The sequence below is a fragment of the Lepus europaeus genome, chromosome 22 (genome assembly GCF_033115175.1).
Source record: "Lepus europaeus isolate LE1 chromosome 22, mLepTim1.pri, whole genome shotgun sequence".
Lineage (NCBI taxonomy): Eukaryota > Metazoa > Chordata > Mammalia > Lagomorpha > Leporidae > Lepus > Lepus europaeus.
Genome location: NC_084848.1, coordinates 4,396,098 through 4,659,462, shown reverse-complemented (window position 1 = coordinate 4,659,462; position 263,365 = coordinate 4,396,098). Strand labels below are relative to the sequence as shown.

The following is a 263,365-nucleotide window of genomic DNA, read 5'->3' as shown; positions in this document are numbered from 1 at the left end:
GCTGGGTTCTGTGCCCTCAGCAAACAGACAGAATTGTGAACAAATAGTGGGCTCTAGCTGGAGGCTTCCTTTTTGCAGAGGAATGGGTCAGCAAGAATGAAAACTACACCCCGTCCACTCCAGGACTAAACACGCACAAGGATGTACTGTGATCATGGCAGCTAGCTTGTTCTCTGTTGAGTAGAGTTATGGAAGGGGCCGGACATGTGGCCTCTACCTGCCCTGCCAGCATTCTATGTGGGTGCTGGTTTGTGCCCAGCTGCTTCTCTGTTGATCCAGCTCTCTGCTGTGACCTGGGAAAGCAGGAGAAGATGGCCCAAGTGCTTAAGCCCCTGCACCCGCGTGGGAGACCCAGAAGAAGCTCCTGGCTCCTGGCTTCAGCCTGGCCCAGCCCTGATCACTACAACCATTGGGGGAGTGACCCAGTGGATGGAAGGCTTTTCTTTCTGTCTCTCCCTCTCTCTGTCTGTAACTCTACCTCTCAAATAAATAAATTTTTAAAATATGTAGCAAGAGTGATGGAGAAAAGAGAGCATGAGCTGTGAGATATTTGGAGTTGGATCTACCAGTGTGAATCTGCAGCTGGAGAAGAGCTACATAGAGGGTGGATGGATGACAGAGCCAGACTGGTAGATGTGCAGATACGCACCTGTGTGTGTGCGTAAAACTCGTCAGCCCTGAGCATGGAGAACCACGAGTGTGCGTGCAGACAGGTCTGGTCTCTAAGCTCCAATCTCCAGGCAGAGGAAACAAGGGCTGATTCCAGGATCAGAGCAAGAAAGTACAAGATGAGCTTAGAACATCTTCATGTGGCAAAAAGTAGGAGGTACCCAAAGAACTGGGGGAGGCACGTCCAGGCACAGGAGCCAGACGGCAGGAGCTTCCCGTGGCCACTGCAGAGACAACTTGAGCATCTAAATAAATGATGGCAGTAAATGATTACAGCTCATAGAATAAAGCAAGAATCCATGGGTCCGTAATGATGTAAATAAATGAGAAGCATTCTTCCTTAGGGTAGAAAGCCAACTAGTAAAAGTGGAAGGAATGATCCAATTTAAAAATCACTGTTTGGCAACCATAATAAAAATAATTCTCAATTCAGGCAAGCGTCATCAAGTAGGTAAAACTCTGAAGAATGACAGGGTATTTACGCAGCCCCCAAGCCTGTTCCCACACGGTGCTTTTCCATTACAAAGGGCGATGCAGTCACTGCACCGAGAAAGCGGGCAGACACCGCGCTGCCTGAGAGTTCACAGCGATCACCCCTCACAACAGGACTAACTGTGGTGCGAGCCTCCTGACACGGTGCTGAGAGGGGCGCCCCGCCTCTGTGGTCCTCCTGTCCAGGGCGCCTGGCCCAGGAGCAGGTGCTCAGCCAAGACACCACGTCCCACGTCAGAGAGCCTGGGTTCAAGTCCACACTCCACTCCCGCTTCTCGCTTCCTGCCCGTGCAGACCCTGGGAGGCTGCAGGTGTTGGCTCAATACCTGGTTCCCTCCAGCCATGTGGGATTCCTGCATGGAGTTCCCAGCCCACAGCTTCAGCCCTAGCCATTGCACTCTGTTCCTCTACATCGAAAATAAATGTTAAAATGATTTTAAAAGAAAATAAAAAGGAATAGTACTCTTTTTTTAAAGAGATTTATTTTATTTATTTGAAAGACAGCATTACAGAGAGAGGCAGAGACAGAAAGAGAGGTCTTCCATCTGCTGGTTCACTCCCCAGATGGCCACAACGGCCGGAGCTGCACTGATCCGAAGCCAAGAGCCAAGAACTTCTTCCAGGTCTCCCACGTGGGTGCAGGGGTCCAAGGACTTGGGCTATCCTCTACTGCTTTCCCAGGCCATAGCAGAGAGCTAGATCGGAAAAGGAGCAGTGAGGACTAGAACCGACACCCAAAGGGATGCCGGCGCTTTAGGCCAGGGCTTTAACCCACTGCGCCACAGGGCTGGCCCCAGAATAATACTCTTTAAAAGTGTCTGACCTGTTTCTAAATATGAGAAGCCACCAACAAGCTCATTCCACAAAATCACCCACTGTGCATCCCAACGTGTTGTGAAACAGGAGCCTACAGGGACACAAGAACTGAGCACAGCACATGCCTTGGGCTTTCCTAGCAAGTAAAAGACATTATTGGAACCATCAGTAAACCCCCAACAAGGTGTGCGATTTAGATGATAGCTTGGTTTCAATGTCAATTGCCTGATTTTCGACATTAGATGGTGGTGACATAGAGAAATCTTGGGTTTTAAGGAGGATCCACACTGAAATGTTTAGGGGTAGAGAGGTCCTTTACTCTGAAATGGTTCAAGGAAGAACATAAATGTAATGAAATATTGGCATCTGCGGAGTTTGGGTGAAAGGTGTCTGAAAATTCTATGTTCTATTCTTGCAACTTTTCTGCAAGTCTGAAATGATGCCCAGAAAGGAATTGATCCATGAAACACCCTTGCAGCACCATTCCTGGCCCGTCCTGTCTCCTGTGCCTCACCCTTCTCTGTAGCCGTTATCATCCTATAAATTCAATACTTTGTTTGCTGTCTGTCTTCATGCACCAGAATGTAAGCTCCAAAAAGGCAGAGTTGTGTCTACTTTATTCCCAGCTGCGTCCCTAGCAACCAGAACAATTATTGCCACACCAATTTAGTAGTATTTGTTAAATAAATGGTTTTCCCAGAGCTGTGCACAAGACGCATCTGTTGAATGAACGAGTGAGTGAGCCGGGAAGAGATGAGTGTTAAGCTGGGTCTGCAAGATGAGCTCTCCTCTAGTCAGAGACACATCCGTGTGGATGTCGCAGGAGGCGCCTGGTGGGGTGCACAGAGCATCCAGAGCCATTCTTGAGGCTAGCTTTGCTGTGATGCCTCTGAGAAGTTTGCTCCCTCTCCCAGGAGGGGGCTGCTCATGGCCTGACTCCAAGATAAATACCTGGCCCCTGGTCCTCCTCAGCCCCAAGTTCTCCAGCAGCCGCCAGTAGCCACCCAGATCCGGTCAGCATCCCGTGCCTGGGAGTCAGTCCTGCCCGAGGATTATCTCTGCAGATTCAGCTCCTCTCCTCACAGGCCAGACCGAGGGCAAAGGAAGATTCAAAATGCTTGGTTCGGCCGGCGCCACGGCTCACTAGGCTAATCCTCCACCTTGCAGCGCCGGCACACCGGGTTCTAGTCCTGGTCGGGGGCACCAGATTCTGTCCCGGTTGCCCCTCTTCCAGGCCAGCTCTCTGCTATGGCCCGGGAAGGCAGTGGAGGATGGCCCAAGTGCTTGGGCCCTGCACCCGCATGGGAGACCAGGAGAAGCACCTGGCTCCTGGCTTCAGATCAGCACGGTGCACGGGCCGCAGCGGCCATTGGAGGGTGAACCAACGGCAAAAAGGAAGACCTTTCTCTCTGTCTCTCTCTCTCACTGTCCACTCTGCCTGTCAAAAAAAAAAAAAAAAGCTTGGTTCTGCAAAGGAACCCCAGGGCTTTATGCTGAGGGGACCGGTGCTGCGGTGCAGTGGATAGAGCCACCACCTGGGGACACTGGCATACAGATGGGCACCAGTTTGTGTCCTGGCTGCTCCACTTCCGATCCAGCTCCCTGCTGATAGCCTGAGAAAAGCAGTAGAAAATGGTACAAGCACTTGTACCCCTCGCCACTCACACAGAGACTCAGATGAAGCTCCTGGCTCCTGGCTTTGGCCTGCCCCATCTCTGGCCACTGTGGCCTTTTGGGGAGGGGACCAGCAAATGAAAGATCTCTTGCTCTCTCTGTTTCTCCCTCTCTCTCTCCGTAACTCTGACTTTCAAATAAATAAAATCTTAAAAAAAAAAAAAAGCAACAGAGAAAATGCCTGTTCCCCTCCTCCTCCCTCCACGGCCTCCCAGAAACTTCGCGATCAGCCGTAGCATTACAGCAACGCTGGTCCCTGTCTCCTGATCATCCTATGCCTCACTTTAGAGCAGTAGTTCCCCAGCCTGTAAGATCATAAAACTCAACTGAGAAACGGACTCAGCACATCTGAGGTTCTGCACTTTTAACAAGGTTCCAATCCAGGAAGCTTGCTGGGGACCACGCCCTGAGCCCCTAGACTACACATTTGCTTAATCACACAAGTACACAAGAAGCAGCCACAGAGAGGCCCCACATCTCAAGGCCGAAGGGGGGCTTCATGTCTGTCGATGTTGTTAGATTTTGATGGTGGGAAACTCATGCCTTCAGCTCTTATGGAGTAGCTTATAGGACACCGGTATGCTGTTAACAAACTCGAAGATCCAGACACAGCGTTTGAAAGTGTTTTTGAAAACATTAAGGCCAGAGTCTGGGCTATCAAGTGATTCACAACAAATCTGAAAAGACTGAAACTTCAGAAACTGTTCTGGGACCCTGAGGTAATTAAGACAAAAATTAACCAAAGGGGGAAAAAAAAATCCACGAATGTTTGTAAAGGAATCAGAACACCTCCAGACAACCAACTGGCCAAAGAGCAAATCAAAACAGAAAAGATTCTGAATGAAATGAAACTAAAAATTCAGCATACAAAAACCTGGTCTAGAGCCACGGCTATGATCAGACAGAGACACATCCATCGCCTTGAAAGACAAAAGACTGAAATTAACAACCCAGGGCGCATCACGTTCAAGAAAAATGAAAGCAACAAGACAGGAAGATAAAAACAGGAAACAGTAGCGCAGAGACCAGAAATGAGGGACGAGGGCAGAAAACACACAAGCAACAGAGAAGAACAGCACAAACACCATTCCTGGGGAAAAGAGAATCAAGTTGATAAACACCCAGCAAAGCCAACCAAGAAAAAGAGAGGCGCACATGGCCAACGGGAGAAACAAAACATGAACATCACTGCCCATGTGGCTGCGTCGCGGACCGCTGCCTCCCGGACCTCGTGCAGAGTCCCAGGAAAACACAACTTTTCCAAACTGACACAAGAAGATCAGGAAGACATGACGAGCATATAAATACTTAAAAATTAGTACATAATTTAAAATCTTCCCCCAAAAAAGAACTGCCGAGGCAGCTGCCCCGGGGAGTCTTTCAAGCATTGATGGCAGAAGCGATGGCAAAATACTGCACGAACTCCCAGAAAACAGAAGAGGAGCGACTACTTGTCTGCTAGCGTTAGGACCAGCACAACCTTGATGTTAAAATTCTAATAATGACATCAAAAAACGGAAAACTCCAGATCTGTCTCTCTCCTAAACATAAATGCTAAAATCCTAAGCAAAATAGAAGCAAATTGAATTCAGTGATTTTAAAAAAAGAATCAAACATCGTGACTACAACTGATGAGTTTCCGAAACACAAGTCTCTTTTAATATTTGAAAATCAACCGATTTAATTCCCAACATTCTCAGAAAATCATATTATCATCTCAACAGACACAGAAGCATTTGATGAAATTCAACATCTCTTCCTAATTAAAAAAAAACTGCTGTAAGCAGTCAGCAGAGAGACGAGCTCCCCTGCTCTGGTGTGGAGCAGCTCCTGAAAATCCCATAGTGGTCGTCATCCTTGTGTTTTCTCCTTGGTATGGAAAAGAAGACGAGGTTTCCCTCCACCTCCGCTTATATCAACATGGTTCTAAAGTTCCTAGACAGTGCAATAAAGAAAAATAAATAAATAAAAGAAAGGTGTAAGAACTGGAAATGATTTAATGAAACCGTCATTTTCTCAAACAATATAGCAACATGTGTAAAAAGCCCAGAGTATTAGAATTAGTAGGTGAGTTTGGCCAAAAAGCTAGATAGGACATCAATAGCAAAAGTCACTCGTATTTTTCTAGAATCAGAAAGTGAGTTGTCGAAAGTAATACCGTTTAGAATTCTGGCTGGCTCTAACGGCAGCATCGGCCAGGGAAATACACTCAAAGAGGACAGTCGTCAAATCTGGAGAGAATTTATCACAGGAAATACTAGCTGAGGTCGTTGTAAAATAATCGGAAGAAAGCAAAAACCCGAGGGGACTGGTGCCACACGATTCCCCTGCAAACATGTGGCTTTCTCCCATGCGGTGCCTGGTGGTGACCTCAGCTCCTCAGGAGTCCTTTGGCGAAAATCCATCTGTAGACATGTGAGGAGGTAGAAGAGAGAGGTTGGGCTAGGGGAGTCGCTGGCATTTTAAAAAGTATTTATTTATTTATTTATTTGAAAGTCATAGTACAAGACAGAAGGACAGACAAAAAAAGTCAGAGAGAGAGACAGAGACAGAGAGATCTTCCGTCTGCTGGTTCACTCCCCAAATGGCCACAACAGCCAGGGCTGAGCTAGGCTGGGTCGGAAGCAGAGCAGCCAGGACCTGAATCAGTGCCCAACTAGGATGCAGGCAGTGGCTGAAGGTTCAAAACCCTGATTCCCAAACCCGGGGGTATCCTGAGCTGGTTGCTAATTCGCACGTGCTTGGGACAGAGCCCAGGGAGCCCAGTGACCAGCAGCCAGGATCAGAGCAGCATCTGTCCTGGGAGACGCTGTGAACTCGCTGTGCGTTTCGCTCAGGGCGTTCTCCCGCACCCAGGCCTCAGGCAGCGGCAGGCTGGGTCCTTGCTGGCTTGAGGTGTTACAGGTCAGAGTTCACGACTGGCGGAGAGGCTAAAAATTTAAGAGAGAGGGGCCAACACTGCGTGGCCGCTGCAGTGCCGGCATCCCATATGGGCACTGGTTCAAGTCCCAGCTGCTCCACTTCCCATCCAGCTCCCTGCTAATGTGCCTGGGAGAGCAGCGGAAGATGGCCAAGTGCTTGGGGCTCTGCACCCATCTGGGAAACCCAGAAGAAGCTCCTGGCTCCTGGCTTCGGATCAGCCCTGCTCTGGTCCTCGCGTCAATTTTGGGGAGTGATCCAGCGGATGGAAGATACCACTTTCTCTCTCTGTCTCTGCCTCTGCCTCTCTGTAACTCTGCCTTTCAAATAAATAAATAAATCTTTTAAAAATTTTAAGAGAGAATTCACAGGCTCAGGAAAGCCACAGAAAGGAGAAATGGGGCTGAAACCCCTGCCCAAATCCTTGGCTGACACCAGCCCAGTGCTGTGGCAGGGCAGCCTCCAGGGAGCCAAGCTGACCACAGAGCAGCCAAAAGTTGAAAAACCTGAACATGGAAAAGAAAAGGCGGTGTTTGGAGATTAAATCCTGGCAAATGAACCTCCCACTGGGACAAAACCCAATAGTCCTTAGAAGAACAGGACGGACTCTAGAGTCACCGCAGTATCTTATCCACAATGTCTAGTTTTCAACAAAAAATCCTAGACATGCAAATAGACAGGAAAATGGGACGGATACATAAGGCAAACGCAGCCAGAAGAAGCCGACCCCCAATAGCATAGAAGCAGAGTTGGCTAACAGACTTCAAGGCAGCTCTTAGAAGCATTTAAAAGATTAAATGAAAATGTGTTCCTAATGAGTGAGCTAATAGGAAATTCTAACAGAGGAAATAAAAGTGAGAAAAAAAGCTAAAGAATCTGCTGCTGAAACGTACACACCTTTGCCCATTTGAAATGCAAAGTGAGAAGTGTGCTACCTGTGTCTCCACACGGGCTGGAGAAGGCGGAGGGAGAACAGCGCCGCCCTGGAAGACATGGACGTTCCCCAGCCATGGCAGAGAGAAAGACCGAAGGAAAACGAACATCAGAGAACTGTGGGAAGTGCCAGGGGCTCCCACACAGGTGCAACTGGAGTTCGAGAATGAGAGCAAACAGAAAAGAACCAAAAAAAATACTTGAGGAAATAATGGCCTAAAATTCTTATTTTTGGTGAAAAATGTGAACTTACAGATCAAGAAGCTGGAACCCCCTGAGCAGGTATAAATACAAAGAATATGATAGCTGGGAACCCCATAGTCAAAAGGCTAAAACTAGAGAGAAATCTTTGAAAGAAGCCAAAAATAATAAGAGAACACAAAGTAAAATGATTAAGCGACTTCTCATCAGAATACAATGAAACTGCACATTCTCAGACTCTGAGAGTCTTATTGACCAAAAATTCCGTATGTGGCAAAAATAGTTCAAAAATGAAAGTGGGGGCCGGTACTGTGGCGAAGCAGGTAAAGCCGCCACCTGCAGTGCCGGCATCCCAAATGGGTGCCGGTTCTAGTCCTGGCTGCTCCACTTCCGATCCAGCTCTCTACTTTGTATGGGAAAGTGGTGGAACATGGCCCAAGTCCTTGGGCCCCTGCACCCGCATGGGAGACCTGGAAGAAGCTCCTGGCTCCTGGCTTCGGATCGGCACAGCTCCGGCCATTGCGGTCGTCTGGGGGTGAACCAACGGATGGAAGATATCCCCCCCTCCTCTCTCTCTCTGCCTCTCCTTCTCTCTGTGTGTAACTCTGACTGTCAAATAAATAAATAAATCTTTTTAACAAATGAAAGTGAAGTGGAGACCCCAGAAAGGAGACAGGGAGTCGGACGTCACGGGAAACGCTGCAGGGCCGGCTGAAGGAGGATGACATCGAATGACAACTTGGATCCGCGGGAAAGAGTCAAGATCACCAGCAATGGCAGCCACAGGGATGCGCGCTGCAGGCACACATTCCCCTCTTCGTGTCTGCAAAGGACAGGTGATTGCTTACAGCAAAACTGACAACTCTGCTGACTGGGCTTCCATGAATATACATGGGAATGTGTGATGATGGCATTAAATGAAATCATTGCTGCAACGTTTTTAACTTTTATCTGAAGTATTTCAAGATAAACATATATACTATAGGTGCTGTGGCATAGCAGGTAAAGCCGCCGCCTGCAGTGCCGGCATCCCATATGGGCGCCGGTTCAAGACCTAGCTGTTCCACTTCTGATCCAGCTCTCTGCAATGGCCTGGGAAAGCAGTGGAAGATGGCCCAAGTCCTTTGTCCCCTACACCCGTGTGGGAGACCTGGAAGAAGTTCCTGGCTCCTGGCTTTGGATCAACACAGCTCTGGCATTGGAGCCAATTGGGGAGTGAACTGGCGGATGGAAGATCTCTCTCTCTCTCTCTCTCTCTCTCTCTCTCTGCCTCTCCTTCTCTCTTTGTGTAACTCTGATTTTCAAATAAATAAATATTTTAAAATATATATACTATAAATGCAGTGTTTCAGTATGAAAATAGACTGTGATAACTAGAAGATGTCTATTACAATCTCTAGACAATTAAATAATGACAATGTCTACAGCTACAAAGCCAAGAATGGAATTGAAGTAGAACACCAAGAAAGAAGAGAGACAGCAGAACCAATTCAAAGAGAGAGAGAGAGAGAGAGAGAGAGAGAGAGAGAGAGAGAAGCGTAAAGAAAAATAGCAAACTGATAGACCTAAATCCTAAAAAACCGATATGTAGGTGAAAAATCGGTGGCTCGCACACTGAACCCCAAAGGCAGAGCAGCTAAAAGCATAAACCCAGCCAACTGCTCTCTCCAGGAGAAACCCTGCAACCCAAAGACACGGCGATTGGAAAGTAAGATGATACAGAAGCCCTAAGAAAGGTGGAGCAGCTGGACTGATCCTCGACAAACGGACTTCAGCAAAGAAGTGCTACGCAGAGAGAGAGGAGAGAATGAGTCAAGCAGGAAGAAAGCTAACATGATAAATTCCTGTGCCCGTAACAACAAAAAGTGGTCGAGTTAAAGGCACAAAGAGCCAAATCAGCAATCACTGTTGGAGATTTAAAAAAAAAATCATTGACAGCACAAATAGGAAAAAAATCCTTCAGGGTGTGGAAGATGTGCGACCACTCCCACGCGTGTTAACTACCTGACCGTGGGGGTGCAGCGCGCCCCACGCTGCAGGCTGCACACCCTTTCCAAGTGGCTGTGGACTGTTCTTCCCGACCTTGAAGCAGGCTTCAGTCGTTTTTAAAGGGGTACATCTTCTGGCCAAAGTGTGGCTACTTAGGGAATTAAATCAGTTATCAATAATATTGGGGGTGCACAGATAATCTCAAGCATTGGGAAATTGAACCACGTTCTTGTAAATCACCCACGGGTCCAAGAAAATTGCAATCAAAATCAAAAACATTGTAACCGAGTGACAGCAAAAACCCAGGAAACGTGAGCTGCGTGTAGAGTGAGGTTAAGAGGAAAAGTTCCAGTTTTAAAAGGGTCTGTGAGAAAGAAGAGAGACCTAAAACCCATCTGTAAGCTAAACGTGCAAAACAAACAAAAATAAGCAGAAGAAAAGAGATAACAGAGACAGAAGTTAATGAAACAAAAAATAAACAACAGAGAAAATAAGTGACCACAACCTGGCTCTTGGGAAAAAGTCAATAAAACTGGTGAATTTCCGGCTAGAATAACTGAGAAAGAAATGACAGCTTCAGGAACAGAAGAGCAGGTGCAGCCTCCGGTCCCACAGCGCCCAGGGCCACCACACAGGATACACGTGGCACGGGAAAGCTCTGATTGACACGCCAAGCTGTCACTCCTGTGACCTCACTGAGCACCAGGTTAGGAGACCTCATCCTGACCCCTGGGAGACGGTGATCTGGCTTTGACACCAAAATCCTCACAAATACCATCCATAACTTCACGCCAATCACTCTAACAACGTGGTGAGACAAACATTCTGAAAGTCGAGTCTGCGTCAGCTCGGTCTGCCCCGGCAGAGCGCTGTGGACGGAGGAGCAGGTGCCGCGGCAGTGGACGTCTGCCTCTCGGCTCCGGAGGCCGTGAGGTCCAAGGCCAAAGAGGCAGCCGGCTGGGGGCTGGGTCCTGCTGAGGCCTCTTTCCCACCTGCCCACCAGGTACACGTGGTGGAGAGCGAACTATGGTCTGACTCCCCCTTCCCGTAAGGACAAGAATCCCATCTCGGGGTCCCTGCTCATGACCTCCACTGGAGGTGAGGGCCCCGCCCATGAACATGGGAGACACAGGCATTCAGGCTGTGAAAACAGGGATTCAGGAAACCAGCTCAGTGAGACATACGCTACAAGTACCCCCCATCTGCGAGGGAATTGCATTTCTAACGTGAAAACCTTGAACAAAAAAACTAATGCACAACTCAAGGGGACTTCGCTGTTGATTTTCATCAAACTTTTTTTTTTAAGTTACTCTTCCTGTCTTTCTGTTTTTAAGATTTATTTGATAGGTAGAGTGGCAGAGGGGGAGGGCAGAAAGAGGTCTTCCATCCACTGGTTCACTCCTCAAACGGCCACAATGGCTGGGGCTGAGCCGGGCAGAAGCCAGGAGCCTGGGGCTCCATCTGGGTCTCCGACGTGGGTGGCAGGGGCCCGGTACTTGAGCCCATCTTCTGCTGCTGTTCCAGGGGCGTTAGCAGGGAGCTGGATAGGAAACAGAGCAGCCAGGACTTGGACTGGTGTTTGCATAGGATGCCCGTGTCACAGGCGGCAGCTTCACCCGCTGTGCCACAATGCCAGCCCCCCCATCAAACATGTAAGCAACGAGCATCACCAGGCCTACACACTTTTTGGAAAATACAGAAGGAGGAAACCTCCTGACTGATCTTCTGAGGCCTTGAGGCCAACATCAGATAATTAATCACATTTTTTAAAGAAAAGCTATAAACCAAATTCCTTAGAAAAACACATAAAATTCTGAATACATATTAGCTAATCAAATCTGGCAATTCATAAAAGTAATAACATATCGTAACCGAATGGGGTTTATTCCAGAAATGATGGGTTGGTTTCAGATTTGAAAATAAACCAATGGAGTTTATTATATCAAGAGAACGCAGACAGTCCACTAGATCCATCTCGACAGGTACAGAGCAGGTAGTGGGATCAAATACCCATCACGAGTCAAGACTCGGCAAATCAGAAATGGAAGAAACCTTCCTCGTCCTCCTGAGCTAACACACAAAACACTGTTAGCTCCACACATGCCGGGGAGACTGCTTTCCCCCAAGGGGAGGAGCGAGCAAGAATGCTGACCCACACTGACCACGCACGTTCGGCCCCTGTCGCTCACTGCTCCCCTGCAGAAGTGTGGGTAAGTGGGCACCAGAAAGCCCACAGAAGGCGGTGCATGGCCATTACTCCTGATACCGAGACAAGCCAAATGTCTGTCCATGATAAAACAGGTGCAGAAACAGAGGTGTGGTCACTCCGAGCGACACAATGGAGGGAGGAGAAGAAATGTGCCACTTGGAGGGCAGCCACGTGGTGAAGCCCACGACACCTACAGACTGCACGAGGCCCTGAACACAGTCAGAGGCGAGCACAACAAGCCACGGGGGCAGAAGTCCCCAGAGAGGAGATGTGGACCGGAGAGCGGTGCCCGGCGGGCCTGATAGCTTCTTGCTCGTTGAGAGGTGTGGCGGTTTCGCCAGCGTGTGGTCTCTCCAGAAATCCTGTAAGTCGCACTCCGTGGTTCTGTGTGTTTTCTATATGTGTTACATTTCAATTTTTATGCTGCTTTTAAAAAATGATACATTTGCATTATAAAAGACCATATGACTATTTTAATATGATAACTCTGCCCACATGTACTAATTTGAACATCTCTTTAAACCATTTTGAGGGAAAAAAAAACAAAAAATCCTATAACGTGATATTAAAATTTAAAATGGTCTATTTATAACACAGTTAAGAGAGAAGATAGCATACATTTGAGATAGATGGATGCACAGATAGAAAGATAGATATTAAGTTAATAGCTTTGAATGAAGCACCAAGATATAACCAATTGGAAATTCAAAACTGAGAGTTCTGAACAAGATGAAAATTTTTAAGGATCTAAGCTGTGGGTATCTGGCAGGCCCTGGAGAAGGGTTCATCCTGTGAGCATGAAATTGTGTGTGGATAGTTTTTTTAAGATTTATTTATTTGAAAGGCACAGTGACAGAGAGAGAGAGAGAGAGAGAGAGAGAGAGAGATCTTCATTAGCTTGGTCCACTCCCCAAGTACCCACAACAGCCAGGGCTGGGCCAGGCCAAAGCCAGGAGCATGGAGCTCCATCTGGGTCTCCTACATGGGTTGCAGGGGCCCAAGCGCATGAACCATGCTCTGTTGCCTTCCCGGGCGCCTTAGGCAGGGAGTTGGATCAGAAGCAAGGCCACCAGGACTGGAACCAGGGCTCCAATCTGGGATGCCGAGTCGCAAGCCGCAGCTTAACTCACCTTGCCACAACACTGGTTCCAAACAGGTGATTTTTGAACCATAAAACCAACTGAAAGGTGATCCACATCTTATTAATGCCAGGAGTTGGCAGTTCTAAATGATGCCAGTGATAAAACACTCTTTCCAGACCAAAATCTTTTGTTGGGCATAGTTGTAAATAGTTGTTGTTATCACTGTTGTATTTTTTCTAACTCATTTATTTACTTGAAAAGCAGAGTTACAGAGAGAGGTATTTTAATAATATACATGTAAGCTTCAAATTAACATGTTTTTATTTCTTACCTTTTGCTAAGTACTGTATCCTGTATGGAGGTTAATCCAAAGAACTTCCAACACACGTGAACTCCGTTACAGGTGTCCGTTCAGCGAGGAAGTTCACAACGGCTGGAAATCCTGCAAGGGTACAACCTGAGGAGAGCAGTGTGATTGTCTGGAAAGCGAAAATTCTACTTCGTAAATAAAGGATTTTACTGAATGTAAATAGTTTCAACGTTGCAATTTATTTTTAATTAACTTTTAGAGCTACAAAGCCAATAAAATAATGATTACTACTGATTATTGCATGATTGTTGTGGAAAATAATTTTGTTTTATTCCGAAGGGAAAGCCTTAAAAATGATCTACTTCAGGTGCTGAATACACTAGGCATGGCACTGCCTAATTCACAGAGATCTCGTAAGAATTAAACAAGGAAATAAATATAGATTTCACAGCTTAGTGCCTCACATATACTAGATACTCAGTGCACCGTACCCTTTGTTATTAGTGTTTGCTCGCTCTCTCTCTCTCTCTCTCTCTGCCTCTCCTTCTCTGTGTGTAACTCTAACTTGCAAATAAATAAATACATCTTTTTTAAAAAATGTTATCTAGGGGCCGGCACTGTGGCGCAGTGGGTGAAGCTGCCGCTTGCAGTGCCGGCATCCCATATGGGTGCCGGTTTGAGATCCAGCTGCTCCTCTTCCTATCCAGCTCTCTGCCGTGGCCTGGGAAAGCAGCAGAAAATGGCCCAAGTGCTTGGACCCCTGCACCGGCATGGGAGACCTGGAGGAAGCTCCTGGCTCCTGGCTTCGGATCAGTGCAGCTCTGCCCATTGCGGCCATCTCGGGAGTGAACCATCGGATGGAAGACCTCACTCTCTCTCTCTCTCTACCTCTCCTTCTCTCTCTGTGTAACTCTGACTTTCAAATAAATAAATAAATCTTTTAAAAATGTTATCTAAGTTATCACTCTCAAAACCCTATGAGCACTATTTTTATCCCCACTTACCATATCATAAAACTACATTCAGAGAGTTTAAGCTATATTCTCCAACTCAGTTAGCTAATACGTAGAAGGTCAGATTTACAGAGTGAGAGGGAGAGACAGAGAGAGATCTTCCATCTGCTCGTTTGTGCTGCCGTGGCTGAAATGGCAAGGGCTGGTCAAGGCTAAAGCCAGGAGCTTCCCCCAGCTCTCCCAGACACTTGGGCCGTCTTCTGCTGCTTTCCCAAGCCATCAGCGGAGAGTTAAACTGAAAGTGGAGCAACTGAGACAAACTTTACAAACTGGTGCCCACGTGGGACGCTGGCATTGCATGAGGCAGCTTTACCCCTTCCGCCACAACGCTGGCCCCAATAAGGAGCTTTAGGATCAAATTTGCGTTTGTTTGATGTTAATATTTTTTTTAACTTTTATTTAATGAATATAAATTTCCAAAGTACAGCTTATGGATTACAATGGCTTCCCCCCCATAACTTCCCTCCCACCCGCAACCCTCCCCTTTCCTGCTCCCTCTCCCCTTCCATTCATGATGTTAATCTTGCACTCTTTCCATGTCACTTGCCTGCAAGACCATCATTTGTGGACATCTTTGTCATCATCCAACATCACCATCATCATCATCACTGAGCCCCAATCTGCTCAGTATGTGTGGCAAGCAATCACACACTTGGCTTTATATAATTAATATAAAATGATTTTACCCATATATTTACCAATTATTTTTTTAAATGACTTATTTTATTTATTTGAAAGAAGAGTTACAGAAAGAGAGGGAGTGGGGCCGGCACTGTGACACAGAGGGCTAACACCCTGGCCTGAAGTGCTGGCATCCCATATGGGCGCCAGTTCTAGTCCCAGCTGCTACACTTCCAATCCAGCTCTCTGCTATGGCCTGGGAAAGCAGTAGAAGATGGCCCAAGTCCCTGGGCCCTGCACCCACTTGGGAGACCTGGAAGAAGCTCCTGGCTCCTGGTTTTGGATAGGCGCAATTCCAGCCGTTGCAGCCAATTGGGGAGCAAACCAGTGGATGGAAGACCTATCTCTCTCTCTCTCTCTCTCTCTCTCTCTCTCTCTCCCTCTCTCCCTCTCTCCCTCTCTCCCTCTCTCCCTCTCTCCCTCTCCTCTTTCTGTGTAACTCTGACTCTCAAGTAAAAAATAAATAAATCTTAAAAAAAAAAGAAAGGGAGAGACAGAGAGAGAGGCCTTCCATCCACTGGTTCATTACTCAAATGGCTGCAATGACCAGAGCTGGGCCACACCGAAGCCATGAACCAGGAGCTTCTTCCAGATCTCCTATGTGGGTTCAGGGGCCCAAGCACCTGGGCCATCCTCCACTGCTTTTCCAGGTGCATTAGCAGGAAACTGGATCAGAAGTGGAGCAGCCAGGACTCAAACTAGTGCCCATATGGGATGCAGGCACTGTAGGCAGCAGCTTACCCAGCTACACCACAATGCCAGCCACCTGCAGCTTTCTTAATTCATTTGTTCCTACACCTCAGATCGTTCATCTAAGTCATTTTCCATCTGCCCAAAATATGTTTATAAGAATTCCTCTAGTGGGGGTCTATTGGTGAGAAATTTTGTTTATATAAAATGACTGTATTTAATCTTTGCTGTTGAAAGATATTTTCACTGAGTATGGAATCCAGAATTACAATTATTTTTTTCTCAGCACATTAAGGATATCTTTCCACCGTCTTCTGGCTCTGATTGTTTCTGGTGAGAAGTCAGCTGTCTCTCCTTTGGGTATTGCAATCTCTTTTCTCTCTTGCTCACATGATATTTTCTTTGTTTTCTGGTTCCTACAGTCTCATTGTGTTTTTCTTTTCATTTAACTTGCTTGTGATTCTGAGGATTTTTCTGCCCCTAATTCTGGAGAGTTCTTGGCCATTGTGCGTTCACAGTGGTGACACCGCCCTAGCATCTCTCTCTCTCTCTCTCTGTGTCTCCACTCCATCTCCCCCTCCCTCTCATCTCTGCTTCTCTCCTCTCGCCTCCCTCTGGAGCTTTGAGTAAACAGCACTTGAACCTCCACTCTATCCTTAGGTCTCTTCTTTTCCGTACCTTCGTCTCTGCAGGCTGATTTTCAATAATTTCCTTATTCTTACCTTCAAATTCACTAATTCTCTCTTAACTTGTTCTAAATGTCCTATGTCCTAAACTCCAATTATTACATTTTTTTCACTTACAGGATTTCATAATCCACTTGCACCTTATCCATTTTAAACCTTCTCTTGTTTCTTAAGCATATTAAACACTTTTTGCATTCTGTGTGTAGAAATCCTAATATCTGAAGTTTTTGGAAGTCTGATTATGTAGCGTTCTCATTCTGCTCCCTGCCCCCAACCCACCCGATGTCCTTGTTTGTCTGGTGGTGTTTACATAGGAATTTGTCATTTTCCATGAAGCTTAACTGAGGAAAGTTTTTGAAGCTTCAAGTGGAAGTGGCTTCCGACAGAGAGAATCTGTGTTCTTTACTGTCAGGTACCTGGAGCTACATGGGAGCCCCAGAAGGTTGTGGGTGTGAGAGGGACACAATCAGCAAGCCGAGGCAGAGACCACGTCTGCTTCACTCACACCCAACCCCGAGCTCATTGGAAGTACTCAGCCAACACTGAATGAATGAATGAATGAATGAAGCCTACTGGCCTGGCCCCTTTAAATGCAGGCACCCAGACACTATGTCCAGGCCAGCTTGTAAGGACAAGACATTTAGTGATCACATTATTATATACAATTATATAATATGATTTAATTTATTGGCAATTTTAATTCTAAAACTCCAGGCATTCATTTGGAGAGTCCCTGAGTCACCCATGCAGTTGCTGGCCACTCACTGGCGTTCCCAGAGGCCCTTCTTGTCCTGAGCACTTCCACAGATGCTCCGGGCTTTCACAAGGACGTCCAGCCACCGTCCGGATCAGGCCCAGCACAGCCTGCCCAGCAGGACTGCTGAGCTCATGATTCACACTGAGCCTTCTGGTCATGGTCATGGTCAGACTCGGCCATGGGACTGAGTCAGCCAGCAGGTCCTTCCCAAGGTGTTTTTTGGATGGAGCCAGTGGAGAAGAGCCATCTTCCCTCTCAAGTCACCGAGCTCCACGCTGAGATTCTGGAATCACCAGTGGCCATCGATTCCTGCCCGCCTACAGCACACATGAAGGAAGCGTGCAGAAAGGAACAGGCATAGAGGGAGGGAGGGGGGCGGAGAGGAAGAGAAGGGGGAGGGAGAGAGGGGAAGGGAGAGGGAGAGAGAGGGAGAGAAGGGGAGGGAGAGGGAGAGGGGGGAGGGGGAGGGAGAGAGGGGGAGGGAGAGGGAGGGAGACAAAGGTGCAGTGTTGTCCAAGGCCCCATGTCCATGTGTCCTGAGAACAACCCTGCCCCTGCCCCCAGAGGATGTCCTATGACCTGAGCCAAGTCAAACTCTTTCCCCACGAAAGCCCAGTTAACTTGGGATCCTATCGTTTGCCATCAAGAGGGTTTTAGCTCATTCAGAAAACTGTGCAGGGTGTTACCGTGCACGTGTTTGTCCATGCGTTCATTTGTTTTCCAAACAGTGGTAGAGGAAATGCAGACTCTTTCCTGCCAATTTCCTGGCACAGAACTTTGGCAGAAACCGTCTCCACCTGCCCCTTCCCCAGCCGCCTGTGGTTCTCTGGACCCCTGGGGAGGGGCTCTGGACACCAAGCAGATAATGTGAGACGATGGGGAAGCGGAATCTGTCCAAAGGCACCACATGAGTGTGTGAGGAGCTGCCCAGCTGTGTTGACGCTGGGTCTACACACACACAGACATGTACACACACACATGCACACACGTGTACACACATGCATGCACACATCCACACATGTACATACATGTATACACATACCCACGAGCATACATGTACACACGTGTGTGCACACATGCACACACGAGTGTCCATGCACACATTCATGGGCACACATGTACACACACAGATACACATGTACACACATGTGTGCGCACATGCGTGCACACACACTCTGCCAGGGCAGAAGCCCCTCACCCAGCAGAAACACCGGGAGCTCCACCACTAGTGAGAGACCAGTCTTCCCCACCTGGAATGCATTTCCTGCAGGTGGGCACATCACCCTGCTCCTCACGGAGACCCTCGTCTTACAGGGGCAGACACCAACGTCCGAGTGGCTCAGCACATGACCCACCCACACAGGTGACAACACCGGAAGCCGAGCCCTCCTTCCTGACACACCTGGGATGGCTTCTCCTGGAGACCGTGAGGTCCGTGGGTGAGAGAGAACAGACGTGGTGCTGTCCATTCTGCCAGTGACTGCCGGGGGACCGCAGGGATTCCTCAACTTCCCTGCACCCAGTTTTTACCTCTTTGGAGCATGGGGCAGTGTTTTGTTGGTGCCGAATGCCGGTTCACTGTGGCTATGTGCATGGGGTGGAGAGCAGCTCAGAGGTCGGGGGAGGTGAGGAGCAGGCGGTGCCACTGCACGGGGAGCTCCAGGCAGCTCCTTGTGCTGCCGGACGAGCTCTGCCTCTCTCTCGCGGTGGGTTCTCGGCGCCTGTGTGTGATCAGGAGACGCCACAGGAAGTGTGTGGACACGCAGGTAGGGTCTGCAGCCTGCTGCATTGCATTGTGCCAGCCAGTGTCCTGGTTTCAAAATGTACACAGCTGGTACGATGCCACTGCCTGGGAAAGCTGGTGATGGATAAATGGGACAGCTCCACTTTTGTAATTTCTTGTGAGTCTATAATTATTTCAACTAAAAATTTTTTAGAAAATAAATACAGTAAAAAAAAAAAAAAAAAACCAGGGGGGCCTGTGACCTTGCTGCTTCCCTCACTACATTGAAGTTGTAGTGGTTTTTACTGCACTTATAAAGAGGCACACGTATCAGCACACGTTGGTGCTTAAATATTTTGATAACCATGTTCCTCTGTAATGTCCTGGTCTTTTCTGCAGTAAGATCACATCCATCCCAGAAGGAGGTCCTTGGGCTTCCCTGGGGCCTAGGACAACGCGAAGACTTCGTCCCTGGATCACGGAACAGAAGCAAACCGCCCCAGCCCGGACGGGACCCTCAGCTCCAGGGAGGTCTGCAGCAACAACACCTGCGGGTCTCCGAGTCCCAGACCCACCCAGAGGGAAATTCTCTCTTCCAGGAGAGCAGCAAAGCTCCTCCCCCCTGCACTGGCCACCTCAGGGTGGGTGTTTACTCTTGCAGGTGGAGTCCATCCCGGGTCCACTCTGGGGCCGCCCGGTGGCCTTTGAGACGGAGAACAATGCCACATTGTGGCCCTGGCTTCAGATAAAAGAGAAACTTGGCCCAAGGGCCCAGGCGAGAGCCACTGTCCTCTTAATATTAATACAAGGAGGGCGCGCCGGGCGCACACCCTCGCCTCCCTCCCCATGGTGGCGGTTGTGCAGAACGCGACCCCACTGCCTTCTGATGGGCGGTCAAAGGCCAGCGCGCCGGGCACTTTTATTGTCAGCTGCCTCAGTAATCTTTAACCTCCACTGGCCAAAGGGCTGAAAGCTCAGAAAGACAAAGCAAACATGGGCTGGGCACCAGAGAAGAGTGACTCAAGGGAGCCGGTTTTCCCTCCACCCCTGCTGTGCCCTCCCACCCGAGGTGCACCCAAGAAAGGGGCCTCACGGCGCCCACCGGGCAAACAGGAAGAAGTGGACCTGCCCACAATGCCGTGATGTGCGGCCAAGTACCCATGACTGCAAAGCCGTCATCTTTCCAGTCGGCTGCGTATGGAGAGCCCCTCTGCATGCAGGTGCCCGTTTCACCCCCCGCAGCCGTGAGGCAGGGATCGTGGCTCCACCGGGCAGACGACAACGCCGAGGCTCAGCCGCTGTGAGGCTGGAGCACGCCGGCCAGAGCCCAAGTCATTTGATCCCAGGACCCACATCTTGCTGCCTCTCGACCTGATGTGCATGACCATGGGGTGCCTAAGCGTGGCACCAGCATGAGAAGGTTGCAACACGGAATCCATCCTACGGTGCAGACATAGAGGTCCCCGGTGACTGTCAGCCCTGTCCACGTCAGCTGCTTCCCTCGCTCTTTGATGGGAGGGGTTGTCACCATGCAGAGGAGTAACAGACCAGGAGAAATGGACCAGAGGCACCCCCACGCCCACCTTCTGTGGGGCAGGGGCTTGCGGGTGGGGGCGGAGCTGGAGGCCAAGAAGGATGTCGTCGGTTGGATCCAGCTGGCTCCGTCCCAGGCCTCTCCTCCACAGAGCCGGGCAGCTCCAGGTCTCCGCCATGGCGGCAGGACTCCCCCCACCTCCGCCTTCTTTCTGGCCACCCAGGGCTGGGGCCCCAGCCAAACCCTTGCCAGCCCTGCTGATAAAGTTACCTCCGTGCCTGGGGCAGAAGGTCAGGAAAAGCCTACAGCCGTTGGAAGGAGGTTATGGTCTTGGGGATCTGCACCAGGGTGGGGCGTGGGGAGGGAGGAAGATAAGAGTGGACAATAAAAGATAGGCAGAAAGGGAGAGTGGGGGTGCCGGGATGGGAGCACAGCCCCTGGTGGTGCCATCTCATCAGGACCACAGAGGGCACGCAAACAGGCAGTGGCGAGAGCCTAATCTCGCTCCCCACATCTGTAAATGATCATCCAGAGTGCACGCTGCCCTCAGAAACGACAGCTATGCTGGCCCCAGTGGGAACCATGCCACGGGGCGCTGCGGCCTGGGGTGCAGAGACGGGCAGGCTGGGCGCCCGGCTGGGCTCTGCCAGTGCAGGCCGGGCGGGGGGAGGCAACAGGAACGGGGTGTCTCCTGGGGAGTGAAGCCCCTTGCAGGCCAGCACGGCCTCTGTCCGGGTGCAGGGCGTGGGGTGATGGTCCAGGCCAGGGCAGGCTGTCAGGGGTTCTTCTTTGTGGCATAAAACATCTCTGGGAAGGGGAGCACCCACGTGCAATGTGACGGGTGCCCTGGGCCTCTTTATAAAGAACTTATAAAAAAAAAATATTTAGCGTCCGAAATAGCCTGTGGCACACAGTAGGTGCACAATAAGTGGTAACTGTTGTGACTGCTCATTCCAGTCTTTGCAACAGGCCTGCGAGCTGTCTCGCCACCTAGGGCCCCGAGGATGCCTGGAGCCCCCAGGGGCCCTGTGACCTATGGCCCGCCCCCTGCTGTGCTCGCAAATCCATCACTGCACTCCTGACAAGGCCAAGGCCTGGCCTCCTGGGGGCTGCTCCCAGCCACGGGCTGAGCCCCTCGGGGTCCTCACGTCTGCTTCTGGTACACGCAGGAATGTCAGGGGCTCTTCCTGAGGCCCTGGGAGCAGCGGCCGGGGCTGACGCCACCTGGGGCTTGCTCTGCCCCTCCACCTGTGCCCAGCAATCCCCTCTCTGTCCTCCTCTGTCCTGCTCCCGGCCTGGCCTCACTGGGCTCTGCCTTCTGTCCTCCGGCTGGGTCCAGCCAGTAGGAAGCCCAGACTGCAGACAGATAAGTCGAGGTCTGGGTGTTTCCTCTTCGGCCCTGCCATGATCCAAACCTTGGCCAGGCGGCTCCCTCGGCAGCTCCTGCTCCTGCCAGAGCTCCTGCCTCCTCCAGCTGGGGGCTCACGGCTTCCCACTGTGGTGGCCCCTGGCTGCAGCAACACCTGTCGGCGCCTCTAACTCTGTTCACACTTCCAGATACAGTCCCTGAGCTGCACTCCCCTCTTGCATGGGGTTCCATGAACTGCAGGACCCTGACACCGTAGTGAGGGCCAGAGCCCTCCCCAGGGAGGCCCAGAGACGGGGGACAGTCCAGTTCCTTTGGCCCCAGCCTCCCACCGCCCTGCAGGCAGCAGCAGGCATTACTGGGATCTGCTCACAGGCCCGGGAGTGGGCTGCCCTCTCCCCTGGTCCTCTCTCTAGAAAGTGGACTTTGTGATGTGCCCCAGATGGGCGTCTCTAGGGAGGGGGCAACGGAACAAGAGAAGGCACAGACAGTGGCAGACAGGAGAACGCAGCACAGGGCTACGGGGTCTCAGTGCCCCTGCCGCCTCCCTGCCCAGGACAGCTGCCCGGAGGAGAGGGGACGCTGGCCGGCAGCCAGAGGCTGCAGCATGACCTGCTGCCAGGGCCAGCTGCCGGGCCGGACAAGGCTGAACAAAGCCGGCTGTGCCCTGCCAGGCAGCTGTGCACGGGGTGGGGCGTGCGGGCACACACACCCCATGGGAGTCATGACAGCACCTGCCGCCCAGGGGACATCAAGTCCTCCGCGGAAGGGAGGCCATGATCTGGGCGTAAGACGGGAACTTCAGCTGCCCTGGGTTTGCCCAAGGGGCCACAGGGTGAAATGAGCTATGAGAGGTTGGACACAGGGCAGGTGGGGGCAGCGAGGGGGGAGGTAGAGCTGTTGAGTCTGGGGCCGCCCCCCTGGGACTGCTCGGCAACCCCACGTAACTGCTGCCGAGGGCCAGGTCCCCTGGATCTAGACTGCAGGGTGTGAAAATCACAGAGAACAGTGTCCCAGTCCAGCCAGCAGAGCTCTGAACAGAGGAAGGGCAGGTGGACGCTCTGCCTGCCCTGCACCTGCCCCCCCGACTCGGTCCTGTCTTCCTCTTCGCAGGGGTTTCTGGGTTCCTGTCCCGTGCTGGTTGAAACTTGGTGCCAGAAACAGGCTTTGCTCCCCATGCTGCAGACGCACGACGCAGCCCAGACCGAAGGCACGGGGTGCGGAGTGGTTCTGTGCCTGCCTCCGAGGTCTGAGCACCGCGTCAAACACTGCACCGCACTGCGACACGCATTGTCTCGTTTCATCCTCTCCACACCCCTGTGCATCTCTCTGGACCTCAATCTCCCCCATGAACAGCAGCTCATACAATCCCTGACTGTCCCAGAGGGAGGACTTGGGGGCAGGGTCGGTGTCCGGGACAATTGGGACACAGAGCATCTGGGATGTGGCTCCCCACCCCCCAGACGAAGCCTGCATAGCAGGAGACCCTGGGAAGCATTTTTGGGGGCAATGAATTCAGCTGCTGTGCTCTACACGTGTGTGCATGTGTGAGTGTGTGTGTGTGTGTGTGAGAGAGAGAGAGAGAGAGAGAGAGACTATAACCCGGGGCTTGTGGTTTCTAAGCACAAGGTCACACACTTTGTGCTGCAGTGGGAATGCAGGCCCAGGGAGCACGCCTTCCTGAAGCAGCGCGGCCAACTGCGTCCCAGCTCTTGCCACAAGGGGGCACCACCTTGGCTGGTAAACCTTGGACCCTCGTCCACATAGGGGGCCTGCTGCTCCGGGGCACCCAGGGCTGTGTGTGCCGAGAGCAGGTGGGCGGTCCCGGCCCCAGGATGGGTGTGGAGGCCGCCAGGAGGGCTCACGGCCGCCATCCCCATCAACTGAGCTGAAGGACCAAGGTGGCAGACGGGTCGAAAAAGGTCACTCCCAGAGGGCCAGGAGGCTTCTCAGGGAGGCCACAGGCCCGGCCAGAACAGCCGTGGGCGTGGCCTGCTGAGCCCGGCAGAAGGAGTGCCCCTCCCCTAGGGCTGGGGGCTGGGTGACCACAGAGGTCAGAGCCTGCCCAGCTGGCTGACCACGCAGGCGGGGCTGCCAGGGACAGGGCCCTAGCAGAGGAGGTGAGAAAGTGCCCAGGGGCTGAGCCTCAGCTGGCTCGCTCTCACCTCCGCCCACTCATGGGGGCCGCTGCGTCCACTTCCTCCCTGGCCTGTCCTCAGTCAGTGCCCCTAGGAGCGGACTCGGCGGGGGTTGTGGGTGAGGGGGACAAGCCTGCACTGACCACATGCACCAGAGGCCGGGGGTTCTTCCCTGGGCCCATAGCCCTCCCCCCCAAGCCCCTCCAGCAGAGCTGAGGCACCTGCTACACTCTGGCAGGGTTCACCAGGAGGTCACGGTCACACTCGGCTCTGAGAACAGGCTCCAAGCACCATCCCCCAGACCCTCTCTTGCCAAGACCCCAGGCCCCTTGCTCAGTGCTGCAGTTCTGCCCCTGCCCCTCTTCTCAGGACCCCACAGTCAGCCAGCCAGAGACGCTGGCTCTTCCACACCACAGATGTCCACCTGCCAGCCTCACCTGCCCATGGGTACTCAGCAGGGGGCTGGGCAAAACCACAGCCAAGACCTGGACACAGGACAAGCTGCCTGGACACAGGACTGGCTGCCTGGACACAGGACATGCTGCCTGGACACAGGACTGGCTGCCTGGACACAGGACTGGCTGCCTGGACACAGGACTGGCTGCCTGGACACAGGACAAGCTGCCTGGACACAGGACTAGCTGCCTGGACACAGGACAAGCTGCCTGGACACAGGACTAGCTGCCTGGACACAGGACTGGCTGCCTGGCGGAACCTGCAGACTGTGCCCAAATGTACCTGGGCGCCATGGACGCTGGTCTGAGGACCTTGGCCTTCAGGTATTTGGTTACTCACCTGGGGTTTATTGAGGGGGTGTGCACACGTACACGCACACACGGGATACAATGTTCACACACAGCCATGCACATGTACACACGTGTGCGAGCACAGACAGGCACATGCTCCACTCACACACAGCGGCACACATGTCCACACTCACAGCTGTGCCCTCTTTCAACCCCAAGACCCCTGCCCAGCCCGTGTGCAGGGTGAGTGAAACGCACTTCTTCCCAGCAACCACGCTTGTCACCCTGACCTTGTTGCTAGGGAAGGCTTGTCGGGGTCACAGTGGTTCCACGGGCCCCTGACAGTGGGCTGATCCCTTGGGCGCTAACCCCTGCCCTGTCTGCCTATGCTGCCTGCGACGTCGGGACAAAGCTCACCCAACACGTCTGAGGGTCAATTTCTTTGTGTTCACACCTCACCTCTTCCATTCCAGTTTCTGATTTCCGTTTACTTCAACAGCCACTTCTTCCTGGAAGCCCTCCCTGGCTTCTTCTCGGGTCGCCTTGTCCCTGTCACCCACTGGTTCTGTTTCCCCTCCTCGCTGTGACTTCCTGAGTGACCACAGCGCCCAGTGCCGGAGGTCCCCCCGGAGCCAGGCATCAATTCCCCAGGCACCCATGAAGGCGCAGGGAATGGGGGGCGGCACTTCTGCCTAGCACTGGGCCCCCTGCCTCTCCCATCTGTTTGGCTCTCTCCTGCCACATTCGCCTGAGGAGCGAACTCTGTGTCTGGCAGCGACCCCAGGACTCCGTGCCTGCCTGTTCCTTCCAGCTCAGGAAGCATCTCGCTACAGGAGCTTGGATCCTGGGGGGCGCTTCCTGGGGACGCTGGGAAGGGGGCTCCCCCTCCAGGCGCTTCTCCCTCCCTGTTCCTGCCTCCAGCTCTCTGCAGGGAGGGGGCATTCAAACGAGGGTCTGGGAGGAGGCAGGAGCCTGAGCAAGAGCCCACTGGCCTGGCCTGGCCCTGGGAGCCAGTTCACGGGGCGGCACTGCTGACCTGGCTCTGTCCGGCAGGTGTCCCCTGCCTGCCTCCTCCCTCTGACTTGCACATGAGCCCACTCCTGACCTCCTCCTGCAGACCACACAGCACCTGGACCCCTCCAAGCTCCTGCCTGCCACGACTCTGACCCTGCCATGTGCCCTGTGGCCTATGTGAGTGGCATCTCAGGCTGATCCAGGCCCCCACGTGCCCATTGGTGCTGCCGGGCTGCTCTGGCCCTGCAAACAAGGGCGGGACCCGCTCCTCCCTGGCAGAGGCTAAGGCCCCAGCACCTGGAAAATCGGTCTGGGCAAGGTTGGTTTCCAGTCCTGTCACTGCGACTGAGCGTGGCCTTCCTGCCATGTCACAGGACCTGGGATTCGAGACCAGCAAGGGCCAGCGCAGCTCGGAGCCCCAGCTCCCTGGCCCTCACTCCCTGCGACCCAAGGGCCCTGGCTGGGGAGCCCTGGCTGTGAAGGCAGCCCTTGCCCGGTCTCCTGCTTTGCTGCGTCCCAGGCTCACGGCAGGATGACGAGGGACACAGGTTTGTTCAGACCCCGACTTGAGTCCCAACTCCCCACATGTGCACTTTGTGACCCAAGCCAGTGACTCAACTCCTCGGAGCCTCCATTACCACCAGCTGCAAAACGGCGGTCACCACGAGGATTCCAGCAAACCACGTGCACCGTGTGCTTGCCAGAGACTAAAGCATCATTGTGGCTCTGATCCATCTGGGAGCCGGGGGTACTGGGAGGGGTTCCCTGAGGAAGCTGATCAAGGGCAGGGCTTGGCCCACCACCCTGGAGAGATGAGCACAGACTCTCACCTGGGGACACATGGCTGCACCCAAGAGGGAGCTAAGCCCCCCTGGCCACGCCTTCCTCACCCCTCTGCTGGGTGCTGGGGCCAACAGTTGACCTCTGGGACCCAGCCCCAGCAGCCCCAGGAGTCATGGCTCGAGGCGCTGGGGCCAGGGCCGGGGAGGAGGACAGGGGCAGGCCCCAGGGCCCTGGAGCCCACAGGATGGTCAGCTTCCAGCAGCAGCAGGGAGAGCTGCACCCCGAGACACGGCCTTGCTGTGCCCCTAACACTGGGATGGGAGTCAGGTGAAAAGCAAAGTCCACTGGGAAAGCAGACCCCGGCTCTTTGGAGGGCCCCTCTGGCCTGACTGTGCCCAGGGACGGCCACTCCTTGTCTTCTTAGACCAGACTTACAGGGGGGACACTTGTCCACTCAACATATGCTTTACTCCACTTTTAGTTGACACTGAATAGCTGAGTGTTTCTTTTTTAAAAAGATTTTTTTTATTTCAAAAGCAGAGTTACAGTGAGGGAGAGGCAGATCTTCCGTCCACTGGGTTCACTCCCCAAATGGCCACAGTGGCCAGGGCTGGGCCAGCCTGAAGCCAGGAGCCTGGAGCTCCATCTGGGTCTCCCACGTGGGTGCAGGGCCCCAGCACTCAGGCCACTTTCCATTCCCTTTCCAGGTGCATTAGCAGGGAGCTGGGTTGGAAGTGGAGCAGCGGGGACTTGAGCCAGCGCTCATTTGGGATGCCAGCATTTCAGGCAGCGGCTTAACCCACCACACCACAAGGCCGGCCCCAAGGCTTCCCCCTCCACTCACCAAACCTCCACTGAGTGTTTGCCACGTGTGAGATGAGCTGCCCACTCTCGGGAACACTGTCTTCAGGGTCAGGTCCTACCCGCGGCTCAGGCACACATGGAACACCTGCCCACGGAGAGGGAGACACACCCGTACACACAGCAGACCAGTCACGAGCACGGAGAACTAACCACGGACCCCCAGGACCGATCCGGCTTCCCGGGGTCCCCATGAGAGCTCCACGGCCAAGTGGGACTGACAGCTGGGGGAGGAGGCGCGTGTAAACGCCTCCACCCACCTCACTTCCTGGAACCTGACATTTCCTCGCTTTTAAGGAGCAGATCTGTGCCCCCCAGGGCCAGAAGACGTAAGAACACGGCACTTCCTCCCGAAAGCTCAGTCTGCTCCCTCCTGACACGGATCCAAGAGCCCTCAGCACCACCGGCAGGTGAGGAGCCCCCGGGGGCGGGGCCTCCCTGCACCGTGGGGCTGCGAACTCCTGGTCAACCCCGGGTCTGCGAACTCCTGGTCAACCACAGGGCTACAAACTCCTGGTCAACCCTGGGGCTTGTTGCAGGGACAGTGGCTGCAGGATCAGCTCTCGCGGTGGAGACTCAGCAGGCTGGACACCCCGGGGGACTTCAGTCTGAGGGCCACAGGCACAGAGGATTCTCTCTCTCATGGGAGAAGTGGGGTCACTCCGGAGTGGGGTTTCCCACCCAATCCTGCGACAGCACACGCGGATGGTGTTGAGCTGAGAGAGAGAGAGAGAGAGAGAGAGAGAGGAGAGAGAGAGAGGAGAGAGAGAGACAGACAGAGAGAGGAGAGAGAGAGAGAGAGAGAGAGAGAGAGAGAGAGAGAGAGAGAGGCTCCGCTAGGAGTCCAGTCTGTGCCAGAACCGAGTACTCACCCATTCATTCAACAAACAGTGAAGGCCGCTTTGGGATGGAGCTCACAGCGACCTTACGCACACACTGGAAACGCTTCCAAATGCCGACCTTCGGGGGTGCCAGTTCAGGGGTGCTGACAGTGGAGTAGACATTAGCCATGCCTCCCCCCGTGAGTGCCAAGGAGCCGTTGAACTTGGCCTTGGCTGAGGTGCACACGCTGTCGTTTTGTTTGTGTTGTGAGGCAGAAGAATGCAGGGTGGAGATGGGGCGCCACCTGGCCCGCCTCTGTCTCCTGCCTGGATGTCCAGGACCCAAAGCAGGACGGGCGGAGGACGGGCACAAGACCCCCTCGCTGACGGGCTCAGCCCCATCCGCTGGCTGCCGTGTTCGCCTCCAGGTGACAGACAACAGTCACCCCCCCCCCTCCTTAGACTCTCCACAGCTATCAAATGCACCCAGGCCCCGAGTCTCAAACTGGGAGAGCGCCAAGCAACGGCCTTGGCTCCATGTCCCAGCCTGTGTTTCTCAAAGGGGCAGAATGAGGCTCGGGGCGGACCGCGACTTGCAGGGTTCATGGTGGGCGGAGCTCTGCTCTCACCACCAAGCCAGCAGGAGGCTCTGGCAAGAGACCCCTGCCCAGGAACGGTGCAGGAAACCTGTGATCCACGCACGGGGTGTTCCTAATGCACGTTTTCCGTGAGGTTCCTGGAGGTCCGTCGGGCACGGCTTTCTAAAGGTGCATGCCCCAAAACAGACACAACTTCTCATTCCACGTCCCACTAACTGCTTACAGTGCCCTCATGTGAACGGCACTGCTCTGCAACACCGGTCATCAGCTTCAAAGGGGTTTCGAGACAAGGACACAGGGGCCAGTGTTGTGGCAAAGCCGGTAAAGCCATCGCCTGCGATAGCATCACCTCAAATGGGCATTGGTTCGAGTCCGGCTGCTCCAATTCCGTTCCAGCTCCCTGTTGATGGCCTGGGAAAGCAGGGAGCCCAGGATGCCATGCATTCTGGGGTGACCAGAGGTGGTGGTGGTGGAAACCAGGCAGGCCTCAAGAACGGAGAGCCACCGACGCATGGAGCTGGTCCAGGCTGGGGGGTGGGAGATGCTCCAGCTGGTCTCCCATGCAGGTGCAGGGGCCCAAGCACTTGGGCCATCCTCCACTGCACTCCCGGGCCACAGCAGAGAGCTGGACTGGAAGAGGAGCGATTGGGACTAGAACAAGTGCCCATATGGGATGCTGGTGCCACAGGTGGAGGATTAGCCAAGTGAGCCACGGCGCCGGCCCCCTTCTAATCTATTCTTCACCCTCCCACCAACAAGAGGTTGTGACACCTGCTGCGTGCCAGGCTGCTGGCCACTGGGGCCCAGCACTGGACATGGCCCTGTGCCCCTCTCCCCATGGTACACACTGTGAGTGCTCGGGGCAGAGGCTCAGGGAGAATGAAGTGAACGCAAAATGATGGGACTAAGATGGGGAGCTCAGGGAGGCCCTGATGCAGTAGAACTGGCCCTTATAAAAGGGGACATTTGGGCACAGCCCACAGGGACAGTGTCCACAGAGGCCAAGGTGGACATCAGAGAGAAGTGACCACAAGCCAAGCAGTAGCAACAGCCCAAGCCCACAGCCCGCCAGAAGCCAGGAGAGAGCCCCGGACTTATTGGTTCCCGAAAGCCTCGGGAAGAGCCGGCCCTGCCCGGCCCTGCGTCCCAGACTTCAGCCCCCAGAGCAGCCAAACTGTCTGTCTATGGTTCTCTTTCCAGCAGCGTGGGCAAGTGAGTCCTGACTTGGGGAGGACTCGGCAGGAGCGCGTGCCCGTGCGACCCTGTGCCACCCAGAGCTCCGCCAGTGCCTGGCCTCTGGGGAGGAGGGCTCCCTGGATCGTGACCTGGTTTGTGGAGCCTCCCAGGTCTCCTTGCCTGTGCCCTCGGGCCACAGCGTGCTAGGTGCTCCAAGTCCCCCAGCACCTCCCTGCCTCATCCGGGGACTTGGCAGCAGGGGAGGGTGGGGGTGAGGAAGGGGGACAAGCAGGTATAAAGGCTCCCTCCCTTCAGATCTCCAGAGCCCCTCCCCACCTCCTGCCTCCCTGTCAGGGACCTAGGCCCTGGCACAGGCCTGCTGGGGGAGAAAGGCTTTGCTGCTGTCCACCTGGAGAGACCCCTCTGTGCCTGGGGCCGTCCTCCCCATTGTACCGCAGCCAGAGTGCCCCCCACCCCCCAGCCTGGACTGGCTCCATGCGTCGGTGGCTCTCCATTCTTGAGGCCTGCCTGGTTTCCACCGCCTCCACCTCTGGTCACCCCAGAACACGTGGCATCCCGGGCTCCCTGACTTCAAACCATGCTTTCTTCTGCCCAGAAGCCTCCTCCTGGCCCTGGCACTTGCCGGAGCCCGGCTTTGCTGCCTGTGCTCTCTGTGTACCTGGCTGCTGGGAAGGCTCCCGGGGCCTGGAGCCATCTCCTCAGCCTCCGTCTCACCCGCTCCGCTCTGCACCACGTGGGTCAGGTTCAGCTCCCTGGCACATGCCACAGAGCGTGCCCGTCTCTTGCTGGAGCACCACCGTGGCTCACACGGCTGATGGGAAAACCATCTCCTTACGCGGCCGTCCACCGGGTCCTTACTCGCTGCCCCTGCCGGTTCAGCACCCTCTCTGGCTCCAAGTTGCCACTCTTGGGCGACCACGCATGAGCCACTTCTCCATCTCTGAGCAGGAAGGGATAACTTGCAGGGTGTAGTTGTCTGCCCGGAGCTGTGAGCCTCTCTTCATCGGGCTGCCTGGCCACCCTGGAGTTTCCGACTCGGCCAAGCGCCTCTAGCGAGCACGTCTGTGGGGCCCGTGTGCGTGACTCTGGGGTTTGATCTGCACGAACTGTTAACCTTAGGTGTCTCAGAGAGGACTAAAATAGCAGCCGCCTCCGCCTCCCACGCGGGGCAGACGGTTTTCACAGTTCACAGCGCTATGGCTCGGAGAACGCGGCTGCCGCTCCAGCGTCCCCAGACGTGATGGTCGAGACTCACAAGTCAGGAAAAAGGAGAGCTGAACGGTGACGCCAGCAGCTTGTCCGGTTACCAAAGCCTTCACCTGCCCACCAGGACGTCTCCTCCTGCTTCTGAGCTGGGTCACTCACGCGCACACGGACTCCCAGCTGGGTTTTCTAGGAAGCCGGCGGAGCTCAAGCCTGGGGGCCCCTACTCCCAATCCCTCCTAAAGGGTGGGAGGAGAGAACTGGGTGGACACGGTGGGGAGCAGCCAAAGTCAAAGTCAGGAAGCAAGGAGAAGTGAGCAAGGCCATGGTAAGGTGGTTCCCAGCACCCCCACCCCCAGGCAGGAGAAGGGGGAGTCGGAGGCTTGGCATTTGCGCCCAGAACTCATCCTGGGAGAGACCCTAGCAGTCACCCGCCCCCTGCAGGTCTGCACAGGAACTGCACGGCCATCGACCTGCAGCAGTCCTGTCTGGGCCAGCCCAGGGTCCCGCCTCTGCCTCCTGTACATGGACAACCCTTCTCCCAGCCACCAGCAGACAGAGCACAGAACGGCTTGCTGAGCTCTGAAGCATCATTTGCTCTTGGAAAATTCTGGGGCTACTTCCAAAAAAGATGAAATCCGTGCATACGAGGGGTCGTCCAAACGGGCATGGCAAATGTGCATTACGAAAAAACTGTGTGGATTTCAAAATGTCTGGTACCAATACACCTCTTTCAACTCCACTTCCCCACGAACTTGGTGAAGTCCCCTTGCGGATCTGTCCTGGCTCCTGCCCCTCCCCCATGCCAGGCTGCCGGCCAGGTCCTGGGGACCCCATGACACGATGCCCACTCTTGAGGCTCTCAGGATCTGGGGGAAGCAGGCTGACTGGAGACGGCTGCCCTGGCCGTGGAAGAGGGGGACGCGGGAGGAGAGAGTGACAGCCTCCGACAGCTTCCGGGAGCTACAGGTGGTTGCAGCCAGCTGGGGCCCTGGGGGCAGGGCGGGGCTGGCGCTTTTGCAGGCTTGCCTTCGAGCCTGGCGGCTGCTGGCACCAAAGTCATTTCTTCTGGAGCTCCTCCTGGCTCCAAGAGCCCAGACGAGGAACCTCCCTCGGTTCCTCTAACAGTTTGCTTTCTGGGCAACCTTTAGCAGCTCCGAGTTCCATGCTCGGAGGAGATTCAGGGTGTCGCGCTGACATTTCCACTGCTCCAAGCTGCTCGGCACCCCCGTGTTTTATTTCTACGCTGCAGGCAAGAGGGTGGTATCTGGCCGGCGAGGAGCCCCGGGAACAGGTCTGGCCTTTTCCTGGGGAACATTTGAAAGGTTCTTGGCAGGACCCTGAAAGTATACCAGAGGGGGCTGCCGGGCCCACTGGAAAAGCTCCAGGAAAAAGGAAGAGAATTCCAGAAACCAAGGGAACTTTCTGAGCCTCCGAGCTAAGGAGAGCACCTGCTGGCAGGCTCCCCCGCCACGGTCACAGGAAGTGGCGTCAGGAACCTGGGAAAGAGAGGCCAGCCGAGTCCAGGCGTCCATCAGAAGCAGCGCGGGTCAGTCTCAGGCCCTGGAGCTGGGGGACCCACCACCCAGGCCCGCTCCCTTCTCCCCAGCTGTGTGAGGCCGCGCTGCCTGAGGAGAACATCTGAGCTCCTGTCTTGTTCTCGAGACAAGTGGGAAAACAGCAGCCAGCTCCCAGAGGCCTGTGCTCTGTGAGACGGAAACCCCTCTGGACAGGAGGGGCCGTGATGAGGAAGAACCTGGGCCCCTGAGTCACCACCAGGAACAGAAGCTCAGTCAGGCCATCTTTGCCGAGCCACGGGAGCTGGGGGCAACTTGCTGGGTGCAGCTCAGCCTACCCCAAACTAAACGTGCCCCTCGCACACCTCCCTCCCGGGTCAGTGCACGAGCCCTGGAGAGAGTTTCCTGAGCGATGCAGCTGATAAATGACAACAGGGCTGTGCCACAAGCGGGTCCCCAGACTGCTGGCAGAATCTCTACAGGAACAGAAAGTCTTCAGGCCAACTGTAAAGGGGAGGAGACAGACAGGGGACTCTCAAGGTCAAGGGAGAGAACTTTTTTAAGTTCTTAAGTTCACTTGAGGAGGCTGCTTGGTGTAGCAGCTAAGTCACCGTATATGACACTCGCATCCCATACCAGACTGCCTGAGTTCAAGTCCAGCTTCATTTTCGATCCAGTGTCCTGCTAATGTGCACCCTGGGAAGAGCGGGTGACGGCTCAAGTGCTTGGATCCCTGCCACCCGTGTGGGAGACCCAGATGGAGTTCCGGGCTCCTGGCCTCAGCCTGGCTCAGCCCTGACCATTGTGGGCATTTGGGGAGTGAACCAGCGGATGGAAGGCTCTGGCTGGCTGGCTCTGCCTTTCAGATACAGTACATGAATGAATATTAGTGGGAAGGACCCGGATGCGGGAGGCAGGAGAAGGCGAGTCCTCGGGGGTGCTGTGGTCTCTGAGACGGGAGGAGATGGATGCTGAAGCACACAAGGACGCCTGACACTCCCAGGGCAGAAGCCCCTGCTCAGGTTGCACTGTGAATGTTCACTCACCTAACGCGTCTCTCAAGTCCTCAGTGTGGCGTCTGGCACACCGTGAAACCTGTCCTATGTCAGTAATGCCTTCTAAGATCGGGATGCGTGGTCACTGTGGCCAAATGGACACACTGACTTATCTACTGAGATAATCATGTATTTTTTTTCTTATGTAAACTACTGATGTGATTTGCTATACTAACAGATTTTCCTTAGCATTAAACCGTTCTTACATTCCTGGGACAAAGTCCACTGGACTTTGATGAATCATTAATGTGCTATTGAATTTGATTTGTATTTTATTTAGAATTTTTACATCTGTGTTCCTTAAGTGAGATGAGTCAGTCATTTTATCTTGAAGTTAACTTTCATAGATTTTTTGGTGATGAGATTATTTTGATTTTTCATTTGGGTAGTTTTTGGTTTCTTTTTTTTTTTTTTTTTTTGGACTGATTTTTTTTTTTTTTTTTTAGGATTTATGATTTTTTTTATTTGAAAAAGAGAGAGAAGGAGTGAGAAGAAGAGGTGGGGGGGCAGGGAGAGAGAGAGAGAGAGAGAGAGTCTTCCATCTGCTGGTTCACTCTCCAATTGGCCGCAATGGCCAGAAATACAGCGATCTGAAGCCAGGAGCCAGGAGCTTCTTTCAGGTCTCCCACTCGGGTGCAGGGGCCCAAGGACTTGAGTCATCCTCTACTGCTTTCCCAGGCCATGGCAGAGAGCTGGATCGGAAGTGGAGCAGCCGGGTCTCGAACCAGTGCCCCTATGGGATGCCAGCACTGCAGGCAGCGGCTTTACTCCAAAATTGGGTGCAGGCATCTGAGCTGGCATCTTAACTGCTAGGCCATACATCTGCTCCTTTCATATTCCAAATAACTCAGTGGCTTTTAGCCCAGTGGTAGAGACTCCAGTTAAGATAGCCAAGTCCTACAGATCATTGGGTTCAATTCCTGGTTCCTGCTCCAGGCTCGAGTTCTCTGCCAGTGTGTACCCTGGGAGGCAGTGGCGATGGCCCGGGCAATCAGGTTCCTGCCACCTGGTGGGAGATCTGAACTGAACTCCCACCTCCCAACCTGGCCAGCCCCAGTCTCAGCTGCTGCAGGCATTCGGGGAGTGAACCGGCATACGGGTGAGCTGCTTCTCACTCTCCCTCGCTCGCTCTCTCTCTCTTGTTCTTGTTTTCACTTTGTTTTTCAAATTAAAATGAAAATACAGAAATTGTTTAAACCCCCCTGCCCTGCAATGGCCATGTGAGTGCTTTGATGAAACGTCAGCGTGTTCTACAATCATTGACTTTCTTACGTCTTCCCAAGCCCTTCGGTCCGCACGGCCGTCCAGACGTTCACCACGGTCATTCGGGTCAGCAGGCAGCACGCGTACACGCACAGACATATTTCACCTTTCACAAACCGTCTCGGCACTGCATTCCCTCCGTGGTCATGTTAACGTTTTGCATTTTTTATCTCATTACAGTCACCAGACGACTTGAAGTTTCTTAATGTTTCAAACCAACTCACACACACTTGTTAGCTGTTTTCTGTTGCACTGAGCTTGGCTTGATCTGTTTAATGTTCTGGGGGCTGCTTTTTCCTCCTTTTCTAAGTTGTTGAGTTCAGTGCTTAAACCCTGCGCGTCCTAACTTATCGCTGCGAGCCTGCCTTGGCCATAGCGGTGCTCTTAGCAGGTCAGGCGTCTTTATTGTCACGACTTTACAAATATTGTGCAGACCATATCTCATCCCTTTATGTTCCAACAGCTAAGGAGACTTTTTAAACATTTCACAGTTTCTTATGGTTTAATCTTTTATCAGCGAATTTGACCTGTGAAGTTCATTATTTTTCTCCAGACCTGGCGCATCCTCGACCTGGGCAGGGCCCGCAGAAGCTTGGGAACAAAGTGCCCTCCTCGCTTATGTGCGCAGGAGACGCGTGTGGGCTCCGCACTGAAAATCCCCACCCGCCACTCCGCCAGCTGACTTCTCGCTGCTTACAAAGACATCTTCAAGTGCCCCTTCCCGGCTCACTCTCCTCTCTCTCTCTCTCTCATTTCTCAGTTTTTCCTTATAAAACTTGAAGCTGGATATCATCCACACATTGCGGGTTACACTTTTCTCCCATTCAGATGGTCCTGTCCGCCTGGATGTGCCAGTGACACTGACAATCTCATCGGCCTAACATCTACTCACCTCCTCCAGGAAGCCCTCCCCCACTCCCTCCGTCCTGAGGAAGGCAATGATCTTAAGAAACATTTTCCCAATGACGGACACATTTTCCAACCTAAACTCGGCTGTGGGATCTGCCCATCACAAGTGAGCTTTGAGAGGGGGCAAAAGACCGACTCGATGACCTCGGGTTGATGAACTCCGAAATTTGGGAGTTTTTCCGGAGAGTCTTGGACATGCAGTCGCTAGGCTGCTCTTCCACGAGGAGCGAGAACAAATCAGAGCGGGCCCCCCACCGCGCCAGGCCACCCCGCAAACTCAAGTCTGGCGTCGCCATTCAACAACGTCCCTGGGAGGAGAATGCGCAGCAGCAGTTGATGGGGCTCTGAGAGATGAAGTGGGTTTGAGAGCAACCAGTTCCGTCAGTGCTAGATGGCAGACCCTTGTGGGCAGGTTCCTCTGCGTCCCCTCTCTCAAACGTCCCTGGTGTGGGAGAGTCACAGCATTTCTGTCATCACCATGTAACTACTTTTTCTTCTTATGGGGAACAGATGGCACTCACAGATTGTGACTATTGTCTCGTGTTCTTAAGCAAGGTACACGAGGATCTTGTGTCCCTGCCGGAAGCTGGGCTCCATGGCTGCCACAGGAGAGGGCACTCCAAAGTCTGCAAACTCTCGGAGTTCCTCCTCGGGTAGGAATCAAGCCTTGCTGATGTGTCAGTTAGGATCATGTGACAGTGCCTCTAACACAGGAGAAACGTCTTTCTCTCCACGAAGATCTAGAAGCAGGAAATACAACCCTGATGCAAGGGCCATCAGGAGCCTGGGCTCTGACTTCCAGCACCATCACTCAGGTGTGACCTCATTATGGAAAGTAGCTGCTACAGTTCCAGCCATCACATTCGCGTTCCAGGCGGCAGAAGTGAGAAAGGGCTGAAAGAAGAGCATGTTCTTTCTTTTTAGAGATGAACTCCCCCCGACCCCAGCCCCGAAGTCTCACAGGACATCCTTGCCCATGCTCCCTTGGTCAGAAACCAGCCGGTTCGCTGCTAGGGGAATGAGAAAGGTAGTCTTGTTTAACTGCAAGCTGAAAGCAAGGAGCTGACGAAGCCCTCGAGGTGGTCACCCGGCAGGAGCCCACCCCGGGGACCTCTGGGGCGGAAACACGTGCTGGACTCTCGCCGGGTGGCTCGGGTTTCCGGAACAGCCTCTGATTCCGACACCCAGGCCCAGAAAGGGTGGCCGGAAACTGCCAGGAGTGGCAGCCGCCTGTCGCGGGGTCATCCGTCCCTCGGGGCCGTCGTGAAGACCTCCGGCCGCCAGGGGGCGCGCCCGCGTCACCCGCCGCAGGGCCGGGTCCGCGCGGAGCGCTAAGGGCGGGCGGCCGTGTCTGCCCCGCGGGGATGCAGGCCCCAGCCCAGGGCACGCGCGGCCACCGCTGTCCTGGGCGCCTGGATGTCACGGCGTCGGCGCACGCGGAGGCGTCGTCCGTGGGGCCCGCTCGGCCCTCGGCCTTGCGGACCAGGCGTGAGGCCGGGCAGGGGCCCACCCGCGCGCCGCCCTCGGAGTCCGGCCCGCGCCGCGGACGGCGGCTGTGCACGCGGGGCCTCAGCGGCGGGCGAGCCCGGCGCCCTCGGGGGCCGACGCCGCCTCAGCCCTGCGAGGCCGGCCCGGGGCAGGTGGGCTTCACCCGGGTACGGGCCGGGCGCCATCGTGGGGGCGCTCGGCGTCTCGTGAGCCCGGCGGGAGGGCGGCGCGCGCTGCTGCTCCTCGCAGGGAGCGGCCCCTCGGCCCCCGTCAGCCCCTCGGCCCCTCGGCCCCCTCAGCCCCCCCCCTCCGGCCCCCTCGGCCGCCCCTTCCCCCTCAGGCACCGTCAGCCCCTCGCGCACTGTCAGCCCCCTCGGCCCCTTCCCCCTCGGCCGCCCCTCGTCCCCTCAGGCACCGTCAGCCCCTCAGCCCCCTCGGCCGTCCCTTCCCCCCTCCCCCCCCCCCGGCCCCTCAGCCTCCCCGGCCCCTCGGCCGCCCCTTCCCCGTAAGCCCCCTCGGCCCCTCAGCCCCTCGGGCACCGTCAGCCCCTTCCCCCCCGGCCCCCTCGGCCCCTTCCCCCTCAGCCGCCCGTCGGCCCCCTCGGCCCCCTCGGCCCCTCAGCCACTCGGGCACCATCAGCCCCTTCCCCCCCGGCCCCCTCGGCCCCTTCCCCCTCAGCCGTCCCTCGCCCCCCTCGGCCCCTCAGCCACTCGGCTCCCTCGGCCGCCCCTTCCCCCTCAGCCGCCCGTCGCCCCCCTCGGCCCCTCAGCCACTCGGGCACCATCAGCCCCTTCCCCCCCGGCCCCCTCGGCCCCTTCCCCCTCAGCCGTCCCTCGCCCCCCTCGGCCCCTCAGCCACTCGGCTCCCTCGGCCGCCCCTTCCCCCTCAGCCGCCCGTCGCCCCCCTCGGCCCCTCAGCCACTCGGGCACCATCAGCCCCTTCCCCCCCGGCCCCCTCGGCCCCTTCCCCCTCAGCCGTCCCTCGCCCCCCTCGGCCCCTCAGCCACTCGGCTCCCTCGGCCGCCCCTTCCCCCTCAGCCGCCCGTCGCCCCCCTCGGCCCCTCAGCCACTCGGGCACCATCAGCCCCTTCCCCCCCGGCCCCCTCGGCCCCTTCCCCCTCAGCCGTCCCTCGCCCCCCTTGGCCCCTCAGCCACTCGGCTCCCTCGGCCGCCCCTTCCCCCTCAGCCGCCGGCGCGGGTGGGGGAGGGGCGGCTCCGGAGCGCGCGCCGGGCAGGCCCCGCCCCCAGGCCCGCGGCCCCGCCCCCAGGCCCCGCCCTCGCGTTCGCGGCCGCGTGCGGTCCCCGCAGCGCGCGGGCGGCCCCTGGCTCGCCGACCTCGGCTGGGAGCGAAGCCGGGAGCCCCGAGCCGCGTGGCCGCCCGCGAAGGCAGGGCCGCGTCCCCGAGCCGCGTCCCCGGGCGGGCCCTCAGCGTGGCGGGACTGGCCCGCGCGGGAGATCGGTGCGTTTTCCTCCAAGGGGCAGCCGAGGACTGTGCGCGGGTCCCGGCCTCCACGCGCGGGTTCCGGCCACCATGCGCGGGTCTCGGTCACCATGGGCGGGTCCCGGCCACCATGCGCGGGTCTCGGTCACCATGCGCGGGTCCCGGCGTGTTCACCTTGCATCCTCTCGTGGAATTTGGTTCTGGGGGCGTGAGGGGGCTCCAGGGCTCCGGCCGCCGCCAATCGTTTCTCACGTGGGGAGGGGGCGGCTGGGTCTCGGGTGGGAACCGTTGCAGGAGACCGAGGAAGACCCGGTTTGGGAATGCGAACGTTTGAAAAATAGAAGCCGGCTTTGTGGCATAGCCATGGCCGCCCATGTGGCCGCAGGTTCGAGTCCGGCTGCTCCACTTCCGATCCAGCTCCCTGCTGTGGCCTGGGGAAGCAGTGGACGATGGCCCAAGTCCTTGGACCCCCGCACCTGCCTGGGATACCGGAGGAAGCTCCCGACCCCTGGCCTCAGCCTGGCGCAGCCCTGGCTGTTGGGGCCATTTGGGGAGTGAACCAGCGGATGCAAGATCTTACTGGCTCGCTCCCCTCCACTCTGTAATGCTCTCAAACATTTTTTTTAAATGTAGCGTAGGTTTTTTTTTTTTTAAATAATGTGTATTCCCATGAATTTTTGAAGGTCCTTCATATGTGTGGATTTCAAAAACATGTGCACCAATATGGTTAACTTTTAAAAGATTGGGTTTTTTTTCATCATTTGAGAGGCAGAGAGAGACAGGAAAAGAGTGCTCCCATGTGCTGGTTCACTCCCCAAATGGCCACAACAGCTGAGGCTGGGCGGGGACAATGCTGGTCTCCCACGTGGGTGGCATCCACTGCCTCCCAGGCGCACATCGGCAGGGAGCTGGAGTCCGGTGTTCAGCCAGGACTGGATGCAGGCACTCCCGCTTGGGACATGTGCATCTTAAGCGCTAGGCCAAGTGCCTGCCCTATACCTTTGTCTTCTAATTCCACGTCCCACGAACTTTCTGAAGTCCCAGGTGGGGTGGATACGAAGGGCTTGGCATGCCAGCTGCCATGTTGGCAGAACCGAGATGAGACTGGGCGCTGAGGCAGGTGCAGGGGGCGGGGGCTCTGAGCAGAGATGGTAGGAGGCAAGGAGGGAGGGAGAGGCTACAGCCGCCCAGCGCAGGCACAGGAAAGCAGGTCCCCGGTTCCGGTGGGAAGAGCTGGCGAGTGTTCATCCCCAGAGGGAGTGGGGACCGCAGCAGGGAGCAACATTCAGAACACGGACTCGGATCTGGATCCTGAGCTGCACAATGGTCACATGCCTTACACGTGGGCTCCTTCCAGGCGTCCTGTCCAGCTCTCAGCCCCTCCCCCTGCTACCTGTCCTGCTCTTGACAGTGGCTGTGTGAGTCAGGCTGACAATACCAGGCCCCTAGAAGGTCACAGTGGGGCCTGGACGTTATTCCATATTCCATGGGGCTGAGAGAGAATTCTGCACCAGTGTCGGGAGCCAGAGGACCGGAAGGCCACCAGCAGCGAACTTCAAATTTTACTGTTTAGCTATTGGACTTTCTCAAACCATGTGGCTCCTGGTAGGGGTGGGGATGCGCCAAGCCAAAAGGAGCCACCAACCACCCTGCCGGGATGTGGGGTCAAGAAAGCAGGGAGGGGGCCGGCGCCACGGCTCACTAGGCTAATCCTCCGCATGTGGCGCCGGCACCCCGGGTTCTAGTCCCTGTCGGGGCACTGGGTTCTGTCCCGGTTGCTGCTCTTCCAGTCCAGCTCTCTGCTGTGGCCCGGGAGTGCAGTGGAGGATGGCCCAAGTGCTTGGGCCCTGCACCCCATGGGAGACCAGGAGAAGCACCTGGCTCCTGCCTTCGGATAGGCACAGCTCCAGCCGTTGCAGCCATTTGGAGAGTGAACCAACGGACGGAAGACCTTTCTCTCTGTCTCTCTCTCTCTCTCTCTCACTAACTCTGCCTGTCAAAAAAAAAACACACACACAATAGGGAGCTCCCACTTCCTCACTGCACCCCAAAACTCCTCACACAAGACCTTGAAATCCGTTATGAGTAACACTGGTAATCACTTAACAAACGGAAGTGCGGCCTGTGTTCTGCCAAGCTTGCATTTATCGCCTGATGTGGGTCCCTGGCCCCCTGGAAGGTCACCCTGCCACTCACACATACACAGAAGCCCAGCTCAGGGACTCCGCTGTGGTGGCTCATGCGGGCTCACGCACAGAACAACTGTGCAGCAGCCATGGGGGTCCCCACTCCCCCCTTCATGTTCCAGGCCTTTCTGCCACATGCAGCCATCGGCCTGACATCAGCCCCCGAGAGAGACCCCCAAGCACCTGGCCGCTGCCATTGTCCATGCAGGTCAGCCCCGTGTCCCCTGGTGACACCGTCTGCTACTCTGAGGGGCGAGGACCCTGCAGTGTTCTGGAGGCTTCTTGGAACCCTGCATGGGGGAGACAGGAAGGGCTTGCTCCACCTCACTGCTGCCTTTCCCACCTGGGGAGGCTGGAGCTCGCCACAGCTGCATGGACGAAGCCTGCATTCGTGTGTGACCGCTCACCACCAACGCACTTGGCAAAAACAGCCCCCTGAGCAGGATTCAGAACCATTCTCTGTTTGGACTGACACTGTGCCAGGTGCCTTGTGTGGAAGCATAGATGGGGCTGGTGTTACGATGCAGTGGGTTGAGCTGCCCAGCAGTGACACTGGCAGAAAAGTGCATTTTCAGCTTTGAGGGTCATGTGGTGTCGGTCACAGCAGCCACGTGTGGGGAAATTAGGCACCAGAGGCAATTCAAAGATGGCGCCTGCAGGGAAATTAGGCACACGTGGCAATTCAAAGATGGCGCCCAAAGGAAGTAACGTGGGCAGTACCCAAAGTTGTTTACCACGAAAGCTGATTGGCCGCACAGCATCAGGGGAGGTGACAGCTGATGACGAGTGTACAGACATGTGGCTGGTCCTGTAAAAAGTCACCCTGTAAAATGACCTTTTAAGTAATTGGTTGGTCCTTATGCCCTGCCCCAGTAATCCTGTGGTCTTGTGCTTTAAAAGGCTTTGCTATGTGCGTAATAAACCGAGTTCTTGCTTGCTTGACTTGACTCCCCGCTGCGTCTGACTGTCTCTGGGATCGGGAGGCTGGGGAAAGGGCGAGCGGTGCACTTACCTTTCCTCGGACCCAGTCCATCCTCGTGCGGGTGGACTAAGACCCAGCAGCCTCGGACAGAAATGGGCTCCAGCTGCTCTGCTTCCGATCCAGCTCCCTGCTGATACTGCTGGGAAAGCAGCAGAAGATGCCCAGGTCCTTGGGCCCCTGCACCCACGTGGGAGACCTGGGTAGAGTTTCAGGCCATTGTTTCCGGCGTGGCCCAGTGGCCCAGCTTGGGCTGTTGGGGCCACTTGGAGAATGAACCAGCAGATTGAAGATATTTCTCCAAGTCTCCCCATCTGTCTCTTTTGTTCTGCCTTTCAAATAAAGGAAATAAATCTTAGAGCAAAAAAGAAAGAAGGGGCCAGCGCCATGGCTCACTAGGCTAATCCTCCACCTGCGCGCCAGCACACCAGGTTCTAGTCCCAGTCGGAGCGCCGGATTCTGTCCTGGTCGCTCCTCTTCCAGTCCAGCTCTCTGCTGTGGCCCGGGAGTGCAGTGGAGGATGGCCCAAGTGCTTGAGCCCTGCACCCACATGGGAGACCAGGAGGGAGTGCCTGGTTCCTGGCTTCAGATCAGCGCAGCGCGCTGGCCATGGTGGCCATTTAGAGGGTGAACCAACAGAAGGAAGACTTTTCTCTCTCTCTCTCTCACCGTCTAACTCTGCCTGTCAAAAAAAAAAAAGAAGAAGAAGAAGAAGAAGAAGAAGAAGAAGAAGAAGAAGAAGAAGAAGAAGAAGAAGGAAGGAAAGGAGAAAGAAATGGGCGTATGTTGCAACAAAACTTGCAACAAGTAGGTGGAGGGCCAGGTGCGGCCATGGGCCGTGATTTGTCTGTGTTTGAGGGTAGCATCAGCTTCCGCTTTAAACAAAGGCAGCAGTGTGCCGCTTGAAGCTCATCGTCCGCTCATGGGAAGCCCCACACAGGCATCTGTGGTCAGTGGACAGCTCACCCTCAAGTCTGGATTCAGACGCCCAGACCCTGCCCCCCCCGGGCTCCAAGGCAGTGGGGTCGTCCAAGGCAATGGGCAGGCTGGGCCAGTTGGCCGCTGGCTCCTTGCCTGGAAATGCGCACCTGCAGCATCCCACTGGAAGGCCAGGGTCACGGGCGCCACGGGAAGCAGAGGGAGTGGAAGTCTCGGGCGTGGCCCATGCGGAAGCAGAGGGGCAGGCCCTGCGGTCAACACCTCGCCGTCCCTGATACAGACAGGACATAGAAGAAAGCCCGACTGCCTTTGGAAAGCCAAGGTTCTGGAGAAGCTGCAGAAGGCTCTCAGAGAGCAGAGGGGGTGCTCCTGAACCCTACCTGAGCCCTCACAGCGGGAGCCAGCAGCCACGTGGGGTGTGAGGGACTCTCAGGAGCCAGGCAGAGCCGGGGAGGCTGGCCCGAGCCCGAGGGCCACGCACAGCGGCTCAGGAACCCTGGCTTCAGCTCAAAGACAGAGGAAGCCACAAGGGAAGAGCGACGATTCTTTCGTGCCAAAGAGGATTCTCTCAGGGGCTGGAGCGTGGCTCAGCGAGGACCAAGGCTGGGGGCAGGGGGACACCAGGACCCTTCCAGCTACAAGCAGGGGTTGGACATGCAAACCAGAGCGGGATTGCGATTGGTTTCAGGCGGTGAGTCCACAGCAGGAAGCCCAGAGGAGCAGGTTTGTGGGATGGGGTCAGCTGAATCGAAGGTGGCTACAGGACCCCCAGGTACGGGAGCCTGCTGGGGAACCACAGGCCCACTGCACAGCGCTGGTCCCCGCGGGCAGCCAGAGGTCCGGAAATCATTCTGCAGACCGAGCTGACGTCCGCTGACCACACTTGCACGATGGAGCTGCCTGGAGCAAAACGGCACAGCGACCAGACGTGTCACCGGTTACACGGGACAATATTGATTTCCAACAGGTGGCGAAGGGGAGAGCCCGTGAGGGCACACAGGAAAGAGACCTCGACACCCATTCATCAGGTGCTGCCAGCCCAAGACCAGATGTTGCTGGAAAAAAAAAAAAAAAAAAAGCCAGGAATCTCATCATTTATCCCAGACGAGAAGAGCCCCTGGCCTGGAGCTTCAGGGCGAACAGGAACCGTCAGGCAGGGGGGTTTCACATGACTGCCTGTCACCCGTTACCAATTGATGCCGGCGGTGTCCGACACGCGCCAGCACACGTCTGCTAGGAAGGCAGGAGCCCGGCCCTGGGGAACGTGCGCCACCTGCATCCGAAGGCTGCAGGCAGGGCTTCCGGGGGGCTGCAGACCCGGACATTCTGAGCACGCCCACCTGGGGTGCTTGAGACCTGGAAACCCACAGTCAAGGCAGGCCAGGGCCCAGGCCTCGTCCTCCCTCCTGGCCAGGTCTGGGTGACCCTCCCAGGCTGTGTCGAGTGTGCCACACCAGGCGTGAAGGCTCTGACCACGACAGGCCAGGGCAAGTGCCATCACCCCGCCGGCAGGGCCAGGTCTCCTGGGGCAACCCCCCCAGGCTGTGTCATCTGCACCACAGCCAGGCCTGAGCATGGCCTGCAGTGTGAAGGGAGGGGTGTGCTCACCGCCTCTCTGGACCCTCCTCGGCACAGGCTTTGGCCTTCACACTGCAGACCAGCCCTCGCTGTTCCAGTGTGAAAGCCCAGTCGGGACCTCCAAGTCCCGGTCAGTGGGTCCCTGAGGCCCACGAGTGGTTGGGTAGAGGGGCCCGGCTGTTTTGCATAAGCAGCACCACCTGTTGTTTCCTTCGGAGCTCCGCAGACCCTAGGATGGCCGCGTTTGCCATCACGGTGTGCAGCGAAGACCCCCAGTGTGTGGGGCCTGGGTCCACAATGACCCTGTGACACCCTCGAGTAGGCACCAAGGAGTGCAAGCCACGGATCCCAACAGACCCAAATTGCTCCCTGAAAGACCCTATTCAAAGACCCCAACCTAGGGGCCCCTGCAGCCAGGGGCACTGCTGTAGAGCAGGCGTCAACAACCGAGAGCCCCAGGGGGACGGCTGTGGACCGCACTGCCCACACGAGGAGAGCAGGCAGCAGTGGGGTCCGCATTTGGTCCCCAAGGCAGCCAGGGGCCAAGGAGAGAGATGTGCAAGGGACGACCTGCAAGGCAAGAAGGGACACACTCCTGGAGGGAAGGACCGTGCCCACCAGGGCCTGGCAGACGCGGGTGCTCAGTGGGCTTGTGTGGAAGTGGGGAGGAGGGAAGAGGAGGAGAAAGAGTTCTGGGGGGAGGGGGAGGAAGGACTCCCAGGACCAAAGATCGGATTCCAGGCAGAGACCAGCCCTCTGGGGTGGGAGGGCTCCGGGGGGCTACCCCACAGTCCTTAGCAAGCGCAGGCCCTGCCAGAATCCCCGTGGACTCTTGCCCACTTTCTGCCCCACCTGCCAGGCTGGCACCTCCATGGGCACAGGGGCTGTGCCCCCCCCCTCACCCAGCACTGGGCCGGACACATGGAAGAGCCAGAGAAGGAGGGCACAGGCCCTGTCACTCTTCAGAGGCAGGGGGTGGGGGGTGCCATGGGGCAGACGGAGGAGGGGGAGGCGGTGGCCAGGCTGCCTCCTCCGCACCCCACGGGCCCCTCAGTCCCGAGTGCCTGGGCCGGCGAGGGAGCCAGCAGCCCAGCAGCGTCCTGACTGCCGGGAGCGGTGACTCAGCGGCCATCTGTTGTTTAACGAGACGATGACAAGCCAATGGAGTGTTCTCCCCCTTCTCTTTAATATGGCAAATCGAAAAATGTGACTTTCTTGATCCATATTTTAATGAGTGAGTCGCTCCCTCTTACTGAATGCTGCAGTAAACAAAGCTGTGATTTGCCTAGGAATTCCTGCTGGGGATTCTTCAGCGCTGGTTTTGGGGGCTGGGGTCCTTTTTTATAGGGGAGGGGGCACTAGGCCAAGGTCACACCTCCCTGCCTCTGCTGGGGGAAGGGGTCTGTCATAGGCAGGATTTGTTCCTTGAATTTCAAAAGAACAGGGCAAGCCCAGCACGAGTCAGAGAGGACAGGCTACAGGGCAGGGACCAGGGCCCCTAGGATGCTGCAGCCGACCCTGGGTGACCGAGGGGCCCCTCCCCTCCCCAGGCCCCCACTTCTCTGTCTGTAGAAGCTAGGGAGGCCTGGCTTACCCTGAGGTCCTGGGTGTCGGCCCTGCAGCTCAAGGTTTTTCTGGAGAGACTTTGGCAGTTTGCACAGGCACCGTGCTCCTGTGGGCAGAATGGCGGTGTTGAGGAGGGGATCTTGCACACCCTGTGTGACTGGCCCTGGGGGAGTCGCTGCAAGCCCTGAGCAGGCCCTCAGATCCGGTTGTGCCACAGAGAAGGCGACAGCACCACCTGCCCACGGCACCCCCTCCCTTGGTGCTCATCCTGCTGCCTGGGAGAGGAAACTCCGTGGGGCATGATCCTGTCTCTTCGTGTGCAGGGGGGTCTGCCCTAGGAGCAGGGAGCCATGTGTGCAGCTCAACCAGAGACGGGGCAAGGCCCTGCCACCCGGAGGGCCCAGTCTCCCTGACTGTGAGGTGCCACGGGCACAAGCCCCTGGCCGTGCAAGGGGACGTGTTTGTAGTAGCCTCACGACCAGGAGGCCACACAAGGTGGCGTGAGAACATGGCTTTGGGATCCTACAAGTCAGGCTCTGAATCCGTTCATCAGCGTGGGCGAGGGAGCCCCTCTGAGACTCAGTTTCCCCGTCTGTTAGCAGGGCTGAGAAGCCCACCAGAGCGGGGTGGGGGGTTGAGCCAGCGTGAAGAAGCTGGGGCCTGCAGGTGTCTCCTCGGGATGCCCAGGTGCTGTGCCGCGTGCTTCCCACACCGGGCCCCCACCCCCACCCCTCAGGCTGGCCACCAGCCCCCTCCCCCATGCGTGGACACAGGGCCTGTTGGGGGGGGGCTAAGATCTGGCCACGTGCTCTGCCTCCGTCCAAAAGCCACGTTCACGTGACCATCGACAGAGGATTGATGAAATTAAGCACAGATGGCTACTTTGTTGTTGTTCTTTGAACTGACAGCTGCTGGTATAAAAATAAATTAAATTAAATTTCACATAAGTCAGACTTTTTTTGTATTTTTTTCAAATGATCTAAGTTTTTCTGTGTTGTTGTCGTTAAATTGTTTTCTTTCTTTCGAACATACGGAGGCAGAGAAAACGCCAGGGCAGGAGAAACAAGAATTGCGAGGGGGCTGCTCCAAGGCGACCTCAGGATTCGGAGAAAGTCCCACCCAGCTCCCCCGGCCCTGACCCCTCGGAGCCGAGAAGGCCGCGGGGCCGCCAGGGTCAGCCCTTGGCTCCGCTGTGTTTTGGGCTTAGGCCAGGATGTCAGACTGTCCTAGGTTCCAGTCCAGACCTGGCCCTGTTAACCGCGTACCTTGGGCCAGTCATTTTCACTTCTGGGTCCCGACTTCCTGATGCACACCGTGTTTACTCCCGAGGGTCGGCCGCCTGCGCCCCCGTGCTCGGCAATGCTCGGCTCATTCTCGTGAGCTCCGTGACCTTGAGCAAGCAGAGCGTCTCCGCTGCTCCTGAAGATTCCGCACAGGAGCTCACAGACAGGCGTCCCGACCTGTCCCACAGCAAGGTCGAGAGACTGCTCCCCCACCCGCCCTCCCCTCTGTTCACACCTGTGCCTTGTGCATTCGGTGGAGAAGCCGGAGGCTCGGCCAGGCGAGGAGCAGGTCCGGAGCCGGCATCTGTTACCTGGCCAGCCCTGCGCCCGCTCCCTTCCCTGGGAACTTTCTCTCCTGTCCGTGGCTACCTCTGCTCTTGAGTAACCTGCTCCTGGCCACAGCGCTCTGGTCCACAGGTGGACAGCTAGCCAGGGAGGCCAAGCAGAGCCCTGCCCTGGGATTTTCCAAAGGGAGGGAGGGAGGGAGAGGGAGAGAGAGAGAGAGAGGTGAGTCCACGGCTTGTTCCTGCTCTTGGAAGAGGGTGATCAGCAGAGACAGTGAGGCGGGGATCAAGGATGGAGGGAAAGCCAGGGGCCCTTCCGTCCCCACTTCCACCCCTTCCCCCATCCCTACCTCATCGCCACTCTTCCTGCCATCCGGCCATTCTGCGTGGCTGTGGGTCTCTGCCTAGTGACAGGTGACTGTCACTGCACCCGACTGCCCAGTCCTCGGTGGGTGGGGGAGAGATGACAAAAGGGCAGCAGAGCCGGCCAAGGGTTCGGGTAGGGAGAGCTGCAGATAAGAGTGGTGGGCTCTCCAAAGGGGAGAGACCGGTTCTACAACGTTGCCTGGAGGAGGCGGCCCTGGATGTGTGGAGGAGAGAGGCTTCCGTGCAGGAGGAGCAGTGGGGTGGGAAAGCCAGGGAAGCCGTTCTCGGGGGGAGAGGGGGACAGCGGGGAGGAAGGGGCCGACCGAGAGAGGCCTCGGTGCCGCGTTGGGAATACTCGCTTGGCTGCAGGCTGGGAAGGGCAAGAGCCCCCCTCACCATTCTTCCCTCCGGGGCCAGGCAGACACTTCTAGCTGGCCTGAGGAGTGGGACCGGGCTCCAGCCTCCTGACCCATTTAGTCTCCCGTGCCGTGCTCAAGCAGCCATGCCAACAGGTTGGAGTTGGCGTGTGGGGTGGAACCTGCCTGCCAGCCTGTCACCCATGACGGCGGAGCTCCTGTGGGCTCCCATGGACACCAGGGCTGCCGGGAGGGAGCACGGGCGCAGGAGGGGAGCCTGTCAGACCTTTGGGTTGCAATGAACCAAGAGCTCTCGGCGGCACTGAAGGCCCACACGGCCTGTCGAGGGGACTTGGCTGCTTGTCAGGAAAGTGATGGACACGCCGTGCCTGCGCTCGGTCTGGGGAGCAGTTCTTACCAGTTTTGTACAGCACTGGCAATGGGAGTGACTCTTGAAGCAGACAGACGCCCTCTCTCCGCCCCTGCCTTCAGCCGGGTGCCCCAGGCCTATGCATGCAGAGGGAAAGCCCTGGATCTGCAGCTCTCAGCGCTGCACCGAGCCTGCTCCCCACTCCAAATCCCATCCTCAGTGGGCCCTGGGAGCCCCCAGGACGAGGGGTCAGAGATCATGGCTCCTGCTAACTGGCAGGCAGCCTCCCATCCGTCACTCCACACCAGCGACATTCCAGAACCTTCTGCAGACTGGACATCCAACATGGCAGCCACACACGTCTTGTAGCACTTGCAATGAGGTTAACACAAGTGTGGAAATGAAAAACTGTGATTTAAATTGTATTTCGTTGTATTTCATTGTATTCAGCTTTAGTCAAGTGTCTATGAGTGGCTGCAAGCTACCGTCCTGGCAACACAGCTTCCAATTCTGAGCCTCAACTTTCGAATCTGTAAAGTGGGCCTGTGAATCCTTACCTTGCAGGGGATTTGTAGGATGAAGTTATAACAGCAGTGAGAACCACACACACGATGCAGCTTCGTAAACTAAAAGCTGGCAAAGCGATGCGAAGGGCGCCACCCAGCGCTCTTCCATCCCTTGCTTTCATTCTGTCAAGTCCCAGGGAAGTATGGGGCTCTGGGGTGGGGGTGGGGGTGGGGGCAGCAGCAGGAAGCCAGCCCTGCCTTCACGGAGCGTGCAGTGCAGCAGGAGAAACGGCTTCTGCAGACACCCCAACATACGTTAGGGAGGAGGAGGACAGGGGGTCATCTGAGTGGCCATGAGCAGTGGGCGTGGGTTGGGTAGGCGGCAGGGAGGCAGGCCCGTGTGGCCCTGAGCAGTGGCCGTGGGTCAGGTGGGCGGCAGGGTGGCAGGTCCGTGTGGCCCTGAGTGGTGGCCGTGGGTCAGGTGGGCGGCAGGGTGGCAGGTCCGTGTGACCCTGAGCAGTGGCCGTGGGTCAGGTGGGCAGCAGGGTGGCAGGTCTGTGTGGCCCTGAGTGGTGGCCATGGGTCAGGTTGGTGGCAGGGAGGCAGGTCTGTGTGGCCCTGAGCAGTGGCTGTGGCCCCTGACACTGTCTTTGGCAGGGTGGCAGGTCCATGTGGCCCTGAGCGGTGGGCGTGGGTCAGGTGGGCAGCAAGGAGGCAGGTCCATGTGGCCCTGAGCAGTGGCCGTGGGTCAGGTGGGTGGCAGGGTGGCAGGTCCATGTGGCCATGAGCCACACAGATCAGGGGATCACAGGGCGTGATCCCCTGACGCTGTCTTTGGCAGGGAGGCAGGTCCGTGTGGCCCTGAGCAGTGGCTGTGGCCCCCTGACGCTGTCTTTGGCAGGGAGGCAGGTCCGTGTGGCCCTGAGCAGTGGCTGTGGCCCCCTGACGCTGTCTTTGGCAGGGAGGCAGGTCCGTGTGGCCCTGAGCAGTGGCTGTGGCCCCCTGACGCTGTCTTTGGCAGGGAGGCAGGTCCGTGTGGCCCTGAGCAGTGGCCGTGGCCCCCTGACGCTGTCTTTGGCAGGGAGGCAGGTCCGTGTGGCCCTGAGCAGTGGCTGTGGCCCCCTGACGCTGTCTTTGGCAGGGAGGCAGATCCGTGTGGCCCTGAGCAGTGGCTGTGGCCCCCTGACGCTGTCTTTGGCAGGGAGGCAGGCCCGTGTGGCCCTGAGCAGTGGCCGTGGGTCAGGTGGGTGGCAGGGAGGCAGGTCCGTGTGGCCCTGAGCAGTGGCTGTGGCCCCCTGACGCTGTCTTTGGCAGGGAGGCAGGTCCGTGTGGCCCTGAGCAGTGGCTGTGGCCCCCTGACGCTGTCTTTGGCAGGGAGGCAGGCCCGTGTGGCCCTGAGCAGTGGCTGTGGCCCCCTGACGCTGTCTTTGGCAGGGAGGAAGGTCCGTGTGGCCCTGAGCAGTGGCTGTGGCCCCCTGACGCTGTCTTTGGCAGGGAGGCAGGCCCGTGTGGCCCTGAGCAGTGGCTGTGGCCCCCTGACGCTGTCTTTGGCAGGGAGGCAGGCCCGTGTGGCCCTGAGCAGTGGCCGTGGCCCCCTGACGCTGTCTTTGGCAGGGAGGCAGGCCCGTGTGGCCCTGAGCGGTGGCTGTGGCCCCCTGACGCTGTCTTTGGCAGGGAGGCAGGTCCGTGTGGCCCTGAGCAGTGGCCGTGGCCCCCTGACGCTGTCTTTGGCAGGGCCTTGGCTCACCCTGTGACATCAGCTCCCAGCCAGAGCTCCGAGATGCAGAGCCACTAGAACCCAACTTTGGGGGCCTCTGCCGCTGCCCAGGCCTTTGGTCACCTCGGCTGAGGACCTGGCTCCGGATCTGAAGTCAACTCAGGACTCAACAGGGGCCGCCCACCGGAGCCGCCCGCGGCGGGAGCCAAGGAGTCTGTGCAGGTGCTCTTTGTCCAACAAGAAGAAAACGTAGGGGAGAGGCGGGAGGGGTAAAGGAGGAGGCAGCGGGGGCTGTGGGCTCTGGTCTCAGTACTGCTGGGTCTCCGAGGGCCCCGTGGGAGCAGGGCACTGCCCTTATCCAGACCTCGGCTGCCCGAACCGTAAACAACAGTTCACCCAGCTGAATCTTTTGGTCCATAACAGCTGTGGCCTCCAATTCTAGAAAAATCTGTACAATGACAGCACAGCTGATGATGACAGCATAGCAACTACCCCTCTAGGAAGGTCAGTGTCAGGGCTAAGGGCTCCTCTTTCAGCCCCCAGCAGCGCGGGAGACATTGTCCCTTCATTTCCCAGGGGCTGATGCGGAGGCTCAGAGAGGGGAGGGCTGTGCCCACCAGGGACAGCTCCAAACCACGCCACTTGCAGGCCCTGTGTTCTCTCCCTCACTGGGTTGGGGGCCCTGGACTCCCATGCCAGACCTGCAGCCCCACCCACTCCTGCCCCTCCTTGGGGAGCTAGCCATGCCCCTGGGGACTGATGGAACCCGCTTAGGGCCCAGCTTGCAGAATGGAGAAAGGTTTCTGTGGTCTGTGGCAGGTTCCTCACCAACCTGGGCAGCCCTGAGGAATGGACAGGCCTCTGGGGCAGGACAGACAGACAGACAGGGTCTCTGGACAAGACAGACTCCCGCCTTGCTGCTGCTATCTGTGTGTGCAGCCTTGGCCATGGTCCCTCCAGCCTCCAAGTCTGTATCCCCGCCTGGAAGTGGGGGTGACGGCCGCTCCTGCTACCGACGGGATGGTGGAGGCACAGCTCTGGGCGGGCAGCACCACCCAGGAGCCCTGACCAGGAGAGGGCTCCCTGTTGTCAAGGTCAGGCCTGGAAAGGCCTGGAGGCGTGGACCAGGCTCTCCATCCACAGGGCTGGTCCTCAGCGCCCGAGCCTGGCTGCAGCCTGTCCCAGTAGCAGCAGGAGCAGAGGATCTCAAATGAATTAAAAGCAAGCATGTGTGTTTGTCTTCGGCCCATCTGTGGCAGTTTCTCGAAGCACCCGCTCTTGGAGCGGGGGCTGGGGGACAAGACGGAAGTAGAATGGCTCTTGGAGAAGCTGGAAAAATTAGCAATTAGGAGGGAAAATTGTAATGAGAAAATGAGCCTTAATAAGGCAAACACAATACTGCTGCAGCTTTTTTCCTGCTCTCTCGCCGCAAACAAGCGGTGACTTCACGTCTGGATGTCTTTGCTCTCCTGCAGCAGAGCCAACTGGGAAAGGGCTGGAGAGAAATGTCTCCATTGTCTTCACAGTCCTGGCCTCCGGGAGGAGAAGGCCTCTTACGTGATGGGCAGGAGAACCTCACTGGCTGCCCCTTGTGCTCGGGTGACACCCACACTCGTCACTTGTCAGGGTGGGCTTGGTGGTGCTACAGTGACAACCCCAGACCCTCCATGCATCGCTCCCCAACTGTGTCTTCAACCCAGGGGACAGGGACGTGGGGTGCCCAGAGAGGCCACGGGGTGCTGTGGTGGTGGGAGGAAGACGGCCACTCCTCTCCCACTGGCTCTCCAAGCCTTAACCTGGAAGGGACCTCAGCACTTGCACTCACTTTCATTAACCAAAGACAGGGCAGGGAGCTGCCTGCCAGCTGTGCACCCAGAAGGGGGGCTGGGGGCCGTGTGACCAGCCCGGCGGCCTCTGTACGCTCGTGGGACCCAGCACAGGAAGCAGCTGGCAGCCGCTGGTGGCACTGTCCCACTTTACAAACGAGAGCCTGAGGCTCTGCCGCGTCATTCGCTCACTCAGCACTGGTGGCTTCCACACTCACCCAACAGTAAGTGAACCTGCACTTCTTCATTTCCGGGAGTTCATTCCACGATCGGCAGCCTTTGTTGCGGGCCAGCATTGTGCTAGCCTCTGGAAACACTGCAGGGGATGGAACACGGTCCCTGCCTTCACGGACCTCATGGCCCAGGGAAATACAGAAACAAGAAATAATGAGAAGTAAAATAATGAGAAATAAAATAATGAGAAATAAAAATAATGAGAAAATCCTGAGGATGAGGAGGACTGAGAGGGAAGTGACCAGCGCTGGGTGAACGAATGAGTGAGGACTGTGTCAATGAATGAATGAGGACCGTGTGAATGAATGAGTGAGGACCAGGTGAATGAGTGAGTGAGGACCAGGAGATTGAATGAGTGAGGACCAGGTTGATGGATGAGTGAGGACCGGGTGAATGGATGAGTGAGGACACACGCGGTGAAGGTCGTCTTCCGGCCTTAGCCCCAGACCGGCAGCCCAGAGCCGGGGAATGGGCTGAGCTGCAGGCTGCTGTCCCACCGCGTTCTGGAGCTGTGGTTTGGGTAAAACTCTGCCATTGAAGATGAGGAGGAGACTCACTGCTCCAACTCTGCCCACTTTAAAGAGCATTCCTCTAGCGGGTACCGGCACCTGGTGCACACTTGCTACGTGCTGGCCGGCACCCTGACAATGCTTCCCATGGCAACGTGATTGGGTGAAGGAGCGGGCCCTGAGTCCAGTCTGATGCCAGGGGAACAGCACACGAAGGGTGGAAGCTGGGCTCTGCTCCGGCCTGGGCGTGCCCTCCGGTCCAGGAAGGGGGCCGTTTGTATTTCCAGGGCCCTCAGCGCTGACACCCTTAGGGGCACCCGATACCAGAGAGCCGCCTCTCCATGAATATCAACGCCAATCAGTGGTGCTGGGACTCGCAGGACAGGTGGGAATGGCTGAAAGCCGACCTTGGTCCTGGCTCAGGGCCTCCTGCATTGTCACCTGGGGGACTCAGCGCCATCTGGGAGTTCAGGCCCAAGGCATTGACTGGGGACCAGAAGCTGCCAGGGAGGGCACGGGGTTGCTCCCAGGCTTGGCAGGATTCTGCCTGGCAACCCCACCAAGCAACCTTCCCCGAGCTTTTAGGTTTCCCTCATGAAAGGCTGATTGGCTCAGATTGCCACGCTCCTGTATCGGGTGTTCCTATTGGGCAGAGTTCACACCCACCCATGATCGTCTTTGGCTCCGCCCCCAAGCTCTGGGCCAGTCAGCAGGTGGGCCGCTGGTGTGTATGGCACTGTCACTGGCAGGTGGCCCAGGTTGGGGGAACTCCGTCTCTCAGCTGCCGTGATGAGCAACTCCGCAGTGATCTTGGGTGAGTCACCTCCTTTCTCATCTGGAAAATGGGTCCATGGTGGCCCTGCTGGGACCACCGTACTCACACCCTCAGGGACTCGTTCCTGGCTCATGCAGAAAGGACAGCCAGTCTCCACATGCATGGGGCTTCGAGGACAGGAGTGGAGGCGGAGAGGGCAGGGTGGAGAGGAAGGGCCCCGCCATGGAGGCGGCCGGTCCCCAGCTGCACGGAGACGCGGTGCCTGCTGTGGACAGAAGGCTTCTCTCTGCCAAGGAGTGACAAGGCACTGAGCATCCAGGCCCTGAGAAGCCGAGGATTTCACAGCCCCCCCACGGCCAAGCCCGTCCCCGCCAGCCCGGGAGAAACAGCTGGGCTGACAGCGCAGCCTCGGTTAATGGGAGCTGTAATTTCTCCTGCGCCTCCGTCTAGAAACGGCGGTGATGTGCATAATTCATGGGGGTCTGAGTCTGTGCAGCCAGGCTGTTCGCCCGCGCACAGTTGGGCGGATGCGAGGGTGGAAAAGCAGCCCAGGGCGGCCGGCAGGGGCTTGGGAAGCTGACATCCAGCCGTGGAGCAGAGGCCCACAGCTGCCACTCCCGTGGGCTCCCGGCAGGGCCACAGGTGAACAGAGATTCTGCTGTTGGGTGGCTCTTGTCACTGAATCCCCAGCCCAGCCTGGAGGGGGCTTTTGTGCAGCCTTGGGACAGGGTTCTCGTATTGGCCTTCCACCCCGACCCCAAGCTGGGGGTTTGTCGCCTGACACCTACCCCCCGACACAGGCCTCCCTGCTTGAACAGGGGCTCCCTGGCCAGGGCCCCCGTCTGTCTTCACAGCCATCTCTCAGCGCTCAGAATAGTATGATCTCAATAAATACTCGCTGAGGGGCCCAGGGGGTCCAGGATCTCAGCCTGCAGGAGGGAGGCTGCTGGTAGAGTCGAGAGACAGGAGCCTGAATCCTAGTTCTACCACTGACTTGTGGGTGGTCCCGCACAGCTCAAACCTCTTAAAACTCTCTGAGCCTCTGTTTGCTTTTCTGTAAAACAGGGGTAAGTGGGTGCCACCGCCTGCCACGCCAGCGTCCCATTTGGGCACCAGTTCAGGCCCCGACTGTTCCACTCCCAATCCAGCTCCCTGCTAATGGCCTGGGAAGGCAGTGGAGGACGGCCCAACTGCTTGGGCCCCTGCTACCCACATGGGAGACCCAGGGGAAGCTCCTGGCTCCTGACTTCAGCCTGGCCCAACCCTGGCCGTTGCAGCCACTGGGGGAGTGAACCAGTGGATGGAGGCGCTCAGTCTCTCTCAATCTCTCTCTGTGTAACTCTGTCTTTAAAATAAATAAATAAATCCTTAAAGAACTTTTTAAAAATGGGGATAAGTGGATCATACCCTAGGGAACCTAACGGGGGCCTCTTAGCCTCTTGGAAGAGGGCGGAGTCTCTCTCCCCAGGCCCATCAACTCAGGAAGACCAGAGCAGCTCCAGTCCTGACAACTGGGCGGCTGTATCGTAGTGTGAAGACCTCTGCGTTCCGTGTGTGTGTGTGATGATTCTTGTGCCTTGCAGACAGCGCACGGGCTCCTGCCTCCGTTCTGCCGGGTGCTCACTTCCTGGGCCGTGTTTCTTACGCAAGCTTTTGCCCTTGAAGGGGGCAGAATGGGCTTCGCAGGAGTGACACGCGCAGGTTTCTGGAAGATTCCACAACCAGTCCTGTGGTTCTACAACTGCCAGTCTAGAGGTTCCAGAACTGCCCAGGGGGATTCTGGAGCCAGGGACCCTGGGATTCCAGAACACTGCCCCGGACATTCTGGCCCTCAAGACTCTTACCCAAGAATCCAGGAGGGCAAAGGTCAAGGACAACGAGTGCCCTGATCCAGGTCTCACTTGGAAACCTCGTTCACATGGACCTTGTTTAGCTTAGCCATCCCAGGCCCAGGGTTTCCAAGGTCACGTGTCGAAACCAGGCTTTCTCGTGGTGGTCGGCTCCCCAGGAGGATGGCGGGAAGAGAGTCCGCCAGCCCTGGGGCCTCACGGGCCCTGTGCACGCAGTCTGCTGCACCTGGACGCCGATTCTCTGGCGAGGGGCTCCCGGCACCCGTGGGGACACAGCTGAACCACTGTGTCCAGGAGTCTGGTTGGAAAGCAGCTTGTACTCAATAATGCATCCCCCAGCTGAGGCCGCCCAGCCTGGGTCAGGCCGGGGTGGAGCATCCGCCCCAGCGACAGATACAGGCTGCCTCCCGGAGCCCCGCAGCTGCCCCAGCCCTCAGGGGCCTTTTGTGAGGGAGCAGCACAGCCCGCCCTGACAGGCTCCACTCCTCTGCCCGGCAGCCTGAATATTCCATGGGCTTGAATAATGCAGGCACCCACATCGCTGCAAACCAACCAGGGCTGCTGCAGGGCTGCGGAGAGAATGCGTGCTGGGGTCTCCGTTCGTGACTGCGGGAGGGTCTCCTTGGGCGGGGGAGGAGGCCTGACCTGCGGGGCAGCGGGGGTAGGGACGCTGTTCCCCTCCCAGCCCCTGAGACTAGGGAGGGAGGGGGGTGGGAGCCAGGCAGACCCAGGCTTGATCCTGCTCCCGGCACAAACCACTTAGCCTTGCTGAGCCTCGGCTTCCAACCCTGTAACCTGAAGACCCTGCCGGGGACCAGGACCGAATTAGGAGAACGGGCAGAGAAGGGGGAGGCACACGCTGGAAATTGCCGCATGGGCTCTTTCCATCCTCCTCATCCCCACCTCAGTCATCACTCCCCAGGCAGAAACCGTGAGCCTCTCTCCTGGCTGCCTCAGAGACCACGTTGGTCACCCAGTGTGGGCTCCGGGAGGCAGACGCTTGGGAAGACCGCGGGAATCCCAAACCCCGGAAGGCAAAGCACGAACCAAGAGGGCCCCAAGCCCTGCCTCCCCCTCCCTGCTTAAAATCCTTTGTTTTCTGTTCTTATTTAGTTATTTGTTTTATTTGAAAGGCAGAGAGAGATTTTCCCATCTACTGCTTCACTCCACAAATGCCCGCAACAGCCACAGCTGGACCCGGCTGAAGCTGGAAACTCTGCCTGGGCCTCCCACGTGAGCGGCACAGGCCCAAAGTCTTGAATCATCACCGCTACCTCCTAGGATGCACAACAGCAGGAAGCTGGAATCAGAAGCGGAGGTGGCACTCGAACCCAGGCCCAACAGTGTGCGGTGTGGGCATCCTGAGGGTGGCTTACCCACTCTGCCTAACACCTCCCAAATCCTTTGTTCTTAAATGCAAAAACAAATAGCACTTGCTCATTATAACAGCTCAAGCCATAAAAGCACACTTAATACACTGAACAGCGTCTCCCACCCCAGCACCGTCCAGGTGAGTAGTGAGGGTCTGCCTCGCTGTGCTCCGAGCACGCCCGAGCACGGAAGTCGATGGCTGTCATGGCCGCCAGCCCAGGGCACCATCACAAGAAGCAAGAACAGGTGGCGTGTACGGCAGAAATGTGTCATCTCGCAGTTGGGGAAGCCGGAAGCCCCAGCGCCCCCTTCAGGTGCCTGGGACGGGCCCGTTCCTGGCCTCTCCGTGCTCCTGGTTGGTCCTCAGCCCGGGGCAGCGAAGCTCCAGTCTTCACACGATGTTCTGTCCGTCTGTCTGTCCGTCTGTCTGCGAATTGGCCTTTTCAAGATCACCAGCGCAGCAGATTAGGGGGCCCCTACTCTAGGCTGATCTCACCTCCATTACCTCTGCAGGCCCCCACTTCTGAGCTCCTGGGAGTTAGGACTTGAATGTGTGAACGGGGCAGGGGGCACACTTCAATGCATAACACTCTAGCTTCTCTCTCTCCCTGGCACGTCCATCACACGAGTCTCTCCAGGCCCACACAGTGTTCAAGCCACTAAAACAAACAAACAAATAAATAAATAAATAGCAGACTGCGACAGACAGCTCCATGGAGATACAAGTCCCATACTGTTCACATGACCTACCTAAAGAGCAGGCAAAGCCAACTCCAGCATCCCATATGGGCACCGGTTCGAGTTCCAGCTGCTCCACTTCCAACCCAGATCCCTGCTAATGTGCCTGGGAAAGCAGTAGAAGATGGCCCGAGTGCTTGGGTCCCTGCCCCCATGTGGGAGACCCAGAAGAATCTCCTGGCTCCTGGCTTCACCTTGTCTGTTACAGCCATCTAGAGAGTGAACCAGCAGACGGAAGATCTCTCTCTCTCTCTCTCTCTCTCTCTTTCTGTCTCTCCCTCTCTCTCTCTGTAACTCTAACTTCCAAATGAATACATAAATCTTAGAGAGAGAGAGAGGAAGGAAGGAAGGAAGGAAGGAAGGAAGGAAGGAAGGAAGGAAGGAACATATGGCAATGGCTTTTGTATGTTACGGTTTGGAGGTGGTGTGGGTGGCCCTGAGAGTCCACGTGTTAGAGGCATGGTCCCCAGGGGTCGGTATTGGGAGGAGGAGAACCGTTTAAGTTGCCGGGCCTTTAAGAGTGGGCGGTCCTAGGTCTTGCTCGGGGCACTGCCCTCAGAAGCCTTGGAGGTGGCTCCCCTGCAGTCCTGGTGATCCTCCTGAGAGGTTATCGTGAAAACCCAAGCCCAGGGCCACCCAGCGGTCTCTGCCTTCTGGTGCAGGATGCAAGCACTTCTACAGGCACCGCACCCCTGCCGTCCGCCACAGTGGGGCCGTGACGGGAGCCTCCCCAGAGCTAACTCGGACAGGCAGCACACCCTTGAGCCCCCAGAGCTGTGAGCTGGATAAACCTCTCCTTTGTAGGAGCCTGTGTGGGGCGCTCTGTGGTCGTGATGAGCAGCTGGCGAACAGTGTAGTCACTGTGTGGTCTCCACCACAGTCAAGTTTAGAACATCCTCATGACCTCAGAAAGAACTGCAGGGACGGACATGGTGCAGCGAGTGAGCCGCGGCTCGGATGCCCGCAGCCTGCGTTGCAGTGCACGGTTCGCATCCTGGCTGCTCCACACGCCCCATGCAGCTCCCGGCTAACGCTCCTGAGCAGCCAGAGACCAGCCCAAGCAATTGGGCCCCTGACAGCCACGGGGGAGACCTGGGTGGAGTTCCTGGCTCCTAGCTTCTGTCTGATCCAGCCCAGGCTACTGCAGGCATTTGGGGAGTGAACCAGCAGATGGGAGATCTCTCTGTGTCTTCCCCCACCCCCTGCCACTCTGCCACTCTGCCTTTCAAATAAATAAATTGAGCTGGAGTTTACCTACTTAGCACTCACCTATGTATCCCCCCCAGCCCTCAGCAACCTCTGCTTAGTTTCTGTCTCTCTTGACTTGCCTGCCCTGGGCATCTCATGTCAGCGGCATCCTATCATATGTGGTGTTTGGTGACCGGCGTCTCTCAGTCTTCATAATGTTCCAGGGTCATCCGTGGGGCAGCACATACCAGCATCTCGTTGTTATGGCTACATAATATTCCACCATAAGGATATACCGTGGGCTGCTTAGCCATCCATCAGGTGATGGGCATTTGGGTTACATCTACCTTTCGGCTATTACAAATGCTGCAATACACTCCCAGGTACAAGTTTTTTTTAAGGATGTTTCCTTCCATCTCTTGGATGACAGCTAGGAACAGAATTGCTATGGTAACCTGGTGTTTAATCATTTGAGGAATTGCCAGACTGTTTTCAAAAGCGGCCGGCTGCACCACGGAGCAGTCCCACCAGCAACATGTGCCGGTCCTGCTTCCTCCATGTCCTCGTTGTCACGTGACTTCTGTTGGGTGTGAAGTGGGGTCTCACTGTGGTTGTGACCAGCAGTGTTGAGCACCTCTTCATGTGCACAGTGGTCACTTGTGTATCTTCCCTGGAGAAGCCCTTTGCTTATTTATAAAATTGAGAGTTTTCTTTTTATTACTGACTCATGTGAGTGATTCGTATATTCTAGATACAAGTCCCTTATCAGACATATAATTTGCAAACATTGTTCTATCATCCTGTGGGTTGTCTTTGCACTTTCCTGATAAATGCTCTTTGAAGCACAAAAATGTTGAATTTTTATTAAGTCCAATTTATCTATTTCTTTTTGCTCATGCTTTTGGTTTCACATCTACAAATTCATTGAAGTAATGAAGATCTCCCTCCAAGTTTTCTTCTAAAAATCCTAGAGTTTCAACTTAGTTTAGGTCTTTGACCCATTTGAGTTGGTTTTGGATATCGTATGAAGCAAGAGTCCAACTTCATTCTTCTGCCTGTGAGAATCCAGTTATCCCAGCACCAACTGTTGAAGAGACTGTTCTTTAAAAAAAAATTGTTATTTATTTGAAAGGCAGAGTGAAAGAGATAAAAAAAAAAAAAAGAGGGAAAAACAGAGAGGTAGAGAGAGAAAGAATTGATCTTCCATGTGCTGGTTCACCCCCCAAATGTCTACAAAAGACAGGGCTGGGCCAGCTCAAAGCCGGGATCCAGGAGCCACATGTGGGTCTCCCACGTGGGTGGCAGGCACCCAAGTGCCGGGCCATCATCTGCTGTCTCCCAGGCGCATTAGCAGGAAGGTGGGCCAGGAGCAGAGGCGCAATTCCAGGCACTCTAAAATGGGACAGGGACATCCCAAGTGGCAGCTCAACCCAACGCCTGCCCTGAAAAGACTGTTCTCTCCCGATGGAACGAACAATCTCCACATCGCTGTTGACAGTCGGTTCAGCATGGATAAGGCTCTGTTTCCAGACTCTCAGCGCTATCCCACTGATCCATGTCCATCACTGTGCCAGCACCAAGTGCCCTTCATTGCTGCTGTCTTGTAGGAAGTTTAGAGTCAGAAAGTGCGAGTCTTCCAATTTTATTTCACTTCCCCAAGAATGTTCTGGACATTCCATGTCCCTTGAAAATCCACATGGACTTCGGTATCATCTTGGAAATGTCTACAAAGCCCATTGGGATTCTGATCGGGGCTGCATTGCACCTGTAGATAATTGAGGGTGTGATGCCCTCTTCATGATATTAAGCCTCCCAGTCTAGGCACACAGATGTGGACTTAGACCTTTAATTCATTGCAGCAATGCTTGTAACTTTTAGAGCATACGTTTTGTGCTTCCTATGTGAAACTTATTCCTAAATATTTTATTCTTTTTGATGATATTATAAATAGAATATTTTCTCACACACCAGGGATCACTGCATCAGCTGTTAATCTTATTAGGACTTCTTGTTATTGATGCATTTTCCTCTTTTTTAAAAAAAGTATTTATTTATTTGTTTGTTTATTTAAAAGAGTTACAGAGAGGGAGAGACAGAGAGAGAGAGAGAGAGAGAGAGAGAGAGAGATCTTTCTTTGGCTGGTTCACTCTCCAGATGGCAGAAACAGACAGGGCTGGGCCAAGCTGAAGCCAGGAGCCAGGAGCCTCCTCCAGGTCTCCCACGTGGGTGCAGGGGACCAAGCACTTGGGCCATCTTCTGCTGCTTTCCCAGGCCATCAGCAGGGAGCTGGATTGGAATTGAAGCAGCCAGGTCTCGAACCAGCGCCCATATGGGATGCCGGCATTGCAAGTGGCGGGTTTCCCCGCCACACCACAACACAGGGCACATTTCTTTCCCTCTTGTCACTTTCAAGACTTTCTCCTCGTCTTCGGCTTTCAGCACTTCGGTTGTGTTGCCTGCTTGGGGAGCTGTTTGCTTTTATTCTGGTTTGAGCTTTTGAGCTTCCTGGATATGCAGATTAATGCTTTTCAATAGACTTGAGAGGTTATTAACCATTATTTTGTTTTTTTTTTTAAGATTTATTTTATTTTTATTTGAAAGAGTTACAGAGAGAGGTAGAGACAAAGAGAGCGGTCTTCCATCCACTGGTTCACGCCCCAGATGGCCACAATGGCTGGAGCTGCGCCAATCCGAAGCCAGGAGCCAGGAGCTTCCTCCAGGTCTTCCCACATGGGTGCAGGGGCCCAAGGACTTGGGCCATCCTCCACTGCTTCCCCAGGCCACAGCAGAGAGCTGGATCGGAAGTGGAGCAGCCGGGACTAGAACTGGTGCCCATATGGGATGCTGGCACTGCAGGCCAGGGCTTTAACCCACTGCGCCACAGCGCTGGCCACAGTTAACCATTATTTCTTTGAATGTGTTGGTGCTACCTCTGTCCTCTGTGTTCCTAGTGCACACGTATCCGTGCCCTTAGTGACACGTCCGAGGTTCTGTTCTCCTTCCTCGTCTCCCGATTGCGTGATTCCCGTCAACCCATCTGTCTTCAAGGTCGCTGATTGCTTTCTTCCGGAGTTCAAATCCACCGCGGAGGTCCTCTAGGGAAGTCTGAGTTTAATTGTCCTAGCTTAGCATTCACTGTGGCTCCACGTAGGATTCTGTTCTGTACCTCGCATGACACAAGGATGGAACCGTCTCCCTCCGAGTGAGAGCCGATTGTGTCAAAACCGTGAGTAAATTCGCGGGGCCTCTGTGTGTGTCCCCCCCCGACCCGCCCACCCCTCACTCTGCCTTCAAATAAACACATCTTTCTAAACAATCATCTAGTCTGCCCTTCTAAGGAAGACTTTCATTAATACCAGCATTACTGACCTTCTAATGAGGCTTTTCTTTCCAACCAGAAACACGCTGTGTCTGTCCATTCACCACCATTCTGTTTGATATCTTTCAAAAGTGGAGCTTTGTTGGCTGGTGCCGTGGCTCAACAGACTAATCCTCCGCCTTGTGGCGCCGGCACACTGGGTTCTAGTCCTGGTTGGGGCGCCGGATTCTATCCCGGTTGCCCCTCTTCCAGGCCAGCTCTCTGCTGTGGCCCGGGAAGGCAGTGCAGGATGGCCCAAGTGCTTGGGCCCTGCACCCCATGGGAGACCAGGAGAAGCACCTGGCTCCTGGCTTAGGATCAGTGAGACGCGCCGGCCGCAGCGGCCATTGGAGGGTGAACCAATGGCAAAAAGGAAGATCTTTCTCTCTGTCTCTCTCTCTCACTATCCACTCTGCCTGTCAAAAAAAAAAAAAAAAAGTGGAGCTTTGTTCCCCTTGCGAATGTGATGGATTTTCCATTTTTTTCTAATAAAGAGCATCTTTTTATGTTTTCCTTATTTATCTAGTATCCAGCCACCCTGGCTTTCATCACTTGAACTTCTTGGCTTCATAATCATGTCAGCAAAAAATAAAGAAAATCTCGTACACTTTACATCACTGTCTTTTTTTTTTTTTAAGATTTATTTTATTTATTTGAAAGGCAGAGTTTCAGAGAGAGAGAGGGAGAGACAGAGAATATTCCATCCATTGGGTCACTCCCCAAATGGCCACAACGGCCAGAGCTGGGTTGATCTGAAGCCAGGAGCTTCTCCCACGCGGGTGCAAGTGAGCCAGGAGAAAGGCCCTTGGCAGCCCTCGCAGGAAGAAGGGAAGGCGTGGGTCTGGGGAGCCCACGGAGGGCCTGAGGTCGCCGTGCCATCCTGGGAGGGTAGCGTGGGGGTCTGCGCGCCTCTGCTCTCTCCAGACCTCATGCGCTTCCACGGGTGCCGCTCTGAACAGTCTGCTGTTTCCCCAAGCCGCTGTTGGACAAGGCGGTGAGGAGAGGAAGGGGCGCGAGGGAAGGGGCAGGGGTGGAGGGGGAGGGCCGTCCGCGGGGGCCGTTGGTTGGAGGAAGCTGTAAGGACCACACAACTTCCCCCAAGTCGGTGGTGTTTTTTGTCGCCCCGTGAGGGTTCTACGTGAGGTCAGTGAGAAAATACAATGGCCGTAGTCAGCAACAGTGCAGCCTGCAGCCTTCCAGGAGCTCGTTGGCTGCTGGTCTTCTGATAAACGCTGAGGTCGGAACCAGCCTTGTGGCGCCACGGGCTAAGCTGCTGCCTTGGATGACACTGGCATCCCATATGAGCGCCAGACCTAGTCCCAGCTGCTCCACTTGAGATCCAGCTCCCTGCTAGTGCACCTGGGAGAGCAGCAGAGGACGGCCCAAGTGCTGGGGCCCCTGCACCCATGGGAGACCTGGGTGGAGTTCCAGGCTCCTGGCTTCGACCTGGTCTAACCCAAGCTTTGTGGCCATTTGAGGAGTGAACCAGTGGATGGAAGATTCTCTCTCTCTCTTTATAACTCTGCCTTTTAAATAAATAAAATAAATCTTTAAAAACATAAACATTGAACTCTACATGGAAATTAATTACACTGGCCCTTAAACATGCAGACTCAGCTACACCCCCGGGCCAGGGGCTGGTCCACTGGTCACCTCCTTGACCCTGCCCCAGGGAACCCCTCCCATCCCCTGTGTTCCCCCATACCTGCCTGTGCCACCCCCACACAGTCTCCACAGGCCCTGCCCAGACAAGCCTTGAGCAAGACCCTAGGAAGCCTTCACCCCCAGCTGCCCTCCCTCCCTGTCCCTGTCCCCACCACTGGGTCTTGGTGCCTGGCACAGCCCCTCCCTCAGACTCGCTCAGCGGCTGCTCCCTCCAGGCAGGAGCAAGGGGCTTTCTCCCCAGCTCCACCTCCTCCTTCGGGGACCCAGAGGAAGGTCCTTCAGAGAGGGACGGGAGATTCCTGCCTGCATCCTGGTGCCACCACCCCGCAGGTGACAGGGGTGAGGGCAGCTGGAATCGGTCCTTCCGGCCCAGGATTTTGGTCCCACAGAGATCGGGACATTGGCTCCCCCCAGGGTCCTGTTCCCACTCCCTCTCATCCCGCCCCCTCCTGCTAGGCATGGCGCCTACCTGGTGGCTGTGCTGACCCTGCAGGAAGACGCGGGGCAGGCGGGCTGCCACCTCCCTCTCCCTGGTGCCTCGACCCAGGGCTCGTCTCAGCAGAGCACCAGCAGAGCCTCTCTGGCTGCACACGTGCCAGCACTTGATGTTAGCGCACTGACACTCTTGCCAGTCTGGTGGGGAAAAACTTGTCAGATGCCTTTGCGTCCCCCCCTTCCTAATGAGTTGAGCAACTTTGCTATTAACCCTCGTCTCTGTTCTGCATCTTGTCTTCTCAAGTCCTTCCCTACTCTCTCTTAAATGATGACGTCGCAGCCCAACTCTTTTTAGAGATTATTTACTTTCATTTATTTGAAAGGCAGAGAGAGAGAGAGAGGGAATGTTCCATCCACTGGTTCACTCCCCAGTGGGCACGAGGGCTAGACTGGGCCAGGCTAAAGTCAGGAGGAGCCTGGAACTCCATCTGGCTCTCCCATGGAATCCAAGTCCTTGATCCATCACCTGCTGCTTCCCAGGGTGCAAGTTGGCAGGACTCGAATCCAGGATTCTGACATGGGATTCATCAGCTTAACCCGCGGTGCCACAAGGCCACCCCTCGTTTTCTTTCCAAAGGAATTCTTTAAATTTTCTGGACACCAATCCTGAGTTTGATATATGTGCTGTCCCGGTATGTGTGCTGCTGTATACGTTGTAAAAAGACATTGCATCTGTACACGTGTGTTTGTTAGGCACCTGTTCTCTTTATCTGCCACTTTCTGGTGCCTTTTAACGTCCTTCACCCAGACGTGTAAACTCTGCAGTTAACTTCATGAATTTTGAGTTCCAGTAGACCCTGCTTAAAGCTTGGGGTCTTGTGTTTTTCTGTTTTCTTCTACTACTCTTGCAGCTTTAAAGAATATTTATATCCTTATTCTATTGATTTTTGCTAACCATGTGAAGGGGCAAGTTGTATTTAATTTTTTTCCAGGTAAGTAGATTGTTCCAGCATTTACTGGATAATCCAATCCCCTCCGCATGTCTGAAATGCCATCTTTATTCATATACAAAATTCCGGTATATACATGAGCCTGGTTTTGTGATCTTCTATTTTTGTTCCAAGGGTCTATTTATCTATTCATGTGCTAATATCACATTATATTTGTTAAAATTACTTTCTAATAAGCTTTGACATCTTGTCGGGCAAAATTCCCCTCTTTTTTTTTTTTTTTCCTTTTTTCAAGCTGTCTTGGCTATTCTTGAACATTTACTCTCCCATCTGAATATCAGAGTCAGCTTGTCAAGTCCCGTTAGAATCCTGATCATTTTGATTGGGGTTGTGGGACATTTATAGATTTATGGGGGAATTAAAATGGAGCAGAATATGAAGCCTCAGCCTGTGATGTTGATAGGGAGAGTGCACAGAGACTGCGTGCTGGGTCACAGGCCACCTCGCCCTGGAAGGCAGCAGCCACGCTCAGCTCACCCGCTGGCCGGGGCTGCCTCTGACCTTGGGGTCTGGTGCCAAAGGTGCAGCATTTGGACGGCTCCTCTGTGACACCTTCCCAAGAAGGAAGGGTGGGAGGGAGAGAGAGGGGAAGGGAGGAGGAGGGAGGGAGGGAGGGAGGGAAGGAAGGGAAGGATGGGAGGGAAGGGAGGGGGAGGGGAAGGGAGGGACTGCATAAGCCTGGGAGGTGCTCACGCCCACGTGCCCTGCTGCCCGTTCTCTTAGGCCACAAGAACTCCGAGCTCGGCCACCTGTTGGCCACCAAGGCTCCATACGACAGAGAAGGCACCCAAGCCTTGCATTAGCCCAGGAGGATTCCCACCCCCACATTTAAAAAAAAAAGTCACAGGAAGTCCACTGGGACACGTGAAGCCTCTGCCAGGAGTGCAGCCGTTTGATGTTAATTAAAGGCAAAGCTGACAGCCCCCAGGAAAAGGGGAGATTTCCTCCCTGGAACGGGTGACCTTTCAGGAGAGCTTGCTCTGCACCTCACGTGGTCGCGTGGTTGTTACCAAACCTGGAGCTGGCCTGCCCGCTCTGCTGCCTTCGGCACCCTGGGCCCTGGGGAGGAAGGGCAGGACTGGGCTCCCTGGAGACCCCCACCCCTCACCTGGCCACGCCCAGAGTGACGCCCACAGGCACTGCCGGATTCCAGCCTAAGACACCGCAGCCACCAGGCGGGAGCCCCCCCTCTTCTCCGCCAACCCTCACCCGGGCAGCCGCCTGTACCGCCGTGCCCTGCCGCAGTCCTCCAGGCACTGGCCATGGGCTTGACTGAGGCACGGCCCGCACCTCGCACCGTGAGGACACAGGACCCCAGCCCCCTCCCCCGGAGGGCGCACCGCTCGGCTGACACTTTCTGAGGGAGAGGGGGTCACAGTGGGCAGCTCAGAGTCCCTCTGCGCATGCCCACCAGGGCCCAGCCGTCCTGGCCTGTGCCCTTCTCAGCCCACGAGAGAGCTGCCCCGTCCAGTTCCCGTGGCCCTGCCAGGCCCGTGCTGCCCGTGTCGGGCCTGTGTCAGTGCTGCTTGTGCCAGGACGAAGGTGGTTACCCAGCACCTCAGGGCCCTGCCCCTCACAGCCCAGCCCCACCTGCGGTGGGGAAGCGGAGCCCCCACGTCCCTCACAGCCACACCGCCACGGCGACTCAGAAGCACGGATCTCTGTCCTGGGCCCAGAGCACGCGTCCTTAGCATCGCGATTGCTGTCTGCGAGTGAGGAGCTGGCGGGGCAGGGAGAACAGGTGATGGGGCCCGGTCAGGAGAGGAGCTGTGCAGACGCGTGACGAGAAGTCTCACACGTGTGTACACCCACACACACGCGTGATCCATGTGCGTTCTTATCCTCACAGTCCCACACACATGTTGACATACATGCATCGATCCATGTGCGTTCTTATCTTCACAATCACACACATGTTCACACACATGATCCATGTGCATTCTTATCCTCACAATCACACACATGTTCACACACATGATCCATGTGAGTTCTTATCCTCACAGTCCCACACATGCACTCACACATGTTTACACACATGCATGATCCATGTGTGTTCTTATCCTCACAATCACACACATGATCCATGTGTGTTCTTATCCTCACAGTCCCACACATGCATTCACACACGTGTGTTTATACACATGCATTGATTCATGCGTGTTCTTATCCTCATGTTCACACACATGCACTCACACACATGTTTCACACACATGCATTGATCCATGTGCATTCTTATCCTCACAGTCCCACACATGCACTCACACACACGTGTTCACACACATGCATTGATCCGTGGACATTGCTATCCCCACACTCACACATATGCACACACATACACTTATCCATGTGTGTTCTTACCCCCTCACATGCACACACGCTCTCCCATGCATTGATCCATGTGCGTTCTTCCCCACACACACACACATGTTCACACATGCACTCACGCACACACGTGCACACATTCGCAGGTGCACATCCTTGCACACTCACACACTGACCTTGTCGGGCCTCAGCATCCTGATCAGCCAGGCAGAAGCAAAAACCATGTCTGAGGAGCTGTTTGGCGCAGGGCTCGTCCCGGCGTGTGCCCGGGAAATGCATCCCACGGCTGCCTCCTGCCGTCTCCACCAGGGGACTCTGAGCGAGTGCAAGGCCAGCACGGAGGTGGGGTCAAACGTGGGGTGTGATGGGGCACACAGTGGGCCAAGGCACAGCAGGGAGTGACAACGAGAGCCCCCCCAGCCGGTGGCAGCACCCAGGGTGGGACGGAGAGGAGGAGGTCGGGCAGGTGGGGCCGTGGGAGGGGGCCGGGAGTGGCGTGGCCACTCGCTGTCCTCGCTGGGAGCAGGGGCTGGCGCCCGGGGGGCCCAGGGCACACACAGCCGTGCGGGCCGCGCGCCTCCCCTCCCGGAGAGGAGCACCAGCCTGTGCCTGTGTTGCCATTGGCGGAGGTTCACAGATTGACTGGAAACCCTGTCCTGTTCCTCTGTGTGGTCTACCAGTCTCTCCGTATTTCGCTGGAAAAACAAAAAGCAACACTTGGACCTTCTGCGCTGCTACAGATTGGTCTGCAGCTCTTGCTGTACTTGTGAAAAGGAAACCAAAGACCTCTGCGGCAGGCTGCAGCCGGTCCCCTCTCCTCCTCCCCCAGCCTGGGGTGCCGCCCGGGCTCTGCCGCAAACCCTGCCTCCCGCAGGTGGGACCCTGATGCGCAGGGGCGTCCACACTCAGCTTGGCTTCAGCACCAGCATGGTCCGTGCTCTGCGAGCAAGCCCAGGATGGGAGCGCCGGGCAACATGGCCCACCAGACGATGCCACATTCCCCGCCAATGCCCTTTGTCCCCTCCAAGGTCCTGTGTGGCTGTCGCTGGTGGGCGTCCAAGTCCCCTCCACCCCTGGGAGAGCTCCGATGAGAGCAGGTGTCTCTGATGCCCTGCCTTTGGGTTCGCCGACGTTTCGGTGGGTTCTGGGGCTGTGCATTCTTGGCCAGAACCCCACTGAGGTGGTGCTGTGCCTGTGGAGCCTGCAATCGGGTCCACGGTGCTGAGGTGCCACCCCAGGGCGATGCTGACCGCGCTGCTTGGTCAGAGGCATGGAGGCCGGGCTCCTGCCCTGCGAAGTGACCACTCAAGCCCTGTTCTCCTGTCTTTCTGCTCTCTCCTCTCTCTGCCCTCTAAGCCTGGCTCCGCCCGTGCACCCCGTCTGCACGGTTACTGCCACAACAGCTCCCTAATTTCCTCGCTCCGTTCACGTGGCCCCGTGTCCATGCAACTGTACCAGGACAGACCCGTGGGGTTTATTCTAGCCTGTGCGCTGTAATCCACACCACCATCACCTGTTCTGGGCACATAGCATTCTGGTCTGACTGTCGGGAGCGTCGTCCCTTTGGCTCCTGGGTCCTCTCGATGAGTACCCACAAGGACCATTCTGGGCACAGCCTCACCTGCTGGCACCGCAGGGTGTCTCACTGCCTGTCATCTTCTTCTTCTTCTTCTTCTTCTTCTTCTTCTTCTTTTTAAGAAATTCATTTATTAAAAACAGCAGAGAAGGCCGGCACCATGGCTCACTAGGCTAATCCTCTGCCTGCGGTGCTGGCACCCCGGGTTCTAGTCCCGGTCGGGGCACCGGATTCTGTCCCAGCTGCTCCTCTTCCAGTCCAGCTCTCTGCTATGGCCCAGGAAGGCAGTGGAGGATGGCCCAAGTCCTTGGGCCCTGCACCCGCATGGGAGACCATGAGAAGCACCTGGCTCCTGGCTTCGGATCAGCGAGATGCGCCTGCCGCAGCGGCCATTGGAGGGTGAACCAACGGTAAAGGAAGACCTTTCTCTCTGTCTCTCTCTCACTGTCCACTCTGTCAAAAAAAAAAAAAAAAAAAAAAAAAAAAAAAAAAAAAACAGCAGAGAGAGAGAGAGAGAGCGAGATTGATCTTCCATCTTCCGGTTCACTCCCCAAGTGGCTGCAATGGCCAGGGCTGGGCCAGGCTGCAGCCAGGAGCCCGGAGCTCCCACGTGGGTGCAGGGGCCCAAGCACTTGGGCCACCACTGCTGATGTCCCAGGCACATCCGCAGGGTGCTGCAGCAGAAGTGGAGCAGCTGGGACTCAGACTGCCCATGTGGGTGCTGTGCCACCGGCCACGTCTTAAAACCCTGCCCACGAGGAGCTGTGATTGGAGGACAGCGGCTGTAAGCCAAAGCTAGATGTGCAGTAAGCCCACCGGCCCGGGGCTGCCACGGCTCCAGGCCCGCTTGGCGGGTGGAGCTGGGAGCACTTGGGCCACGCGTGTTCTGAGCTCCAGGGCACTCGTCCGTTTTTCTGGTCCTCTCTCTGCCTGGAGCGTCATCACCATGGGCTCACGGGCTGCGGGCTTCCTGCCCCACACCACCCTCACTCAGCTCGGCCCTTCTGGCTTGCAACTGCTTTTCCCAGCAGTGAGCAGGGCAGAGTTCAAGGTCACGCTCAGAGCCCGGCCCCTCGCTCCCCTGGGGCTCAGGTCTTCAGCATCTCCCTATGTCACTTGCACACATGTGAGCCACTCTCCTCCTCCGTGACTCCCTGCAGGGAAACTGGTTACAGAACGGCCAACGTGGCACCTGCGTCACGGAGCCCTGCGCCCTGGGCCTCGCGGTCTCTCCCACAGCTGCGTGGACAGGGCGCCGCTGCCCCTTCTCCAAAGCGCCCTTTGAGTGCTCCTGACATTTCGAAACCACCCACCGCCACGGTGAATCATCGGAGTGTGTCCATTTTGGGGGCAGGCGAGTCTTCGGGACTCGGGGCGCTGGGGCGTCCATGCCTGTGTCATTTGGGTCCGTGCTGCTCTTTCTGGAGGCTGGGACTGCCTTCCCGCCAGCAGCGCGGGGGAGTCCTGTCCCCTCCCGACTAAATGTGTGGCCCTGGTTTCGTTGTTGCTAATCTGCAGGGCAGCAAATGGTATCTTTAAGCTGCAGACCTCAGCGATGAGAGAACTGGACTTCTGTGCGCCCGCATCACCTTTCCCCCATTCTTCCTTCCCGTTTTTGGTCCTTGGCTCCTCCATCTTTACGAGTTCCTTATAACAGAGACATTGGCCCTCTGCCTTGGTTGCTGTCCTATTTCCTCCCAGCTCACCGCGGGGAAACCTTTGCTTCTGATGTTTGTTCTGTCTTTGTCAGGCAGAAACGATTTAGTCCAGCGTCTCCGTGTTTCACTGCCCTGGGGTGTCAGGGACTGCGGCCGGAGTCACACCTGAGCGCAGTTCTGACTTTGTTATTTTATTTTATTTTTTCATTTTAATGGAGAGGCAGAGAAAGTTCTTCTATCACTGATTGACACCCAATGCCCACGACAGCTGGGGCTGGGCCAGGAGCCTGGGACTCTATCAGGGTCACCCATGTGGGCGGCAGGGGCCCTAGCACTTGAGCCATCGCCTGCTACCTCCCAAGGCGCTCAGTAGCAGGAAGCTGGGATCGGGAGTGGAGCTGGGACTTGAACCCAGGACGTGGGCATCTTACTGCGGCACCAACCACCGGACCCGCAGATGCAGCTCTTGAGCCCAGGCCAGTGGGGTTCAGGGTGGCAGGGGCAGGGGCACGGAAGCAGCGAAGAGTACTGGGACCCGGACACCTCAGTCTGGGTAATTCGCCGACAGTTAGCTGAACACCTGGCACCCAGGGAAGGGGGAAGGAGCCACAAGTAGACTTGGTCCTTGCTCCTACCGATGGGGAAACAAAGCTCTGTTAAATAGCCCTGCAACGATCAGAGAGGCAGTGAAGAAGAGCTGGCCAGAGGCCGTCTTCCTCCCGGGCCTGGCTGGAGCCTGGCTGCTGCTGGCTGAGCAGGGCTGGAGGTGCTGTGTCTTCCCGGGGGAGACCTGCTCCCTGGCCTCGAGGGGCTTGGGTCATGGCCTCCCCAGCCCTCAGCTGGACCCCGCATGGCCCCTCCGGCATGCCTTCCAGATCTGCTCTCCTTCTCCTCCCCCTGTCCTTGGCATCTGCTGCTGCAGCCTGCAGGGTGCGCCCCCACCCCAGCCTGTCTCCCCAATGTACTGCGTGGGTCCCCAGGGGTCGTGAGGAAACTCAGGGAGCCCCTGCCTCTGTGAGGAAAGAGCCAAGCTTCCGCCGGGTGTGGGAGACTACCCCAGGCCCAGGCCCCTCCGTAAGCTTCCTCCTCCACGTGAGCCCAGCCTGGAACAGCCAGGCACATCTCAGCTCCTGGCTCCCTGGGGCCGGGCTCTCATGCCACCTCCTCTGGGAACCCTCAGGGGAGGCACCTGCCCCTGTGATGTACCCAGGACAGCCTGACCCTGTCCGCTCGCGGGAGTGTTGGCCCCACAGACATTCCGAGCAAGTGTAGCTACAACAGAAACTTCGGAAGCAGTCTAATGAGGCAAAGGGCCACACAGCGGCTTTGGTGGAGATGGGTAGGGAGAGGAGGGGCAGGCTGGGGCAGGTGGGAGACAGAGAGCGGGGAGGAGACAGGCAGGAGGCTGGGAAGACAGGCAGACCGGGGGCGGCACATCCCAGAGGAACCGGCGGCAACCAGGAGGAAGGGAAACCCAAGGTCAAAGTCCCCTGCTCCAGCACCAGTGTCAGGTGTACTCAGCTTCCACACAGGTTTCCAGGCTCCGGGGATATTTCGGGCCTGCAGGTGCTGCTCTGCGCCCCTCCCCCACACCACCCCCAGCTCTCTCTCCGGGGTCTCCTGGAGCAGGTGGCACTGGCGGCGACTGCAGGAATTCCCCGGGACGAGCTGCTTACTGCGCTCTGTACGCCGAATCACGTTCCTGTACCCGACCGCGGGTCCTTGGTGAAGTGACCTGTCCTGCGACCAGTAAGGGACCACCCCGGGTTCCCGTTTGTCGGCGCTTCTGTCCACACTTGTTCTCGTGTACGCCGCTGCTGGCATGCTGGGAACCACACTGCCTCCTCTACTCTGAAGCGCTGGTTCTGTGAGGGCTGATCTGGGGGAGGGGAGGCGGTTCAGAGAGCCTCGAGGCCGCCTGGCTGAGCTAAATGGCTTGGACGTGCGTTCTGCGCTGGCGTCTTCCAGGTCACTCCCGCACGCCAGGGCAGTGAGGACACGGAGCTGGGCTGGCCCTTGCCCTGGCGACAGACAGGGCTCAGGCGTGAGCTGCAAAGCGGAACAGCCCCAGTGAGGGTGCCTCTAGGTGCAGCCCAGCACAGAGGAGCCGCCGGGAGGCCAGCCGGGGCCAGAGGGCACAGGCGGGAGAGGAAGATGCGGCTCCTGATATGCCCTTGGCATCGGTTGGATAAAAACAGGCAGTGGGTACTTGTGCTCCCATTTGGTTTAAATCTGAGAGGCAGAGACAGACGGAGAGGAGTCCCCTCCCTTGGTTCTCTCCCCAAAAGTTCACAACAGCAGGGGCTGGGCCAGGGCTGGAGCCAGAAACTCCATGTGGGTCTCCCTCATGGGGGGCAGGGACCCAGGTGCTTGAGCCCTCGCCTGCCACCTCCCGGGTGCGCGTCAGCCTGAAGCCGGAGTCAGGAGCAGGGCTGGGACTCAAGCCCAGGCGCTCTGACGTAGGATGTGGGTGTCCCAGTGGCATCTTACCGCTAGGCTAAATGCCTACGCCCGGACCTGTTTTTTAATCTGTGGGTTACTGTACACACTGCATGACTGCGCGGCCCGGCAGCACCCAGGCCTAACAGAAGCCACCTCTGTCCGAGGCTTCCAGCTGGGCTGGGCAGGTGCCTGCTCTCGGGACCACGGAGTGGGAGATCTCTGCTCCGGGTCTCCCGACAGTGTCCTGGCTGGCCTGTCGTTCCAGCTAACAGTGTCACTGTGGATTTGGACAAGCAGGGGGATGGGGGACCGCCGGGGGGAGCTCCCCCACGGCTCCAGGGAGGGAGCATGGGTCATTTGGTTTTGACCAGGGTGGAAAGGGAGGTTTGGTTTTCCTTGTTGGGGCAACCGAGGCATGGGGACTTCATTTTCCCCGCAGGTCTGAGATCCCGTCCTCGTGTGCACCTGCCGTGGTCCAGGCTGGGAGCTGCTGCTTGCACGCGGGGTGGGTTTTTTTAAAGCCATCGATTGAGAAAATGGATGTTTGTGGACCGGTACTGGGAGAGTGGGCTGCCTCACAATGGGTTTCCATTTCCACAAACGGCCTCACTGTTTCCAAAGTCACCCCAAAGCCGCTCTACTCGGGTCCCCTCCGGAACTGCACTCACCTGTTTGGAAGATGCCAGAATCTCTGCACACCGTGCCGTGCTGGGGCTCACCTCGCCTGCGGTCACCGGGCACGGGCTGCACGGGCGTCTGCCCAGCTGCCAGCGGGTTCACCTGGACGCGGCCTGGCGGGTGGCATTTTCGTTCTTAACCCAAGTTGTACTTTGCTGCAAGCCCGCAGACATTACTTGCTTAAAAATGTGCAGATTCACCCGTGGAAGCCTGAGGTCGACATAACTGAATGACTGGGATCCTGAGACGATTTAACAAGTGCGCATTCACATCACCCTGCTAACGGCACACGTTGTTTGGGCTTAATTTTTCTATTTCCTCGCCTTGTAATCTACTTTCCTTCCCATCAGACACACAGCGACTCTCTTCTTCCAGCATCAGCTGTTTCATAGTCCTCACCCTGACAGCGGAGCCACATCCCTGTACTCATTTAATAACTATTTATCATCCTCTGTCTTCCCATTTTCAAAAAAGGAATAAGTTAAATGCTCCAGAAATTGGAAAAAATTGAAATTTGACCTTTATTAACTGGGTTAATTGTCAAAAATCTCTGCTTGTAAAAAAAATTAATGACCAAAAAGTGTAACTTCTGGAGTTTCAAGGAGTAGGTTAATGTCCAAGGAAGTGTAAACTTTGACCTTTCTGACACACGTCATAAGTTACACCGAGCCTAATCAATTGCTGCCTGTGAGCAATTATAAAGTCTGCCCTGCACCAATCACACATTTAATTGCTCTGCAGGCTCCGGCTCCCTTGCAGCCTCGCTCCGGGCCTGTGCCGGGCAGCCGCGCTGGCTCGCTCGGGCTGCTGGACACCCGAACGCTCCGGGACTGAGACCCCGGCTGCCACGGCCACACGGACCTTCCCCCCTCCTGTTCCCTGTGCACTGCGCGACGGTTCTGTCCGTGGTGACCCTCGGGGGGACGCCAGATGGGGCTGGGAGGTGGCTTTTTTAAACGCCACCCGCTGGGGAATGGGGGTTCTCGGACCAGTGCTGGGGAGCAGGACTACCTCACAGCAGGTGCCCACTGCAGCTAGCGACCTCGCTGTCTTCCCAGGTCACCCCAAAGCCGCGCGACCCCGCCCTCTCTTGGAAGATGCTAGAATATCAGGAAGTATCTGAAAACGTGAAGATGATCCCGTGTGGCGGTCACAGAAATAAACGTTCAAGGACAAACACACAGGTGCCGTACACATGCGCACGCTGGGGAGCCGGCCGCTCTGCCCAGCTTCTGTCCAGCTAAAAGCAGAGAAGCCAAGCGTGCTAAGAACCCAGCTGGGCGCAGTGGCCCTGGAAGGCCCCCGGAGGCCCCCTGAGGCCCTCAGGAGTGCTTGTCGGCAGGGTGGGTCCCGTGCAGCCTGTGCTGATGGGTGACCCAGGGGTGTCGCCAACTCACAGAATATTCAGGAAGAAAGGGCTGAGATCACGTGGGCACTTGTGTCCACCTTCCCATTGGTCAACCTACGGGGACAGGGCTTTTGCCGTGGGCAGCCGTGAGGAAGAGGAGCACGAGCCCCGGGGGTCTTGGCACCAGCGCGGCGTCCAAGCTGTGATGGAAATGCCTCTCTCCCCTCTTGCCGTTGGCTCCGAGGGCGGGAAGTGGGGACCTGGAGGGGACCCCCTGGAAAAGCTGCAAGCCCAGTGACGCTGAGCCAGACCCCGCCACGACAGGCTGCTCTGCGTCAGGAGCCCTTGCTCACCCGTGGCACCAGCAGCACTGGCTCCTGCGGCCTCTCCACCTGCCGGCGAGGACGCATGGGGCCGGCTGCACTCTACTCGCCGTAACCAGAGCTCAAGCCTTCCCAAAATAACACTGCACGGCTTTGAACGTGGAACAGCACCTTTGCCAGAGCCCAGCTGAGGGAGCCACGCTTCTGTCGCTGCACCTGCTTCTGGGGAGACGGAGGGTGTGGGGCGGTTAGGGTGTCCAAGATCTGCTCTGCTCTGGCAGGGCTCGGAACCCCGTCTTCCTTTGCTCCTGATCCAACATTCCCCCAAACCCCACCCATACTAGTCCCTTTAACATCCAAGGAGGGCGACAGCCGCCTGTCCTCACTATAATTATGCTGCCCACTTGATGGTGTCAATGCTTAAATCGTTCAGGACCATGAGCCCCAAGCTGTTTTTTTGTTTTGTTTTGTTTTGTTTTTTGACAGGCAGAGTGGACAGTGAGAGAGAGAGACAGAGAGAAAGGTCTTCCTTTGCTGTTGGTTCACCCTCCAATGGCCGCCGCAGCCAGTGCGCTGCGGCCGGCGCACCGGGCTGATCCAATGGCAGGAGCCAGGTGCTTCTCCTGCAGGGGGTGCAGGGCCCAAGCACTTGGGCCATCCTCCACTGCACTCCATGGCAACAGCAGAGAGCTGGCCTGGAAGAGGGGCAATCGGGACAGAATCTGGCGCCCCAACCGGGACTAGAACCCAGTGTGCCGGCGCCGCAAGGTGGAGGATTAGCTTGTTGAGCCACAGCGCCGGCTAAGCTGGGTTTTTTGACAGTTGCCGATGGCCAGAATAAAGCCACCTTTTTCTTTTCATTTTTGCAGGAAAGAGCAGTAGCTGCCTCTCCAGGTGCATCTCAGAGGCTGTTCCACTTGGCCGGGGGAGGGGCCGGTTGTCATTTGCATCTGCAGTTAGGGAAGGGTCTGTTTTGCATTTTCTTGGAAGATTTATTCAAAAACTTAAAGCCCAGATACTCAAAGGTACCTGCTGGGTGGTTGATCATACATTAGGTATCGGTTTGTGGTATCTGCCGCTCTGGGTAAGGCATGGCGAGTGTGATGTTGGCGTGCTGACCCGAGGTCCATTTCTGCGGCCGCAGGGCTGGCGGAACAAGGCACCGGCTGCACAGGACCTGCTGGCTTCAGTCCCCAGCTTCCTGCTGTCAGTCTGACCTAACACCTTGCTCAGGGGCCAGAATGCAAGTGGCCTCAAAGGACCGCCGAGTCCTTGCCTGTGGCCCACGCTGGGCTGAGGAGGTGTCCACAGGGTCCTCGTGGAAGCCACCGAGGCGACGCAGGCACTGCCGCAGGGAGGGGCACCGGGCGCTGTCCGGGGATCTGCAGCGGCTCTTCCGGCACCGCGCCTCGGTGAAACAGAAAGGACCTTTGCGGTTCAAGCCTCGGGGTGACCGTTTGTACTGGGACATTCCTGGGGGCTCAGGGCCCAAGAAGCAGCAGTGAGAGCGAGGAGAGGATGAAGCGGCGGAGCAGCACGCGCTTGGCCGACTGGGAACTCTGCCGAGGAGCCTGTCCGCCGCGCGACACAGCTGGGACGCTCAGCGGGGGCAAGGTGCTGCACCCGGCACTGGGGACCCCGTCCCGGCCCCGCATTCACACTCGTTCTGACATCAGCTTGGCCTAAAGCAGGCCGACCAGCCTCTCTGCCGCCCAAAAGGGGAAAAAAAATGAGCTTTGGGAAAGTTTTATGCGCACAATGTATCAGCACATGCATGTGTTTACATGTACATGCGTGTGTGATCCTCGGCATGTATGGACACACACGGACACGGTATCCCTGAGTGAGAGGGTATCAAGGCCAGGTGACAACCAGCTCCGGGAGCGTGCTCAGACCCGAGCACGGGCTCCCCTGCACCTCCCTGCTTCCGGGGGCAGCACCTATGCTGTTGGGGGAGCCGGAGACCCCACATTTCCCCATTGCAGACTCGTGCAATCCACACGCCCCCTCCGCCCACGGCTCCAGCCAGACTCCTTGTGAAGGCGTCAACTTCTCCAACCCTCTTGGACACACCTGGCTCCACCCCACCACACGTGCCCCCCGATGAGCCCCTCCAGGCTGCCTCCTGCCTCCTCCATGCTTCCGTAAGTGCCGAAGCCCACGGCCCCTCCGTCTCTCTGGGGGCCAGGAAGGGGCCTCACGTGTCTCCCGATTGCCACTGAGCCTGGCATGGCACCGATAGCTGCTGCCCCGCCCGGGGCTGAAGCTGTCAGTGGATGGACGGCACACTGCTCCCTGGCAGGGCAGGGGCCAGGGCAAGGGGCTTGGAAAACAGCCAAGGACAACATCGGCACACTGTGCCACAAGCTGGCCCCAGTCCTCTCGGAGTCCTCCCGGTATTCTCTAGGGTCCCCTGAGGGAGGCTGCAGACACGTGGGGGAAGCAGGGCCGCGTCCAGACCCAGGTCTGTGCTCTGAGCCCCCGGCCTCTGCCTCCCGGACGCTCCGATGGCCGGCACAGCGAGTGCCAGCCCCGTCCTGGCAGCCACTGAGCGAGCGCCCTGTGCTCAGCCGGATCGGCCGCCCCAAGCCCAGGCCGCCCAGGCCGCCCCCTCGTGCAGACTGGAGCAGGTGGGACCCCTGCTTCAGCGACAGGTCGTCAAATCCGTGCAGACAGGGAGATGGTGTCCCCACTGGCTTCCTCCCCAGATGAGCAGGGTGGCTTCATCTAAATAACAAATTCGCTGGTGCATTTAAATACAATTCGGGTTACTCAAATTCAATTTACGCAGGGAATTTCAGGAATACATTATGTAAGGTGCTGCTGATTAAAACGCTAGGGTGACCCTTAATGAGGTTATGTTGGATTCGACTCCATCCTCACCTCAGAGTGACATTTAAAAAAAAGTGAGCCCAATTCTGGGGTCAGGGTCTCAGTCAGACCCTGTTCCGCGCATCCATCCTGCCAGGTCAGTTAACTGACAGGGCACAGTGCAGTGCATCAGCTAAAAGGCCGCTCGCGAGGCCACGGTCACGGTCACACTTGATGCTTGCAGCTCTCCAGATGCCCGCCCCGCACCAGTCACCGTAACTGTGATTCTAAAGTTGGGTTGTTTACTTGAAAGAGCAATGGAGACCGAGAGAGAGATCAGGATCTCCCATGGGCTGGCTCACTCCTCAAACGGCCACAGCCACCGGGGCGGGGCCAGGCTGGAGCCAGGAGCCCAAGAACGCCATCTGGGTCCCCCACGTGGGTGGCAGGGGCCCAAGCACCTAAGCCTTCCCAAGCGCATCAGCAGGGAGCTGGATCCGAAGCGGAGCAGCCAGCACTCGGCCCGGCATCTGCCGGGGACACTGCTGTCAACGCGGCAGCCGTTTTCTGCGCAGTTGGTGCAGGTTGCAGGTTCCTTCAGGTTGGCTTTTTCCATTCTTTCACTCCAACACGCACGTATCAGTGACAAAAACCAAAAAAGTGATGATTTACACAAAACGAATTCCCTTTTTAAGTGAAGGTTTAATTCTGCAGAACCCAAATATGAGGAGGACTTGGGGATATATTTTAATGTCTTACTCCATCTCTCAAAAAAATTTTTTTAAAGATTTTATTTGAAAGTCAGAATTACACAGAGAGAGGAGAGGGAGGGAGGGAGGGAGGGAAAGTCTTCCATCCGATGTTCACTCCCCAATTGGCCGCAAAAGCCGGAGCTGCGCTGATCAGAAGCCAGGAGCCAGGAGCTTCTTCTAGGTCTCCCACGCGGGTGCAGGGGCCCAAGCACTTGGGCCATCTTCCATTGCTTTCCCAGGCCAAAGCAGAGAGCTGGATCGAAAGTGGAGCAGCTGGGTCTTGAACCAGTGCCCAGATGAGATGCCGGCGCTTTAGGCCAGGGTGTTAACCACTGCACCACAGCGCTGGCTCCTCAAAAAAAAAAAAAAAAAAAAAAAAAAAAAAAATTAAACAGACTTTCAGTGAGCCTAACCTACAAAGTATGGGGGGTGGGGGAGGGGACCACCTACAATTGCCAGTTTGCGTGAAAAACTGGGTGGCTTTTCTAGGCTGGTGAAATCTCACTGCTAACTGTCTACACCAACAGCACACAGAGTGAAGGAAACAGGAGCACGGCTGGTGTCTCTCCAACGGTGGCCCGAGCTGCTCCCACTTCAAACACTTGAAGAAAGGTCTGTTTTCACGGCAGGTGGCCACGAGGCTTCCTCAATGCCAACGTCATCACTCTCCGTTTTCCAGTGGGTAAGTGGTAGCTCCAGGTGTCCCTGCAAGGGGACGATGAGCGTGTTCCCTGCCCGCCTCAAAGGGCCGCTCTAGGGCACCGGTTCCCAAGCCAGGGCAGCTGCCGCCCCCCGACCCGGATCAAGCCCCGCTCCTGCATCCACCACGCACCTCTACAAGGCTCTGTCCACGGAGAGCTGACAGAGCAGGAGGGTCTGCGAAGCTTCAGGGGGAGGTTAGCAGCATCCTCTCTCCCAAGAGAAGACAAAGAACGCCCAGGGCCCAGGAACGCACGGGGACAGCTGCGGCAGGGCCCGAGGGCTGGAGCCAGCCCCGCCTTCTTTGTGCTTCCAAGGAAGATTCTGGAAACTCCCCTTCTCACGGCACCATTGTACACGCGAACTGTGTCAGAAGACGTGCTGCACGAGGAAGTACACCTGCAGACCAACCAGTCATGGAGGCTCTGGCCTCGGGGCGCTTACCCAGCTCGAGAGCTCCGCCCCAGCTCTGCAGGCGAGTGAGGTTTCTGGGGGGTCTCAGTGAAACGCTGCAGGGGAGCCGCCGTGCACGCGCGGCCTCTTACTCTCCCTTCAGACTGTGGGCACGTCGGCAACACAGGAGAGCTCCAGACGCCAACACCGGGCAATGCCAACCTGGCTCCAGGTGAAACCTGCCACCAGCGTCCAAGGCAGCAGGCCGGCGGCACCTGCAGAGTCACGGCGCCGTTCACCTTGACACCAGGCAGAGCGCAGCGCCTTCTCGGCAATGAGCCGACAGCACACTTCCATGGCGGTCAGGACATTGGGAGACTGGGTGGAAAGGTTTGGCGAAGGGACCTGGGCAGTCAGCCTGCAGCCCGGGGGCTTTCTGGGCACATCCCACCCCCCCCACCCCCCGAAGGATCCTGCTCCAACATTTTCCCGAAACCTACAGGCTCCTCTCCCCGTGCCCTGACCCTGCGCCCGCTGGCACTCCTGTCCATCCTGTCCATCTCGGCTCGCCAGGATGAGCACGGTCCACCACACAGGTCCAAGGCAAGGTACAAAACCACCGTGGGAGGAAGCGGGACACCGCATGGGGCCCAACAGGCCTGACCCGCTCCAAAGAAGAGGAACAGACAGAAATATTAATCATATTCTCCTTTTAATAAGGGTTTTTACTCAAAAGTGTAGCTTTGAAAATCTCTAGCTTGTGTGAAAACCAAGAAGAACCAGGAGCCGCCTCACTCTCGATTCTGCCCCAGGAGCTGTGGAGGCGAACTCCGCACTGGGGCAGGCGCCACGCCCTGTGCCCGTCCGGGAGTGAGGACAAGTTCTCAGTACAGTGAAACCAAACACAGAAAGTAAACAAATCCTTAGAAATCACTAGATACAGCTGTGTGCAGATTTATGTAATTAGGAGTATCAACATTCAAAACTATTAAAAATAAGCCTGCCGCCTCTCCTCTTCTTTTGGTACTGGGTGTTATTTTTTTAAGCAGGAAAAAAGAAAAAAGATTCTGCCCAGACGAGAGTTTCTCGCCCTCGGCCCCGGCGTCCAGGGCCCCCGTGGGCGGCCTGGGCCCGCGGGAGCACAAGGCAGAGCTGAGGAGGAGCTGGACTCTTCCCCAGGAAGAAAACACGTCCGCCTGCCGCGGGCCGGCAAACCCTGCCAAGGGCAGCTCCCCGCCGGGGCCCGTGCCAGCCGCGCTGCTCCACCAGAAGCAAGATGGCAACCTCGATCAAAACGGGAAGCTAGTACTCTTTAAAATAACTTAAAAAATCATTTTTATATAAAGCAGCAAAAACACATCTTCCTCTCTGCAGAAAGAAACACGGTGACCAGGAACCAGCGAGGGGAACGGCCGTCCGTGGCGGCACTGCTCCCGTGCCTGTGCGCCGCACCGCCCTCATGGCTTCGCCTTCACGTCCTGGCTGCTGGCGGCAGACTCCCTGGCGCCCTCCGTGGCTCTTCTGATTTCCTCCGGGTTCAGGCTCTCACTCGCGGGCCTGGGCCCGTTGGGGATGGGGTTCGCGCCGTTCACGAGCCCGTTCTCGGCAGCCGTGGCTTTGCTGGCGGCCTCCTTGAGGCTCAAGGCCTCCCGCACCCCAGCTTCGTCCTCGAGGTCTCTCAAGACCAGGGGCAGCCGGGCGTCCCCCGCACTGCTCTCCAGCAGCCCCAGGTTGCCCTCCTCGCACCTGGGCAGCGGCGCCCCCTCCTGCATCTGCCGGCGGCAGTGCTCCCGGCTCGCAGCCGCGCTCCGCACCGCCTTCTCCAGGATCTCCTTCTCACCCAGGCGCAGCTTCACGGCCATGGCCGCCCGGGTCGAGAGAGCGGGGCTCCGCAGGACGGCCTTATCTTCCTGGGAGACAGAACAGCACCCTGAGCACCCGGCGACTGCAGTCTATGCCAGCACCCCATGACCGGGAGGGGCAGGAGGGTCTGTGGGCTGAAGGAAGCGGCTAAAGCTCGCCTGCGCAGGCGCACGGCAGCACCAGGCACTTCCATCAAAATGTTCTTCTCTTTTTCTTTTTAAAAAGATTTTATTTACAAATGGCCACAACGGCCGGAGCTGGGCTGATCCAAAGCCAGGAGCCAGGAGCTTCCTCCGGGTCTCCCACACTTGGGCCATCCTCCACTGCCTTCCCAGGTCATAGCAGAGAGCTGGATTGGAAGTGGAGCAGCCAGGACTCGAACCAACACCCATATGGAATGCCGGCGCCTTAGGCAGAGGACTAACTTACTGCACCACAGTGTGGGCCCAAAATGTATGCTGTAGAAGTGTGAATTTTACACACACACAATGTGCTGAACTACACCTCCATCAGACTGTTCTGGGGCCAGCCTTATGGTGCAGCAGGTAGACCGAAGCCAGCAACGCCAGCACAGGCACCGGCTGCCCCCTTCCCACCCAGCTCCCCGCTAGCAGTGGAGATGGCCCAATGCTCGGCCCTGCCACACATTTGAGAGACACAAAAGAAGCTCCCGGTTCCTGGCTTTCGCCTGGCCCAGCCTTGGCCGTTTGGCCATCTGGGGAGTGAACCAGCAGATGGAAGATCTCCCTCTAATTGCCTTTCAAATAAATACATCTTTAAAAAAAAAAAAACAAAAACAAACAAACAAACAAAAAAACTGTTGTAAAACAAAAAAGGCTTTTGTTTTTGTAAAACAATCGAGAGACTGAATTAAACGGTGTGAACACGTCCGACAGAGGACTTTACCTATTTTTGGTCATCTTCTTTAAAAAAACGTGTTCACATGTTTGAGAAACAGAAAGGCAGTGCCCACGTGCTGTTTCAGTCCCCAGTGCCTGGAATGGCCTGGGCTGGGCCAAGCCAAGGTGGGAGCCAGGGCCTTGGTCCAGGTCTCCCTCGGGGGTGGCAGGAGCCCAGTGACCTGAGCCACCATCGCTGTGTCCCAGGAGGACACAGGAGGCTTTGTCCACAGCTTCCTGTGTGAAGGGAAGAGGCAGGAAGCTGCAGCGGGAGCCAGAGCTGGGAGTCGGGCGCTCCGATGTGGGACACCTGCGTCTGAACTGCTAGGCTAAGCGCCTGCCCTCACACTTCGCTTTTAAAGAAGCACCCTCTGCCGGCGCCGTGGATCAACAGGCTGATCCTCCGCCTAGCGGCGCCGGCACACCAGGTTCTAGTCCCGGTTGCCCCTCTTCCAGGCCAGCTCTCTGCTATGGCCCGGGAGTGCAGTGGAGGATGGCCCAAGTGCTTGGGCCTTGCACCCCATGGGAGACCAGGAGAAGCGCCTGGCTCCTGCCTTCGGATCAGCATGGTGCGCCGGCTGCAGCGGCCATTGGAGGGTGAACCAACAGCAAAGGAAGACCTTTCTCTCTGTCTGTCTCTCTCTCACTGTCCACCCTGCCTGTCAAAAAAAAGGCACCCTCTGGGGCCGGCGCTGTGGCACAGCTGGTAAAGCCGCTGCTTGCAGTGCTGGCATCCCATATGGGCACCAGTTCGAGTCCCGGCTGCTCCACTTCCAATCCAGCTCTCTGTTATGGCCTGGGAAAGCAGCAGCAGATGGCCCAAGTGCTTGGGCCTCTGCACCCATGTGGGAGATCTGGATGAAGCTCCTGGCTCCTGGCTCCAACCACTATTCCCATTTGGGGGTGAACCAGCAGATGCAAGAACTTTCTCTCCCTCTAACTCTGCCTCTCAAAACAAAAACAAATTAAAAAAATATAACTTCCATTACAGCCAACTGGGGACTGAACCAGCGAGTGGAAGACCTCTCTCTCTCTCTCTGCCTCTCGTTCTCTCTGAAACTCTTTCAAATAAATAAATAGATACTTAAAAAAAGATTTATTTATTTATTTGAAAGCAGAGTTACACAGAGAGAGAAGGAGAGGCAGATAGAGGGAGAAAGAGAGAGAGAGAGGGGGTCTTCTATCCGCTGGTTCACTCCCCAATTGGCTGCGACGGTCGAAGCTGTGCTGATCCGAAGCCAGGAGCTTCTTCTGGGTCTCCCACATGGGTGCAGGGGCCCAAGGACTTGTGCCATCTTCTCCTGCTTTCTCAGGCCATAGCCCAGAGCTGGATCGGAAGTGGAGCAGCCAGGTCTCAAACCGGCACTCATGTGGGATGCCAGCACTTCAGACCAGGGTGTTAACCTGCTGCACCACAGCGCCGGCCCCATAAATAAATCTTAAAAACAAAACAAAAAACAACCCTTATCTTGTACCTAGCAACGCCTGTTCATGATTTTTTGGTAAGTATAAGCATGTTAGCCAGGCAAGAATTACTGCTGAGTGACACACAGCGATCCCCACGCAGGGAGCACTCTAATGAACCTGTCCAAAAGCAACGCGCGCCCCCTCGCTGCTCGGTCTGCTTACCTCAATGGTGGTTTTATACGTTTTTAAAAGAAGGGAGGCTCTGTCTTCGAGAAACGTCCACAGTTTGACCTCGTTGTCCCAGCTGACGGGGAACTGGGAGTTGCCCAGGGTGAAGATCCTGTCGATGGCACCGTCGCCCAGCAGGTGCTCCCTCAGCTCCTCTGCGAGAACCCAGACAGCACCGAGTCAGAGAGAGCAGCACGGCTCCCCGACACGCGGCCGGCAACGCCACTTGCCCATGGCTAAAAGCCTCTTGGCCACCAGCCAGGCTGCTCCAGGATTCCCAGAGCAGAGTCAGGGCTGAGCTCCGGGGTGGGGGCAGAGGTCAGGGGTCGTTCATGTGGGATCCGCAGCCAGCCTCGGTGCAGCCCTACCTTTCGTGGATTTGTGGGGGTCCCAGGAGCCCCTGGACAGTTTCACAAGACTCACAGAGCACGCACAGCCCTGGAGTCTGTCCCAGGCCAGGCACTCAGGCACACAGACTGCTCCAAAAGGCAGTGCCTGAACACCGCACACAGCCCGGTGATCCTCCTGAACGGAGGTCGGGTGGGCAGCCCTTCATGCCAGCTCGCACCAGTAAGCCCCAAACCCAGAGAAAAGCAAACGGACTAGGCAAGTCTTGATGAAAAGCTCCATAGCTCCCGCTTGTTGGGAGTTTAACAGGAATTATAAATCCCCACAAGTGAACATCTAGGTCACACTCAGCACGCGGCTGCACATGGTCTCCAGGAGACCACGCCAGCGCCTCTCATGCTCAAGCAACCCCACGCCTCGTCCCCCTCCACGGCACAACACTGCTGTCGTGGCTGGGGTCACTCGAGGAACATACAGAGAAACCAAACTGACTCACACGCCTGTGGTTTTGTCTTTAAGAGAACAGAAGTTATCCAATGTTCAAAAAGAAATGTATTAAGTTGTATAGATCAAGAGAAGAGTCAGGAGCTTTGGGCTTCCGGTTTTTCGGTTTCTGCTCTTCGTATAAAGTGGTGAAGAGAGACCAGGCCGCAGTGCCACCAACTCCGGCCCCGAGGCCACGCCAACACCGCGTTCCCGCTCCTTCCGCCGCCTGCCTCCACCCGCCCACGCCTCTCTGCCCGAGGAAGGCGGACGGGCTGGAGTGGAGCTTTCTCCCCCGCTCTTCCTAACAGGTCACACACTGGCCACACGAGGCCCACGCCCAGGAGACGAGACAGCGCACAACCCGACCTCCTGGACGAGGGGACGCGAGCAAAGGCTTCCTCAGCAGGCTGCCTTCTGCTCAGACCCAGCCGGGGACTCCCACGGCGCCCCAGCCAGCCGCACCTTCAGCGGGCCCCGGAGGTTCACTCCGGTCGGGACGGTGGCCGGGGTCGGGTTCCCTGGAGGGCGGTCAGGGCCCCGTGCCCCCTGGGTCCACGTGCTAGCTCCTCAGTCCTCACAGTCATCCCGCTGGCCCCCTCCTCCTCCTCCAAGCCCAGCGCCCATCGCTCCCCCAGGTCTGACTCAGATGCCTTTCCTCCAGACCCCGCGGACCACAAACTTCTTCCACGGACGATGCCGCCTGTCAGCCAGCAGGAACAAGGTGTGGGGTTGGAGGCATGGGCTCTGGTGTTAACAGAGCCGAGTTCTCCGTCTGGTCGCCCGCTGCTCACTGAGTGACCTCGGCCCGAGTGCTCAGCCTCTTTGAACTTGACTTTCTACATCAGTAGAACGGGAACATCTCAGCTCGAAGGCTGCTGCGGGTAAAGCCTGTGCTGTATTGGCATCAGCGCTGCACGCGGTGCCTCCGCACCATCGTACAGGAACGGTGATGCGGCATCCTGTACCCCTGTATACACGAGAGATGCCCAACCCACGCTTGCTACATGGGACAGAGGAGCCCCCATCAAAGTGCAAACACCACCAAGAGCTCCCACGAGAATTTTCAGCAGTAAGGTGCTCACACGGGACAACTCCACGGCTCACACTGTGTTCTGGAGCCGGAGGCTGAGGGGCCCCCAGGGTTGGGTACTACGTCTCTGCTACCTGCAGCATGACGGCCACAGCGCCGGCAGGCCCTGGGCTCACACAGCACTTCCTGCCTGCCCCAGCCGAGGCGGAGCCGGGGCCGAGGCTGTCCCAGCACTGCCCTCTTTGCAGAGCTCAGGCAGGTGCTGGTCTGCCCAGCCATTTAACTCATTCACGCTCATTCACCTGTTCCTGGCCGGCCTGCTTTGCAGAGGGCTGGGGGTAGTCTCAAACAACAGCAACACACACACATCACAAACAAAACTCAGAACCTAAGCACGCACTTTAGAAACACAGCCACGACTGAGCGGTGGTCAAGTGTCAGCGCCAGCCGCACCGAGGTGCCTACCACATTTAACTCTTTCAGGCACTGAATTCAGAGCGGCAGCGGCCAGGAACATGGTGTTCTGTGCAGATTCAGCTCCCACTGCCACTCACTGTGCCCGGCCCCAAACAGCCCCATGGTAAAACACATCAGTTTCCTCCCTCTTCCCAAATGGGCTTTAGTTTCAAGCTGAACCCCTATGCTTTCTTTACACGCCAACGAATGTAAAGAGAACATCTTTTTACCTTCAGTCATGCAGAATACTCGGAGAAAAGCCAGGAGCTGGGCAGAGATGGGAGGTTCCGTAAAATGCAATGCGAAAACACTGGACCTGACAAAAGCAGGAGCAAGATCAGTGACCCTGGCTGTGGAACAAAGCCCTCCGCGCAGGCAGTGCGGGGGTCCCGAGGAGGCTGCGCGGGGCGGGGGCGTTCCCCTCCGGCTCTGCTCCGGGCCAGGGGCCTGGCCCCTGGCAGTGAGCTCACCTTCCCACAGCCTTCACCTCGGGTGTGTCCAACACTGAGAATTCTACATGCCCACAGTTCTTAAAAAGCATTAACAATAATTTATGCGGCGTTCACCCTTTAATCGTTAATCAAATATTGACAAGTTCAATTAAAAAAGGTCTGGATAATCCATTTTTATTAAGAATGGTTCTTCCATCCCCTGGAGAACCAATAAATTAGAACTCTCGTCTTCTTTATCACTTTACTCCTCAAATGCAAGAAAATCTTCCAGAATTTCACTGGAAATTCCTGAATTCACTGAGGATCACGACTTCATCAGCCAAACTAAGGGCGGCGAAGAACAAGGTGGAGGAAGCCGATCCAGGCCAAGACATGAATGACACCCGAGGACAGGAGGCCACACCCCGGGCGTGAGCAAACAGCACCCGGGGGCAGGGGGCCAGAGCCAAGTTCCGTGATACACCAGCTAAGCCCCCTCCCCAGCACCGTGGCGCAAGCTGACCACTGTCTCTACGTACGTGGGGATGCCGGCGCGGGCCAGGACCTCGGCCTTCATGGCATACAGCCTGTCGCTTTTACTCACTCCAAGCTTTATTTTCACTCTGTCGTGTGAATTATTGTCAAAGAAAAAACCACTGTGGATCACAAACTCTGCATTTGACCGCGTGCCATAAAAAATGTAAATCTGAGATGCAGTAAAGAAAAAATAAAGGGACATGAAACACACTCAGCATCAAGGCAGAGCTCCCCCCCCACGGCCGCGCGGCGGGGCCGACAGGACAGCTCGAAGGGACGGCTGACACGGCCTGCGTGTGAGGGTGACGGGGCGAGCGGGCCGGTGCTGGCCCAGGGCCCTGCTACTCCACGAAGGCTGCTGCCCCCCTGAGCCCCCGTTCCTCCCAAGGGACGGCCAGGCGCTGCTTCTGGCTGCCGCTCTCCTGCCCCACAGCAGCGGCCCCGGGAGCGAGCGCCTCCTGCTGCCCGGGCAGCTCTGCACCACGCAGCCGACCCGAGCTTCCTGAGGCCCATACTCCTATTCTGTCTCAACCAGAAGGGCAGCGGCCGCCTCGGCTGTGTCTGCCTCCCGTCTGCCTGGCTGTGGGACTCACAGACAGAAGGTGGTATTTACAGGCGCACATTCCCTATCTTGCTCAGAAGCTGAACCCTGCCCCCACCCACGTTATTAGATTAAATATCACAGATCAAAGCGAAAGTACAAGACACAGCGTATGCTCCTGATCCCACCCCCCCTTCTTTTTTGCCACTTAAATACTGCCTCTTTGTAAGGAATGTTTCAATCAACAGAAAAAGAAACTAAAGCAACACAGGTTATGGAGTAAAAAAAAAAAAAAAACACAATAAAGGAGCTGTGACCTGAGACCATTTCCTGCCAGTTAACAGTGCCACAGGTGTTAGGTGGACTGTGCATAGAAATCTGGTGTCTTTGTGGACCCAAGCATGACTCGTGCCAGTCTGGGGGTCTCAGACAGGTCCCACCGCTTGCTCCCTGAGCGCCGTGGCCCTCTGCAAGCCCAGCGCCCCGCGCTGCGCAGGCCGCGGCAGGCCTACCTGCTCCCCGGCGTGGAAGTCCCGCAGAGCCACGCACTCACAGCGGTCGTCCTCCAGGTTGTAGCCTGTGGTGATCTGCGGGAGGGGAGGCACAGGTCAGGAAGGAGGCGGACGCGTCCACACGCACCCCTGCACCAAGGCTCGGGAGACCTCGAACCGGTGCATCGGCAGGCTTCTTAAAGCCACGCCAAAAAACAAAACCGAAAAACTGCTCCAGTGTTTCAGTGAATTCTATTTTCCCCAGAGATATCAGGGGGAATGACGTGCCTGAGATAAAGGAGGTGCTCTCGGAGAAAAGATACCGCACAGGTTATCGCTTGTCGGTCCCAACCAAACCCGGTCTCTTACTGTAAAGTTACTGCCCTTAACCCCTGCCCCACCAGCGAGCCCGCAGGCCCGGCCCACAGCCCGCAGGCTGGCGCTCCAGGAAGCAGGATCTCCTGAGGCTCTCCAGTGCTTGCGAGCATTATCCTCTTCTAGTGTTTGCCCACTGAGAACTCAAAGTGGGGTTTCCACTGGATACACAGAGCAAAAGGAAAAAAAAAAAAAGGCCCTATTTCTTTTTTTAAATGAATTTTTTATTATTTATTTCTTTTCATGCTATTTGAAAGGCAGACAGAAAATGAGATCTGCCATCTGCTGGTTCACCACCCCCAAACGCCCACAACAGCCAGGGCTGGGCCAGGGGAGGCCGTGGAGCCAGAGCTCAGTCCAGGCCTCCCATGTGGGTGGCAGGGACCCAGCTACTTAAGCTACCACCCACTGCCTCCCAGGGTCTGCATCAACAGGAAACTGGACTGCACTAGCGGCAGAGCAGGTCAAGCCACCAGCTTGCAATGCCAGCCGTCCACGTGGGAACGCCAGTTCAAGTCCCAGCTGCTCCACTTCCAATCCAGCTCCCTGCTAATGGATCTGGGAAGGCAGCAGATGGTGGCCGACCGTCACCCATGTGGGAGACCTGGATGGAGTTCCAGGCTCCTGGCTCGGGGGTGGTGCAGCCCCCGGGGACCATCAGCACATGCAGTGCCTGCTCTCCTCTTTCTGGGACCCTGCCTTTCACATCCATCAATCAAAGGAAGGAAAGAAGCAAGGGTCAGGGGAGAGTGGGGGTGGGGGAGGAGAAAGGAGAGGGCAGAGGAGAGAAGGCCCTGGGACGCCCGAGGCCTAGCCAAGCAGCGTCTTCATCACCGCACCACACACGTGCCCCCGAAAACTGCTTCTGAATCGAGCACACACTTCACCCTGGAGTTAGAGGGATTAACTCCCAGGTAAGCAAATGCCGAAATACAGTCATTGTTTCCTTCCGTCCAGCTCAGAGATACGAGTTCCTAAACCCACCACAAAGAAACGGAAATCCTCTAACTACACCCCAAGGCTGCCTCCCCCCAAGCCCTCCTGCTACAACGGGGGCCACAGGCACCCAGGTTCCAGGAAGCGCCCCAGCTGCCTGACACCCTTGGCCTCTCCACTCCCTGGCATGGTTAAGGTCCTCACCTTTTCTTGCCGCATGTACCATGCTGCACAAACCTTCCAATCAGACTCACTGCTAACTCACCATGTCCCCTTCCTGGGAAATCTCTCCGCTCTGCCTTCAGAAGAAGGCCAGACTCCAAGAGGCCCACACCTCCCTCAACTCAGGCCTTGCAGCGCACCTGCCACACCTGGCCACTGCCTGGACTCCCTTCTACCCCTGCTCTGCCTCTCTGGGGAAGCCACCTGTGAGTGCCGGGCCATTTGGGGAGTGAACCAGCAGACAGAAGATCCCTCTCTAACTCTGCCTTTCAAATAAATAAAACTAAATCTTTTAAAACATTTAAATAAATAAAAAACAAACCCAATGTCCCCAGAGCAACGGTTCGTTAACCACACGCCTGGAGTCCTTCACCCTTCTACTCTGCAAGCCCCAACGAGAAGCACGAGAACAAGGAGAACGCAAAGAAGCCCAGGATGCTGTCACTCGGTTCAGATTAAAGTCAGTTTCTGCCCAACATCTGATTCGCTGTTCAAAAGCTGACCCTAAAATATCTCCTTGATAACCAGGTAACAGAGAGAAAGGAAAAGACCCCCGGGGGCGGGGGAGTGTCGGTGCCACCCACTCACAGGAGCCCTCCAGGTTTCAGAGACGGGGCCCGGCCACAGTGACCCCTCCTCTTCAGAGCAGACCAGACATCTGGAGGGACCAGTGCCTAATTCCTTGTGAAACACACCTCTCAAGGGGGGCAGACCACAGCGGCCCCGTGAGGCCGGCTTCCGGGGCACTCCGGTGAGCGGTGTTGGGGCCCTGGGCTCAGTTCCCACTTTCACTGATGTTCACAGGACAGTCAAGGCCCCCGGAGGCTGTCCTGGGGCCCTGAGGACCCTGCGCTTGGGAAGGGAGCTCTGCAGAAACCAGGGAGATGACAGCCTGCCGTAGGGAGTGGCGGCCACGGGGCCCAAACTTGGGGACGAGGCAGCCCAGGACACTGCTGACCGCCATCCTTCCACCTTTCCTCGCCCAGCTCAGAGACATGCCCCACCGCAACCGCCGGGCTCCACAGCCACCTGCCAAATGCCCATGGGAGGCCAGGTCCCAAGGGGGCAGTGGGGAAAGAACATGGGATCAGAGTGTAACAGTACAGGTGCCGCTGGGACAGCCCCCTGGGGCAGGGGCAGAGCAGAGGGTGGAGCCACTGCCAGATCTGGGGGAGGGGCACAGCAGTCACAGCAGGGGGCAGGTAGGCGGCTTGGCCTCCTCCAGCTACCCGGGGCCTCAGCTGACTTGTAGGCCCTTTCCTCTCTTCCGTAGCTGCGACATGGCAGGCCAGACCCACTGCTAAATTCGAGCTTAAGTTAGATGTTAAGAAGTAATACAGGCGGCCTTTTCAATAAATAAATAAGTCTCTAAAAAAATAATGCAGGAGGAACAGCAAAATATGTACCCCTCCCCCCAATGTAAAGAAGAAAAGATCACAATACATGATCATTTGGGTGTCTTTCTTTCTGGCCTTTTTCATAGACATGCATGTTCATGTTTCACATTAACTTATTCACTGAGAAAATACCACGCATTTGGGATATGAATAAAACAGACAAACAAATGGCCCTACCTTCAGGGACTCTCCATTCTAATAGGTGGAGGGGGAACTATGATACACAAAAGTAGCAGGAAGAAACCCGGCACAGAGCAGGAGGGAACACCAGAGGGGAGCGCGAGCTACTGGGGCAGGAAGTGTGGCTGTTTTATTCCTGGCCAGCCTCGCTTGAGGGGTGCGGGAATCTCCATCCCGCAGAGAGAAACAAACTTTGAAAAAGAGCCGAGAGACGCCCCACCCCCCCGCAGGGGCCACAGCAGTGGCCTGTGCGCTGTGAGCCTCAAGCAAGGAGACGGAACGGCAGACAAACCACGCAAGGCCTCGCCAGACTGTTTCTTACAGCTCAGCACTGCCTCCACTAATCGCCCCGGAATCTGTCTTTCCAAGCGGCTAGGAAGTCAGTTCACACCGGCCAGCACCTCGAGCCCAGGGGCTCATCCAGCCTTTTCGGCTGCATTTCCTGGTTCAGAATTCCTGTTTCCAGCTTGATTCTCCGTCTGCTGCCACGGCGGGTTTCTGGGACGCTGTCGTTGCTGGGTTACACTCTGCCACCTCCTCACTCAGCGACAGGCAGGAGAGACAGTGCTGCCAGGCAGAGGCACACGCAGAAGGAAACCTCTCCTCGGAGAAGCTGGCCTCCGGCTCTTCCAGGGACTTCATCCCCAGCAACGGCGACTGAGCACGCATGGCGTGCAGCAGGGGTCTCCCAAGCCTTCGTGGAAAATGCACATCACGAAAAAGCTGCGTGGATTTCAAGCACCCACAAGCTTCTGGAAGCGTCCTTACAGGATCTGCCGATCCAAGAACCCTTACAGCCACGAGAGGAGGGCCCCCACGGGTGGCAGTGAAGCCCGCAGCGCGAGCAGCAGGCCCCTCGCACAGAGCTTCCCCGGATCAGCAAGGCTCCAGCCAGCACGTGTGAGCAGGAAACAGAACATGCAGCACGAGTCTTCAATTCCTTGTTTTTATTCCAAGATACACTTTTTGTTTCTTTTTTAGGGGGAAATCTTTACAGTCTTACCCAGTTCCACGGAGGCAACACCAACACCAACACCAACAGCTGAGAGTCCATGGGCACACGAGAGTGACAAGCACAGACTCGGGCCTGGGAGGGGCTTAGGGTTTTACTAGAGACTAAGAACTGATTTACAACAAAGCGTGCATTTTTTTAAATTTTAAAATAATAATAAAAAAAGACTATAATGACCAATCAAGTTGGGAACCAATGATCAAATCCACACAAATAGAAAAATGTTAAGTCAGAAAAGCGATTTCAAAATTTCTTTTTAATCTCAGGCTTATTATCAAATCTTATTAAAATATCTCTGAAGGAAAAAAAAGAACAAAGGATGTAAAATTATACTCATTAATGAAAACAAATCATAAAACATGCCACTATTTCTTAGAATCACTAATTAAATTAAGCAAACCTAAATTAAGGTGAAAGCATAATTAGAAAAGTAGAACTATTCTTTCTTGCTACAATTTAAATACTCTTAAGATTCAAGAACACACTTGTTGCTAAACCTTCCCAAATTAGCAGGAGATGTTCTATCTTAAGTAACTGGCAACCAGAACGTGTGTTCTGGCCACTTTATGAAATCAGACATAAAGTATTCATTTATAGCTTTTCTTTATATTCTATTTACAACACTACTAATAACAACAAAGAAAACTCACATTGTGAAAGGATGAACAAAAACAACCAACCCCGTATGCGCTAGGATATGGTAAAGACTCAGTCATCTGACGTCGCCCTATTTCCGCCCACAAACGTCAGGGATCTCAGCGCAGACAGTGCTTCAGCCCCTGCTGCCGCCTGGACTCCAGGGCCGTCTGAGACGCACCCGGCGCCCCCTCCCTGGCGGTAGTTAGCAGTGGCCATGCACTTGCTTCTCCTACCCGGCACTCCCACCTCTGATGATGCCACTGACCCCCGCATGCAAGGGCCGAGGGCCACGTGCACGCGCACACCCCAACCCCGGGGCCTGTAGGCAGCAAGAGCAAGGGGTCAGCACAGCCCCGGATCTGTCCACAGGAAAAGAATCGGAGAAGCAGACCCCAGTGAATTCAGAGATGATCATGAAAGGGAAAATGAGAAAGAAGGCAGATTTTCTTCAATAAATCAGAATTTCTAAAGTAATATGAAAAAGAAATGTTGGTGTAGTCTGTGGTGCAGTAAGATAAGAAAATGAATGTGTGGGCTGGAATTACGGCTTAGCAAATGAATGGAGTCCACTGTGGTTTCTGAAAGTGGTGTGAGATGCAGCTCCCAGCTCAGGGCTCACACAGTGGCACGGCAACCCCAGCTCCCACGCGTGGGCGGCAGGCTCGGCTGCTGCCTGCTCCTGCAGCAGGGAGGAGGAGGGCGGAACACGACAGGCAGGTGCCACGTCCACCGAGAGAGGAGAAGCTTACCAGGCCATTGGTGTGATTGCACATGTCCCAGAGAGGAATCAGAGCCAGGGTTACGCGGGAGCCGTCCTCCGTGGGGATCTGGTTTTGTCGCGTCATAACAGAAGAGACTGCCCACCTAACGGCCGCCAGAAAACAGTGAATTACAGTCGACGGCAATAAGGAGTAGCGGGCAGGAGCTCAGCATGGTCCGACCGCTCACAGAACCTCCACCCTTCTCCCACATGCCAGAGGCTGGCCGCCCTTGTCACCACCGGCCACTCACTTGTGACAAGGACTCGGGAGGCCAGGGGTGGGGTGGCCATGTCCAGGCCTCTGGTGGGACAGCAGCAGTGGCAAATCCTCCTCTTCCCAGGCCAACCCACGCTCTTTTTACCCCAATACTGACTCTGTGCCTACTTTAGGCTTCAATGGAAAGCAAATGATGTAATTCCTTTCTGGTCAGAAAACCTCAAAGAATTCTACAAAATGTGGAATGCGATTTTTAAAATCACATTGTAAAGTGGATTAAACCATTTTGTTCAAACAGCAAGCCCCCACCTGACACTAACCCAGTCTATCGAAAAAGACAAACTATCCTAGGACCACGCAGCACTGCTGCTCATTTCCAGGGCCGGCCGGCTGCTCCAGCGAGCCCCCGCCACTGCAGGGTAGTGGCTACTGACGCTCGCTGCAGCTTCTGAAAGACCCCGTCTCCGTCCAGGCGCTGTGAGAGGTCACAGCAGGTGCTCTCTTGCTGAACCATTTCCCTCACGGCCAAGGTCCCACATTCCCTTAGCACCCACTCCCTAAAGACCCCCCACACCCACCTGTAGTCCTCGTAGGTGAAGGAGTCCTTCAGCGGCAGCTTGTTGGCATGAGGATGGGTCTGGGAGTCAGAAGTTTTAGAAAGCAGAGGTGCAAAGAGAGAAGGGGGAAAGAGAAATCAGTCGGCAGAATTTCATTATTCAGCTGCCTAAGAGATCCTAACAAGAGCCAAATGAAGCAGGCGGCGTCCAGCCGCGTGCGCGGGGATCATCGAGCTATTATGCTCTCATACATCACTGTCAACTTAATTTGTTGTGCCCAGCAGCCGCCATAAATCTGCTCCTTCATATTTCGATTCTGGAACCCAGAGACACCGTGCAAAATAAAATTTAAGGTGGACTGCCTTTTCAAAGGCCCGCACTACGAGCACCTGACCTAAGCATTAGTGCAGAGCCCCCAAGTCAGGGGCGGGTCTTGGCCCCCTGAAAAGATTCCTGACCTCTTCTCCTACCAATAAAAGGAACTCTAACCAACCAGAAGTTCTCATTTCTATCAGACTTAAACCATCCGAGGGGAGTCGGCGCGTGCCGCAGGAGCCGGGGATGGAGACAAGTGCAGTTCAGTGGGGTCATGACACACCTGACAGATGAGACACAAAGCCACCAGCAGGTCTACACGCCATCTTCCCCTAACTGCACGAATGAACACTTGGTAAAAACATCCGAAACTTCACAATACTGAGAAAACTGTGTGCACTCCCCTTCTGTCTTCACGGCTGCCCCCAGCCCCGCCCCAACTTCTCAATCACTTAAAAATTTGTCTCAATTAAGAAATCCAAAGCTGTTCTAACAGCGCAGTGTTAATCTTGGGTTTCAATGACAGTGTCAGAGAGCGACCACGGCGAGCGGCGGCAGGAAGGCGTTCCACGGTGGCTAATGCACGCAGCTGCGGGCAGCCGCTCTTCCTCTGGACGTGCGGGCAATTCATCATCGCTCACTGTAACGCGCGCGCTGGCACGGCACGCGGGACAGTAGGGGATGAGGTAAAAGTGGCTCAGGCCGTAAATCAATTAGGAAACAAAAGCTTGTGCTCAGTGGGCAATTTTAGGCAAATCACACACTACAAAAGGCCGCCACTGGGCGCTGGCGCCTAGGGCCCGCTCCCCCTTCTGGTCTTCAGCCGCGTTTTAACCCTTTGGAAGGAAATTCAAAACACAAATATATATTCATGCTAATTTTTCAAGCATGCCTCTGTGATACCAAAAGTGAAATCAGAGGAGATTCCGTTCAAGGCAACGTCTGCTGGCACAGGAGGGCCAGGAACTCCCCTAGGGGGATGGGCGTGGACAGCATGGCCAAGGGCAGTGGGGAATCACCCACCGGCAGGGGGCTTTTCTCCCTGCTTGGTAGGCAGGAAAACAAAGCTTTGTTCCATCTTCCATTCAAATATGAGGCTTAGCCACAACAGTGCTCGGCTTCTCCCTGAGAAAGTACAACTCAGCAGGTACCACTCCTCCCCCACAGATAAGCACTGGAAGGCCGGACCACGGAAAAACCTTACATTATAAAGAAAAGGAATTCTGCTAAAAATTCCCTTCCACTGTAATAAAACAGAACTGCACTGTGAGACCGCCCGACTGGGAGCGTGGCGAGCCCGGCGCTCTTCAAACCCTAGGAGGCACAAAGGCATTTCTGCTATTTTCAAGTATTTCAATTCATCTAAATTACGGAATTTACCACGGTATTGGAAAGTCAGTAAATCTAATGCTCAATCCCACAAGCACTAAATATCAAACACATACCCCCCAAAAAGTTGGACTTATTAGAAATACAGAAAAGATGACAATTTTCAAACTGGAAATGTCGAATCTCGGCACTGCTCCGACACTGGAACCTGCTGAAACGGCCCAGGGCCCCCCTCACCCACACGGGACCTCCTCGGGGCCCAAGTGAAGGGGAGCCAGCTCTCCCACACGTCCCCCTCCCTCCTATCTGTGCACATTTCTTACCCAACATGGAAGTTCACATCCACAGTCCCGAGTAAGTCATTTAAAAAAAACTCAAAAAAGAGATTAATTCTGAAGACTACCTGGGCTGTTTGGTTATATAATATTCTAGAATCTGTTAGAAATGGCTGTTCTTATTTAAAAAAACAGGGTGCGAATGCTGTCCTGCCATTGACACAGGCACCAGGGCCCACACGCAGCTCTGCAAGGCAAGCCAGGCCCAGCTACAGGGCTCTCACTACCGTGGCACCAGCGCCACCTGCTGGCTCCGGGGCGGAGCTCGGGAGTTGGTTCCCAGGGCAAGGCCTCTGCAGCAATTCAGTGCAAACCCAAACTGGGTTTATCGGAAACTGGCTTCTGTTCCAGCTTTATGGCATCTTAAAAAAAAGAAAGAAAGAAAGAAAGCCTATTCTACCTCTAAAAATCACTGCAATAATGGTTTTTATGATTGTCTTTTAAAGATTTATTTCTTTTGAAAGGCAGAGTGACAGAAAGAAGAGACATTCCATCCACTAGGTCACACCCCAAACGGCCACAACAGCCAGAGCTGGGCCCGGCTGAAGCCAGCAATCTGGATCTCCATCCAGGTCTCCCAGGTAACAGCAGACGCCCAAGTTCCTGGGCCATCGTCTGCTGCATTCCCAGGCCAAACAGGAGGGCGCTGGGTCAGCGTGGAGTGGCCAGGACTCAAACCGGCACTCTGATACCGGGTGCTGGCATTTCACACAGCAGCATAACAAGGATCCTGAAACACTCAAACAACAAAAATGATCTGAATGTGAAAAACAGTTAATTTTGAAAACAAATATTTTCACTTATTCTAAAACAATGAGAAAGGATGAGACAAATGTCCACGCCACACAATTTTCATCCAAAAGCTCAGAGTAGCATTGTTTTTGAAAAAACACCAAGCCTTTCTCCTGTTGTCCAAATCAAGGTTTAAGAACTCATCTCACAAACACTCGACTGCTCTGGAGTTATCTCAGCGCTAAGACACCCTTGGAGGAAAGGCCTTAAGCTGACTTTATGCAGCAGACAAACGGGCCTTCCGCACCTTGTAGGGCACACTCTTGGAGAGCTCTTGTTGATCCTGGCAGCCTTTCCCCCAGGAAGAAGTTCCTACCTACTTGAAAAATAAAATCTAAAAGCCAGCATTGCGGCACAGCCAGTAACATGGCCACCCTCGCTGCCAACAATCCATGTGGGCGCTGGTTCATGTCCCAGTTGCTTTACTTCTGATCAAGCTCCCTGCTAATGGCCTGGGAAGGGAAGTGGGGGATGGCCCAAGTATTTGGGCCCTTGCACCCGCATGGGAGACATGGAAGAAGCTCCTGGCTCCTGGCTGTTGTGGCCATCTGGGGAGTGAACCAGAGGATGGAAGATAGATCTCTCTCTCTCTCTCTCTCTCTCTCTCTCTCTCCGTAACTCTGCCTTTCAAAATAAATAAATCCTTTTAAAAAAATAAAATATAAAAACAGAAAATTCACTCTTGAGCAGCCAACTTTCTTGGCTGTGGATGCTTCTAAGACACAGATACCCAGGGACTGAGTGAGTGGCCACCCCAGACAACAGGGCGGAACCCCCTCCCTCCTGGGTGAGGGCTCACAAAGCAACACCTCTCTGCACCCTGGGCCCCGTGCACACAGGTGAGACAGCAGCCATTGATTTCTGCAGATTTTTGAAGTGACTGATATTTTTACTTCTTGGGCATAATAAATATTGAAAGTCAAGGAAATAAACAACTGCCACAGCTCATGACCAGACCTGAAGCACAAAGTCTGTTTTTAAAAGAAGATCCTGGCTTGCACTCGCTCTGCCCTCAGAAGCAGGCACGCCACACGAGACAGCAACACTGCAGCTCATACACAATGATCACTATGTTTGGGAAAGATTAAGAACTAAAATTGTTTGTTTGGCTTCAATAAAAAGGAGCAATATTGCTAAATATGTAAGTATGACATTTTGAAGAATTTACCATATTGCATGGGTCTGGTAGCTATGCTTAAGGAAATTAAAAACCACAAGAGTCAGCATATTTGATCCTTATTAAAGTTCTGTCTTGAACTATCACTCAAATGAAACAAAAATAAACCAAGAAGAAATTTAAATAAAACCTATGGATTATAAGTGTTTGAAGATGAAAAAATGAACAATATTCTGGCTCTAAAAAATTGATTTAGCATGCAGCTTCTCTTTATAGTCCCTTGATAAAAATGAAATCTCCCTAACAAACACTTAATAAAACCTGTCAATATCTCTGGAAAGAAAAATGACACAAATGCATTAAGTATTAAATACCCTTGGAAAAAGTCACATATTCCATGAATTTTTGATGTACTATCTTGACATTAATGTAAAACCTTGATATTTATAATTGACAGATATTTAATAAAGTATAAGAGAAGACGACGGCAGCGTGGCATGCAAATTTTTCAGGCTGATCAGAAACAGGAGATACAGACGCGCACTTAAACTAAATAAACAGTTAATATGTGCTACGCGAGTCTTATCTCAAGCTCATACAACACACCTTTGTAAAGAACCGAAATAAAGAGAATTCACTATTACGTGTGTCCCTAACTCGGAAAAATCTAGGAGGTGAAACGGCTTTAAAACATTCACAGCTCTGCATAGGAACTAAATACATTTGAGCAAAGGGCTTATTTTAACATTTAAAAACAGTAAGCATTTCTAAAATAAAATAAAGGTAAGAAGTGCTACCACAAATAGGTGGGTGTTTCAAAATGTTCATGGGAAATGGAATAAAAAGAGAAGTTTATTTGGGTGCAAAAAAATCTTGGAATCTATGCATACGAGGGGTCTTCAAAAAGTTCATGGAAAGGTGCATTATGAAAAAACTACGCCTGGAGCTCAAAATTCTCTTGCACCAAAATAAAACTTATCTTTTAAACCCTTTTCCATGAACCTTCCTGAGTTACGCTCTTACATGGAGAGGCAGCTCCTGAAACAATTCTCAAATAAACACGTCTGCTCTGAGGAAGGCTCCCGAAACTCCACGAGGGGCAGACGGTGCAAAAGGGCCTCCGAGCCCTGGGCGTCCTCAGGACCAGGCCCCCCACCGGACCCGGGCGGGCACACCGCATCGCGCCTCCACACGTCCTGATGGGGAGCTCGCGCAGGTCACAAGATCCTAGACATTGTGTTTTTAAAGAACTTTTCCTCCGCCCCGGCACAGCATTGAGGATTAATTTCAAATACATAGACACAGTCAAACTAACTGCAGCTGTACCTGGCTTGTCCTGCTACCACTCTAAAACTGTGCTGTACTTCGTAAGCACCTCTGAGAACGGACCGTCGGGGTCGGGGGCGGAGCAGCTGCGGACAGACATCAGCTCCCGTGATGGCTGCAGCCCGCCGATTCCTCCGGCCATGGGCTCAGCCACAGAACCGTGAGTGCTCCATCTGGGGTGCACTGCGGCAACGTGGCCCCCCCTGAAAGTACTGGACAGGAGGAAGAGAGGCAGCACGCAGCTCTCCTGACCCTCCTCCCTCCCTAGCAGTACTCCCTCGCAGGGAGGGGAAGAAGGAAAGAGAGGTTCCGCAGGGGAAGCAGCAGGAAAAACTGGGAGTGGGAAGAAGAAAGCTGAGCAGCACGGAGGGAGCCAGGAGACCCACGCCCGGCACTGGCGGGTTTCCCGGATGAAGGTGAATCGGAAGCAGCGAGCAGGGCAGCCCAGTCCTCGCTGCCTGTCTCTTGTTTTCCAAGTGGACGCAGCACAGCTTAACACAACCACCAACTGCAGAGCGCCCAGTGCAGCCAGGTGCAGCTGTGATGACCATAAATCAGAACCAAGCATAGTTCACAGACTTGGCCCTTGAGGGATAAAAATCAATTGTGAAGACTTTTATTTTTAAACACAGATTACAGCCAATTCTTTGGGGAATTTTTCATCACAAAGTTCTTTGAATTCACTCAATAGGACCAAATAAAAATTTAATTGCATCAATACACATTAAATTAGGATTTTCTGCTGTTCACTTGTATATATAATTTTTCAATAGCAACTATGTTTTACCCTACAATTAGAATAAGAAGATGAGATTAGTGGAGAAATAACATTGTTCAACAAATCTATGGAATGACTTTAAGATGGATGAATTGGTTTTTTGCCCCATTGGAGGGCCTGAAGCTAAACCTACTTGAGTTTTGAATTTAACTGGAAACTGTTGAAACACTGCAAAAGATATGACCCTGTAACAATGATTTCATTAGTTACCATGTGTATACCTTGAGACACACAAACAACAGTTAACCAAAGTCAGTCATAGCCAGCATTTCTATCAGTCACATATTCACTCACCAAGTACCTACTGACTTAGAGGAAAGCCAACAGTTTAACACTAGAAACGTAATTCACTGACAAATATCCTGTTTACTGAGCGCCGCTGTTAGGTGCCCGTGACTGGCAGAGGAAAACGGAACCCCCACTCCGGAACCAAATGGCCCGCAGACCCCCGCCCACCACACTCCCACTCACCCCAGGCAGCCAGCACTCGCCTTCGAAAAGCCCAGGACCTTGGTGGATGTGCCCAGTTCCCTTACCGGGAAAGGGGTCAGGCACGCTACTTCTAGCCTCCTGGAGGACCTGAACCCCTGCTTGCACACACTCCTGCACCGAACAGCTCAGGCCACTGACCTCAGGACGCTAAACTATGACCAAGCCTCGACTCTGCACAACCAGCTTCCCTGCAGCCCCTCCATCTAGAAACAAACAGGACGGTAAAAGCAGTCCCTGTTTTCCAGCGTATCTGCACCCAAAAGCAGGCTGAGTACTGCTCATCAGCCGCGCACTGCACTGCTTTCTTCCTGCTGTATTTTCACTCCAGCTGTTTTAGGTTTCCGTGATGCAGGAGAAATCCGTGGCACCCTGTTTAAACCAGTCAGGCCTCGCAGCTGTTCATCCGAGGAGAGCATTGCAACCACTGCAATGCAGAGCTCCCCGCCAGGGTCAGACAGAGCACACTTCCCCATCACGGGACAGCCATGAGCATGCTTCACACCCAACAGCGCGCTGTGGCTCCAGAGAGAAAACAAGAGGAGAGACGGGCTATTAAAAACGGGCCTCTGAGAGGCACGGTGTAAAAGGCACTCTGGCGAACTCCACGTACACGTAACTTAATCACCAGGATCCCTGTGTAACAGGCAGCATCCTTAGCCGCCTTCCACCAGCAGGAAAACCAAGGGGCACAGACGTTCCCGGCTGCTCGAGTCCCCCGGCTCACAAAGGCGCAGGCTGGGACAGACTTCTCTGCAGGCAAAGTTGCCCCCCTTTTCCCCAAGTGGAGCCTTGTGTGTTCTAACACGGTAAATGCAGTCTTGCTGAGAGTCTACAGAGATGCTTGGGAAATGCTACTCTCACTTAAGAGAAGAGTACCGTTCAAGCCACTGTAAGCTTAGAGGCCAACAGCACCAGCAAAGCTGACGCTGAAGTTTACTCTGTCATTTCCCAAAGCACCACATGCAGGCCTGCGTCTTCACCTCCAGCCGGACGGCGTCCTGCAGATGCGGCCCGGCTCCCTCTCGTGCACACACGAGAACTGCGTCTGGAAACATCCAGAGCACCTGCCAAACACCTGCAGAACGCGCACTCCCTGCCTCAACCACACTTTAAACACGGAGGCCACAGACACAACTCACTTTCTGGTATCTTCTTCACCAGAGGCATGCCCCAAACTGGCGCCCCGATCACATCCAACAGTCCATTATCTGGAGTTCCCATCATTTTCATGATCGCTCCAAGTGTCCCTAAGACACCCCACGCCTTTCAATCATTAAACCAGCATATCTCCAAGGTCTGCACTGCGCTATCTTTTGGGCCACTTTCAACTCTGCTGGTTGTCATGCTGTTAGGGAAATGACCTTTGGCCCCTAGAACATTCAGCCTTTAGAGCTAAAAGAAGTAGAAGTTGATGAGTAGCTGGTGAGAAAGGAACCCTGGGAGCACACCACAGACCTGAGAGCCAGGAGGCACGGCACTGCTGGGGTTCTAACACTCGCATCCCACTGCCCAGCAGGCTGCCACAACTGGGCAAGCAGCCGGCACGGCTCATTCTCAGGGCCTCCCTACAGCTCCACACACCACCCACACTCCTGTCACCAGCTGCCCTGAGTTTACTCTGGCAAATCCCACTGATAACAACGCTCCAGGAGAAAGGTGCTGCTGGTCACTCGAGGCAGGGTGAGGACTCAGGGCTGAGAGCACAGCCCAGGGCCTCGCTCCCCAGGAAGGACTCCATGCACAGCCCATGAGCCCGGTGGCACCAGGCAGGGCAATCACTGGTTACTCACACACCCTCCTCTTCTCCTGCTTCAAGAGTGTTCAAGAGGCACGCGTCACAGGAAATCCCCAACACTGTCACAGACGGAGCAAGATCACAAGCGTTCTCACCTAGAGGACACAGACGTCCAGACTTCTGAGCAAGGTGCAGCACAACTGTAATACGAAGTCACTGGTAAGGAGCTACAGTTCTGGGGACTAGTATGGTGGCACAGCAGGCCAAGCCACCTCCTGCAACACCCACGTCCCAGATGAGCGCCTGTTCAGGTCCCGGCTGCTCCACTTCTCATATAGCTCCCTCCTGTGCCTGGGAAGGCAGCAAAAGGAGGCCCAAGCACCTGGCCCTACCATCCAAGTGGGAGATCTGGATGGAGTTCCTGGCTCCAGGCTCCAGCCTGGCCCAGCCCTGGCTAGGGAGTGAACCAACAGATGGAGGATTAATCTCTCTCTCTCCCCCTCTCTAACTCAGCCTGTAATCTTTTTTAAGAGCTATAGTTCTGAAACATCTAAATAACGTTTTTTGTACCTTTTGAAAAGGGAAATTTCAAATACATTACCTCAGATCGGACAAATAAAACAATCCTAGCACTACGATAAAATGCCTCTTTGAAAAGTGACGCACAGACTCCCAGGGTGCTGACTGGTGAGTGCGTCCCTGTGGCGGTTGCTCCGAGTGCCCGAGTGTCAACCAGACGCCCAGGCCTTCGGGTGAGGCAGCTTAGTGTTTTCTTCTCCATCAAGGAAAATTATTCTAGATTCATCTTAGGTTACGACAAAGTCCTACTCTCATTTCATTAAGATCAAAACAGGCACCAGAACTCTCCAAAGCAGTGTTCTACGCCACAAGAGCATGCACACACGCAGGCACACACGTGCACACGCAGGCACACACATGGACACACAGGCACACACGTGCGCGCACACATGCACACGCATGCGCACACGTGCGCACACACAGGCACAGACACACATGCAGGCACACACATGCACACATGCAGGCAGGCACATACATGCACACGCAGGCACACACGTACACAAAGACACTAGGCTATCGCTGGTACTTGCTGCTTGTTTTCCATTAGCATTTACATTCCTTAGAAAAAAACCATCAAGAAAAGTGCTTGTATTAAGTACTGCTGCAGACTGACTCTGCTTCAACACAAGAGGGGCCCGGGACCCCAGAGGGAGGACACCGCCCCAGGCTTCCCCTGGAGAAGACGCGGGTCGAACTGCTTCCTCCCCTGCCTCATACCGGCACCACTGAACGCTTCACCGATGGGCAGCCAGGAGTGGGGCTCACGCTCCGGTTTCTCAGCAGAAACGCCACCTGACATCCCAACAGCGAGGCCGTTTTGCTGGAACAGCCCATTTCTGCAAATTTCCAAGGAAAGAACAGTTGAATCAGTGTGTCTCTTTCAAGCACCATCTTAAAAAACAGATACTTGTTCACTTGGAACTGAAAGCAAGACATCCAATATATTGACTTAAACTATTTTTAGATAGAAAATGCTGTTTGGCTATAGATGAGAAAATGTTTAAGAATTATGTTTGGAAAACCAGGCCCGCTGGCTCCTAAGCCAAGGCCCTGGAAGTCGGGGAGCACCCACATTCAGGGGACTGGAACAGCAGCACCCAGGAGCCCAGGGAAGCATGATCGCTGGGCTGTGAGAAAAGCCATTGACACCAGTGAACTGGGGGTCCCTGGAGACCTGTGGAGGGTGGGAGAGGAGGAGATGCTGGTGAAGCGTAGGCTGTGGGGCTGCCAGAACTCTCCAGCGTAGAATATTCTTGACCAGTGCTGGGATAAAGACAGGACACAGACAGAGGAATAGACTATGAGCCAGGGGCAGAAAGCTAGGATGGAAGGGAAAAATAAAGATGGAAGGGGACCGTGTCCACAAAGTCACCAGGCTTCTGACCCGGCCACCCAGGCGCCAGGTGAGCCTCCCTGGGAAGGCAGAGAGACGGAGACGAGAGGTTGGGAGAAGCTCCTGTCACACGGCCCTCACTTTCTCAGTGCAGCAGCTGAGCTGCACAGACTCAGAAACAATGCCCGGATGTGCCGGTGAAGCCGGTGAGGCTTAGCCTGGGGCTGACGAGCCTGGACTTCATGATGCTCCAGAGCCCAGGGCAGGAGCTGGGGCACCAGGGTGACCGTGATCACCCACACAGCCAAGTCCGTGGTGAAACAACTGGGAATGCTGCAGGGGGCTGCCCCACAGCGCCAGGAAGGGCAGGGGAGCCACGACCACCCAGAGAGCCCCTGTGTGGACGCCAACCTGCAGACCACAGCAGTAACACTCGGCTTGCTGAACTGGAGTCCCACTGTACACAGTGAAAGGTTAGCAAGGGCAAGCAGCGTGCTCCCTCCGGGGGCAGGAGCCACAGGGGCCCAGCGCAGTATGTCAGCAAGACAGGCCTACTCGTGAGCTGAGGAGCTGCTGTCTGTCCTGACAGAGCCTGGAGCTTGAGCCCCGGCCCCACGTCCAGCCAGTGTCAGTGCAACGCTGGCACCAGCTTTGAGTGCGGACGACCTGGAGCCAAGTGCCTAGGCCTGCGGTGCTCTGCAGAGCATTCCGGGCAAAGAGCAGGCGCTTGTTCGGTGGCAGCGCTTGCTCATCCTCAGCTCTCACCACACTGGCTGTGTCCGTGGCAGGTGCAGAGGGGCTCATCCGCCTCCGACCACGGCCAGCGGGTGCCCTGCTTCAGGCCGAGGTGACCTCAGTCTCAGGGCTGGTCAACAGCAGCCCATGCAGGAGACGCAAAAAAATGTGGGGTTTAGATTTTGCCTCAAATCACTCAGGCTGTAGAAGGTGGTGCAGGAAAGAAACCTCTTCCGAAGCACTTAATGAATCTTCTGTGAAAGGGAAAAATCTGTTCCCCATCTGCACTTCCAGACACACAGCAGAGTGACATTTCCAACACGGGTTTTTCTACATCATTAGTTTTGTCAATTAAGACTCCATGCTCAGCAAAATGACCACTATATTTTCTAGTCACCTCTTACTTTCTAAAAAGAAAAAGCTGCAAAATCTGTAAAGAATCTTAAATTATTTCTCTCTGAAAAACCCTGACTGGAGTAACTTCCCCCTTCGCACTGATCTGCAGTGAGACACGGTTGAAGATCCCCTTCCTGTAAACCGTCTCGCGACCTCCAGTGACCTCCACGCCGCCCCTCGTTCACATAGCATGGCACTCACTCATGCACTGGCTCAGCTATCTGCTGCAAGCCCCTTCTGAGTGAAGTGGAGGAGACAGCAGGACAGAGCTGGCTGCTGCCTGTGTCTGGTAGATGCTACACACTGGCACACACAAATGGGACGACAGCAACGGAGAACAGGCAACCGGGGACAGGTCTGGAACAAACGCTGAGGCTGAGAGCTGAGCCAGGGTGAGAGAAGGGCCCGGCAGAGGCCTCCAGCTGGGCCAGAACACAGGCGCCGGGAAATCAGACGCAACCCATGTCCACCCTACTCCCTCTTTCCCCAGAAGCCGTAAGCTCAGCTCAGAGGAAAAGGAAGAGATTCTCTATCCGTCTTGGGGTAATTACTGACCAATGTGTAAATTGCTTTTTAAATTCTTTTTTAAACGCTTCATCCTTAATTTTTAAAAAGGCTGGGTTGGGTGGGGTGCTGTGGCATAGGAGGCTAAGCCTCTGCCTGTGGCACTGGCATCCCACATCGGTGCCAGTTCATGTCCCGGCTACTCCTCTTCCGATCCAGCTCTCTGCTATGGCCTGGGAAAACAGTGGAAGACAGCCTAAGCCCTTGAGCCCCTGCACCCGTGTGGGAGACCCAGAAGAAGCTCCTGGCTCCTGGCTTTGGATAAGCTCAGCTCCCGCTGGTATAGCCTTTTGGGGAGTGAACCAGCAGATGGAAGACTTCTCTGTCTCTCCCTTTCTGTCTGTAACTCTGTCAAATAAATAAATAAAGTCTTTTAAAAAAATTCGAAGGAAGGAGCAGGTTTCAATCAACGCTAGGAGAGCGCCGCAGGCAAGCAGCCCTGGGACTCGAGGCCACCCAGGCCCCCGTGGCGCAGTCACCGCGGATGGACGCTTTGCTTTCAGCTGACACGCTCTCCCTGGCACACACAGGCAAGCCCAACAGTGACCGCGGCAGGGGCCGCAGGCAGGAGCAGCCGCGACGTGTGGGCCTGACTCTGCACACTCCCCAGCCGTGCTCCTCGACAGTCCACGTTAACTTGCCCGAGTGTGGTGGGTCCACAAATTACCCTTTGACTGTGAAAAGCCAAGCTGAGTCCTCCAGACTTTGTACGTTAACTCAGTGGTGCACACGGTGCTGGCGACGAAAACGCACCATTGCCTGAGGAGCAGGTGACTTCTCCGCTGGGTCTGAAACTGCCCACGGACTCCAGGGACAGGACGGCGCTCACCTAAGCATCACCAAAGCCATCTAACTGCTCAAGACATAGGCCCACTTTTAAAAAGCAAACCACGGCCGGCGCCGCCTTGCGGTTCTAGTCCCAGTCGGGGCACCGATCCTGTCCCAGTTGCCCCTCTTCCAGGCCAGCTCTCTGCTGTGGCCCAGGAGTGCAGTGGAGGATGGCCCAAGTGCTTGGGCCCTGCACCTGCATGGGAGACTAGGAGAAGCACCTGGCTCCTGGCTTCGGATCAGCACGGTGCGCAGGCCACAGCCCGCTGGCTGCAGCGGCCATTGGAGGGTGAACCAACGGCAAAAGGAAGAACTTTCTCTCTGTCTCTCTCTCACTATCCACTCTGCCTGTCCAAAAAAAAAAGGCAAACCACTGGGGCCAACACTTAGTGCAGCAGGTGCCAACTGCCACCCGTGATGCTGGCATCTCACGTGGGTGCTGGTCCATGTCCTGGCTGCTTCACTTCTGATCCAACTCTCTGCTAATGCACCTGGGAAAGAGCAGAGAATGGCCCAAGTGCTTGGAACCCTGAACCGTGTGAGAGACCTGGGTGAGCTCCTGGCTTTGGCCTGACCTAGCTCTGCTGCTGGGGCCATGTGCGGAGTGAACCAGAGGATGGAAGATCTTTCTCTCTCTCTTTTCCTCCCTCTGTAACTCTTTCAAATAAATAAATCTTTTTTTTAAAAAAAGGGCATTGGAAGCTGGCGCCGCGGCTCACTAGGCTAATAGGCGCCGGCACACCGGGTTCTAGTCCCGGTCAGGGCACCGATCCTGTCCCGGTTGCCCCTCTTCCAGGCCAGCTCTCTGCTATGGCCCAGGAGTGCAGTGGAGGATGGCCCAAGTCCTTGGGCCCTGCACCCCATGGGAGACCAGGAGAAGCACCTGGCTCCTGCCATCGGATCAGCATGGTGCGCCAGCCACAGCGCGCCTACCGCGGCGGCCATTGGAGGGTGAATCAACGGCAAAAAGGAAGACCTTTCTCTCTGTCTCTCTCTCACTGTCCACTCTGCCTGTCAAAAATTTTAAAAAAATAATAAAAAAAAGGCATTGGAGCCGGCACTGTGGTGCAGCAGGTTAATGCCCTAGCCTGAAGCGCCAGCATCCCATACGGGTCCCAGCTGCTCCACTTCCAATCCAGCTCCCTGCTAATGGCCTGGGAAAACAGTGGAAGACAGCCTAAGTCCTTGGGCCCCTGCACCAGTGTGGGAGACCAGGAGAAGCTCCTGGCTTCAGATGGATGCAGCTCCGGCTGTTGCGGCCAATTGGGGAGTGAACCAGCGGATGAAGGATCTCTCTCTTGCTCTCTCTCTCTCTCTCTGCCTGTCCTCTCTCTGTGTAACTCTTTCAAATAAATAAATAAAAAAAATTTTTTAAAGGCATAACGAAATAAAAGTGACACTGCTGTTACATTATTGTGAGAGCAAGTAAACATGCAACTGTAAGCAGGAAAGGGAACAAGTGTTAAAAACTTTCGAATAATAAAGGAGGTGATGTCATGAAAATGCTGATTGTATCCTAGATGCACTAAAGCATGTATGCATCTTCAATGCCACTTTTTTTTTTTTAACTTTATTTTATTTGAAAGGCAGAGTTACAGAGAGACAGACAGATCTTCCATCCACTGGTTCACTCCCCAAATGGCCATAATGGCTGGGACTAAGCCAGGCGGAAGCCAGGAACCTGGAATCCCATCCAGGTCTCCCATGTGAGTGGCAGGCACCGAAACACTCATCTCCCATCACCTTCCCAGGCACATTAGCAGGAAGCTGGATTGGAATTGAGCGCCAAGGATTTGAACCCGTGCACATATGGGATGCCAGCCTCACAGGTGGTAATTTAACTCATTGCACCACAACACTGGCCCCTTCAATGGAATCCCAAAGTTTCCTTTAAAAAAATTTTTTTTATTTATTTTTTCAAATGGCAGAGTTCCAGAGAGAAGAAGAGATCTTCCATCCACTGTTTCACTCCCCAAATGGCTACAATGGCTGGGGCTGGGCCAGGATCCTGGAACTCCATCCTGGTCTCCCTGGATGGGTACAGGGACCCAAGCACTTGGGTTGTCTTCCACTGCTTTCCCAGGAGCATTAGCAGGGAGCTGAATCAGAAGTAAAGCAGCCAGGACTTGAACCAGCACTCAGCTGGGATGCCGACATCACAGGCAGTGGCTTAACCCAAAGGCACCACAAGGCCGGCCCCAAGGATCCCAAAGCTTCCCAACAAAGCTTCCTCCTCCACTCACCAAACCACTCCCTACTCTCAAGAAGCCATGACACTGTAGCAGGAGTCCAGGATACACAGCGTGTACAGCCGTCGCAGGGGAGAGGCTCAGGTGCTGCTGGGGAGAGTGCACCTGGCAGTGACCCACGAGCAGGCGTCACGCAGGCCAGGCCTCAGAGACGGACAGCCTTCTTCCACGGGGGAAAGGAAAACGCCAAGGAACAGCACGGGCCAGAACGAAGGGCTCACGCAGGGAAGCCGGGAGGCAGCAGTCTAGAGGGTCCCAAGCACAGTAACAGGCGAAAAAGCACAAAGCTGAGGGGACCCAAGGACAGGCCCCCGACAGGGGTGCAGAGCCACAGCAGGGGCCCCGAGCAGCAGCACGCAAAACCCCACGCTGAGTTCGCTGGCAGCAGAGAGGCCATGAGCATCCTGGCAGGACATACTCCTGGGAATGGCGGTGCCGTCTGCAGCAAAAGTGACCCACGGAACAGTAACCACACAGGATGAGGGGAGGGGTGAGAGGATGGTAAACACGAAGCACCTGAAATGGCTAAGAACCCAGACCAGCCTGGTCAGCTGCCGGCCTGGAACTGGGCCTGTCCAACAGAGCGCTGCGGCCAACCCTGCCTGCACCTTCCAGCCAGCCACACCTCGACCGTAGCTTGTAAGACCCTGGGCGGGGGACTCGGCGAGATAGGCCTGGATCCTGGCCCAGAGAGACTGAGATCATCAATGTGTGTCACGAAGCCTCTAAGAAACAAGTGTTTAGACACTACGGGCCCTGAACCCCCTGCACACTGCTTCTCCCCCACGGCACGCTCACGGCGGGCTGGCTGTGCCTCGGCCTGTGGCCGGCAACTCAGCAGACGCGAGGTTCTACCTTTCTACTGCTAAACGCGTGTGCACGAAGAGGAGGCGGGGCAGCCCAGCAGGAGGGACAGAGGGGGCACAGGGCAGCTGAGAGGGGACGGGAAGCAGCCTGGAGACAGAGGCACGGGGATGTAGTCAGACACGACAGCGGCAGGTGACAACTGCTCGTCCCTGCTGTCCCCACTCAGGAGGGACACTGCCGTAGTCACTGTGGACATGGCCAAGTTCTCTGAACGGGGACACACCAGGGAAACTGTGACGAGGCGCGTTTCCACCAGAACCAGGGCCAGCACAGGAACCCAGCGGGACCTCTTCACCTCCCACCACTTATGAAAATCGGGCAATCTGAGGCCTCCAGAAGGCCTACCTTCCACGCCGAAGGATCTATTTCGGTCCCCTCAATTCCACACACCTGCTTTCCTTCTCCGAAACAGATGAACGCCGTGAAGCTAAAGGAAACGGTAAGCTCTCCTGGTGCGGCTCCAGCTCAAGCCCTCGCTCGGTGTCGGCCTGAGTGGCACAGTGCTGTCAGGGTGACGCAGCCCGGCCTTCGGCCCAGACCTGCAGGCCTTGGGGGGCGCCCAGGAAACACTGCTCCTGCAAGTTTCCCAGGTGACTTCGGCTCACCTGAGCTGAACGGAGGCACAGGAATCTGCTGGCTGCCACCACGGAGTCCAACAGTAGAAATGTCTGCTCTCTGACTAAAGCCCCCAGCCCACGGGGGCTCCCAGCTCCCAGGCGCGTGGTAGCCAAGGGAGGCTGGGGGAAGCTGGGGTCTCTGGCCCCTATGTCCAGATCTACCCACATGAGATTCTGTGTTACCAAAACCCTGCGAAATGAAGCAAATCAAACTCCCACGCTCCTCCTTCAGCTAGCTGGTATTGTCTCACACTTCTACCGTAAGCACTGTATCTTGTAATTTTTTAAAAAGGGGTGGTGGCAGTCAGAAAGGTCCCTGGAACCAATGCCAGAGGTCCTGGCTAACTGCTCTCCTTTGGGCTGAGAGGCCTCTGGCCTGACCTACGCACACGTCTTCAATAGACGTGTCTGAGGTCCAGGCTCCTGGACACGCTACCCCCAGTGGCGCCCACCTCACAAACACACACACACAGCATACCTGCTTCACCTCGCAGTGCCAGCGGCCCAAACCTACCTGTGTGCCTGAATTTCACTACTGTCTATAGCAGCTCATTAAAAAATAAACACTGAGGATGGCATAGTAGCATAACAGGTTAAGCTGCTGCCTACAATGCTGGCACCCCATATGGGTGCCGGTTTGAGTCCCGACTGCTCCACTTCCATGCCAATTCCCTAATGATGGCCTGGGAAAGCAGCGGAAGATGGCCCAAGTGCTTGGGCCCCTGCACTCACATGGGAGACCAGGAATTCCTGGTTCTTGGTTTCAGCCTGGCTCAGCCCTGGCCACTGAGGCCATTTGGGGAGTGAACCAATGGATGGAAGATCTCTCTCCCTCCCTCTCTCTCTCTCTCTGTAACTCTGCCTTTCAAGTAAGTAAAATAAATCTTTAAAAAATAATAAAAGTGGCCGGCGCCGTGGCTCAACAGGCTAATCCTCCGCCTAGCGGCACCAGCACACCGGGTTCTAGTCCCGGTCGGGGCGCCGGATTCTGTCCCGCTTGCCCCTCTTCCAGGCCAGCTCTCTGCTATGGCCTGCGAGTGCAGTGGAGGATGGCCCAAGTGCTTGGGCCCTGCACCCCATGGGAGACCAGGAGAAGCACCTGGCTCCTGCCATCGGATCAGCATGGTGCGCCAGCCACAGCACGCCTACCGCGGCGGCCATTGGAGGGTGAACCAACGGCAAAAAGGAAGACCTTTCTCTCTGTCTCTCTCTCTCTCACTGTCCACTCTGCCTGTCAAAAAAAAATTTAAAAATAAAAAAAAAATACGCAAAAAAAATAATAAAAGTAAACATTAACATTTACTGAGTGCCTGCTATGTTCTGGGCACATAAAATATTGCAAATATTTGCTGCATGTCAACAAACTGAAACCTCACAATAACCCTGGTAAGGTACAACTGTCACCTCCATTTCACAGGTAAACTAAGGCTCAGAAAAAATTTCCCCAGGTCACCCAGCTGGTAAGTGAAGAAGATCCTGAATCCCTTCACCTAACCACACCATCTGTATCTATCTCTACATCTACTACTCAGTGAGGAGTTTTAAAAATTTTTTTAAAAAAGGAAAATGTCACCTTCCCTCCCAGGAACAGCTGTCCACATGCATGAACTGTGCTTCCGAAAGTTCCACCTCCCCCTAATGAGCCTACACAGCACAACCACTTTACTAAGACCTGTGCTTGAAACGGTCAGCTTTCCGGAAGACTGGACAGGTGTACGGACAGCTGGCCCGCAGTGAAAACAGCGAGAGACAAATCCCCTCCTGTCTGACCAATGTCCAGCTAACCATGACCTGTGTGCAAAGAACCAGGCAACAGTCCGGACAGAACCAACAGAACGCCTTAGCGCCAACTCGCTCTCTGACGCTGAGTCTTCTGTGCAGGGGCAAAGCCGGGATTTCTGTTTCCTCTGAGGCTGTAACCTGGAAGTGTGAAACGCAATCACAACAGAAACTCCACATCAAGCTCTCACAGTCAGATTGGGAGGGAGGGGGAGAATCTATCTTCAGCAGAAGCCAGCCCATTTATATTCATGCTTCAAACATGGCTTTTAAACCACCAAATAACAAGACCTTATTCCATATGTTAATATATCCCATGTAAAGCTCCTGGTAATTAATGTAGTGAGTTTTGTTCTCAATAAAGGCCAGGAGCACAGATGTGGAAGGACCACGATTTCCGCGGCATTCTCATCACGTCCGTGAGGATTAAGCAGAGGTGGATCACAGCTACAGCTGCGAAGAGCAAAGCAAGACGCTGCTAGAGGCAAACACGCAGCAGCGTCTTCACATGCTTATGCTAGGCCAGGTACCCAGCTCCAGCCTGACGACATGTTGGGCCAGAGTTTTCTGTTCGGGGCGAGTGCGATGGCTGTCCTGTGCCTCACTGGTCCAGCCTGGACAGCCAAAACTACAGGCAGCTCCCAAAATAAAATACTCTCAGCTGAGAACCTAAGGACTGCCTGCTTGTTTCTGAGAGGCAGAGAGAGAGAGAGAGAGAGAGAGAGAGAGAGAGAGAGAGAGAAAGAGAGGAGAGAGAGAGAGCAAGCTCCCAGCCCTTGGCTCACTCCCCAAATGCCTGCAAGGGCTTGGACTGGGCCAGGGCTGAAGCCAGAAGCTGGAACACAATCCACGGATCCCACGCAGGAGGCAGGGAACCAATTACTGCTGCCTGCTAGGATCTGCATCAGTAAGAAGCTGGAGTCAGAAGCCAGGGCTGGGACTCCAACCCAACTACTCTCCTGTGGCATACGAGCACCTGAACCACGAGGCCAAACACCTGCTTTCAAGAGTTCTTACAGGTCACAGGTCGGCGCCGCGGCTCAATAGGCTAATCCTCCGCCTTGCAGCGCCGGCACACTGGGTTCTAGTCCCGGTCGGGGCGCCGGATTCTATCCCGGTTGCCCCTCTTCCAGGCCAGCTCTCTGCTATGGCCCGGGAGTGCAGTGGAGGATGGCCCAAGTGCTTGGGCCCTGCACCGGCATGGGAGACCCGGAGAAGCACCTGGCTCTTGACTTTGGATCAGCGCGGTGCGCTGGCCGTAGCACACCGGCCGCAGTGGCTATTGGGGGGAGTGAACCAATGGAAAAGGAAGACCTTTCTCTCTGTCTCTCTCTATCACTATCCACTCTGCCTGTCAAAAAAAAAAAAAAAAAGAGTTCTTACAAAGGATATAAAAAACACTATCTTTTAAAATGGCATATTTTTTGTTATACATACTCTACCACAGTGAAAAAAATTAGTAACATATCCCCCACCAAAATACAAATTGGACTTTGAAATTTATTTTTAAAAATAATATAAGCTATGTCACTAATAATTTTACATTGGTTACATGTTTAAAGAATTTCAGATATATTTAATTAAGTAAACCATTAAAGATTCTTTTAATAAGCAAAAGTTGGATTTTTTGGTTTGTTTTCAAAGAGGCCAATTCTTTTAAAAAGTATTTATTTATTTATCCATTTGAAAGGCAGAGTGATGGGAGCAGCATCACAGGCAGGGGACGGAGGCAGAGAGAGCAAGCTCTTCCCTCCGCTGGTTCCTTCTCTGAATAGCCCCAACAGTTGGGGCCAGGTCAGGCCGAAGCCAGGAGCCAAGAACTCATCCAGGTCTCCCATGGGTGGCAGGAACCCAAGCACCTGAGCCATCATCTGCTGCCTCCCAGGGTGTACGTTAGCAGGAGGCTGGGTGAGAAGCATCGAATAGCCAGGACCCAAACCAGGCACTCCAATGTGGATACAGGTATTCAGTGGCTTAAACCACTGCACCACAACATCTGCCCTGAGCAAAATATTTGAACAGGCACGTCCCCAGAGAGGATATCCAAGTGGCTAACAAACACAAACATACCCAACACCACTAGTCACTAAGGAGTGGAAATTAAAGTTACAGTGAAATTCCACTGTTGTCCACCAGAATGTCCCCAAAGACCAAGTGCTGGTGAGAGAGTGCAGGCATTGCTGGTAGGGGCGTAACCGGTCCAGCCACTACGATACACAGCTGAGCAATGTCCTGATTGAAGCCAAAACACACACACACACACACACACACACCATAACCTAGGAATTCTCCCAATACCCAGATGAAACAAATATGTCTGTCCACAAGGAGACATATACGAGATTACGTACCGCAGCTCCACTTAAAATAATACAAAACTGCAAGCAACCAAAACGTCTGTCAACAGAAGAATGTATAAAAATTGGGGCCGGCGCCGTGGCTCAATAGGCTAATCCTCCGCCTGCGGCGCCAGCACACCGGGTTCTAGTCCTGGTCGGGGCACCAGATTCTGTCCCGGTTGCCCCTCTTCCAGGCCAGCTCCCTGCTGTGGCACGGGAGTGCAGTGGAGGATGGCCCAAGTGCTTGGACCCTGCACCCCATGGGAGACCAGGAGAAGCACCTGGCTCCTGGCTTCAGATCAGCGTGGGGCGCCAGCCGCAGCACGCCAGCCACGGCGGCCATTGGAGGGTGAACCAACGGCAAAAAGGAAGACCTTTCTCTCTGTCTCTCTCTCTCACTATCCACTCTGCCTGTCAGAAAACAAAACAAAACAAAAAATTGGACAGGAGCCAGCACCGTGGTGCTGCAGCTTAAGCCACGACTGACAGCAGCATCCCATGTCATAGTGCCTGTTTCATTACTGGCGGCTCCACTTCTGATCCAGCTCCCTCTTAGTGCCCCCAGGCAAAGCAGGGGATGATGGTCCCAACTGCTTGGGCCCCTGCTACCCATGTGGGAGACCGGGATGAAGCTGAACCAGTCCCAGTCATTGCAGCCCTTTGGGAAATGAACCAGTGGATGGAAGATAGCTCTCTGAGGGCCAGCATTTTGGCAAAGCTGGTAAAGCCACTGCCTACAACATCAACATCTCATATGGGTGCCAGTTCAAGTCCCAGCTGCTCCTCTTCCAATCCAGCACCTTGCTAACATGCCTGGGAAAGCAGAGGACGATGGCCCAAACGCCCAAGTGTTTGGGCCCCTGCATCCACATGGGAGACCCGAAGAAGCTCCTGGCTTCTGGCTTCAGCCTGGTCCAGCCCTGGTCATTGTGGACATTTGGGGAGTGATCCTGCTGATGGAAAACTTCTCTAACTCTGCCTTTCAAATAAATAAATCATAAATTCAGAGTGTATTCAATGAAAAACTATACAACAATGAAGAGGCTATATGACTGTTACACCCAGCAACACAGACAAACCTCATGCACTCCTCCCAGAACCAGAAAGGCCACATGCAAAAGAGCCCAAGCTGTCACACTCCACTGATTGAACGTTCACGAACAGGCTGGGCTCACAGACGACAACAGACTCAGAGTGGCCACTCCTTGCAAAGGGGGTGGGAAGTGACTGGGAAAGGACACCGTGGAGCTGCCTGGGCTGCCAGAATCGCCGGGAATCTCCAATCTCCGCTGTGCTTACCTGAGTAAAAAACTCATGTGTACTGTGCAGTAAACATCAATTTTAAAAAAGTTAAAAACTGGGGCTGGCACTGAGTTGTAGTGGGCTAGACTGTCACCTGCAGCCCCGGCATCCCCCACGGGTGCTGGTTCAAGTCTTGGCTGTTCCACTTCCAATCCAGCTCCCCACCAATGCGCCTGGGAAACCAGCAGCAGACGGCCCAAGTGTGGCAGACACAGATGAAGCTCCTGGCTCCTGGCCTTGGATCGGCCCAACTCCAGCTGTTACGGCCATTTGGGGAGTGAATCAGTGGATGGAAGATCTCTGTCTCTCCCTCTCTCTCTGTAAATCTGTCTTTCAACTAATAAATCTTTAAAAAAAAAAGTTAAAAGAATGTAAAATTTCTCAAACTGTTCATTTCGGCTATAAGGGGTGATTAGCTGTCCCCTACCTTTCTTTTACGATGTATTTATTCTAAGAACTGATGAAGCAGTCAGAAGCCCATTCACTGTCACTATGAAACCATTCATCAAGAAGTGTGTATTTTTATCTTTTTCTACTACTTGCCAAGTATATTGTCTGGACAGACTACATACAAATCTTATAAAACCAGATAAGGTTCAATGTTTGATTTTGCTGCCTTTGGACCACAGCTGTTTTCATGCAGTAAACTCTTACATCTCTTGACTTCCCGCCTCCTCAGCTCCCTTAACGATTTCTGCCTGGAATTTGCTCTTCCACACGCCAATGCGCGAACGTCTCGCTGTCCCTTAGCTTTTCCCCATTTGTCTTATTTCCCCCAACGAGCTTACGAACGAGGGACTGAAGAGGACACTGCTGGAGTGTGTGCCCCAGCCCTGCAGGTGCCTGGCACACACAGTTCTGGGACAGCGCACTGACCGGTGCAGAGCCACCACTCGCCACCCAGCCCTCGCCACACCACTCCAGTACCCTCGAAGGGCAGGGATGGGACACATCTGTCAACACCATCGACAAACACCTTTCCCTCCATGTGCCACCTGGCCTCACACTCCTGGCAGGGCTGAAGGGTGGGTTTCTCTCCCCTTTTGCCGTAACTGTGGAAGCTGAGGCCCGAGAGCTTGAGTGACTGGTCCATGGTCCCAAGACGAGCTGCTGACAGAGAGGCTCCACGTCACCAGTCTGCCCAGTCACCTCTGCCTTCCAAGCAGAATCTGGGCCTTCAGCAGTCAAGTAGCTCCTGGAACCAAGACAGCCTGCGCCTACCGAGCTCTGCATCATCCAGAAGTAAACATGACTGACCCACCTGCCTGGCCTGTAGCTCCAACCCTACGGTGGCCTCGGGCAGCCAGGGCTGGCGGGAGGCCTCTGTGATAGCACAGGGGAGGGTCTTGCAGGCATTAAGCTCCACCCCTGTCTCCCTCTCCCCCAACTCCGCTTAAATCCAAAGCAAACAAAACTGAGGTTAGCTTGGAATGACTCTTTCTTCTGGCAAATTTGTCTTGGCCCATTGGTAACGGTGCTTTTAATGCTGTTTTTTTTTTTTTTTTTTTTTTTTTTTAAATTCAAGAGTCAAAGACAGACAAGGCTCACGCCCATAACAGTGAGGGCTGGGCCCAGGGCCAGAGTGAGGAGTGAGGAGCTCAATCCAGGTCTCCCACGTGGGTGGCAGGAACCCAATTACTTGAACCACTACTGCTGTCTCCAGGGACCACGTTCACAGGAAGTGGGAGACAGGAATCAAGTCCAGGCACTGTGACACACACATGAGCATCTTAACCACTCAAGCCATACACCTGTCCCTGTGGTCTTTTAAATTGAGCCGTCTCTGCAGGGAGGAAGTGCCCCCCACACTGCGCTGAGAAGTGCTGACACCACGGCTCTGTCACCAGACACCCTGCCCGACGCACCAGCCACACTTATTCACTCGGCGTTCCTGAGCTCTCACCACGGCCGACCGGCAAGGGTTCAGGTCCTGAACAACACAGGCAAAGCCCTGCCTTTGTGGCACTTCCATTTCTGGAGGATTGCAGTCCCTCTGTGCACTACTTGAAATGCTTTAGCAACCCATACTGGAGTACAACCCGACTGGCCGAGCAGGAGTCACACGGCAAATGCTCACAGCAGGAATGCCCCACTCCCACGGGTACAGCGTGCAGAGATGACAGCCCAGAGGCAGGTATACGTTTAAGTCCTAGCCTGTCACTAACCAGTATGACCTGCAGTGCTGTGATGGGCCAGCAAACGCGCCCCCATTTCCTCCTCTGCCAAAGGGGAACAGTGGTCCCCACACCACAGGGCTGCTGCAGGGCCTCAACGGCACTGCCCTCCACGCCGCTCCCGGCACTGGCTCTGTTCCCTCCCTCTGGGCCTGTCCAGTTCTGCACCCTCACTTCGTCCACTCCCCATGCCCACCACACTCCAGCCGTGCTCAGTGGCCATGCTGCACCCTTTGCCCTCCAACTGGCAAGCTCCTAGGCCCTCTTCAGGGGTTGGCGACCAGGCCCGCCTCTGTGAAGTCTTTCCTGACTGTTTTCCTGTTGCTTCCTCTGGCTCTGGGTGAGCTCCCTACTACACTCGCATACCCGGGCTGGATCTGGTTGTCCACTAGACTGCAAGCTCCTTGCAGGCCGGAGCCACAGCCACGCCTCTCTGCAGGCCGCAACACCTGCTGAGGGAGAAGGCACCAGACGCAGTGAGACTGCAGGAGGGTGGGGGCTGCGTGAATGAAAGGGGAAGAGAGACGGAAGGCTGATTCTCAGTTCTGGAACATGGACTTTCCCTGTTAAGTCCCCAAGGCAACCTGGCCAACACTTCCTCTGTCACTGTGTGGCCACATCAGCTGACCAAACGTCCACATTCAGACCCCAGCATCCGTGCCTGTCGGGTCCCTCAGTCGAATGCACTTGCCCATCAACAGGAGGCAACATCCTTCTGGTCCCAGAAACCACAGCCACACTCACATAAATGAAAAGGCCAGCGAGCGCAGGGATTCTCAACGCTGGGAGCAGCAGTTCTGGTGTCAACGCTATCAAATCAAAATGGGCTTATCAATTTTAAATGACTTCACAGAACTTAAGAACATGAGACTGAAAAAGATCTTTTTTTTTTTTTTAAGACTTATTTATTTGAGAGGCAGAGTTAGAGAGAGAGAGAGAGAGAGAGAGAGGTCTTTCTTCTGCTGGTTCACCTCCCAAAAGGCCGCAATAGCTAGGACTGGGCCAGGCCGAAGCCAGGAGTTTCTTCTGGGTCTCCCATTTGGGTACAGGGGCCCAAGCACTTGGGTCATCCTCCACCTTCCCAGGCGTATTAGCAGGGAACTTGATTGGACGTGGAGCCAGGACTGGAACCGGAGCCCACGCGGGACGCTGGCACTGCAGGCTGCAGCTTTAACCCGCAGAGTCATCGCGCCGGCCCCATGAGATAAAGACCTTAAGGCTCATCAGAGCTGCTCCAGAAACCCCTGCTACCCTGAAACTGAAGCCTGCTGGCTCCGAGAGCCTCCTGCTCAGACGTGCCGCTGCGCGTGTCCCGGCGGCCAGGTCGGGTGAGCACTTCTATTAAAACCTTCACTTTCACAGCTTATAATCTAAAACAAAAATCTGCTCCAAGAGTCACTTCTGAATACAAAAGGCGTGGCTGGAAACACACACTCTGTAGTACAAAATAAACCTGTCTGGGCTGAAACACAGAGGCCAAGCCCTGTGGATCACTTCTGGTGTGTCTCACCAGAAGACAAGTTACTGTAAGCTCGGAATCTGGTCTCAAAAGATTTCTTTTCTGGACCATAAAGATTTTAAATACAGAAAGGTTAGTAAAGTCACTTTATGTGAAAGAAGATAAAACTTAAAACCAGTTTATTCCAGAAACATCGAGATCATCCTCGCCTGCCCCCAATCTTCACGTCCAGTTTGCCACCAGATTCCGTCAGCTTCGTCTGTGAACGTGAGAGAGTACCTCTCAGATTCACCAGGCTAGCTGGCCGCCTCCCTCTAAAGCATCCCCTGCCAGCTGGTGAGGCTGTCCTGAACAGACAAACCACACCACAGCCACGTGGCGCCCAGGCCCTGCTGCGTCACAAGGCTTGCTAAGGGCTCCCCGTGGCCTGGCTCCCTCCCTCCCGCGACCGCCATCCCGGCTCCCGGAAGCAAGCTCCCTCCGTCTCAGCTTGTCGCCCGTCACATCTAACACAGCACGTTCCTTTCCCACATCAAGGAAGATGCTCCACCCCAGGTTCTGGCTAATTACACACACAGGATGGCCACTCACGCTCAGCACAGCTCCGCTGTATTCACAAATCTGAGGGTGGACACTGAGGCTCAGGTGTCTGGGTGACTTGCTAAAGCAGCAGCCACTGCATCCCAAACTGGCCCACACCTTGGGAGCTCCGGGACCCCTCCGGGGAGTTGCATGCCAGGCCCTGAGGAGGCAGCTCCTATGCAGGTGCCCGGGGCTGCTCTCAGGGCAGGGCTGCACCACGGCCGGCTCCAGCTGCTCTTCTGTGTGTCCCCGGTGCATGTCCTGCTGCCCCCCGACGCCAGACCTCTGCCGGCAGTACCCAGGAGACCGTCTCCTCTGTCAAGCTGCTCAGGTATCGCCTCCTGGCCTCAGCCTTCATGGAGCTCAACAGCAGGGCCGCTGCCTCCATTTGTCCACGTTCCCTGCACGTGGTCTCCCACCCATCTCGTAACAGACGTCTAGAACACAGGGACCTCAGGTTTTGTCTCCATCTCCTTGGCGACTTTAACACTGAGCGGGAGATGCGTTCAGTACAACTCCGTTGTTATCGGAAAATACTTTAAACAGATAGTTACGGGACTGCTTTTTAAAAGAAAAATAAATGGGTGCTATTTCTGTTTTTCCGTGAGACTGAATGCAAATAAAAACGAGCACGGTACCCACGCCATGACGAAGTTTTCTACGTTTTGGAATGCGCTCTTTTAAGTCAGACACTGCTGACCGATGAAAGGATGCAACCCTAACAGGTGGCCAAGTCGAGGCCTGAAGGACACAGCGGCCTCTAAGCGGCAGCCCTCCCAAAACTAACTCAGGCTCCCACCGCAGGTAACTGCCAGGCATTTTGCCACCATCATGTGCCAGGTGGAGACGCCCAGTCACTTCCAGGAGGAAACAGCGAAGCGGGGGTGGGAAGAGAGTCAGGGACGACACAGGGCCTCAGACCAGACTCCAGGACACACGCGGGAGCACCAAGGCAGCCGAGTCCATGCCACAGCCCCACCCAGGAGCCCTGGCTGGAGAGGACTCACCAGCAAACACGGCACAGGCGTGCAGGAACCACTGGGAAGAGGGCGAGGGAAAATGGTGAGCACGCACCCACAGAAAGCTTGTCAAATCTAGGAGAAGAGGCGAGGAGGGCGCACCAGGGAGACAAAGGACAACAAGTGGACAGCATGGAAACAAATTTCACAATACCGCACCTCTTAGAAAACACAAAAGGTGCTTTACAAAAAACAAAACAAAACAAGTATAAGGAGAAAAACACAGCAGCCCAGAGAACACAAGCTGGCTATCGGGGGCTGCTAGATGAAATCTGCTAGGAGCTGAGGCTCTGACCAACTCTCCCCTCACTGGGAATCCCACCCCTTACAAGGCTGAGAAGGGCAGGACAGGAACACCGGCGCTCACAGCGGACGGACGCTCTCTTAGGCTCACAGCAGTCCTCATGGATGCTGACTCCTCGAGCCTTCGGCAGGGATAAAAGTGTCCAACAGGAACCTCTGTACAAACTGGGGGAAGCTGTCTGTGTGAGGCTGCAGCTCTGCAGGTGCACGGCCTGGGGCAGGTAGGAGGGGCTGAACGGTGGCCTCACTCACCTGCTGACAGCACCATGCCCAGGGGAAAGGACCACCCAGAAGAGGACATGGGTAATAAAAACAAAAGCCATTAAAGACGATGACACCTCTGCAGCAGAAATGAACCCCGAACACAGAGGGGACAGGGATGTTCTCCAAGGTCAGGAAGCACCAGGGGACTGAGGGGTCAGGGGCTCGAGAACCTGCGGAGACCCAGGAGGAGGAATGGGAGATCAGTGGCCGAGGAAGGTGTGCTGGCCACCTGGGCAGCCTTGGCCTTTTCTGAGTTTATCTAAGTGTAAGGGGAAGCCAGCGGGATGGCGAGATTCATCACTTACATTCAAAAAGATCCCTTTAGCTCTGCATGCAGAGCTGGACCAGAGGGAACGAGACCGGGTGACGGTCACTGCTGGAAGGAAAATGAATCCAAAGTGACAGAAATGACAGACAGCCCACCAGGCGTTTTAAACAGTTTGATCTCTCCTGACAAAATCCTCGCCTTGAATACTGAAAGGACTGTGTCACGTGCTCATGGAACCACAAGAAATAGGGAAACATCCCCTCCAAAAAAGAAAAAAAAATAACTAAGCTATGGTGCACAGAGGGTCTGGGCTGCAGTCTCTGACGGAAATGACCCAGGGCTGTGGAACACCCAGCCCCCGGGCCATGTGAGGCCCTGCCAAGGCAACATGAGCAGGATTCGAAATTCAATAAATCCAGAGCAGGCTAATTTTCAAGCTGATAATTCTTCATGGCCTGCAAATGATGTTATAAACATCCCATGGCCCCTGGCAGAAAACCTGCCCACCCCTGCGATTAAACACAGGCTCTGAACAGCACAGCTCAGATCACCATCAGGGCTCCTGATGGGCGAGGACAAGCATGGCGCCCGGGCTGGAAGCACCAGCACGGACTGTCTGAACCGGAGACGCTGCCAGCCTCTTCCTGGCTGCAAGACCTCACAAGTCAAAGTCCCCAGCAAAGTACAAGGAATCAAACCTTCCCCTGGCTGCGGGAAGAATGGAACAATGTGGCATCCGACCAGCGCTCTGTTCAGTGTTTGCTGTCTCACCTGCTGACTGCTTTATTCACTCCACAAATAGGTACTGAGCACCTGTGTGTGAGGGCCCAGCTGACAACGGAACAAAGTCCTCATGCAGGCTTTGGAATACGCAGTAAGTTAGGGAGGTATTCAATGCCAGGGCACATTCCTAAGACCCTGGGATAACCCCCAAGGACACCCACCAACGAAAACATCCTGATCCGGAACAGGGACCACGGCTGCCCCTACGAGCCTCACTCCTATCTCCTGGCTGGGATGAGAGACAAACCCACTCTACAGGGCTGTTCTGAGGCTGGCCTATGGAGCTGGATGCAAATGCATTTCCTAACCATTCTGACATCATGACAATTACCTCTTCCAGAAGTCAGTTCTCTGCTTCCAATTCCGCTTCTTGCTAATGCACACCTGGGAGGCAGCAGGTGATGGCTCATGTACAAGGGTCGCTGGACCCTGGCTTTAGTCTGACCCAGCCTTGGCTGTTGCAGGCATTTGGGGAGTAAGCCAGCATATGGAAGAGTTCTCTTTGTCTCTCAATTTTACATTACATGTAAACAGCAATTGGCACGACACAGGTTCCTCTGCCATCTCCTCTTTTCCATGCCTTTCTCACCACTGCCTTTTCCCCAAGAGTACATGGGGCACACAAAGGGTGGCCACAACAGCTGCAGCCTTGACCACTGAGTGACAACCCTCTCTGCAGGCTCAGGGCAGGGTGGCCAGCGACTCACCCAACATCAGCAACAGTGGATCAGCTCTAACCACTGCAGCCATTTGGGGAGTGCACTAGCACGTGGAAGACTTCATTCTCTCTCTTTCTCCCTCTCTCTCTCTCTCTGTAACTCTGCCTTTCAAATAAAATAAATAAATCTTTAAAAACAATTTCAAATTGACAAGAAAACATTCTGTTCCCAGGTGTGACGGTCACACCAGCAAGTCACTCACTAAAGGGCAGCTGAGCTAATGCAACCTCGCAGCTGCAGACCGTGCGGCTCTGTGGACTTGAAGCACAGCCACGCCCCTTGCCCAGGGCGCTGCTGTCCACGGTTTCAGTTCCCCGTGGTCAACTGTGATCCAAATACCATATAAGGAAAATCCCAGAAATAAATAATTTACAAGTTATAAACTGTGTGTTGTCCTGAACACTGCAATGAAATCTTCTGAGTGGTCTCTCTGCCCAGCATATCCATGTGTGTGCTACCTGCCCGTCAGCAGTCATCATGGTTGTCAATTCACTGCCACAGTGCCACACAATACATTACATACATATATATATATATATATATATATTTATATATATTTAATTTATTTGAACGGCAGAGTGACAGAGGGAAACACAGAGCAATAGAAGGACTTTCCATCTGCTGTCCCACACTTCTCCAAATGCCTGCAAGAGCCAACACTGGGCCAGTCCAGAACCGAGGCTCCATCTGGATCCCATGCGGGGCAGGGACCCAAACTTGGGCCATCATCTGCTGCCTTCTCGGGCACATCAGCAGGCAGCTGGACAGGAAGCAGAGGCGCTGGGACTGAAAGTAGCACCACAACACGGGGCGCAGGAGTCCCAAGCGGCAGCTTAACCAACTGTGCCACAGCGGTTTCCACTCTGCCTGGTGCACATCTCTGAAGGCCTCGTGTGTGATCAGATTCCTGCTGCAGACGAGAGGTTTCTGAAATCGCAGGCTGAATGCAGCTCTGGAAATGCACCTCCGGTGCTGTTCTTGTGTGGCTCCACCAGAGGCAAGCAGTGCAGGAGACGGAGAGCAACTGCTGCCTTGAGCCACACAGCCAGGCAAAGCCCAGAACTGAAGGCGCATCCTCCTCTGCCTCTCGCGCCCTCCTTCTGGAGACGGCCATGGCAGGAGACGCTGCCTTTCTGAGGACTTAGCGCTGCCTGGCTCTGTCCTAAGGTTTCGGCAGGAGCAGTGGGCGCTCACGGCAACAGACCCTTGCCTCGAAATAAAATCCGCAGCAGCCAGCGCTCAGAGGAGTTAGCCCATCTGCTCATCTCCCCTGAGCCTCTCACACCGTCTGATCAGCACCATGAGTGACAAACCACTTGCCCTAGGAGATCGATGGAAATGTGACTCTGTGCTGTCAAACCCTGGACACTTGGCATTGACTTTAAAAAGCATCAATTTACTCTCAACAACACAGAAAAATGTGTACGTCCCGATGATAATTCTTAATATTAGGACGAGCTGGCTCCTCTGCTAACAGCACCTGCCCCATGAGAGGTGAATGAACAGCTCATTCATAGGATCTACGGATTTCCTTTTCATTGACACAGGTAAAAACACCTCGACTACCATTTGGCTAAGTCAGGTCGAGTGAAATCTCACAGAATCTGCTTCGCACAATCACACCCTCCCAAGGGTTTAAGTCAGATCCTGCTTCTCCACTGATTTCTACCACACAACTGTCTGTTTCCCCCGCACAGGTCCCAGCCTGGAGCTGAACTTGTCTGCGCTACTGGCGGCATTTGTCCAGGCCTGAGACCCTGCAGCAGTGAGAAGTGCCCAGGTCTCCCCTGAGCCACCAGTGGTCTCTTCTCCCTTGGCCCCATTTCACAGACAGAATCCTGCCTGACTTGGGGTGTTCAAGCCATTCCAGCCTTTTCCGCACATAGCCCAGCCCCCTTCTAAACTTAGCCCCTGACATTCCTCACTCCTGAAGCTGCAGTGTAAGGTTTCACCAGCAGGGCTGTGCTGGCAGTGTCCGGTTCCACGGTGCAGCTGCGGAGCCCCTCAAGGATAGCCGCACCCCAGCATCTGAGAACTCCTGGAGGAGTCTGCAGGGACCCAGAGCCCAGGCCCCACGACACAGAGGAGCACGCGGCTTGAAGCAAACTGTGTGGAGCACGGTGAAGAGACCAGCTGACCTGGACTGACAAGTGCCCACGCTAAGAGGCTTTGCCCAAGAAGGCACAGTGGGACAGGCAGAGCACAGGCAATGACTTTTCTATCTTTTAGGCAACAAGCACGAAAATACAGCAAGTGAGGAAAACAAATCAAAGGCTCTGTGGCGTAGTGGGTAAAGCTGCCGCCTGCAGTGCCAGCATCCCATACGGGCATCCGTTTGAGACCCAGCTGCTCCACTTCCGATCCAGCTCTCTACTGTGGCCTGGGAAAGCAGCAGAAGATGGCCCAAGTCCTTGGACCCCTGCACCCACATGAGCGACCCAGAAGCTCCTGGCTCCTGGCTTCAGATTGGTGCAGCTCCAGCTGTTGTGGGCATCTGGGGAGAAAACCAGCAGTGGATGGAAGACCTCTCTCCTCTCTATCTCTCTTTCTCTCTCTCTCTGCCTCTGCCTCTCTGTAACCTTTCACATCAAATATGAAAGACATGGGTTGGTGTATGGCCCAGGAATGTGATTCTGGGAGAAAACTGTACCTAACAACCACAGATAGAGCTCTGGCGTCTGGACACACACACGTACACACACCCTCCCTCCCAAGTGCTCTGTAACTGTGACCCATAACCCTACCATCTCTCTGTGCAGAGGGTCCTCACAACTACAGAGGCAAAGGGCCACAGTGCCAAGGGAGCCAACTAAAGTGTCACCTCTGCACTGGCACAGTCCTCATGGCTCCCCGAGTGACAAGGCACTGATGACGTGACCCACGAAAATAAAAGGGAAGCGTGGGCACTGTGGCACAGCAGGCTGAACTCATGCATCTGATGCCCTCACCAGGTACTGGTTCTTCCATTTCTGACCCAGCTGCTTGTCTAACGTGCCCAAGAGGCAACAGGTGAGAGCCCAAGTATTCAGGTTCCTGCCATCCACGTGAGACCCGGACAGAGTTCCTGGTTCCTGGCTCAGCCTTGTCCAGTGCCAGCATTTGCCAACATTTGGGGAGTGAACCAATAGATGGAAGATTTCTCTGTCACTCTCTCTCCTCCTTTCTCTGTCACTCTGCCTTAGAAAGGAAAGGAAGCCTTCTCAAAAGGGGAGCTGGTGCTGTGGCACAGCAGGTTAATGCCCTGGCCTGCGGTACTGGCATCACATATGGGTGCCGGTTCAAGACCTGGCTGCTCCACCTCCAATCCAGCTCTCTGCTATGGCCTGAGAAAGCAGTGGAAGATGGCCCAACTCCTTGGGCCCCTGCACCCGTGTGGGAGACCCAGAAGAAGCTCCTGGCTCCTGGCTTCGGATCGGCGCGGCTCCGGCCATTGCGGCCAACTGGGAAGTGAACCATAGGGTGGAAGACCTCTCTCTCTCTCTCTGCCTCTCCTCCTCTGTGTGACTCTGACTTTCAAATAAATAAGTAAATAAATCTTAAAAAAAAAAAAAAAAAAAAAGCAAAAGGGACCTAAAACCCAATACCAGATCTGGGAAAAGCAGGAGAAAGAGGTGCCAACACTGTGGTGGAGCTCTTAGAGCTGCCATCTGTGACCCTGTCATCCCATGTGCGTCTCTAGGCTGCTCCACTTCTGATCCAGCTTCCTGTAAATGGCCTGGGAAAAGCAGAAGATGGTCCAATGCTTGGGCCCCCGCCACCCACGTGGGAGACCTGAATGAAGCTCCTGGTTCCATGCTTTGGCCTGGCTCATCTCAGGCTGTTGCGGCCTTCTGGGGAATGAACCAGCAAAGGAAGAGCTCTTTCTCTTACTGTCTCTATGTAAATTTGCCTTTCAAATGAACAAATATATCTTTAAAAAAAAAAAAAAAAAAAAGAACCTCCGCCTGCAGTGCCGGTACTCCAGGTTCTAGTCCTGGTCGGGGCGCCGGATTCTGTCCCGGTTGCCCCTCTTCCAGGCCAGCTCTCTGCTGTGGCCCGGGAGTGCAGTGAAGGATGGCCCAAGTGCTTGGGCCCTGCACCGGCATGGGAGACCAGGAAGAAGCACCTGGCTCCTGGCTTCGGACTGGCGCAGCACGTCAGCCATAGCAGCCATTTGGGGGCGTGAACCAATGGAAGGAAGGCCTTTCTCTCTAACTCTGCCTGTCAAAAAAAAAAAAAAAAAGAATAGAAAGTAGGAGAAAAAGACTTGGTTTGGCACTGAGGTGAGAAAAAATGACACTAATAAAGTAACAGCAGTACACTGTTTACATCTGTGTTTACTATGCAGACTTTTAAAAGCCATAACATTCTAAAATGAGGAAAGTCGCGAGACTTAGCGGGTGATTTTTAAAAGATAACCTTTGCTTACGTCCGTTTCTTGTGGGCATGAGAGCTCAAAGGAAAACCCCTGCACCCCAGCCTACACCTGCCCAGAGGTCGGCCTCCTTCCCTGCCCCGCAGCCTCTATCCCAGCAGGCACGGCACCTCAATCGCCGGCTAGGACATTTTCTACAAAGCTTCATTATTACGTCGTTCTAACTTGCAACAGTCTCTTGTGCCACCTCGTCCTACTGTTAGCGACTGTCACGTCTTCTCCTGGAAGAGATCCACAGCAGGGCTGCAGGGGGTCGGGTGAGGGCTCAAGCCCTTGGGGTCAGCACAGGTAGAGGCTGCAGTGCTCCCGGGGGCCTGGAGACCCTGTGCTCCTGGGAAGAGCAGGGTTGTTTTCCAACAAACCTGACTCAACGATTCCAAACCCACAGCAAACGTCAGTACTGACGTGACTTTAAAATGAAGAACCCGAGCCCTAACAAGTGACACCGGGAAGCAGTTCCACATGGGAGTGAGGGCTGCTGTGGGCCGCATCTCTAGCCTTGCGGGCTTCATTATCTTTGGCCCCTAGAGAAGGCTAAAAAATGCTAACCTAAGGCACTGCAGGAGGAACAATGATTTAAAACACAAGGAAACAAAACAACCAAATACCACGAGTGCAGCGCCACGGCAGTGGGCAAGGTGGACCAGGCCTGTGCCGAGCACTGCACACACATCACCTCCTTCAGCCCACGCAAGGCCACGCTGTCGACCTGTCCAAGGGGACCAACTCCAAGCTCATCTGGCAGGCCAGCTCAGCTGTCACACTGAGCCCTGCAGTGGCTCCACCCCACTAAGCCAAATGAAACTGGATCCCTAACCACCACAGGGACTTCAGCTTCCCCAACAAGTCAAACATCCCCAAAACTGGACTTAAACTTCTAAGTTTTTCTTTAATAAAAGAAGTGATGTTTGTTAAAACAGAGTAAGCAAAATGCCCTAGGATACATTCTGTACCAGCCACAGCACGTCGCGAGACAGAACCAGTGAAGGCAGAACTGGGGAGCGAGACAACCTCGCCATCTAGCAGGTGACGTCACTCACCTGGTGTCAGCCCAGCCCCTGGCCACCAGTCAGTGGAAGCAAATGACCGCAACTTCCAAAACCATGGGAGCACTGTAGGTGCTCAGTTCTGCACACACACACCCAGCACTGCTGGCACCTGGGCTGAGAAACTGTGGGTGCTGCTCTCTATGCCACAGGGAGTTCCACAGCACCCCACTCCAGGTTAACAATCTAGAGGGTCCCCAAATGTTGTCCCCATGTAAAATAAGACACATCCTACCCTCTCCTCCACCTGAATCTTTCGACAGAAAAATATCCAATTTCTAACTAATGTTTTCAAATATTCAGACTGACTTAATTCTGCAAAACAGCCATGTCTGATGAGCTGTATTCCACTTCTGTGCCAACAAGGTGAGGGGCGTGTCTGGCTCTGAGCCACGAGTGTTCAGATTTCAGTTTTCTGACCGTGGCAGACTTAGGTGAGGCCCCCCACCCCCACCCCATGCAAACACTGAATCTGCACGTGGGCATCGGAACCCTCAGCCTGTGCCCTGTTTCACATCTACTGATGCAGACCTCGTCAATAAAACAGAACACTGGCTTTAAAATGACAGAGGCGTTAATACTTTCAGAATGTGGCGATTGCCTTCATCACACGGTAGCATACTGTTTTTGTCAAGCGGGAAGTGTTCTTGGAGAAACTTGCAGGCTGCGGTACCTCAGCGTTCCCTAGTCCCAGAGTGGCTCATGCTCACTCGTGTGCTGTGCAGGAGGGGGCACCAGGAGGCACTTCCCCTTCTCTCAGGGGCAGGGGGCCTGGCTTACGGTGGCAGAGCGGTTTCACCTGTGACGTGAGTGCTCAGGGACGACCTGAACACGCACTGCAGTAAGCAGACCAGCGATCACCCAGCCCGACAACAAAACTGCTTCCTCTCACGGCAAAGGCCACAGACTCTGCCAACTCGGAACAGATCTCAGAAACACAGCTGCAGAAGAAGCTCCTTTGTCACTCTCTGTACAACAACAGGAAATGACAAGGACCTACTGAACTCAGCTTTAGGTTTTTCGTTGAAGAGGAACAACTGAGAACTAAGAACAAATGCACAACCCCTCAAGGCCCCAAGAGCCACCTACAGGGGAGCAGATGCACACCCCACAAACAAGGTGCTGAGCTGGCTCCATCGCTGGGCTGCAAGTCAAGCAAACTTGAAATAAAAGCAACATACAGCCATCACCAAGGTTGGAGGTTTAGAACGTCACACTGATTTCTACTTGAAGACAACACGAGTCATCTAATTTTCGACCTACTGGAGGTATTTGGTGGTGGCAGATACAACAAAGTGTTAAGATTCTGTGCAGTAAGCATACTGAGAAGTTAAAGAAATATATGGAAAGCAGTGTTACCTACAGAAAAGAGATGCAATTACTACTTCCTGCAAAGAGGAACAACCAAGTCAACCTGACTCAGGGTCAAAGGGACACGGGGAGAGGAGCGAGACACTTCTACACTTGCCACGCAACAGGCGCAGCAACAGCAGCTGACTAGAGACTCAGGGAGAATGGCGGGCAGACACGGCACTCGGCTCTGTAGGCAACTGCAGCACTGCCCCGAGCCTTCCAACTGGAAATGAAAGACAAGGGTGGCTGAGCTGCCAACACAGACAGTGTAATCCGGCGAAATCAGGTGCAATTCAACGTTCCTGCCTTAGAGATTTCCATATCATACTGCTACTCACAGCTAATTAAAACTGATGCAAAACACGGTACACTTTGAAAACAAATCATGCTACAATTTACTAAACTGTCAGTCTTTTGACAACTAACAAAAAGGGGAAATTCAAAACTGGGCTTTCATTTTCTTGGAAAGTTTATACACAGAGCATCTTTTTGTACTAAATACACTTCATGGTTTTTAAAATTTCATTGTAATCTCTTGCTTCCAAAAAAATCCAGTGGCTCTCATAACTCAGGAACTGCTGCTTGTACCAACACTGACGAGTCCAGAAGTGCACCTGTACTTCAGTGGGACGTCTGCAAACAGCCACCACGACATGTGAGTGAGCTCATGTCTAAGCACCCCGAGGAGGCTGTCACAGGGAATGCTGCCACAATCAAGTTCCCCAGCATCTACCGTGAACAGGTGCTCACCTGGATAACCCTGTAGAAGTAGGCGTACTGCCGGGCGGTGTTTTTATACTGACTGAAGACATCGTGGATAGCCTGTGTCGACTGCAGGTAGCGAACCTCTTCTTCCTCAAAGTAGAGGGGCGTGTCATACTCACTGGGGAGCGTCTGGATGTATGGCTGCCAGAAGGAGTTGGGACTGGCTCGCTCACACAGCAGGTGGAAGGCCAGGGCGATGTTCCCCATGGCTTGAAGAATTCGGTCTTGAGAATACAGAGGCCCTGGATTAACCCAGAAGTCAACAGCGTAAGTTCCACAACCTTTCTTTTAAAAGCATTCATTCCAAATACATACTAAAATTTAAAAATAACTAAAACATCTTGGAAACATTTAAAGTCTTAATGCATCTTTCTTCTGACAGTAGCTGAAAAAAACAGATCTGAAAAATACTTCACCAGTTAGGAAAACAATCAAACACGGTCCTGAAGCACCACAAAACAGAATTTTACAAACTACAGTTTTTTATTATTTGTGCTTTGCCTTGAACAAACAGACAGAAGTTATTCTCACCCAGTACTGAGTTTTTAGCAGATTCAACAGTCATTAGTAATTTTCGTGGAACCCATAAAAATAATTCTTCCGCCTAGGGGTAAGAGATAAGAAAACAGCAGAATCATCAAAACACGTTTCAACCTTCGCTCCAACTGAGTCAGTGGTCAGAAATTCAATCACATGAGCAATGCAGCTTCAGGCTGAATAACAGCAATTCATTCTACATAAAGAAATTTAAACAAAAGAACTTATGTGATCATTAAATGAGTAGAAGCACAGTTTAAAATTCTATTTCCAATAGAAAAATTATATAGACTGAAAAGGTAAAAAAGGGACTTTCGACTTAAGCTTGAAGAACCAGCAGGAGGGTGGTGGCCGGCAGAGGAGGAAGGCCCGCACCAGAACCAGACCACGCTGGACCTTCCATCCTGCAGAGCTCCAGGAAAGAAACGCGTGTCGTTTATGCCAAAAACAAATAGGCAAGTGTACAAAAGCACACCGCAGAGGCCACAGCGGAGACAATCCGAGCAGCACACACACTGAAGATTCCTGGCTGACATGGGACAGCAGGACTCTGCCGAGGGCCACACCTGAACTGTCTACGTGTCCTGTCTCCCACCACAGATCACAAGCCAGGAAGGAAGAGATCCTGAGGTTCATTTGTTTTCTTGTTTGGAAGTCTGACGTGGTAATAAACAAGAAACTCCTTACACAGCGGACACCTGACAGGTGAGAAACAGATCAGTACAGACTCAGTAAAAGGCCAACCACAACTTGGCCAAAGGCGATGCTGGGGAGGTGACGGCCCAGCACCTAAGCACCCATCTCGCTTTTTTTAAAATATTTTTATTTTAGTTGAAAGGAATAGAGATATTTTAATTGAAAGGAGAGAGAGAGGCAGAGAGGGAGAGATCTCCCATCTGCTGGTCCACTCCCCAAATGGCCCAGACAGCTAAGGCTGGGCCAATCCGAACCAGGAGACAGGAGCTTCTTCTGGGTCTTCCACGTGGGTGCAGGGACCCAAGCACTTGGTCCATCTTCCACTGCTTTCCCAGGTGCATTAGAGGGAGCTGGGTCATAAGTGGAGCAGCTGGGACTCGAACTGGCGACCATATGGGATGCCAGCACCGCAGGCAGTGGCTTTATCTGCTACACCACAGCTCTGGCCCCAGCTCTTCTATTCAAGCCCTGAGTGGTGAAGGGGCACAACAGGTGTTTGCCCAAAATACCACTGACTGAATCCCAGAAGTCCATGGCTCCCCTAAGGCGTACAGGCAGATCTGGACCCCACAGGGATCCCCCCCGAAAGATCAGAGGGCACAGAGAGCAGAGTGGAGTGGATTCAAGTGGGCAACCACCTCCCACAGAGAAAGGTCAGGCGGGGTTCCCTCTCCCAAGCTCAGCAAACAAAGTGCAGGCGAGGGCAGGAGTGCAGGCCCTGCTGCCTCCACCAGGAAGGAAGGACGGGGAAGAGAAAGCACCTGTGCCCTGGCAGCGCCGCGTCTCTGCTCACTGCCTCGGGCAGCTGGCTTGGCGACTGGTGCCTCCAGTCCCTCTGCCATCCACTGCAGATGCCGACAGGCACCTCCGCACCGCCCCCTCCTAACCACAAGCCACGCCCCTTTCCTCTTTAACTTTCAAGATCCTGGGAGGCTCCGTCCAGGGACTCCTGACAGAGGCTGGGACTGTGAACTGACTTGTCCCAAGGCACTGGTCAACAGTGGGGACCCCAGGAGGACGACCGGGAGGGGCCGGGGCTCTTCCAGGCCCAGGGGTGAGCTCAGGAGACAGCTGCCAGCAGTGCAGCGTGCATGCTGCCCACTCACCATCCCACCGTCCACGCACACACGGGCACCCTGGGCTAACACCTCAGGAACTCACCTTGATATCTCTTGTTGCTCTCAAGCCGAAGCCCTCTTCTTTAAAGTTAACCATTTCAAAGCCCTCCACAGACGCTCCATTTTCAGAGGCCCACTTCATTAGTTCAGGGAAGTAATCTTCTCTTTTCCCATCAAAAGTAACAGACAGACCTGTAATAGCCCGCGTTTCAAAAAACAGGAGCAGCCTTTAGGACACTGGTCATTCACATCACCCTCAGACAAGACAGATATGGCCAACACTCAGACAGCCTTAGCACCCGGTATGGAAATAATACAAACCAGGCACCCAGGCAGCCACAGCACACACCTTAACTAGCAGCTGGGAAGGCACATCAAATCCCACACCCCCATGAGGTTTCAAAATAAAATCAAATGGGACCCTATTCATGTAGTGTTTTTTTGTTTGTTTGTTTGTTTTTTAAAGATTTTATTTATTTGACAGGTAAAGTTACAGAGAGGAGAGACAGAGGGAGAAAGGTCTTCCATTCACTGGTTCACTCCCCCAAATGGCTGGAGCTGAGCCAATCTGAAACCAGGAGCCAGGAGCTTCTCCTGAGTCTCCCATGCAGGTGCAGGGCCCAAGCACTTGGGCCATCTTCTACTGCTTTCCCGGGCAAGAACCAGTGGCCGTATGGGATGCCTGCACCACAGGCAGAGGCTTGGCCTACTACACCACAGCGCTGGCCCCATGCACAGTTTTAGACTATGAAGTACAACCACATGTTTCTATGGAATTATTCACAAAGCAGAAGTCCATTCATGATCAATAAAGAAAGCTCTGAGGGGGCAGATGCTGTGGCAGAGTGGGCTGAGCCTCCACCTGTGGCACCAGCCTCCTAAATGGGTGCTGGTTCGTGTCCTGGCTGCTCCACTTCTGATCAGCTCTCTGCTGCAGCCTGGGAAAGCAGTGGAAGACGGCCCAAGCGCGTGGGCCCCTGCACCCACGCGGGAGACCCGGAGGAAGCTCCTGGCTTTGGATCGGCTCAGCTCCAGCCATTGCGGCCATTTGAGGAGTGAATCAGTGGAGAGAAGACCTGTTTCTCTCTTTCCTTCTCTCTGTCTATAGTTCTCTCTCTCTCTCAAATAAATAATAAAAATCTTTAAAAAAGAAAGCAAGCAAGCCCTGAGGAGGAAGGGAATGAGCAGGACGGAGTGCGGGGCTGCTGCCGTATCGCTGTTTCTCTTAATGACAAAGGAGGGGCCTGTTGTTGCGGCACAGCAGGTGGCAGGACAGCCACTGCCCGCAACGTCGCCGGCATCCTGTGTGGGTGCCAGTTTGGGTCCTGGCTGCTACACTTCCGGTCCAGCTCCCTTCCAATGGCCTGGGAAGAGCAGCAGCAGATGGCCCAGGTGCCTGGGCCCCTGCCATCCATGCGGGAGACCTGGAGGAAGCTCTGGGCTCCTGGCTTTGACCCAGCCCATCCCTGGTCATTGTGACCATCTGCAGAGTGAACCAGCGGATGAAAGCTCGCTCTCTCTCTCTCTCCCTTTTGCCCTCTCTCACTATAGCTCTTTCAAATAAATAAATTAAAAAAAAAGAGGGAGGGAGGGAGGGCAAGGCGAGCAGGCAGCAGGCCGGGAAGAGGAGGCCTGAGCGGGACAACTGTGACAGATGCTGAGTGTGGGGCACACCCCCACTGTCTGGACTTTTCAGGGTGTTTGAAATATTTGAGGGGTGGGCGCTATGACGCAGCAGGTTAACGCCCTGGCCTGAAGAACCGGAATCCCATATGGGTGCCAGTTTGAGACCCGGCTGCTCCACTTCCAATCCAGCTCTCTGCTATGGCCTGGGAAATACCAGTCACACAGAGGAAAACCTATGATGCTTTGGTGGAGAATCGGAGAGGATCAGGAACTGTCAGGTGCTGGTACGTATCAGGCCAGGTGCCTGGGCCATCTCACCACAATGGGAGGTAACTCAAAGAGTTTGTGCAAAATGGAATGAAAAGATAAGCTTATTCTGGTGAAAAATGTTTTAAATCCATGCAACTTTCCCCATCAAGTGCATTTTCCATTAACTTTCTGAAGACCCCTCGCACGACAGAGGGAAGGACTGTGAAGAGGTGGCTGGCCTCCCCGGAGACTCACACAGATGCCGCAGGATGAGGAGCAACGGCTGGCATCAGGGATACTCTAGGGCACAATCAGCCCCCAACCTGCAGAAAACGGCGCATGCTCCGACTTCAGCGTCGGCTTGGCAAGCTCGTCTACGCACAACGCTTCAGGCAGCGTATTCACGGAGAAAGGATCAGCACGGCCTACCACGTCGCTCCAGTGAGCACACTGTGGAGTCTGAGACCACTTACGGATGTGTGCAGAGTACAGGACCACACTGCCTTCTCCAGCTCCCGCGCAGACAAGAAAACGTCTCAGAAGGCTTTGTCATCGTTTCTGGGGCACGCTCTCTACTACACTTTCTGCCTCTGCCTTCTCAGCAGCCTGTATACTCAATAAGCTGCCTACTAAGCGTACTCCGAGAACACAGCCTCAGACCCTGCAGCCACACCTCCCAATTAACAAGGAATGCCCAAGCTCATCATGAACACCTGGTGGGGATGCAGGACCCGGCCGGCAGACCTGTGCTCTCCACGCACAGTATCCCGTACTGTCCTGAAGCCCAAAAGGAAACACAGTATGAAAACCAGGTTTGAATATTGTACAATCGATGCGGGTTGTGTCCCTTCAGTTCCCAGGCACGCACATTTTTGCTCTCTAGCTCGACATCTGCACCCTTCCCAAGGCAGGCCAGAGCATCTCACTGTTGGGAACGGACCCAACAGCACCCCACGGCCATGGCTCTCAATCTGGAAGCTGCTCCACAGCCACCTCTCAGAGTGGCACGAATGACACGGAGACCCTAATACTCTCAACAACCTTTCCGACTCGGGCCAGGATTCCACGCGACATCCCAGAAACGAGATTTTCATTCTGGTGATACTTACCTTTCTGCTTTTTCCGTATTTTCTCAACGAGAGACCGGATCTGCACGTATTCTTCCCATTCTTTCCCAGGGCCAGGCGCAGGGCTGCTGCACTCTGTAACGGAAGAGCCAGGACTGGGAGGTGCCTCTCCTGCAACCCCACCACGCAGCCTGCATGGGGAGAGGGCCCGGGTTCTGCAGTGGCTGTGCTGCCCGCCCCCCCGACCACCCAGCGGTAAGTACGGGGCAGGACCCTACAAGTGGCCCTCACGAGACTGTGACGACGCCAAGCACGAGTGCTTTGCTAGCATCTCACTCATCCTTGCTGCTCAGAATATACTTATCAACAGGAAAATCTAAAAAGCTAAGTTAAAATACAGAAATTTCCTCAAAACTCTTCTGGAATGGTAAAAAAGAAGGTCATACTGAAAGCCCACATTCTGTCTGGTTACTCTCTGCAACAATGGCTAAGGAAACCGGCAGAGTTGGACAGGAGGACAATTAGTCAACAAACATCGCACGCCCACGCGTGAGCGCTATACTAAGCACTCCGGGGGAGTCACACAGAGACAGCACCATCCCTGCTGCAAGCCGTCTCTGGAGCTGCACCAGGAACCCTGCTCCTGGCTGTTCCTTCGCCAGCACTCACAGCCACGTGTGTGAGGAGACAGGCAGGGTGAGCGCCCAGGGGCTGCTCTCTGTGGGGCACGGAGGGCATGTGGGGCTCAGGGCCTGATGACCCGCACTCCTGAGATGGCCCAGAGAAGGACAGGAGCCTCAGAGGGCTCGGTCGCTTGTCCCAGGCCACAGTGCCAAGGAGCACCCGAGCCTGTTACTGCCCGCTGGTGCCCCAAGGAAGACCACACACTGGTGGTCGGGCACACAAGCTCTACACTTGCAAGTTCACCCAGGCCTCAGCCACACAGTTCCAACAGCTGCCAGGATCTCCCACCCAGAGGACACTGCGAGTGAGGGGAGCTCTGCAACCTGCCCAGGCCACGGGGCTCACAAGCCGGAGCGGTCGCAGGCTTGCCCGGCGCGGGCTCGCCTTCCCATGCCAGTGAGCCCGTGTGCACACAGGCTCCGGCGCTAACTTACTCTGCAGCAGCTCGCTGGTCAGGTTCAGGATCTCCTTGGGGGACGCAGCTGCTGTCGCACCAGTGCCTGATTTCTGAGTTTTCACTCGACTCTTCTTACCCATTTTCTGACTGCAGACAAGGGGAGACAGAGAGAGAGAGAGAAACACACATTACCAAAGACCAAAATCCAAGCAATACATGAGTGCTGGCAGTGTCCTAGTCTGAGGTGCTCAGGGAGTCTCCTTCCAGAAAGGGAAACGCGTCGGGTCAGCACCGGAGGCGTTCAGGTCGAGATCTGCTCTGTAGTCCGGGGAGAAAAGTGCACCCCTTCCACTTAGAGAACTTGGGGGCCTGTTTGTTAATCCCACGACACTCCAGACGGAGTCACTCACACGTGCAGACTCTCTGTTCTCTCCCCACTTTGCTCTAAAAGAGCAGTTTCCCACGGCTGGTGGGGGGTGCAGCAGGTTCAGCTGCCACTCACAACGCCGGCATCCCACCACTGAGTGCACGCTGAGTCCTGGCTGCTCTACTTGCAGTCTGAGCGCCTGCTAACATGCGTGGGGAGGCGGCACATGACGCTCAAGTGCTTGGGTCCCCGTTACCCATGTGGAGCCCCAGATGGAGCTCCTGACTCCCGCCTGACCCAGCCCTGGCTATAGCAGCCATGTGGGGAGTGAACCAGTGGATGGAAGATATCACGTGTCTCTGCCTGTCTGTCTGTCTCTTCCTCTACGCCGTTCTGCCTTTCAACATATTAATAAATCTTTAAATATATAATTACATTTTTAATAAAGTAGCTTCCCATTAACAGTAACTGTAGATCCTAAGGGATAAATTAGACTCTCCAGACAAATGCTGAAGACAGTTACGGCTCGAGGATGCATTTGAGAGCTTGTCTAATTTTCTTCCAAAAATCTAAGGCTCCTTGTCCTAAGTTTCAGAGGAAGTCGAAGGCAGACCTTCAACCTGAACAGGCTCCTCCCCCATCTAGGTATCTCCTGCTGTCAGGCCCGAGAACTGAGTGGATGACCCCACAGGCAGGTGAGGCAGTGTGGCCCAGGAGACTCCAGTGGCTTCCAGGTAAGGATCTCTATGGCAGAACGCTTCCTAATGGTCAAGTCTCAGAGGCAGCGACAGGACGAGGAGCAGCAGAGGGAAGTGCAGGGAGGGAAGGACGCTCTGAGTGAGGGCTGCCATGGCTGCCTGAGAGCCTGGGCTTGGTCCTCCGCAGGGAAGCAGCTTAAGAGGGGAAGGGGACAAGCAACGAGCATCCAAGATGCTCCAGGGGCCCCTGCCAGTGGGTTGCATTTCATCCTAGGGGAGAACCCAAAAGCACCCTTTGGTCCATTCGTGTTACAAAAAGGGACCACTGTTGTGGTAGAACTACGATAGGACAAGAGGTTTAAGATGCAGTTTCTGCTATCACATAGAGGACCCGCAAAAAGTTCATGGAAAACAGAATTAAAAGGTAAGTTTATTTTGATATAAAAATTTCTTAAATCCATTGCACACGAAGGGGCTTAAAAAAGTTCACTGAAAATGTGTATTATGAAAAAATTATGCATGGGTATCAAATTGTTTTGCATTAAAATAAAGCTATCTTTCAATTTCATTTTTCCAGGCTTTCAGAAGCCTCCTCATGGATGACCACTAATCCTCTTACAGTCGAGCCCAGGCAAATACGAGCGAATGCTACAAGGCAGAAAGTAGCGCTCTTTACTAAGAAGTGCTCTCTGCTCTCAGAACCTAAAGTTTAAAGAGCACCGTGTGCTCCTGTAGCTAACAAATCTAAAAACAGTGTGCTGTGCACAGCGTCAGTCATTGTGCAGTAAAAGTGCACCAGTTAAAAATACATACAATTGCTGCGGCAATGGAATGAATTAGTTGTTTTATGATCAAAAGCAGAAAGAAAAAAAAAGGGGGGGGGTGCAGCTGGAGCAACAGCTGAAGTTCCTGTCCTTGCCCTGGGAGACTGTCTTCTCAGAAGAGGCGGCGGCTCCCACGCTGACCCCTCAGGAGAGGGGGCCTGGCCTGGCTCCTCACCCTCTCTGCACCTCAGGCCCTCCCACCTCTGCTGAAGGCATCTCTGAGGAGGCCTGTGGACTTCACCTGAAAACAGAACCGCCGAGGAGTCTGACGATAAGGACTTTCTAATCTATTTCACAGAGTTAGACAGTGAGAGAGAGACAGAGAGAGGTCTTCCTTCCATTGGTTCACCCCCCAAATAGCCGCCACGGCAGGAGCTATGCCGACCTGAAGCCAGGAGCCAGGTGCTTCTCCTGGTCTCCCATGAGGGTGCAGGGCCCAAGCACTTGGGCCATCCGCCACTGCACTCCCGGGCCACAGCACAGAGCTGGCCTGGAAGAGGGGCAACCGGGAAAGAATCAGGCACCCATATGGAATGCCGGTGCCGCAGGCAGAGGATTAACCAAGTGAGCCAGGGCACCGGCCCCGATAAGGATTTTAATCACAGACCCGCTGGCCTGGCAGGAAGAAAGGCAGGCTGTCAGAGATGGGCTGAAGGGCCGCTCTCCCCGCCCTCGCCGTGGGAGCCTCAGTAAGTCAAGAGCGTGCCTGTGAAGAGGAGCTCCAGGCTGCTCTCCATTCTCTGCACAGTGAGGGGCTGGGGCTGGGCGCCGTGATACGGTGCATCCCATATCCTAACACAGGTTTGAGTCCCTGCTGCTCTGCTTCCAATTCAGCTTCCCGCCAATGCGCCCTGGGAGAGCAACACAAGATGACCCAGTGCTTGGGCCTCTGCCACACACACTCACCCATGTGTGTGGCCACACCTCCAGTAGGTAACACACACTCTCTGCAGCCTGTCCCCACTCACCAGTCCCCAGGAGCTACTGCTGTGACTTCTGTCACCAGCAGTTTGCTTGTTCTTGAACTTCATTTAGGTGAAATTTACTTAACGCTGCTTCTGCTCGAAGTCTTTCCACAGCTCATGGGACAACACAGGACTTGCCTGCCACACCTGCTTGGCTTTATGTGACACAGCCTTTACCCAACACAGCCCCAGGGGAATGCGACTAGCCCCTGTCTTCTCCTTTGAGAAATTCTAGGCTCCTCCAAGCAGCCCTCACTGCCATGAAACTCGGTAAGGGTCAAATTCAAGGTCATTAACAGATGCTAAGGCCTGTTTATCTTGGGATTTAGTCTTCTGGGATTCTCTTTAGCCTGTTTTCCTCCCACAGAGACACAGGCCCTAAGGGAGAGAAAGCAGCTGGTAGATTACAGAGACAGAATCTTCGCGTTGATTAGGAAGGGAGCAGGCTGCCCGTCCTTGTCCCTGGTGAACGTATGTCCCAGACCCAGGACATCTCTCTATCTGCTCCACCAACAAGCTGGTTTATGGGTGCCCTGCCCGGGAGCTCCCAGGGTTCTCGGCCCTCTGAACACTGAACCTGACAGTCAAGGGGCCCAGCCCCTACCTTTCCCTTAAGAACTTCTCTGGAGGGCAGGGGTCCCTTGCACCAGGCCAACAGTGTCCCCAAGACCCCTGAACCTCTGGGGTCCACACACACTCTGGCACTGCTTCTAGTAACCGTGGGCTGCAGCCCTTCAGCCCCCTGACCCCACGATCGCCCGCTGCCTGTAGCAGCTGGCCAGCTCTTCCCACCCGGCCTCCTCTCAGTCCCCCGGCCGGTCACTCCCTCATCTGCACATTCTTTGCTCCATTACTCTGCTGGGTGAACGCTACAGTCCTCCACTTCACAAGGGGCCTCCCTCCCCACAGAGCCTCTGACCCGGCCCACTGCAGCCTAAATGCTGTGCAGGACACAGAGTTCCCATCTGCGGGTCAGGCACACGTTCGCTACATGAAGCAACCTTTGGGTATCACACTGGTGTCACTAATGTTGACACTGCTCTCACCAGTGAGTAGAAAGGAGTCAAAAGGTGACATCTACTCAACATTTAACTACTACTGCTGAAGAACAACAATTCTTCAAACTAAAATAAATTTACAGAGTGACGGACACAGAAGAGGGTCAGGGGTCAGAGTTAAGCTTACGCAATGTGACAAGACCACCTCTCAGGAATGGATTGTTGACAGAAGAGAGAACCTGGGAAACACACTCTAAATGTTTAAGTGTCTTTGTCTCACAGAGAGCAATAAAACAGCAACTAGCCCATTCCTGACACAGCGGGAAGAGCTACAGCCCAAGCCCAGCTTGGCGCTCCTGCGCCCCTGCTTCAGCCCACTGAGGCCTAAGCTGATGGCAGACGGGTCACAGGAGGCCAAGAGACCATGGCCACCAAGTGGGGGCCCCCAGCCTCACACCTGGAATCCTGTGCTGGCTCCAGCGTCCCAGGGAAGGCAGCAGCTCTCCACAGCCTCTGCGGGAGACAGGAGGGAGCGCCAGGCCTGAGGGCCTCTAAGACAGGGCTGGGGAACCAAGACTTACACCCAAAGTAAACCAGCACGGATAATCCCCTAAAATGCTTAACGAAACATGGACAATCCAAGGACGACTGACCTTGGAGACTGTCCGAGGAGACACCAGCACCAGTACAGGTGGGTTCCTAAATTCCGTCACACTTTGCCTTTTCTGGCTAACAGGGAAGATCAGTGCTGCGTGATTTCCTCAACCTTCGGGATCAGAATAACTGGCCACCCTTTTCACTTATGACTCAAAATCTTAACCTTGCCCTTAGCTGCATGTGCAGCTATGTTCCAAGTCTGAACAAATGAGACCAACAGGAAGTGCCCTGAGCAGGCTTAATGCTCGCGGTAAGAAAAGCTGCTCTCAGCCATCCGTTAGGTTCTCACCAAGGCCAAGTATGTATCTTCAATATTTATTTCAAATATTTGTATGAGAAAATATATGCTAAATCAAATTTAAATGTACATATACATTCTCTAAGTACAAATATTAGCCAGATGGTACAATGCTAAATGAGAGGTGTTTTTTTCCCTCCCAAAGCTTATTTATTTTTGAAAGGCAGAGTTAGAAAGGAGGAGAGACAGACAGAGAGAGATCTTCCATCTGTTGGTTGACTCCCCAGATGGTTGCAATGGCCTACATTGGGCCAAGCCAAAGTCAGGAGTCTAGAGCTCCATCTGGGTCTCCCATGTGGGTGGCAGGGGCCCAAGCAGTTGGGCCCCTCCCACTGTTTTCCCAGGTGACTTAGCAGGGAAAGGGATCAGAAGTGGAGCATCCAGGACTCAAACCAGAGCTCATATGGAATGTCAGTGTCACAAGCAGCAGGTTAACCCACCGTGCCACAATACCAGCACCTCTCTCAAAGTTCAGATTTAAATTAGGAACAATTCACAGATTCTGAGTACATTATCTTGGGGGTAGAGAGGGCAGAAGTGCAGGGCGAAAAAAAAGACTTAAATTTTTATTTGAGAGAGAAAATATTTCATTTTGTGTTTCACTCCCCAAATGACTGAACAAACCAGGGCTGGCCAGGCTGAAGCCAGGCATCTGGACTCAGTCTGGGTCTCCTACGTGGGTGGCAGAGACCCGGCTCCTCCAGTCACCACCTGCTGCCTCCAGGGGCACAGCAGCAGGAAACTGGCATCAGAGCAGAGCCAGGACCCAAACACAGACACTTGAGGTGCTGGTGTCCCACACAGTTCATAACTCCTGTGCCAGACACTGCCCCCACCCCGATGATATAAATCATGCCAAGGCAAAAAAACCATGAAGACAAGTAAGATGAGATAGACAAATGCAATATTACAGCTAAGAGTTGTTCAGGCACACCCATAAGAGGGACAGCAGGGAGGAGCTCACACATCTGTATTTCTTCATTACCAAGATGATTCAACCAGCTACAGAATCCTCAAACGCTGGCCCTTTCACAACACCGCCGACTATCAGGGCCATCAGAAATCTCCGCACAACAGACCAGACAGACTCTGGAAGCAGCAGAATACGTGGCATCCTCAGCTACTGTTTAAATTGCTAACACACAGGGAACACGTGCACTCAACAGTATAATCCACACTGAGGAGATGGCAGTAACAGGTAGACACATGCTGGATTCCTGATCCATTTTTACAAAGCCATACTGAACAGATCTGATGCAACTCAGTTGCGTTTCCTTCCCCACCACACACCACCAAAAATCCTAAACATGGGGTAAACTTTAGCCCAGCAATTAAGACACACATATCCTACATCACATCCCTGACTCTGGCTCCAGCCTCCTGCTAATGCACACTCAGGGAGACAGCACTAAATAGATCAAGTTCATGCCACCCGAATAGGACTGGGCCAGGCTGACAAAACTTCCTGCCTAGGCCCAGCCCAGCTCCTGCTGTTCCCAGCATCTGGGGAGTGAACCAGTGGACGGGAGTTCTCTCCCTCTCCATCTGGCTCTGTCTCCAAGGGATGGGAGCACTCGCTCACTCATTCTCAAAACAACACATTTTAAAAATGGAAAAATCTAAACAGAAAGGATATATATACACAAACACACATATATTTGTATTTTTTTCTCGAGTTCCTCCTGAAAATACTACTTTCAACTAAATGCAACGAGAATAAACATTTTTGATTACACTATTTGGCAACTTATTTAACAGCATCTGTCTTCCAACGTATCTCGCATTTACCCAACTGCACAGCTGGATGACTGAGAGAATGGTCACGTGGCTTCCTCGTACTTCAGGCTTGCCAGCTGTCAGACGCACTTGAGGGCGTGCGAGCCTGCCCAGTCTTCGCAGAGGAAGACTAGGAAACATGCTTCTCTCAGTGTCACTAAAACACGCTGCAGGCCCTCAGGGTCAGACGATCACATGCAGAACTAAATACACAAATTACAGAATGATGGGTTAGGAAAATGAAAGCACTCCCCCAATGAGACGCCTCCAGCTGTGCACTCTCTTCTTTCCTACAGATCCCTGAAGGCGGATCTGGTGCTGCTCCGCACAGCTCCAAGTCAAACACAGCTGGCGGGCATCAGGGCGTGCTCTGCTCTTCACAGCTGCGGGGTCCTGCCACACCCACTCACCCACTTTAAATGGTTAACTGGCTCCCATCATCCCAGTCTCTAAAGGAGGTGCTGACACCTTCACTCAAAAGGACCAAGGAGAGGCCAGCACTGTGGTGCAGCGGGTTAAAGCCCCGGTATACAGTGCCATGGCACAGCTCATTAGAGCACCAGCCTGCAGTGCTGACATCCCATATGGGCACTAGTTCAAGTCCCGGCTGCTCCACTTCCAATCCAGCTCTCTGCTATGGCCTGGGAAAGCAGTGGAGGATGGCCCAAGTGCTTGATCCCCTGCATCCATGTGGGAGACCCGAAAGAAGCTCCTGGCTCCTGGTTTTGGATTGGCCCAGCTCTGGCCACTGCAGCCATTTGGGAAGTAAACCAGCAGATGAAAGATATCTCCCTCCCTCCCTCCCTCCCTCTCTGCCTCTGCATAACTCTACCTTTCAAATCAATCAATAAATCTTTAAAAAAAGAAAAAAAGGACCAAAGAAAGCAGGTGGGATTTATCTCAATTTCGTAGGTACTTAAGTACCAGGATGAACAGACTCTAAGCTGGACTAAGTACACTTCCAATCTTGATACAAAACAATTTTGGATGCCATATAACTTGAGATTTAAAAAAAGAAAGCAAAAACAAAAGGCTGTAGTTACTTTCCACAGTGGTTTTAACATTTTTCCACTAATTTAAATAATTATTTCACAGATGCTTAAATCATTTCTGACTGATTTCTCAATACATAATAGTTTGAAGCTTTAAGCTGCTATTCAATTAGGTTGTAAATACACTTAAATTAACATAAGGCTCCCATTTAAGGAACTTTCCCCCCCTAAAAAACAGCTTTTGTAAAGCAAAGAATCATGAAGAATCACTTCCTATTATATCTTCCTAAAATAAAAAGGCAGCATCAAGTGTGAAGGAACAGATGCAACCTGACAAGAAATTACCTTCACGCCACCCACACTCCCAACACAGGACTCGGGCTCCAGGACTGGGAGCTCTCCTGGGGTTCTCTGTGTTACCCTGCGCAGCAGCTACGGCCCTCAGAGTGACCGCCAAAGGCCCAGCCTCAGGCCGACTCTACACGGTGGCAGAGGTGGGGGCAGAGCCGAAGCCCCAAGGCTCAGTCCGTTCACCTGCAAGACAGGGGCGCCACTTTGTGGACCCTGCCAGGCCTACCACTCCCTGACCTGTCAAAGTTCTTGGAAGACAGCTGTCAAGTCTCCCAGAAGTCTTCTCTTCACCATGCTTTGATGGCAGTTCTTAAAAGGCCAACAAAATCCAAAAGGAGTAAGCTGAGTGGCATTACTGGCTTCCTGGAACTCCAGACTGTTCTAACACTGGAAACACCGCCCCACACTCGAAACACTGCCCCAGCCTTCCTACAAGCTCAAGGGACTTCACTCACTCACTCATTCCAAGCCTATTTCTTGAATATCTAATCTGAAATGCACAAGATCAGTAGGTTGGGTCTCAAAGCCTTTTGGGTAAGATGGTAATCAACTAAAGCCCTTCATTGCATAAACTGATCTTCAACAAGATAAATGTGCTGCTATACTAAACAATTGAGTCTTTGAAACTAACCACCATTTTGTTTGTTTTGGGATCACTTTCACAGCTGCTGAAACTGCTATATACAGGGGCAGTTCCCAACATGATCACCCTCTTAATCGTATCACAGGGCCAGCACTGTGGCATAGGGGGTGAAGACTCCACCTGCAGTGCCGGCATCCCATATGGGCATTGGTTCGAGTCCCAGCTGCTCCACTTCCCATCCAACTCTCTGTTATGGCCTGGGAAAGCAATAGAAGATGGCCCAAGTCCTTGGGCCCCTGTACCCACGAGGGAGACCCAGAAGAAGCTCCAAGCTCCTGGCTTTGGATCGGCGCAACTCTGGCCATTGTTGTCATCTGGGGAGTGAACCAGCAGATGGAAGACCTCTCTCTCTCTCTGCCTCTGCCTCTCTGTAACTCTGCCTTTCAAATAAATAAATAAATCTTTAAAAAAAAAACAACAACATATCACTTGGGCACTTACTGAGTCTCAGGAACAGAGGCGAGAATTTTACACAACAGAGGATTAGAGCTGTGTTACGCCCCCACCAAGAGGAGAAAGCCAATGCTCAGAGAGGTTGGTTGATTGTGCAAGATGACACACTCGGTTGGCAGCACAGCCTCACCAGCACCCTGCTGGTGACAATTCTACTGCCGTTCAGTAGTCTGTCACGGGTTCAGCTCAAAACCAACCACACGTGTGGAGATTCCCTTCCAAGCAGATGGAAAAGGTTTCCTTTCTTTGGCCTTTTAAAAAGTTGGGAGATATTCTGGTGGCCTCATCCAACTGCTAAGGAGTGGCCTAAGGTTAAATTTGGGACATGAACAAAACTTCCAAGTGAGCCCCAGCCCAAGACAGCACATCTACACTGATCTCTGCAATGCTATGCTCTTGTAGCCAAAAAGCGGCAGAAGGCTAGGAGCCGGTGACGCGCGACAACGCTAAACCATGATGATCAGTAAGTGGAAAACTTTATTAGTCACTAGTAAGTGCTTTATGTGAAATGACCTCAGTGAGTCTTCTCCACGCTAAGCTTTACTTTCGCTCAGTAGCAACCCCAGCCTGAAGGTGCTCCCTAGAAACTCCTGACACGGAAGAACCACGCCTCTCTAGCGACACTGAAACTCCAGACCACTTTTTTTTTATGATTTATTTATTTGAAAGTCAGAGTTAACACAGAGGAGAGGCAGAGAGAGTCTTCCATCCGCTGTGAACCACTTTTAAATGTGTTCTAATGAATTCTAGTCTAAAAAAAAATAGCAAACCAAAATTTCTGTATATTTACTAAAAGTTCTAGGTATATACAATTCTTATTGTCAATTTTTTTAAAAAAAATTAAAGAGTTCTGATCATCCACATTCTTCAGGCCATTTTTAGTCATTCTAAACTGTGAAAACATTTCTTGCTGCTCTGTGCCTCTGCCCTCCTCACCATAGAGGCTGGGCCTGGGACTGTGAAAGGTAACATTCATCGTGGCCCAGGCATCAGCAATATTCAGGCCCCTTTCAAAATCTCAGCTTCAGAGTGAGACTTGTCTCCCACTGTCAGCCAAGAGGGCTTGGACTTATCTTGATTATTGGTTCAATGCTACTTAGAAAATACTTGAAATGGGTGTGTGTGTGTGTGTGTGTGTGTGTGGTGGTGACAGTCTTAACTTTGGTATTTGAGTTTCTGTTTAATTAAAAAGTTTATTTATTTGAAAGGCAGAGCGACAGAGATCTTCCATCAGCTGGTTCACTCCTCAAATGGCCATAATAACCACTATTTATTTGTCCAGGCCAAAGCCAGGAGCCCAGAACTCCACACAGGTCTCCTGCGCGGCTGTAGGAGCCACAGACTTGCGTCAACCTCTGCTGCTTTCCCAGGCGCTATAGCAGGGAGCTGGGTTGGAAGGGGAGCAACCAGGACTCCAATTCACTGATAATGAGATTTGCACCACAATCAGCAGCTCCACCCGCTGCGTCACATGCAGGTCCTAGTAACCTCATGTTTCTCCCCAAATTTATTTCAGTTGAAAATCTTCAATACCTGTTTGCACCTCTTGTTTTATGATCTGTTTATTCGCAAGGCCTACAGGAAGACTCCCACATGGAAATGAGTTCTCCATAGCTAATCTCTGGCTTGAGTTACATGCTGAATTTAACCACAAAAAATAAGACTTCTCATCTTGTAGATTATACTGTTTTTTCCCATAAGACTATTATGGGGCCAGCACTGTGGCACAGCAGGTAAAGCTGCTGCCTGCAGTGCCTGCATCCCATATGGATGCCAGTTTGAGGCCCAGCTGCTCCACTTCTGATCCAGCTCTCTGTTATGGCCTGGAAAAGCAGTAGAGGATGGCCCAAGTCCTTGGGCCCTTGCATCCATGTGGGAGACCTGGAAGAAGCTCCTGGCTCCAGGCTTTGAATCAGCGCAGCTCCGGCTGTTGCCACCAACTGGAGAGTGAACCAGTGGATGGAAGACCTCTCTCTCTCTCTCTCTCTCTCTCTCTCTCTGCCTCTCCTTCTTTCTGTGTGTAACTCTTTCAAATAAATAAATATATACTTTGTGTATTAAAACTTTGTTAAAAACTTATTTTTACCTTGAAAGTAAACATGTAAAATCTGTTTACATACAGAAATTATTAGCATTTCCAATGTCGTGAATAGGAAAACAAGATAACAGGCTAACAGGAAATCCAATGCACAGAAATCCATTTTGGCAAGAAAGGTATATCTGTAAATGCAATTTTCCAAGCAAAAACGGCAGAAAAGTTTAAAAGCAAAAAATCATTAGTCTAATACTCTTAACTGATTAAATATTATCCAGAATGAACTGATATCCAATATTAACCATATCTATCACTGTAACAAGATAGGGTGCACAGCAAATAAAAATACTGACCCCCCACAAAAAGGTCCAAATAGAACAGGAGCGAACTGAGAAAACCAGCCACAAGCAACTTCCAAAGTAACAGAAGAACAGCAGTGAAATACTCACTCCTCTTTGGGAGAACAAAAACCACTGCCAGAAACTCTCCCCCCCCCCCCCCCCAGAGGACCTGCACAGCAGCAGGGGCACAGGTGACAGGTTCCTGAAGACAAATCTCCCAGGGAGAGACACTCATCAAACGAAAAAAAGATACAGTACCTATTACTGGGCACATTGCTAAAAGCTACTTTAGATTAGCAACAAGAAAAAGGAGACTGTGTAACCTGAGCATTTAAGAGCCTCAAGCTAGCAGTCTCTGTCCAAAAGCAGCCAGAGGAACGGTGGCTTGCAGGTGGGTCACCTCCCGGCCCTGCTGGACAGAGGATGCCTCCCCGGCCCTGCTGGACAGGCATCATTTCCCCGGCCCCGCTGGACAGACGGTACCTTCCCCGCCCTGCTGGACAGGTGTCACCTCCCTGGCTCTGTTGGACAGACAGTGCCTCCCCGGCCCCGCTGGACATAGGTCACCTCCCCAGCCCTGCTGGACGGACATCACCTCCCTGGCCCTGCTGGACAGACGGTGCCTCCCCGGCCCTGCTGGACAGACGGCACCTCCCCGGCCCTGCTGGATGGGTGTCACCTCCCTGGCTCTGTTGGACGGACGTCACCTCCCTGGCTCTGTTGGACAGTGCCTCCCCGGCCCTGCTGGACATAGGTCACCTTCCCAGCCCTGCTGGACGGACATCACCTCCCTGGCCCTGCTGGACAGACGTCACCTCCCTGGCCCTGCTGGACAGACGGTGCCTCCCCGGCCCTGCTGGGCAGACATCACCTCCCCGGCCCTGCTGGACAGACGGCACCTCCCTGGCCCTGCTGGACAGACGGTACCTTCCCAGCCCCGCTGGGCAGACATCACCTCCCTGGCCCTGTTGGACGGACGGCACCTCCCTGGCCCTGCTGGACAGACGGTACCTTCCCAGCCCCGCTGGGCAGACATCACCTCCCTGGCCCTGTTGGACGGACGTCACCTCCCTGGCCCTGCTGGACAGACGGCACCTCCCTGGCCCTGCTGGACAGACGGTGCCTCCCCGGCCCTGCTGGACAGACGGCACTTCCCCGGCCCTGCTGGGCAGACATCACCTCCCTGGCCCTGTTGGACGGACGTCACCTCCCTGGCCCTGTTGGACGGACGTCACCTCCCTGGCCCTGCTGGACAGACGGTGCCTCCCCGGCCCTGCTGGACAGACGGCACCTCCCCGGCCCTGCTGGGCAGACATCACCTCCCTGGCCCTGTTGGACGGACGTCACCTCCCTGGCCCTGTTGGACGGACGTCACCTCCCTGGCCCTGCTGGACAGGCGTCACCTCCCTAGCGCTGTCACCTGCTCACCGCCTTCTAGACACCAAAGCAGGCGGCTGAACTTGAGAATGGAAACCTGGGAGCCCCGTCCTCCCGCTGTTCCTCACTGCCGGTGGGCTTCTCCCGAGGCCGAACGTCCACTCGACAGCGCTCCCACCTGGCGACCCCGGCTCCCTCGCAGGAGAAGCGGCGCGAGCCGCGGCCTCCATTTCGCCAATTCGGCCGGGAGTTCCACTTCAGGTATTCCCCTAGGGCCAGGGAGGCAGAGGGCAGGGGCTGCCGGGGTCCCGACAGAGGCCGCCCTGCGGCTGCCGGAGCACTCGGCCGCTCAAGCCGCTCTCCCAGCCGCAGCACAGCTCCTCGGCCGGCCGCCGGCCCTTCACCAAGACGCCAGGCACGGCAGCCCCGGGGGCTCAGCCGGCGAGGCAGGACTCCACGCCGGGAAGTCCGCATAGACACGGCCCGGCGCGCCAAAGCCGCTTCCACCCTGCCGTAGCCCGGAGCTAAGCGCACTCGCTCAAAATAATGAGCATCTCCGCCGCTGCTCCGGTGTCACCAGCAGGGTCAATTTTGAGAAAAAAATAGGGGGTGGGGGAGTGGGAAGAGGAGGAGGAGGAGGGAGAGAAGGAGAGGAGGAAGAGGAAGAGGAGAGGAGGGAGAGCTTCCACTCGGGATGAAACTCGCGCTCCGGCGGCCGCGGGGGGACCCCCAGCACCCGGGGCCGGGCCCCGACGCACCCTCGCCGGAGGGCGGCTCTCGGGGCGCGCCGGGGCTCGAGCAAGGCGCACACTTCGGGATCCCGCGGCGCCGAGGGCCGCACGCCGACCAGGCTCCGGCCGCGCCGCCCCTGAGGCCCGGGAGCCCGGGCTGCGCGCCACCGCGGCCGCGAGCAGGAAGCCGGAGCTCACCACCGGAACGCCCCGCTCGGGCCCCCGGCGGACGCTCGCTAACCGCACGGCCCGGGGTCGCAGGCGGCCCGGGGGCCCCGAGCGTCGGCAGGGACAGCGACCCCACCGCCACAGCCTGCGCCGGAGGAACCGGCAGCGCGGCGCCGCCCACGCAGAGCCCGGGGCCGGGGGCGCCCCAGCACCTGCCGCCGCCTCGGCACTCGGGGCGCGCCCGCCCGCCGGGCCTCAGGGCGGAGGACCCGCAGCGGCCGGCCGGGCCGGACCCGGGCCGGGGGCAGCGGCCGAGGAGCGCTCGGGGGCGGAGGCGCCGGCCAGCCCCGCGGCCCGCGCTCGCGGCGACGCCGCCGCCGGCACTCACCTGCCCGCTTCCCCTTCCGCGCAGCGCGGCGCCTCACTCGCGCTCGGACCCCACCGTCCGCCTCAACCAAGCCGGCGGCGGCGGCGGCCGGACGGGAGGGCGGGACGGCGGCCTGAGACGGCCCCGCAGCCGCGGCCCAACCCGCTCCGCCCGCCCCGGGCCCCGCCCCCGGGCCGCCGCCGCCGCCGCTCATTGGCCCGCGCCGCGCACGCATGGGCGCGGCTCCGCCCCGCCGCCGGGCGGCCGTTCCGCTCGGGAGCCTCCGCAGCCATTGGGCTGGTGGCTCCCGGGGGCCAGGGCGGCCAGATCAGCCGCCGCCAGCCCCGAGACCACCATTGGCTGGACTGGGCCCACGCCATAGCTCTGATTGGACAACTGGCGGCTCGGGCCCCGCCTTCGCACCCAAGTTCCGTTAGCAGGTTCGGTTGCTCCCGAATTCCCTTTCGCCATGGGGGGCGGGGCCGACGGGCCGGGCACTTTGGCTGGCTCCTCCCCCTGCACGCAGCAGCCGCTTACCGCGGGGTGGGCGGGGAGCAGAGCCCGGCTCGCTCCTTTTTTAGCGAGTTCTACTTTCTTCTGATTGGTTGGCAGGCGCCTGTGCTCACCGCTCCTCCAGTCGCTCGTTTTACGTCGCGCGACGCAGCGCGATGACGTAGAGCTCCCAGCATTCCACATCCAAGATGGCCGCGGTCGGCAAGGAGAGACGTAGCTAAGGGGCTTGCCTGAAGCGAGGGGTGAGTGGCCCACCGACTGCGGGCTGTCCCGCCCCGCTCCCACACACCCGGGGTCGGAGCAGGGTTTGGCCACCCGCCTCCGTCCGCGCGCGGAGTCTCTCTCCCCTGATTCCGGCCCCCGGCTCTCGCCTCCTGTGCACGCTGAAGTTGGCGGGCTTCGGCAGAGGGGCTGAGGCGCGGGGGCCGGACTGGGACTCGGGGTGGGCCCTGGAGCGGGCAGCCGCCCTCCCTGCGCGGTCCGGTCGGGGTTCCAGGACCTCCCTGCGGTGGCGGAGCCGGGCAGGGGTCGCAGACCGCCCACGCTCCCCGCAGCCGCCCCTGGGCCGGCGGGATGGGAAGAGGCTTCGGCGGTTGGATTCGGTCTGGTTTGTTACCGCAGGAACTCGGGGCGTGGGTCCGGGGGTCATCGAGGGCGCCGACAGCTGCGGCCCTTTCAGCGGCGCTTGTGCAGACCCCGGGAGGTTAGGGACGCCGGAGCGGGGCCGTCGCTGTCGCGGCCGGTCGCGTTGTCGAGGTGTTATCTCGAGCGAAGCCGCCCTTCAGGGAGTGACGCGCGGGTCGTGCGTGTTAGTGGATTCTTGCCCAAGTCGTGTTTCACGTGTGTTCTGTTTGGAAAATGTACTTTGCACCAGCAAGCAATGAAGACACATTTGAATTGTTTATACGATGCTTAAGATTTAAATGCTCTTTCTGAAGTTCAGTCTCAAAAAGCAAAAACATTGTTCGTAGTTTTGGAGAAAGGAATGAGCTTCGTTTTGGGAGATTGTTGAAGGCAGTGAGTTTGCTGAGTGTCTAAAAGGAAGGAAAATGAGGACTGGGTCGGTCATTGAGATGGTGGAGCGTATCTGGTTGGGTTGACTCATTCCTGGGTTTAAGTTCAGAGGAAGTTACGCATGCGCAGGTGCTGATTCGGTTGTAAACGCGTTGTTCGTGGCTTTGGAGGAACCACAAATGTGCAGTTGGGATGGAAAACTGAACTCCGGTGCGATGGCTCCCGGATGCTGGAATTTATCATCCGTTGTAGAATCTTCTTAGGAGGCAAAAGGAGAGCGGAGACCGTCAGGCCTACAGGGCCAGGTGGCTCAGGCGTGTTTCCGGGGCCCAGGAGGCGGATGCGGGATTGCGGGACATTTGGGTGGCATGGCTGACATTGTAGTCAGATGGGTGTGCGTCCGCTCAAGTTACCAAACCCAAAGCATTTGGATGTTAGTGTCGCCCTGAAGAAGAACGACACTAAATTCACAAAAATAATTAGATTAACACTGAAACTTACGAAATCTCAGTTGTGAGTATTTGAGATGAGGAAGAACTGACTTGACAGAAAATGGTTCTGGGTTTTGTGCTCCGTTCCAGAGGTAAAGTCGTGGCTGCACTGAGGGAAGACAGGATCTTAGTCTGAAGCGAAGCAAAGTGTGACTGCCGTTCGCCGGCTGTGTGCCTCGGGCAGGTCACTTCGTGTCTCCTCGGCTGGTTTTCTCCTGGATAAGTTGTAAGGGTAAGACAGCATAGCTTCAGTCAGTGGACACACCGAGGACATGTTACTCTCAGACACCTGCTACACAGATCTTACAAAGTTTCTTTTTGTTCTCATTTTGATGACTGATATTTAGAGAAGACCTAGAAACCCTGAGAACCCTTATGGAAAAATGGTTAATTTGCTTACCTTGGAGAAAAGAGGGGTAGGCAAAATTGTCTTCATATATTTCAAAGGCAATCATTAGGTCAGATAAACTGTTTTCAAGGCTTTAAAAGTCTCTAGGTGGGGGTGATGGAGAGTTCTTACAAGCTGGTTATTTTGTGCCATCTATGTAGCAGATCTAGGGAAGGAACAGAACACACAGAGATCAATATAGCGCTGGTCCTCGGGTGGCAGGTTAAGGTTCCACCTGCAATATCCCATATGGGCACCAGTTCAAGACCCGGCTGTCCCACTTCCGATCCAGCTCCCTACTATGGTGCCTGGGAAAGCAGCAGAAGATGGCCCAAGACCCACACTGGAGACCCAGCAGAAGCTCCAGGCCCAGCCCCAGCTGTTGCAGCCATTTAGGGAGTGAGCCATCGGATAGAGGATTGATCTCTTTCTCTGTAGAGCTCCCTTTCAAATAAGTAAAACGTAAGTACTTTTTTTTTCCCCACAGTCCAGTAATTTATTTTAAACTGGAGTAATTTCAGATTCCACAAACAAAACTAGAGAACAGTTTTTGTTTGAACTCATTCAGAATATTTTGTTTGAATTCATCGGTGCTGTAAAACACCACAGTATCCAGAATACACAAACCTCAGGGAGGGGTTAGGAAATACACAAGATTGGGATCGTGGAGCTCTTTGTTCCTTAATGGAATGGTCCCGCAGAAGAAGCACAGGACACAGCACAACTGAAGGGCCCCTGTTACACACCGAGTGAGCGAAGCACACTAGCATTTTCTGTATGTGTAATGGGAAGCCTGCCTAGGGTAGAGGGCCTTTTACGCCCATTTAAAAATCAGGCAAGTTGTCTGTACGCATTTTTCAAATAATTTGGAGAGCACTGCAATCCAGTGAAGGATCTGCTGATTAGTGTTGTCTTTGTTGGCACTGACAGTCTTGCATGATCACATACCAGTATTTTTGCAGTAGCTTTTCTTTGAATAAAAGAAATTTAAATGCATTTAGACAATACATATTGTAAGTTGTTTACATACACTGAATTTAAGAGATTCAGTATTAGAGTTCCTTTGCTTCTTTAAACACTACAGAGTACAAATTAGGTTCTTCTCAATGGGTTGAATATTAAGCAGTTTTTGAAAGAATGAGGGTGGCAAAAAAAAACCCAAAACATAAATCTTTAATTTAAAAATCAACGTAAGATTAATCTAAGAGGGACCGGCGCTGAGGCACAGTGGGTTAACGCCCTGGCCTGAAGTGCCCGCATCCCATATGGGTGCTTGTTCAAGACCCGACTGCTCCACTTCTGATCTAGCACTCTGCTATGGCCTGGGAAAGCAGTAGAAGATGGCCCAAGTACTTGGGCCCCTGCAGCTGCTTGGGAGACCTGGAAGAAGCTCCTGGCTCCTGGCTTCCGATCAGCTCAATTCCGGCCATTGTGGCCAATTGGGGAGTGAACCATTGGATGGAAGACCTCTCTCTCCCTCTCTCTCTCTCTCTCTGACTCTCCTCTCTGTAACTCTTTCAAATAAATAAATAAATAAATAAATTCTTTTAAAAAAGATTCAGGGCCGGCGCCGTGGCTCAACAGGCTAATCCTCCGCCTTGCGGCGCCGGCACACCGGGTTCTAGTCCCGGTCGGGGCACCGATCCTGTCCCGGTTGCCCCTCTTCCAGGCCAGCTCTCTGCTGTGGCCAGGGAGTGCAGTGGAGGATGGCCCAAGTGTTTGGGCTCTGCACCCCATGGGAGACCAGGAGAAGCACCTGGCTCCTGCCATCGGAACAGCGCGGTGCGCCGGCCGCAGCGCGCTACCGCGGCGGCCATTGGAGGGTGAACCAACGGCAAAAGGAAGACCTTTCTCTCTGTCTCTCTCTCACTGTCCACTCTGCCTGTCAAAAATTAAAAAAAAAAAAAAAAAAAGATTCAGAATTAGATGAGCATCAATTATTGATATCTGACATTGCTATAGGCTACTTTGTAAACTAATAGGATCCCATTAATGAAAGTTGCCAAATAAAGGTTAATAAATGAGCAACTATTGCTGTTAAAAGAGGACTCCTTGGCCGGCGCCACGGCTCACTTGGCTAATCCTCCGCCTGCGTTGCCGGTACACCAAGTTCTAGTCCCAGTTGGAGCGCTGGATTCTGTCCAGGTTGCTCCTCTTCCAGTCCAGCTCTCTGCTGTGGCCCAGGAAGGAAGTGGAGGTGGGCCCTGCACCTGCCTGGGAGACCAGGAGGAGGAAGCACCTGGCTCCTGGCTTCGGATCAGCGCAGCGCGCTGGCCGTAGCAGCCATTTGGGGGGGTGAACCAACGGAAAAGGAAGACCTTTCTCTCTGTCTCTCACTGTCTAACTCTGCCTGTCAAGAAAAAAAAGAGGACTCCTTGTGGCCAGTGCTGTGGCTAGTGGGTAAAGCTGCTGCCCGCAGTGCCAGCATCCCATATGGGTACTGGTTCAAGCCCTGGCTGCTCCATTTCCAATCCAGCTCTCTGCTATGGCCTGAGTAAGTAGTAGAGGGTGGCCCAAGTCCTTGGGCCCCTACACCCACATGAGAGACCTAGAAGCTCCTGGCTCCTGGCTTCCAATCAGCTAGTTCTGACCATTGTGGCTATTTGGGGAAGTGAACCAGTGGATGGATGGAAGACCCTTTTTCTCTCTCTCTCTTGCTCTCTCTCCACCTCTCTGTAACTCTTTAAAATAATAAATAAAAATAAATCTTTTTAAAAAGGGGCGGTGGGGAGGACTCCTGGGGCCAATGTTATGGCGTGGCAGATAAAGCAACCATCTAGGATGCCGGCATCCTATATGGGCACCAGTTAGAGTTCCTGCTGCTCCAGTTCTGTTCCAACTCCCTGGTATTGTGCCTGGGAAAGCAGCAGAAGATGGTCCAAGTGCTTGAGACCCTGTACCCATGTGGGAGACCTGAAAGAAGCTCCTGGCTCCTAGCTTTGGTTTGGCCCAGCCCTAGCCATGCGGCCATTTGGGTAGTGAGCCAGTAGATGTAAGAAATCTCTTTCTGTCTCTCCCTCTCTCTTTCTCTGTAACTGTGCCTTTCAAATAGATAAAAATAAATTTTTAAAGAGAAAGAGAGGACTCCTATACTGGGTGAGAGAATCAATACACTTTTTTTTTTTTTTAAGATTTATTTATTTTACTTGAAAGAGTTACACAGAGAGAGAAGGAGAGGCGGAGAGAGAGAGGTCTTCCACCTGCTGGTTCATTCCCCAATTGGCCGCAACAGCCAGAGCTGTGTCAATCCGAAGCCAGGAGCCAGGAGCTTCTTCCAGGTATCCCACATGAATGCAGGGGCCCAAGGACTTGGGCCATCTTACACGGCTATCCCAGCCCATAGCAGAGAGCTGGATCGGAAGTGGAGCAGCCGGGACTCGAACCAGCCCCCATGTGGGATGCTGGCACTTCAGGCAGTGGTTTTATCCACTACGCTACAGTGCCAGCCCCCTCGATACACTGCTATATGTTGAGAATGCCTTTACTCTTTCATCTTGTAAGACAGTGTACCTAAAGGGGGTGCGTGAGAGATGTTACTGAAGCCCCTTGACACGCTGCTCATTTGTAGGGAGATTTTCATTTTGTGGAGCTCAGGAATCTCAGTGATTTCCCCAGTAATCACAAGCTGCTGATAAAATCTTTAACTTCACAGTCTAGTAAGAAAATGATTGAAAACTAATAGGGAGTAGGGTTACAGAATTGAAGCAAGAGTTTTTTAGGGGAGTGAGTGACTTAGAGGTCTGCTTCTGTTCTGTTCATGTATTTTCATTGTGTTTCATGTATTGGTTGGGCTGATGACGGCAGGATCAAACAGATGTGAATGTAGTTATGATGTGTCTACTTGTGGACTAAGGTTCTTTCCCATCTTGTGTGATCCCTGTGGGTTATTTCTATATCTGCCTCCAACTTTTCCTTCCCTTCTCAGGGAGCCTCCTTTAAAAAAAAAAAAGAAAAGAAAAGTTTATTTATTTGAAAAAGAAAGAGGGAGAGAGAGAGCTAGCTTCCATCCACTCATTCACTCTCCAGATAGCCACAATGGCCAGGGCTGGGCCGTACCAGAGCCAAGCACTTCATTGAGGTCTCTCATACAGGTAGCAGGAGCCCAAGCCCTTGGGTCTTCTGCTGCTGCTTTCCCAGGCACATTAGCAGAGCACTGGATTGGAAGTGGAGCGGCCAGGACACAAACCAGTACCTATATGGGATATGCCTGCATTGTAGACAGCGCTTTTACCCGTAATGCCGGCCCCTCCCCCCACCCCCGGAGCTAGCTACTTTCTTTTTTCTTTATTTATTTGACAGGTAGAGTTACAGACAGAAAGTTCTCCCATCTGCTGATTCACTCCCCAAGTGGCTACAATGGCCGGGTGGGCTGCTCAGGAGTCAGGAGCCTCCTCCAGGTCTCCCTTGTGGGTCAGGGGCCCAAGCACTTGAGCTATCTTCCACTGCTTTCCCAGGCCATAGCAGAGAGCTGGATCAGAAGAGGAGCAGCCAGAACTGGGATTGGCACCCACGTGGGATGCCACCACCACAGGCAGAGGTTAAGCCCAAGAGCTCGCTTTTTAAGGTTAACTTTCTTACTGTATTTTTTACTATCCCTTGGCCAGTTAACCCCTCAGAATGGCTTGTTCAGTCTCTGACTCCTTTCCTTCTGGATGCAGCTGTCACTCACTCTCAAAGGCCAAGACCAAGCCTCTGCCTGTTAACAGCAGCCTGGTCATTGCTCAGCAGCCCCCATGGTTGTGCTGTCCCACGCAGTGAGAATGGCGCGTGTGTGTGTGTGTGTATGTGTTCAGTCACGTGTTCATGTGCATGCTATATTGACATAATTCATACACTAAATAAGCCACCCATTTAAAGTGTACAATGAGTTATTTTTTTAAAAAAAGATTTATTTCAGGGCTGGCATTGTGGTACAGCAGGTAAAGCTTCCGCCTGCAGTGCTGGCATCCCATATGGGCTGATTTGAATCCTGGCTCCATTTCCAATCCAGCTCCCTGCTAGTGTGCCTGGGAAAGCAGTGGAAGATGGCCCAAGTGCTTGGACCCCTGCACCCATGTGGGAGACCCAGATGAAGCCCCTGGATCATCGTTTTGGATCAGCCCAGCTCCTGCCATTTCAGCCATTTAGGGATTGAACCAGTTGATGGAAGATCTCTCTCTGTAACTCTACACTTCAAATAAATGAATAAGTCTTTTTAAAAAACCATCAGTTTTTACAATCTTGAAAAAACAAGATTTATTTCATTTATTTGAAAAGCAAAGAGAGCAAGATCAATCTTCCACCTTCTGGTCCACTCCCCAAATGACTACTGCAGCCAGAGCTGAGCAAGCCCAAATCCAGGAGCCAGGAGCTTCATCTGAGTCTCCCACATGGGTGGCAGGGGCCCCAGTACTTGGGCCATCTTCTGCTGCTTTCCCAGGCTCATTAGCAGGGAGCTAGATGGTCAGTGGAGCAGCCAGGACCCAAACCGGTACCCATAGGGAATGCCAGTGTCACAGACAGCAACTCAACCTGCTATTTCAAAATGCCAGCCCCAAGTCAGTGGTTTTTGGCATATTCAAAGCTGTGCAGCCATCACCACAATCAGTTCTCAGTGTCTTTAATGAACAACTAATTACCAGATCTAGTAGCATTTCCTTATTCTGTGCCTTTGACTTTTCCTTAGCATTTGTGACTGCTGGCTGTTACCTGTGGTTTAAAGTTGACATCCCTTGTTTCTCAATGAGGATGCAAATTTCACTACCTCTTTGGCCATTCCTGGATGCAGTCCCCTGCAGATACCAACATACAACTATATTTGTTTTTCTCTGACTCTCCTTTCTGGTGGGGCAAGGGTCTGTTCTGTCTTGTTTCTTGCTGTGCTGTTGAGGCCCTGCTCATAGTAAATATTCAGCAAATATTTGCATGAATAAATTCATGGAGAACTGTTAATGTACCTTAAAGTAGCAATTCCCAACTCATGTATTTTGAATACCTTACATATGTGCTAGGATATTTTGATTCTCTCAGCCAACTGGTGGGTTATCTTCTGTTCTACAGGAATACACTTCAGTGTTTATCACTTAGTAATAGTCAGAAACCAGAAATGGGCAGGCATTGTGGTGCAGCCTGTTAAGCTACCACTTGGGATGCCTGCACCCCATATTGGTATGCTGGTTCAGGTCCCCTCTGCTCCACTTCCTATCCAGCTCCATACTGATGTGCCTAGGAAGCAACAGGTGATGGCTTAAGTACTTGAGTTGGTGCCACTCAAGTACTTAAGCAAATGGAGTTAAGAGGCAAATGGAGTTCCTGGCTCCTAGCTTCAGCCTGGCCCAGCCCCAGCTATTGCAACCATTTTGGGAGTAACCAGTGGATAGAAATCAATCAATCTCTTTATCTCTCTGTCTCCGTCTCACCCTCTGTCCCTCTCCATATCTCTCTCTCTCTTTCAAAATATATGGTAAAAAATTTTTTTTAAGTTTTTATTTATTTGAGAGGTGGAATAACAGAGAGAGGAAGAGACAGAGAGAAAGGTCTTCCATTTGGTGGTTCACTTCCCAATTGGCCACAACAGCCGGAGCTGGGCCGATCCAAAGCCAGGAGCCAGGAGCTTCCTCTGGGTCTCCCATGTGGGTACAGGAGCCCAGCGCTTGGACCATCCTCCACTGCTGTCTCAGCGCATAGCAGAGCTGAATCGGAAGTGGAGCAGCCGGGACTGGAACTGGCACCCTTATGGGATGCCAGTGCCACAGTGGAAGCTTAGCCTACTGTGCCACAGTGCCGGCTCCCATTGTAGAAGTCTTTAAAAATAAATTTTTGAAAGATCCATCCGCAGCAGAATAGATAAATTGTGTTATGTTCAAAGAATAAAATACTACACAGCAGTCTCTCGACTTTGGCGCTGTCAACAAGTCAGACCAGATAGTTTGATATTGTAGGGGATTGTTCTGTGTCGTACAAATGTTCAGAAAATTCCAGGCCTCTGCCAAGCAGATGCCAGCAGCAGCTCCCTGATGATGACGACCAGGTACGTCTCCTGACACTGGGGAGCAAGACTGCCCCCGTGAAGACCACTGCTGTACAGCAATAACAGTGAACAGGACGGCTTTATGCAACAACAGAGGTGAAAACCATAAACATAGCATTGAGCAAAAGAAACGGGATATAAACATTCAAAAAACTGGATATAAACATTCAAAAATTTAAACTAAAAGTTTTAATTTATGGGAACATTATCCGTGCATAAGCAAATATTCCCTGGTTACCAAGAGATTCTGGTCTGCAGAGGTGAAGGATGTAAGGGCACCTCCTGGTATCCCAGGCAGTCCCATCTGATTTTGTTATTGTGTGAAATAGTGCAGTGTCTACTTGTTTACCTGTGGCCTGGACTGGACACGTTCATATTTTGTCACATTTGCTTTAGCTAAACCATTTCGAAGTATTGCAGGTGTTGTGACACTTCACCCAGAGTTCTTCAGCCTGTACTGCTAAGAATAAGTCATTCTCCTGTGTAATCACAGGATCATTAATACCCCTAAGAAATTAGTGTTATAAACCTAATGCCCTCTAATGTACAGTCCATATTTAAAATGTCCCTGACTGTTCAAAATTTTTCTTTCATAGCTTTAAAAAAAAAAAACAAAACACAGGATCTGGTCAGACTTCACATGTTGTGTCGGGTAAGCCTCAAACAAGTCCCCGATCTTTTTTTTTTTTTTTTCTTTTCATGTTTTTGCATGTTGCCTTTTTTTTTTTCTTTTTTGAGAGAGCGTTCATTGTTAGAGTTTTCCATCTTCTGAATATGACATATAATTTCCTTATTGTATCATTTAACTTGTTCTGCACCTCCATCTTTAATGTAAACTGGAAGTGAGGTCTGAGGGCTTGGCTATATTTAGAATAAGCTTCAAGATCAATGATATTTCATGCTGCAGCATATCAGAAGGAGCACATGGCAAGCTTTCATCCTGCTATGATGTAAGTTTGATCATCTCATTAAAAACTACTTTTTAAAAATAATAGTTTCCTTACCAGTGCTAGGAAAGGAAATTTATTCTTCATGTTAATATTTCTATGAACTTTCCCTTTTTTATTATCAACCACATCATTTTTATCTTTAATATTCTAATTGCCTTGACTCTGTCCAGTGGGCACTCAGCATGTTGGCTCCCATATCCTTTGGTAAGTGGGAGTATAGGACAGGAAGTCCTCTTCTCCTGATGGAAAGAAGCCTGCTTCCTCTTAGAGGGTAGTGGTGTTAGAACTAAGATTTGGGTATTAAATAATGTCCTTTGTTAGAGGAGTGCCGTTGCTCCTAGGTACTTGATGTAGACAGAGCTTGGGTCTTCAAAATGTTTATGGAAAATTTTGAGAAAACTGCATGGATGTCAAAACATGTTACATCAAGGCCGGCGCCACAGCTCAATAGGCTAATCCTCCGCCTGCGGCGCCAGCACACCGGGTTCTAGTCCCGGTCAGGGTGCCAGATTCTGTCCCGGTTGCCCCATCTTCCAGTCCAGCTCTCTGCTGTGGCCCGGGAGTGTGGTGGAGGATGGCCCAAGTCCTTGGGCCCTGCACCCACATGGGAGACCAGGAAAAACACCTGGCTCCTGCCTTCAGATCAGCACAGTGCGCTGGCTGCAGCGGCCATTGGAGGGTGAACCAACGGTAAAGGAAGACCTTTCTCTCTCTGTCTCTGTCTCTCTCTCTCTCACTGTCCACTCTGCCTGTCAAAAAAATAAAAAATAAAATTAAAAAATTAAAAAAACATGTTACATCAAAATAAGTATCTTCTGTTTGTTCACAGACTTTCTGAAGTGCCCACATACATGTTGTAGTACAGTTTTTGTTGCTGTAATAGAATACCTGAGAGTAACTTATACAGAAAAGAGGTTTATTTAGACTCATGGTTCTGGGGGTTGGGAAGTCCAAGATGAAGCAGCTGCGTCTGGTGAAGGCTGCAACTGCTTCTTCTGAGGGCCGAAAGCCAAAGGGCATGTGGGCCACAGCAGCAGCACAGCAGGTCTGCCTCGCTCCAACGCTGGCTAATCCAGTCCCACAGTGATCCTGCCCTCAGCACCCCACAGAGGCACGGAAGTCACAGGTCAACAGAGTCGACGAGGGGCAAACCACACTCAAAACCATACCAGAATGTAATATTTCTAGCCATGACTTACTTTAGGATTTACAATTAAAGTTTAAATTACAATATTTTTCACAGATCTTTGATTTTTGTGCATATATAAATTTGCTTCCTTTATATTAACACCTACATATTTGCTTTATCTTATAATATACCAAAAAAGGTTTTAAAATTACAAAATGAATGCTATTACTAATAGTACATTTAAAAAGTCAAAGATTAATTTGTTTATTTGAAAGGCAGAGTTGCAGAGAGAGACAGAGCTCTTCTGTCTGCTGGTTCACTCTCCAAATGGCTCAGCTGATCTGAAGCCAGGAGCTTCTTCCAGGTCTCCCACGTGGCTGCAAGGACCCAAGCACTTAGGTCATCTTCTGCTGCTTTCCCAGGCACGTTAGAAGGGAGCTGGATTGGAAGTGGAGCAGCCGCGGACTCGAACCAGTACCCATGTGGGACGCCAGCATCACAGGCAGCAGGTTTATCCACTACACTGCAGTGCTGGCCCCACAGTTCTTTCTGTCCTTGAATATATCACTAAGGATGTAACAAAATCACAGATTATCTGAGATAATTTTCCCTTGGTTTTGTTGCCCATTTGATGTACGTGGATTTGTTTGGAGTTTTAGGATTTGTTTTTTTTATTTTTAATTAAATTCATGATTATGTTAAGTATTCAAATGATTGAAAAGTCAAAGTTACAAAGGACCCAAGAGCCAACCTGAAAGAGCACGTGGGAACGATTTGAGCAGTAAGAAGAATAGTCATAGGATTGGATTATAACCAATAAATAACATAAATTGTTGTGGGCCCAGCATTGTGATGTAGCAGGTAAAGCTGCTTCCTGTGATGCAGATAAGCAACAGAAGATGGGCCAAGTGCTTAGGGCTCTGACCCAAGTGGTAGACCTAAGGAGAAGCTTCTAGTTTCTGGCTTCAAATCAGCCCAGTTCTGGCTTTTGCAGCTGTTTGGGTAGTGAATCAGTGGGTGGAAGATATCTCTCTCTCTCTCTCTCTCTCTCTCTCTCTCTCTCTCTCTCTCTTTCTTTCTCTCTCTCTCCCTCTGTAACTCTGCCTTACAAATAAATCTTTTTAAAAAATACTTTAAAGTCTATACTGATATAAATGAGTGGTTGAAGTGGTAAATGTTGAGGGAGTGAAGGTAGTCGTCAGACACCACAGTAATATTGGTGCTGACAGGATGCTTGGAGGATCACTGAGATTAGCAGAGATACTTAAGGAAGAGCAGGTGTTTGTATTTCAAAGATTTCCCCAGGATACTTACACATTGCTTTGGTGCTTTTAACATATGTCCACAAACCCATCGATACCGCTCCCCCAGAAGGTGCGACCTAACTCCCATCCCCAGGAGTGTGGGCTGGACGTCGTGACTTGCTCCTGAGGAACAGAAAGTGGAAAGAGAAAAATAGAACTGGCAGTGAGAAACCTGGCAAGCCTCCTCTTAACCAAAAGATCCTGGGTGACATCAGCAGAAATGCGATGTGAGGGACACATTCCCCGCTGAGGTGTTCTTCCTGACAGCTCCACGCTGTTCACGAGAAACGTCAGACAAGCCCAATTCAAGACAGATTACTGCCTGCCTGGTAGTCTTCAAAACTGGCATAATCATGAAAAAAAACGAGGAAAGACTGGGAACTTACAGGTTAGAAGATACTAAGGAGCTAGGACACCTAAATACACTGTAGTATGCTAGGTGGATCCTGGAACAAAGGATTTTTGGAAAAGCTTCAAATGTGCATAAAGGCTGTAGTAAATCTGCAGTTATTTTTAAGTAAATTTTTTTTTAAACAAGTCAAAGCTGTTTAAAAAGAGAGTCATGTTCCCATCCCTGTCCTGTCTGTCCTGTTCCTCCCCCCTTGCTCCTTTCTTAGGTTCTAACTATGCGATCCTACCTCTACTGAGTCTCAGTCTCCTTCCAGTCCTTAGAGATCTTTCTCGTTCTTGATAGCTGCATGGTGTGTTACTGTGTTCTTGGACCATGTTTTGTCTAACTAGTTCCCTGTAGGTGGGTTGTTCACAGTTGCCATTACAAACACTGCAGTTCATAAGCTGTTGCATGTGCTGTTGCACATTTGTGACTGTTTTCAGAGTAGATTCCTTGTAGTGGGGTACTGTGTCGAAGAGCAAATGGGTGTGTCATTTTATTGACACTGCCAACTTCCTGTCTGAGATGGTATTCCCACCAACAGTATATGAAGTCACCTGCTTCTCCTGGCCTTGCCAACAGTGAATTGTCAAGCTTGGATTTGTGCCGCTTGGATAGATGAGAAGTGGTGTGTCACTATGATATCTGATCATGAACTCATATCTTCTGAAACTTTAGTTAACTGCCCCTTCCCATATTGCCTAACTTATTCACACAAAAAGTGTATAAGTTACAAGTTAAAGCAGAGTGTTCTTCTCCAGGTACTTAATTCTTCCTGTTGGAGGAAAGATTAGATTTGCTTTGGAGTAGTCAGGTGCAAGGAGAATCCCTGACCCTGCCTCGTCCCCTTTCTCACCAGAATGAGGATGTCCACAGGAGGTTAGACTGCAGGGGAGCTGGCGGGCCCTGGTGTCTTTGTTTTCTTCTTCCCTGAATGAAAGACAGGGAAGAGTTTGAAAAAGCAAGAACAGTCTAGGAGAGCTCCTTCCAAGTGTTCCACCTGCGTCCTCTCTGCCCTTGGTCGTTACACCCATACTGCATTTGTGTCGCTCAGTTCAGTGATTGGACCAAGAAGGGAAGTGTGATCAGGTGCTGGATGGAGGAGGTGGATGATTTCGGAGCGTAAGTCTTTGTAAGGGATTCAGCCAGGCCCCGCTTCCACTGAGAGTGGAAACCAGACTGGGACCAGGGCACAGGGTGTCCAGGGAAGGAAGAGGGAAGGAATGAGGCACACTTATTTCTTCCGGAATTTGGCTGATTTTAACCCTGCCAAGGGTGAAGAACCTTTTTTTCTTCGAGGACCATTTGGACATTTAAAACATCTTTGTGGGCCATACAAAATTATCAACTTAAAAACTCACTGGCAGTAAAGTTACTGAATTTTGTGTGCCGCCTGTGGTTGCCTTGGCAGGGCCAGACCAAACGACTTTGTGGGCCCCTGCGTAGACACAAGGGTGGGGCTGGAAACACTCCTGTTAAATTACCATTAAACAGGGACTTACTTTCAGAGCACTCGTGATATGTGTTAAGTTAGCTTTGAGGGTTAGCCTGAGCTGCACACGAACAATTGCTGTTGTTTCTATAGGAAATTTTGACCCAAAATCAGGTATAATCCAAGATTATAGACTGCTTAGAGTGTGAATATCCCTTTTTAACTTTTGCTTCTTTTTCTCTTAGGAGTCTAACATTTCAGAGAAACCTTTTGGAAAGAACAAGCATACTTCAATAAATGAAGGAGAATAAAGAAAATTCAAGCCCCTCAGTGACTTCAGCAAACCTGGACCACACAAAACCATGTTGGTACTGGGATAAGAAAGACTTGGCTCATACACCCTCACAACTCGAAGGACTTGATCCAGCCACCGAGGCCCGGTACCGCCGAGAAGGGGCACGGTTCATCTTTGATGTAGGCACGCGTCTGGGACTGTATCCTGATTCTACGTGGAATCTGTTATAGATGGGCTTCCCACCACCACCACAGAGAAAGGGAGGAGATATTGTGGACAAAATATACTCTCATGTTTCCCTAGCAGGGCAGTTCTTAGATACCTTGTTGTTTTAAATGTAGTTTCTGATTTCCCTGGGTCATCATCAGTTTCTCTTTTACATGCATAGAGTTAACAAGTAACCATCCAGGAAGAAAACAGGTCCATTGGGATCATAGCTGGGCCAGGCAGTTGTCCACAGCCTTTTTTTTTTTTTTTTTTTTTTTTAGATTTATTTTATTTATTTGAAAGACAGAATTACACAGAGGTAAAGACACAGAGAGAGGTCTTCCATCTGCTGGTTCACTCCCCAGATGGCTGCAGCAGCCAGAACTGCACCAATCCAAAGCCAGCATTCAGGAGTCTCTTCCGGGTCTCCCACGCAGGTGCAAGGTCCCAAGGACTTGGGCCATCTTCTAGTGCTTTCTCAGGCCATAGCAGAGAACTGGACGGAAAGTAGAGCAGCTGAGACTAGAACCAGCTGGTGCTTCAGGCAAGGGCTCTAACCCACTATTCCACAGCGCTGGCCCCTGTCCACAGCCTTTAAGAGGAGGTTAAGGGGTGGCTTGGGGTACCCATATCCTCCATCAGCATGCCTGGGCCCAGGTCCTCGCCCTGTTCCCGTTCCAGCTTTCTGCTGATGTATACCCTCGGAGGCAGCAGGTGTGGCTCAAGTACTTGGTTCCCTGCCACCCTTATGGGAGACCCAGATTGAGTGCTTGGCACCCAAGTTCAGCCTGGCCCAGTCTTGGCTATTGTGGACATTTGAGGAACAAGCAAATGTAAGATCTCTTCTGTCTCTATCTCTCTGTCTCCCTCTACCTCTCCCTCTCTCTTTCCCTCTCCCTCTCCCTTTCAAATAGATAAAAATAAATAATTTTTAAGAATCACAGTGGGGTGGCTGATGTTGTGCCATAGCCTGCTAGGCCTAAGTCCCATGTGAGAGCCAGTTCAGTTCCCATCTCTCAGCCGTTCCACCTCAGATTCAACTCCCTGCTAATGTGCCTGGGAAAGCAGTGGAAGGTGGTCCAAGTGCCTGGACTTCTGCCGCCCATGTGGGAGACCTGGATGGAACTCCTGGCTCCTGGCTTTGGCCTGGTCCAGCCCCAGCTGATGCAGGCATTTGAGGAGTGAACCAGCATATGGAAGATGGCTCGCTCTCTCTCTCTCTCTCTCTCTCACTCTCACTCTCTCACTTTTTCTGTGGAACTCCACCTTTCAAATAAATAAAATTAAAAAAAAAAAAAAAAAAAAAACACAGTCGGAGTGTTTCTAAAGACTTGTTAAAAGCATAGACCTTCACCCTGAGACTCCCTCTGCCTGCTTTGCTACTGGTAGTGTTTACTTCACCACTGATTTTGCTGTTGTTTGTCTTTATTGTTTTCTGCATTGAACTTGAAAGCTACAGACTAAAGTCCTTAACCAAAACCACAGACACTATGACACCCTGGCAACTGGAATAATTTATTTTCATCGTTTCTATATGTTTCATTCCTTCAAGCAATTCCCAAGATATGTAAGTTTTTGAATATTATTGTAATTCTTTACCACATGTTATTTCCACACAGTTTGATGGACTTATTATAGTGTCATTTGTATTATTTTTATATGGTATGTATATTTATATTTTATACATATATGTATACATATATGTATATGTATATGGTATTTATTTTATATGGTACATACTATACAAATATATAAACAAAAATAAGCTTGAACCTTACTTTTTCCAATTAATCATGTTCAAATTATTTTTTTTAGGTTAATGTAGACGACAATCATATTGTATTTTGTGTAAAAATTACTTCTTTGTTACCTTTCCTAAGATAGACTTGGCTTATAATTGAGACCCAGCAGAGAAAGCAAGGTGGAACAGAAATTCTCCATGCCATGTCACCGCTCTCCAGTAACTCCTTGAACCTGCACCAGCCCTATTTATCATGGAGGGATCAGGGAAAGTGGTGGGAGGAGGTGCCTGGAGGGAGTTAAGCCTTGAACATCGTGCAGAGCTGGGCTCAGGCAGTCGTGCCACAGAAGCTAGCCCGAGCCCCTGCAGGGGATGCCCGCAGCTCAGTGTGGGCTCCTTCAGGAGTTCTGGTCATCGGGAAGGGCACAGTGGGACCCAGGAGGGGAAGGCAGACTGGGTCAGAGCGTGCGAGTCTCCATGGCCAGACAAGGGACATCTGACTTGAGCAAGTGAACAGTGAAGAGATGAGAAGTTTTCACAAAGATGACAAACTAAGCGGGAAGGTCACTTTGTAGGGCGTTTGTCTTTTGCTAAGATTCTACTTCGATGTCATGTATGTCTTCTCACTGGTCTTTGGAGGTCTTGGTGCCCCTGGCAGAGCAGCATTGCATGAGATCAGGGTAGTGTGAAGAGAATGGCATGGAGTGGGCAGACAGAAGCTGAGGACAGATCAGTTGTGAGCTCAGTGGCTGAACTAGGTGAGACAGCCAGAGGTCCATGTCTCAGCTCACTCAGGCTGCTCTAACAGCGTGCTGTGGACACGTAGTCCTCCTAGTTGTGGGAGCCAGCAGGTCCCCACTCCAGATAGCAGCAGATCGGTGTGGTGAGGGCCTGTTTCTCGGGGCAGTGTGCTGCATCCTCACGTGTACACAGGACGAGCTCTTGGCGACGCTCCCACCATTGAGAGGCTCGCCTCCCGCGGGCCCGACTTCGCCACCATCGCGTTAGGAGTCAGCTTCAGCATAAGTGGGGAGGGGTAGTGAGTGGGGACACAGACGGAAGAGCAGGAGGTGTGGCAGTGGGGCAGAGATGGATCCCATGGGTGTGTGTTTCCTTGGGTGGCTGCTTTTTCCATGGCAAAGCTTACTGTCCTTCAGATTGAATATGAGGAAAGTTCATTTCTGTGACTCTTCTCTTTTTTTGGCATTTTCTGAAGTTAAATTTTAAATTTCTGAAGCCAAACTTTGGGGTGGGGGGTGTATATGTGTAAGCTTTCCATCTTCATTTTGAAGTCTCAGCGTATTTGTGCATGAGAAAGGGGTGGAGGGAGAATGAGAGGGACTGACTTATCTTGAAGCCCAAAAATGCTAGTGTCGGTTTCTGTGTGATTTTTGATGGCAAACATCAAGAGTTTTTATCTCTCTTTTGAGGTGACCGGAGCGTGTTGTCTATTTCTGGCTGGAAAAGTGGAAGAAACACCCAAAAAATGCAAAGATATCATCAAAACAGCTCGTAGTTTATTAAATGATGTCCAGTTTGGCCAGTTTGGAGATGACCCCAAGGTAAGATCCATAATTTCTGCCTTCAGCTCTTGTGTGGTTGTGGAAGTGCTGTGGCACAGTTCCTTGCCTTGGTGAGAGGAGGCAGCCTAGCATAGCCTGTGCTCCTGGTGTGCCGGACGTGTCCTGACGGCGCAGGGGGTGCCCTGAGCACACACCCTGTCCTTGCCACTAGTGCTGCACTCCTCAGCTTCCACGGCAAGGGCAGGGCCTGCCTCTGGTGGCTTCTGTGTCACCCAGACACTGATGGAACACATGCATGTGCCAGTGTGACTTCTCAAGAATGTCAGCGGGCGTCAACCTGCGGCATTTTTAACACCCAGAGATTGCTACTGGTCATACCAGCCACCCGTCTCCCCACCCCCCAACTCCTGCCAGTGTGAGCAAATGGTGCCAAAATAATTGTACATGAACAAGCTTTTATTCTAAAAGTACCACTTTGAGGGGCCAAGGGCAGTTTTCCCCACCCCATTCTCCTCATAACCCTCCATTTTGAATCCTTGTAGCACCTATTAATTATCCTTCATAGCTCTATTAATAGCTCGTGATTAGGTGGTTTTCTTTGAAGACTTCTCCAGTTTCCACTCAGGTTTTAACAAATAATCACATGAAGGGTGCTTTCCCCTTCTCAGCTGTCAGGTCCATGAGAGTAGGAACTCTGTCTAAGCCGATCCAGTGCTGGACAGAGTAAGCGTTCCGCAGGTGCCGGGTCGAAGGTCAGCCCCGTCGTGGTCTCCCGTCTCCCAGCCTGCTGCTGTCTCGCTGCAGTTGCCCTTCTCTGATCAAGCAGAGCTTCTGTGTGTGTGGGCACTGCAGGCAGTTTGTGGAAGGTAAAATGAAAGATAAGTATTTTGGTGTTAAAAAAAAATAAAAATCTGTACATACAAGGGATCTTTAAAAAAATTATGATAAACTATACTTGGGTTTCATATTTTTGTACCAAAATAAACACCTTTTAATCTGATTTTCCCATGAAATTTTGACATACCCATGTTTACAAATATTTGGACTTTTTCTCATTTCTTTGATGAGTTAACAGGGGCACAGGAGACTTTGTACATATTGTGGTTGTGATTAATACTGAAACATTGTATTAAAATGTGTAACTCTGTCCTTTGAATTTAATTATAAATCCATTAACCTGTTTATAAAAATTTGAACCTATTACGAACTTATAACCACATTATAACCAGAAATGCAACTTTATAAAAATCACGTAGCCGTGCTGCAGTGTTTTCAGCACCCATGGGATTTGACTGATACCGAGTAATGAGGCACTGTGCCCTGGTGTGACCAGTCCAGCTGTGGGGACGTGCACTTCAGTCCCGTCTTGTCCTGGGGCAGATGAGCCTTGTAGCGGATGAGTAGTGATGAGGATAAGGAGTCACACAGAACTGGGACCACTGCAGGGCCAGGATGCGTGTGGCGGCCACTGGGACCTGCTGCCCCAGTCCCCCTTTACTTCCAGCCTTTACCCACGTGGGATGGGCACGGTGACAGGGAAGTTCTACAGCGAGGATGCTCAGGAAAAGGAAAGTACAGGAATAGTCATTGTGCTGAGTGAGCCAGGGTCCCTCCTGTCCCCTGGGAAGTCTTCGTGGACGTGACCATGAGGAGTAGGAGCTAAAGGACAGCGCCCTGGACCGGGGGGTGGAGCAGCTGTGATTTTCCTCACCAGTCACTTCCAGGAGCCACTTAGAGTAGTTACAAGAAATAACATCATGAGTGGTGTGTAACTTTTTTGTGTTGATTAGCTAAATTTCTCATGTATGCAGTTACTTTAAAATGTCCCACAAAAATGAAATTTAAAGATTTGTACATTTTCCATGAGCTTTCTGTAATGTAATACAGAAATGTAATATTCAACAAATAATTGTTCCAGCTGCCATGCTCAGCTCTAGACCTAAAGCGCCTTGCAGGACAGCCAAGGCCTTTGCTCTGGTGGAGGTTATGGCTGAGCATGGCAGGATAGGTTTTAATCTAAGTATCTAATAAGCATGCATACCTGAGGATGAGCCATGACAAGTACTCTACGAGGTTATCTTACCCAGCTGTGAGAGCATCCACCAGGGAAGCTTCCCTGAGGCATAATGTTTGCAGGAGATTTGCAATTACCCCATTCATTGAATATGTGAGACCAAGAGAATTGCAGGCCTTAGACTGTTGTGTAGTACCGTAAGGACTACAGCCTGGAAGCTGATTGGTGCACTTGGTAGGAGATCATGTCTAAATTTAGAGGAAATGGTAATACTTCTGGGAAGCAGATGCTGACAATAATGGCCAAAAAAAACCAGTAGAATATTTTGTACCTTGTAAAAGTTTCCAAGATTTCTTAAAGCTTTCATGAGGACGCCAGGGAAACGAGGTTAGGAACCTTACACCTGCCTTTCCACTGGGACAAGCACACCATTAGAAAATCATCTCTGTTCTGTGCCTGCACCTGGATGTCACCTCTCGGGTTGCGGGTTTATGCAGCTGTTAGTGAAGAGACTGTGGGTGCTCTACAAAGTCCTTTCTTCTCTCTGATGGCAAACAAGCACGTCTGCTTGTGCTCCCAGTGGAGTTCTCGATTGTGTTTTGCATTGTCTTTAAGTGCTAGCTACAGACAGCTACACAGTTGAAGTCAAGAAGTGCCCGTTAAGAAACATTAACTGGTTAGAGTGTGATCCAAGAGGAGATTCCATTTATAAAAGCAACAGTAAAATATCTGAAGATAATCCTTGGGAAAACTGGCAGGGGTCTTTAAGACTTATCCTGAAGGACGGAAAAGATGTTAATAAATTTTTGATAGGAAGATGAAATGTAGTTAAGTCTCTTTTACCTGATTGTTCTGTGAATTCAGCAGGTTCTTAATCGGAATGTCAATAGTTATTTCTTTGGAATGATATTTAGTAAAATGATACCAAAGTTCAGGTAGTGGGATGGGGATCATACAAAAGCAAATAACTTTTCTGAAAAGAGGGGAGGTGATGGAACAATCCCTTCCAAGTAGACAGGTCAGCATACAGCTGAGGTTCTGTGTGTGTGTGTGTACATGCACATACATGCACATACATGCATGGTTTAGAGTGTGACTTAGGTAGACTTTCAAATAAAAGAGGATGATAACTTATTCAGCAAATGATGTTGGGACAGCTTATTTCAGGTAAATGAAGAATTTATCATTCACATACACACCTGCTGCATCTTTGAAATTGGCTGTCATCATCTCTTCCTTGTGGAAAGGTTGCAGTGAAAATTCCTGAGGGATTAATTTTTTTATAGGAATCTTGAAAGAACCTGCAATTCAGTTAAATTATCGAAAAGTGAAAGTGTTTTGTGAAGAAAGACACATATGTAATGAAAGTAATAACATTTCTAAGAAGCTTTGTTTTTTAGAATTAAGCCTCTGATTATTTCAGATTCCTATTTTGAGTTATTTTCAGAATTTATCATTTTCTCTCTGCATATTAAAAACCTGAGTGGGAGAGAGGAGAAAAGGAACAGGAAGCAGTTGCTAAAGTATAAGTGGACGAGAGAATAAAGAGCTCATGTGTTTAGTGTTGCTGTGACCTGCAGCTGTAACTGTTACCCCAACCCTGGCTGCTTGTTTTTAGGAAGAAGTAATGGTCCTGGAGAGAATCTTGCTGCAGACCATAAAGTTCGACTTACAGGTAGAACATCCGTACCAGTTCCTACTCAAATATGCAAAGCAGCTCAAAGGTAAGGGAGAAAAGTTTTTATAAAAAGAACTTTTTCATTCTGAAATCAAGTCTTTATAATTTGTTCAGACTCAGATTATGCTTCTCAAAAGGCAGACAGAGGCTTCAGTGTGTGAAGTACCCAGGGTATGGCTTGCTCAGACTGTCAGTATGATAGCTGGTAATTCTGTCCCCTTTTAGCATAAACAGGTTCTGTCATCCAGTTGCCAAGTGACATGAGGCAGGAAAATGAGTCAGAATTTTTTAAATAGACTAATAAAATTAGCCTTGGAGCCCAGTTCCCCATAAACAGTGATTCTGCATTGGTCACTTTTGTGGGTTTTTTTTTTTTTTTTTTTTTTTTTTTTTTTTTTTAGTTGAAAGGCAGAGCAACAGAGAGAAAGACATCTGCTGATTCACTCCCCCAAATGGCCCCAACAGCCAAGTGTAGGCAGGCTAAAGCCGGGAGCCAGGAACTGTGTCCTGGTTTTCCACTGGAGTGGCAGGGGCCCAAGTATTTAGGCCATCTTCTGCCATCCCAAGTTCATTAGCAGGAAACCGGATCAGAAGTAGAATAGCTGTCACTCGAAATGGCATTCCAACATGGGATGCCAACATCACATGTGGCTGTGTAAGCCGTCTGCCATAAGGCTGGCCCCACACCATAGGTTTTTATTTATTTATTTATTTATTTTAATTTTTTGACAGGCAGAGTGGACAGTGAGAGAGAGACAGGGAGAAAGGTCTTCCTTTACCGTTGGTTCACCCTCCAATGGCTGCCGCAGCCGGCACGCTGTGCTGATCCAAAGCCAGGAGCCAGGTGTTTTTCCTGGTCTCCCATGCGGGTGCAGGGCCCAAGCACTTGGGCCATCCTCCACTGCACTCCCTGGCCACAGCAGAGAGCTGGCCTGGAAGAGGGGCAACCAGGACAGAATCCGGCACCCCGACCGGGGCTAGAACCCAGTGTGCCAGCACCGCAGGTAGAGGATTAGCCTATTGAGCCACGGCGCTGGCCTACACCATAGGTTTTTAAATCAATATTTATTGCTTCTAGTGAAGTCTTATCCCCTTTCCCATATTACCCTTAACTTATCTTTTTTCCCAATTGTAGGTGATAAGAACAAAATTCAGAAGTTGGTTCAAATGGCATGGACATTTGTAAATGACAGGTACTCACATTCAAATATTGTTTCAATTACAGTGTTTCAAAAGAAGCAGAGAGTTTTTGGGTCATTAAATCTATACCCCTCGTTTTGTATTGAGGAACCTGCCTTGCCCCAGCTGGAAGAGCTGGCCAGTGGCCAGGCTGGGCTTCAAGTTGCGGCCATCGCTTCCAGGCAGGTGGCCTCCAGCGTCACGGTGGTGAGATGCTGAAATCTCATCACCATTTTGAAACCAAGTCCAGTACAATACACTGGAGGATTCTGAGCACTGCGTACTCACAGGCCAGTCGGTTCTGCAAACGCTATTACCTGTAATAGTTCAGGAGCCTCCAGGTTCTTCCTCGGGCCCTCAGTTCTAAGTGGGGGCCGGAGGGTGAGAATGCCCTCCAGCCTTGGTATTGGGGTGGCCCTGCCCTTAGGCAGAAGAGCTGCTTTGTATTTTTGGTGCATGTGTCTGACCTTTCCCTGAGCGCTGATTTGAAGAAACAGTTCAGTGCCTGGGATTTCAACAATTTAAAGAACGTGAAGCATTGCCATGTGTACTGTGTGATGTCATAGTTTTTGAATGTGCAAGAATTACTCTGTATTAATAAACTAATAACTGTCTAAGTAACTTATTTTGGTACCTTTGAAGGCTGAAGACTTACTTTAATTTATAAAGCTTCAGTCATCTGTGGAAAGAATAAGCAAATCCGCAGGTATAGGACATTGCATTGCATGATTTGGGTCATACGTTGGTTCGTGGAATCTGAGCGATTTTTCCTTGTGTTCATGCAGTCTCTGCACCACCTTGTCGCTGCAGTGGGAGCCGGAGATCATAGCGGTCGCAGTGATGTATCTCGCAGGACGCCTGTGCAAGTTTGAAATACAAGAGTGGACTTCCAAACCCATGTATAGGAGATGGTGGGAGCAGTTTGTTCAGGATGTCCCTGTGGACGTTCTGGAAGGTACGGAACTTCTTCAGCTTTCTTTCCAGGTGCTTCATGCTTAGATGATTCTTCCCTGTGTATCGCAGCTCCCAAGACTAGGTTTTCCCATAAGCGTATGAAAGTGGAAGGGGAGGTTTTTGTTTTGTTTGTTTTTTAAAATTTATTGAAAAGCCAGAGTTACACAGAGAGAGGAGAGCCAGAGAAAGAGAGATCTTCTATCCAGTGGTTCATTCCCCAAATGGCCGCAATGACCAGTGCTGGGCTACACCAAAAGCCAGGAGCCAGGAGCTTCTTTGGGGTCTCCACATGGGTGCAGGGGCCTAAGCACTTGGGCCACCCTCCACTGGTTTTCAGGGAGCTGATTCAGAAGTGGAGTAATGGGACTTGAACCAGCACCCATATGGGATGCTGGCATCACAGGTGGCAGCTTAACCTGCTATGCCACAACACCGGTCCCAAGCAGGTTTTTAAACTAAACTTTCTAACATAATTTTCACTTTTCCAAGCATATAATTTGGTAAAATAAAAATATACACAGTGTTGTACACAGCAAAGATGAGTTTTGTTGCCCAGTGTGAATCCTGCTTATTGATTAGTCCTTGTAAGAGAATGATAGCTGATTTTTTTTCTCTAGGTAAAATGTAGCTTCTGATATGAGTTGTGCGGTAAATGTCATTGTTGTCTGTCTTTTAGACATCTGCCACCAGATCTTGGACCTTTACTCCCAAGGAAAACAACAGATGCCTCATCACACCCCCCATCAGCTGCAGCAGCCCCCGTCTCTGCAGTCCACACCGCAAGTGCCACAAGTACAACAGCCGCAACCGTCTCAAGGTTCTGAGCCGGCGCAGCCCCCGCAGAAGGACGCCCAGCCGTCAGCGCCGCCGCCGCCGCCGCAGCAGCAGCAGGCGCAGCAGCAGCAGGCGCAGCAGCAGCAGCAGGCGCCACAGCCCAAGAAGCCGTCTCCACAGCCCAGTCCTCCCCGACAGGTCAAACGAGCCGTGGTGAGTGGGCCGCAGGCTTCACGGTCACTAAGTCTAAACCCCTCATTTCGTATCACACCGGAGCACTGTTCTGCTGACCACTAGAAGCAGTCTCTGATGGCGTGACAGCAGGGAGCCTGAGAATGAAGTGCTCGCAGGAGATGAACTGGGTGCCCTGGGGCCTTGTCCTCCAGCCTCAGCTGTCTGTATCACCCTCACAGGGCTCGGAGACCTGTCAGGGGGAACATTCCTCTTCCCAGCAGGGTCATTGTGGATGCTCATTCGCCTGCCTGACCCTGAGTGGTCGTGACTGCTGTCTCTTCAGTGCCCCTCACTGGTGTCCAGTGGCACAGGGCACTTGTGGAAGTTTCTAGTAGGAGCACACACCTACCCCCACAGAGCAGCCAGCCAGTGGTTTCATTTTCCATATGAGGAAAATGCACTTCCACCAGCACCTAAGACCATGTGTAGCAGATTGCAACAGTAGGCCTAAATGTCATGGGCTCAGAAGTCACTCTTTATCTATTTATTTAGATGTCATTTATTTGAAAAAATTACAGAGAGAGGTAGAGACAGAGAGAGAAAAGTCTTTGACCCACTGGTTCACTCCCCAAATGGCTACAGTGGCCAGAGTTGAGCTGATCCAGAGCCAGGAGCCTCTTCCGGGTGTCCGACGTGGATGCAGGAGCCCAAGCGCTTGGGCCGTCTTCTGCTGCTTTCCCAGGCCATTAGCAGGAAGCTGGATCAGAAGTGGAGCAGCCAGGACTCGAACCAGCTCCCATATGGGATGCCGGCACTGTGCCACAGAGAAACGAGAAATGCTGTGTAGTTTGGACAAGGCAAAGGCAGGAAGCAGAAAGAGGATCTTGGGTGCCAGACCAGCAGTCGTTTTATTCTGAGGCCATCTGCTGTCCGGCCCTGTGCTTGTCTGGGCGATCTGCTTCCTTCTTGATGGCACCCCGGATCTCCATTAACAGCCGTGTCTCTTCTGTAACAGGTTGTTTCTCCCAAAGAAGAGAACAAAGCAGCAGGTAATTACTCTTCTAATTTGGTTTTTTGTTTTCTGTGTCCCTACACAAAATGTTTAATTCTTAGTTAACATTGTTTTCCCTTCAGTTATAGATTAGCCTTCAGTTTTTTTCCCTTTCTGCCGGGGAGAGTGCGTGGTCTTGTCTTTCCCCTGACGGTGTGTTTACAGGCTACTCTGATAAAGGTGCTAACACAGAAACCATCACTAGCAATGAAGACATCACTGGTAACACATATAAAAGTGTAATTACGGACAGAGAACTGTTGCCACGGAAATGTGATTACTGCCCAGGAGGACCACATGTGTATTTTAGGGATGTGTTAAGCTCTCACAGTGGACAGAGCAGTGGCCACAGGAGTGCCTGTGCTGAGCACGGCAGCAGCACGGTGGGCGGGCAGAAAGGAAGGGGCCCCCCGGGGCGGGGGGAGGCCCCAGAGCACCGCAGGTCCAGGGTGCCAGCCCATCTGGCCCTGTGTCTGACCTGTATCAAACAGTTTGTTTTTAATGTTTAGAGTACCCAAAGGTGGTTAATCTGTTCCTTTATTGGAAATAAACAGGAAGTGTGAGCAAAATCTGAACGATTGCAGGACAGGGATTAAAAATGCTTTGTCCCTGTCAATCGCCCTGTCCCACGGAACCCTGAAGGCGTAGTATTTGCTCGTTTCTGTTTCTTGGTTGCTTCGTTCTTGGTTCCGGTGAATTATTCATTAAGCTATTGTGAAAACTTCAAGTTATGATGAAGCTGTAGTTTTCACAGCATCTTTGGGGGAGTGATGACGTCAGTGCCGGTCAGCTCCAAATGACAGACATTAAGTGTGACACATGAGAATGGACTGTGCAGATGAGCCAACACGCCAGGCTATGTGACAAGCAGGAGACAGGCCCTGTGGTGACCTTGGATGAGACCTGGTGTGGAGCAGCGTGAACTGAGGGCATGGAGTGCTTGAGCAGGAGGTCAAAGCAGCACAGGAACTGAGACTGGGGGTGGGCAGTGCAAGGAGCTGGAATGTGGAGAGTTGGAAGGGGGCAGCTTTAGATGGGGTTGTGAGCGTGGGTCTTCAGTCCCACACTGGGGCGTGGAGCCACCCACAGGAGTGTGGGGTTTTATGTGGGCAGTGGGAGCTTTCAGGGTTTGAAGCGGTGGAAGGGCACATTCAGAGTTCACTGGAGATAGGACCAATGGCCGGTGCATCTCGCTGGTCTTTTCTGTTGTTACTGTAACACCTGAGGCTGGAAACTGGGTAAAGAAAAGAGCTTTCTGTAGCTCGCAGCTCTGGAGGTCTTCCACCTGGTGATGGCTTCTTGCATGCAGAGTCCCAAGACAGAGTGGGTGCCACCTGGCAGGAGGCACGCTCCCTAGTGTGCCTCTGTGTTCAGTGCTGGGGGCTCCACCCTGACACCCTTGCCGATGCTAATCCTACTCACCTCCCAAAGACCCTGACTCTCAGCAGGTTAGTTTCCACTCTGAGTACCTCACCCTGGGGATTAATGTTCCACACCCAAGCCACCCCAGCAGGAGCACACCAGACCATGTCCCAGCCATACAGCTGGGGATGGGACAGGCTTGCAAGCACAGAAGTGGGGCTCGGGGAGGAGGCAGAATTGTGGCTCCAGAGCTAGAAAAGGAGAGCCAAGGGCTCCTGCTGCTAAGTGCCACTGGTCATGGAGGGCCCTGAGCACTCTAGAGGCAGGCTCAGCTTGTACCGTGAGCACAAGTCCTCCAAGGTTTCCAAGAGTTTATGAGAAGAGATATAAACCATCTCCTTGATAAAATTTTGCATTGATTACACATTGACAGTTTTTGATGTATCAAGTTAAACAATATGCTGTTAAAATTCGTTTCAGCTGTGTGCTTTCTCATGCCACAGCTATACATGTGTGTTGCTGCCCGTGCATGTTAGTGTCAGTGACTTCAGCTTCAATGGCTGCGGTGAGAGAGGGAGGAAGCAGGGGCCGCAGGAGGGAGACTCGTTCCAGAGACAGGAAGAACGGCGTAGGGGGAGCTTGGCGGTCAGGGCCCTGGTTATGGAAGCAAGGTAGACACCAGAAATGGACGTGTCCTTAGAAGGGATTTGATCTCTGAGAAAGAGGGTAAAGAGGGGCCATGCCTGGACCCTGATCCAGCTTGTCTTCGAGACAAGGACACCAAGAGAGTGGCGCAGTGCTAGAGAAGGCTCAGGCAGAGCACCACACAGGCCGGAACCAGTGGGTTCCAGGAAGGAGACACAGCACGGCACGGAGGCAGGTTTCCCCATGTGTGTTCACGCCTCCATCTTGTGAAACTGACAGGTAGAGCCTCTTGTAGCCTGCCTAGGTGACCTAGCTTCGTCCTCGTGGCTGCTGGTGACCTACTGCCACCCCAGTGGCCTCAGCCGCTGTGCCTTGTGCCTGGCTCCTCTGCCTCCAGACCTCAGCTAAGGGGCAGCTTCTGCCATGCCGCCCGCCGGAGGTCACTGTAAGAGAGGAAGCCACCTTCAAACACAGCTAAGAATGAAGAGACGGAGCACCCACGGGGCTCGGGGGTGTGGCCTTGTTGCTCAGGGCCTTTCCTGTGTTGTCTGTGCCGGTGAGGACCAGAGAGAGAGGGGCCAGGTGACTGAGGTGCCACTACCATGCCCGCGACACGGCAGGGACTGTCCTGAGTGGTCAGTTGAGGATGCTGGGCAGGTGCCTGCAGGCAGCTGCCAGGCTGTGTCTGGGCTGCTTCTGCCCGGTGGTGTAGCTGAGGCCTCCCTCAGGCTCCCTCAGAGCCATGGTCACCGCTGCTTTTTCTGCCAGAGAAATCTCTGACAACACAGTTTTCTCTATGACAAATATGTTCACATGAAGAAGTAGGAGTAGTCTTTCCAGTTCACTTTTTCTTTTTTTTTTTTCTTTTTTTTTAGAACCACCGCCACCTAAAATCCCCAAAATCGAGCCTGCTCACCCGCCATTGCCACCGGCTCACCCACCTCCAGGTACGTGTTCTTGCAGCAGCCCTGCAGGGTGCTCTGTTGCCTGAGGGAGGAAAGCTAGTGGGAGGCCCAGTGTGGGCTCACATTTTAAAAGCCACAAGCAAGGAGCTTCTAGAAATTATTTCACTCTGATAAGCCAGATAGTTTGAGGATGCTGTAAACTCTGAGTGCATCTGAGATTCTCTGAACTCTTGCACAGGATAAATGAATTTAGAACCAGTTTTAGAAAAATCGCGCTGCCAGCCAATGCATGTTCTCAAAGTCCAGCAGGAGCGCCATGGGTGGCACTCAGTGTCTGTCGCCAGGCTCCTGTCGTCAGGATCTTCTTGGGGCATCTTGCAGAAGCCGTTGTTCACATACAGGGAGAGTCAGCTACAGCGTCTGGCCGGGGGCCCTCTGACGTCGCTGACAGGCAGGAGCTGCCGTGGTGCCGTCTGTGGGATGAAGTGCTGGGCTCGAGAGGGCAGAGCGGGCGCTCCCGCGGGACACTGCTGTGCACCTGCAGGCTGCTTCCCTGACTGTTGGCCAGTGCACCTGGCTGCCATCACGGCTCCTCGACATGTGCACCTGTGGCAAGTGTGCCCCAGGGGTTTCCTCCCAGCAGTCAGGAGAGCCGGAGCCCAGCAGTTCGCAGTCCAGCTCGGCCTCTGCTTTACAAGAGAGGCTCAGTGAGCATCCACGGAGCCCCTGCTCAGCAAGGGCAGTTCACGGCCGGCAGGGACAGCCCTGTGGAGGGCACCTTGGGGGACTGGAGTGTGAGGGGCACAGAGGGCGTGGCCACAGGAGCAGGGTCCCTGAAGGTGCAGGTGGCCACAGACAGCCCTGTGGAGGGCACCTTGGGGGACTGGAGCGTGAGGGGCGCAGAGGGCGTGGCCACAGGAGCAGGGTCCCTGAAGGTGCAGGTGGCCACAGACAGCCCTGTGGAGGGCACCTCGGGGGGACGGGAGCCTGAGGGGCGCGGAGGGCGTGGCCACAGGAGCAGGGTCCCTGAAGGTGCAGGTGGCCACAGACAGCCCTGTGGAGGGCACCTCGGGGGGACGGGAGCCTGAGGGGCGCGGAGGGCGTGGCCACAGGAGCAGGGTCCCTGAAGGTGCAGGTGGCCACAGACAGCCCTGTGGAGGGCACCTCGGGGGGACGGGAGCCTGAGGGGCGCGGAGGGCGTGGCCACAGGAGCAGGGTCCCTGAAGGTGCAGGTGGCCACAGACAGCCCTGTGGAGGGCACCTCGGGGGGACGGGAGCCTGAGGGGCGCGGAGGGCGTGGCCACAGGAGCAGGGTCCCTGAAGGTGCAGGTGGCCACAGACAGCCCTGTGGAGGGCACCTTGGGGGGACGGGAGCCTGAGGGGCGCGGAGGGCGTGGCCACAGGAGCAGGGTCCCTGAAGGTGCAGGTGACCACAGACAGCCCTGTGGAGGGCACCTTGGAGGGACGGGAGCCTGAGGGGCGCGGAGGGCGTGGCCACAGGAGCAGGGTCCCTGAAGGTGCAGGTGGCCACAGACAGCCCTGTGGAGGGCACCTCGGGGGGACGGGAGCCTGAGGGGCGCGGAGGGCGTGGCCACAGGAGCAGGGTCCCTGAAGGTGCAGGTGACCACAGACAGCCCTGTGGAGGGCACCTTGGAGGGACGGGAGCCTGAGGGGCGTGGAGGGCGTGGCCACAGGAGCAGGGTCCCTGAAGGTGCAGGTGGCCACAGACAGCCCTGTGGAGGGCACCTCGGGGGGACGGGAGCCTGAGGGGCGCGGAGGGCGTGGCCACAGGAGCAGGGTCCCTGAAGGTGCAGGTGACCACAGACAGCCCTGTGGAGGGCACCTCGGGGGGACGGGAGCCTGAGGGGCGCGGAGGGCGTGGCCACAGGAGCAGGGTCCCTGAAGGTGCAGGTGGCCACAGACAGCAGCCCTGTGGAGGGCACCTCGGGGGGACGGGAGCCTGAGGGGCGCGGAGGGCGTGGCCACAGGAGCAGGGTCCCTGAAGGTGCAGGTGGCCACAGACAGCAGCCCTGTGGAGGGCACCTCGGGGGGACGGGAGCCTGAGGGGCGCGGAGGGCGTGGCCACAGGAGCAGGGGTCCCTGAAGGTGCAGGTGGCCACAGACAGCCCTGTGGAGGGCACCTCGGGGGGACGGGAGCCTGAGGGGCGCGGAGGGCGTGGCCACAGGAGCAGGGTCCCTGAAGGTGCAGGTGGCCACAGACAGCCCTGTGGAGGGCATCTTGGGAGGATGGGAGCCTGAGGGGCGCAGAGGGCGTGGCCACAGGAGCAGGGGTCCCTGAAGGTACAGGTGGCCGCAGACGTGGGATTTGCTCAGACGAGGAGGCCAGGTTTCTGATGCGTAAGGATCAGAGGAGGAGCAAGAATTGGTGGTGGGGACTGAAGGAAGGCGGACACCTGTGGGGCTCAGCAGTGAGGGTTGGGGCAGTTTGGCGCCAGGTTGGCTGCTGCTCCAGCTCAGTCATAGAGGGCGCGGTGGGTGCGCTGGGGACTGAAGAGGTCACAGAGTAGAGCATTGCAGTGGGCTCACTGAAGGTGGAGAAATGTATTTCACACCCAGGTGCTACCAAGTGTCCCCTGTGAGGGACAAGGGCACGGGCATTGTGCTGCCCCTGTATCTTTTGTTTCTGTAGCCACAGGGCACTGGCCCTGGGCTGGATCGGAGCCCACACAGATTCTGCACGGTACATCCAGTCTGCCTTGAGAGGAGGGTGCTGGTCCGCACAGGCAGGTGACCTGAAGGTCTGTCTCCCCGGCTTTGTCGAGAGCAGCAAGGGAATGGCCAACGGCACAGCTCCACAACAGAGAAGCAGGGGCTGTGGGCGTGCTCCAGTGTGATCCTGAGCAGGGCCCATCCGTGCACCCGGTGTCTGTGTCTGGCCCAGGAGAGCTCGGGGTCAGGTGCTGGGCACTGGAAGCCCTCACAGCCATCGAGCCATCGCCTCAGTGTTCCTCTAAGCAGAAGCGTCGCCCCGGGTCACGTCTTCCCTTTCACTTGCCTTGAGAAAGGGCAGACAAGTGGGCTTCTGTGATGCCATTTTCCAGGGGTTTGTTGGTGCCTGGGGGATCACAGGCCAGAGTGTGTTAGATGAGACTAAGAAAGGAGTGAGGGCCCGGCCCATGTGCCAGGAACCACTGCAGAGGGGGCAGCCGCCTGGGAGGGGCCTGCAGCCTGGATCTGAGCCACAGCGGTGTCTCAGAGACGCCTGGCACCAGGTTCTGCAGCCCCTACTGCACCTCCCATGTACGTACACACACACACACACTGCACTCATACATGGACACACACACACATACTGCACCTCCCATGTACGTACACACACACAACTGCACTTCCCACATGTACATGGACACACACACAACTGCACTTCCCACATGTACATGGACACACACACAACTGCACTTCCCACATGTACATGGACACACACACACACAACTGCACTTCCCACATGTACATGGACACACACAGACACACACTGCACTCAGACATGTACGTACACACACAACTGCACTTCCCACATGTACATGGACACACACAGACACACTGCACTCAGACATGTACGTACACACACAACTGCACTTCCCACATGTACATGGACACACACACACACACTGCACTCACACATGGACACACACACACACAACTGCACTTCCCACATGTACATGGACACACATGCAGACACTGCACTCACACATGGACACACATAAACACACTGCACTCACACATGTACACACAGTTCACTTCCCACGTACACACACATACTGCACCTCCCATGTATGTATACACACACACAGAGAGAGACACTGCATTTCCCATGTACACACACTGTACTTCACACAAACACACACACACACACCCCACTTAACCTTTGAAGATGCTGCAGGGCATTGGTTTAGTCTTGCTTCTCTTTGGTAAAATAGAACCAGAACTGCTACTTTGATGGGTACATTGGGAATGTCAGAGACTTGTATTTTCTTTAAATTCCATCTCATTCATTGGGCCAACTCCCAAGCTGCTAAATGCCAGCCCTTCCAGCGGGACTGGGGCCCTGGCTGTCTCGGAGCCCCACCTGGATCCATGCTATGCTAGGAGGGGCTGGGCTGGGGCACGGTGAGACTGCCTTGGCTGGCTTGGGAAGATTGAAGGAGGGAGACCTAGGGTTACTGGAGATGGAGTGGAGGGCTTGTGTGACAGGTGGGGACAGCAGCCCACTGGGACACAGGTCCATACGTTGGCCCATGGGGGAGCAGCCTGCCACTGCTCATGACAGGGGCCTGGATGCCACGGGTGCCTTGAGATCCGCTGGGGAGTGCCTGGCTCAGGACTCCCCCAAGGCAGCCAGGGCACACAGCCCTGCGCTGGCCTGCTCTAGAACCTGGAGCCATCACTGGCTGGGCCCTGACCTGTCTCTCTTCCACAGACCGGAAGCCACCTCTTGGCACTGCCTTAGGCGAGGCTGAGCCATCAGGCCCTGTGGATGCCAGTGACCTCCCCAAAGTCCAGATTCCTCCACCGGCCCACCCGGCCCCTGTGCACCAGCCACCGCCACTGCCACACCGTCCCCCACCTCCGCCTCCCTCCAGCTACATGACGGGGATGTCCACCACCAGCTCCTACATGTCCGGAGAGGGCTACCAGAGCCTGCAGTCCATGATGAAGACCGAGGGCCCCTCCTACGGTGCCCTGCCCCCTGCCTATGGCCCACCAGCTCACCTGCCCTACCACCCTCATGTCTACCCCCCAAACCCGCCCCCACCGCCTGTACCCCCTCCCCCAGCCTCCTTCCCCCCGCCCGCCATTCCTCCCCCAACTCCTGGCTACCCCCCACCTCCACCTACATACAACCCCAACTTCCCACCCCCACCCCCACGCCTGCCCCCCACTCACGCAGTGCCCCCTCACCCTCCTCCAGGCTTGGGCCTGCCACCGGCTAGCTACCCACCTCCCGCTGTTCCCCCTGGAGGGCAGCCACCTGTGCCCCCACCCATCCCTCCGCCTGGCATGCCGCCTGTTGGGGGGCTAGGGCGAGCGGCCTGGATGAGATAACGTGACGCCTTTTTCTTGTGTTTTTCACCAGTTTTTCTAGCCAACCTGAAGATTAGTTTAAGTGGGTGAGCGGCAGGGTACCTTATGTAATGCTAGACAGTTGCAGTCCCGAGGACCCCCCCATGAAATCGGGGTGGCCCGCATGTGGGATGGGGACAGTGGCTTCAGTGTGGCCTGGGCAGCGCCTGCGCCAGCCCGACTGCAGGGGTCCCGGCGGGCGTCTTGCGTCCTGCCTGCACTGGGCTACTGCCTAGAGTGAGAACGCTCAGCAGCCATATTGGCTCCGTGAACAGCTTCAGTGAGCAGTGAATTTCCTTCTAGAAATCAGTGCCTATTTTTCCTGGAAACTCCGTTCTTAGTCCAGTTCCATCTGAAGTCCAAGCTGTCAATATCGTGCTCATTCCGTGACTCCCTTGACACCTGTGAGATGAACCACCCTGACTTTCAGCTCATACTGGAGGGTTTACCTTCTGGGGTGGCTTCCTCCTCCAAGGAGGAGGAGAGAAACATACTTGGGAAGTAATGTGTGTTTACATCTACTTGCAGATTCCCGCACACATTGATTTTTTTTTTTAAGTGTGAACGTTAACAACATACTGTGAATTCCATCTTGGTTACAAACGAGACTCCTTCACTCAGTTATCCAAATAAAATCAGTTCTGAAACTACTGCTTTGTGTGTTCGGGATTGAAGGTGGAGCTCCTGGCCTTTGCAGCCCCAGCCCACGTGACGAAGGCCAAGAGGTGGGAGTGGAAGACCTAACCCAAGGCCTCCCAGCACCTGGGCTGTGCGGTCACGTGCCGATGTGCCTGGAGGCGTTAGGCCAGGGCTTGGACGTGAACGTCTTTTGGTTCCTGCCTGGTGTGGAGTGGCTACAGGCGGCCTCTAACATCTACCCTGAGGGCCCCTCCCTGCTGCCCAGCGGCCCCACTCCCCTGCGACAGAACAGCAGCGCACCCAGCCGAGAGGCTCGCAGAGGCCTTTATTTCTCTAGCTCAAAGTATACACCACCACGACCTGATCTGTTACTCCTTTTACTAAAATAGTTAAAATCATCGTGTTTACCACACTATCAAAAAGCTCTATTTTCTCTCCCCAAATCAAAGTGGTTCAACAGAAGGTAGAAACGGGCCGGGCACCTGCGGCTCTGGCTGCGGGCAGGCGGCTCTGGGTCTCGCCGCGGGCACCGCCTCAAGCCAGAGCTGCGGCCGCACGGCGTGAACAGACGCCTGTGCCGCTCCGCAGCGTGCAGCCTGCTCTAGAAAATCAGTAGTGTGCAGTCTGCTCACTCTCCAGTCTCAAGAAAAAAAAATGAAAGGTCACTTTTTTCTCTTTAAACATCGGTGTGTAGCATAACTGGTGGGTAGAAACGCACCCGCCTAAAAGCTGCTCAGCAGATTCTGACTTCAGGGTGGCAGGCCCCCGAGCGGGGCAGGCCCAGTGGCCGCCTTCACGGTGGGGCTCTCAGCACCCTAGCCCAACGAGGGGCTCAGAGCTGAGGCTCCAGAGGGAGGGGCAGGCTCCAGAGGGAGGGGCTGGCCCCGTGTTGCCCTGCTAATTGCAGAGCTGGGCGTCACCCTGAGCTGCGGCCAAATGGCCACCTGAGGCCCCAGCCGCTGGCTCTACGGCCACCAGCTGTACCCAGGCGCACGGTCGTGGCTCCATTTGAGATGCGTCCCACGGGCAGTCCCACCCTAGCAAGCCAGGGGCTGCCAGGGGGGCAGGAAGGGGCAGGAGGGCTCTCAGGATGTGCTCCGCGGGTCCCTGGACACCACACAGCTTTAGGGACAGGGTCACTCCCCTCTGGAAGGGAAGGTCACTTCAAGGCCCATCTGCAGGGGACTGACCGATCCCAGGAATCTACTTATTGCTTATTTCAGTGGTGGCCCAGCTACCTGATGCGCACACAACACACTCCCGACTCTGCTCGCGGCAGCTGCAGTCCACCCACTCCGGGGCTGCTCTGTGGCTCTTTGGACTCCAGGACCCAGAAGGTGCCTCTGGTGCTCCCAGCCCAGCTGCCCACCTGGGCAGGAATCGCCCAGTGCCATGACCAGCAGGTGTTCACCCAGCTTCAAGAGCACAGCCCTGGTGACGGAAGCTCCTTCCAGAAAAAGCTCAGAGGGCTCCCTGGAACTGCACACGGCCTGTCCCCTGTTCAGCGCCCACTCAGCACGCCCTGGGCCGTGAGCCTTTCCCCTGAGTTAGGACCCAAGGGTGCCGCAGGCACACACAGTGGGAACAACCCCCGTGCCTTGGTCCCCAGGCCTCTCAAGGGCCCAGATGGGACCTGCCGGCCACACACGGCCCCTGGGCACCTCGCTCGGTACCGTGGAAGAGTGAGGAAGGCTGGTGAAGCGGTGTGCGCGAGGTGGTCCGTCCTGTCCTAGGGCTCCAGGACCCAGGAGCGTTCTCACCGCCCACACGACCACCCGCTCTGGGCCTCGTCCTCACGTGTCCTCATGTGTCAGTTCCTGCTTTCCCTTCACAGCTGACCCACGGAGCCGCCTCGGCGGTGGCCGACAGCCCTGAGGCTCAGAAGGGAGGTGACGGCACCCATGACGAGCCTGCCAGGCGGCAGGGCACAGCTAGGGCCCAGCCCACCCCAGCAGCCTCTCCATCAGCTCCATGGCTGTGAACACGACTCAGCCCACTAGACCTGTGTGGGCTCGAACCTCGAGCAGGGCTGAAGGAAACCATGGACACCTCAGGGGCCCAGAGACGCTGAGTGACTTGCTGAAGGTCACTCAGCAAATTAAAGCCAGAACCGGCACCCCCACGGCTCTGTTCACAGTGACCCAGGGTGTGGCCAGGTCCCTGGGGGAGGCCACAGCTGACCACGGGCCCAGCCGTGGCCCAGTGCTACTGTCCAGAGAAAACAACGGTGGCTCGGCTCAGACTGCATGGGACCACCCCGTGCCCCCAGCCCATCATGTAAACCACAGCGAGGGACGAGCCCTGGGCACAGAGCACGGGACGTTACAGAGAGGGCGGCTGTCTTGGGGGGGCAGAGGGTGAGCAGCAGGGCAGCTGGGCACAGCGGGGGGTCAGAGAAAGGGCCTGGAACCCCAGAGCAGCCTGTGGCCAGCCAGGGACTTGGTGAGTTTCCTTGTCCAAGACGTAGGGAGCCCAGTGCTCAGGGAGCCAGGGCAGGGAAAGGCTTGGCGGAGGGGGTGCCACTCGTGCCAGAACCCAGGCTCCAGTGGCGCCGGTCTCTGTGTGGGCAGCGGGCAGCAGGGTGGAGGCTTCGTGAGGACCCCTGTGGAGGGCGGGGCCCAGGAGCCAGGGGCCGCCGTGGGCCTGGCATCAGCAGCAGCAGCAGCAGCCTCGGGCCTCTCGCTAACGTGGCCGCGGCTGGGGCCCAGAGACGGACAGGTCGGCAGCTTCTCGTCTTGGGATTTGCTGGTGAGTGAGGCGGGAGATGGAGGCCTGGCCAGGCCGGGCACGCCGCGTGCTATGTACAGTGCGCCCCCAGGCAGGAAGACGGCGTCTGGGCTCCAGGTGTGCCAGTCCATGGCCGGGGAGGAGCGGCCCTACAAGGGCCCCTTGAACTGGTTGCCAGACAGGTGCTGCCGGATGGAGGGCTTGGAGCTGGCGGCGTCTCCCAGCTTCCTCCAGACCACCTGTGGGCAACAGGGCACAGGGCGTGAGTGTAGGGCTCACCCCGAGCCCTCAGACCACAGGGCCGGGAGGGGCACGTGGCAGGGGGCCAGGCCCGCCTCCCTCACAGCCACCCAGGACACTCCGTCCCACCAGCTTCCGCACAGCCTCCAGAGGCAAGGAGTGGTACTGGGGGGGCGAACGGGGAGGCTCAGAGGCCCAGGCACGGCCAGCTGCGGTCCCAGCAGCCCAGGGGCCAGACCCCACCGCGGTGAACATCTGGACAGACTCGGGCCTCAGGGCGAGGGACCACAGGGCAAGGACAGGCCAGCCACCCGGCCCTAGCTGGACAGGCAACAAACAGGCTTAGGGAGGGAAGGAGGTGGCCGTGCTGGTGGCCCTGACCAGTCCCGGGGCCAGCGGCTGCCACAGCCCCGACAGGCACTCACGTTGCACATCTCGCGGACGATGGCCTTCTCCTTCTCGCTCAGGTCCTCCTCGCAGCTGTCCTGGAGCTGCCGGTCCAGGTTCTCGTGCACCTCCAGGACCTGAAGGGGACAGGTCACAGGTCACGGGCAGAGGCACCGGTGGCCGGGCTGGGATCACGTGCGAGATGGGATGCAGACAGTGGTGGGGAGGGGTGAGCTGGCAGGCAGGGGGATTCGCTCCTGCCCGGGGACCCCGAGGTATGCACCAGTCACTGCTGGCACAGGCCAAGTATGGGCGTGTGGGCGTGTCCGAGCACAAGTGGGCGTGATGGCCTCGGAGCCCACACACAGTGGGAAGGCACGCACAGGAGAGGGGCCACACGCCAGTGTATGTGGCCACCTCGTCACAGCCACCTGCTGGCTCCTGGAGGCCCAAGGCTGGGCCTGAGACCCTGGCTTTAGGCCAGACCTAGTTCGGCCCCAATTCTGTGCCCTCCCCTGCCCCAGACCTCAGTTCCCCGGCTGCAGAGGCTCAGGGGCGGCCGACAGGTGGCACACCTGGGTCGGCTTCCTGGTCCCTCCCTGTCCCTGCATCAGGGAGCTCCAGGCAGCCTCACATCTCCAGCCACCCACCAGGAGAGGAAAGCCCCCAGCTCAGAGAGGCGTGGTGCTCCCTGACCACAGCCCGCAGCACGCCCGGCGCCCCCCACGTCCTCACCTTCATCGCATGCACAACAGCCTCGGGCTTCTGTCCGGCAGAGCTGTAGCCGGAAGAGGCAGGCGAGGGCAGCTCAGGCACAGGGCAGGCCGGGCCCTGCGGAAGAAATCACACTCTAAGCTGGCTGCCAGGTGACCTGCAGCTCCGAGAGACGAGGGCCTGGCTGTGCGGGGCCAGGGCCCAAGCAGGAGGGAACGGGGGCACCCTCGCTGGGTCGGGCAGGTTCACGCCGCCAGCTCTGCACCTCCCCTCCTGTGGGTAAAATGGTCCCTTGCAGGGCAGAGGTGACAAGGACAAGCTGTGCTGGCCCCTAGCCCATGGGTCTGCAGGGGAAACCACCAGCTCACGTTGGACAAGACACTGAGACCATGCAACAAGGGGGCACCGCCCACGGGTGCCCCACAGCCCAGGCTCTGGGGGCTACACAGCCTTGGGGTCTGGGGAAGCCGGGCTTGGGCACAGTTCTATCTGTGACTTGAGGAAGTACCCTGTCCCCGTGAGCCTGAAGTTCCCCATCTGGATGACGGAGAGTGTTCCACGTCCCAAGGTGTGTGGGAGCCCTGGAGGTGCTGCCTGCAGCTGTTTCCCTAACTGTGGCCCAGGCTGCTCCAACTCTGGCGCCCAGAGAGAAACCCAGGGGGTTCTCCCTGGGGAAGGGGCGTGGGGAGACAGGACCGGAACAGGAGGCTGCACTCCCTAAATCTGCCAGCAGGGGGCAGCAGCCACACACACACATTTGGAAGCATCTCCGGGAGCCCGTGTGGCGCTCTGTGGGCATAGCACAGACACTGCCACCCTGTCCCAAAGAACCTGTAACAGCTGGCCCTGGCACCGCTAGCCTCCTGTCCCCGTCTGCTCCATGGGCACCCTCAGCTCCAGGGGCGTGTTCCTGAAGCACAGAGGGGAGGGAAGCTGGAGGCAGCCTGGCCATCCGTCAACCTGCCTGCCCAGCTCAGCAGGGGTGCTGCGGACCTAGTGAGGGCAGGCCATGGCCACATCCTCAGAGACAGTAGGAGGCACAAGCAGAGCCTGTAGCCATGGCCCCAGCCTCTCTCCTGCCTGCAGTGAGGCCGGGGAGGGGCCCAGAGGTGGGGAGTGCAGATGGCAGGGCACAGAGCGGCCAGAGCCCACCAGGCTCCCTACGGGTCGGCACCCTTACTGTCTGCAGAGCATATGGGGCGCGAGGCAGCAGGCTCCCTAGGCAAGGAGGGCAGGTGGGCCTGCACCCCGGGGAGCTCCCCCGACTGTCACACAGGCAGCCCATGTAGGGGTGCACTTCCCAGCCAGCTGGCTCCCCGCCACCCTCGCTTCCTGTCCTGGGCAGGCCAGGGCTGGGATGAGAGCCCCGAGGACCACCACAGGGCCCGTGCCCGATGATTTCGGGGCTGGATCCCCAAATCAGAGCTGCCCTGGCACTGCCGGGTTAGAGAGGCCCCCACGGCTCCTCCCCTTGAGCAGAGACGGCAGAGCCTAGGGCCTGGCACTCACGTTCGGCAGGGCGTCCTGGTAGGGCGGCGGCAGGGCGGCGAGCTGGGACTCCGAGTGGTAGGGGGAGAAGCCTTTCCGCAGAGTCCGGAACTCTCCGGGGCCCGCCTGTGCAGGGAGAGGAGGGGTCAGGGGCCGGGGCCACCCTGCAGCCCAGCTCCCCATGCCCATGGGAGAATGAACGAGGGAGGGGAGCGATAAGCGAATGAAGGGCCGGCCCTCACTCCCTCCCGGCCCAGCCTGGCAGGAGACACAGCCTCTCCTAGACCAGGAAGACCCACTTCCTGCATGGCAGCCAGGAGGCTGGGGGTCCCTTTCCTTGCTCCCCAGCCTGGGAGGGGCCCCCACACATCCCACTCACCTCCTCCACCCCGCTCCTCACAGCCCCCAGCCTCATGGACCCCTGGGTCAGCCCCACCCACGGGGCTGAGGCCCAGAGGGTCTTGGTGGCAGCACAAGGCAGGTGTTGGGAGCCCATGGGGGCTGCAGAGGGAGTGGGAAAGCATGGAGCAGCCCCTCCCCCACCCCAGGTGGGGGGTGCCACAGAAGGGGGCTCAGTGTCTGCTCAAGGGCGGGGCAGGCACAGGGCGGGGTGGAGGAGCTGCTTCCTTAGCCTCAGGGAGGACCCAGGCAAGGAGGGCAGGTGGGCCTGCACCCCGGGGAGCTCCCCGCAACTGACACAGGCAGCCCATGTAGGGGTCCACTTCCCAGCCACCCTTGCGTCCCATTCTGCTGAGATCCAAGCACACAGGGAGACAGGCCCCCAAGACGGCTGTCTAGATGCCAGCACCAACCGCAGAGGGTCTTGGTCCTGAACCACAAAGCGAGCCAGCCGGCCCTGCCCACAGGGGCCACAGACATTAACCCTGCCTAACCCAGAGAGGGCATGGCCTGGAGGAGCCCCACCACCACCCCCAGAGCCCTGCGCTCACCCGCTATGAAGCCTCCCTGCCCAGATCCACTCCAAGGCAAAAATCCCAAACCAATCTTTCCCGGTCAGAAATCCGTCTCCAGGGCAGGGCGAAGCAAAGCAGACACACCCCTCACCTTGCTCCCCCACCCCACCCCCGCCGTGCTATTCGTGCTATTCGCAGGGCACCCTGGGAGGGGGCGGCCCCACACACATGCACACGCTCGCTCCACCAGCCCACAGCCGGGCCCTTTCCTGTCCTGACGCACGCACACACCAGGGAGGCTGTTCTGGGCTCGAGCCTCGCTTTGTCCACAGCTTCTCTGGCCCTGGGCTGCCACGGGAAACACAGCCCCAGATCATTTCCTTGGAGGGGCTGTGTGTGCCTGGGCTGGGGGCATTTTTTAATTAGCAGCAGGCAATTCTGCGAGCATCTGTAAATATTTGCATGTCCACAGGACTTTATTAGCAAGCCACAAAGCCAGGCTCATTAAGGAGCTGTGTGGCTAATGATGCGTCAAATGAGGAACCATTACTGCAAATGAAAGAATCCCGCGGCTTGCCGCCGCCCGAGCCCTGTGCCCACGACATCCTGGGGTCCTCCGCTGAGGGGAAGCTGCACTGAAATCACCTGTGGGGATGGGTGTGCACGTGGAGGCGCACGCACGTGGCTAAGGAGTGCAGGGAGGCGCCTGGGTGCTGCCCCCAGGGTGGGTCCCCAGGCCCAGGGAGGGGGAAGGGGGGTCTCCCACACCGAGCGGACGTCTAGGGCATCCGGAAGGCAGCAAGAGGGTTGTGGGCCAGGAGAGACCGGCGGCTGCAGCGCCCACTCCACCGAGGCTTCGGTCCAGGGCTGCGTGGCCATGCTGCCCACTGGGTCACCTCCAGCTACTCCCTTCCCTGTCCTGGCCTTGCGCAGGCCTCCAGCGGCTCCTCCACCCACCGGCTGCTGCCTTCCCGCCTCCCATTCCCAGAGTTCTGCTTGCAACATTGTCACAGGGCTCAGGGGGATAAAAACCCCAGAGAACACTGTCAGAGGCGGGTGCCAGACACCGACACCTCCCACCTCCCTGGCCCAGCCACTGGGGCCCCTTGCTTGGGAGGATTAAGTGGCTGGGCTGTGGGCTCGGCTTAGTGACTGCTCAGTCCAGCGGGGCCCCACCAAAGGGGAATTCCGAGTGACCGTGGATTGGCCCGCAGCCGCTGCCACCCGCAGAGGGGCAGGGTAGCGAGCGCTCTCCCAGGCCCCGGCACCTGCGCGGCGCTTCTTCCTCGGCAACCTCCAGGGTGCCCACCGGCTTGGCTGGGAGGCCAGGCATGGCCAGGTCCAGAACCAGGTGGGGGCACAGCCGCAGCCTCACCCTCGGCAGCAGGTGGCTCCTGGCTGGAGAGGGGCAAGGGGGGTAAGGGGAGCAAGGGGGCAGTCAGTCACGGCTGTGGGCTCGGCTCACGCTGCACTTTGCAACGACCTTGTTAGCGTCCTGTCCACCGTGGCTGGACGGTCCCAAGCCAGGGCCTGGCTCAGCGAAGCGTGCCTGCACCCCTGTGGCTCTCGGGCATCTGGCCATCACCCGGGGTGGTGCTCTTGGCATCAAGTGGGTGCCAACCACGCAGGCTGCTGCGTGTCCTGCAACAGCACCCGTGACACGAAATTCCCCAGCCCCATGGGGCCACAGCAAGGAAGCAAGAAACCCTCGAACAAAGCGAGCCCCAGGACTGGGAGAAGGGAAGGGAGAGGAAGCCATCGAGGGGCAGTGGCCGAGGCTCTGGCTACATGGGCCCAGCCCCACCCCGCTGAGGCCAGCACAGTGCCCCACACAGGGTCACTCGCACTGGTTCCCAGGACTGTGGTCAGGGCAGCGGCCCCAGCCCAGGAGGCCTGGCTCAAGGGTAGCCACAGCCAAGCGCTCTGCCCGCAGGGCTCTCGCTGGCACAGCAGGGCCGGGAGGGGTCAGCAAGAGGTGGGCGGCTTGCTCTCCTGTCTGCAGAGCTGGAAACCAATGCCAGCCCCCAGGAAGGCAGGGCCTGTGGAGAACCTAACGGTGGCGGTCAGCACCCAGGAAGGCACAGGGCCGGGGACACAGCAGTCACACCACACGGCACTCAGAGCAGCCCCCCACCCCCGCACCACTGCAAACGCGGTCACACCAGCGGCTCTACCTGCAGCCAGCTCCTTGGGCGCCTGGAGGGGGAGGGCAGCTAGAAGGAGAGAGAACAGCGTCACCCAGCACACGCCAGCAGGGCCCGGCCTTCCGCGGCGCAAAGCCACGGGGCCTCGGCCGGCTGGAGTGGGCGGCCACACCCGCGGCCGGCTGGAGAGGGTGCCCACGCCCATGGCATAGGGGTGATCACCAAAGTGATGCACAGAGCCTCCAGACACAATGAGGGCCAGCTGACCACCCGCTACGCACTGGGCACTGCGTCCCTAGGGTGCCTGCCTCCTTCAGGGTGTACCACAAAGCTCACACGGCCCTTCCAGGGCAAAGTAGCTCTTCTGAGAGGCCCTGGAGTTGGGGGCACCGGCCCAGAGGCACCCCACGATCCCAGCCATCTCAGAGGGGACGATGGGGTACAGTAGCCTGCAGGGTCCCCGCCAAGAGCCACCCGCCCATACCAACTGTGTCTGCTCCCTTCTTTCTTCACCCCCACGAGAACTCCAGTGAGGGCCGTTAGGGGTCGGCGCTCACGCTGGCGGTAACTGAAGGTGACCATGTGGCCGGTGTCACTTTGTCACTTCTCCATGGCTACCACTGCAGCCTCCCCTGCAACCCACGCCCTGTCTCAGTTCTCCAACTCGGGTGAAGGAGCCACCGGGACCACGGGGCCCAGGACAGAGGGGGTGACACACTGGCCGGGTCCCACCCCCGCAGAGACTGTTACCCTCTGTGGGTCCCCGCAGGCCCAGTCCCTGTTCTAGTGGGGGAAGGGAGGAGCAGGCCTGCAGGCCGGGCACTTTGGAAGGGGGCGGATGGGCATTTTGCAAAGTACCCTACCTCGGCTGGGGACCTTGGAGCTGCCCCCGGCCGCCCAGGGTTCAGTTCAGCTGGCTCCTGGGTTTCATTTATCCGCCCAGCAGGGGGGGCCCCACGGTCAGTCACAGCCGCCCCCAGCCCCCAGCAGGCAGGCGCAGGGGATCGGAGGGGGATAACGCGCAGAGTGCCGGGCTGAACCCCCGGAGGAAGCAGCTGTGTTGATGAAATGCTAGGGCTGCCATGAGAAAGCAAACACGACCTGCGATGATAAAGCAATTCAGCCTGCGAACACTTGGGTGCATTTTTAATTAAAACTATTTTGGAGTTAAATAGAGGCCACGGGGGCAGGGTGGGAGGCGGGAAGCAGGGAGGCTCTTCCCCCGCACCCCAAGGCCTCACCCCTGGCCTGCTCCTCCTGCCACTTGTGAATGGGGTTTCACGGCTGAGATCTGAGAGGGTCACAGGGAAGCCCCCAGGCCACAGCCCAAGAGGCTGAGGGCAGCACCCCTCTCGTCAATGCCATCTCTTCAAGATTTCCAAAGGCTCACATCAGCCATCACTTGATTACCTCCAAAGACGGTCCCCTCACTACCTGCTGAAGCAGCAAGGATCGGTTTCCCTCCCCTCTCGGCCTAGGAGACTGGGTGGGGAGCGGACACTCCAGCCATGCTGAGCTTCGGAGACACAAATGTGGCCATTCAAACCCTGCCACCCCGTGCTCCAGGAGCCAAGAGGCCAGCAAGGATGGGGGCTGGGACCCACAGGGATGGTCACAACATCCCGTCAGCAAAGGAGGGCAGCCCAGGGACCCAGAGAGCTCTGAGCAGCCCCGGAGGTACCTGGGATGGCCAGGGAGACTGCAGGATGATGCCTGAACCAGGAGCCCAAGAAGGAGCTGAGCAGGCTGGGGGCCCATCTCTCCGTGTCTCTCCTGCCTGCTGGGAACGCTGCGCCCTCCAGGCTAGGGCAGGCAGCTGCGGGTGGCACGGCCGGCAGGAGCCCCGCCCCTGATTCTGGAGGCTCCCATGGCTGTGCTGACCCCTGGGGCTCCCGGGGCTTTGCTGTGAGGTCCAGAGCCAGCCCTTCCACTGCAGCCTGGGCACAGGGCAGGCGGGCATGCACCCCTCGGCTGCCCCCTTCTCAGGGTGCTCCCTGACCCAGCTGCTGGGAGACCCTGGGCAAGACCCCCATGCTGTGGGATGGGACCTGGGTGTCCGGCCCCCATCCCCCACAACACAGAGGGGCGGCCATGACAAGTACCAGCAAGAAGCTGGAGCCAGGCTTTGCAGGGGGAGAAAGCAAAGTCCCACGAGACACAAAACACCCCGGGACTTTCTGTGCCGGCTCCTCTCCGAGTTCCCAGCAATTGACGTTCCAAGGAGCAAGCTGGAGAAGAGCAGGTTCCTGGCCTCAAACCCCGGCTGACCACCGCAGCCAGCAAGCCTGGGTACAGGCGAGGGTCAGCAGGTCCCCTAGATGGGTCCTGGGGTCCAAAGTCTGCCCCAAGGAAGCCTGGGCCAGGGCACGGGCACAGGTCTGGGGTGACAGTGTGGACAGAACCTATTGCCACTGCCTCCAGGGGGATCACCAAGGAGAGACAGAGCCCCCAGGCAGAGCCACTCCCTGCCCACCCGGCTGACCCCTCCCTGGGCTCAGGGCTCAGGCTCCCGCCCCCCTCCACCTCTGGGGCAAGTGGACCAATGCTGCCATGCTTGGAAGGCCTCCTTATGAGGCTGGGATACCCCAGGGAGGGAGGGGGGCTCCTATGAGGCTGGGGGTACCCCAGGGAGGGAGGGAGGGCTCCTATGAGGCTGGGGGTACCCCAGGGAGGGAGGGAGGGCTCCTATGATGCTGGGGGTACCCCAGGGAGGGAGGGAGGGCTCCTATGAGGCTGGGGGTTCCCCAGGGAGGGAGGGAGGGCTCCTATGAGGCTGGGGGTTCCCCAGGGAGGGAGGGAGGGGTCCTACTGCATGGCTACATGGGCCTTGGTTCTCCCAAGTCCACAGTCAGGTCCACCACTAGGGTGTATCTTCGGGTGGGACGATGCAGCGCAAGGGGTTGTGGAAACAGAATGCCCAGCGGGCATCTGGTGGACCGATGCCCCCACCCCCCACCCCCACAGAGACGCCAACAGCGCTCTGGGGCACGGATGGTGCCCTGCTCTGCACCTGCTTCTCTAAGGAGCGACGAGACGGAATGGCCACACTGGGCACTCTCAAGACTGCTGAGCCAGGGGGCCCAGGCTGTGGCCCCCAGCACATGGCTCTGACCTCCACTCTGCAGAGCAGTCGCCCGGCGCCCAGGAGCCACTGCCCCCCTTATACCCTGGATACCCCACAAGCCTCTCCCACACCTCCTGGCCTGTCTCCTCTCAGTGCTGCCTCTTAGCAACCAGGCTCCGCCCAGGCCAGGCCCACATGGAACAAGGCGCCCCACCCCCAGCCTATCCCCAGCCCTCTCTGTGCTCTCTCCAGCCCCCAGGAGCCAGCACCTCCAAAGCCATTCTGCCATCCAGCCCCTGAAACCAACACATAGCACGTGACAAGGAACATGTAATGTGTAACATGTGACACATGACACGGAACATGTAACAAGACAGAATCCAGCCTTGTAGTTCAACACCCGACCATGTACTCTAGTTGGGGGGGGTGCAGGACAAGGAAGATGACCTGCTGATTCCCGCCAGGCTCTGGACAAACGTCCACATGGCCCACGTGGCAGGGGTGAGGGGGGTGAGCTGTGAGCATGCAGGGTTGGGGCTGGGGTCCCCCAGCAGGCACTGAAGGTGCCCGGGCTTCCCAAGTGGAGCCGCTGCACCAAGCGTGGCCGGCTGCCTCCTAACGACGAGGCCAGCCACCCCTGGGTTCCCAGAGAACCTTCAGGTGTCCTGGCCAGCAGCAGCAAGAGGAGCCCGGGCAGCGTCCAGCAACCAGGGCTGACCACGCCTCCCCTCCCCAGCAGGGCTGGCCCCTGGCCTGGGCATTCATCCGTGCTCCCCATGGGGCGTGCTGCCCGCTGCCCTGACACACGCCTTCTCCCCCTGCCTGTCTCCCTGAGCCCCCATCTGCCGTCCTTCCCTCTACCCCTCTCTGCCCACCAGGCGGGCAGTGGGCGAGGGAGGGCTGGGACAGAGAGGGATGAGGCTGGGAGCCCTGGCTCTCCAGGAGGTGACTCGGGTCGGGGTGGGTGGCAGTTGTGGGGACCACGTGTCGCTGGGATGGAGGGGGCCCTGGAGGGGGACCCCGGGGGCAGCGGCCGCCGCCACAGCCAGTGTACCTGTGCCGGGAGCTTGTCACCCTCCAGCAGCTTCACCTTGGACTCCAGCTGCCTGACGTAGGTGGACGACGGATCTGCAAGGACAGAGGAATGGGAGGACGCGTTAGCCGGTGCGGGCTCGACTCGTCTCCGCGGCAGAACCTGACCCCAGCCCCAACCCGTCCCCTCGCTGTGGGCCACCAGTCTGATTCCTGGACCGGCAGGAAGGTGGCCATAGGTTCCTCCCACCTGTCCTGGGCTCCCCAGAGGCTTCGGGCCCCCAAAGAGCTCTGAGAGACACAGCCAGGGGTAGCCCATGGTCCAGTGGGGAAACTGAGGCTCCAGAGCCTGCCAGGTCACGTCTGCTCCACCACACCTGGCACACAGGTAAGCCGGTCACGACCCCGGAGCTCCTGCAGACAACGGACAAGGAGCAGCAGATCCACAGGCGTGACTCTCAGAGCAACGTGAGCAGGAGCCAGGCGTGGGCCCGAGCCGCGGGGGCACTCCCCAGCTGTGGCTCCCTGTTTCTCAGTGAGGACCAGGGGAGGCCAGACAGACAGGCCACCGGTGTGGAGGTGGAGGCCACCACGACCTCCCTCATCTTTTGCGGCAGGAAAGCAGGCACAACCCCAGCTGTACCCCCAGCCCTGCCCCTGCTCCCCCACCCCCTGCTCAGCCAGCAGCGCAGGGCCATGAAGCAACCCCTCCACGGCAGGCCAGGCTGGGACAAAGGAGCCCGCCTGGGCAGAGGCCCGGCCACGGTGGGCAGAGGGGCTGGCGGGTTGGGAAGAGGAAGGAGGATGGGCAGCAGGGCCTGTCCCAAGGCCTTCTGTGAGCCAGGTGGGTGGGCGCCCCCTGCTGGCGGGAACAGGCTATTCCATCTCTCGCCCAGACCCCTGCCACCGGTCACTGTCCTCACACAGCACACTGGCTCTTCCTGGGTCACACAGGCACTGGATGTCAGATCCTTCATCCAAAACTGGTGTCAAATCCCCCACGAGCGCCTTGGCTTCCAATTGGGTGGGCAGAAAGGGTGTGGGTGTTGCTGGGGACAAGCCAGGAGCTCCACAGCCAGCATGGGAATAATGTGTCGGACACACCCAGCCGGCGGCCAGCAGGACCCCAGGTGAGCTCTGCTCATGTGCTTTGTGGCTGCCATGCCCCGTCCCTCTAAGCCACAGACTCAAGAGAAGAGCAGACGTGGGGCCACCGGTGCCCTGCAGGACAGAAACGGGCTGGCCCAGGCCCCACACATGGGCTGCCCACAGCCCACAGAGGCGCCCATTTTCCTTGTGCCCCTACCTGGTGACTATGGGTCACTGTGTTCCCCAAGCTCCCCCAAAAGCCCCCCAAGAAGCCCCACCCACTCTCCTGGGAGTGCCTGGCCCAGCCCTGGAATTAGGGTGTCTCACCCCTGGGAATTGCACAAGCCAGGCTCTGCCCTCCTCCTGCAGTCTCACTAGTCACCCCTCAGGAATGTGGAGCCTTCCAGAGACGCTGGGAGGGCGGCTCCCCAGCGAGGCTGGCTCTCGGCCGTCTCCCCACCCTGCACCTTCCACGGGGCAGCAGCATGGGGAGCCCAGCCCAGGGCTCGAGCCTCCCTACCCAGCCCGGGGCTCGAGCCTCCCCACCCAGCCCGGGGCTTGAGCCTCCCCACCCAGCCCAGGGCTGGAGCCTCCCCACCCAGCCCGGGGCTCGAGCCTCACCACCCAGCCCCGGTAGCTCCAGCTGACAGCAAAGCAAACAAGCTTCCAAGAGCTGCAGTGACCGTGCCCAGCACGTCTGGGGAGCCAGGGACACGGGACCGACGCAGGCAGGAACCTCTCCTCCCAGCCCGATGCACCGCACCTGGCCAGGGACGCAGGCCAGTCCCAGGGGCCACAGCGGCACAACTGGCTCTCTCACACCCATCCACAGGCCCAGTCCCTGCAGTCCGTGCCCCAGGCCCTTCTTCCCTGGCCTCAGTTACTCATCAGCCACGCAGCTCCCGTGCCCACCGCACCCAAACCTGTGTGTTGGGCACAGGCCTGAGTGCATGAGTGCACTGGTGGGAAATGGGGTGCAGCCTGGGCCCCGGCTTTATGTCCAGCTTCCTGCTCACAGGGTGGTCCTGGAGCACCTGTAGACAGCAGGGGACCAGGTACAGCCCAAGGGCCCCCCAGCTCGGGGAGGACCCCAGGTGATCTCCCTCCCCGGTGTGGCACCTGGCTCCCCCTGCATCAACACCTCATTGAGCCCCTGCAGGGACGTGCAGCCAACGTCCCTACACCCCAGATGAGGAAGCCACAGCAACAAGGAGCCCCCCACATCATGGAGGGGACCTACAGCCCCTCTGCTCCCCAGCTGGGTTGTCCTGCAGGTCAGCCCTGGGACCCAGTCTCCGGCTGCTCTGGCACCAAGCCCTGCAGAGAGCTGCACAGACTCAGACGGCCCCCACCCCTCCCGGATCCCCGCAGTCCCGCCCCAGAGGATCCTGAGCCAAGAGGAGGATCCAGCCGGTATCGTGACCGATGGCCAGAGACTGTCCCAACTGGCACGATGCCCTGTGCAGCCAGAGAACCATGCGCAAGGCAGGCGGGCCGCACGGCCATCTGCTCTGCTGGTTTCAGTGGGGTTAGCTAACAGCTCCTGGCAGGCCCCTTCCGGGCCTGGGACCCACGTGGGCGACTTGCCCTTCAGCCTTAGCACCCCACCTGCAGCTGCACCTGTTCCTGCCTCGGCAAGTCGACCACCACCTCCCAGGATGGCAGCAAGGGGGACAGAGCCAGCCCCAGGAGAAGGGAACAACTGGGGCCAGCCCACGAGCCACCCAACAATGCCCCACCTGCCCGCAGCCAGCACCAGAGGCCACGGCCACGGCCCCAGACCAGGAGCTGCCCCACTTACAGCCCCTCCCCCAGGGCTACACGGGTCACAGCTCTGCGCTTGCTGGGCTTTTTCTCCTTTTTAATTGGAGAACAATGCAACGGTCTTCAAAATGTTGTAGACCACCCAGTCATTCCAGCGGAATCTACGCCAAACAGTGCAAATTACGAAGAACGCTGCCGGTGTCCAGGCAGCCACAGCCGCGAGTGAGACCCCGCAGGGCCTCTCCTGAACGCTGTGGGGGAACACAGGGTGTGGCCAGCGAACCTCTTTTCCATAAAGACAGACAGTAGATGAAGTGATGGCACCCCCGGCTCGTGCCCCGCCCCCCACCACTGCAGTCACCGAGAGCTTAAACCCACGCCATCCGGTCCCCGCGGGTCATGGGCAGAGCCCAGCATGGGCCTGGCTCCCCAGAAAGAGCCCCCTTCCCGGCAGCCCCAACACTCCGGGCCCCGCTGGGCGCCTGTGCGCCGGAGCACCGTGCAGCGAGCATGTAATTAAATTAATCCTAGGGTTTCCCGTAATGAGGACTGCAGTCCCGAGGGAGTAAGACATCATCCCCAGCGTGGCTGCCTGTGGGCAGGAACAACACAAAGGGACCCCAGGCTGGGCTGTGTCCTCAGACAGGCGCACTCCCCACGGCCGAGCTGGCAGACGGCCCCTTGGCTGCACCTGCCACTGACTGCCAGGCCCCCCTGCCTTCCAGGAAGCCCAGAGGCACAGCAGGCCACACCCCCTTCCTGGCCCGCTCACCACCCTGGCAAAATGACGTCTCACGCCCCCTCCACATTGTTAAGAACTGGGGACCCCTGGGCTGGACCAGCCCCCCGATGGGGCCCCTTCCCGGTGGCCTCCTCGGCTCTCAAGCCCTCACTCTCCCCCAGCTCCCAGGAGCGTCCCCCCTGTGCACATGACCCGGCCCCCGAGGTCCTCGGCCTAGGCTGGGTGCCTTGGAAGCAGCCCCAAGACGAGGAACCAAGTTCACGAGATCGTTTGGAAGATGACTCCAGGAAGCCAGATGGGCATGGAGAGGTCAGGCAGGGAAGGGAGGAGGCCAATGAAGGGGCGTCAGTGCCCCTGGGGAGCTGGGGGCCCCAGAGGTAACGCCCCAGAGCTGCCTCCTGGATCGTGGGCGGGCAGTGCTCCGGGGCGGAGCTGCAGGTGGGTGACAGGGTGGAGTTTAGAAGGACGGTCAGGGAGCTGCTCTGCGCACCCTCTGTGACATTCACCATCTCCACAGGGGCCGAGAGTGACACACGGGGACACGCAGAGACACGCAGACATACACGACGACACACAGAGACATACAAAGGCATGCGTCAGCACCCGGGGACACTGGGGCCTGACTCCACCTGCCTCCCTCCCAGCCTCTCTCCCTCAGCAAGGCCCTGTAGGGTGGCTTCCCAGCCCCCTCACTTCCTGCTTGGCCTGGGGACCCCCCCCCCCAGCTCTGTGGCAGGTGCTCGGGGCCTCCTCTGGGTCGAGGGGCATCAGCCAGCATTGGAGGGCTCCACAGTCAGCCAAGGTCCCCAGGGCCCCCTGCCCGAGTCAATTCTCTTCTCCTCTCGCTCCGTCAGGAGGGGTCACTGTGGCCCAGGCTGGGGGCTCCCCACACAAGGGCTGTGGGCGAGAGGCACGCAAGTGGGGGGATCACAGGCTTCCGGAAGCTGAAAGTGGCTCCTGAGAGCCACCCCTTCCCTGAGGCTCACACTTGCTCCTCTCCCTCCCTCCTCCCGCCCAGGACTCGCCTGGACGGGCAGGTGCAGCGCCCACAGGTACCTGGCACGAAGCAGGTGTGCAGCCTTGCAGAGGGCACACTCAAGACCTCACAGCTCTGTCACCATGGAGCCACCGTCTCCGCCTGCACCTCCCTAGCACGGGCCAACCGCTGTCCCCCCAGGTAACCCCAGCCCCTCAACCCGCTGTAGCAGGCACCACTATCCCCACACAGAGGGGCAGGGCTGGTGACCCCCCTCCAGACCTAAATCCAGGGTGAGGCAGGCGCAGGGACCACCAAGTTACAGATGAAGGAATGAGGCTCCGGGAGGTAAAGCCGCAGCCACAGGCCTGGGAGTGAGGGGGCAGCACCTGCTGGCCTCCACTCCCAGGCAGCCCTCCCTGCTTTCCTGGCTCAGTGTCCCTGGCCGCCCTGTGGGGTGGGAGGACGGAAGGCAGGTCTGAGCTGAGCACACAGCCAGAGCACAGGTACGGAGGAGAGACCACGGCAGGTCAGGAGCACCTGTGCTGGGACCGTGTGCATCAGCATCAGGGCTGTGCCAGTCTTGGCTGCCGGCTGGCAGGCACAGCAGCTCCAGGAGGTACAGGCTGAATGTGAAATGTGAGGAGGTGAGGGGGCTGAGGGGCCTCTCAGGTTCCCGCGAGGACTTCTCGGCGGTGGTGGCACTGAGCGAGCGGGCTAGGGGCTGGACACCTCGTCCCAGGCGCCACGGCCCACACCCAGATGTGCAGGGAGCACCGGCCAGCGAGGACGTCCCCTGCCCTGGGCTCCGGAAAGGGCTCACGTGGCCACGCTGGGCACAGAGAGAAGCACCACCCTCTGCCTTGTCACCCCCACACATACTGCACTGAGGACCTACAGCGTGCCAGGAGGTAGCAAGCTCGCCCCGTCCCCCGGAACCCTCGTGCAAGCCAATACACACGCTGCCCCTGCCAGCCCTGTTCCGCTGACAAAGAGCCTGAGCCTCAGAGAGGTTGAGCAGCAAGCCTGGGGTCACACAGCAAAAATGCTACAAGGCTGGGATTTGAACCCAAATCTGCACGGCGCCAGGGCTCTCTCTACCCCACCTGCCAGCTGCCCTCCAGCCCTGGCCCTGTGCTCACCCGGTCAGCAGGGCTGGGCACTCCGAACCACGCCCAACGCCCTGAGGAAGATGGGCTTCAGAGGGGTCTGGCAGCTGCCCATGGAAGCAGGAAAGCGTGCGTGTGTCCCCAAGCCCCGGGCTCTCTGGGCCACACACGGGGACCCAGGGCAGGGTCCGGGCGCCTCTTCACACAAGGGGACTCGCAGGCTGTCACCCAGGGTCTCCCCATCCAAGCGCACCTGACAAAGCCCACGCTAGGGTGGGGAAGAGGGGAGCTGGGCGAGCCTGACCCCATGAGCCACACAGGCTGGCCCAGCCCCTCCCCGCCCCGAACACCCACAGTCCTGCCTTGCAGGCCAGGGGCAAGCGTGGACACAGAGCCAGGAGGCCTGGAGCCCCTCCCCACGGCCCTGGCCATGAGCATGGACCTGGCAAAGGCCGCCCTTCCCAGCACCTGTGGGGCGAGGAGGGAAAGGAACGCAGCACGAATGGCAGGGAGCGATCCCCTGATGGCCACTCGCCCTCCCCAGGAGGCCAGGCCTCTCCCCACACAGGCGCCGGCCACTTGGCTCAGGGCTTGGGACTCACACGTCAGCACCCTGCCCATCCCTGGGGCCGGGGCCACAGGAGCACCTGCATGGGATTCCAGGAAAAGGCACCAGGGTTCCCGGCAGGCACCGAGGCCTGGAGCGAGACAGCACACAGGAGGCGCAGCTTCGACTGTGCTCCACCAGCTCCGGCAGCTCCGGTCTGCCGGGGCCCCGCCGGTGTTCTCAAACCACAAGCTCAAGCTCATCGCCACGGACCACTGGGGACGCCTGAGGCACCAGGTTACACGTGTGGCGCAGCACGGTAAGCTGCCACCTGTGATGCCGGCATCCCATACGAGTGCCGGTTCCAGGCCCGGCTGCTCCACTTCTGATCCAGCTCCCTGCTAATGTGCCTGAGAAAGCAGCAAAGGGAGCACCCAAGTGGGAGATCGGGCAGAAGCTCCTGGCTCCTGGCTTCAACCTGTCCCAGCCCTGATCCTTCGGGGAATGAATCAGTGGATGGAAGACTCTCTCTCCCCATAACTCTGCCTTCCAAATAAATAAAATGAAATCGGTTCTTGAAAAAGTATATAACTGGGCCGGCACCGTGGCTCAACAGGCTAATCCTCCGCCTTGCAGCACTGGCACACTGGGTTCTAGTCCCGGTCGGGGCGCCGGATTCTATCCCGGTTGCCCCTCTTCCAGGCCAGCTCTCTGCTATGGCCCGGGAAGGCAGTGCAGGATGGCCCAAGTGTTTGGGCCCTGCACCCCATGGGAGATCAGGAGAAGCACCTGGCTCCTGGCTTCGGATCAGCGAGATGCGCCGGCCGCAGCGGCCATTGGAGGGTGAACCAACGGCAAAAAGGAAGACCTTTCTCTCTCTCTCTCACTATCCACTCTGCCTGTTTAAAAAAAAAAAAAAAAGTATATAACTGAAGGAGGGAGGGAGGAATAAACCACATGCCTGTTTCAAATTCCTGCTCTGGGCCTGGGGTTTCCGCAAGTGGACAGCACCCGGCACAGGTGTCTGCACGCCCCTCGCGTTCTCCGCCCATCCCTGCCTCCCCCGCAGGGTCTGGGAAGTCCTGCTGGGGACTATGCCTGCAGGGCTGCTGGCTGAGGGGAGGCCATGAGGCTCTGGGCCGCACAGAATGCCCACCTGACCCCCTGGGGAGCTTTCAAGATCTGATCCCCTCCCCCCACAAGACCCACAGAACCGCACTCCCTAGGGGAGGGCCCTGAACACCGTCCACGTGACTCCAACATGGACGGTCGCGCCCCAGAGCTGGGCGGTGCACGGGGCGACTGCTCAGGCCCTGCCACACTCAGCCTCTGCCCCCAAGGGACCACTGCCCACCTGGCCCTGACCCTGAATTACCAGGGCTAGACCTGCGGCAAACAGGACAGAGGCTACAGGGACCCCGAGGCCCTGCGCAGGGCTGAGGGTGGAGGGAGGGGAGTGAACACTCACTGAGCCTGGGATGTAGGAGCACCAAGGGCAGAGCTCTGCTGGGCCCCAGGGGAGGGAGGACGCCCTCATACCCACTGCCAAGCAAGGCTGTGCCGGCACCAGGTGCTGAGTGAGGGAGCAGGGACACGCCCACAATCCTGCCTCCCAGGCCACCATCCAGGACAGACTACAAGAATGGGGGTGCAGTGGGGAGGGGCGGGAGGACTGGTATGCCAAGGCCCACGTGGCAGGTGGAGTAGGTGGGAGGTGTGGGTGTGGCCAGGTCCTACCCAGTACACGCAGGCAGGTGGACGGGAGGCTGAGAGCTGTGCCTGGCAGAGGTCTCACCTGTGGGCGAGCTGCACTGTGGGAATCCTGGGCTAAGAGTGCGAGGAAGACAAGGGCCCCAGGCAGCTCCCTCTGGCGGCAGAGCAAGGTCTGGACGGGATTCCACGGATGTGGGGAGAACCAGAGTAAACCCTCGCCAGCCAGGTGCCGGGTCCCAGGGGACGCACTCCGTGTGGGCTGCACTTGATGCAGAAGAACCCGGAGCCACCCCAGGGACACACTGGAGCCCAAAAAGCCCACCCACCCGGCAGCGGCCCCTGTGCTGGGGGAAGACAGCGTGTTCTGCGCACGGGACTGCGGCAACTGGCTGGCAACGTCTTCATTACAAAGACGACTGTGCGAGGTGGCAGACGTGCTGGCCACCCCGACCGCATTACCCAGCGGTGTCTGCAGGCGCTAAAGCAGCGCCCGACCCCACCAACACACGCCGCCACGCGCCAATCAACCCGACAAAAAGAAGCAAGGGGAACCTTCAGCACTGGCGATTTTCTGAGCACGGATGGACCCCGAGATCTGCACGCTCACGGGAAGGAAGCAGGCACCCAGCACCCCACACTGCACAACGCCATCTCCGTGGAATCCAGGGAGACAGCCAGTGGAGGAGGGCGGACGGGAGAGTGGCTGCCCGGAGACCCAGGGCCCCTCCCGGGGTGGTGACGTCTCAGAATCAGTTAGCCGTGTGGTTATGCAGCTCTGTGAAGACACTGAACCACTGGGCCACACAAGCCCCACCCACGTGGAGACCTGGAAGGAGTTCCTGGCTCCTGGCTACGTCCTGGCCCGGCCCTGGCTGGAGTGGTCATTTGAGGGATGAACCAGGAGATGGAAGATCTCCCACGTCCACCTCGTCGCTCTGCCTTTCAAATAAATGAATCTTTTAAAGAGATAAAGCCGTTACTAAAAAACAGTTAATACACTTTCAGGGTAGATGTCTGTGCAGTGGTTAGGACGCCGCCTGGGACACGGCATCCCTCCCCAGAGTGCTGAGTTCAAGTCCTCGTTCCGCCAGGTGCACCCTGGGAAGCAGCAGCAATGGCTCAAGTGCTGGGTTCCCTGCCACCCACCTGAGAGACCCAGACGGAGGTCCAGTTCTCAGCTTCAGCCTGGCCCAGCCCTGGCTGTTGTGGGCATTTGGGGGGGTGAACCAGCAGACAGAAGATCCCAATCTCTCTCCATCTCTCTCTTTCTGCATCTTTTTCTCCACACTTCCCACCTTTCAAATTAACAATTTAAATTTTTTTTTCGCATTTTTGAGCTTTTAACTAGGGACTGATTTCTTAATCAAGAAACAAGAATAATGGGGCCAGCGCTGTGGCGTAGCAGGTAAGGCTGCTGCCTGCAGTGCCGGCATCCCATATGGGCACTGGTTCTAGTCCCGGCTGCTCCACTTCTGATCCAGCTCTCTGCTATGGCCTGGGAAAGCAGTGGAGGATGGCCCAATTCCTGCCTGTGGGAGACTCTGGAGAAGCTCCTGGCTCCAGACTGGCCAGGCTCCAGTCATTGCAGTCATTTGGGGAGTGGGCCAGTGGATGGAAGACCTCTCTCTCTGTAACTCTGCATTTCAAATAAATAAATAAATCTTGAAAGAAGAGGGAGCTGCCGGCGCCGTGGCTCAACAGGCTAATCCTCCGCCTTGCAGTGCCGGCACACCGGGTTCTAGTCCCGGTCGGGGCACCGATCCTGTCCCGGTTGCCCCTCTTCCAGGCCAGCTCTCTGCTGTGGCCAGGGAGTGCAGTGGAGGATGGCCCAAGTCCTTGGGCCCTGCACCCCATAGGAGATCAGGATAAGCACCTGGCTCCTGCCATCGGAACAGCACGGTGCGCCAGCCGCAGCGCGCCTACCGCGGCGGCCATTGGAGGGTGAACCAATGGCAAAAAGGAAGACCTTTCTCTCTGTCTCCCTCTACAGTCCACTCTGCCTGTCAAAAATTTAAAAAAAAAAAAAAAAAAGAAGAAGAAGAGGGAGGAAGGAAAGGAGAGGGGAAGGGAGGGGAGGGGAGGGGAGATCCAGCCATGAATAGCAAGATGGTCAGGCCTGAGCGCAGGACCGAAGTTAGCAGCAAGCACCACGTGGGAGGAGCTCTGCGCAGGTCTCATCCCAGACCGGACAGAGGAAGCGAACACTTGCAGAATCAACAAATCCCTTCAGGAAATACATGAGGAAGGCAAGGCTACAAAAGAGGAGACTCACGTGGCCAAGAAACATGCAAGACCCAAGTGGAACCAGGAACCCCACAAGAACGCGTGAGATGCAGCTCAGACTGCACCAAGCAAAGGCGGCCCCGCTGTGCGAGCTCAGAGCACACGGGGCACAGAGCAGCAGGTGGCTGCTGTGGGCGCAGCAGGTGTCCGAGCAGCCTGGCCCTGTGCCCACCCCAGACGCCGGCACAGGTGCCCAGGAAGTCACGACCAAGAGCGCAGCCAGCAGCCCCCGCTGCGTTAGCCAAAAATTGGAAACCACCGAGGTGGCCTCCCCAGGACAGCAACTAAACTGTGGTTTCACCAAACACTGCCAGATACAAGTGAAGGACCCAGCCACCCGTACCAACAGGGCTACAGCTCCAACCAAACTCCCCAAGGACAGGCGCTGTGACCCCTGCCGGGTGGGGGAACTAACACCCACTCAGACAGCGAGGGATTCCAGGCCCGCCCCAGTGCTACGTGTCAAGCTGGATTTCTTAAAAAGATCTGAAGCTCAAGTGCTTTCCGTTGACAATGCAGTCAAGGTGGGCTGGGGGCACACGCTGTCTCATCGTCTCCACCCTGCTCTCTTTTTATAGAGTGTTTAAAAAAAAAAAAAAAAAGTGAAGCAAGAGGAGACAATGGGGCCTCCAGAGTAGATGCTGCAACTCCTGGTGACACCACCCCTCCCCCGGCCTGATCCCCAGGCTGCTTAAAGAAAAGCTGCTCACCCAGGCTCCTAGCGAGGCCCCGACCCACTCAAGAGGACCAAGTGCAACAATGGCAGTGAGCCCACGGCTGGCCGGAGGCAGGAAGCTGTGCAGCAGGACGCCACTGGCCGCTCACAGGGAGCAGAGCAGCTCCCCGCCCCGCCCCCGCCCATCCGTGACCCTGGACAGGCTCCAGAGAAACGAGGCCAGGAGCCCCACATAATCCAGAGCTCAGAGGGCAGGGCAGAGACGCGACTCAGCCTCCTGGGTGGCGGCCGCCCTGCAATTAGGCAGGCAGCGAGGGCCCACCCAACACAAGCGAGACAACAGCAACCTGGGCTTCCCGCCCCGCAGCAGGCCCGCAGCAGGGGACAGCGGCCAAGCCTGGCTTCGCAGTGGCAGCTCCGGGCCGGGCTTCCCAGTGGGGTCCGCTGTGCAGCCAGGGGAAGAAATGGGGTGAGGCCCCAGCCCCAGCAGTGCCCTTCACGCAACCTCACGCCTGGGGACTGTGGGCGGCAAAATAGTGTCCCCAAAAGATGCCTGGATTGGGGCCGGCGCTGTGGCGCAGCAGGTAAAGCCACCGCCTGCAGTGCCAGCATCCCATATGGGCACCGGTTCGAGACCCGGCTGCTCCACTTCTGATCCAGCTCTCTGCTATAGCCTGGGAAAGCAGTATAAGATGGCCCAAGTCCTTGGGCCCCTGCACCCGTGTGGGAGACCCAAAAGAAGCTCCCGGCTCCTGGCTTCGGATCGGCCCAACTCCGGCCATTGCAGCCCCCTGGGGAGCAAACCAGCGGATAGAAGACCACTCTCTCACGCACGCATGCGCTATGCCTCTCCTCTCTCTGTGTAACTCTGACTTACAAATAAATAAACTTTAAAAAGATGCCCGGAGCGCAGGATGGGGAGACCTGAAAACAGTCCTTCCCGGGGCAGAGCAGCAGGCGGGGGAGGGGCGGGAAAACGAGTCTCCCCAGCAGCCCTGCTGGCGCCTTGATTGACATCTGGGTTTTTAGCTCTTCTGAGCTGCAGAACTGTAGGCCGGTATATTTGTGTGGGTTGGGCCATCAAGGGCATTTGTGACGGCAGCTACAGGAAACTAACACAGGAACAAAAGTCACGGCTGTGTGCCGTTACGTCACCGGCTCAGCCACTCCGAGCTTCCATGTCATTTAAAGATGAGCTAAGAGGGGCCAGTGTCGGGCTGCAGCAGGCTAAGCTGCCACCTGGAAACCAGCATCCCATATAGGAGCACCAGTTCAGGTCCCGGCTGCTCCACTTCTGACCCAGCTCCCTGCTAATGCGCCTGAGAAAGCAGCAGAAGATGGCCCAAGTGCTTGGGCCCCTGCACCCTCGTGGGAGACCCAGATGGAATTCTGGGCTCCTGGCTTCAGTCTGGCCCAGCCAGGGGCCACTGCAGCCTTTCCTTGTGACTGTGGCTTTCAAGTAAGTAAAATCTTTTTTAAAAAATGAGACGAGAAGTCCACCTTGGAAAGCAGCCAGGGGGACCAGAGAGGAGTGGTCCGGATAGGCTCGGCACAGCACCAGGACCGACCGAGCAGACACTGTTCTACGGCCTCCTGTCCCTCCTCTGCCCGCACCCTGTCCGCGGGACCCTTATGGGGCGCACTGGACTGGGGAGCACTGGCCATGAGTGCGCCTGCCTCCGAGCGGAGCAGCCTCACCATGGGGACAGGGCCTCAGCCAGGCCACTGCACCAGAGCCCTGCCCCAGCCTCCTCTCCAGAAAAGGCAGGCTGCCCCTGGCTCCGGCTGTACCCGGTGGGGATGAACCTGTCCCAGGGCAGTCACAGGGAGTGGCTATGGAGAAATCCAGAAAGCAAACACTCACTTCTCTGCTTCAACTTTGAGACTTCCTTGGAGCGTGAGCACTGGTTCTAAGCTGGGTGTGATGTGGGCACCAAGCAGGGCTGGCTCCGTGAGTGGCAGAGGATATGCCCTCCTGACTGTCACAGATCCCCGGGCCTGGATGAAGGCTACAGCATACACGGGGGCTGCACAGACCCTCGTGACTGACCAACCATGTTCACGGGATGGGGGCAGTACCGGGGCCCCACCCAAGGCCACATAAGAAGGGAAGCAGGTAGGTGGGCGAGTGACAGCAGGTGAGTGAGGGGACAGGTGAGTGAAAGAGCAGGTGAGGGGCTGAGCAAGCAACTGAGTGACCAGGTGAGTGAGTGAGCAGGTGAGTGAATGACCAGGTGAGTAAGTGAGCGAGCAGGTGAGTGAGTGAGCAGGTGAGTGAGAGAGCTGGTGAGTGAGTGACCAGGTGAGTGAGTGACCAGGTGAGTGGCTGAGCAGGTAAGTGAGTGACCAGGTGAGTGAGTGACCAGGTGAGTGAGTGAGCTGGTGAGTGAGTGACCAGGTGAGGGAGCGAGCAAGCGAGAGAGCGAGCAAGCGAGGGCAGGCTGATCCAGAGTCCCAGAGTCCCCGAAAATCACCTGCCTGGTTCAGAGCCCCAGGAAACAAGACTCAACACGGGCAGGAAGGCAGACCCAGTGACGGCAGCAGGAGGGGACAAGAACCAAGCTGGCCACAACCCTGCCCTGGTCCACCTGGCGACAAGGGGCTGAAGTCAAGGAGGACGCCTTGTTCCAAGGTCAACTGGAGGTCAGATCTGAAAACTGCCAGGGCCCAGCAGGAGGCTCAGGAGGGGGTGGAGGGGTGAAGCTCCTCCCAGTCAGCTGGAGAGCCTGTGCCCCCCAAGGGCATCAGCCGGAGGGCCCACAAGGCTGGACCCCAAGTCCAGATGCCCCTGCCACGCCGCTTCTGTGCTGCAGGCCTGCCATGGGGCCTTGCCACCTGAAGAAGGCCGACACACCTGTCCCCGGGTCCCTGGGCAGAAGGCCCGGCCTGCAGGAAGCAGGACCAGCCTCACAGGCAGGGTCCAGCACAGTCGGCAGGACCAAGTGGGCTGTGTGTGCCAGGCAGGCGCAACCCACTTGAGCATCAGTGTCCCTTGGCACAGTGGAGACAGGTCCCCAAGAAAGAACACGCACCTGTACCATCCCCCTCTGGAGAGGGGCCAGGCCACCTGCAGGCGTGGGCAGTGACGGGGCTCTCGGTGTCTGAGTATTGGGGCAGCAGCCAGCCCAGCTCCCATCGGCCCCATCTCTGTGCTGCCAGCACTTAGCTCGCCCGGGCTGCTGCCAACCGGTACAGGCAGCTGAAATGACTGCCCTTTGGACCCAAAGTTCTCCCACAAGGTGGGGCAAAGCTTCCGGGGTTCAAGGGTCACCAGCTCGCCTTAGCAAACCCTCCGCTTCTGGCACGGCTGTTAGCACCAGGACAACAGTGAGTGACTCAAAATAGGACCAATGGGCCAGGAGCCACGGTCCTAGTAGCCAGGGACGTGATCCTCAGTGAAGAAAGACTCCCCTCCTCCTCCCCAGGCCAGGGAGAGGAAGGTCAGGAAAGGCCTGGGGCGGGCATTTGGCTCAGCAGCCAAGTCAACGCCTGGGACACGTGCTTCCCGTGTCCGAGTGCCTGGTGCGAATCTTGGCTCCACTGCTGGTCCAGCTTCCTGCTTAGGCACACCCCGGGAAGCCCCAGGTGACGGCACAGGTACGTGGGTTCCTGCCACCCACGTGGGAGACCTGGATGGAGTTCTGGGCCCCTGGCTTCTGCCCTGGTCCAGCTCTGGCTGTTTTAGCATTTAGGAAGTTACCCAGCAATGGGAGGACTCTCGCTCGCTCGCTCGCTCACTCTCTGACTTCCAAATAAATAAAGTCTGAGAGAGAGAAAGAGCGGGGGTCCGAGGGCCTCGCCACAGTCCCACGTCACAGCTGTGTCCCTAATCCACTGACTGTCTCGGTAGACGCGGGGGGATGTCCCCCGTGGGGCTGCAGGAAGGAGCCTGGATGCATCTGGAAGCCCCAGGCCCGACCCCTGGAGCTCAGGAGTAGGGCGAGGCGGGGGGCACCAGTCCCAGGTGCAAATGCCCAGTGGCCCTGGGGAGGGAGGCCTCCTTCGCAGAGCGATCCCTCGGAAGGATCCAGCACTCTCACAACCACGCCCGCGTGTCTGCGCTTCCAAGTCTGTGCCGTGGGCAAGGGTGTGGGCAGAAAGGTGAAGACCCTGGCTGAGTGGACACCTGCGGTCAAAGCCAGGGAAGGCTCAGTGCTGGGGCCAGGGGGACTGCAGTTCTGCTCTGTCTCCCGCCAGGAAGCAGGCGGGGGACAGTGCAGATGACGGCAGGGACAAGATAGTGGCCTTGCTCTCACGTGGCAAGAAGGCGCTGGCCACAAACCCGTCCCCAGCAGCCACCTCTGCCGAATGCCCGTGGCTGCGGAGGGCACGTGGGGGAGGCAGAGACCTAGCAGCCCTCCCCAGACAGCTCCGGCCACTACAAGCCTCTGTGGCGACTCGAAGCCCCGGGCAGGGCCAGGACGGGCAGCATTGGCCCTGCTGCTGGACGAGAACCCTGCCAACCTGAGTCCCCACCAGCCCGCCAAGGGCTGACCTCTCCTCAGTCTCCCTAGACACGCACCTCGGGCTCTCCTAGGCGAGGGCTGTGAAGCCACTGCGAAGCTGGTCATAAGTGGGGGCCCAGAGGCACCTGAGAGGGCACGGTCCATGTGCCTGTGGCCTGGACTGAAGTGCTGTGTGACCCTGAGCAGGTCCCCTGCCCTCTCTGGACCCCAGAGCACCCCCTCTGTACTGACGGCTTCCAAGGACCTTCCTGCCCAGGTGGGTGCCGGTGGACCTGCCGAGGTAGCATGCCAAGGTGCCTGCTCTCACGGCTGTGTTTCTTTAAGAAAGCCGTGAACAAGAACAGACCTGAAGGTCAGAGGCGAGCCAGGGCCAGGATGAGGTCAATGTTTGGTTACCAACGAGAACAAACAGGCCTGGGCCCTGCGGGGAGTGAGGCGGGAGGGGCAGGGTGCTAGGGAGTCACCACTCGCAGGTGGCAGGTGACAGCCGGGCCGCAGGGAACTGCCCACAGCTAACTCCTGGTCTCTGCAAGAGAGACGGGTGCAAGGCCTCCTCGGGAGGGCACCCTCAGAGCCCCAGAGGACAAACAGACCTTGAGGTCTCACGGGTCAGCCTGTCCCCATCTCTCCACCCAATGGGGTAAACAGGGGGCCTGATCTGTCAGGTCGTCTGTGGACACGGGTGGGGTCAGTACACGATGTACTGGGAATGGCGGCGAGAGCAGGGACTACAACCCTGCTGGCTAAAGAGAGCATCCATGAGCTGGCGCTGATAAATAGGCAGCCCAGCCACACACAGGTCAGTGAGGGGGAGGAAGCCCTCCCAGGAGAACCTCAAGGTCAAGGTCAACGACTTAACGTGGGTGGACAGTGAACCTGGAGGCGCACTGCTGCCATGCACACGCCAGAGGCCAAAGCAGTTGGGGTGAAGGGGGCATGGGACCTACAGCTTCTCTCCAATGCTCATCCAAACGCTTATCTAGAAACAAAGATGGGGGCGCAGAGAGCACCGCAGGCACAGCGGCTGGCTGGGTGCAACAGCAGGAGGCCCTGCCACACTTCTCGCTCGCTCTCTGTACCTCAGAGCCAACTCCAAAAGGAAAAAGAAGGAAAACCCAGCACCGGCATTTGCGGACCCCAGTGGGAGGCGCTGGGTTGAGCATGCACGTTGCCACCTGAGCTGATCCCCGGATCAATTACTGCCTTTCACAAGGGAGGGAGCCACGGGGACGCAGAGCAGGGGGAGATTCACGGGAACACACAGAGCAGCAGGTGGTGCCGGGACTTGAGCGCAAGGCTCTGCCCACGGCCGCGGCTCTCACACATCAGCCCGCCAGGTGCAGCCCAGACTGCTCTCAGGCAGTGGAAGGCAGAGGCCGGGACGAGGCTGGCCCCGCGGGTCCCAGGCCGGGGGCCTGGTCCCTCTCCCTGCCTTCGGCCTTCTAACAAGGCTCATCTAGAGCCCTCCTTTCACTGCGTGGACAGAAAATGAAGCCGGCCCCAAAGGAGAGGCTCCACCTAACCCTGCACAGAGACGAGGCCAGGCTGAGAGCAGACGCGGCTCCAGAGGCTGCCACCCACCCACCCCACGGCGCTGGGCGGAGATGCCTCGCGGGCAGCTCTTCCCATCCACTGTCTGGTGAGGATGCCCGAAGGCCAGGGGACGTGAGACACAGGCAGCGGCGACAGCATGGAGCCGCTTCTCTCACGGCTACTGCACCCATCCTCCATCCCAGCAGAATACGAAGCAGTCAAGAGCAAGACACAGCCTGGAAGGAAGTGCACTCTGCTCAGACTCAGGGGAAAAGCAAGCCCAGGCTGCCCCAGCTGTCCTCAGCCACGCTGCTGGGTCTCGGGGCTGCCGGCAGGCCGGGCGGGAGACGCTGTCCTCTCCCAGCCCGCGGACGGGGCTGGGGCGGGTCCTCCAAGTTCACCTCCACGCCAAGCCCAGGCCCTGGCCTTATTTGGAAATGAGGCCTTCACAGTTTTAACTCAAGTATGGATGGAGATGGGATTGGATGAGGATGGGCCCTAAATCCAACAGCAGCTGTCCTTCTAAGGGACAGAAAAGGACATGAGACACACAGGAAGAAGGGCGGTGAGACTGGAGGGGCAGCCACAGCCAGGGGGTCACCAGACGTGGAAAGGCTGGGAAAGACCCCTCAGGGCCGCCAGGAGGAACCACCCTGCCGAGGTCTTGCTTGGGACCCGGCCTCCAAGCTGCAAAGTGCGAGCAAACGCAGGTCTTTCCTCTCTCTCTTTCCTTTCCTTCCTTCTCTCTCTCTCTCTTTCTTTTTTCCAGAGGTAGTTACAGAGAGAGTAGACAAGACAGTGAGAGGGAGAGAGATATCTTCTATCCTCTGGTTCACTCCCCAAATGACCACAATGGCCAGGGCTGGGCCAGGCCAAAGCCAGGAGCCAGGAGCTTCTTCCAGGTCTCCTTCATAGGTGCAGGAGCCCAAGCACTTGGGCCACCTTCCACTGCTTTCCCAGGCACACTAGCAGGGAGCTGGATGGGAAGCGGAACAGCCGGGACACGACCCAGCACCCATACGGGATGCCAGGTGGCACAGTTGGGGGCTTAACTCACTAAGCCACAACACTGACCCCTGGGCAAATACACTTCTATTATTTGAAGCTACCCAGCAGCCCCAGGGGAGGAAATACCTCCCCTTACAGAAGTGTAGCTAACATGAAAGGCTGATGGGAAAATACTAACGCCAGCTACACCAACACAGCCATCCTGAGCACCCCAATTTCCAGAGCAGCTGCCACAGGGGTAACTTGGGGCCACAGCCCCCACACCCACCACATCTTCACCCAGCAGCAGCCAGCTGTGGACCAGAACCACACAGTTAGGGTGGGCGCTCATCAGCTAAGCCACCACTGGGACACCCACGTCCCATATCAGAGTGCCTGCTCCAGCTTCCAATCCAGCTTCCTGCTCACGTGCGCCCTGGGAGGCAACAGGGGAGGGCTCAAGTGCTGGGTCCCTGCCCCCCACGTGGGGGATCCAGCTGGGGTTCTTTAAAAGAAAATAACTCAAACCTGCACTTGGCTTGCCTTTCTCTCTCTCTCTCTCTCTCTCTCTCTCTCTCTCTCTCACACACGCACACACACACACACACCAGCACGTGTCCCTGGTCTCCTCAAAGGATACCACTCACGGCGGCTGTCCCTGGACACCAGGGGCTCTCGGGCCGGGGCAGCCTCCCAGGGGATGCCAGCCAGGCTGCCTCCCGTCTTGCAGGCCCACATGTGGCACTCATTCCTGCCTGCACGTGGCACGGTCCCCGCAGCCAGGCCCAGGCCCTCAGTGGAGAAGAGCAGCCGGGAGGCAGGCGAGGAGGGCCCGGCCCTCAAGAGCCCAGGATGGCCCAGGAGCCTCTGGGACCATTTTTCCATCTGTGAGATGGTGATGACCACATAGGTGAGAGACCACTGCACACGGCACACACGAGATACCCCATGGTACCCCACAGGCCCAGACCAAGGGCTCTGGGAGCAGCTCCTGGTGGGTGTCAGGCCCACCCAAGAGAGGAGGTCAGACTCAAGGCTCAGCAGGTGCCACCAGGCGCTCGCTCGGGGACGTCCCAGTGCCATCGGATGAGGACAGGAAGCTCTGTTCTTAAAGGCCCAGGTGGCTTCTCAGACCCAAGGCTTACAGCGCACCCAAGCCCTGCGGCCAGGGAGAAAGTCCCAAGGCAAAGCAGCTCCACCCACACTGCCCAGAGCACAGCCACCCCGGGGGGCTCACAGCCGCAACCCAGCTCATCTCCCTCCAGACAGGAGCAGCCTGGCCCCACAGGGACCCCGCTCCACTACGCAGGCCAAACAGCTGTCACAGAGCGCGTCGGGGAGTCACACCCCAACAGAGACGCCCTCACTTGCCAGGGCCCACTCCTGCCCAGAGCCTCCATGTGGCTCACTCCCATCCACTGGCACTGCCCCAGAAGGTGCCGTGCAGGGGCGGGGGCAGCTACTTTTCTGTGTGGTCTCAGTGCACACAGGGGGCAGGAGCAGTTGACCTCTGACCTGGCGCTCCACTCCTTGCAAGAAGGCTGAAGCATAGCATCACCAGGGTACGGCCACCAGGGCAGGGCCACCTGCGCTGGCCAGAGGCCTGGGTTAGGGGACAGGACGGCATCCCCAGCCTCCTTACCTACTTCCTCGGGGTGGGGGAGGGGGAGAGGAAAAGGCCCTGCCTCCGCAAAGGGGCTCTGCTGCCCCATCCAGCACTGACCACCAGGCTCCCCACTCCGGGCAACAAATGACAAGATTCCCAAAGCAGAGGCAGGAGCTGGGCAGTCACTGCCACCCACGGCGGCCCTGGTTCTGTTGGACCCAAGGCCAGCAAGGCCCACAGTGAAAAAGACCACTACTCCGCTCAAAAGCAGGGAGACCCAGTGTCCGGCCCCAGGCTTGAGAGAGACCAGCGGCCCTCTCACCCCTCCAGGCAGCAGACTGGTCCCTGTGATGGCTGCCGCGCGTCACCTAGACAGCAGCCTCATAGCCAGGGCTTGTGTGGTGGTGGAGAGCACAGTCCCCACTTGGTGTCCCCTGGAGGACACCCCAGGGCAGCCCCTTGGAGCTCTGGAAAATCTGGGCGTGGGTAAGCTTCCCAGCCCGTCCCCAGGGTATTGTGTGGCCACTGCAGGCTCTTACCACCCCGGGCAGCTCCGACGATGCCTGGTTTGCAAGGGATGAGAGTCCCCAGAGTGAGGGAGCATGCTGCGGTCCCCGGGACCCCTGGGCTCAGCTGCTCACCCCAGTCCCTGTGCCCAGGGGGCCCCACCCTTGGGCCCCACCTTCTCAGCTTCTAGGAGCTCCAGGCTCTCCCTCCCCCACGAGAGGCCTCCAGAGCTGGCCCCATTCTGTCTCTCTCAATCGGTCACTTTAAGATGCGGCCCATTTCACTCCACACAGGAGAGGCCAGCAGGCAGCGTTGGCTGCGTCTGCTCCCGGGGTGCGCTCGGCCCTGTGCGCAGGCCTGAGACGCTGCTGGAAGGGGCAGCCCTGCGACCACAGCCACAGCCTGCAGAGGCCCGGCACCCCCCAGCTCAGAGACCACCTCCCACCACACCCCCAGTCAGAGACCGCCTCCATCACACCCCCAGAGACCGCCTCCCATCACACCCCCAGAGACCGCCTCCCATCACACCCCCCAGAGACCACCTCCCATCACACCCCCAGCTCAGAGACCACCTCCCACCACACCCCTAGTCGAGACCACCTCCATCACACCCCCAGCTCAGAAACCACCTCCCACCACACCCCCAGCTCAGAGACCACCACCCACCACACCCCCAGTCAGACCACCTCCCATCACACCCCCAGCTCAGAGACCACCACCCACCACACCCCCAGTCAGACCACCTCCCATCACACCCCCAGCTCAGAGACCACTCCCACCACACCCCCAGAGACCGCCTCCCATCACACCCCCAGTCAGAGACCACCTCCCATCACACCCCCAGTCAGAGACCACCTCCCATCACACCCCCCAGCTCAGAGACCACCTCCCACCACACCCCCAGAGACCGCCTCCCATCACACCCCCAGTCAGAGACCACCTCCCATCACACCCCCAGTCAGAGACCACCTCCCATCACACCCCCCAGCTCAGAGACCACCTCCCACCACACCCCCAGTCGAGACCACCTCCATCACACCCCCAGCTCAGAGACCACCTCCCATCACATCCCCAGCTGAGACCACCTCCCACCACACCCCCAGAGACCGCCTCCCATCACACCCCCAGCTCAGAGACCACCTCCCACCACACCCACAGCTCAGAGACCACCTCCCATCACACTCCCAGTCAGAGACCACCTCCCACCACACCCCCAGCTCAGAGACCACCTCCCACCACACCCCCAGCTCAGAGACCACCTCCCATCACATCCCCAGCTGAGACCACCTCCCACCACACCCCCAGCTCAGAGACCACCACCCACCACACCCCCAATCAGACCACCTCCCATCACACCCCCAGCTCAGAGACCACCTCCCATCACACCCCCAGCTCAGAGACCACCTCCCATCACACTCCCAGTCAGAGACCACCTCCCACTACACCCCCAGCTCAGAGACCACCTCCCACCACACCCCCAGCTCAGAGACCACCTCCATCACACCCCCAGAGACCACCTCCCATCACACCCCCAGCTCAGAGACCACCTCCCATCACACCCCCAGACCACCTCCCATCACACCCCCAGAGACCACCTCCCATCACACCCCCAGCTCAGAGACCACCCCCCATCATACCCCCCAGCTCAGAGACCACCTCCTATCACACCCCCAGCTCACAGACCACCCCCCATCACACCCCCCAGCTAAGAGACCACCTCCTACCACACCCCCAGCTCACAGACTACCCCCCATCACACCAAGACCACCCTGATCTGGCCTGACACCCAGCCAACAGCTCATCCCAAGCCCTGCCCGGCCAAGCCCCACCCAACCTCAGCAGAGCAGCTCTGGCGGCCGGCCCTTCTCCAGGCTAAGAGCAGAGCACCAGGGAGGAGTGAGGCGCCTCCCATACTCCCAGTCCTCAGGACCTCCGGCTGGGCCAAGGCCCCACGGTTGCAGTATCAGGGCTCCCACGGAGGGCAGGGGGCAGCCACAGCAGAGGCAGGGTCCGCCCAGATCACCCCTGTGCCCCAGCCTCCCTCTCGGCCTGTAGGGGCCTCTTCCCTCCATGATCGCGTCCCTGGGTGGAGAAAGGGTGCTCACAGCACTCAGAGACCCGTCCAGTGATGAGCCCCCGGGCCCCAGGGTCATTCCAGGAGCAAGAGCACCCCTGCGTGACCTTCCCACAGCTGCCAGCAGCCCCGCAGGCTCCTCTGATGACCACACAACCCTGGCAGGACTCCATTTCCCTCGGCTTGAGGAGACACCGGGGGCGTCAGGCACGGAGCCCGGACACCCGCAGCTGCTCCCACACTTAGTGGGGGTCTCCTCCGTGCTGGACTTCAGAATCAACACACCAGAGGCCTGCGTTGGGGAGCAAGAGGTTCAGCCGCTGTTTGTGCTGCTGGCATCCCCTGTGAGCACTGGTTCAAGTCCCAGCTGCTCCACTTCCAATCCAGCCCCTGCTAAATGCACCTGGGAAAGCAGCTGAAGATGGGCCAAGTGCTTGGGCCCCTGCACCCACACTGGAGACTCAGATGGAGTTCCAGGCTCCTGGCTTCAGCCTGGCCCAGCCCTAGCCACTGCAGCCACTGTGGAGTGAACCAGCAGATTGAAGATCTCTCTCTCTCTCTGGCTCTACCTCTCTGTGAAACTGTGCTTTTCAAAGAAATCAATCCATCTTTTAAAAGAAGACGCCACCAGGACTAGACCCACCCTGGGAATCCCAACAGCAGAGCTGAGGGAAGCCAGGGCTGAACAGGAGCTGCACTTACTGTGCCTGGACAGGTAGGACCCCAGCCTGGCCCAGCCACCATCACATCCCTCCACGAGACACAGCACAGCTGCCCGCATGCACAGGCAGACACGTATCCCATGCCTGCACACTTGCGTGTACACGTGTGCAGCAGTGTGCATGCATCTGCCCCAGGTGTACATGCGCGTGCACATAGGCAGACACACGTGCACGTGCACAGGTGTAGTCAGGCCCCATGTGCACGCACACGCATACGTTCACGCGCCCACACTCGCTCTGTCACTCCAGGTCTTGACATGGAAAACAGTACGGGCTGAGAAGCAGGCAGGGGTCATTTATTTCCATTATTAAAACAGCAGCCACTTATTCTCGAGCTGTCTATAATGCCACTTAATTACCCAACACATAAAACCGCCTTTGCATCTTAGCAGAGCCATAAATCAGCTCAGCACCAGAGCTCTGTAGAGCCCTGAAGATCCTGGGGGTGGGACTCCGGCCCTCACCCCCACCCAGCCCGGGGCCGCAGCAGAACGGCCAGGGCAGGGCGGCCATGGCCGGGTGTGCACTCGGAGGCAGGCACCCTCCCCCGCTCCTCCCGGCCCACTCCTCGGGTCTGGGCCCCTGCCCTACGCGCTCCGGCCTTTGTGTGATGGACAATAGCCCCGGCAGATGGCGCGCCGTGCCGAGCAGCCCCCACGAGCCCATCGCTCATGCTGTCAGGACCCCACAGGGCCCTGGGCGGGAGACCTGGGAACTGGCCCAAGCCACACCCCTCGTCCCGACCCTGCCACTGCCTGCTCCCCCAGCTTCTGGGCACAGGCAGCTTTGCGTAGACAGCCCAGCTGGGCCGTCTGGAGCACCAGGGCAGGAACAGCCCCCGGGGGGAGCAGGCCAAACTGCAGGAGGGAGTGGAGCGGGAGATACCAGGCACCAGGCTGCCACGGTGCCGGCAGGACCCAGCAGGGCAGGTGCTCACAAGCCACAGACCTCTGCCACCCCAGGCCTGGGCCAGTGTCCCCAGCACCCAGCCCATGCAGGGCAGCGACCAGAGTGTGTGGCTGAGGCACCAGCCCTGTGACCCCAGGGCTGTCCAGGGCTCGGCCTGAATGGTGGCCTGCGCACAGGATCAAGTCCAAGGGTGGGGCTGCTCCATGCAGGACCATACCTTTGCAATGACCGGAAATTACCCGAGTGCCCTCCACAGAGGCGGGACCCCCACGCACCATGTAAAGGAGCACCTGTCTTCCCATGGGAGACTTCTGCTCTTATTTCCAGAGGCAAAGGACACAGAGACCACAGCACTGCACGTGCCTCACATCGCTCCCTGGTCCTCCCACCCAGAAGCACCCAGCCCACCCCCTCCCAGCACCCACGTGATGGATGGGGGTGGAGAAGCCAGCAGCAGCATGACCTACTGACCTCTCGATACACCTCAAGTGTCTGGCTCCACCCAGGGCTGGGCATGTGTTCAGCCCTCTCTGAGGTGCCGCCCCCCCATACACACACTCCTCCATGCAGCCTTCTAGGATTGCCCTGCCAAGTTGCAGCCCACCTGTCTCGCTGTCCCCTGCACCAGTGCCTCTGCTGTCTTTTGATTCTATCTCATCTTGCCTCTACCACCTGACCCTAAGACCCTTGAGGGCAGGACCTACTGGCCCGCCCGCGCGTGCCCCTCCCCTGGCCCAGGGCCAGCAGGGGTCCCATGGTGGAAGGATCTGGTTGAGACAGGCAGGAAGTGGGTACAGATGCTGGTTTGCCTGGGCCCACTTCACCCACGCTGGGAACAAAGTCCAGCCTTCCAGGTCTCCCTGGCAACCATCCAAATTACATTTTCCTCACAAAAAGATAGGCATCCGGCCAGCCCGAGGCCTTCCGGACACGCCAGCCTTGGCCTGTGGGAGCAGTTGCGAGAGAAAGTGCTCAGTGAGGAACGTGCACTTGTCCACGGAATGCTCCAGAACATCCCGGAATCTGGGCGAAGGGGAAGCGGGCCCCGTCCAGGCAGCTGCTGGCCTCGGTCCACGCTCCGGATTCATCACGGGCCACCGATCTCTTGGTCACCCAACTGGCCTGCCGATGACAGCCAGGGCTGGAAGCGCGGCTCGCAGGGACAACGGGCTCTCGCCCTGCTGCCCAGGCAAATACCCCTGACCCCAGCACCTGCCACAGCTCACCAGACATGGGGTGCCCTCAGCACCTGCAGCTCTGATGTGTGCAAGGCACGTCGTGGAAGGGGAGGGGCCTCAACCCCCCTGTAGAAGCTAAGACACCTCAGGACCCCCCACAGGAGATGACCCAAAACCCGAGTGGCAGCAGCCTGGGACAAACCCGAGCGCTGCAATAACCACCTGGGAGTCTAAAGTGAGAGCAGCAGCCCCGGGCAGCCGGGGGCCCCGCAGAGCGGCTGGGAGGCAGGCAGGCTGCACCGGAAGTGGAGAGCCGGGGCTGGCGTCACTACTGCCAGCTCACTATAGCGTGGGGGTGAGGGCGGGTGCTCCACGCAGCTGGTTAAGCCATCGCTTGTGATGCCATTACTCAACACTGGAGTGTCAGTTCCCGTCCCAGCGCCTGGGGTGGCAGCGGAGGACAGCCAAGGGCTTGGGCCCACCACTCACATGGGGGACTAGGATGGAGCTCCTGACTCCTGGCTTCAGCCTGGCCCAGCCCTGGCTGTTGTGGCCATCTGGGGAGTGAACCAGCAGATAGAAAATCTCTCGCTCGCTCTGTTGTTCTGCCTTTCAAAATAAGTAAGTCTGGGCCGGCGCCGCGGCTCAGTAGGCTAATCCTCCGCCTTGCGGCGCCGGCACACCGGGTTCTAGTCCCGGTCGGGGCACCGATCCTGTCCCGGTTGCCCCTCTTCCAGGCCAGCTCTCTGCTGTGGCCAGGGAGTGCAGTGGAGGATGGCCCAAGTGCTTGGGCCCTGCACCCCATGGGAGACCAGGAGAAGCACCTGGCTCCTGCCATTGGAACAGCGCGGTGCGCCGGCCGCAGCGCACTACCGCGGCGGCCATTGGAGGGTGAACCAACGGCAAAAGGAAGACCTTTCTCTCTGTCTCTCTTTCTCTCTCACTGTCCACTCTGCCTGTCAAAAAAAAAAAAAATAAGTAAGTCTGTATGATAAAATGTTTTAAAATGATGGGACAGATGGCCCTGGAGTTCCGCCTAGAGGGTGAGGGCCAGCCTAGGACCAAGGCCCCAGGACTCCCCGTGTCTGGGTCTGCACGCTTGGAAGTATCCTCAATGGCTCAGCAGGTGCCCTGTCCCAGGGGGTGGTGCTTGCCAGGTATGCCCATTTCGGAAGGGCTGGAGGCTGGGGCCCTGGACTCCCAGGCCTCCTCCCACCTTCTCTGCCCTCCTCTCACTGGGGCCTTGGCTGGAAGCTCCCCACCCAACCCCCGGATTGGGAGGCAGCCCAGGACCTGCTCTGTGAAACAGGGGTCACGTCACTCCTGATGCGCAAGGGAATGAGGACTCTGTTCAGGAGGGAAGGGGCCACCGAACCCAGGCCAGAGCCGAGAGCCCCTGGGGACTGATGGAAAGGAAGGGGTCCCGGGGGAGGAGGCCTCAGGGCAGGGGTCCAGGGCAGGCTGGCCACACGCCCACACGGAGGAGGATTACTGCGAACTGTATGTTACTAGCAGTGGTCTGGCCAGCAGCCAGACGCGAGCTCCGAGGAAAAGGCAGGTCAACGTGGCTGTCAGTCCATCAGCCAGGTTCTCACCCAGGGGAAGAAGGATACATGTGGATGGAACTGGAGGCCAGGGGCATTGCGAGGGGGCGTCCTTGCCCTCCAGTGCCTGTGCGTGGACCCTGGAGGCAGGGACACAGGCCCTGGAAATGCAGGTGGGCTGACAGAGGGTCCTAGGTGGTGGGAGGGGGCCGGAGAGGGGAGGTCAGTCCCCAACTCTGGCCTGACTCCGTCCCCACTGTCTGCCAACCTTACCCCAAACCCAGCCACACAAGCACCATCTCCTTATTCACAAAGGAGAATCCATCGCTTTGCAACGCCCAGAGATGGTCCCAGGGTAACAAGAAGCCATCACCAGGAACCTGGGACTCACACAACACAGGGCTCAGGTTTCAGAAGCTCCGGGGTCCCTGACACTAACCGGCATTGGGAGTGTTTGCCCAGCTGGCTCTGTGATGTCCCAGCCTGGCCCAGGCCCTGTAGGGACACTCTGCCCTGCCCAGGAATCCAAGCCCCACAGGCTGGCCCCTGCCACTGGGGACAAACCCCCCCCCCCCAGCCGTAAAAAGCAATGCCACCTGCCCAGGAAGAGGACAAGAGTGCCCCAGGCCCCTACACCAGGACGCTGCAGAGCCAAGCACCGAGCCCACACCTGTGTCCCATCAGCACCTGAGCCCCGCAGGTGTCCTGGCTCCTCCACTTCACACCTCACAGCAGGGAGGGAGGGATCCAGCCACAGTCCCAGCCCAGGCCTGGCTTCGGCTGGGGGCTCAAGACTGGGGAGGAGGAGGACTCCCAAGAGGGATTTCTAGACATAAGGCTTGAAAGGGGCCTTCCTGGGGACAGCGCCTTGGCATGGCATGGTGGGCTAAGCCTCCACCGCGGCGCCAGCATTCCATATGGGCACTGGTTTGAGTGCCTGCCGGCTGCTCCACTTCTGATCCAGCTCCCTGTGAATGTGCCTAGGAAAGCAACGGAAGACGGCCTGAGTGCTTGGGCCCCCGCACCCGCATAGGAGACCTGGAAGAAGCTCCTGACCCCCTGCTTCAGATCAGCCCACCTCTGGCTGCTGAGGCCATTTGGGAAGTGAACCAGCAGATGGAAGATCTCTGTGTGTCTATGTTTCCCTCTGTCTGTAACTTTGCCTCTCAAATAAATCTTTAAAAGGGGTGGGGGTGGGGGGCTTCCTGAGACCCAGCGCCCTTCCCTGCACGTAGCTTTAGCACCTTACAGACCTCACACGGTTCCCGAATCCACTAGAGGGAGAGGTGTAGGGGGGCTGGCCAGCTCAGCGCCATGGGAAGCCAGCCTGCACACAGCACCTCCTCCTACTAGGCTCAGTATGGTCAGGAATTGGGAGGGGGGCGTCTGGGGAACTCCCTGTGGGCCAGGACCCTGCCACAGCCCCTTCCACCGTGGTCCCTGTCACCCCCACCTGAGGATGAGAAGTCACAGCAGGGACCACGCAGCCCACAGAGGTGGGCATGGCAGGGCCTGTGTGCCCCTCTGGGGGTGAGAGGGACAGGGCCAGAGGGGAGGGTCCGAGCTGCTGCGACCCGAGAAAGGAGAATGGACCCCCAAGCTGGGGTAGGGAACCTGCAGGAGTCACATTCGCCTCCCTGGGTGCTGGCCTCCCGCTGGGGCCCTGCCCAGAGCCCACTCGCACACAGGGCCCCAGCAGAGCAGGCTGCTGGCCCAGGAGGTCCCAGGAGATGGAACTGAGCTTCCTCCGTGGGGGACAGGGAAGACGGCAGCCCTCCCACCTCCCAGACGCCATGAGGTGCTTCCCAGGCTCAAGGCCAGTGCAGAGCCAGCCCCCCGCCCCACCCATCCACATACCCTGCCCTCCAGCCCTGCCAGCTCTGCTTGTGCCCAAGTGGCCCCATCTGCCAGGGACACTCTCCCTCCAGCGAACGGTCCCACCCAGGCAAAGGGGAAGACAAAGAAAGCCCCACCAGGGGCCACCAGAGTGGCCAGGGAGAGGGGGAGGGAGACCCAAGGACCAGTATTTCCAGAACTCGCAAGCTCCAACCTAACGGGGCCCTGCCAAGTCTCCTCCCCCAGGTCTGCCGGCTCCCGGCACAACCACAGCAGCAGCAGCCACCGCCATCTAACAACCCCCAGCTCCAACCAAAGTGATGGCCAAGTGCCTCTCACACAGGCGTGGGCCGAGCCACAACAGCGCTGCGTGGGGGCCCACGCGCGAGAAGCAGCCTGAGAGCAGAGCACTAGCAGCAGGCACGGGGGAGCCGACAGGGAGCTCAGCCACCGTCCCCGCCCGATCCAGTGGGTGTCCATGCTGACCGTGCCAGCCCGGCCGCGCAGCCACTCTGCCTCCCCACGGTGAGCAGCGAGGTTCACGATGCCAGAACTCCCAGGAGGCAGAGGTGGACGCGAGATGGAGTCCCACACGGGGTGATCGGTGGCCTGTCCAGGACCTGCCAACGAGAACGCTTCAGCCAGGCAGGCAGACACATGGGCGGCTGCCCCCCGCCCCCCGTGACCATCCCCACCGGCTCAGCTAGGACTACAAATCCCACTCGCCACTTCCCGTCCTGCTTTGTGACACCTGGTGGCAGGTAAGTCACCAGAGCATCTCAGCCACAGCCACAGGGAGAGGCGTACGAGGGGAGGGGCAGGCCCCACCCCGGGCCGGCTCATCCTGCCCATGGGGTGTGTGCAGAGCACACGGTCCCGGAGTTCCAGGCAGTGTGGTAACCAGGGTGGTGGCCCGGGCTTCGTGGCCTGGCAGGGGCCCCAGCAACGTGTGAATGGCTAAGCTTGGCCCTCATGACAAACCCTCCTGCCGGGGGCAGCTGCACCTCCAAAAACCAACAGTGTTCTCCAAGAAGCACCACGGGTGTGATAAGCTCAGGACCGCCGCCCCCTCCTGCCCTAACTTCTCATTGGACACTGGACGGGGCAGCACGTGGCCTTCGGCTCCCAACGCTGCAGGGCTCCCGGCTGGCATCTCCCTCCGCCGGGTACCAGAGACTTGGTGTGCAGGAGGGGCCGTTGCACCTCTGCCCCCGGGGCCCCAGCCTCCAACCTCAGCAGCCTTGGTCCTGCTCCTGGAAAGCCCCTTATTCCCCAAGCCCAGCTCCTGCCCCTCCTCTGGGACCACGCGCCCGCCGCCATCTGTCTCCCGTCCTTCCCAGCAGGGTCAGCAGATAACAGCCTCCTGTCCGCTGACTGATTTGCTAGTTTGTGTGTCTAAGCCTGGCGCCGTCGGTCCCGCCCACCGCGTAGCCCTGGAACACAGACACGCGGCCTGGTAGGAAACAGGTGGGCGGCGAAGGCCCAGAGCAATGCAGAGGCCTGGGCTCCAACTCCTCTGTCCCGATGTTGGGATGACCACGACCAGGCTGCCTGAGCTCTGGGCCCTGCCTGCTCTGTGCCTAAGGCAGGATGACAGTGACCTCAGCAGGGACCTCAGGGGACAGAACACAGAAAGGCCCAGGGTAGAGCCTGGTGCCCAAGACAAGAGGGAACATTTCTGTGGGCACTCAGAGACCTAGCAGAGACGGCAGCTGCCCGTGTAGCCCTTGACCTCTCTGAGGCCCCACTGGGCCTTGCGGCTGCCCCGTCCACCACACCAGCTCAGCCGTCCACCTACAGTGAACACGAGCAGCAGTGGACACACAGGACCTCCTGGGTGCCCCCGCAGGGGACCAGCCATGGATGCTGGACTTTGAGCAGGAGTCTAGGAGCTGGCTCTGCCTGGCTTGTGGGTGGGGTGCCCCATGGTTCCCTGACGCCGCTCCTGGGCCCCCATTTTCCCATTCCCCTTAGGGAAGTTGTGTTTTGAGCTCCACTTACAAATGTCACAGCCACACTGGAACCAGCCTAGGTCAGAGTTTGGGATCACTGGTCCCTTGCCCTCTCTGGGCCTCAGCTTCCCCCAGAGAGGGGCAGGCTCCACGGAGCCTTGTTGAGAACAGGCGGTCAGTCTCCAAGGACAGAAGCAGCCGGGGCCTGTGCCTCTCTCTCAGGAAGAGACCCTGAGAGTCTCCGAGATGCAGCGCAGCTGGTGTGCTGCTGCCAGCGGAGGGGTCGGCAGCCTCCACGATGCACCTGTCGCCACATCAGCCAGCCGCTGGGTGGGAAGCAAATCCTCACACCTCTCTGGACCACAGGCCAGTCAGGAACCTGCAGGAGCCCTTCGGTGGCACCATGCTCTCCTCAGCCAATTTGCAAATGTGGGGGGGGGGGGTCCTCCCAGATCCTGCCTTGGGGAATTCTGGTCATCCTGGGAGGATGGCTGCAGGTGGTGGTGCTGTATTCAGGAGCTGCACAGGAGCTGCCGTTTGGAACTCAAGATCTGGACCGGACATGCTCACTGACAGAACCGCTGACCGAAGGGCACAGCTCAGCCGTCCGGGGCGTGCAGCAGTGCCATTCTGAGACAGCGGCACCTGCTTTCTCCTCCTGTTCCTCCGGTGCCCACCTCGCCTCCGCACGGGGTCTGCTCATCCCAGAAGCTGTCCCCAGCTGTGCTAACTAGCCAGCCGCCCCCCCAACCCTTATCCAGGACCAGAAGCCCCGGCCCCCAGGAAGTTCAGGAAACAGGTCAACGTTGCTTCTTGGTCCACTTCACAGCAGATCTGACCTCTCTGCTGGCTCAGGCGACAGTGATGCTCCCTGTGCTGTTGAGCCCAGCTCACTCCCCTCTGGGTGGGGGGGGACCCTGCCATACAAGCTGGCCACATACCTCCCAGCCCCCACTGGCTCCTCCCTGGCTGCAAGTTCCACCCCAGATCCTGGGCAGAGAGGTGACAGAGATGCAGGGGAGGGGAGGTGGGGAATGTGGGGAATGCAGGGGCTGGATGGATGGGAGCAGGGACATCTGGTCAGGCCTGTCCTCCGGCCTGGGGCTGCCTGCTGGCCCCGCCCCCACAGCTCTGCGACCTGGCTGCCCGCTGGCATCGGGATCATTGCCACATCTGCAGAATGAAACCAGCCCAGGACCTGCACACAACTTCCAGGAGGCTGAGGGGACACCACGCCAGCCCCTTACCTGAGGACTGGCCGTGGAAGCTGCTCCGTGGGAAGTGGGCTCTCCTGGGGCCCCAATTCCACACCCAGGGGCCCCAGGAAGCAGGCGATTCATCAGAGCAGACGCTTTCAGGCAGCGACCACCAGGGCTGGGATCCGGATCGGGGCTGCAGCCAGGACCTGGGTCCGGGCCTCCTGGGGGCAGCCTGTGTCTCTTCCTCCCTGCTGAGCTGGCACCACCCCCAGGATCCAGCCGTTCTGCCTGAGCTCCCTTACACAGGAGCCTGCTGCGGGGCAGGGCTGCCAGTACAGGAACGTGAGGATGCTCACTGGGCAGAGCCGGGATTGCTAGGGCAGTGGCAGAGAACTTGGGGTCTGGAAGAGGCCTCGTGACTCACGGGCAGGAGTCCCAGGCCCCATCACCTCCCGAGTGACATCCAAGGCTCGCTCGGTGAGCCCAGCCCTCCTGCTGCAAACACACTTCGAGGGGTTGCCACGAGCACCGACAAGACAGGGAGTGCTTGCCCAACAACTCAAACCACAAGCTCTGGCAGACCGGCGCCCAAGGTGCGTGTCCGTGCAGCGTCCTCCCCTGAAATGGACAACAAGGTGGCTGTGCCCCAGCCCCACAGGGCCCCCTCTGGACCACGCAGCAGGCTTCCTGCAGGCCAGGCTGCCCTGCCCTGCCCTAGGCACCAGGACGGTCATAGGCCCTCAGGTCAGCAGGCCACCACCCAGGCCACCTCTCAGACCATCTGAGCTTCAAGGCTGCTGGCTATGGGTACAGTTGGGTCTATGAAACTCCTCTCAGGCTAGCGAGGGGCCAGGCAGGCAGAGAAGACCCCTCCACACCCAGACTCGGGCCACATCGACCTCACTGCCCACACCCCTCCAGCAGCTGGCTCACCCAGAGGGGTCGCCTTCCTCTGTCCCCTAAGAGTGACCACAGAGGAGCCCAGTGGCACATCCCAGGTGTGAACAGATCCCAGGTCAAACCGTGCCACTTGATGATGCTTTTTGGGTCCCTTTAGTAAAAATTAAGAGCATGGTCGTCAGCATCCCCAGAGCCATGCACAGGCCTAAGTCCCCCCCACCCCACTGACCCCACTTAAAACCCAGGGCCAGGGCTCCAAGACAGCAAGTGTGGTCCTGAGGGTCCCGAGAAGTGACGTACAAGCAACCCAGCCTGAGAGCCCCTTCCTGCCCCGGCGCCCGGAAAAGGACCGAGTCCAGCTGAGCCACAGCTCCCGGGAAGCTCGTCCCACCTCCGCCAGGTAACACGTTGGCCTGTCAGTCATCACACTCACTGCCCAGGAACCACACCCACGGACCTGCCTCTCTGGCCTGGCCACCTCTCCTCTGAGAACTTGCCAAGTCCAGGGAGACTGCAAGAGGAGCCAAGCCAGTCACTGCATATGGGGACGCCCATGGGCACCCCGAGTCTCGTGCTCCACCTCCCCCCTTCCCAGGCTCCTGATCAGCACCGACAGGACAGCAGCAAACAATCCCAGGGCCTCTTCCAGGGTTCACAGCTCCCTGCGCACAGCACGATGCTGGGGGACTATCGGACACTCCCTGGGGAACCAGCTCAGGAAGGGGTCGGCCACACGCCAGGATGACGCAGCAAGGTGCCCATTCTCCCCCCACCACCCGCCGCCCTGGACGCCCCCAGCCGAGCACCCTGCCGCAGGCTGCCGGGCACACAGGGGACCCCAGGAAACCCCAGTGCCGCCAGGACTCCTCGCTGCCCCTTCCTTGACCCACAGCAGACGTCGGCGTCGGGGGCCAGGGCTGCACTCCAACACGGCCCCCCCAGGGCCTGCTCCTCTCGGCCTCCAGGTCTACACCAGCTCCTCACTCCTCCCGCCCAGGCGGCCCTGCTCCAGGTGCCTAACAAGCACACGCTCACTAAACAGGCGTCACTCCCACGCAGGAAGCTGCAGCACCAGCTGGGCAGGCATCCGCATTCCACACGTGTGTGTCCTCAAGCCCATTTAACAGCTGGGGCGACTGAGGCTCAGAGACCAGGCTGGCAGGCGGGAGCCGGGATCGCACAGGCCTCCCTGGCCGCCCCAGGGCTGTCTATCCTCCTCTGCTGGCTGAGCAGGTTCCACGGGGTGTCGGAGGAACAGCAGGCCAGGACACCACCCAGCCAGCAGCCCCCAGCGCGGCCCCACTGTGTGCAGCGCTGCCACCCAGAGCCTCCCGCACCTGCGGATGCGCCTCCCAGGGGCTGCTACACTCTCAGCCCAGCAGAGAGCTCCGGAAAGTCAGCCCTGTTCTGGGAGGGGCTGGGGACGCAGCACGCATGAAAGGGAATAGAATCGTTCTCCGTCTGGTTCCACACCACAAACCCACCACGCGCCAACAGCCCGCAGTCTGAGCATTGAGCAAAAGGTCAAAAGCAGAAATAGAAGTGGTGGGGATGGAGGGATCCTTCCAAACCACTGCACATGACTGCGGGGAGAGTGTGGGCAGCTGGGACACACACGGGGACACACACACACACAGGGAGCCAGGGGAGGGTGTGGGCAGCTGGGACACACACGGGGACCCAGGGGAGGGTGTGGGCAGCTGGAACACACACGGGGACCCAGGGGAGGGTGTGGGCAGCTGGAACACGCACACAGGGACCCAGGGGAGGGTGTGGGCAGCTGGGACACACACGGGGACCCACACACACACAGGGAGCCAGGGGAGGGTGTGGGCAGCTGGGACACACACGGGGACCCACACACACACAGGGAGCCAGGAGAGGGTGTGGGCAGCTGGGACACACACGGGGACACACACACACACAGGGAGCCAGGGGAGGGTGTGGGCAGCTGGGACACACACGGGGACCCAGGGGAGAGTGTGGGCAGCTGGAACACGCACACAGGGACACACACACACACAGGGACACACACACAGGGAGGTGTGCGCAGCTGGGGGACACACACAGGGACACACACGAACACAGGGACACACACACACAGGGACCCAGGGGAGGGTGTGGGCAGCTGGGACACACACGGGGACCCAGGGGAGGGTGTGGGCAGCTGGAACACACACACAGGGACACGCACACAGGGACACACACACACAGGGACCCAGGGGAGGGTGTGGGCAGCTGGGACACACACGGGGACCCAGGGGAGGGTGTGGGCAGCTGGAACACACACACAGGGACACACACGCACACAGGGACACACACACACAGGGAGCCAGGGGAGGGTGTGGGCAGCTGGGACACACACAGGGAGCCAGGGGAGGGTGTGGGCAGCTGGGACACACACGGGGACCCAGGGGAGGGTGCGGGCAGCTGGGACACACACAGTGACACACACAGTGACACACATGCATACAGGGACACACACACACACAGGGACCCAGGGGAGGGTGTGGGCAGGACCCACACACACAGGTACCCAGGGGAGGGTGTGTGCAGCTGGGACACAGGGACACACACACACAGGGACACACACAGGGCCCCAGGGGAGAGTGTGGGCAGCTGGGACACAGGGACACACAGGACACACACAGGGCCCCAGGGGAGGGTGTGGGCAGCAGGGACACACACAGGGACAGGGACACACACAGGGACACACACGCACACAGGGACACACACACATAGGGACCCAGGGGAGGGTGTGGGCAGGACCCACACACACAGGGCCCCAGGGGAGGGTGTGGGCAGCTGGGACACAGGGACACACACACACAGGGACACACAGGACACACACAGGGCCCCAGGGGAGGGTGTGGGCAGCTGGAACACGCACACAGGGACACACACAGGGACACACACGCACACAGGGACACACACACATAGGGACCCAGGGGAGGGTGTGGGCAGGACCCACACACACAGGTACCCAGGGGAGGGTGTGTGCAGCTGGGACACAGGGACACACACACACACACAGGGCCCAGGGGAGAGTGTGGGCAGCTGGGACACACACATAGAGTGACACACACACAAGGACACACACATACACACAGGGACACACACAGGGACCTAGGGGAGGGTGTGGGCAGCTGGAACACGCACACAGGGACACACACACACACACACAGGGACCTGCTGGGGGACACACACAGGGACACACACGAACACAGGGACACACACAGGGACCCAGGGGAGGGTGTGGGCAGCTGGGAGACACACACAGTGACACACACACACAGGGACACACACACAGGGACACACAAAGGGACCCAGGGGAGGGTGTGTGCAGCTGGGGGACACACATAGACAGAGTGACACACACACAGGGACACACACACACACAGGGACACGCACAGACTCCTCCCCACACCAAGCCCCTCAGCCCCCTACAAATCAAGGCCCTGCTCCCCCCTGCTGTCAGAGAGCAGCTGGGGGGGGGCCTTCCCCAGGATCCCAGGGACGGATAAATGCTCAGAGGCCACGCCCACCTCTGCCTGTCGCACGTCTGCTGCAGGGCGAATCTGAGAGGCCGGCCACTGACTCCACATCAGGAGGACGGGGACCCACCTGCTCCCACTCTGAGCCGCCCTGACACCGATAGCCCAGGCCAGAGCCCAGGGGAAGAGCTAAGACCAGAGAGGAAGGGCCCAGCATGGGGCTGCCAAGAGGCGGTGTAGGCGGCTCAGCCAGCTCTTCCGGAGGCAGGGCCTCTGAGTCCAGGGTGGCCAGCGAGCATCCCCGCCAGGTCCTGCCCGCTGTCACTGCCTGACCCTCTCACTGACGGAGCAAATGCAGGCACGCGGCGTTGTGTGCACTGATACCTAGACCAAAACGGAGGTGGCAAGGCAGCAACCCCAGCAGCGGCCACTGTGACAAACCACACACACCAGGTGACTCACCAGGGACAGCTGGCCCCTACGTCTTGACCTCACATTCCTGGGGCAGCTGCTGGAGAGGAGACCCCTTCCAGGAACCCAATGGGTGGCCAGAGGCTCAGGGACAGGAGGCAGAGCTCAGCTGAGCCCAGAGGAAGGAACGCCAGGCAGCTCACGTGGGGCCCCAAAGCCGCCCTTGGGCCAGGCAGCTCCGGCCCTGCAGAGACACCCACAGCACCCACCAATCACTTCCAGGTGGGTGCAGAGGCCAGCGCATCGCCAGGGAAGATACAGCTCTGCCTGAGGAGTTCAGGCCGGGGGCTGATACGGACAAGGGCACAGCCCAGACCCCCACACAGCCCCATAACAGCCACACCAAGCTCCGGGGGGCCAAGGCAGGAGGGATTTCTGGTTTGGGTCCTGGGCTGGAAAAATGACAGGGGGGGTGCATTAAAACAAGCAGGAGTTTCCAAGTGGGGTGGGGAAGACAGCCAAGACCCTACAAGGAGGCATGGGAATGCCTGGGTGGGGCCTGCGGCCACGGAAGCTTCTAGAAGAGATGGGAGAAGAGCATGGGAAAGCACTAAGGGCCAGGCTGCAGTGCACCTGAACCTGAAGCTGAGGCTGAAGGCTCCCCTGCCGGGTCAAGTGCGGGAAGAACACAGGAGGGGCGGAGCAAGGGCTGACAGAGGCCACCCTGGAGGCAGGTGGGAGGCTGCAGCAGAGGATGGGCGCGGGAGAGTGGATCGGCAGGTGCACCTGACACAGCCAGACCACAGACCCAAGCCTGGACTGGCACTGACAGGTTCACCACAAGCCACCAGGGCAAAGATCTGGGGACGGTGGGGTGGCCAGAGCCTGGCCAACCTGGGAATACTGAGCAGACCTTGGACATGAAACCAGGGCGGTCACACTGGCTGCACGCACCCGAGGAGAGGGGCTGGAGATCCATCTCTGCCAGGCAGGAGCAACGGGCAGGGAGCCTCCACGGGGCGCTCACGGCCACCACGCCGGCGGGCAGAAATCCAACAGCCTGCGCCACGGGTCTGCCTGCCCCGACCCGGGCACTCACTGACCCCTGCCCGGGCTGCCTGAACAACGGCGCCTTTTGTTCCCCGCGTCCCCATTGTCTCCAATTCTCTCGCCTGCCTGCGCCAGGGCCAAAGGAGGATTTCCAGGGGGATTTCTCAATGGGCCCGCAGAGAAACATCCTGCTGGCCGGACCCGCTGCTCATGGCCTTCCTGGAAAGGCCACGAAGCGGCTGAGGCCAGCGGCCCTGTGGACATGGCCCCGGACATGCGCAGCTATTTCCAGCCCAGAGATCGGGCTGCAGGGGTGTGCGTGAGGAGCTGGTCAGCGAAGGCGGGAACAGGGGGCGCACTGGGGCCAGACGTTTCCCAAGTCCGGGAGATTTTCGGGGTTTGGAAGGTTTACCAGGACTAGCGTCACTACCCTCAAAACCCTAAATCCAAACTGCTCTGAAATTTAAAACTTTTTGAGCATGAAGTGTCGGGTTCTGAAGTGTTTCAGGTTTCAAGATTTTTTAAAGGCTTGTTTTATTTATTTGAAAGGCAGAGTGATGACTGAGAGAGAGAGAGCTCATTTCCCAAGCAGCCACAATGGCCGGGTCTGGGCCAGGCCAAATCCAGGAGCCAGGAGCGCCATCTGGTCTCCCATGTGGATGGCAGGGCCCCAGGCACTTGGGCCATCCTCTGCTGCTCTCCGGGTGCGTCAGCAGAGAGCTGTTCAGGAAGCAGCGTAGCCAGGACCCGAACCAGAGCCCCGACATGGCCTGCCAGAGTCTCAGCAGCAGCTCAGCTCCCTGACCCAGGACACCAGCCCCTTGGGCTTCAGGCTGTGGCTGAGCAAAGCCCAGCCCACGCTGACCCTGCCACAGCAAGGTTGCTGCACGGTGCAGAGCCTCGCTTGTCTCTGCCAAGAGCCGGAGGAGGACGTCCAAGCAACTGCCGTCCCCAGGAGGACGCTGAGGCCCGACTCGCTCAAGATCTCAGCACAGTTGGACCAGCAGCTCGGGACGCCCGCATGCCGTATCGGAGTGCTGGCTCAAGTCCCAGCTGCTCTGCTTCTGACCCTGCTCCCTGCTGCTGGGCCTGGGAGGCAGCAGACGACAGCTCCAGGCCTGAGCTCCTGCCACCCACATGGGAAACCCAGGTGGTGGTCCTGGCTTTGGCCTAACCCGGCCCTCGCTGTTGCAGCTATTTGGGGAGTTCAAAGATCTCTCTCTCTCCTCTCTCTCTCTCTCTCTCTCTGCCTTTCAAAAAACATTTTAAGTGTATAATGAATAAGATCCAAGAAGAAAATGTCATCAGAATGAAGTACGGGCGAGCTGACACTAATATATCAACCTTGGCTCCTTCACTGTAACAAATGTAGAAGACCAAGGCCAAGAAGCCAGGGCTTATGGGGACTCTCCCACTATCTTCTCAATTGTTCTATCTAAAAATTGCTCTGAGAAATAAAAGTGTGTCTACAAAATCTCATAAAATGTTACACACACAGGAAGTGTGTGCAAAAACAGGTGCAGCCTGGGTGAAGGCTAAGGTCAGTGTCCGAGCTGAGATGCCCCACTGGGGGAAGCTGCGGGCAGGGGTACCCGGGCCCCCTCTGTGCTACTTCTGCTATGCCCATGGAGGGTAGGACTACAGACAATTTAAAAATTTTGATTTTGAACTTTTTGTGTCTTCCAGGCTTCTCCAGTGTGAGCAAAGAACTATTTGGAAGCAGGTGACACACCAGCAGCCGCGGCGGGGAGGGCCAGAACCTGTGCCCTGACAGGACCAAGCGAGACAGAGCTGCGGGGATGTCACAGGGCCCAAGGGAGGACCCCGTGGGGTTCTTGGGGCTCCGCACATAAGCAGAGGCCCTGGTCTCCTGGGGCTCCCACCAGGGACCCCAGGATAAAACCCCCAGGCTAAGCTCAGGCGTGGGGGAAGGGCTGTACCTCTCAGAGCAAACCAGAGGCAGAGCCACCATCCGGGGCCTGTGAGGCACCAGGAGACATCCACAAGGCGAGGCGCTCTGGGAGAAATTCCGGCAACCCGCAGTCCGAGTGACCACACCACTGCCTGGGACACCACAGAGAAAGCACACTTCCTGCTCCGGCCGACTCCCGGCCCCGCCCACGGGAAGGAAGACACAGCTCGCAAGGTCACCCCAACCGGTGCTGGGGGCCAAACCCCAGCTCTGCCACCTTCCACAACATAAACTGCTCTGTGCCTCAGTGGCCTTTGGGTCCAACAGGGAAACCCAAGCATCTCAGACCTGCAAGGGTTAAAGGAGTGGAGGCACAGGAAGCACCCATCTGTAGTGGGAGGCGGGGCCCCTGATTCAGAGCAGAAAGTGTGGCTGGTGTGATCTGTCTGGGATCCCTCCCGAGAGCCCAGGAGCATAGCTCAGGCACAGGGACCCTGAGGGCAGATGCCAGCAGGTAAGCAAGTCCCCTGCTCACCTGGGTCCTGTCCAGTGGGTGAGCAAGGCTGTGCCAGACTTTTGCCAAAGCAGCATGAGGGAGGCGAGATGGTCCACACAGGGCCCCTCGCCCCCAGACCTCAGGCCTGAAGTGGGATTGGCCATGCTTGCACCGGCGCCCAGGCCTCCTCCTTCCCCGCACAGCCACTGTCGGGCTCTGGGCAGGACTTCCTGTGTCGGCTTCCCTGCCTTGGGGGACACCCAGACCAAGCAGGAGCAACAACCCAAAGTGACTAAAGTCCAGAGATAGACAGGGCTAGATCAGAGCTCAGGGTCCCTCATAAACCAGGCCCCAAGGAGGGGCCCCTGGCCAAGTCTCACGGCCAAGTCTCATGGCCAGTCCAGGGCCAGCTACAGCCGACGCTGGGCCCGGTGCTCACTAGGGGCTTGCTTCCCACAAACACAGCCGGTGAAGCTGCGGGTGGAAGCCCGGGCTGCCCAGGTGACGCAGAGAGCAGGTGCGGGGTATCAATCCCCGCACTAACGAGGAAATGGAGGCACCCGAACCCCTGGGGGTTTCACCTGCACCCCCTTTTTGTCCCCAACTCTGGCATGTTCTAGCAAATTCCCCAGAATTCCCCTCCAGGGCTCCTACAGAAAACTGCCGTGCCCCTGCACGCATACACACACACACACACACACACACATAGCTGCAGGTACCACCTGCATACACACATGCGCACATACACAGAAAAGCCAGCACAGAGACACCAGAGCCCATCTACCCCCTAAGCACAGGCAGGACACGGCTGGGAGGGGGCGAGGCCACCAGCAGGCATGGTTCTCAACGTCCCCCATGGCTGGAGGCACTGCCTGGTTAAGAAGAATCTTAACCAGAATCTCCACTTCCACATGGGGAAACTGAGGCACAGTGTGTGAGGGGCACTTGCCTAAGTGATACTCTAAGTTGCCCGAGGACTCCACCCCCAAGCTGTTTAATGACAGGTGCCTGCACCTGTGGAGAGCTCATTTTCCAGCTGCCCTTTTGACCACCTGGGGCAAGCATCTCCGGTCTGCATAGCCGGGCAGTGAGTCTGCAAAGTGAGGCCCTGGCCATGGCGCCTGCCCCACTGGCTGCTCCTTCCACCGCCCCTGCTCTGCCCAGCAAGGTCCCTCCTGACCACAGAGCAAACTTTCCTTTGGCACCACCCACATCGTTCTGGGGGCCCTGCTTGCTCCAGCAGATGGGGGCAGGGCATGGTCCCAGCAGGACAGGAATGTGCAAAGCAGTGGCCAGGAGCTCAGGCAGGCCCACCAGCCCCTGGCAGCCCATCCCACTGGGTGACTTCCCTGGCCCACAAAGTCCAACCTGGGGCCTCAGTCACCTGAGGTTTTAAAAGGATAAAGGAACAGGGGCCAGCAATGGGGCCCAGTGGGTTAAAGCCCCAGCCTGCAGTGCCGGCATCCCATATGGGCACCGGTTCGAGTCCCTGCCGCTCCACCTCCAATCTAGCTCCCTACTAATGGCCTGGGAAAGCAGCAGATGATGGTCCAAGTGCTTGGGCCCCTGCATCCATTTGGGAGATCTGGAAGTAGCTCCTGGCTCCTGGTTTCTGATCGGCCCAGCCCCAGCTGTTGCGGCCATTTGGGGGGTGAACCAGTGAATTGAAGATCTTCAAATCTCTCTCTCTCTCTCTCTGCCTTTCAAATAAAATAAATAAATCTTTAAAAAAAAAAAAAAAAAAAAAACCTGCACAGCGTTCTGAGTGGCGTGGCGAGATCTCCAGCCATCCCGCTCCGTCTGCCCGGGGTGTGAAGCCTGCGTCTGTCCACCGGATCCACACTGTACACACCACCCTTCCACTACACATCCTGGCTACACCATCCGTCCAGTGGATAGGGTTCGCTACCATCTGTGGTTTCAGGCATCCATGGGGGCCTTGGGACACGTCCCCCACTGATAAGGGGGCACCGTTCAGAGGCAGGCATTAGTCGGGTGCCAGCCCCGGGTGGCCCTGGCCTCAGCCCTGTTGGTGCACACACCTCTCTGTCCTCGCCCTGGGCCTGCCGTCTTCCTTAGGCAGGCAGCTGATAACCAGGAAGGGCCTGGGTTTCCAGAACTTTCCCGCATTCCTCAGGGGCCTTGGAGTCCCACGGAGGCCCAGGGAACACAGGAATCAGAAGAAAAAAAGCCCAGGGAGCAGGAGAACATCGATGCAGCCCAAAGCCCTCTTATGAGCAAGGACGACTCCGGGAGGGCGGCCCTTGCAGTGCCCACAGTGTGACTCCAAGGACGGGATGGGCAGGGTGGGCCCAGCCAGGCACCCGAGGCCTGGAGACGCCCCTCTGCTTCCCGCCTGCAGTTTACCAACCGTGGGCACGCACTGCATTTATTTATTAGCTTTTAAAATGTATTTGAAAGGCAAAGAGACAGGGACAGTGCTCATTCTCTCCCCAAATACCCTCAACAGCCAGGGCTGGGAGGAGGCTGGAGGCAGGAACCCGCTGCCTCCCGCGGTGACCGTTAGTAGGAGCCTGGGACTGAAGCGGAGGTGGGACCCAAACCCAGGCTGTCGGAGTCCCAGGCAGCCCCCACGCCTGCCCCTGTTTTTCTTTGCTTAAAGGCTCCAGCAGGAAGCTCACAAACCCCCGCTGGGGCTGCTGACAGCCCCAGATTAAGCTGGGGGCACGTTCCAGGCAAACTGTCAGCGCACGGTGGTTTCAGGGCTCTCCTGCCGCCTGCCGCGCCCCAGGTGAAGGGGCTGCTGGCCTGTGCAGGCCGCTGGCCATCGGCCAGAGCAGGAGGGGGCAAAGGCTGACTCCGAAGGCAGCTGCCATGACCCCCCCAAAGCAAGCAAGAGGTTCCAGCGCCCCTGCCTGTGCTGCAGGGGTCCTAAGAACTCCAGGAGCTGTGGCGACCTGCAGGCAGCAGCCCCTGGGGACCGGCCACTCCCCTCTGCCTCCACCGGCTCGCCAGAGAGTTTGGGTTACACCCAAAACAAGGGGTCTTTTCATGCGGGGTTTCCCACAACACCATACGTAGCTCCACTCTGGAGCCAGTCCCGTGGCCCACAGGCAGGCGGCTCTCACGGGGACGGAAAGGGATCAGAGGCTCTGCAGATCAAAACGGCCACAGGCTCCGGGCTGGGCCACATTCTGGGGTGCGGATGCCAGAAGGAGGCCGGGGGCTTCCCCAGGGTCCTCCCTTCTCCCGCCACCCCACCATTTAAAACCCATTTTCTTTGTTTTCCGATCTGCAGCCTTCTTGGCCTCTTCTTGATTCTGAGAATCCGGAGCGAGCAGTTGGCGACCACTTGGCCGGGCTTTGCCAGGAGGCCCTTGGAGCCGTGTGGCCCTGTCCAGGCTTGGGTTTCCTGAACAGATGTGTGGACACAGACACCTCTAAGCCAGCAGCCATGTCCCACACGGGGGCAGCCCTGGCACCCACCAAAAGCCTGGCTCGGGCGGCTGACGCGTCCATGACCACGGCTGGGATGAGGACCACATCACACACCTGCAGCCCGTCCTCCTCCAAGGGCTGTCCTGGGCAGCACAGGAAGCTAGGATTCCAGGGGGTACAGGGCCTGCAGTGCGTATCAGCCACCAGGCCAGAGCCAGGGCGGCAATCCTAACAGCTGCCCAGGGGAGAACTGGCTAGACCGGCACGGCCACAGAACCCTCAGGATGGAGGGACCCTCACCTCAGTCGGAGGCACGGGGCTGGTGCAAGGAGCGAGAGTGCTTCACGTCAGCCGGTCTTGACACGACGGAACCAAGGCAGCCACACATGGCCGCTGTGCAGGTGGGAGGGGCCCAAACCCACAGGGCACAGTGGACAGGAGCTAGAGGTTGGGGCAGATCCGGGGCTCAGCCCAGGTGCGCAGGGCCTGGAAAGGGGCAGGGAGTTGCTATCGGTGTGGTTGGCAGGGGCCAGTACCCCATCTTGTTCTAGAAGACAAGCTTGGCAAGCAAGACACAGCGTCCAGGGTCCAGGACTGCCCAGGGACAAGGACAACAGAAATGTCCTTCTGTGGGGAGGGGAGGGAGACCAGGGGGCAGGAAGGTGGGGGAGGGGGGTCTGCTGGACCAGGAAACCTGAGCCTGCCTGCAAGGAAGGAGCCAGGGGGCAGGGGAGGGACTGGAAAGGAAGAAGAGAAAGGAGACAATGGTGGAGGGAGGGCCCGCGGGAGGGGAGGGGGCCCTGCTCTGCCAGCCAGGACTGAAGGTGCTGGATGAGGGAAAACCGTGGTGGCTGCACATTCCAGAAGCCCGGATACCAGAAAAATGAGGGGGAGGGTCACCCATTGTCCGACCAGCTACCAGGAGAGGTTAAGTGGCCAGGAAACACGGCCTTGGCGCGGGCAGCACGGCCGGAACCTGCCACAAAGGGCCACTCCCAGAGCGGGCTCATTAGGGAGCCGAGCGGTGCTGCGGGCAGGGACCGGCGGGCGCGTCCAGGGCCGCACACAATCGGGCCCTTGTGGCAGGCGGAGCGGCGTGGGGCCTTGGATTCCTCCACGGGAATGGGGCCTCCTTCTTGCTTTACAACCTGGGAGCCAACAGAGAGACAGATTGAGGGAGACAAAGAGATGCACGCCCTGACAGTGGCTGGTCTATTTTTGGAAATGGGTCGACTCTTCTCGGAGGTGGCCGTCTCTCTGTGCCACCGGCCCTGCCCGCATCTGTCCCCTTGGATACGGCCTGCAAAGGCCCCCAGCCCATCTGGGGCAGCCCAGCACCACACAATGGCGGTGGCGAAGGAAGCAGGGTGGCCCGGGCAGTCAGAGTGAGCTCCTGGGGCTGGGGCGGGGGGGGGGGGGGGGGGAGCCAGGCCATGGGCCAGATCCCAGCCAGTTTCCCGCTGGGGCCGGGCACCCCCCTCCCCTCCCCGGGGCACACGGAGCCTCAGAGCCTCGTCCTGGCGGGCGTCCCTGCTCCACAGGTCAGTGAGGGGGCAACACAGCAGCCCCATTTCTCGCTCACTGCTAACACAAACTGACATCAGTCTCCTGACCCCGGCCGGCCAGGCCTTGGGACGCCCAGCATGCAGCAGCATCCTTGTCCCCACGACTGGCTGACCGGGCTCATCTCTAGCTTGGGCAACCCCACAGGCCCAGAGCTTGTCTCCCAGGTCCTCCCAGCGGGCCTGCAGCTCTGGCTGCCCGGCACCACCCATTCCCCCAAGTCTTGACACCCACTGAGCCAACACCTGAGCCCATCTTGGTTGAAGGTGGGGGAGCAGGCCCGGGGACCTCATGGTTTCTACAGTTCCCCAAGTGATAGCCAGCAGCAGCCACGGTTAGGAACCACTGCCGAAAACAAAGGGCCAGGGCCAGTGTCGTGGCAAAGCAGGTTAAGCCACTGCCTGCGATTCTGGCATCCCGTCCTGGCTGCTCCACTTCCGATCCAGCTCCCTGCTAATGGGCTGGGAAAAGCAGCAGCAAATGGCCCCTGGAGACCCAAATGAAGCTCCTGGCTCCAGCCTGGCCCAGCCCTGGCCATTGCAGCCATGTGGGGAGTGAATCAGTAGATGGAAGCTCTCTGTTTCTCCCTTTCTCTCTCTGCAACTCCGAATTTCAGATAAAATAACTTTTAAAAAAGTTTATTTTTCAGTAATTATTAGGACAAACGGGGGAGGTGGGGTTGTACACATTGCCACTTTCTTGGGGAACTTTTTTTTTTTTTTGGAAGTGGCTAAAGGCCACTTGATGTCATACGTAGGAAACGAAAGCTGACACGCAGGGGACCGAGTGGTTTGGCCACTATCTGGCCTAAAACCACAAGCAGGGAGCACCTGTCCAGCACTCGGGGGCCCTCATTCCTTGCCCAGCACTGACTATGCCCTGCTGCGTTTCAGGAAGACTGGACTCTGGCCTCAGGAAAGCCACAACCTAGGGGAGAGACAAGACAGCAAATGGAGCGACCGCAGGTCTGGGAACAGGCAGCTCGTCCCCAGGGAAGCCACACCAGCAGCGGGGCCCAGAGCGTTCCTGGTGGCCCAGTCCAACACCAGACCCTCTGAGCAGAGGCTGTGCATTTACCACTGGGAGCAGGTGGGGGCAGGGAATGCCAAGGCTCCAGTTTGTAAGTGGGCCCCCGGCAGACAGGGCCAGAAGCTCGGAAAAGTCCATCTGAAGAGGCACAGGCAGTCCGGCCAAAACAGGGACCCCAACGGGAGCGTTACTGTGGGAAGCGAGTAAGAGAACAAAGCTGCTCCTAGCACATTCCTGGTTCCACCTAAAAAGACACTTGGGGACTGCCCCTCTCTGCCACAGCTGGCAGCTGAGAGGACCAGGGCCCCAGCCTCACAAGCTCACAGATGGACAGACCGCGGCCCAAAGGCAGGCCCCCTCTCCCCTCCAAGCCTCCTCTTAGCTCCCTGAAGTTTGCTATGGGGCTTCGGGCTCTCCCAGCCCAGCCCAGCCCGTGTATGCACACAAGGCTCCTGCCCGGAGGGACAGAGAGCAGGCCTGACTGCACGACCACCCAGTGAAAGGGAGAGAGCAGAGAGCCTGGGTGCTGGGGTCCAGGGAGAGGGAAAGGAAAGCAGAGCCCGTGGCCCACCCGTGCACACAGAGCACGCCAAGAACATCTGCAGGCAAATCAAAGACTCCTGATCTCTGCCCTGCTCCCAGACAGCTGGGCAGCACGGTGCCTCCTTGAGCAGCATCTGCTCCAGCTGAGCCAGCTGCAGGGGCGGGGGCAGCGGCCAGGGAGCAAGCAGCACTGACCAGCTCTGGGCACCTGCGTGGGGAGGGAGCCACTCCTGGCTTTTCATGATCAAAGCAGGCCCACCTCCATTTAGCCAGGGCTTGCTTCTCTGTCCCCTTGGCTTCACGGGGAAGCCACGCCACACACAAGGAAGTCAGAGACAAGCGACCACCCAACTCCAAAATCCCAGAGCCATCGCTGCACAGACCCCAGACCCTGGCTGTAAGAGTGGGGGGAGCGGCTGTGGTTGTGACTGCTCCATGCGCAGCTGCAGGGGCTGCCCTGCCTGAGTGCCCACAGACTCAGGACTGCTGACCCCAGAGGTCAGAGGTCAAAGGAGACTGATGGGAGCTGGGAGCAGAGCTTTGGAGCAGGCTTGCCAGATCTGAGAACCTACAGAGAAAGTTCTCTCCTGGGGGCCACTGTCACATTCATGGCCACTTTGGAGGCCCCGACTTCCTCTCCTGCTGCCCCTAGCCCGGCCTATACCACATAGTCACCAAGTGAGGCTTCCGCACTGTCACTCCCTGAGCTGTTCCCAAACTGCCCGAGTCACGGAGGAGGGGGCACTCAGAACACAGAGGTAGCAAATGCCCCAAGAATGCCCGCCAACGACGCCCTTCTGCTTTAGGGACAGGTTCACCCGCAGCCTGTGAAGTCAAGTCCCACTTCCCAGCTGGCCCCACACCCCCACTCTCCAGTTCCACCAGCAACACGGCCTGGTCTGCCCGAGCCCTATCACCCACGGGCAGTGAAAGCTGACTGGCTGCAACCTTGGGGCTCAGCCCTGTGGGGCTACACAGAGCACAGGCGCCCCGCCCCCCAATATAACTGAGGACGCCTTGCTGGCCCTGGGCTCTCAATGCTGGATCCAGACCCACTGCCAGACCTTGGCCATTCCAACACTCCTGTCTGGGACATTCTGCCCTTCCATTCTGTAAGACAAGGACTCAGTTCTGACGCAGGCTGGACACCCAGGCTCCACTCACAAGCACGTGTCAGGGACTCCCCACGCCGGAGGCAAATCTTCAGGGGCCGGAGTTTCCATGAAGGCTGCAGAACCCATGCTTTAAGGACCACGGAAGTCTGGGGTATTACTGTCCTCAGGGCACAGATGGAGCAACTGAGGCTGCGACTCAGTAAGCTGCCGAGAGCAAGGAGCAGGCGGTAGAGCCCAGACTCACGGTGTTCCAGCCAGACAAGGCGGATCAGCTATGGGGAGACGGCTACGGTGAAAGTTCGTAGGCATCGGCCTACTCCCTCTTCCCTCCAATCAAAGGTTGACACTGTTTTCCCATTTCACAGATGGGAAAGCAGAGGCCCAGAGAGGTTCAGGAACTTGCCTACAGTCCCAGGCTGTCAACTCCCTGTGCAAAGTGCAGAAAATCCCCATGGTGGGAAACGGACGATGAGTGACAGCTGACTTTGCAGATCGTACTGGTTCTGGGACAACGTTCAGCCAAGTCTCTGTCCTGGGGCTCAGAGGCCAGGCCGCAGGCGAGGGGTCTGGTGGAGTGACCACTGCAGTGGAAGCCAGTCTGGCTCCCGGAAGTGAGGGAATGAGGATAGAGGACCCCAACACAAAGGCAGCCTGCGCTCACGTTTGTTCTTTAGGTACCTCACGGCAGGACACGGGAGAGCAGGACCTGGCTTCCCAGAAAGGTGTCCCACCCTCACCCCCCGCCGCCCTGGGCAGCAGGCATGGGACACAGGCCTGACCTGAGACACAGGAGTCCCAAGACTCAGACCAGGCCCCCAGCTGGCCCTGCAGGAGGGTCCGGAGCAAGTGCGGAACGGAGTCAGGACTGAGGCACCCTGCCCTCCCTTAGCGTACAGCCCCGGGGGCCCAGCACCCCAAGGCCTGGAGCAGTCCTCCCCGATCAGGTGGGGGAGGGAGGAGGAGAGGCTCAGGTAACCCCATTCTTTGCCGACCTTTGCTCCTGGGCCTTCAGAGCGGAGCCCAGAGACCACACAGGAAAGTCCATTCAGGGCCAGCTCTGGTTTTGGTTTTGTTTTTTTTGTTTTTTTTTTTTAATATCCCAGACCACCCTCCTCCTTTTTAAACTGACAAACATGGAAGCAAAAACAAACCTATCTTGAGCGGCTCCAAACTTGAAAGAGTGGGTGGAATCCGTCCTGGAGCTTGCTTGCTCTGTGCCAGCTAAAGGGGAGAGGGCCATGGGGTGCAGGTGCAGGGAAGGGGAGGGGTGCTATGAATTCTTTTGTTTGAAACCACATCAGGCTATTTGGGGTTCACCTGCCCCAGTGTGCTACAGGGGGATGGGGCAAGGAGCACCCTGCCCGCAGCCTCTGTACCAGACCGCTTAGCACACCGATTTGCCTAAGTGTTCACAGGCCCTGCCAGGCTAAGGGCTGCCTGGAATACTGATGGGCCGCCTCCCCCAGGGCCACGGGGGGCCCGTGGGCACCCACAGCTCCCCAGAGAGGATGGCAGGGCCACCGGTCCCCCTGGCTTGGCAGCAGGTGCAGTCACACATGGCCCCATCACACACTTGCAGGAGAGCTGCAGAAACAGCAAGTAGAGTTTGGAAGATAAAACCCAAGCCCGTCTGGCAAGTTCCCAAGGAGACCGCAACCCCGCCTGATCTTGCGCGTCCGAGAGGCAGTTCAGGTCCTGCCTCGCTCTAGAGAGGGGAGCAGAGACGCTCGGTGGAGCTCAGTCATCTGCCCAAGATCAGGGGAGGAGATGAGATTCACACAGCCCAGCGGCCCAGCTATCAACCATAGGCTCTCGCTCACTGATAAGGAAGTGACACTTCCCAGCACAGGAGAAAGAGGGTACATTGGGACCAGAGTCAAGAAATGGAGTCACCAGCGTCCCGATGAACTGCCCACAGGACGGGGATGCCAGCCAGCCTGGGGCGAGAGCAGGAGGTGACCCCGACAGCTGCTTCTGGTGGCACCTGCTTCCTAGGTGAGGCTCAGAACCTCTGGGAGCCTCTGTGGGCTTGACTGTGAAAGGGGACAACACCGCCTCAGGGGCCCTGTGGTGTGTGAGCGCTCAAGGCCAGGGAGCTCAGTCCACCCGCGCCACCCCAAGACAGGAGACATGTCGCCACTTCGGCTTGGGCACCGTAGCACATCTCAGAGCTCCAGGTCCCTGCAGAGAAAAACCCACTCTCTAATGGAAGAGGCTTCAGCGTTCTGTCCCCACGGTGGGGGTGGGAAACATCCCAAGGCCACACGTGGCTTTCAGAGACAAACTCAACAAGCACGGTGCTGCTGGCTGTAGCTGGAATTAGTGGTAATAAAGTCGAGTGTTCATTTCGCCCCAAAGCAAAGCTCTACAGCCACAAAATCTGCAGCAGCCGTGTTCCAAGGGGACTGGGACTTGGCGGGCTCGGATCCTGTGGGGAAAACCCTATACCTCCACCCCCCACCCCTGGGGCGCGGAAAAGCTCGGTTCTGGCCCAGTCCTCCCCTCCTGCATTATTCACTGTGGCAAGTGAGACGCCGCGCAGGGCCAGGGCTGCATCTGTCTCCCTGTCCAACACGCCACAGCCCTTCGCCTGGTGTCCTGCAGAGTCCCTCTGGCCAAGTGGCACTGATGACGCAGCGGCAAAGCCAGAAACGCTCCAGCAGCAGCCCCTCCTTCTTCTTTCCAAAGGCCCCCAGGAAGGTGAGGCCAGAGAGGCTGAGGAGCGCACTCAACAGCAGGGTGCAGCGCCACCGGGTTAAACCACCGGACTCTGCAGCAGCCGCCGGTATCGGGTGGGAGTGCATAGAGTTACAGAGAAACGCGATCAGTAACAAAATAGCCCTCTGCATCCAGTCCTGCCCTGAACTCGCAGGCTGGCGAAGGTAAATAAAGGAAACGCCGAGGCCAGGCTGTCCCACCCCGGTGGGCAGAGCGCCCGCCCCAGCACCCACCCCAGCACCCCCGCAGAGGCCACTGGCCCCCCAAATCACAGGGAGCACGCGCGACCCTCTCAGGCTCAGGCTGTCACTCGGGGAAGGCCTGGATGCATTGTCTCCGAGAAGGCCTTTATTCTCACCTCCAGGCAAGCAGGTCGGGCAGCAGGAAGGCCACCAAACCTAGGGTCAGGCCATCAAAAAAATGTGAAAGAACAGGGAGCCCCCTCCGCCAAGCAGGGGGCAGACCAGGGAAGAGGGGAGGCGGGGAGCAGAGCCAGAGAGCTGGCAGCAGAGGGCCAGGAGGCGGGGCTGCTGGGTCCCACAGACCCCGGCTGGGGCCACCTCAGGGTCCACGGCGGGGGGGGGGGGGGGGGGGGTGGCACCAGTCGCCTGGGTGTGGAGCTGCCGCTGAGCCCTTCCTGGGGTCAAAGGCCCTCCGCACAGCCGGCCACAACGCTTCCGAGCTCAGCGGCTCACCAAAGCCTCCACCCCACAACCAGGAGGCAGATCTGGAAACGGGCAGGCGCAGGGGCCGCCCAGCCTCCAGCCCCGGGGCGCGTCCCCCGGAATAGTCTGAGCGGCGGTGGGAAGCCGCAAAGCTCCCCCGGCCCGGCCGCCCTCTGCAGCCACAGCACGCACCGGCACTAGGACGCTGCTTGGGCGCCAGGGCGCCTGTTGCTCCAAGTAGGAGGGGAATGTCACGCGCTCGGGGCCTTTCCCAGTTTTCCACGAGGAACTTCCCGCTGCCGGGCTAGGGCTTCCCGGGGCGCGCAGGCGGCCCCGCGGCGTCGGACGCTACCCCTGACCACGGCGCCGGAGAGCAATCCTGGAGCCGCCAGGGCGGCAGACGCTGGGCTGGCTGAGCAGGGACAGGCACCATCGCTTGACCAAGCCGCTCCCACCCAAGGCCGCTCGGCGGGTGGGCGCGGGACTCCCCGGCCCACGGGCCAGGCCAGCTGCAGCAGGGGTCTGGAGCGGCGCCAGGGGCCAGCGCGGGACGACGCCGGGGGGCCCCTCGCCGCCCCGCAGCGCGGTTCTTACCGTGCAAGCCATTGGGGATGCTGCGGTGATGCGGCGGCGCCGAGAGATCGTCCAGGGACCGGCGCGTGACTCCGGCCTTGCCGTCGGGCGCCTTGTGCGGCCCGGGAGGCAGCAGCGCGGGTGGGACGTGGTGGTGGTGGTGGTGGTGGTCCGGGCTGCCGCCGCTGCCAGCACTGGAGGTGCTGCTCCCGTCGCCCACGTCGCGGGTCCCCGCGCCCGCCGCGCCGCCCGCCAGCGGCCCGCTCAGGCTGGCCTGGCTGTCGATGGAGCTGCGGGAGCCCGCGCCGCCGCTGCCGCTGCCGCCCGCGCCCCCCGCCGCCGCCAACGCCGCGCGCTCCTCGTCCAGCAGCAGCACCAGCTCCTTGAGCTCCAGGTTCTCGCGCAGCAGGGCCTCCTGGCGCGCCTCGAGCTCGCGCAGCTTCTGCTGCGAGCGGGCCACCTCGTGCCACACGGCGCCGGCCGCGTGGCGCCCGAAGCGCTGCCACTCGCGCGCCAGCTTGCGTCCCTTCTGCCGGTCGTCGTCGAGGAAGCAGCAGAGCTCGCGCAGCTCCTGGTTGTCGTCCTGCAGCCGCCGGTTCACGTCCTTGAGGCCGCGGATCTCCAGCAGGTGCTGCTGCAGCCGCCGGTTCACGTCCCGCATCAGGCCGCCGTGTTCCAGCATGAGGCCCACCTTCTCGCCCTCGGCGCGCCGCAGCCGCCGCGCCAGCTCCTCCTTGCTCCAGCGCAGCAGCTCCTCGTCCGGCACCTGGCTCAGCTCCTCCGACGCCGCCGCCGCCGCCGCCGCCGGGGGCTTCGCCATGGCGGGGCCGTCACCGCGGCATCGCCCTCGCCGGGCCGGCGCTCCCCGCGCCGCGGCCGCGCTGGGCCGGTCCGCGCGCGGGCGGGGGGCGGCCGGGGGCGCGTGCGGCCCGCCCCGCGCCGCCTCGCGCGCCCTCACGCAGCGCCCGCCTGGGCCGCCGGGGAGCCCGCGTGCCTAGGGACTCCGGAGCGGGGACGGCTGCTGCGTCGGCGGCCGCCGAGCCGGGCTCTCCGCGCTGGGGAGAAGCGGGTGGAGGCCCGCCCCCGGCCCCGCTCCCCGAGCCCCGGCCGCCCCGCCCATCCCGGGCGGGGAGCAGGCGGGGCGCCGCGGCCCGGCCCCGCCTCCGGGGAGCGCGGCGTGGGGGAGGCGCGGCGCGGCGTCCCCCCGCGCGATGCGCCCGCCCGCCCGGCGCCCTGCCAGAGGCGCGTTCGAGCCGCGGTCCCGCCCTCCCGCGCGTCCGATTGGGCCTGTCCGGGGGTGTGCGGGCGGGGCGGGGCGCGCGCGGGGAGGCCGCGGACTTGGTACGGTCCGCTCGCTGCCTTCCAGCGGCCCCCCCTCCCCGCCGTTCAAGTTTCTGCGCCCGGAGGACGCGGCCCTGGCCAATCCCTGGGCTACAGGGCGCTTTTAAAATGCAGGTACGGCTGCGGGGAGGGGGCCGGTGGGAAAGGTGGGGCAGGGCTTCCCTTAAAGGCGACGCGCGGAAATGGGAGCTGGGCCCCCTCCCGGGCCCGCGCCGCCGCCCTCCCTCCCTCCGCCCTAATAAACAAATCCCCGCGACCTGGGCGGCCGCGCCTCCTCTCCCTCCGGGGCACCGGAGTTCATCCCGGCCCGAGGCCGGACAAACAATAGGGCTGTGGCACGGGGGTCGCTGTCCCCCGCGGCAGGGCCGCTCTTTGTCCCTCTGTCTGCTCCTGGGCTCCTCCGCCCGCTTCTCCACTCCCCTGCCGGAGCGCGCGCTGGGGCCGCGCGTCCACTCTCAGCCCTGGGCTGCGGTGCACGGTGCGTGCGCCCGGGAGGCCCGGGCCTGGCTGGCCGCGTCCCGGACCACGGTGCGCGCTCTCCGCTACCCCGCTGGGGAGAGACTCGCCCTCTTCTCTGAGCGGTGCTGACAGCCCCGCGCCTCTGTCCACTCGCTCGCTAAGCCCCTGGGATTAGGGGGAGAATCTGCTGTTGGCGAGGTGGGAACAACTGGGGGGCGGGGGCGCCGAGCCGACCGCAGAACCCTTCCCAGCCGGCAGCCTCGCGGGCACCTGTAAGTCTGTCTCCTTGTCCTCAGGTACCCCCAAGCGCGTTTATGGCTGAGAAGCGTCCCGGGGTGAGGGGCATTCCTACCCTGGGACCGCATAGAGCGAACCCGCTTAAGCGACCCGGGGCGGCCCGCGTCCCGGAGCGCGCTCCTGCGCAGCCGCTGATGCCCCGTGACAATCGCTCCAGCGTCCCCCAACCCCCAGCGCCGTGTGCCTGAGCCTCTCCGCCAGGCCTGTTCTAGGGGGCTGGACAGCAGAGGCCACCGCCCGCGGGGAGCAGCCGAGGACCACGCTAAATAGCGGAGAGACCGTCCCAAGTGCTGCGCAGGGACCTGAAGACAAGCCACTGCCTGCCTGCGTGAGCAATCACTTTAGATCTGTGGTCAGGAGGGACTCCAGCGCATGGATCTGAGTGACAAGGACAAAGAGAGAGGGAGGGTGTTGCAGGTGCAGGGAACTGTGGTGCGAGGACCCTAGGGCGCTGGTGAGTGGTCTGTCCAAGGAAGGCTGCTGGGACTGGGGCTGGGGCTGGGGTGAGAGCTGAGGTCACAGGTCAGAGGCCCTGGGTCAGGTAGGTCCAGGCAGCCAGGAGAGCAGGGGCGGGGTTTAGCCGGGATACGGCCTGATCTGGCTTACCTTTTGAGGCTCACCCTGCCCACGTATGGAGGGGCACACAGAGTGCAGATTCCATCCAGCGGCCCCACAGATGGTCGGGGGCATGGCTTCCCAGGCTAAGCCCCAGGGGTGCTGGGGGTCCTCCAGCTATAATGGAGGGGTGCCATCCGCCCCACTGAGGCTCCGCCCCCTGCGAGCCAAGCCCAGACAGGTTTGAGTTTAGAGAAGGAGGGGGTTTCAGCTTCCTTGTGGGGGAACTGCCTGCGGGTCTGTCCCACCCCCACCCCAGGAAGCCGGATTAGCCCCCTGGGGGCTCCTGCGCAAGAAAGGGTTTTGCTTCAGGGGGTGAACCTGGTACACATGCTGTGCACCCGGCTTGCCAGGGCAGTGCTGACAGCCCACACTGTGCTTTGGGGGACCCCCCACCCCGCTGTGGTCCGTGGCCCCAGGCAGTCCCCATGGCCTCTTCGCCATCTTTGTGCTCCTTCCCGACTGGCAGTTTCTGCTGAGAAGAGACTGTTGGCGTTTGTTTGCTTTCCCCGCGGACTGCGCGCACTCGGCATCCTCCAGCCTAGAGCCTTGAGAGCATTGCCCACGTCCTCGTGGAAGAGCAAGGTGCTGCGCTGGGGGTCCCAGGGCACTTGAGGAAGGGTCTCCGCTCCCCCACCCAGGGCTGGGTGTGCAGCAGAACTGAGTAGCACGGCCAGGAGGTGAGAGGGCCCAGGGCTCAAACAGGGACCCCAGCCAGGGGGAGCTTCCAGGTCAGAGTCATGTCCCCAAAGGCCCCACCCCAGGTCCGCCAGAACACTCCCAGCCCTGCAGAGCCGGACCGGGAGAGGTCAAGAGAAAGCAGTGCCAGAGAGCTGTGGCTTGCCCTGAGAGCAGGACAAGCCCATGGAGCCCCACCCATTCTCTAGATACTGGGTAAAGATACTGGGAGTGTCTCTTGGCATAGCTGTGCCACGCCTCCACCCAGGATTTTTTTGTTTGGGGTTTATGTTGGAGACTCTCCCTGGGTGTTTGTGTCCATTTAGAGCCACACCAAATATCCCCAAGCACCTGCCCTCGGGGGAGGGGTGGGGGCTTGCTTCCTTGCTTTTGATAGTTCAGTTTGAGAGATGGAGGGAGAGATCTTCCATCCACTGGTTCACTCAAGTGCCCACAACCACCAGGGCAGGCCAGGCTGCAGCCAGGTGTCCCACGGGAGTGGCAGGAGTCTCCCAGGATCTACGTTAGCAGGGAGCTGGCACTGCAATATGGAACGTGGTGTCTTAACCACTCGGCTACACACCTGCTCCCGAAGAGGCTTTCCCGTCCCTGTCCCCAGGGGAGGCCCTCAGCTCAGACCCCAGGTTGAGCACCGTTTGTTGTGTGCCGGCTAAACAGGAGACCCTTGTGCGCACAGCATCTGAAGATGCAGAAACCAAGCCCCAGGAAGGAAAAGCCCGGGCCACTTGCATTCACACCCAAAGGCGCCTTAACTGCCTCCTGGTTCCTACATAAATGCCTGTGCTGTGCGTGTGCGATTGTATGTGCGTTGTGGCGAGTGCCGCAAGGAGAGGAGCAGAAGCTATCCTCATGGCGCATCTGAAGCCCTGGGAGCAGCTTCGTGGAGGAGCTGAGGTCTGAGGGCCGTGCAGGAGTTTGTCAGATGGTGGAAGGGGGAGGAGAGTCCCGAGGGAGGGCACAGCAGAAGCAAAGGCCCAGGGGCCAGCAGGGGTGAAGGAGGGAGTCAGCAGGAGGTCAGGCAGTAGGGAGCTGAGCTGACTGTCGTGTGACCATAGCGAAGAGGGGAGGGGTGACGTGGAGGAGGCTCTGAGGCCAAAGCAGGGTAAGAATGGAGTCTCTGCACCCTCGGTGCCCCTCGGCTCCCCACCCGTCAGCTGCTGATATCCCCTGGCACCTCACCCCAAGGAGCCCGGCTGGGAAGAGGTGCAACACGGGGGAAATGAGTCAGCATGCTCTTAGCAGAACCAACTATCACCTTGCAGGATAAACACTGTGCTGGCGCCGGCGCTGTGCATAGCAGGTAAAGCCACCACCTGTGACGCTGGCATCCCGTGTGGGCACCAGTTCGAGCCCCGGCTGCTCCATTTCTGACCCAGCTCTCTGCTAATGCACCTGGGAAAACAGCAGAAGATGGCCCAAGTGCTTGGGCCCCTGCACCCAGGTGGGAGACCCAGAAGAAGCTCCTGGCTCCTGGCTTTAGCCTGGCCCAGCTCCAGCCGTTGCAGCCATTTGGGGAGTGAACCTGGGGATGGAAGACCTCTCTCTCTCTCTCTCTCTCTCTCTCTCTCTGTAACTCTGTCCTTCAAATAAACAAATAAATATCCTTAAAAAAAAAAAAAAAGAATAAAAAAAACCCCACTGTGGTCTTGATGAACAAAGAAATGCTGAAAAGCAGGCACGCAGGAACCCAGACCCGGCTGGAGGAATGACTACCTCTGCACTGACCCCTCCTGGGCGCAGCACCCCACGGTGCAGTACCCAGGATGCTGAATGCTGTGTGGATGAACCTCGCACTTGCAGCCAGCAGCACTGCCCTTATCTTCTGTCTGGTCTCGCCTGCGTTCTAGCAATGGCTTTCTGTTTTATACCACGCCTTTCCCCCTCTTATTGTGCAGCTCCGTGTAGCTGTCATTCATGCGTTTGCTTTCTTTTTCCTTAAAATTTGTTTATTATTTTCATTTGAAAGGCAGAGAAATGAGAGAGAGAGAGAGAGAGATCTCCCATTGGCTAGTTCACTCTCCAAATGCCCACAACAGCCAGGACTGGGCCAGAGCAAAGCCAGGATCCCAGAACTCAATCCAGGTTTATCTGGGAGAGGGTGGCAGGGACCCAGGGACTTGACCCATCACCTGCCGCCTTCCGGGGTCCCCATTAGCAGAAAGCTCAGAAGTAGAGGAGCTAGAACTTGAACCGGGCACTCCACCGTGGACTGCAGGCATCCCAAGCAGCATCTTAACCACTACCCCAAATGTCCACCCCGTGTAATTCACTCATTTTCGTAGTTATGTGCAAATTTCTCAACCTCAGCCTGGCTGGCATTTTGGACAGATCGGTCCTTGTGGAAGGTCGTGCTGGGGGTTGTGCTGTCTTCCGGCATTGAGGGTCTCTCTCCTTTAGAGGTAGGTAGCATCCCTGCCCCCAGTTTGAAAATCAAAACAAGGGACTAGCATTGTGGCACCGGGGGCTAAGCCACTGTTTACATTAGCATCCCATATGCTGGTGCTGGTTTGAGTCCTGGCTGCTCCGCTTCCTATCCAGCTCCCTGCCAATCCTCCTGGGAAAGCAGCAGAAGATGGCCCAAGTGTGTGGGCCCCTGCCACCTATGCGGGAGGCCAGGATGGAGTTTCTGGCTCCTGGCTTCTGCCTGGCTGGGACCTGGCTGTTGTGGCCATTTGGGGAGCAAACCTGTTGATGGAAGAGTTCTCTCTCTGTCGCTCTGCTCCTCAAATAAACGAATGAATGATCTCTTTTAAAAAAAAATCCTCAGACAGTGTGAGATTTTCTCCAGGGGCAAAAGGAGCCCTGACAGCGAAGAAGAAACAGCGTGGCAGGTTCACCCTCTTGTGTGATTTATTCAGAATGTTTTCATTTATCAAATTGATGCTTTCACACCTGCATCTCACTGAGTCATCTGACTTAGAAGACAATGACAGGGTTTCTTTCAGGAGCCAGGAGCCAGTCCCCACACACGTGGCCTTCGCGCCTGGCCGTATCCCAGTGACTGTCAAAGCTGTCCAGTGTGTGTCAGACACCCTTAGGCCATGTCTGCCCAGCCCAGGGAGACCCCTTGGCCAGAGTGTGCGGCCTTAGGTGCTGCCCTAGGCCCCGGGTCTACAACCAGCAAGGCCACTCCTGCCCACTGCAGAGATCTGAGAACAATCTCTTCTGTGCCTGAATATTTCATGCAGGAGGGAGGAATAGAAGCCGCAAAGACCTTAATTGTTAATGTGGCTTCTGCTGGCGGCAGGCCCAGCCTCGAGGCCCCTCCTGTGTGATATAACAGCAGCAGGAACAGCGGTTCCTCATGTACCCCGGCTTTGTCACCACCTGCTCGGTGAGGCTGGGCTAACCTGAATTTGTCCTCAGGCCCCCAGCGGGTTAGGGAGAGCGGTGCCAGTAACAGCCCAGGTGGCTGGGTTCCCTATCTGCTCGCACAAGTCCCGGCACCCACTCCGCACAGAACCTGTTTGTTGAACCAATGCATGATACAGGAGGAAGCTGGATTAAGTAGAAAAAGCCTGAGACTGAGAATTTGTGAGTCGCCCTAGGCAAAGGCACACCCTTCTCTGAGCCTCTAGACAGGAACCTGAAGGTGGCCCCTCACCCACCTCCCTGGATGGGGAGATACTGGAAGCACAAGAAATGGCCAGCGAGGACCCTGGGCCACGCGGTATGGCAGGTGTGGGGCTGCTGGCCTGGGGGAGGGGTAGTCTGGAGTGGGAATTCTCAACTCACCGAAAACCAAAGAGCAGGGTCGCCTCTCCAGAACTGGCTCAGGCTGGCGTTTGGCGCAGAGGGTTGAGCCGCCTCTTGTGACGCTGGCGTCCCGTTGCAGGGCGTTGGTCCGAGTCCCGGCTGCTCTGCTTCCCATCAACTCCTGCTAATGCTCCCAGGAAGGCAGTCACTGAGGGCTCAAGTGCTGGGGCCCCTGCACCCACGTGGGAGACCTGGATGGAGTTCCAGGCCCCTGTCCTCAGACTGGCTGGTGCGGGCATTTGGGGAGTGAACCAGCAAATGGAGTCCCTCCCTCTCTCTCTCTCTCTCCCTTTAAAATAGATGAAAATAAACATTAAAAAGAAGAAAAGACTCAGCCCAACCATCCCAGCACAGCACAGGTCCCTGCCCCAAGCCCTTTTGCACCTGGGCCTCTGCCAGCTGCTGCTTGGACCCCCAGAACCAAGGCAGCCGTCAGCCCTCTGGCTCTCAGCCTGGAAGCCCTGAAAATGCAGGTGCTCAGGCCCAGCCCATACCTGGAGGTATGACTCCAGCAGCCAGGCCCTGGACTCAGGTGAGTCTGTCGCTCCCTGGAACCAGACAGAGCCGACAGCAGGTGCGCATGTGTCTGGGGGGCCCCACCCCAAGTGTCTGGAGTTAGGGTCTTTCTCTGCCATCACCCACATTCCCTGGACGTGCTGTGTGTAACTAGGGAGAGAGAAGGGGAATCGGGCTTCTGGAATCACGTGGGTGTCCACGAACTGCCCAGGAAGGGAAAAGTCGCGAGAAAGAACGGATACCCCCGAGTTCTCCAGGACTCGCAGACACACGCCACCTAATTACAGAGCAAGCCAGCACCGCAGGAACAAAAGACCCAATGGGGCACATCCGTGTAAAATTTCAGAGCACCGGGGCTGAGCACCAGGGAGACGGGGGAGACAGAGCCACTTCCAGAGAGTCAGGAGTCAGAGTGACACCGAGGTCCCCGCTGGAGCCTGGAAGCTGGAACATCACGGAGCAGGACCTCAGCACCCGAAGAGAGATGATTCCAGCACCTGTGCAATCACGTGTGAGGGCAGCACCAACATCGTGTGCAGCAGGTTAAGCCACCACCTGTGCTGCCAGCATCCCATGTGAGCACCGGTTCGAGTCCCAGCTGCTCCACTCTGAGCCAGCTCCTTGCTGATGCACCAGGGAAGGCAATAGAAGACGGCCAGGCGTGACCGAGCCCCCACTGGCCTGTTGCAGCCACCTGGGGGTGAACCTGCAGGTGAAGGTGTGTGTGTGTCTGTGTGTGTGTGTGTTTGCACATGTCTCTTTCCCTAACTCTGCCTTCCAAATAAATAAAATAAATCTTAAAAAAAAAAAAAGTGTGGGGCCGACGCTGTGGTACAGAGGGTTAAAGCCCTGGCCTGAAGCCTCGGCATCCCATATGGGTGCCGATTCGAGTCCCAGCTGCTCCACTTCTGATCCAGCTCTCTGCTATGGCCTTGGAAAGCAGTAGAAGATGGCCCAAGTCCTTGGGCCCCTGTACCCATGTGGGAGACCTGGAAGAAGCTCCTGGCTCCTGGCTTCGGATCGGTGCAGCTCCAGCCGTTGCAGCCAACTGGGGAGTGAACCAGCAGGTGGAAGACCTCTCTGTCTATACCTCTTTCTGTAACTCTGTCTTTCAAATAAATAAAATAAATCTTTTTTAAAAATGTGAAGGAAGATTTTTTCAGATTAAAAACAAAACAGGGGCCTGTGCTGTGGCGTAGCGGGTAAAGCCACTGCCTGCAGTGCCAGCATCCCATATGGGCACCAGTTTGAGTCCCGGCTGCTCCACTTCTGATCCAGCTCTCTGCTGTGGCCTGGGAAAGCAGCAGAAGATGGCCCAAGTCCTTGGGCCCCTGCCCCCACCATGGAAGACCTGAAAGAGTGAGGCTTCAGGTTGGCCCCACTCTGGCCATTATGAACATTTAGGGAAGAAACCAGAGAATGGAAGATTCTCTCTCTCTCTCTCTCTCCCTGCCCTCGCCTCTGTGTAACTCTGCCTTTAAAATAAATAAACAAGTCTTTTTAAAAAATGGCCTCCCAGACATCCTCTCTAATGTTAGGAATTAACACAGGGAATCCCAGGGTGCGGGCAAAGGAAAGCCCCAGTGCCAGGGCTTTGCTGCAGAAGGGAGCCATGAGCTGAATGGGGGTGGGGGGGGGGGAGCAGCAGGCGCCGGGATGGGGAGGAGGGCGCCTGACTCGCAGCCTCCCTGGGGCGAGGCTGGAGCCTTATCTGGGAGTGTGCTGATAAGTCCAGAGCAAACCAAGCCAGGCACAGGAAACCCAGAAGTCCTGCAAGGAAGGAGCCCAGTCCTGGGACCCCTCACAGCTCAGGTGGCTGCACCGTCTGTATTGCATCAAGACCAGGTCAGCGCCACACCGCCGTACAGCCACATTGGCGGGAGGGGTGGCCCGCGGGCGTGGGGGACACTAAAGCTGCAGGGCGCATCAGGAACAGTGCAGGCGTCTCGTTTTCAAGGAGACAAGTGTGGAAGAGCGGAATGAGATTACCCTGGGTGGGGGCAGGGGCAGGGAGCTCTCACGTTTAATAAGCTTATAATTTTTTTTTTTTTTTTGACAGGCAGAGTTAGACAGTAAGAGAGAGAGACAGAGAGAAAGGTCTTCCTTCCGTTGGTTCACCCCTCAAAGTGGCCGCTACGGCTGGCTCTCTGCACTGATCTGAAGCCAGGAGCCAGGTGCTTCCTCCCATTCTCCCATGCGGGTGCAGGGCCCAAGCACTTGGGCCATCCTCCACTGCCCTCCCAGGCCACAGCAGAGAGCTGGACTGGGAGAGGAGCAACCGGGACAGAATCCAGCGCCTCAACCAGGACTAGAACCTGGGGTGCCGGCACCACAGGTGGAGGATTAGCCAAGTGAGCTGCCACGCCAGCCAAGCTTATAATTTTATTACTGGAACTCTCTGCATGCATTTATTTTATTTTTTAAATTAAAAAAATATTTATTTAATTGAAAGAGTTACACAGAGAGGTCTTCCATCTGCTGATTCACTCCCCAATTGGCTGCAATGGTCAGAGCTGCGCCGATCCGAAGCCAGGAGCCAGGAGCTTCTTCCAGGTCTCCCACACAGGTGCAGGGGCCCAAGGACTTGGGCCATCTTCTACTGCTTTCCCAGGCCATAGCAGAGAGCAGGATCGGAAATGGAGTAGCCGGGACTTGAACTGGTGCCCATATGGGATGCCGGCACTGCAGGCGGCAACTTTACCTGTTATGCCACAGTGCCGGGCCCCCTTTTTTTAAAAATTTTTTAAAAAATATTTATTTATTTATTTGAAAGAGCTACAGAGAGAGGTCTTCCATCCACTAGTTCACTCCCCAAATGGCTACAATGCCCAGAGCTGGGCCAGTCAGAAGCCGGGAGCCAGGAGCTTCATCTGGGTCACCCATGTTGGTGCAGGGACCCAAGCACTTGGGCCACCCTGTACTGCTTTCCCAGGCCATTAGCAGGGAACTGGATCAGAAGTGGAGCAGCCAGGACTCAAATCAGCACCCATATGGGATGCTGGCGGCTTTACGTGTTATGTTATAGCACCGGCCCTGTGTTTTTCTTTTTAAAGATTTATTTTATTATTTATTATTTGAAAGGCAGAGTGACAGAGAGACAGAGATCTTCCATCCACTGCTTCACTCCCCAAATAGCCCCAACAGGCAAATTTAGGCCAGGTCAAATCCAGGAGCCAGGAACTCTACTCAGGTATCCCACATGGGTGGCAGGTCCCAAGCAGTTGGGCCATCCTCCACTGCCTTCCCAGGTGCATTAGCAGGGAGCTGGACTCGAAGTGGAGCAGCCAGGAAAGCCACGGAAGATGACCCAAGTTCTGGGGCCCCTGTCACCCATATGGGAGACCCAGATAGGGTTCCAGGCTCCTAGCTTCAGCCTAGACCAGCCCCAGCCGTTGTGGCTATTTTGTGAGTAAACCAGCAGATAGGAGATTTCCTTTTCTCTGTCTTCTGTGCCCCACCCCGCCCTGTAACTCTGTCTTTAAAATAAATTGGAAGGAAGAGAAGGAGGGAGGACGGAAGGGTGGACAGAACTGGAATGGTCTCTCCAATATGGGATGCTGGCGTCCCAAGCAGTGGCTTAACCCACAACATCACAA

General features: G+C 56.4%; 3 protein-coding genes and 1 long non-coding RNA gene across 10 annotated transcripts; 2 read left to right on the top strand and 2 right to left on the bottom strand.

Moving 5' to 3' along the window:
- Positions 1-81,562: 81,562 nt before the first annotated feature.
- On the bottom strand, positions 81,563-153,368 carry SETD3 (SET domain containing 3, actin N3(tau)-histidine methyltransferase). The gene is made up of 13 exons (XM_062181050.1): positions 153,274-153,368; positions 139,249-139,358; positions 138,173-138,265; positions 135,232-135,380; positions 133,369-133,441; positions 132,823-133,079; positions 95,903-95,961; positions 95,097-95,211; positions 89,608-89,682; positions 88,557-88,723; positions 87,817-87,902; positions 85,261-85,421; positions 81,563-82,779 (listed from the first exon to the last, which is right to left on the bottom strand). The coding sequence occupies exons 2-13, from the start codon at positions 139,349-139,351 to the stop codon at positions 82,327-82,329; spliced, it is 1,791 nt and encodes a 596-aa protein (XP_062037034.1). The 5' UTR covers positions 139,352-139,358; positions 153,274-153,368; the 3' UTR covers positions 81,563-82,326.
- Positions 152,156-188,107, top strand: CCNK (cyclin K). Of its 6 annotated transcripts, XM_062181053.1 has the most exons (13): positions 153,597-153,692; positions 153,865-154,007; positions 163,264-163,319; positions 168,119-168,367; positions 169,861-169,942; positions 171,547-171,678; positions 175,272-175,377; positions 176,467-176,524; positions 177,296-177,465; positions 178,141-178,451; positions 179,428-179,461; positions 182,346-182,417; positions 186,814-188,107. In XM_062181053.1, exons 4-13 carry the CDS (start codon positions 168,171-168,173, stop codon positions 187,437-187,439), a joined length of 1,788 nt encoding a protein of 595 aa, XP_062037037.1. In that variant the 5' UTR covers positions 153,597-153,692; positions 153,865-154,007; positions 163,264-163,319; positions 168,119-168,170; the 3' UTR covers positions 187,440-188,107. The 6 variants fall into 6 exon arrangements, with proteins under 6 accessions (XP_062037039.1, XP_062037037.1, XP_062037035.1 ...); XM_062181051.1 differs by lacking the exon at positions 163,264-163,319; XM_062181054.1 differs by lacking the exons at positions 153,597-153,692; positions 153,865-154,007 and adding an exon at positions 155,894-156,120.
- Positions 188,108-188,459: 352 nt separating this feature from the next.
- On the bottom strand, positions 188,460-252,906 carry CCDC85C (coiled-coil domain containing 85C). 2 transcript variants are annotated; one of them, XM_062181058.1, is made up of 6 exons: positions 252,108-252,906; positions 200,829-200,902; positions 193,674-193,778; positions 192,186-192,281; positions 191,489-191,587; positions 188,460-191,062 (listed from the first exon to the last, which is right to left on the bottom strand). In XM_062181058.1, the coding sequence occupies exons 1-6, from the start codon at positions 252,904-252,906 to the stop codon at positions 190,973-190,975; spliced, it is 1,263 nt and encodes a 420-aa protein (XP_062037042.1). In that variant the 3' UTR covers positions 188,460-190,972. The 2 variants fall into 2 exon arrangements, with proteins under 2 accessions (XP_062037042.1, XP_062037043.1); XM_062181059.1 differs by lacking the exon at positions 193,674-193,778.
- A 552-nt stretch (positions 252,907-253,458) lies between these two features.
- On the top strand, positions 253,459-257,449 carry LOC133751325 (uncharacterized). Its single transcript, XR_009864806.1, has 3 exons — positions 253,459-253,541; positions 254,183-254,637; positions 256,760-257,449. It is a non-coding gene; the product is annotated as an uncharacterized LOC133751325 (long non-coding RNA).
- Positions 257,450-263,365: the final 5,916 nt, after the last annotated feature.

Excerpts from the sequence above, each read along its gene's own strand:
- SETD3 (XM_062181050.1), bottom strand. The coding sequence starts at position 139,351 with ATGGGTAAGAAGAGTCGAGTGAAAACTCAGAAATCAGGCACTGGTGCG. Across the intron at positions 135,381-138,172 it reads AATACGGAAAAAGCAGAAAG|GTCTGTCTGTTACTTTTGAT; the intron begins GTAAGTATCACC and ends GGGCTATTACAG. Across the intron at positions 89,683-95,096 it reads GCAATCACACCAATGGCCTG|ATCACCACAGGCTACAACCT; the intron begins GTAAGCTTCTCC and ends CCCCTCCCGCAG.
- CCDC85C (XM_062181058.1), bottom strand. The coding sequence starts at position 252,906 with ATGGCGAAGCCCCCGGCGGCGGCGGCGGCGGCGGCGTCGGAGGAGCTG. Across the intron at positions 200,903-252,107 it reads CATCCCCAATGGCTTGCACG|ATCCGTCGTCCACCTACGTC; the intron begins GTAAGAACCGCG and ends CTGTCCTTGCAG. Across the intron at positions 191,063-191,488 it reads TCGTCCGCGAGATGTGCAAC|GTGGTCTGGAGGAAGCTGGG; the intron begins GTGAGTGCCTGT and ends TGTTGCCCACAG.
- CCNK (XM_062181055.1), top strand. The coding sequence starts at position 168,171 with ATGAAGGAGAATAAAGAAAATTCAAGCCCCTCAGTGACTTCAGCAAAC. Across the intron at positions 178,452-179,427 it reads GACAGGTCAAACGAGCCGTG|GTTGTTTCTCCCAAAGAAGA; the intron begins GTGAGTGGGCCG and ends CTTCTGTAACAG. Across the intron at positions 182,418-186,813 it reads ACCGGCTCACCCACCTCCAG|ACCGGAAGCCACCTCTTGGC; the intron begins GTACGTGTTCTT and ends TCTCTTCCACAG.